The sequence below is a fragment of the Bombus terrestris genome, chromosome 8 (assembly GCF_910591885.1).
Source record: "Bombus terrestris chromosome 8, iyBomTerr1.2, whole genome shotgun sequence".
NCBI classification, from domain to species: domain Eukaryota; kingdom Metazoa; phylum Arthropoda; class Insecta; order Hymenoptera; family Apidae; genus Bombus; species Bombus terrestris.
In genome coordinates this window covers 2,350,743-2,569,871 of record NC_063276.1, presented here as the reverse complement: position 1 = coordinate 2,569,871, position 219,129 = coordinate 2,350,743, and the positions used below count along the sequence as shown (strand labels likewise).

The window sequence follows — 219,129 nt, the reverse complement described above, 5'->3', positions numbered from 1 at the left end:
CCCCTAACTCACATCTTAAGCCAAATTTGTACTCTTTCGCTTGAAACTTCGCTTCATCATTCAGAAAACATTCATTCGCTTCTCTACTAACAAAAGACGACTTTCGAAGGAGAGACGTTCGAAGAATGTACAGTCCATTGACTGAACTAATCGTAAGCGATCAAATATTCGTACTGTACTGGGTTATCACGTTGGATAACTCTTCGTAAACAAATGGCAATTGATCTTTTCTGTCGATTAATGCAACGTGTTTCGAACGTATCGCAAGGAAAGACTAAAGGGTCGATTTTTTCTCGGGTGTCCACTTGACGTTTCGTAGTTTACCTTTTTCTGTTGGGAAAACGAAAAATTGACTCGTTAACCCGTTTCATCGTAACAGGCGACGGAACATATGGAAACGAGCAGCAGGAGAAACGATAAACGCCCCAATTTTCTAGCTCTTTTTTTCTTTCTCTTTTTTTTCCATTCTTGTTGTTGTTACAGAAACACGAAGCATCAACGAGATACAGATCGTATGGTGATGGTTTTGTGCGACCGGCTGCTGCACAAGTGTATTGTAAATATTTAATCGAGGCGAGGAAACGTTAAGAGGGAGAAGGATGGTGGAACGTGTGGCGGTTATGTCACTTGGTTAGTCGAGCGAATCTGGCTGAGTTTCGGCGATTCTCGGTATTCATTCGGATTCACCAAACGAACGCGGAGGCCGGCGACACGATAACGCCGCGCTTTTCCAGCCAAATGGATTTACGGCCGAAACATTTTTACTATCGTCGATAAAAATTTGCCGCGATAAAAATTTATAACGACCATCGACGGTTGCGACGTCCACGTCAAAGAGGAAAATCGGGCTGCGCTGCGCCGAGCCGAGCCGAGCCGATGCGATGGAGCTGATACCTAACTTAACGATCACGATTCGATCCTTTGCTATTATGTAGTTCAAAGCCATTGAAATAACGTGAGAGGAGCACACGTTTGATAACGACGTTTCGTACAAATCACGGCTCGATATTTCAAAACCGAATAAAACGCTGGAATTATCGTAGAGACGAAAAAAATTCTCGATACTTTCCATTTTTGTTGGTGAACCTGCAAGGAAAATATAGCACGGATAAAGCTATTGAAAAATGGAGTTAAAGATCGAGCAGTCGGATGTAAATGTCGAAAGAAGGATATAGAAATTTATGTATAAATAAGAGGAACCTACGATACGTAAAAATAGCGTAAATATTATCGTCGAAAGAGTAACGTTCTATCGTTAACATTTCCATCAGTTGTATATTTCCTGAAAAAAGGGATTTTGCATTAAGTAGAACTGTAACACCGATACTAAACTCTTTTGGTAGGAAACTGATACATTCCGATGCTTTTATGGAAGTATCAAACACGTAGCTGGTTGGTTTTATATACCCATACACGCAAAGCCATACGATACAAAATAATTCTTTGCAGAGCATTCGATTCCAGCATTTTGATACAAATAATACTTGTTGGAAAAGCGGTGGAAAATTAGACGAAACCGATCAGAAATTGCAATCCTTGTAACAAGAATAAGCAATTCGTCACTCCAATTTCCGTGGAAGTATGGTAAATTTTTGACAAAAATCTTCCATTAGTAATATCCATTTAGTATCGACAGGTTTGCTCGGTGACGACGTTGTACCGTTCTAAATAATATCAAAAGTCAAAGGTTACTTATATTAAACTTGAAAAAAGCATTACGTAAAACGAAAGAGCGATCGCTCATCTATCGCATCATTTCTAATTTTGTCTCTAAGTTGAAACTAATTTAAAGCTATATATGTACAATTTTTCTATCGTCCTGTCAGTTACAATTACAGGAAAACCTCGGTATTCGTCCATCCCTATATTAGTCACATTTTTTCGGCAGCAAAATGCTTCGATTTTTATTACCTTCTTTTGTAGAACTAAAATCGAGAATCCATTAAAGGACGTATAAAAAAAAATGTATTGTTCCATTTAAAAAACTAGATTCGACTCTTGACTCTTCATCGAAGTAAAACTCTTCTTGAAATTCTTAGTATTGCAATTTGTAGTCGATCTGAAATTGATTAACTTTTATTCGAAACATTCCTTCGTGCGAAGTGCCTTAAAACCCCTGAAGACTGATTTTTGTCGCCTGTTTCTCATTCCGCTGTTGCTAGCATCTTCTCGAGTTCCAACATTCGAAAGAAAACCTTGTTCGGAATGTATCGTTGGTAATTCAAGGATACGTCAAAGAAAGAGCAAGAACGTGAAGAGAATGACACGAAATGGACAAAAGACGAAACGGAGGACGAGCAAAAACCCTGGAGTTTATAGTCGCAAAACGCAATTAGATTAAGATAACTAAAATGACAAAAGGATTTAAGCTGACGCTAAACGCCGAGCACGGAAGCGGAGAGAGCGTGGAAGCACGTACGATGATTAAGTTTGACCATTAGGGTCATTTACCGATCCAGTTCCAGGCTGAGTACCAATTATTCTCGTTTTCCTTCATTCTTATAGAAATAATTGATTACATATTCGTCCAATTCGATGTTCGTCGATTCTTCAAGAACGGATTAATGGCAAATATCGAGGTATCACTGCAATTACGTACGACTTGCAGAATTAGATTTTGCAGAATAAGCAGTGCCATCGTAACACGAATACCACAGTATGCGTAGGTATAGCATACCTTTAATTTTACGCGGAGAACACATGATCGTTCGCGATACCAAGTACCATTTCCGAGCAAATGGATATTTTGGATTTGGAGAAAAAAGTTGGAAAGGAAGGCACATCGAAAGGCAAAGGGTTGAAAATGGAAGACGAACGCTGTTCTAATATTTCATCGGAGATACGAACCGCATCGCATCTTGGCGTCCGCCAGATCGATATCTCTGGCAAGTTCCGTAACCGTACACTCGCCATTTCTTTCGCGTCACTGAATTCTGTGGTTTTCTTGAAACGGGATCGATTCTCCGTGGAAATTTGTCGCCTATACATATACAAGAGACTAACCCAGGTTGTCCAGTTCAGTCCATTTCCTCGAGATCCTGAAGCATAAAGTTTGCTCGCTAACAGAAAGGCACGCGTTGCTTGGCGCCATTTGGCGTTTTCCCTGGATTCGCCTCTCTGTCTAATCGTATACTAAAGTCTAATAGTTGGCTGGACCATGGACTCGATCTCGGTCAGGTCCCAAATGATCGATCGCGTCGAACACCGACAAAGATTATCCTCTCGCGAAATGATCCGTACCTTTATCCCACTTTATATCGTACGGATTCGATTGTTCCCGATTCTCGGTATCTTTTTGGAACGCGAACATCGTACTTTTTCGACACGGACTCGAGTTAAACTGGTGGCGAGTAAGTTAAAACGAACTTGTAACGTGATCGATAATTGATTGTCAGAGAAGGAAAAACGTTTGACGTCGCTAATCGAGGATGTTACGTCAGCGAGTTCATCGGTGTATATGTACGTACATATCCGAATTAAAGATACCAATTGATCGTTCACGTAGAATCCGATCATCGTACCAAAATTCATAGGCCAATTAAAGAATAACGACGCAACGTGGGCTTTTTCCCCTGTCGAATAAAATTCCTCGAGCCTTCGATTCGTTGCTCCTCGTAAAAACTGCAAACCAATGTGACGCGATGGTCCAAGTCTAAACTCTAACTCACTGTGGCGTAATCTCTCTGAGGACAACGATGCCCCAACACCTGTCTTTTGTCTATGAATGTGTATCGTCAATGTGATATAGTGCAGTCATTTGCATCTCTGTTGGTCCCTAGAGTCAGAATTTAGCCTCACGTCGATGTCGATAAACAGTACCATGGGTACCTGTATAAGCACGTTTCGGTACACAACGGTACCGTTGTATCGCCCATTCACCTGTATCGCCGATGAATACACGCTCGTTCCTCATACCTGGCTCGTCTACTTAGTGGCACTTAAGCAAATTCCCTGGTTCTTGCTCGGTGTCGCTAACCAGCCATGCACCATCGATGAGAACAGTTTTGACGTAAGCTCCGGCTTAGCGCAATAACATTAGGATCGATTTAATCCTTCCAAGCTGATGGGATCCAGTAGAGGCGGTTGCAGCATGGTAAATGTTTGTTCGAGCATGTACTTTTTAGAATATTTTATCGATTTCGGAATAGGTGAATTCGATGTGTGTTCAGTTTTCTATGAGGGAAAATTTAATCGGGTCGCGTTACGGACCAGCAAGTTAACCAGCAAACGGTTATTCGCGAGAGTAACGATATAGTTTGAAGATAGGAGGTTCAACTTGGATCCTGAGTAATGTATTTGCAAGTAAAACACGTATTACCGCGTGCAACAGCCGATTACGTTCAAAATCGTGCACAGATATAATTATAATAGATGGCTGAACGTTTGTTTTTCCGTGAAGGAAACGTTACGTTTATAACAGAGGCCGATAGTTTCGGGCAAAACGTTCTTCCTAAATAAGAAAAATCACCGGTACTTTAATTGAAGTCTTATTACGAAACGTTGAATGGAGTCACGGTTACAGGCTACGTTGGCCATTATCAACTTGGGAATCTTGTCTGCGCAAACGTAACGCTTAATTCAAATCTGATTGCAATTTAATCGTGACCCCGAATCTAATGTTCTTTTAATTGAATCCGCAGTTAACCTCTACTTTATCACCACACTAATTTCAACGGTGGTCCTGCCACAATTCAAACCTCGGTTAAGCTTAGCGTTACGCACCGATTAGCATACACGTTGAATATTATATTCGAGCAGAAACGCGAGCCAGTTTCATTACCTTCCTACGCTAAATGCAAAAAGATCCTCCTGGACGATGCTAATTAGTCGCGGCAAGAAGCCTCTAGTACTCTAGTCTGTGCATTATTTCACAAGCGCAAAGCGTTTAAATACTTCAGAGTGCGCAGTGTGATTGCATTTCTTGCTCCAGTGTTTGTTTTGATTAACGAGTACATAAACCCTGACCTAGGTCTGACCTAACTCGAAATACGGACCAAGATATTTTCAGCAAAAGTTCAGACTTAACAAGCTGACATTACGGATAGTATACGTAATTCTACAACGCGTTCTGCCTAATCCGATGTTGGTTCGAAATGTTTCAATCTCTTTCTTTACCATTCCGATGCTCCCTGCGTTTCTACGAAGAAAGAACTTTCATCGATAGGATATTTTGTCAACATTTCCTATACGTTAGTCGTTATTTTATTGTATTTTTGTAATAATTTAGACGTCGATTACAAAAGATATTTGACAAGTAGTAGATTTAAAATATTACCGCTTTAAATCGCAATTATCATATTAATTTAAGCATAATTTCGCTGGTAACTGTGACGCATAGTATCTCGTTTAAATGGACGCTGGAAATTAACAGAGTTTTCACGTATATTATTTATCTTTAACTTAACGTTCGTCGTAATTCATACGTAAAAGCTAGATTTCTAAAAAATTAAATCTTTTCGTCGTTTTGAATAATTTGATTAATGATCAATTCACCGGTTTTTATTTTGTTTCGTGGTGCGGTAAAATCACGAGAGCTCCTGCAACATACACATATTAATTACTAATTATGCCTACTAATTGTGTGGGATATTTTCTCTTCTTTCTAATCAATTATTTACTTACCTACATTAATACTATATGTATTATTTTTCATAAATAATCAGTACCGAACCATACCTTTCATTTATAGCGGATATTAATTATAATTCGAAATACCGGTACATCTGGTGTTCGATATGTTTCTATGTTTCGGAATAAACAAAGTTAATTAACATTCCATGAAAAGCTTCGTGAAAATTTCTATTTAGGGATATTTCCAGGAAAGGTATTCAAGAAATGAATCGTAGTTTAAGAAAACACGTACAAAAGCAATATTCACGATACGTATTTAGTTTAGTAATTAAGAGCAGGTACTCCGTATCGTTTCTAAAAATATAAAATTTATTCGCTGATTTCGATGGATGGAAACTGCGGATATGGATCGTGCATCGCGTCGTTATGAAGCGTACACTATACATGGAGTGCCGTATAGTGTAGCGCATAGACGCAGCGTATAGAGAAACACTGGCATGCGGTAAATCCACGACCAATATCGACACATTCTATGTTCTTTGAAATCTACGTTTTGTCGAATCACTGAAAACATTTTTCCGTGATTCATTCGGTCGACGGAATAATAGATACGCAACAAAATATCGATTTAAGCCGTAGAATGACAGAGATTTTTAAACACGCCACGTATTTACACTCACGTGCGTTGAATTAACCTGTGGTCACCGTGGGTAACCGAAATTCTACCAGGCGAATAAATGTCATGATACAGCGTTTCGCGTACTATGAACGCCACCACAACAGTCGCATATGTAGTTACGCGCTCGACTGTTTTGCAAATATATGGATATTGGAAAAATCATGTTAAACAGCTTTTAACTCGGCAGTTCGTTTCAAACGAAAAGGGAAAATAGATTTATGCTAGGACGCTATCGCGATTATTACGCTGGAGGGAACAAGAATTTAGATTCGATCTAGTTTCGAGGTAAAATAGAAATTAATCAAAGCGAAATAAGAAAGCTAGAAGGACGATTCTCACTTTCATTCTGTACTTACAATTGCTTTATTATCTGTAACGGAAGCAAGAGTGCCGTTGAAATTGACGTTTCTGCACTTTAAATGAGCAATTTGTAGAATAATTCCAACCGTTGCGTCGGAGGAAACTCAGGCTTCGGTCATCGTACAGGCGGAGCGTAATTTTACCGGAGAATTGAAAATTTAGTTTGATGAGTCTTTTCATTGTTCTCTTGGTGCAGCGAGATGCTTTCAGTCTCTCTATGCAGAGTTATATCGGTTAATGGAAACGAATTCCTTGACCTTTCAAATTTATGACCAACTTTAGCTTGATTAGAACGCAAATAAAAGTTAAGAAATATTATTTTTCGTGCAATTTACTTCGCATATTTAACGGTTACTTTAAAGCCAGTCGATCGTGCATGCGTAAGATAAACGCAAACAGACGGAAAATATTTCCGTGCGTTGCATAACGTTATGCGTGGACATTTTTATCAGTGACAATTAGTTTTCAAGCGATGCGCTTTAAGAGCAAAAACATGTAATGCGGTTTCATCGAACACGCGCGCAAATTAAACTTTAAATACAGACCAATGGTTAAGGTTAAGGTATTTGCATCTTTTCTGCTTTGTGCGTCGCGGAACTTGGAAGGAATTTGTCGTTTAATTTGTTTCAATCCTTCCGTTCAGAAGGCAGAATTTATCGAGAGAAATTATTTAGACTTTTTAATTTATTTATTATTTAACGAAATACGCTACTTCGTGGATACCTAATTTTCTTGTTAAAAATATGTATTCGCAGAGAATAGCGACATAAAATTTGTTGCAATCGTTATAAGCAGTATTTAGTTAACATTAGTACAAGAAATATTTAATGAGAGTCGGACAAATTAACGGTATATCGCGTTGATCTGCTAACTAGGTTAGCACCGCATTTGTCGGATTGCTACATATTTAAAGATTCCATTACGCGTTATAGAGTACGTGCGCAATGTTTCACGGTGTAGTTTACTACTGTACCGTTTCTTATGTATTACATCGCACATTCGTAGCTCCATTTATTATTAACAGTCGCTTTTTCGCTACAATTTTCAGCTTTCAGTGACCTCAACGATTATCGTAGCAACGATAAAACTTGCCGCTTTTACTTTGTACAAATATTTCAGGCAACTCCGCTGGTCACGCTATCTTATAAAAATATTTAACTCAACAGAATCCAAATGATCGTACTTATCTAATAAATCAACCGTACGCGCGTGATTTAGAATTAACGTGCACGAAAATTTCCCAGGCATCTTACAAATGAGCTCGCGAACCGAGGTATACACTGCTGAAGTATATGGATTTGAAAGCTTTGTAAGGAAAGTTGGAAACTACGGCTAAATGAAGTGCTTTCGTGGCTCAAGACCATAACCGGCCGCTTGTAATTGCCAAGATATGAGTTGTTGTATCCGCTGAAATTACGAATGTGTTATTCTTTAACGCTCTTACATCTCATCGATCTACGTTTCTCATAAATTTTCTTTTCGGTAACACATCGGCCGACATATCAAAGGTAAATGACGAACGGCGATTCGTTCATTTTATACATCTAGGTATATTTCCAATTTTTCATCGAGCAGAGATTTTTTCCTTCACGTCGAACCGATACGACAGAACGAGACCATTCTACGGGGCAAGAATCGTTTTCCTTGCCGGTGAGAACTGGATCGCGAATGTCGTATAAAGGCATTTTCTTCTCTTTCCTCGAGTGTTCTACGTTCTACGTACGTACGGGTATATCAGGCGTTCTCGAGAATTAAACTGTCCCATTCCTGCTCCGAATTTCCGCCAGTTGGTATAAAACGATTGTTCACGGTCGCTGTTAACTGTTCGAAAACGTTGTTCGACAGGATGGAAAATGGTAGCGATCAAAGTCGGCCAAAAGGGCTCATCCCGCAAGTCCGCGCCGTATCGCTGATGAAAGCGGTACTTACGCAGCCATCGAGAAGTCGGTTTACGAGAGAACGTAAAAGTGGACCAGTCGTAAAAGTGGTGGCGGATGAAATCACAATTGCTTAATGAATTTGCGGGGGTGCACGGTGAATTGGGGTCGGCGCCGCCTAACTGCGCTCGCATTAACCCATTGCTCCCCGGAGAGAAAGAGAGGAGACAAGAGAGGCAGTTGAAAGGGGCAAAGGGAGAACAGGGTGAAGGAGAGAAGAGAGGCTATTACATCGAATTCGCCCAGGAATTTGCATATATAACACGAGCAGAGACCCGACTGCGGCAGAGGAGACAGGAGAGGCCGGATAAGTGGCTGTCTTTGAGTAGCTGAAACCTTAGGATTATTCAATTAATATATTCATTGAACTACGTTGGCCCCTGCTGAACTCACCGGCTGCTTCACGGACAAGAAAAATGGGTCGAACATCGGTTTGGCGCCAACATCGGCCGTAATCCAGCGTATTACCTGCACCTGATTGAAAACGACGCGCTTCCTGGCGAATTGTTATTAGATGCAGTAGCGCCACGATCCCCATTCCCGTAATGCGAAATGTATTATTAGTATTAGCCGAGCGAGGCGTGCACCCAGCATTAATTGACTAATTGAAACGCATATTCCAACTTGTCCGTCGGCACCTGTATCATCCAAATCGATAGAAAGAAAAGGATTTCGTCCGTTTCGGTTAACTATACCTATACCTGCATAATCCTGCTTATGGGCCGGATTATACGCAAACCGAGAGGTATTACGTATCTGGGAATACCGGAATTTATACCATTTATTTTTAATTAGAAACAAAGTTGTATAGATGTGCTATATAGAGTAAGCAAATTTGCGAAAGCGAATATTCCGCGAGGCTTTATTTACCGACACGCTGAGTTCCCCTTCTCGAGTAATAAGGTTAAACGTAATTCTTTTTTAAAGGCATTCTTGGAAAGTTATAAAGTACGAATAGAGTATGTATAAGAGGGCGGCGGAAAATTTGGGACGATTTTCTAATTATGTAACGCCTGCGAACCTGCTGCTTGTGATCTCCAAGTATAGCGTGCAAGGAATTTGCGGAAAGGATTTCTCTTCTCTGACAATGAGAAAAGCGATCCTCAAAATTTTATCTTATCCTCCACCGCAATTTCTCGGAAATTATTATACGTCAATTATCATTCACGGTTAGTCTACTTTCCAGAATTGATGCTTTGAATTTTTCCCACTTTGTCTTTAGTTTCTTCGTGCAATCATTTTTTTCTGCAATTAGGCGGCAACGTGACATCGAGTTACAGATAAATAATTTTCTGAATAATATTTGCGAGTCGTAGTTTCGATCGGACAGCCACATATATCAGATATAACGTGATATCTTGCGGCAGTACAAATTTATCGAGAAATTTAGATCTTACGAAACAAGAGAAGTTGCGTGTCTCAAATTGTTACACGAAGAGAATTTGTATAATTTAGATTTTACTTGCTTCTCGTACGCTTAATAATGACGTTAAGGAATAAAATTTCGTTTCATCATAGATGATATATCGCGCTGCGATATTTGATCTGTCTATTATATATTCGATATATTCGACCTATCCTAGAAGCGGAGGAAGGTCTAGGATAATGGCAGTTGCAATTACAGCTAATTAATAGTGCCATAATTGACTATTCTCGCATTAATATATTTGATCGATTACAATTCAGACACAAATCATGACAGTTATAGTCGAATTACAAATGAAATCTTTGATCGAACACATTTGAACTAGCGCAGCTAGTAACAACGTTAAAATGTATCTTCGTTAGATCATCAAGTCGTTCCAAAATAAGTAGTATTAATTTCAGTTACTAATAAAAAACGAGAAAAAGTGTAACAAATATATAGCGATGTTAAAGACTCCTGAAAACAGAGTAATCAGACGATGATAAATTTAATATGCATTATTATGAGAAAAATTGCATATTTCATCGAAACAAATTCATTCGTTACATTAACTTATTAAATAATGCAAGTTGGAATATTTGCGTTTTCTCAATTAATATGTTAACATTCGAACTGCATACTCGGTAACAGAAATTGTAGAAGTTGCACGGTATAAACAGTTATAATGCACGTCAAACCTCACGCTCGTCTCTCTCCTTTACCCAGTGAAATGAAATTTAATGCTCTCCGAGGAATATCGTAATCAGACAGTATGTATGCGGTCGAATCGTGAATGTTGCACAGCCTGCTAGCATACGAATTTACGTATGATGGATTTATTAATCGACATTTTTCATGGAGATGCCAAGATGGTTTAAACACACTTCGCTTTACGCCGAAATGAAATATTAAAGTTCAGCGTGAAAAAAACATTTAATAAAATCATAGTGAAATTTTGCTTGAAATTATATGAAACCGGCAACATTCTGTTACAACGAAATTATTATATTGAAATTGTTGATGTAACTATTTGCTGAGCAGCTTGAAATAAAATTAATTCGTTAACACACGTTTTGAAAAGGATGATACTTTATTAAATAGCCGAGTAATTCAATTTAAATTTAATCCCGTTAAAAGTGTTTAAAGCAACTCAAACTCTGCGACAAAGATTTAAGAAATATAATACCCGCTAGACGAACACCTGAAACGATATGTAAATTTATTTAAGTCTATAAAGGATGGTAAATGTGGATGGTTAAACGCAAATACGTTTCCATCGTTTAGTATGGTAAATAAAATTATATCTTATAAATTCTCTATATTATACGTATTTTTAGATCATATTCAAGTATATCGTGATATTCTAATTAAGGGCAGATCACTTTTCCATTTGTTTCGGGAAACTCTTCACAATTGCATCTGCAATTACTTTTTCCTCGTTTGTCAAGTGTTTCGTCCAAGAACGACAAACGATAGAGGCAGTTAACGTAACAAACCAATTAAAAAAGAAATATTAAAAGACGCGTGTTGCATCATCGTTGCGCGAAATTAAAATATAGAAATAAAAAGAGGTGTCTGGCGCAGGCCTATGCGAACCATAAAAATACTGCAAAAAACAACGAACCCTAGGCAGCGTTTTATTTCAGAGCTGAATTCCTCGTTTCTTCAATTTTCCGCTTAGTGTTTCGTGTTATCTGTGTCCACTAATTGTATACACACGCGTTTCGAAATTGTAATCACGTTTTCGCATTCTCCATTTCGTAATTCGTACGATAATTTCTAAATAGCTCGGTTCTTGGATTGGAACTTTTGCAATGGTGCGATCAACTTGCGATGGAAATAAATTCGTCCGTTAAGTTACGTACTCATTTATGCGTTTAATGTCTATTTGAATTAATATGGATACCGACAGATGAGATGTTTAAATCGATTAATCGACAATATTCATTCCACCCAGTTAATTCGAATTTCCATCGTAGCACTGATTGCTTTTTGGAACGATTTCGCTGAATTTTAATTATAATTGAGAAATAATTATTATACTATCCTATAGTTCTGGAATTATTTTGCATTTGCATTTGCAGGCGATCGCGTTTCCATCGCGAAGCGTTAAGATCGATCGTGCCAAATGTAGCATTTTATAGTAGTTCATTTGGAAACTTCGCAACCGATTTCTAAACAAAGCAATATCTTACGTACCTTAACTTTGGTAATAAAGTCAGCTTAACCCGCCAAGATGCGGCATTAACCGTAAGCACTGCATTACGTATCAAAAGATGTGTCATCAGTACTCATCAGGGGTAAGCACAGAATCGCGCATCAAGGACACAAGTGTGTTTTAAACGTTAAAACGACACGTCGTTATAGCAAGCTTGTCGCAGCGCGCTAATGACTAATTCCTGCTCATTGTGAAATAGCATAGCGATTCGTAGTAAATAATTGCAGCATCGTAATTTAGAGAAGGCGAGGACGAAGGAATTCGTGTGAGGTGATAATAAAGTAGATGAAGTACTTTATACTAGCCGATAGCGAATTGGGTGATTGATTCGAAGAATGTACGCGTACGTTGCTATAAATGAAATTGTAAAAGTAACGCAAGTAACGAGATAGTTAATTATAAAACGTATTAAATAACGATAATAAAAATATCAATATCGTTAATTAATTAAAATTTAATTAAAAACACCGTATACGCATCTACGTATGTATTGTGCATATGTACGTATATCGCAACGAACGAAGATGAACGAGGAAGTCGCATATTATAATTAACCTTCGTGTCTGCGTCAATTATTCGGTTCCTCTAGAAAACACGATTTACGTTGATCTCTTTGGCATAAAATTTTCTAGTTCAACGTATCGAATATCCACGAGATAATAACATTTATTCATCCAGAGTCAAAATTTAAAGCGGTGAACGCACGATGTTTGCAACATCGATAAAAACCATTCGATTTATCGGCGTTGTTTCGCGAACAATATTTTTTTTTTACGATACATTCGCAAATACACCGGAGGAAAATTAATATACGAATATTAGTCCGCTTCGTCGTTCAATCAGAATTCGTGTCACATGTAGTAATTAAGAAAGTTTTAAACGTTATATACATATTTTACACGATACCTTGATAAATCATTCATTTCGTTAAATCTCATGCGTATTCGGGACCATATTTGACTTTAATCCACGATGATAGACGTTAAAATGTCCATCGTTTATTCAATATCGTTTTATCTAGATTAAAATCAAGGCAATTCGTTTAAAGTAGTTCGGTAGTCGATTTTCATTTAATTCTTTTATTTCTCTCTCTCTCTCTTCTTTTTTTTTTTTTTGTAGCTAGCAATCCTCACGAAAAATAGATTCCAATTTTTATACGCGCAATCGTATACGGAGCGTATCAAATTTGTGAATACAAATACTCACAACTATAAATTACAAGGGAGTAATTTCTGCATAATCCCGCGATAACAGAAGTATCTGGGGAGAACAAGCAATATGAGTGTTGCCAGAGTGCGGATGCACGAAATGGTTTAAATTGCACACGTATCACGCAGCGCACAATTGCATAAAACTAACTTACTAATTTGTTAGTTCGCGATTTGCTGCTCTAGAAACTAAAAACAACGAAATACTTGAGCACCACGTGCGTTTCATATGCCGGCAACGCATTCTGAACGAAAATTTCTCCACTATAATAACGTTTATTCTTCGAATAATGTTTATTATTTCGTGAAAATCGAAATATACAAAATAATTAAAGCGTATGGGAGCAACATAACGATGCACGTTTCGTATGCAACAAAAATCCGCAACACCTACTGTGTTTTGTTGAATTTTTCGGGATTCGTAAAATTAATTTCATTTATTAATCGCTACTCGTACCTACAATTCTGCAGTATGCGTCACAGTTAAACAAGGCCATTGAAATGAAATTGAAATTAAAACACGTTCAGCGGATATTTTGCTGTATCCATGTGCTATTGGCGTATTAGAAATTTCATTCTGTTTTATTTATTTATCTCTTCTCTGTTACTAGATAAATTTTCGTTGTCAAAGTTCTGGCGTAGCTGGTTGCTATGTCCCTCGTACAGTCCGCTTACCAAACTGTTCGCTACCTTCCTCACTCTGTACAACGCAGTGACTCGGGATATTGAATCACGATCTTAGACAGGGTACTTGCATACATACTTGGCCTGATGCAGAGTATAATACCATTTTCTCTGCTCTTTGTTTCCTGTTTATAGGAGAATCGAGAAGTAGAGTTATATGAATAACGCGTGCTTACGCAAGTGGCCTCTTTTACCTTGAAATCTCTTGAAAACTGTTCCGTGAAACTGTTTTCCTTTGTACGCGATACGAGATTACCCGAGAAAGGCGAACGAATTTGACGATAAAGTTATATACATATTTTCAACGAAACAGCCATTCGTCCGTTAAATTATTTCGTTAAAGAATTACGCATTCGTATTTCGCTTATTCTAAAAGAAATATTTTACTTGCGAAAGAACAGATAATGTTGGTAGTTTCACGCGGATAGCACGGTAGGTTATTGTTTGAAGAGCTAATTAAATTGGATTAATGGAACTACCATCGTCTATGGGAACAGTCGATGTTACGTTTAGCGTGTGCTTAATATACACGTGTCTATATATTTCACAGCGCAGAAATAGAAATATTAAATATTTGAATTGTAATTGTAGTTGTTTCAACAACTATCGCTTAAACAGCCCAATTTTCTTCGTAATATTACTCCAAGTTAAAATATTCACGTCTGAGATATCGTCACGTTTATAACAAAATCATGAAATTGAAATGTGTATAATTTTCTGTGCTGGATTGAGTTAGATGCGTAGTAAAGATACTTGTATACGAGTATCAGTGCGTGGAAGTATGTGTACGCGGCGTCTCGAAAACAGATGAACGTAAACTGTTCAGTCGGGTAACAGTCGAGTATGGAAGAAAGTGCCGAGACGCGTACAATCGATGCATATCTTAGAAATCGCTCATCGAATAAATATATCATTATTCTAATATTAATTCCAAGCGTAAATTTAGTGTTTCTATACCATTATTTCGGCTATTAAGATCCACAATTGTCAGCAGTGACCATCCTTACAAACAATAACGATACGCTGTGTAATTCGATGCGTTTGATTCGCGAATCGAATTGCAGATAGTTACAGCCTGCAGCATCCTCGAGTTCTCACGTGTAGTTTCTAAAACGAGAGGCACATACTTCCTTGGTAGTTAATATACCTTAAGGCGATTTGAAAGCGCTAAAAAAGGAGCATAGAAAGGGGAAGAGCATCGTAGAGATTCTTGTACGACTGAACACAGGACAGCATCTGTGGTAGGCGACTCATAATTATGATCTTAATTAAAAGAGCATTAATTAAAAGCGTGCACAGCCGCGATTACAATTAATAACGGTCCAACTTGTTCTCATTACTTTGGTGTACGCGTTGTAAAGAGACATTTGCCAACTGAACATTTACAACGAAGCGCCAAATGTATGCAAAAGAATGTTCATTAGATTTCTGCATTGCAGTGCGATGTTCGTAAGGTTTGTGCGAACTAAAAGCTATGAATGACGGCGGCTGTTCAAAGCTGCTTCTTCGATTGCGGTTCACGTCAGCCGTGATATCTATTCCTTTGATCTCATATAATATTATGGCTGTTACTTAATTACACAAAAGTGGCGTGGGTATTGGGGCGCGCTATATCACATCTCACCGTTCTTACGGTATACTATACTGTGTGAAACGGACCACGACTATGGACACGACGCTTTAACTCTAAATTTTTCGTAATTGCAAATGTAAGGAGAGTTGGGACATAAAAAGAAGTCAGGTTCGTAATGGAAACAATTTTGTTCGATGTTGGCCGATGACCTGTACCGTAATTTCCTTACACATACGATGTTTTAGAGATACGTTTGTACAACACAGTACGTTTGAAAATACGTCCAATCGATCGAGTAACGATCGATCATGCGAACTAGAAGTCAAAGTGCCGAAATTATTCATGAACATAGAGCGAGCTAGGTAAAGGCTATTGCTTTGAATTTTGAATCCGCGTTCTGAATAGCGATTAATTAGTCAAACGATAGATAAGTGAGCTAATCAACAAAATACAAAAGGGTAGAACTTTGATACGTTTAGCTCTAGTTCATCCATCGGTGATAACGAAACGCGATCTGATAAAGACTGAATTGTAATTTTACCTAAAGTATCTATACGATGAATTGAAACATCTATGTAATATAAATACAGTCGGCACACATTTATCAGGACCCTGAGTACTTGTCTCGATGCTCGATCATATTTTATTATTACTTATTGTTATTTAACAGAGGGCCGAGACCAGAGGACTGGAAAGCTAATTGACTGCAACAGGTGATTGTCACAGAATTTTCAATGTCAGCTAATCAAAAAATGACCAGGAAACGTAAAAAGCGCGTTAGCTTCGCTCGATTAATTTTCACCTACTTCGTCTGCTTTCTTTCCTAATATCATAGATATCGTTTTTCTCTTTAGAAATAATTTCACACGGGTTTGAGACGTTAAAGCGGCGACAAAGACGGTAAATAATTTTTGTCAATAAAGTAGAATCGATTAAAGTAGAAATAAACGCGAATGATAAATATGCCGATCGTAAAATATATGTAAAAAAGAAGGATCAACGAATAGCTCGAAATTCATTCACCGAGCGTGGATCGTAGAATAAATTTTGTAGCTGTGACATGCCAGAGGACTGAGAATTTCACGTATAAAAGATAATTCTTGGATATACATGAATTAAATCGACGGTCATCGTAGTATGCCTGCGGAGTTACGGTTATTATTTTCCTCTGCTGTGCAAATATAATACAATTTAACGTTTTTAAGAGTGTTAAAAAGCGAGAATCGCACAAAAATTCCCACTTCTATAGTATCGTCCGTGCGTATATCTCATCGCAGGACGAATCGCACGAAGAACGATGCCGTCGGATATAAATTCGAAATTTCAATGAAAAACTGTCTCTTGCCTTTTTGCTTCGTCGTGCAACGTATCACGTTCTGATAAGATAAACATAGAAAATTTGAGTTCGGAAAACTTCGTTTCATTTACGATAATCTTCCGCGTAGTATCGAAAGAGTGAAACTTTGAAAAGATACACACGTGTCGGAGAGTTAAATTACCGTAGATAAAGGATATTTGTCTTTTGACTTTGGTTAGTCTGCTCGTCTAAAAGTCATCGTCGAAATTAACGTAGCATGTACTTCTACATGTAAATATTCCTCTCTGGCCAAGTTTTTATTATTAACCATGGAAATTAATTTACTTCGTTAATGAATACCGATAAGGAAAGGAGGAAGATACGCAAAGAGGAAGATAATTAGCGTAATTAAACATCTCCTAGAAAGTAACGAAGGTACGTAGTACATAAAAAAAGAAAAAAAAGAAAAATATTAGCTGGTGGAAGAATTATACATATCCAAAGAGACTGGCTATCTACAATAACATCTTACTTTAAGTGAATGGTATTCGAAGTGAATTATTCTTAATTAATTAACGGTTGTTACAATAATAAACGATATTGCCAGCAAGTAATGGTAGGTACATTAACACAATCGGAAATAATAATGAAATCTTATACCGTTATAGTTATGGTAGAGATTTCGAGGCTCAATACGCCAAGCAACCCCCTTTGATGTATATAATACGAAAACCATTGTAATCCAGGGATTTGGTTCGCAAACTGATCAATATGGGCATTCAAAGGATCGGTAACAGTTGTGTTATAATTATCTTCCATTTCAATGCGACGTAATGATTTCTGCCAGAACGTGCAAAGGCAGCAATGCGTATTGACAATGTTAACGAACCAAGGGGCAAAAAGCTGTCAGTAAATGCGGCGATTCTAACCGTGCGCATCATTTCAAACGCAAACACGCAACACCACGATACAAACTGTTGGCCATGTTATGAATGAATCGCGTTATGCCGTTGTTCTACATGTATCGTATAAATACACAACGAAATCGCAAGCTTTTATACGTTTACTCCATTGCCACGTTACATTCGTCTGCTTTTCGATATTCCATGCATTGGCCGAGATTCTTACGTGATATTCCGATTTTCAAATTCGCCCTGACATCGAGTTAGGTAGATGCATAGACTGAGCATTGTACGTACCTCTCTATCACCGTAACAGAGTCCATATTTGCTGGCACACGAACCGATAGAATAACGAAGCTGTAAAGTAGTGAGACAGCAGCGAGGCAACCAGGTTATCGGCCGAGGAAAATTACGCGTAAATTGTGCTAGTGCGGTAAGCAGTACGCATTAAATTATTATACTAATTGGTTTTGTCATTACCTGAACCTACAATTGCGTGCACACAGCAACCGTGCGTTCGGAATCATCACTATTTAGAAACTAGAGCAAAATAGATGGGAAACGCAATCGAAACAGTTAGGTGAATAAAAGCAGTTTGCTACTCATCAAAGATATGTTTGAATAAAAATATTAGGACACACCTATTCGCGAAACGCAAGAATAAAACATTGCCTAGGCGAATTCAAACAGATCGTTTGATAGAAATTCTTTAATCGAAAAGTTCATGGTGCAAATAATTAAACAATTACAACAGAAATTCGAGCAATTGACGATATTCGCGCGGAATTCGCCAAAGTAAAATTAGGCTCGTCGTTATTATTTCCTTCGATAACTCGATTAAAGTTGGAAAATTATGTTCCGTAATCCATACGCTTCGCATGAAAATAAACTGTAAGCATAATCTCTCTATACTTTTGTTGCCACCATACGTTTTCCAGCAGGCGTGAAATAATGCAGAAAATATAATTGCAATGGCCGTTACTCGTTCGTATTAAGCCCTCGAGCTAATACCGCAGTAAGTATAATTCATGTCTATTACATTCACGACTGTTCTCATTAACGTACAAGTTATAAAAATGTTTGTTTCGCGTGGTTACGGCTGGTCGAGTACCAGCGACAAAACTGTTGCTTTAACATTTATACATGGCGTTATTAGGGAGAAGAAGAAATTGAAATTTTTATTGATGCGGGCGAGAGCGAAAAAAGAAATCACGCAACAACAGTCGCGTCGTCGAACGCGCGTACAACGAACGAACGAACGCCTTTTTCCTAAAAAGGAGAAAACTGCCGCTAGTGCGCGACATTTCAACATCCGCCAAACAACAGATTACAAATCGAGATATCAAATTTTTGTAATCGCGTTGCCGACAGCAAGTTTTATGCCGCAATTCATAGCATAATCGATTATAAGTAATTATAGCGATTTTAAGATACTCGTATTCTGGGAAACGTGGCAAACAGCGTAGCAATCGGAATCGCGGACAATAGGTGGCTCCGTAAGAATAAAAACACACGGACGAAGAGTCGTACTGTGTGTAAAACAATGCTACGTAGGTAAATGTGGAAATCGTGAAAAGAAAACATCGTAAGATAGTGTGTTCGACCGAATGAATTATTGAAATCGCTTTGAAAACAGCGATACTGCCATTAGTTTTAAAAGCAGCTAAAGTTAAAAGGCGGTTTTTTTTTATGGAAAGAGGGAAAAAGAACCGAGGCGCAATAATCTATGGAAGTTTTCTTTAAAGAGCATCCGCTGCTATTCTCGTCGGATTCGTTTAAACGCGACAACGGAGAAAAAAATATTTTTTCTTATTTCTGGACGATGTTTAGCTCGGTATTTTTAATTGTGCTGCGGCATTCAATTTTACTGGCGCAGCTACGTGAAAGTTTTCAGTCAGCAGCGATACAATGTTACCACGTTCGTTATCATCTTCGCGTATTTGTAATTTGTCCGAGTATGTACTTAGTTGCGTATACGACAACGACGAGTTCTCGTTTTTTTGACTAGTCTCGGTAAAAGAGAAAAGAAAAAAAGAGGTTGGCGGAAACGTTAGAAAATAATTGAGGAAGTGGGCAATTGTAATAAAAGTCGAAACGAGTTACAGAAGAATATTTTCTATTTAATGTATACAGATCGAGAGAGAAAAGATATAAAATGTTTGATAGATAATAGACAGCGTTAACGATTAATGTATAGCATTCAAATTGATATTTGAATAGACGTTGGCCTTCTTTCTTAATTATTCTTCAACAAGGAAATTCTTTTCTTCGTCGTATTTGCTTCTCACCAGTTTATAAAAACATATGTGACATCGAAGTACTCGATTGAATCAAAGATGACATACAGTGTTATAACGAGTGAGATCGCAATTACACGCTACAGAACATACGTATCATCTCTCTTGCATGTTCTTTGACTCAATCCTGCGAGCCACTTTTCACAATCTCAATAGTAATTCTACGATATTTACATTGAACGTTGCGATAAAGTTAATGCAGAAGTTAGTTATTACATTGTATCGTTTCACGCACGATGCCTAACGTTTGTCCGTTAGGAAAATTATTGATCGGTGATAATTATCAAAATGATATGCGATCCAGTTTTATGCGATATCATTGGAAGAAATTCCGATTATAATTTATATTTACGATAATTGTTTCTTAATCGAAGCAACGTTAAGATATATGAAGCGGATTTTTTGATCTTAAAGTTACGCTAAACGTATACCTCTATCGCAACCGATTCAAAAATTTGGAACAATTACGTTTCTTCAAGTATAACGATTAATAAGAGGTTGTTATTTCTCCTCGTAAAATGTCATAATTTAAATGAAATATCGCGTATAACTTTGAGCGTATAATTTAAAGGAGAGGATAAAGTTATAACCCAGTTATTCACGGTAAAGTAAAAAAGCTCTTACGGCTATAACTTTAAGTTAAGATAACAAAAGGTGCCCTCGATCATACTCATTGCGATTGTATCGATTTTGTGCTTTGTTATAATTTAAGGATTTCCTCTGACAATCGGTTAACGCATCGTAATTCTTGCATCGGTGTAAACTACTCGGTCTAATTGCTGACATCGTACATCTAAATCTCCACGTCAACGGTGGATATATAATTAACATTTACTCACAACCAGCTGATGATTTGTGATCGATAATATTCCGCTTAAGTTTAACTATGTTCAAGGAACGTGGTCGCACGTTACGAATATACAATTATCACGCAAATTCATTCGTTCGTATCTCATGTGCACACGCATCCACGCGCAATTATAATTTATAGATATTTCTGAACGTCTTAAACTTAATCTTAAATAACGTATCGATTTTCTAATCGAGATAGCTGCTCGAAATTTCCAATCAGATCACCGTCCACAAGTAGATTCTAATTTTTAACAGTTGTTCATCTTCACCGTTGCGTTGCTGAACATTTGGGGAACGACACTAACCGTAATACATCGTTTTGAAAATCTAAGCTTATTTCTAACGAATGAAACTCGTTCTCTAAAGGTTCTTAGGTTTCATAACGAATATGTATAACGCGCCTCAAAGACTTCGTATACTCGTTTCGTGAATTTAACCGGCATCTTTAACTGGAACACGACTGTTTCCATTTTCATAAAAAAATACAGCGCAGATCGCTAGAAATTCAACGACCTAAGTTGGAGTATCATGCCGATGAAATATTCCCGAGTTATGGTGATTCAAAACATTAAAAGAAAATCGTGTGTTGCACGGATTTCAGGCTTTCCATGTTCTGTAACGTATACGATGCTTATTCCGTTGATGTACGTTTCCCATGTACCTTCCCATAGATTGAGCATTTGCCTGTATTCGTTTTCAACGTTTCTACGTAAACAGTAACTACGTGAGATATTTGATAATTTAGCTCGATTAGTTTTAGGCTTCTTATTAGATCGATATCGTTAGGTGAATCGAATAAATTCGAACCTCTTACGATTAGCGCGCGGATTTTCATAAATAAAATATAATAAATTCAGAAATAAAACGAAAGTAAAAGAAGCTTACTTTCCATAACTAATTTATTGTTTTGTAGACATACATAACTGAAAAATTATAATTACGATGATACAAACCGTGCGGCAAGTACGAATATACAAATTTATCGATTACTCTTCTGAAGTTATATTTTAATTTGCGAAAGAATTGATTAAATTTTGCTTTCGATCGTTTCTTTTTATTATCCATGGATGAAAATTTCAGACGTATTAAATTTACCTTTACGAATAACTAAAACAACGTCTGTGATATACAGAATAAATAATTGAAGATTTATAACGCAAAATACGTTGAAAATATTTGATCGCTTTATTTCGACATAATACAATTAAAGATTATGAAGTACGTAATTGCGATAAATAAATTCAAATGAAACATAATGTTAACTAAGTACATGTAATTACAACGTGCGTAATATAAATATAAATCATGTGAAATCACTTTGCTGTCAGACACGCTTATTGTTACAGGATCTAACGTTTTTAAAGGAACGTTAAATTAAATAATGTTAAGTAGAATTGGACACTTTACACGTATACATCTACACACATGTACATACATGTACACACGTGTTTAAGAGTTCTTTCATTACGCTACAGAGTACGTATTCGGATTTGTTTTGATTATCTCTGATTGTGAAAGTTTTGTACGGCAGCTAGCCATCGGAAATTCGTTCGGTCGAATAACGTAATCCTTACGAGTGCCCTGTGTTACATAGTAACAAAACTATTCCACGATACTTTTGTTCTAGGTCATCTACTTTTCCATTATGAACATTAGTCGCTTAAGTCGAAACGTTCAACGTTCCATTCCATTGGTGAGACTTTTACAAGTGTAATTCTTTTTTTAAGCGAACTTTTAACGTTTTCGAACGAGTCACAAAGTAAAAAGAAAAGGCTATATTTATCGAGTGATTAAATTTCGATGGTTTAAGGTATCGAGAGATTGACGTTAAATAAATTAATAATCAAGGATTTCATAAAGATTGGATTCATCAAAGTTCACCTCGTTTTCTCATCAAATGTTTTTAAATCCCCGTTAGCTCTTATTCTTTATACGTCTATGTTCTGATTATAGGTACGAGATAAACATTTCCTGTTGCCTTCTTTTTATCTGATTAAGGAATCGTACTAATCTAAGGTTTACTAATAATCTTAGAAGTGCCCGTTATCGAGAAGATTTTACGCGACATTGTTCACACGACACAGTGGCATAACAATTTATAGAATCTATAGACATCGTTTGCTTTGATGTTTAGAGGGAAACGTCGTTTAATTTTACATTTCTATAACGTTTGTCATATAGATAATAATCCATTTACATCCGCATTTATCAATAACAGTAATAGTTATCTAGTTCTGTCTAAATTATCATTTAATATTGTGTATTCGTGTATGTGTGTGTGTGTGTGTGTTTGTGCATGCGCGCGCCTGTGTATACAGAAAAATACCAGTGAACTCGACATTAGTCTCTGAAATAATTTATGCAAAGCTGCAAATGAAACGCGCTTCGTGACTGACCGTGCAAATTTGTGCGCAAGATTACTCGAAAATTGAATATATATTCGTTTTAAGATACCTGGAATTACTCGACAAGTCCGTGGAATGAAGATATAGCTCTACGTTTAGAAAAAGCGCATGTAAGATAATGTATAAGCGAAGGAATTTAATTATAAATACGATAAATGATAAATCACTGGCAGACTATGAATAAGTAACTTTAGTAGAGAATATCTTTCTACGACGTTACACGAGCTTCGCTATAAATCGATCATAGGATCAGCTTTCTAACGGTTTATCGTGTCTGGAAAAGAAATTGGCACATATTTTTTACTAGTCTCGATCGATCAACAACGATACATTTTTGGAAATTCCGTGGATTGTCTTCGATATCGATAAATATGGGAGAAAGTAAAAGATCTTTTTTTCGTTTCTCGTGATCTTTCGGTGATTCGAGATACGTAAGAATCGTGTTAGAATTACGTTCAAACAAAGCTGATCGATACTTTTAACAAGGTGACGAGATGTATCTTGGAACGTAAGATACGAAATCTCCTGGAACGCAAAAGAGAATCGATAAGATTTTTATTATGAGAATGATATGCTCCGCAAAATTATCCAAGTATGTATCAATTTGTACAAGTATGTTTGCTTCGACGTTTCTTTATATTCCATCCGGAATCTGTTTAAATATAATTCTGTTTTTACAGAAGCCTTTGCTAAAGAAAGTTACACATGAACACAGATTTTTAAGGTAATTCGTATCTTTCTTTTTAATTGTTATTAAAGATACATTGTTATTAATAAAATTAATAACGAGATTGGGGCTTTGTATTCAGGTACTCTATTCCTGACCCGTAAGAGTATTTCACGCTTAAAATATAGAAACTCCAGGAAGAAATAACTTTCGATGAGAGTACACAAATTCGATCGTTTTTAACTCGATCGGTGTTAACAGATACGACAAAAAGTAATCGATTTGAGAAACAGGAACACGCGAGATTTTCATGAAACGGCCTATGTAAACCGTGTACATATCGAATTGAATAGCACACGGTTATTGTATAGCAAGCAATCGAATAAAAGATTAATCAAATATACGTTTCCTTTGCACGAAACATCCAAAGAAGAAAAGAACGGGGGATTGTATTTGTGTACTTCATCGTGATATTTCATTTTGAATTTTGTCACGGACGAATACATTCGGTAGTTTTGTTTTACGAGCGTATTCGACGTTGACGAAAACATCGGTGTTAAAATTTCACGCATGGTTTATGTTGATCACGCAGGTTATAGTCCATTTGACTTTCAACAACATTTATGAGCGATACCCTTCGTATTTACAATAACTATTATTTTTTTTTCCATCACAGATATTTATACAATGTAAATTTACAATCAAATAAGCTACGATCAACAGAAAAAAAAACACGGCTGGTTCAGGATTTACAATTGTTATGGAAAAGTGGCTCGCTATAATATCCCGTTGATTGTTTTACTCGCGTAAAACTTGAGCGGGGAACGTGCTAGCTAGAGAATATGTTTCACGTAGTCCATACGTCATGTTCCTTTTTTCTCATTCTCGGTGTACAGACTGACTAGAATTAGCGTAATATCTAGAATTTAGATAAAAGAGAGATAAATAGAAATTCGCGAAACGATATGCGATACACCTAAAAACAACTGAAACATTTCGAATATAAAGCATAGCCAATACCGAGATCGACGTGACTATAAACTATAAAGTAGAATCTTACATCGAGGAAAGTATAATGAAGATTATCCGTGGAATGTCCTTTTGACAATTGGATAAAAAAAGGATCGCGAAGGATGCAGCTGATTACCGAAGCTTATCACTAACATTGTTTCTTTTTAAAAGGCGAAAAAGAGTATAAGAAGAAGAGACAGAGAATATTATTCTATGTATATTTTTGGCTAATGATTCTTGCGTAAAGAACATCTTCCTTTGCTCTATTATTTTGCAAGTATTATATATCTCAATCTGATAAGCACTTTGTCATTGAATTCGTTACTGCGTTCGGACATTTAAATCGATGGTTACGAATCTTTTTCATTCTTCTTCGATTCTTTAATAACGTAGTAATTTTCGTAACACGAGCACCTCTGTTCTTGATTAATTATAATAAATAAAGCAAGACGAAACATATAATATAACGTAACAAAGCGTATACTATCCAGTTTGATAAATAACCCGTTTGCTTCAGCGAGATGACACGGATATTAATTTTCTTCGTATTCGCTACGACGACTTTAACGATACGATCATCGAATAATCACGCTAAAAGTATCGTCAAGTATGGCGGAATAAATATTTTTGGATTACATTTACATACATCTTTACTGATATGCGCGTTCTCAATATGCGAGTAGACTTTACACGACAAATATGTTAAAAATACACGAAATAGAAATCACACTTTGCACTGTTATCGATCAATCTTTCGATGGAAAGAAATATCGATACGATGGAAATTATAATAGGTCCCGCTCCCCTAACGAAACTCTTCGGCAAATTTTCTTGTAAAACATAGTACTATCGGGGAAAGAAACAAAAAGATGTAAAATCAAGCACATACTATATACCTCTACGACATTGTTGTAACGACATTAAGAAACGATAAGAATAGAGAAGTTTGGAAACTGGGAATAAAAATTAGATTAGGATTAGGAGCCGATCGAAGGCATTATATCATTACTCTACTGATTGTCAAATACAATCTTCGATCTTTGCTGCTAATCTCCGTCTCTAGCATTTTTAATATAAATATTCATTTGCACTGGCGCGTCTCAAGGATTAATACTGCTCGATTGAGCGACGTTAACCAAAAATCAACGATCGAAATCTCTCCGGTTTCGTCAGCTAGTCTACACTCGGTCGAAATAAATGATGTTACCGGCATCGTCCACCACTTTAACGTCGTCTCTCGACCAAATGTACGTTTCGTACATGTCGACGACAGTGATCGATACGGTTCGCTAAATAAAATAGAAATATGCTGGTAACGTTCGTACAAACTATAAACTTTTGCTCCGCGTGTAATCGGAACGATCCAGCGTTCCAACAAAAATGTTGAAAATTTCGATCGCGCATCGTACGCGAAGATGGCACAGCGCGATCGATATATTCAGAAATTTTCCTCCCTCGTTCAAATTACTCGTTCAAGTAGCAACGAACAACGCTTTTCTCGGATTCCACGTAAACACACATTGAAATTCACGAGTGGAAATATAGGGAAAACGGACGTTACTGTGACTGTGACGACGAGCGAGACTGGACAGAAATGGACGGGGTTGAAAACACATTGGCTCGTGTCCGACATAAACCGACGCCATTCGTACTATTTGCAAGAAATATTGGACATCTACTTTCGAAGAAACTTGGGGAATATCAGGATACGCTCGCCGGTTAGGCTTTGGATTATAACTTCGTCTAGACGTTTATTTCGTCCTTTTCTCCTAATGAAAAACGAGAATGCTACTCGTACGATTCGTATAGAATCGACGAGTTGAGTGCACATTTAAACCCGTAAACGCTTCTCATAATCACAATTGAGCGATTGAGATTCAACGCTCAGTGTGAGTATTTCTTTCCTTTTTTTCTTTTAATTTCTTTTTTTTCTCTTTTAATGTTTTCCGTATCATCTAGAAAATAGCCCGAGGATAAGACAAGGATAATTACGTATCGATAGTTGAAGTGGCTTGATACTTAAGATTACTTTGTGGATGTATGGCTCACAGAAGGTGGCAGATTAATTAAGGTTGAACTACTTAGCCTGGATGTTCTTGGCTCGATCTCCAAGGACATGCGGTATAGATCCTTCTCGTTTAGCATCAACGACGGGTCCAGCAGATAATTCGTAACTTTCGTTATCAGTTCGATCTTGTAGGGTGTCTGCTGGAAATGTCGTATCTCTCGAATCACGTGGGCAATCTGGAAATAAGTCGAAAAATTTCCTCCAAGTTTCAAACTGGATTTAAAGAATTGGCTCGGTCTAGGCAAGTTTATACGTTTTCAATTCGCAATATCTCTCACTTCTCTCGTTCGTTTTTTACAGTAACAATTTTACGACATAACCGAGTAATAAATTGACCGATTTACCATTCTCATTTTGGAAAAGTTTAAAAGGCCATCTTCGGTCATAGTTGGTGTACCCTCTTCTATGAAAGAAAGATCGGTCAGATATAATCCTAAATAAGGAATGCAAGGTGGATCGCATCGATGCAAAGCGTCCCGTAGATTTCTAAAGCGACCGTCCGAAGACACGATATTCTGTAGTCTCTCGATCGTTTGCTTCGTCTATAAAACAAACGAAACAGCTCGTATATGTTTCTCATTCTCCGTTTTAATATCGTCGATCTCTCGTGATTTTCCCTTACCGTTTTCGAAACTTTTTCCCAAGTCTTCTTCAATCTGAACACGCTGCTGTTCGTAAAAGCCGCGCAAATCTGTAGCACACCGTTGTAATTGTGCAAAACCCTGCTGATATCCGCGACAGCGGCCCACTTCTCGATCGCTGCGACTCTCGCTGACATATTCGAACGCCGGATAATCTCGGAGACGACCAACTGCGACACTTCGTTGAATCTCTTCGTCATCAGGAGAATGTGCGGTGCGCGCGTAGCCTTGTCAGTTTTCATCCACGCTTGTCCAAGAAATTCCCTGCGCAGGAAATGGAAGCGGATTACAAATACTTTGGATGTCAGCGTTCCCGTATCGACGGATACGAGTCGGACGAATCTTCTTTATCCAAAAACGTTTATTTTCACGGTGAAACTTTAACTATTCATAAACGGAGCAACGAGTTAGTACATTTGGATAGCTTACTCGCTTGAAATAGACACGAAGATCTTGTGATCCAAGTACGTCATTTGCTCTGCGATTTCAAGCGCCGATAGCGTCTCGATGCTTTCTTTCGTTTGCACCTGAAATCGCGTGACAATCTTTTTCAATATATTACGGTTTCTAGTACAATGTTTTTGACTAGGAAAAATACAGAAAAAGAATTAACCATATCTATTTAGTATCATGGGTTATCGATATTTCGCGTATACGTACAGTGGGAGATGCCAACAGCTTCTTCAGATCCACTTTGTTGCTCTCTGGCTCTTCTTTCGTGATCAATCGAAGAAGTTGGCTCGCGGCTTTGTGTTCGGCTGGGAGAAGATTCGAGCAGTACATGATATCCTCGAGAAATTCGATCGTCAGATTTTTCAACGTCTGATCAGACTCGAAGTCTTGAGCGTGTTTCGAGACCCAATGCCTCAAAACGTTTAACACTCGCATCGTGGCTGCAGTTGACATGACCGACTCCTTGCGTCTGTTTTTGTCTCGACAAGAACCACTGCGATTATTTCCATCAATGCCTTTGTCCGGGGGGTTGCTCGACGCAGATGTTGCAATTGCGAATGCAGTTGCAGCCGTCGAGGTACTACTCCTAGATATATAGATTAGCAACGTTAATCCTTTCTGCTTTGAATTTGTTCTTGTGCTGTTTGTACATATTAAATGGACACGTAGTATTTATTCTTTTACCGTTATGATTATTCTTTTGAATAGTATGAAACGTTTCATTTATGACATTACATCCATCATTACATCTATGGCATGCATATCTTTAGCATTTGTAAATTGTTATGCCATTTAATATATCGATCCTCGTATTATTCAAATAAATAATCATAAAGTATATTATTTAATCAGTAGCTTGTTATTGGTTAACATACTGTTGCTTGTTCGGGTATATTCGTTAATACATATAATATTGTTTATTCTGTTATATTTTTTATGCAATTCCCTTTCGAGAATTATCGTGATTCGAATCAAAGCTTTTTCTTTTCCAGAGATAGGCTTTTAATTTAAGCGAATATCTTTCACGTTGAAAATCTTCAGTGAAGCACAGATATTAAATTACTCGACAGTTTCGTAATATCAGATGATTACTTTCTATGAACATGTTTGTTCCCCATCGACTTTAGCCCGTACAACATTTCAATAATCAGTAAATTTACATATTATAATTTGTAATATTAGAATATAAATTTACTAATTAAGACGAGAGAATACCAAACTTTATATCGTTTATCATTTTATAGACAATAGTGAACATCCAAGTGTGACGATTAAAAGACACATATTTCTTTCTTTGTCATCTACAAACTACTCAGCACATTACGAAAAAAAAAAAAAGAAAAGAAAAATCTAAATCATATCTTTTTCTACTGATCATTCGAAATACGCTGAATCTTACAACTTTTATCACTTGAATTTGTATTTTGCAGTGTCAACTGTATTTATCTTCCGCCACAGTATTCCCAATGAAATATCGTAAACGTTCGAACATCGAATTATACGTAGAAAGATATTATTTCAAGATATTATTCAAGAATTGTATAAATAAAAATAATGAAACTTTAATTAGATTTGAATTTTAATATCGTTAATATCGACGTTATATACACATGTATATGTATATGCATTATGCAATTTTTTGCGATAAAAAAAGATACTGATTAATAAATAAATCAGCCTATTGCGAATGATTTCTCTAATCTAGAATCTAATGTGCACTAGTGTGCGCCTTGCTGTCTAGTTGATTAACAAATACCGACAATGCAATAGCTGTATCCGGCTGCTGTACTAAACTATAACCGCGGTAGAGACACTATTACCGCGAATATCAATTAATACAAGACGTCTAAACAGTTCAAACTATTTCTATTTCGTTTAGCTCGCCCATGATGCAGGGTAATTAGTAATAAAATGAAGTAGGTAATACGAAACATAACAAATGTTTAAAAAATATATTACAAGATATCGATACAGCTTTGATTATTTCCTTTGAAAGATAGATATTGAGATAATAAAAATACTTGAAAAAATATTATGCGATTATAATATAGAATCTTGGTTTTAATATAGTCGATATTTATAACAAATCAGGTTCGGGTATCCATGCATTCAAAATCTTGTTCATTATCTGAGAAAAATAGGTTTGTAAAAAGATTCTGTACAAGTTATAGTTCTTCTGAAATAGGACTTCATACTGTCCTACGACTCGTATTACGCGTTACTATAGTTTAAACTATTTGCGACTTAAATTATAAAAATTAACTACGTCAGATTGCGCGAAAACTGATGTTATATACTTTGTACGCGGTTAATTTTTATTTTTAATAAATTTAAGAAGAGCTAGATACCTTTCGGGGTGTATGGAAATTTTGAAATTTTGCAATGTGCTTCAAGTGAACGCGAGCAACAAAACGACGAGAAAGCATACACGTGAGTTTGTGAAAGAGATAGAGATTATCATGCGCCACATAGAGTGAAAAATAGCAGTGTTTCAGAAGCAGAAACCATGACACTTACCAGATAGGTACAGGTCCAACGCTATAAGTGACACAAAACGTCATATGAAATACAGTTGCATTAAAATAACTAAAGTATTATCCTGGATTGAAAAATTCATTTGGTGAAATATTTGAGGGATGTTGTACTCGAAACAGCGGACAAACGCATACCAAATAAGCATGTCGAGTTACGAATAGAAACGATTTACATCGGTATTGGAATCGACAGTACGTTCTTTCGAAAGAATATTATTCACGTATTATCGTGTTGAATAATAAATATCGTATAAAGCGTACGAAATCACGAAACTGAGCTTGAACAATCGATTCTATAACTAAATTACAATCCGTATACTTTCAAATCCGTTCGTTCGTGTCACTGGAAAAATATAATTGTCTAATTACCAACTCAGACCTGAGATCTTGGAATTTCGATGTATCACTTAATCTCCTAAGGACAAACGTAGAGATAAAAGAAACTATATTAAAGTAGAAGAATATCGGATATACGATGGTCGTTAACTATAATAAGGAAAAGCTATATACTTTGTAGTAAAAATAATATAATAAGATACACATAAATTTTCCAATCGTTACGTATGCAGTACTTTATAAATAATAGAGAGAATAGATGATAGTGTTGTTTAAACGAGGATAGAAAAATACGAATATCTCTGTCTACAAGAAAAACAAGGAAGATTTATTTGTAGGCGGAAGAAAACACGTAAGAATACCGAGACAAAGCACTCATGCGTAAGAAAGTGAAAAATACCTTTATTACAGTCAACATTCATTAGCGATACCGTGAAACGAAATAGAGATAATTTTTCTTCTTTTTCTTTTTTTCTTCTGTTTCAAGATACAAACGTCTGTACAAATTAGTTCCTTAATTATATTCGCGGTACACGTTCGATAGAATGATTAATCGTTATTTTAACGTAATATTATAGTATCTCAATTAGCTCAATACAATTTATACATGTCCTCGAAGTTGCATGCTAATGTTTTCTTCAAATGGATACGGTAGATGACTATAAATGTTGTTCGATCGTATTTTCTGTATAAAGACGACGATATCGTATAGTTTTCGGGAAATGAAAACCTCGGATCGATCGACATGCGCACTTTTTTTTATGATGCGTACAACAACGTATGGATATACATAGACAGTTAAACACGTCAGGAATACTCGAACGAACCTTCGATGACTCTGCCGAAAGCTGGTAATCACTACTCCAGCTTTGCTGGAAACCTGGTCATGTTGGAAGTTGCCTTGTTGGGAAGACATTTCGATTTCTTGAATCGATCGCCTGCTCATCCAATAATTCTGCAAAATGCAAATAACCCATTCAATATTTCATTTATATTTCAATCGATGATATCGCATCAAAAATACGATTAGTGTTACGTCCTCGTATACGTAGCTCGTTGTACGTTAAATCCTTTGTAATCTCGGCAATAGTATCTCGATTAAAAATATTATTAATTTAGAGAAAATGTACTATCACCGGCCTTCTGTACGCTATACTTCCCTACGTTCTACTTATTTCGATTACTGCCGCATGTTATGTACGTTATGCATATATCTGTGTGTATGAATAACATTAAGTGTATCAAAGAAACGTATTTCTCCACATACTCCAGTTATAGTAGAAATCGAGCTACTTCTTGCGGTAGCCGCAGGAGCAGAGGCGATGGACGCTCTATGTTCGTTATGATGTAGATGCTGCCTCTGTTGATTAAGCTGATTTTGTTGAGGAGACGGCGGCTGAGCCGATGGACTGCTACTTTCGCCTTCTTTCGCGGGCTGTATCTCTTTCTCGTGTTTGCTTGCTTCGTTCTCGGTTGTTTCGATGGCTGTCGCCTTTGGCGTTGTAGGAGTTTTCGTTGGTGTCTCCTCTTTCGCTCGTTTCGATGTTTCAGACTCGGCATCCTCATAGACGAACTGTTCCTCTGATAATTTGGAAACAATTGTATGAGTCATAGACTATGAGTTCATAAGACTATGAGAAAGTTATAATGGAACAGCCTGTGTAAAGGAGCCATGCGACAAGTGGCATGTTAAGCTTTAATTTCATAATTAGCGTACCCCCTTTTGGCGGATCCGTTGCCACAGGTGTATCCGTTTCTTCGGAGACGCCACGCGAATAAGTAACCCCATCCTGTGGACTTCGATCCGATCCTGATCCTGACCCTGAACCAGTTGACCCAACCAACGTAACGGAACTCAGGTTGCTCGGAGAGGAAGGTGCGCTTATTACCGTATTATCTGAAATTAATTACGCTATTATTTAGTATCAGCTATCGCGAAACGCGTTTGTCACGGTAAGACATTATATGATAAAAATTGTTTAAATAATTTACAATCAATTTTCCTTCAAATGATATAACTTCTTACTGTATCCGGATAGTTATTAACGGAGGTATAATAGATTGGAAAATATTACCTTTTTTATGAGTTACGCCCCTTAATAATACTGCATGCGGTGCACATAGGTGAGACGAAATTGTTTAAATAATATTAATATATATATCAATGCAAAGGCCTCAGTAAAATGCAGGGATGAGTGGGGTAAAACGGAACGTCGGTGTTTCTCTTTGATAAGAACTGCGAATGAGTTGCCATTACGTGACAAGGGACTAAATACTCCTCGCGACAATTCACAATCGACCATAAACACGTGCGCTCATTATTTCTTGGCTTAGAATTTAAAAAATTGGAAAAATTCCCGCTGTCGAAGTTTGATACGTCAAGTATATTAAATGTTCACTGAATTATCTCATCAGCGGCAAAACGAAACGCTTCAGTATGGAATAAACTGCCTATGTAAATACGTATAGACAAGAATAGAGACGTTTCTTGGCACGTGTTATTCTTTCTTGCAATTGGGTTGCAGAATAAAATTCGAATTGCTGTTATAGTTTCCCAGAAAATTTTAACTTTGTACAGAAAATTATGGCGTACGAGATACGTTTTTCGTTCGATCCAGCTGTTAGTTTAAATTTTAATAATCAACGCAATTATCTCATGCGAATGTTATTCACGTAAAAATCCACGTGTATTCTTCGAAGTGTCGCTAGTGCGTGTTCGTCAAGTTCCTGAAGAAAATACAGGATAGCGAAAAAAAAGAGGAAAGAGGAAGAAGAGAACGAACCACTATATTAACATCGACCTATACGTTGGTTTTAAACGAGTGTTCCGTTTTATCTCACCACTTGAGCGAAGTGAATATTTCAATACATCGGGAAAATCATATTTTCTGCCATGATCAACTACTTCTCTTCGCAAAGTGTTTCATCTTTTCAAGGCCTAGTGAAGACTTCTAATGGAATCCTATGCATATTGCCTTCTGATGGGTTGTTCTTGCAATCTAAAGTTAAGTGTTTCCTTATATCCCAGTCTATCCTAGTTTTTAAAATAAATTTTATAAAAGAAGAAAATAGATCTTTTAGTTTTAATAATTTTCTTCGAACAGAAATTCGAATTGCAGTTATTCTATGATTTCTATTACCTGTTCCCCTTAATACGATTAAAAAACCGTACACCTTTTCCGAAATTTGATCTTACCCGTGAGTGTCTCAGAGCTGGACGAAACACCAATGACCTTCGGTATCGTTAAATGACAGCCATCATCTTCTTCTTTCTTTTCTTTGTCCACGCGAATGCTGATTTTTCGTGGTGTTGCAGGAGATTGAGAACCAATGGACGCAGTGGACGATTGAATGGTAGGACTTCGCTTTATAATTGAAGGGGCTTCGGAAATCAAACCTAGTTGCTGCTCTTCGTCCACTAAAATAATTATTAATCGACTGTTACAAATATTTTTAGTGTTACGAACTGATAGAACTCATAGAATAACTTTCACGCGTATTTCGTGCTATTAACAATGGCAAGTTTGTTATGTTAGTTCGTTGCTATATCGTGAGCTTATTAATCACCGAGACATTAGCAATACGTAATCGTTTATTAGCAGACAGAGTCGTTGAATCGTTAACGTTGATAATATAATAACTTTAACGCGTTAAAAAACATATCGCTCGAGTAAAATAGAAAATTCGATAATTCTTCTAAAACTAGAGATATGCTATTGCGTCATGCAACAATCTTCAAAATAATTGCCATCTATTTAATTGCATGCCGCAATGTGAAACAGAGGTACCTAAAAAAGAAATCTTAAATAATTTACAAATATATTATTTTGATACATAATTTGCCGCTTGAACTACTTAAATGCTTCGCTATAAATAGACATACTTTGTGCGATTTGCAACAATCGAAAAGTATTTGTACGTGACTCGTAATTATTTGACAATACATTAAAAACGGAGGAGCGTTATTTATACGTATAATCTATGAAGCTATTTCATCTAACTCTGCTAACGGATTTTACTTCTTCTGCATACGCAATGAAAGCTAATGCTACGCTCTTCTACTTTAATAAACGATTTACCCTTTTTATATCCGCCACTGCGCCAATATCCCTTTGAATTGAGCGTGTATCCGCCGCTGCTAGAGTCACAGGAACCGTGACTCTTCGCTTCGCGGCTGTCGCTTATTTCCGATCCGTATCCTATATACGAAAGAAAGATGAAAGGTGAATTTTTCAGAGACAATTTATCGATATTTTTCATGAAACCACTTTTTAATAACGTAAGATTAATTTACAAGTTGATAAATATACCAGAAACTGAACTAGCCCCGCTGGTTCTTCGTGGTGAAACGCTGCTTCGTCTTCTATCGTCCACGTGCAATTGCGAGTCCGCTGCGTTTCCACCCAATACGTCTAAGGATCTGGTGGGCATATACATTTACATCCAATTAGAAAAGTCGAAATTTCTTGTGTTTCACACGTACGCTACAACTTGTTCAGGAGAGACAGGATTATCACAATCCAGTACGCCCAGTCAGAAGGATACTTTCGTAAGAAACAAGAATGAATAACAGATTCAGATACTCACACCAGGGAGCCAGTAGGCATCTCGGCATCAGGTGGCTCAGCCTCGTAAAACACTTTCTTCAGAGCTTCCAGTACAGTAACGCCATTGGTGAATACTCGATACGTTAACAAAAACGTATTGAGGAAATCTATACTGAGAAATCTGAGATCCGTCAGACGTTGAAGTAGTCGTTCGGGAGTGGCTGATCGAATTTGCGGCACCTTGCAGGAATTTAAGGTCCTACTGAATCTGATATCTACGTCGTCCTTGAACAGCTTTGGATCGTTCCTGATGGATTGAGGCATCGTGACGGAACTAGTGTCCGACAACGAGCCTCGAACTAAATCGTTGAACTGAACGTTGTCCATACACTGGCTGATATCGCTTATCCAAGCAGCTTTCTCCTTCATTTATTAATTAAAAATTTCATTAGTTTCCCTTTTCTCGCAAATGGAAAATATAAAATGCGATTAAAGAAAGATAATTCAAGAGATTCTGAAGAGAGAATTTTCCGAGAGAAAACGAACAAGAATGTAGGTATCTATGGCAATATAATTTCGGGCAAATGATGCTTAATAGTTAATAATTATATATTATATGGATAATAATCGTTGCTATAATCGTTCTACGCTATACCTGAATAGTAGGAGCTACGAGGTGTACTGTAATTTGAGATCCGCCAGATTTTAAGTCGAGTATGATTTTGAAGTCACGGTTCTGCAATTGGCTACTGGCACTTCCGCTACCACTTCCGCTGCTCTCGCTGATGCCGCTGGACATCGAACATACTGACAGTTCTAAAATCAGTTTGCAATCACGGCAATACTATATTAATTATGTGTAAAGTATTTAACACACTTTTGCACAAGGCAGATCATCCACTGCTTGGAATGTCGCCGCAGGCCCAAAGTCGAAGAAGCTTGAAGTGTTGCAAATAAATGCATAAAAAATTAAAAATAGTAGGAAGGAGCATTCTACGTATAGGGAAGCAGCTGGTCTACTTAGAGATCTAAAAATGAGACATTTTAAAGGAAGGTAGACGATAGTTGACTATTTTCTTTACTACTAGGAGCTAGGAGAGTTAAAAAGTCTTCGTGTCGAATCCGCTGATTAATTAGTCGTTTAAATACTTAACAAATTTGTGGAAATAAATTTTTACAAAAAATGATACTTGTTGCCGTTCGAAGCTGCTAGAATTTCGCAAGAATTTACGTTTAGTTACAAGTAATAAACCACCTACTAAGTGCGAAATATTAAGTCGATTGCAGTAGCATGAGATTACAAGGTAAAGCACTAAGAAGCCTTAGTCAAAGGATAATAATGTTGTAATACCATCGTCATCTGCGGTACTCTGGTCGTTAGGGTCCTCCACTAACACCGCATCGGAAAGAGGTATTTTTCCTATTTGTGGGACAAGATTCAAACGACCATCGTCGTCCGATTGACGCGTCGTTAGTAACAAATGATTGGAAAAGAGAAAGCACTGTCTGACTGCTTCCTTATCGCCGCCACCTTTGCCTCCAAACGTCGCGCTCAATCTACTTCGAGCTCCTTTTGGTTTATCTATGATTTGGATGAGCGTACCTGAAAAACATAAAGTAGTAAGTTAATAGGAAGGAACCTTTTATCAAAGAATGGACAAAATATTACGAATCGGTAAATTAATTTGTTCAAAAGCTTTGCGCGCAATAATATTTTCAAATGTATATACCATACGTAAATGTATATAATTAATTTTACCAAAACACCATTGCCTGGAAAATAATCACGAAAGTTTGTTATTTACTCGTACCTTGTTCGATTCGATATGTATATGAGTTATTTTGTTGATAAGTCGGCATAGAACAACAACAACAAAAGGCAGGGAATTATCCACCAGTATTTTCGATGTATCTGAATATCCTTGATCCCTAATACTATCATTTGTACACTTCCTTGGTCCCCGTTATTTCGACAATACATCCAACAAATACGAGTCACCTCTCGATAAAATTTACGTGATCACATTTTCAACACACGCTGAATTGTTCACCAATCGAACTGCAAAATGGAGCTCGTATGTGCTCGTATATATATATATATATACATATATTTGCTTTTCGTCCCGCTAACCCCATGATGCAACTTTCAAATTATCAGTCGGTAGTTCTAGAAGCTACAATTTCCTTCTCTGATTCCTTTAAGCGTTATTACAAACGTAGAAAAATTACAATTCTGACGATACGAATATCAGGAGAAAACTATCCGCGGGTGGAGCTTTTGCTGCACGCTATAAAGACGGAAAGACGTTTGCGTGGTAGCCATGTGATGCGATATCAAACACGAGGGATCAGGGCTGTGTTAACAAACGATCCGTCCTTCTCGAAGAGAATTCCAATTCACGCGGACGTGTGTTCGTACGGAACGAAAATATCATGCACTAGAACGTGAAAATTTGTCAACGAATATCGTTTTACAGATATAGCAGATAATTTGCGTAATCTTTTATTCGGACGTGAGAGTGATCTAGGAGGATGACGAGAGTCGCGTTCTGCCTCAAAACGTGCCCTATCAAATGTGCCTTATTAAGCACGTTATTTGGAAAACATGTCTAAGGAAGACTGCTTCTAAATATCTTGAAAATGTTTTTAAGCAATTTTTGACATTCCTACGACGGCCCTGACGATACTTGTTGCGCATGATCCAGCAGTTTCGGCGTAGATCACGTGCATACGAATATACAACCCCATCGATTCTGGGGCACGTAGGGACGCGCTTGCGCCACGTACTCCGAATTTTCATTTCTCATGGATATTCCGGTAAAACCTTGGACGAGACGTTCACGTGTAGCCAGCTCGACCGAGTTGATTTTACCGACTGCGGCAAAGAATTTTCCATCGATTTTCTCGGTTCAAGGTAAAGGGAAAGCGAAGCTTCGATAGGATCTCGTTACCGACGTCATTGGCAAAGGAAAATGTAAATTTCTACTCGGTCAAGCAATTCGTGATACCAGTAACCGAAATAAAGGAAAAATGTACGCACGATGTGCTTGTAATGAATTACAGTAGCGATGAAATAGTCAAATTTAGATACGTTTTTAGCTATTATCCGATCGACCATATCAATCGTATACTAATTCGAACATGGGAATTATCGATCGACCAAATTGAAGGTAACTAATTCGCAACTTTAAACTTCTTCCATCCTTCCCACAGCTATTCGCACTACCATAAAAATTAGATGCATAGGGAAAATGAATAATGTCGCTCACCCTGTCTGACGAACACTTGATTGACGTCGAGTAAAATATCGCAACCCTCTACGATCATTCGTTCCACGGCCAAGTTTTTTCGCAAATTTTCTGTTTCACTGACCTGAAATAACGTGAACATATTAAATCCTCTATCAATAATCAATAGTTAATACTATATTACAGAATTAACTAATCAAAACATGTTGCTCCGTAATGATTAACCAACAACTTAATCGAATATACGATTAGTACCTCGTCGTGCATTTGTCTCGATAAATATTCCAATTGTTGCCTCGCATTTTGTAAACTTTTTCGTTCAACGTGATCGTAAGGAGTGTGAGCCAATAATTCGTGCAGCGTAATAATGTATCTTGGAATCTGAAAAATATATGCAGAAAATTATCTCCGGTCACCTTATTAACTTTGAAATTATTTTAATCAATATCCAATTTAACGCTAGTCGCTTGCAGTAGAATTCATCGATCAATTCTATTGGATTTTCAGAAATAAATTACAATATTAATCCACGTGTCAGGCAATTTCTAGGATAGTATTACCTAAAACGTCGTTAATCGTATTTAAACCTAAAACACGTAGGAAACAAGGTCTTGAAAATGTAACTACGGTATTAATTTTCAACGATAGCAGTCGCTTATCGTTTTGCAAAATTTAACCACATCGTGTATTATACACGACACTGAAAATAATTCTCTTTAATCCGATTAATCGCATTTGAGGTAAGGTCATATTCGTGCAAATGTTAGAATTTCTTGGTACTCCTCGTTGCTCCTCTTCTTTGCTGTTCTCTTTTACTCCTAACTTCTCCGGCCCTTTTTTCATTCGTCGGGTATAAAAAAATATTTAATGGGATTTGTCTTGTTATCCTATGAAGAGTTGTATAAAGCGCGTATAATCCTTGAAAACGACGAAACAAAAAAAAAGAAGGACGTATTATACTACGTTTATAATTCAAGTGCGATAATGGAAATTAGTTTTAGAATATTTATTAGAAAATGGCAAGACAGCATGCTGCAAAAAAAGATTAGTGCAGAAAAAATAAGGGAAAGTTGGAATATACTAATACGTAAAATCTCTTTAAATAAATTTACCTTCAAAATATTTAAAAATCTGTTTTTCATGAGCTCTGCGTGGGAAAGTGGCCAACGCAGTTTCTATGTATATATTGATTTATAAAGTAACGAAACAATTCAGCCATTAATAATAAATGTTAACCCCTAGCATTTTTTTTACGTTGTTAGTAAAAATAAACTTTTCCACGCGTAATTACAATTTACAGATACCGTAACGAGCACACCGTGACAAAAATTTACGTGCATTATAAGAGAAAAATAAGACGACGCGCGACGCCGCTCCGTTTAATCATCAACGCTTAAATGAAAAGCTGAAAAAAAAAAAATGAAACCTATTTTGTTCCGAAATGAAATTTCCACATCGAGTAGTCTTTTACCTACGGGCAACAATTTTGCCGATCGGGACACGCAGGATTTTCTAGATTTATAACCGGTGATCACAACTAGTCGGAAACTATACGTAACATTATTACTCTCTTTTATCGTTAATTGGTCAATAGCTGCGCTATACGTGACGCAAATATCGGCCGATGAAATAGAAACCCGGAAATATTATTTCTCCAGGCATGTTGTATACGTAAGCCAAAATAAAAGCTATTAATTAAAAGCTCGATTAATCCCTATCGATAAGATCGCCAAATTTTACCGCTGTTAATCGACGTTTAATCAATTTGTTTGTTGAAACAAATCGAATAATAATAATGCGACGTACCTGATGCATAGGATACGTTAAAAAGGTCTCCAGTGAACGTCCTCCGCAAGCAGTCTTGTTCTCCAATCTAGTGAGCAATGCAGCGAACGAAGGTGATGATTGCTTGCATTCAGTCAACACTTGAAGACTGTAATGGTGGTTCCTGACGTATTCTTGATAAATTGACAACATTGGTAGTAACATGTCGAACAAATCGCCTGAAATCACCGAACATGATTCTTTCTATCGCTAGCACAGCAACGTTCTAGTGAAGAATTCTTCCATGTTGTTACGTAATCTTATATGTTACATTTCCAGTTAATAACAAATAAGAATTAACCAGAATGTTACCTAAACGTTATCTCGATCGAATGGCTTAATAGAAATGAAACTACGTACCTAAAACTAAAGTGGGCCAGCTCTCCATACGAGAAGTGAGACCCTTCAGGAAGATCTGATGAAGGAACAACACTGTTTCGCTATTCAAAAATATGCTATTCACATCCTCGTGACTACAAGGGGGTTTCTTTGAACTGGCAGCCATCTTAAAAGGCCTCAAGAAACAGCTCACTAATATCTCCATCTGTTCCGTATATTCTTCTTCGGCTTCCACCATTTGAAACACTAAGCTGAAATATCAAGAAAATCCGTTTTGTCTTCTGTCTTTCTCCTTGTTAGGCAGAGCAAAAGATAAATACACGGGGAAACGGAACGCATATATTTTGAATTAATCGAATATATGAACGAATATTTCCACTTATGATAATTTAGCCCGCTAGGTTGAAGAACAGTCAAGGATATTAATTTCATTTTGCCTCTAATTAGTTGTTGGGATAATTATCGCAGCTGCACGTTCAAGGCATAGTACAATTAGCGAATCGGCCTCCCACTCAAAGCTAATGAGTTTCCGCCTCGAGAGATCATTACTTCCAATATGCCTGGAAGGAAATGACGCAGTGTTCGCCAATGAATCTTCGTGTTTCACATGAAACTAAAATTGCTGTCGCTTCGTACTCTGGTGATTATCGTTTCACGTCGCAACTAACATTATTTTCGATGTTTATATCACATCGAGATGTCATTCTGAATGGAGAAATTAAAGCTACCTAATATTACGTACGTTAGTGGCTTTTGACGAGTTGTAGGTAAAATCGTAACGTTAGGAGATATAAAAGCGAAAAGCTAGATCGTAATTATTCCTCCTTCGATCGATATATGTTATAACGTAATCGCCAAATCCTAGCAACGAATGCAGCAGATATTTGAAATTAAACGCGAATATATAGTTTAGCTTATTTCCGTTTCTTCGTGTCTTTAGTTGGTACAAACGTGTAGTAATCAGTAGCAAAGTTTCGATGTTTACAATTGGCAAGAAGGATACTTAGACTAATGTGAATACAGAGCCGGATGTAAAGTAAGAATGCACTTAATGATCCTAGGCGAGCGCGTCTCAACATTTTCTGGGAATAGGTGCAAAGTTTACCTGGTTTAAATGAGCGAAGCGGAGGAACGCAGAGAGAATGTGGCAGCAGACAAGCGCAACGGTACATGTATATGCACGTATACGATGTTGCGGTAGAAGATGAATAGCAACAAGGTCAATTTCAAAGTGCCTTTGAGAGAGTAAGTCTAACAGGAATTTAGGATATGTTTAATGGCTTTTATGTAATTTATACAAAGCTTTGTTCATCTTTCCGTGCTCCCGCACCAAATCCAAACTAAGCACAAACAGGTGTAATTTACTATAAAATTATATCTACGATAAGCAAAAGTTTTAGATTAAATTCAGCTGTTTGATCATCGTTTAAATAAGGTAGCCGAAAATGATCATTTAATAACGTATCGTCTCATTTCGCTACTTTTACATGATGTTACGAGGTTAAAATTACAGCAAAAACCGCGGGAATTGTCCGAATGACTAATTAATAATGAAACTGGTTGTTAATCAGCGCGCATAGCGTACTAAGTACAAAATTCTACCAGGAAAATAATGCTCTATATTATTTATCGAAGCAAAATTTGCTATCTGAAATTGTTTTGCTGTGGGACCTCGAGGGACAGAGTGCTGCCTCTGTTTGTTCTGTTCTTTTCCTCAATCAAACATTTATTAAGCGAATACAACACGTCTCGGGAGAGTATTTAATCGAATGAGAACACGAGCAACACGAAACAAACGTAACAAGCTCGATAGTGACAAACATGTACGGTAATAAACAATTCGTCTAAGTACTTTTCGAAACGAGCAATGTTCCATAATCAACGTCGCGTTAAGCCACTATTTAGTAATTAAATATCATTTAATATTCCGCAAATATTATTGCTGACATTTCACGGATACACACGCGTCATATCACCCTTATTAAAATGTAATTGTTATCGATACAATATACGGTTGTTTCGATTACTCGACAGGCTATTTATTTGCAAGTAAATCAATTTCAATGTACTCCTATTTACTCCAACATAGACAGTTAAATCAATTAATTAATTAAAACTAATTCACACCTGTTCCCTGTAAGATAGCGTTAATGTTTAAGATACTACAGGATAGAACGCTATATCAATCCCATTTGAATTTATCCCTTGTTCCATCTTCCATCGCCGTCTTTACAAAAACATTTAACATTGAAGTTTTCATATTCTAAGAATTTGATCTAATAATCGTAATTAGATTCGAGAAAGCTTTCAGCACCGTTGCTATCTTAAGCGATTGTTACGTGTTTACGCTAAAGATTGAACGAATAAGGACAGTAATTCCTACCTGTTCCGCTTACGCATACTCTCAGCATGAGGGCTTTTAATGTACTGCTCGACGATCTGCTTCCAACGCCTGCGGCACAGCCAACCCCTGAAGAAGCTTTGAACCTTTTTAATTTTCTGCATCTCGATCGAGCCTTCGCTGATATCTCGTAATCCAAACGCTGAAATTCCCGAACCATGCGCCTCGTATCCAAAAGAGGATCCCGATATGTATAAACTGCCAGTGCCTTGGGACATGGTCCTTTGAACTCCCGGTCTTCCTGTATACGACGAAGCTACAGGCCTTAACTCTTTCTTCAGGGCGCACAGCTGCAAGAACACGAATCACATAAAATAACGTAGGACAAAAGTGAGAAAATCTCGAAAAATTCATTCTTTGAAATTATCGGAAGTGTCGAGTTAGATCATGTCGCGATATCACGTATAATACGTGATATGCCCTTAAATCGCCTTAATAGGCAAATACTAAAATGTACTATGCCGATTTAATTAAAAGGGAACTGACAAAGTAGAATTTTCATTATGATACGAATACACGAATTCCTTCCTTTTTATTTTGAGATATAAATTAGAATGGACATCCTCGTATTTAATATACGGGACTTTTCAGGTCAAGGAATTTTTATAACATCGAGCTATCTATTCTTCTAAAGATCTTTATATGCGTATACTCGGAGAGGAACACATATCAGTTAATTATGTTAATGGAAAGTAAGAGATTATACCGTACATGACGTATATATATATTTTTCATTCCAGTTGTCATCGCTGTTAATACCTTCCTCGTAGTACTTTGTTTCTTGGAAAAAGGCAATTCATTTTATACGCGAAATTAGATTCGTTGTTACAACATCGGAGAAAGTTTTAACGAAACCTTATCCTATAGCAGGCTGTAACCATAACGGGCCATCCTTATCTCACGAAATACTGTTGTGGCAAGGGACGATCGGAGTTTAGGAAACGTTTACGACGTTTCCCATAGCCGTCATTGTTAAACCGTAACGAAACCCAGGAATCTGTGCACGAATGTGACAATAACGTATACGTTTCCGTCATAGTTGCAACAATGTGAACAATTTTGTCTCTCTTGTTGTATCGTTTGTATTACGTAGAAAATAAGTATGTATGCGGTCGTTTTGGTTATTATGCAGATTGATGTTTTTGACGTCGTGTCACATTACAAAGAATCGTGACGACACCCTTCGGGGCGAATTTCCTAGCTAATTGAAATAACCTTAGCTCCAATTCCACTATTTGAAAATTAGGCGAAGCTAGTGTTTAACATACTTCCCCTCGGAGCTTCTTTATTTCTGATGCGAGCTCCTCGCATTGCTGTGTGTACTGCCACTTGGCCGTCTTCTCGGACTCGACAATCTGCAACAGGTGCAAATGCTTCTGCTCGAGCTCCTCCTTTTGCAACAGCAATCTGTTGAAACTGCAATGAATAATCAAGTTGCTAGTGGAACAGATACATACATCTGCCTTCGTGTTTACGTTTTAATCAGATCAAAATTCACCGTAATTCCAGCCAAGCAAAAGATTTTAATACAATTCTGATTGTCTTAACCTTTGGTAGATATAGTCAGAGATTGATAAACAACATACAGCTACAGCAGATGTTAAACTATGAAATTGCAAGTAAAAAGCTAGTGTTGTTCGTCAAAATATTTTTGCAATATTTTGTACAATATTTATATGTAGTAGTTTTTGAATGGCATTCCGTCTGACTTGTTATTGTACATCTTGTTAAAGCCGCTTTTAGATACTACAGTGACTCGTGAAACTGTTGCAACCCTTTCAAGCTTTTTTAAAATCGAACCAAACGGATCGGTTTTTATTTAAAAGCTAGGAGAATTAGAGCTTACCACATGACGCATAAAAAAATTTTTGAAAAAATTGCGATTGGGAACAATCGCAAAGGAAAAAAGTAAACGTCCCCATTCTTTAACTTTCTTGTCGTATGTTTAAATTGTATTCATTCCAATTGCAATTTTCTTCAAATTTCCTTTATACCTCATTCAGTAAGCTAATCCTCTTAAGATCTCCAAAAGATTCAAGACGTTTGATACAATTTGAAAAAACTCATTCATTCTTAAAATTGCAACGCGTTTGCGAGTCACTGTAGACAATACAACTGCAAACGAACTTGACATATTGACAAGTTAAGGATCACTTTAGAAAAGCGTGCAGTCGTTTCAAGTAGTATCGAACCGAAATTGATCAGACAACAGAGTCCAAGCGTTCTATGTACGCTATTAGATGGTTTGTTTCCTTTATATCTCCATTGTGTAATTTCATTTTATTCTTCTCCGTGCGTTCTTTTCGCATGCACCGATGGCTTAGAATATATTAAAATTTCCGATGAAAATGAAAATTGTCGACAGCGTGCTATTTTCTATTTAAATATCTTTCCGTATCATATATCTCGATTCGAACAAACGATTTTTATTAGTACAAGTGCAAATAACTCCAATTCCCCTACCAACTGAAATTTAATCGATAGCCACTAGTCCTTTCACGCGATGACAAACAACAAGCTCGGTAGCATCCCAAAAACACGCTATTGGCGGACGTAATACGAGTAACATCATATCGTGCCGAGTCGTAAAATGTAAAATGCTAGCAATCAGAGAAACCAGTAACTCAAAAGAGCAAACGTACGTATGTATATAATATATATGTTGGTAATATAAGTCCACGTTGATCCAAGGAAGAAGATATCCTTTTCGTACGTATCCTTTCCAAGGATTATAAAAGTCGGCTTCGATAAGAGAGAACAATATTAAAATATAACCCTGAACGTTTTTTTCTCCAGCTCTTTATCCATTTCAGATCTTACTTGATCCTATTCGGACGCGGATAAAATTACCTTTATGTTAAAATACAGGAAAACCCGATTCTGATCATTGAAATCTCGTTCAAATTTCGTTCAAATTTTGTTAATAATAGTTGCGAATCGATAAAAGAAGGATCAGGGCAACGGTTGGTTGCCCGCCTGCTTTGGCGAAAGAAAAAAGAACGGACGATGAACAACATGCGATGTTAGTGACGCACGTAGAGAACGTTATGGTCGTTTGACACACCTGGAGGCATTGCCAGCGCGATCACGTTTGTCACATAGGCAAAGCCATTAAGGCGCTAACGTGAAAAAGAACGGACGAGCCAACCACGATTTCGAAATCTATGGCAGCCGTGCGAGCTACGGAAATGAAAAAATTAAAATAATCTTATTGCTATTTTACAAAATACGAGAAAGGACAACGCGTAAGAAGTTATCGTTTTATGATTTATTTCTCCACTCTCTTCATATTGTTAAGCTTCTTTTGATATTTTAAAGACCTTGGACCCGAACTATGCCAAGATATCATCGTTTTAATCACGCTCATTTCGAACTATAAGTTACACACATAATATATAGTTACCTAGCTTCTCGTATAGCTTCGATCCACGTTTTGCAGTCTGACTCTGTAGCCGCTTTTAGCTCGTATGATCGTTGATTCTCCCTTCTATAGGATATCGCGAAACAGTGCTGAAACACATCGTGTAGCAAAAGCATAATTAATCAAATTCCATTTCGTATCTGTGGAATGATGCGTTTACGGCGAACTTCGTGTAAACTTAACTTATTCGCTGTACTCGTTGTCAGTGATTCGGTTAATTGCAAAAGCAGAGGTAAGAATTTGAAAGAAAATTTCGTCCGAAGCAAACAACAAGTTTACGCTGCTAACGCGTTTCAAGTTGATAGAATTCGAGTAACTCGACTAAACCGAGAATGCCTTATTCGTTTATTATTCGCCAATAGATCGACGCAAATCTTGAAGAAACCGTGTTTCGATATAAATCGTTCCAATAGCAACCGTAGCGATGGATAGGGCCGTCGGACTTCGAAAATTCATTGAAAAGTTTTAATGAACCAAAAACAAATATACAAAAGGCAGAGATGTGGGCGCAATAAATTATACGCCAGTCAAGCGTTAAATACATTCCGACCGATCAGGTACTCGTAATTGTACATTTCGCCGTATTGACTCAAGCGTTTTATTATAACCCGCGACATCGTACTGCGGGTATGTTGTCAAGCGTACGATCTACACGAGAGAGCGGACGCACGAGAGAGCATGTGGCCTATTGTAAACGAAACCTCGGTTCGAGGTCGACAACGAGTGAACCGTGCAGTATGTTTGTCAACGATCGAAGATGTGTACGGCCAGTTGCAATGAAATTATGCCGACAGAGTGTTCAAAACTCGAAGCCGCTCCAACTTCCAGCGACACGTGCAATAATCTAGATTCAACTAATGCAACTATTTAGGTCGACGAAATCGATGTCAACGGAATTGTTGATTAATTTGAGAAACCGTGGTTGGAAGATGCAAAGATGGGAAATTCTTCGCGAGAGAAATTTCGAATTTGTTGCTTGGTTGTTCGTAGCGGATATTGAAACAAATAAGCTTTCAATTGCAAACCGTATTTACGTGTACAAATAAAACGATATTCCTTGTACGAAGTGGAAGGCTTTTACGAAACATACTGAATTATTCTAACAGTAATAATAATTTCATGAAGACACACGAAGATGAGAACGTAGTACTCTGGAAAAGGAAATATTTTACGACATGTTACGAACAGATTATGCGTTTTACTCGAGAAGCGTATTATTAATGCAAAAGTGAATGTTATCAATAAACGAAAATGTAGATTTGTCGATGCGATGAGTAGCGTTGCGTTGTACGAAGAATTTAGTTCGCTTTGCATAAATTTTACTGCGTTTCGATTCTCGCGCCACACGGCCAGCAATTTTGAGTATCGCTCGACACCTTCTGTTTCGACCTTTTAATTTCTCAGACTGCGAAATCGTGTTTCCATACGTTCCATGTTGCGATACATCGTTGATTGTGTTTCGTTTCTTCCGTAAGACTTAACCGAACATCTGTACAACTCACGACAAATACGTTCGCTGCTTAAAAAAAGGGTACGTTTCAATGAAAAGACCGAATACAAAGGTAGCGCGATAACATTGCGGAACTGATCGAAAGCGTTGAAACAAAGTGATGAAAAAGAGAGACGTTTAATAAATCTCTGAGAGATCTGTCGTCGACATCGGTATATCTCGACAGAGAAAAACATCGGAACCAGAAGTTCTTATTATCGAGTCGATTACGGTGCTGTGTATAAGGCGAGCCAACGGGACGCCAGTAATCCATCAAGCGGTTGTCAAGCACGTACTTTCTCCACCACGAGGACGCATATTAGACGTTACTTACAGACAATTTGCCGCCGACTCAGCTACGAAAGTTTCTCTCAGGGGAGAAAACGGTTCTTGGCTCTCGCCTTTCCGCCCGGTGCTCGAGTTTCAATTTTTTTCTTTTTTTTTTTTGCGATGCCAATTAAGGTAGGGAAGTTTTATGATAGGATCCCTAGAGAAGAGCGGAAATAATCCCTTTTCTGTCTCACTTGACCTATTACGTCAGTGTTTTCGCCGCGCTCCTGTTACTCCACGAAATTCTCAGACTGCCGCAGTTTATTCATGCGTTACCCACCTCGAAGATCTGTCCTGCTTTACATAACTTTTAGCGGAAAGCCTCACACGACTTCGCCATGATTTCGTATAGCATCAAATTCATAATTTCTCACGTTCTAGCTTCGCGAAAATAATTACGCGTTTATCTCCGAAACATGATAGCACGATATGATACAAGTTAACGGTACGAAAGAAAATAAATATCGAACGTGTCCTAATCTTTTATTTGCACGCGAGGCTTTAGCATTAGTTGAATAATGTTTCTCATTAACGTCAAAATCGTTCAAACGTCAACTTTTCTTGCTCCATTTATATTTAGGTCGTGCTAATTGCTCTCCGTTTTAAAGTCAGCCAGGTTTATGACAGAAATCCTCGGGCAAATGGAAATAATTTCTTCGATGTCTTGGCAACCTATGACGTCACGATCTGCTTCATAATTTCGTTTCAACGTGGGATTGCAAGTTCGATCGCATCCAGCTATACGATGAAGTAAAGGAACCGAACGATTTTTCGTCGAAATCGCAGGATAGTGGGAAAGCATTCGACGCGTGATACATCCACCAATTTACTAGTCAAATATATAAAAAATTGTAAATGTATATATAGAGCATCGTTCGAAGCTTGTGTAAGCTGTGAGGTTGCGATTCAATCGAAATTCACGACAAATACGTGAATGGGTATACTGTCGTTTCGACGAAAGAGAGACTATTAATAGTAATCGTCGCTAGGGAATTAATGTTCCTTTGGCCAACATGGATTAAAGTCAGCCTCCAACCACTCCCTTTAACTTTGATACTCTGCAGGGGATATGCGGACAAGGCCATTCTGTGTTTCTATCCTACCTTTCTCATTTGTTAGCCTAATTCGCGTCGTTCTGCTTGTTTCGTTATCTTTTCATTCGTCTAATTACATTCTGCGTACACGTCGTATGTTGGTATTATCGTATTATTTTTACAACGTTGAATTCGTCCAACTTTTATAATATTGTTCAACTTCTAATTGCATTAAGCATAATTAGTAAGAACGCAAAGTTTGGCAAAATTCTTTCACGAATATCGTCTGTTCTCGGTGAAGGATTATTATTAAGGGAATTAACGTTAAACGCTTTATTTTCTCTGAAAAATGTTCCCCGGCTATGACTTTTCTAATAAAATTATCCTACAAAGCGCATCGGCAACAAGTTTTATCATGGATATAAAAACCTTTGTTCCCTTGAGCGGATAATTTTTAATTATTCGATATACGATCGTATGGTATTCGTTGCCCAATGCCATTAAACAAGACTATACCTTTCATCGACTATTATTATCTGACCATGTCGTTTTAACCGTTTAATTCCTCCATCCGACGAAGTCAGAAATTGTCACAAAACGAATCAGATCCGAAGAAACTCGATAGCGGAAGGTACCTACCTGCTGGATCATCTGTATCCACTTTGCAAGAAAAAGTGATTACTTTGATTGCTAGCTGTGCGAGTATCTTGTTACTTATGACTGGGAACCAGAATTGACTGGCGAACAAAACGAACTAATTCCCTGGCCAATTATAAAGGGACACCTTCCCTGTCTCTCAATGATGAAAAAGACGAAATAATTAATCTCACGATAATGACAATGCTTTTATTATTATTAGCGTAAGAAAGAATGATAATAGATTATTCCTTTTGTGCATAGGTTCTGAGAACACTTTCTCGAATTGTGAGATACTTTTGTAACCAGCGGTGTTTCGTTCATAGAATTTTCGCGAGTATTCCCAGATTAATATTTCACCGTGTTTCTGTGCCTAATTTAAATTCATGCGCGGTAGGTACTCCAGATTCCAACGAAAATACTGTATTCTTTTTTTCATCGCCGCCTGGACAACCACGAAACGCAACTTGACAAATAAAAAGAATGGGGAAAGTACAGCAACGAAGAGAGATTTTACGTGGACGATACGTGGGAATAAAAATACAAACTATCAGCTTCGTTTGATCTGTTTGAATATAACGCGTACTAAATCCAGCACAGATTTCACAGCATACGTTTTCCTGTTTTTAAACTACGAAATATCGGCTAGACGTTATCTTCTCCTACGTGTATTGGTATTGGTATGGAAGAAAATCGGAAGCGAACGAGGCAGCGATACGTAGGGGCCGCAGTTTTCCGTCTCGATGAACTAATCATACCTTTTCAGCCGTCGAATCCGACTGAACAAATACAGAAGTATAGTGTACGAAGTACAAATCCAGATACGGGCCAGGCACTCGTACAGCCGGATGAAATTGGAACGGACGTCGAGTGTAAATATTTAACGGAAGCGAGGAGGAAAACAGCTCCCTAGCTGATGGAAAGAACAACTTCCTAGGGACGTTGTTTATGCCGACGATATAAAGAATAGATGCTGCGGAGACGAGTTCTGCCACGAATGAGCCAAGGTACCTGCTGAAAGGAATATCGCGCGAGTTTTTTTCAAGATGAATCGTTTACTTATATCGCCACGGCTTGCTTAATCTCAACGTCTATTAATCAAAGGAAAATCAGCGAAACGACAAGGAAGCATCGGGTCGTTTCACGTAGAAGAGATTAGCTTTGGTCAGACGTAGGACGAGCGACGGTATCGATAAATCGTCTGACGAATCTTTTCCTCCATTTCTTCCACGCTTAATTTTTCTCGCTCTAACGTGACGATCGAAATCGTAGATAATACAGCGAGTATCGTTAATCCTGCGCACACATACTTTGTGACATTCTGTATACACGTGAAACGTGGAACAGTACGCATTTATCGTTATAGCAGGGAAAATGAAACACGTAGGACACGTCAATTTATTTTCAGATCTAGAGTCGAGGAAAAAGTACTGAGAATAATTTCAGTGGCTTGGAGCAATTTGTTTCGTGCTCTTGCATAGGCAAGCGAATCAATACGTGTAATTTCGGTGTAGAAATATTTCACATTCCGCAAACTATGTAACGAAATAACGAAACACAGTGCTTACGAACGTATGAAAGTTTTGAAACAACGTATTTCTATATCCTATTTCGTCCGGACGATATTCGCTTCGAACATTTCGCGCAAAATTACTCTGCGTATTGTGTGAATTACGTAAATTAGCGCGCGTTAATTTCTGCACGTTATTATGCTTCGCTGACATAGAAATCGCGTTCAAACGTCGATTTCAATGACAAACTTTCCAGATGCAAATGAAAATCGTTTATAGTACATGATACTAATTAATATGAAAATTTATTTCTAGTCGATAAACTGTTACCTTATGCCGTCCAATATAGGAAACGTTAAACACATCGACCGAATCTTTCATTCTTCGTGTAAATGGAAACATTATCCGTGCTAATTGAATATACGTCCATCTCGAACAAATACACACAGTTATGTATGAAAAATAATGGTAATGTACATGTACCTAATGTAAAATAATAATAATGTATAAACATTAGGTCGTCCGAAAAGTTGCTTTCGTTTTAGAAGGAAATAATAGATGCAGAACATTTTCCTTTTTATATTATTTTATCGAATTACGTATGATCCATTTTGTTCTATCAGGATAAAGATCACGACGTTTGATTGATTAGGTTTCATGTTTGTATAAAGATGCGTCGTTGTAGAAGACGTGTCTGTAAAAGAAAGACACTTTCCGGACGACCTAATAGAAGATATATGAATTCGTAGTCGCGAATACAAATCAATAGCATACAGGCTCGAAATATTGAAACAAATGAAATATCTTTATGAAAGATTTAGACGGTTTACGCGAAATCAACGTTTTATAGAAACGCTTGCAAACGTTTAATCCCAACGATCGTTTCCTTTTTTTTTTTTTTCCTTTTTTATAAAGATACTGGGCAAACTGAAATTACAGATAGCGCAAAAAGACAAGAAAGAAAGTTTATGGATAATCGTTTCGTTGAAAGCCATTAAACGAGCGAAAATCGTTGGAAATGATCAAAGAAATTAACGAAATACGCATTTTGCTTCGATACATTGGCGAATAACGTTGCATTTTACGAAGCAACTGTCAAACAAACTTTTCGCTTAATTATTCCCACTTTAACGAATTATAAATTGTAAATAAATTAAATTAGCTATATTTAAAAATTCCGTGTGTACGTGTATCCCTGAAAAAGTAGATTCGCGCTATATATCCGAAATTCTAGTAACGTAATTTTTCGTGAAGTAACGTAAATATTTCGTGAAAACGAAAATTTCAATAGGATTCGTACGTATCGGTGATTTATCGATATAACGTATCGTAATTGTCTAAGAATCATATCTGCTTGTACACGAGAAACGAATTAATCGATATAATTAATTTAGTACGTTGTAGCGCGTTGCGTTTATCGAAACATTTCGATGCGCATCGAATCGATGATCACGTCGTCAAGCATAACAGCACCACGTCACGAAACAATGAATACTAACAAGATCGTTCGGTAGAAACTAGAAACGCTAATACTATCCGAGACTCGATTCACATGCCGATGCATCGTCCGTTGTTAAGCAGAAAGTCACAGGGGAATAAGTTAATCGACGTTATGAAGCCACATCGGCTCTGAGACGTTCGCGTTTCACGGGGATTGCCGATGCCACTTATCATTATCGATCCGAATACGGAATTACCAATACGTACAACTGTAATCTACCTGGCATAATATACGAAGGAAATTGAAACAAAACGGGTTAACAGTAAACGTTTCGATGGAAGAGCCCTTGATTGCGCTGAAAGTGCCTTTGCTTTTGATGTCTTAAGATGAGCTTGAAGATGCCTCGAGAAGATGTCTCGCTGATCAACCACAGGCGTCGGTTGATTCGGCTTCGATACCGAGTTACAGTTTTATCAATTCGTTCCTAACGATCTATCAACTTGCATCGTTTACGTTAAAACGGATAAACGATTTGACGAGGATTCGCTTGAAAGTTTTCAATGAAGAATGAACAATCGAGAGTTAATCTGCGGCAAAAGGAACGAATTAACTATGTGAACTTTATTTACGAAGAATATCGTGCTGGCGGTTCTTTTTTTATTCAATAATAATTATTAATCGATAATAATATTCAAGGGTATTACGACACTTTTATTTTCTTTGGAATAACTTCACCGAGCACTAAAAATATCCCGTGACCTGTTGTAAGCCTTTGTCACTTGAAAATTCTCTTGTGAAAAACAACGCCATTGCCGGTTTCATGTACACCGTTACTATTTATAACCTTTTCATAATCTGTCACAAAGGAGCACGTGAAATGTTATCTTCGTGCTTAAAATATTTTTTAAGATGTACGATTATACATATATTTTCTACGCATATTGCGTCAGTCATAAATTTAGCGGGGGCGTCGCGTCGTGCCTGATTCCATCCTCGATTTCTTATCGGAAGAGAAAAAGCTTTCTCGACTTCGATGATTTAGCAAAGAAAATATGTGAGGAGAGATAAGTAGATAAGTAGAAGAGAAGATTACATAGCTATTAGCTGCCAATTAGCAGATGCATTTCGACAATGGTAGTAAATTAATGACGATAAAGTATACTTAATTAGAAACTAAACTACAGAACTTCTCTCATTCGTAGAACTGTACCGTAGCCACAATTGCAACGACTTACGGAACGCCGCTCAATGTTATGCCATTTAAAGCTTCTGTAATAAACGTCTACTAAACCGCTTCGATATAAAATTAATTTATGCAGATTATTTCCTTCATTACATGATACGTATTAGCGGAATTCCGCGAATGAAGCAATTTTCTCTTTGTTACTGCCGTAAGAGTTAACCGAATGCAAACTTTCGAAATAAACGAAATATATCCACGTTGCCAGCAAATACGATCAAATTTCCAAGCTTTTATTTTACATGCGCGGTGTAATTTATAATAGCAATCGCTGCGTATACGCAATCCGTGGAATATCAAAAAGATCGCTGGTATTTTATAAATCGCCGCTCAACTTTTTGCAAACAGTTTAAGTTAACACCTTTATGTCTGGTGATCTATTTCTGTATTTTATTTCTATTCTTATTGAAGATGACACGGTGGAAATGAAGAATCCGTGGAAGATAATGGAAATCGTTAGTTCGCGCGGTGATATTAAAAGCGCGTATTATTTTTATCCGGCAAAGAAAGTTTGACAATCTAAAAGTTTTCTCAAGTCGCGTCGATTATGAGTTTTCAAAGGGTAAACTTCGGTTGTTTAATCGAAGAAGACCGACATCCACATACGTTACAGGCTTTTTAGGTAAATACTGGCGTTCAAGCACGAGATAGCGTGACAAAATCGTGCGGTTTATATAATCGGTATATTAACAAGCAACTGATTATCGAAGACGGTGCACGATGCAAGTGACCAGTTAATCCGCGGTTATTAAACGAGATTTCCGAGAGAAATTGAGAACCGGTTTGTATCGTAATCCTTGGGTGTGCGAGTCCGCGGGCAGGAGGAAACTATTGACCGGCTGCGGCTGATACGAACACCTTGATGATCCCTGACGTCCTGTAGGTGTGATAAGAGATAAGCGTAAGTGAAGAAACTGCGCGCCAGTTTCGCGAGATGAGCTCCCATGAGAAGCTTATTTTTAGCTCGAAACAAAATCGATTTATCCCTTCTGATGCTACGCCGACTGGCACTACGCTTCCGTGGCCTCTCGGGCCGGCATTGCACATGAAGAAACGAGCGAACAAGGGAAAACCAGAGGGAAACGCAGGCAGCGCGCATGAAATATAAAGCAAGCAAAAGGCAGAGGGAAACGAGTAACAGACCGAGAAAAAGAAATGAAAGGAACGTGAACAAGAGGGAATGAAACGAGCTGTTTTAGCGGCATAATATGCCGGCCTTGGTTCATAAAAACAGAACTTTATTGAGAATCTAGAATTTCGTAGTGATTTAAGGATATATCTGACTAGAGAACCGCTACAAATTTTACAGCGATGCAGTTCGACTCGGGCCACGTTGATTCTCTACGTTTTTCTTATTCCTTTTTCGCAAAACCGAATAAAAGGTGAGAATACGCGCGTCTCTAAAAGATCGTCCATTAGATAAATCAGAAATTTTTTACGCTATTTTAAACCGTGTAATTGGAAAATACCGTAACGTGAGATTCCTTCCGAAATATCGTATGTCGTCTCTTGGTGAAAATTTCAAACGCTTTATGTCCTGATAATCCGGGAATAAATTATGAAGCCGATGACAAAGATCGCTTTGTCGAACGCAAAGGCACTCGAGGCATTCGATATCGAACTTGGGATGTTTACTTTGAACTTCCTCGTATAATCCTATCGAATCGTAAACCGCAAAAAAGCTTTAGCGACAGTTTCCGCTTGAACGTTAAATTCCTCTCGCGAACTTTAGGAATTCTGATATCGTATTACAAACAGCTAAAGCTTTTTCAAATAGATCAAGCTTCGCGACGGATCGTAAAATTATACGTCAACAGGGTCATCCGAGTAGCTAATAACCTATTTCAGTAGCACGATGTTTCCTGTTCCATCATTTGTTCTATTTCCGTGAAAACGAATGATACGATCTCTTTCAATTTCACGATTCATCCCATATGGATTACATGCGGCAAAACACACGGAAAAATCGGATACGTTCGTTCGTCTGTTACGCAATTTTATCAAAGGTTCTATTGAAATAGCAACAGCCAGAGAAAAACTATACCTACGATTAATTCGCATACGCGAATCAAAAACGGATACCGTTTACTCTGTTTCGTAAAATATCCGCCATATAATAGAAGCGAATCGGATTAATGGTCGCGAGATTGAAACGCATAATACAATTCGCGACTCGCATTCATTCGATATCGAGCGTTAAAACGCGATCCGATGCATCTGAGGATACCAACCGCGTGGAAATTGAAACTGTATACGAATGAGAATTTCGACGTGGACAAGTGGCAGGTATTCAATGCGATTCAAATTCCTTGCCACGATATTCGTGCGTAGGAAGATGCGAATTTTAATTAAGAGACTATGTATACGGTATTCGCGATACAATTGTCGTCGATCGACTGGAACGATACTGGATAAACGTCGTTTATCCCTGCGTTATTATTCCGAACTTATTCGTTCGTTGTAAATGCATTATAAATTTTAAATGTTTCGCGATCGTTCGTTTTCTTCCTTGAAAATACTTTCCAACGATGTTATTTGATTTATAATAATTTTATTAGAGACATGTTCCGTGTATGTTCGGCCTCGGAATGAAACGCGAATATTTGTCAAGCGGATCAGAATGTTTCCGCGTAGAAAACAAAATTCTTACCAAGTTATTATATAAATGCACGAACGATTTCAAGATATTGGACTTATTTTCTATAAAACGTAGAAATAAATTTCTCGACCCGATCTACGCTACGGCAACCAGATTCCAATACCATGAAACCTAGCGCGGTTATCGCAACATTTGAGATTAAACGCAAACGATGTAAAAATATTTTTATTACTCGGTTCAATAGTTTCACATTTACCACCAAATTTCACATCCAATTTAGACGTAGTGTTTGCGCGGCGAAGGAACCTGATATTAAAATAACATATCCGCGGCTGCAAGCAACAAGAGGATAACAAAGAAGAAAAGAATAGTAATTATCTAACCAAACGGCTAAAACGAAACGTACGAAATTAATTCTGCCAACGAACATGAACCCTCCTTTTAATATTTTTATCCCTTTATCTTACTAATATATTTTTACATCAATACGAATCTAAGTATAATTTTTCCCTCAATCTTAAGGGTTTTATTAAGGGTGATATTTCTGGAGCATAATACTTAAGAACAAGTGTCTGTATATAATTAAAGAGATATACGTATACGTATATGAAATATTTGAACGATTTAAAAGTCTGCAAAAAAGAAAGAATAAAATATTCGATCAACGCTGATCAATTCTATTTATGTTTCAAATTACAACTGTGAAGAAATTAGTTTGCCCGATTTATTCTATAAATCAAATTAAATATAAAAATAAATTTTAGAGAAATATGCGTAAATACCGATAGTATGTTGTTTTCATGAATATGTTACGTATTATTTATTTTCAGTATTTGATACTGAACTATTTATATACTGCTCGATACCAGTATCTAAATAATGGCGTAAAAAAGCATATTAAAAGCCACGAAGAAACAAGTAAGAAGTAAAACATGCGAGAAAAGTCTACATTGAGCGTACTTTTACGTGTACAGTGTGCTCTTAAAACGTATTACAGGCCATCACCTTTAACCCTTCTTCTATTATTTTCACCGCGTGACATGGTTTGCACATTATACTTTCTATGCAATTTAACGATTATGTCGTAAGAAATTTGTGGATATTTCGATATTTATATAACAGAACAGTATTTGCAACGTATATTCGATTGTTTTCGTACATAATGAAATCTAACAGCTCGATACGACGAATAACTGGCAAGTTTAAAGTAACTTGATCTATCCCCGTTAATTCGACCTCGCCTCTATCCACCATTTTTCCATACAAATTATTTTCCGCTATCGCGTTGAAAAAATTATTTCGTTACGTCGAGTCACCGAATTTTTGCTCCCTTTTTAATGATTTTCCTCTAAAGTTGTATTTTGCCACGCGTTCGTGACTGGAAACATGACATTAAATCAAATTAATATCAATCGATATAATAAAATTAATAGTTTGATAGAAGCGACGTTACCACTTTGTACAGCAATTTTCCTTCCTCTTTGACCGTTCGATTAAGTTGCGCGAATTAACGTTTAAAATGAAAAAGATGAAATATATAAATCTACTTGTTTAATAACGTTGTCTTTTCAGGCAACCTTTAATATTACAATCAAGAGTTAATAAAGAAGTACTTTCTATTCGTGCGCGCGCGTACAAACTTTTGATAAGATATAAATTAAGAAAAGCAGTAACCTTAACGTTGAAAGAATATTGCTTTAGAAACTCGAGAGTTTTAATTAAAATATTAAAAGCAAAACACAACAAATAGTATCGCGAAGAATATGCTGCGTTATTGTAAAAACTAAAATTGCAGCATTGAAAAACGTCTTATGGTAATTGAATGACTCAAAGTTTTTGTTTTATAATGTAACTTGAAACTTCGTATATTGTGGCAGATGCTAACTAAATCTATTACAAATCATATTCATCGTATTCCATATAAACTATAATTATTCGTCTGTAATAATTTGACTTCTGCCTGACTGCACAACAATTAATATCATTCACTGTTTATTCGTAACTTTGTAATGACAGAATTTGCGACAAGTTTAATTAATTAGGAATTTTGGAACGAAATTTCAGCAAAATTTTCATTAGGTTGGCTCTAGTTTTCCCAGTAACACCACAGCTGGCTTCGGTTCGATACTACACTATATACAACGTTGATATACGATACGTTTCCCATAAAGGTATTAGGTAGATTTAATCAAGCAATTTAATTATTTCGGTTTTCCTAAATTGTTAGTTTCTTCGAATTAACGAAATATCGTACGTCACGATTAATGCTATTATTATAAACGCTGGATTTATTACTTAAAGGCCAATTTTTTTCAAGTGCATTCTAGTACATGACGCCACGTTTTTTATATTTATCTTTCCTATCGATACAGTGATTTTGAGTTCTTTTTATAATGCTTCTTTTTATACTACCATTTATGGGAGTAATTACGATCAAACGAAATGACCTTATATTTTTAAAAGAAATAAGATAGCAGAACAGAGAAATTTTATATCAAAATGGAGGAAGAAGCCGTATTAAATTTTCTCGTTTCATATTTTTATTACGATGTTTCTATCCGCGTATAGTAATATCGTATAATAATTCTCGTCCATCTAATTTATCTATCCCATGGTATTTTTTATAGACTTCATATATATGACGTTCGAATCAATTTCAATTTGTAACAATTTTGCAACGCACTCCAATATTTCAAAATGCTATCATATTAACATAATGATATTGCTTTCGAACGTTAACAGTTCATCGAACTTATAACAACTTATTATGTAAACAGCAGATATTATATTTACATTAGTTGGCGATGGCTATTGAAGTAAATAAATATGCAAATATCACGAAATGCAATAACGTGTAACTCTACAAAGTCTGTAACGCGACTAAATAATAATAATAACGATGATAATCTCGATAGCAAATCAAATGTCCATCGCAACGCAAATAAGCTATTTGCCGTTTTCGTGAATTTTGTAATCTTTACTCTCACCGAAGTCACAAGCGCAGTCCTAATTATGCGCTTTATGGCCTGCCAGATAAATTATTAGGCAGTCGCTCGATAATAACAAGAACCGTGTGTCATAAATTTGTACCCTGGTGCATTGGTAATCAATGGACATGGCGCTCTGTCTCTTGGCTCGCGACCCACACCTCCATTTAGCCGACTTTCCAGATATCTTGCCAGACTAGCTGGACTGTACAAAGGTTAACAGCGTCGCTGATCTGCCAATTAGGTCAGCCTCCGCGATATAAACCAAGGGATAAGTTAAACACGTTAGAAATCTTCGAGGTAATCGGTCAATTTTACAAACGGGACGAATTTTTCCCTTCGTTGGTTTATCAACGTTCTAAAACTACAAAATGAAAAAGAAAAGTCTATTTTAACAAAAGGCAATTCGAAAGCAAATAACAAATAACACAATTATTTCAAACCATGGTGAAACAAAATCCCTTTCCTCGGGAGTTCGAGATTCTTCGACTACGAGGATCAAGAAGAAAGCTATACAGAACGATACAAGAAGCTCTGTTCGTGACACGGTAACAATGAAATTTCTCGCATGATCGAAGAGAGATACCTGCGTATGAAAAGTAGCAACCTGTACGGAATCTTTTTCCATTTCATCTGTTTTTATATAGAAAGTTTACTGAGCGTAAGGTCAAAGGTAAATCGTAAAGCCATCGATTGTCCCGTTTCCATCTGTCGTGTGTAACAACCATAACAGATGCGGAACAAATTTCTCGAACAACAGCCAGGCAATCGTTCAACCCATGCTGGAACTTAGCAGATTGACTACAATCAGAAGCGATGTTACAAACCAAGGAAAGTAACACGACAACTTTCTAAGCATAAATATATCACGGACAGATGGAAAACGAATTATCTTTGCAAAACAATTTCGGCAACGAGTATTCTGATTATCCATTCATCGAGTGCAACCACTACCATAATTTTCTTCATAGGAACGCGATAGTATCGCTTTAACGAAATCTATCGATTTTCCCCTGTTGTAAAATTTCTGAGCGTCGTACGAGAACGCTGCGGCGCCTGTGCATACGTGATACATTTTCGCCGTATCCGCATTCGCTATCCAATGGTTATATCTGTGTGTCTTATAAGGACGGATAGGAAAGGTACTGCTCCAAGATCGATAAAGGAATTTTTTCAGCCTGTGAGGCTGAACGCGCGTCACAGTCCTGACAAATTTATTGTCCGATAAAGTTTGTATGAAACAGGTATCGCCTTTTATTCCAAATACGTATATAATAGGAAATCCGTGTAAATATATATTTACCCTTGTTCTCGTCCTGCTATATGTATATATATTTATATGGCAATAAATAATTCGCAAATTAAATCTTATTCTTATACATTTATTCTGATTTAAAAGAGTATTTATCGTTCGTATTTCTTAAGGCGTTTCAAAACGTTATTTGCCAGGTGATGAAATGGCAATAAAATTTATTTATTGATATCGGCGACTTTCATGAGAAATCTAATATCTTGATATACACTTTCCCTGTACTTTCGATATTTAAAAATAAAAAATTGTTACCGACTTCCTTTTGCACCGCTTCGAAAGGACGATCGATATCCACACGCATTGTTATTAGCAACGGCAAGCTTGCTGACGAGCTGTTGTTTGCATATTTATATTGTTAGCATGATTATTATGTTTAAAATATAAGCTTGCATATAGTTTCCATATTTTGTGAATGCTTGAATTAATGTTATAAATGAAATTGATTAAACCGCTCGATTAAGTCAGAGAAGCAATTTAAAGGCAGAATAAAAAAAAAAAAAAAAGCAAACGTGTTCGAACAGCGATGTAAAAATCAAATGGTACGATATGAAATTTTTATATTTTAATTGCCAGCAATTTCACGTATGAACGTATGAACTGTAATGAAATCGTTGCCAGTAGAGACTGTTCGTTTATTACTCTAGTTATCTTTCAATAACGTAAGCTGCTCCACTCTATAAAAAGTAGCTTTGGAAACGGCAAACAAATACATTTTACGGCACGTGACATTGCAAGATGGAAATAATTGCCTTTCCTCTTTGCGAATACTAAATAGGCTAACGATCGTGAACCCGCAAACGGAATATTAAACAAGCAACACGAATACTGTCCTTTGTTTATTCACGAATATCGTCCTTCGTTTATTCACGAATAAGTTGTACATCATAATTATCCGTACTTTAGGATTTCTGAAACTGTGAAACACATTTATATCTGTCTATAACATGCAGCAACTATAGCTATCTTGACCCGTAGAAAAGATCAATTACGCGCTGGAATATAATAAAAATTACGTATAATATATGAAAGATAGATATGAGATATCGAAGAGATATATTAAAATTACGTCTAGGATAATTAAATTATACCGTTAACGAGAAGCTGTTTTCTTCTAGAAAAGGTTGTTCGTTTTAGCAGAAATTGTTCCGCTGTTTGTGAATTTCAGAAAGCAATCTCCTTTGATCGAAAATACGTATCTCCGTATCTTCAGCCCCGCGACATGATCAAATGAAAATATTCATCCCGCGTCATTCGTTGAAGAGCATCATTTATTAAAAACATCGCGTATTCACATGGTACGGTATTCGCGAATTCATACAAACGAAGGGAAAATTTACAAAATGTGGAAATCACTCAAAGTCGGTGTAAGTATGTATGTACCATATATTTGTTTCTCTACCGCTTTCAAAAGAATAATTTTCCCAATGTTTATGTATATTGTACGTATGTAAATATGTACGTAACGCGTATATATGCTCGGGTCTCGGTATCTTTTTAACTTCTTTTGGTATCCGTGAAATAATCTTTACGAATCACGTATTTCTAACGTGCACGCAAAAACGTGCATAGAGATATATGGTCGTCTTTATGGCGAGTAGTTAGTGACTATATTATACCGCTGCCAAAAGGATGTACATTAAAACTATAATATTTCGTTCATACAAAATATGTCTGTATCAAATATGCATGTACGATTGTTTGATCTAGCTTTTGCCAACTCGGCTTCCGAAACAAAAGCCTGTCTTACCGATGGATTCGCGAGTAGACCATGAGACGAGAAACGCGTTATTCTCCTCCTTCCCCTCTCCTTTTCTCTCCATTACTTGCTTCTGAATATTAGATTCTTAGCGAATAATTAATAAACGAATGAAATAGATGCAGATACTACGACGCTGTCGTTGTTATTAAAAATATTTAAAGTTCCACGGTTAAATCAAACACTGACGATCGAAAGGTATTTTTGTAACGCCATTCCATTGCTCGATTGTTCACTTGAAATCTTCGCAAAAATTAAAATACATAAAAATACATATTTATAAAACAAATAAAAGTACTCGCAACCTGCGATCTCTCGTAAAAATGGGCGCCGGGTATCTCTTATTCTTACAGCATAGAAAATTACTAAACTTATAAAATGAGGAACGAAAGTATCGTTACAGAATACGCGGTACATTTTTCGAAATGTCTACGAAGAGAATATTGTTTAGTTTTTGTTATTGGTACCTGTTCCATAGTGCCTCATAAATTCCACGTATCGAGGTCATCAGCTTGGTTGATCGAGTTATCTGCCGATATTTAAAGCGTCGTCCTCGATAAATACAGCATCGCGAAAGAAAATCCATCCGCATCTACCGATGTTTTACACACCCTTTTCCACTGCTTTCCGACTATCGACTATTATCAACAACGAAGTTGATACAATATTTATGAAATTTTCATTTGTCCTATCAACGAATAATAACGCTGTTTATCAGCCACGTAAAATTCATTCGATTGCCATCGATTCAAATATGCTCGCGTATACTTGTTCATGAACGAGTTGTAAAAGTGATTTTTACCGATGCTACTGCAAGAAATACCGATGAATATTAAATACCTTTTAACATTTTAGCGCATCCAAACGCACGAGGCGTAACTTGATTTCCATCAGATCGAATGAAACAGCAATGGACGAGAATAACAACAAGCTCATAATTCTCTGGCGTATTCGTGCGTCGAAAGGACTGCCGATGTTAACGAAGTATAATAGAAGACAAGTTTTAGATCCGATGCACAAGATGGAGAGTAAGCCGCTGATAGAACTTGTACAGCAACGCGAAAAAAGGAAGGCCACGCGCCGCCAAAGCAGCTGTATTTTTGTTTCGCAATTTTTTCACAAACCTTCTCCTCGGGTTTTGTGAGTCTTGCGGCAGCTGCTTTCGAGCAGACGTTTAATTAATTTGCGCTCCAAGGATAAATACAGAGTGGAGATGCGAACAGCTGTATTTTGCAGCGTCACGTAGAAACGGAATTAAACGTATAGTAAACAGCATCGCAATCTGAATACAATGCAGTTATTAAAAGAGATATTAGACGGATCGTATAGAGAGTAGGTCAGCTGATATTATATCAATCGATTATTGCCATTCTGTTACTCTCATTCCTCTACTTTAATCTTGAAGCCAGCAACTTCTGAACGCCGTTGTAACCGAGGTTCGCAATTCGAAAATTTGATCGGTTGTCTCGATAGGAGGTCGTATTAACGACCGATAGAATCTAAACTCGTTAACAAAGTTGTTATAAACTCTGTATGAACACTCGGACAAATAACGAGCTCATTTGCGAACAAAATTTACGCAAAACCATGTATATATGGTAATAGGCTACATAATTGCTAAATTCGAAACAAGGGAGATTCCATGTACAATTTCCGTTAGTATTTGCTGCTATTAAAACTGCTATTAACATATAATAAAGATTCATCGATAAAAGGTATGAAACCCTATTCTGCGAACAACAAAGATTCCAGTGTTTAAACTATAAATCGTCAGATTTCGCAATTCGAAGGAAACGCGCAATATCCATTCCGATCCCATCGCAAACGTTACAGCCAGGATAGAAAGATGAAGACGAGACCGAGAGAGTAGCTTCAACCACCTTTCGAGACTAAGTAAAACGAAGACAATGCTAGCCGTGAGACAATGGTACGCTAAAACGGGACGAGCACTTCGACGTAAGAACGACGATGTTCGCCGTAGTCATTGTTTCGTGAACGCTCGTCACGTCAAGGCTAACGGCTGCAATTGATTTCTCAGTGGAGGATGCGACGATCCTCCGTTTGAAAGGAACCTCTCAAAGCTCGCCGCGCAAACGGAATTTACGCACACCAACGCTAAACTAAGTGGTAATTCCAGTTCGATCAAAGAGCTTCGAAGAGATTTATCAAAATAAAACGATCTATTAAATAAATCCTGCTTATAACCGGACAAAGACTGTTGCCGTATCTTCTCGCTGAATTATTTCTCTTGTTTCTCATTTACATACACCACGAGCACGCACACCTACACTTTTGAAATTTTCACATTTCTACATATCGAAACGAAAATCATCGTCCGGTACCTTGCTCGACAATCGCAAAATAATTTACCAATTTCCACTGTTACTCTGCGCCTGTTCGTCTGTCGTATTTCATTTCATGAATTTTACAACCTTCGTCATCTCCTTTTATTCCATGACAACGCGTTAATCATCGTTGCGGTTCTCGTATCCCATCCCAATATTTTACATCCTCAATTTACATCGGTTTCTCCTGCTATTAATTATCGTTAAAATATATCCCGTTAGCCATTAGTTGAGTGACGTTTGTTTGCTTTATCATAGCTACATATAACGGCTCTCTACTTTTATATAAAATTGTTCCCAAGTCGACATTAATTTCTTTGTGTCACACGTTAAAAATTGATTATTTGTTTTATTCGTAAATACGTGTTTACTTTGCAGCTTAAAATGCAGATGAGTTGATCGATGCTTGGAATGGAACTCGTTTGTCCAAAGATCGAAATGCAATTTGTTTGTTAATCAAACGAAGTGCAACTTGTTTGCCATAGCTTCTCCGCTGATATGAAACACATGGATCGATGGATCGGCGAAAGTTTTTAGCTTAGATCATCTAACAACGGCGATATTTCATAAGAATTAGCTTTAAAATATTCTCTCCAAAAAAAAAAATTGCTACGAGAGACTTTGCCTCTGTGCAACACACGACAGCTACAACAACCAAAAAGGACTATTAAATAGCGTCAAAAATCCAATGTCAATTCGAAGCAGTTCACAGAATCGAACTCTGAAACCTTAAAACGTTTCAAACTTTGTTCGGAATAGAATTTCGTCAGAAATTGAATCTGTGTTTTCAATTATCGCCCAGCAGTAGTACCCTTCAAACTTTTTCCACCTCGAAACGGACTTGTTTGAGGTGAGAGATTAATTTACACTTCGATCTCTAGTGGTTGAAGGCAACGATCATGGTATATACATACATATGTATGTACATTGTACATCGAAGCAAGTTATTCCCTTAATATTTTATTCTTTGAAAAGGGATTTCAGAGTTGCGTCAGGAGGCAACGAGAAGTTCCTGTTGTGATTATCACCACAGATGCATTGAAGTTAAATTACTATTGGACTCGAAGAACGCTGTTCCAGGAATTCGATCGCTCTGTCATGAGAATGGTTAACAGTCAAACAGGTGTTACGTTATAGTTAGGGAAGGAACCGGAATCTTTGTTCGCCGACTCGAACTCGGAGATACGTTGATTATTTGAACAAGTTAAGCGATATTTGTCGTGACGACAAAAGATCGTAAATACGTCGATTGTTTCGTTCCGCTTTCTGCATGGCGGTACGACTTTTTTCCAAATATTCTACTTACGTACAGTTATCGTAAAACGAATGACATCAAACAAATATAATTCTAGCACAGTTGCTTAATTAATTAATTCTCACAAAGTATCGTTAGACTTTCGTTCTTACGACGATCTCGCGATAAAGTAATCGATAGGATGAGCGCTCGATTTAATAAAGAACAGTTATGATATAGCAGTCTGGTTGTTTAGCTGGTAAATTTTACACGAAATATTGCCAATCTTAATTAAATTGAATCATGTCAGTAGCTGTAAAAATACGGGATATGAACTTTATAATGTACGATATGCAAATACGTGCGTGCACACGAAACGGTATAAAAAGTGTAAGAACGATGTGATGATAAGCGTCGCGAGAGATTCGCTAAGTTCGTAATCGTTCTTTAAAGATGAAAATATTGTAGAACGCGTGTCGAAAAAGGAAAATAAAAAAAGGATTGACCTGGTGAGGTGGAGCGACCTTTGAATAAATCGATAGATCGGCTTACGCATTAATACGTCGTGTGCAATTAGTTTACAATCATAAGCGTGTAGTCAGAGAGTGCTTTATCCGGTATAAATGAAAATAAATATGTAACTTTGACGATAATAAGCTTTTTTCGTATTGTTTTCTCTTTCGTATCGTCCTTGATAAATATGAGAGCATAAACGTGAATAATTAAATTATTTTATAACGACAGAATTATTTAATAACGAAGAAATTATTTGATAATGAAGGAATTATCGAATAAACGTCCCTATCATAATATCGTGAACTAGCTGCCTTATAAATTATTAATACACTTTTAAGACGAAGATTGCGTTTGAATAATTAGCAACAACTTGTTCAAGATTAATCGAGTCCTTGCAAAATTTACTACGTTCCTCGAACAGAGACAATGCTTTCCAACTTTCTGTCAACAATGACCTCTCGTTTATTTCTTACGATGGCACGAGAGAAGAAACAGTTGTTACATTGTTCTATACTACCCAACCAAATCGCATTCGAAATTCCAATGTTGTCCCGAACAAATACAATGGACAGAAGAAACGCAGTATGCAAAACAGTCACGTAAAACGAATCGTATCAATCAGTTTCAAACATAGTCTGCAGCGAGCATCCCTTTTTCGTAAATCGCAACCTAACTTTCAAATAACAAGGTACTGTAAAACAACCGTCGGAAAGTACTTTCACGATGGTAGTACCGTGACAAAGGGAGATCTGCCAAACAAAATATTCATGGTTGCTCGTACTCCCTACCTGATATTTTCACCGATTCATTCTCACGCTACAGAAATCCAACATATACATTTTATCGTATTTAATTTATGCGTTACATGTATATTTATGTAAAGATAAAAGATATCGCGCAACGTTTTCGCAAATTCCATCGCGATATGTGAAAAGCGAGCGGAAAGATTAATCTTTAAACAAATTCAACCATAAAACGGCATTTTCATCGATCATGTTCAGGAATAGCGAAAAGTAAGGTATCGTTCTGCTACACGATGCTTAATGGCGAATATTTATTTTATATCGTTAAGTTGACTGTTCGTCGTTTCCTTTAAACGCCTATCCCAAAATTATCAGACAGTATAATCAACGAATATCCTCTACATTGGTACACCGTTGTCGATGGAGATATGTCATCAGATATCAGGTTATCGAGAACACGGCTCTTTATCTCAGTGGCTGCTATAGATCGTGCTATGTACGCTACTTATTCACGTCTGCCCATTGTTCGACTTGTCGTTGCATCCAGACACCGATTCCACCGATCCTGGCTGTCTATAAATTCTCTCTTTTCTAGATATCAATGTTATCGTTCTCGCGATTATTTTATCACCGTTGGGCAATTATTCGGCGAGTCTAGAGCAGTGCCGTTTAACGCAACCGATCGCATAAAGCGAGTTAAATCGTGCATCGGAAGTTATACGCGTAATTTTGATACACTAAAGGCCGCGTAAATTGCACAACGACGCATCGTCTCTGCTCAATCGACTCTACGTGAATGCACAAGTCGACAAGTGAGGTCATGTTAATGCGATGACAAAGGGCCGCGAACCCGAATCTCGTGCACCAGGGTTTGCGTCCACGAGTTTTTCTAAAAGCGTACTCCACTTACACGTGGCTCGTTTTGCACGATACTTGACCCCAATTCGGTGCGTGCACGCGAAATGCATGGGTTCAAGCTTAAAGCGTAATGACAGCCGGTCTCGGTAATCTTCAAAGGAACAGCGAAATTATCTGTATTTTGAGGAAAAGGACAAATGGAATTAGCTACGTGTACCTAGGCGCACAGTTTCTCGCTACGATGGTTGGTCGTCGATCCGAAACTATATCGTTACGCCTCCGCTTATCATGTCAGTTTAAGAACGAGGGAAAATTTTACGTACTATATTACGAATATAAGATTTTTATGAGAAACGCGAGACAAGGGGAAAATGAAATAAAAACGATACGCGTTGCTAAAATGTTCGAAAAACGCTTCTACGTATTTGCTACATTTGCGCAGAACCGAGATTAATTACCGAACACGTTGTAAATCATTGTTCGAAGAAAATGCCGAGAGGTAAGTTCGCACTGCGAATAATACGTGTGTAACTGAGCCACGTAGGCAGAACGGATACTGCACAGGTAGTAAAAGCGGTATACACTTACCTGTTTATCTGGCTCTTTGCCTTTGGCGGTGATGAGGCGATCGCAGTAGCAACCCTCCAACAAAACAACACCGCTGGGCCTCGAACAGCTTTCATTTTCATAGTAGAATAGCAAATTCTGTAACATATATAACCATCGTCATACGTCTAGAACGAAATATAACGACGTTAAATTTAAAAGTAAACTTTCGACTATTTCTCGAAGCGAGGGAAAAAGAGCTCGCCTGATGACGTGAAAATTTCATTTGCATGTTACGCGCAACAGTTTCTATAGGGTAAATGTAAAAGTACTTATACGATAACACGAGTTGAAGCTTCGAAAAACTATGTTTGTTGTTACATTTTAACGAAGCGGAATATACGACCACGGAAAAGAACGAAAAAAAAAAGAAAAAGGAAAAGATAGGAAACATTGGTGGAATTGCATTTAAACGAAAAATTTCGTTTCAACGAAATTTGTAATTATATTTACCTAAAAGCGATGGTACGTAAAAAGAAAGTTAATGTATATATTAATTATACTTTTATATATTTTTTATATACAAGAAAAGCAGTTTCAAGTAGCGATGAGTAAAATTTCTGGGGCAGGCAGATTATCCTAATTAGATTCGGATAAGCTGGTATAGCTACTTATCACGCTAAATCACCAGTTATCGTGGAAAACTGTATCGTTACGTGCACGCGCATACTACTTCCACGCAAACAGTTTCTCTGATTCGTTCGGAGAACCAAAACAAAAAGACGACCATGTCGCGGATTTTTCCCCTTAAATACGATGTTTCGAAAGGATGATCAACACGAAAATCGACGTATATATCACTCACCTGATACAAAACGAACCATCGTAATTGCCACTTGGCCGAGTCGGCGGTTCGTTTGTGCAAATATCCAGTGAACGAGTGATCGTAATGAGCTTTTTCCGAGAGCATGATGAGCTGCGAGTCGTTCACCCTCACTGAAACACACAACGAATATCACGGATGAAATGGTAGGAATTGTAGCCGAATCCATAATTTGGCCGTTCGAACGCAACGTTCCCAGTTGCGTTATGCGCGTTCTGGTGCTGCCTAGTTATCGTGTCATTTTTCTTCTCTGATGAATTTATTCGCCACGTTACCGGTCGACTTAACGAGACAGTTTACTTGGAAAAAACGCTTCGCCCTCGTCGATCTTCTCTGCCACCAACTTTTTGCATTTTACGATTAAACTTCTTGTAATTTGAAACTTTTCATCGCGTTTTTGCAAGAAGATACGTCGAAAATTACACGATTATTAGAAAATGCAAAACGACCAGTCGTTAATTCTTGTACGTTCTTTTAAATAATGCATTCGTTGCGCGTATTCTAGCATAAATAATGCATCCGTGAAAAAGTTCGACGTCACTAATTTCCTGTAAAAACAGATGCAAATTAGAATGGCTCCGTAGAATTTATAGGATATAGCGACTAGAAGTTGGTAATATGAATGTGAATAGCGTTATTCGATAACGCAAATGTTCGTATGGGTTAAATTGGCATAGAGTTTGAAATAGGTCTATCACTCATGCGCGTAATCTGAATATTCTTGCATTGAATTAACACGCGGCATACAAACTTGTGACAAGTTTTCACGCACTAACGTTGAATATCGAATTCCATGCACCATTTGCATGCGCCATGGAATGTACGCTGTTCCTGTTCCTACATCCACGGTAGTAACGCTATATTATGCTTTGAACAAATCAGGATCCTTGCTAAAATATTCTAGATACAATTTTTTTCATCCATAGAAGCATCGAAAGAAAAGATTTCAAGTTTGAAATTTGGAATTTGCAGTCGAGACGAAATTATACGATTTCCTAATGTCCCTTAATATCCTAAATCAAATATCTCTGTTGAAACAAGCTTTACAAACGTAGAACCAATTAACGAGAAAGATCTCACAGCGATCCATTCTGACCGATCTTTCGGCGAGCAATCCATCGTAAAGTTAAGGATATCCCGAGACGCGTGTCTTGCACGTTCTCGATCCACTGAAATCTGAAAAACACCGAGATTCGTTGCAGCACAACTTCCACTTAAACTATTACGGTAAAGTTTTCTCGTGTGTGAAAGTGAGTCGACAGACAGATGTGATTTTTACAGAAGTCATCCATCATGGCAAGTTACTTTTGGTAGACCTGCAAGTATATTTCTTGGTTCGACGAGAAGTTATTTTCGCTTCTCTGGGAATTGCTTTATTTAAATCGATATTTCGCCGAACTGATTCCGAAACAGGTGAGAACTATTTTCTAACGCGTCTTCGTCCTTCGCGTGAAAAATTGCTAAGTATTCGTTAACCAAAGGCCGTGGAAACGTGATACAGGAGTTACCCTTTGAAGTTGAAAAAGTAGAAAACTGGCGAAAACAAAGAGACTCGATCGTATTTCTTTTTGTAATCCGATGTACGTAAAATAGTATTTTTGACGAATTTGTAAAATTTCGAGGCAACAGGAAACGAAAACGTTTGACCGAATCGTCACGTACACGGATTTTTTGTATGAAAGTGTAACGAATTATTTTTTAGTAAACAAGAGCCACGAAGCCATGGACTTTTTGCGCCAATTTTTGTTTCCGACAAGCTGATTTCGAATATCTGTCAAACGAATCGCGCGTGTTCTATGTTAAATATTCAAGCGAAACAAATTTTTCAGTTTAATATTCGTGTTTTATCAGATTGCTATATTTTCGCAATGCACGTTTGATAAAAGGGTTTCGATCGAGTTGCAACGAATGTTTTTCAAAGACATATCGGCCAACGCATAAATTGAGTCGAGAATGTTGAAAATATCAATGGCTTTGCTCGCAACTTACCAGTTCTTTGCATCTTTGGGCTGAGCATGATCACAGGTCGTTGGCGAAGCTTCTTTTCGACGATCCACGCGATAAATATTGATTGTCCAGAATACCTTGTATAGGGTGCGATGACGTAGAAAATAGCACCGTGCTGTCGTGATGTTGCGCACGGACGTTTATCGTGGTATAAGTATCTTAGGAACTCCAATTTCTTGAGTCTCTTCGACAACGCGTCCCACCACGGTTCTAAACAAGGTAAGTAGGAGAAAAGAAACTGTTCAACTTCTTGAATTATCAGAAACTTACATACACTTTATAATAACTTGCTGTTCTACTCCTTTTTCAATATCATGTATACGTATAAAATGGTCCGATAAGTAAAATAGACTACAATCGCGTTTCAAAGGAAGTTTCAAAATGAAAGTAATAATAGAACAGGCCATGAATTTTATAACGAGTATGGTAATGCGTCTCCTTAACAACTTTTTCCTTCTTACTTTTATTTCAAACAAATTGAACCAGCAATCGGTGTATTTATCAGATTCAAATTAACCCGAAGTGCAGCTTCATTCTAAATAAATACGTCATCTTCTAATTAATATATCAAGCGATATATTATAACCGGGATTAATCATACCGTGTTATCGAACAAAGAAGAAAGATATACGACTATCGAGAAAATTGTATAACCGTAAAGATAATTTGTAAAATCTTGTTTGTCCTATACCGAATTGTGACGTTACCGTGACAACTTTCGATATTCGTATTAAACCTTTTATCTGCTGCGCGTTTCATACGTTCTACGGTTCTATTTTCCATTACTTTTTCACTATGTTCGAGCTTGTGAAACAAAATATGCGAATAATAGCATTCGTATGTTTTCTAAGACAGTTTCCGCGCGGGAGACGGTATTTTGATAACAATAACCTTATATCCATCGATATCATTGTTTTTCTAGGTCTGTGATACGCGTACGAACGTAATGATAGAAATCGCGAGATATTTTAAAACCGAGTGCATAATTAATCGTATATGAAAAATGGCATAAAATATGAGACCGCGTATAGACAATGTGAGGCAGATCCGCGGTTCATTGTACATAGCTTTTCAAGAATATCTAACGTTGGTTCTGCAAGTACGTACATACAGTTGGGCAAATGGACGTCGCATAAGTACTCTTAGTCGAAACTTTCTTTGAAGCTATAGCAACTTACGTTTAGTTTATTTATAGCTGAATTCATAATTTTGTTCGCAATTTAAGATGGAAGAAATTTATGCGTAAGGCTGAATCTTTCGAAAGGTGAAATACTGCAATGTAACGTGTCAAAATAATTACACATTCTAAAGATAAATCTAGAAATTATAGCAAAGAAATATTGGTGTTACTTGTGTAGCCTCAAAGTTGTTTACTCTTCTATTTCTTACGTGTGAAAAGTATAAAAAGACACGCGAGATGATTACTCATAGCTTAACCTAATGTGTACTTTCTAATGTAGTGTAACACGTTTCATAAACATTGCTTAATGCATTCAAACGTTATGTAAAGTACATGTAAATGCAATTTTGTTTAATACGTCAATTATTTCATATCGTATATTTTTATTGAAATATCATCAGCGGAATAATATTTCTTTATATAATTGTCATTGACGGCAAGTAATTACAATATAAAGAAATACATGTATACATGTGCGTAATTAAATATTTACAATTAATTAAACCTTTATTTTAATAAACTGGATTTAGTATTATTGTGCATACACGGCAGGATTTCCTATTATTCGTCATATAACATCATATAACAATATTACAAATGATACATTTAAATCGTTATATTTTATTCTGTAGATTAAGCTTATATTTATTAATGACCATATTACTGCGTAATATTTCTTCTATAATTTAAAAATAACTTCTACAATTCAATTTCGGCCGAATTTTTTATTTTTTCCGGCGTCCATTTCCTCTTATTAACATGATAAATATATTTAGTTTCATTCGATCAAATAACACTCAGACGTGACACAATGTCCGCAAAAGTTTTGTTTCGAAAGAGAATATTAGTGGCGTTAGATAAAAATTCGACAGTTCATTAGCGTTTAATCGTTTAAATTAATTGTATCGTGGTAGAATCTGTTAGAATTTCGATTAAAAACGCAGTCGCCTCTATAGTGAGATACCTAAATAATTAAACCAGAGGAATGTTTATTTTAAAACTCTCATCTGCTGTTTTCCAGAACCAACTAAAAATTCCAGATTGCTCGTCGTCGTCGTTTAACGCTATTCGATGTGGGAAACGAATGAAACGTCCACGTATCGGATTAACGGTTTTTTATTTATCGAAATATTCATTTATTTGTCAGAATATCCACACGCTCGCGTCCTATGATTCATGGAATTTCATTACACGCGCATCATTATCTTTTGCTGTCGACACGCGGTCCAGAGTTTTACGTTCCGTTTCACAAACGAGATTTGCTTCAGGCCGGATATTACACTATCGTTCGCTACGTCCATATGTATTTACATATCTACATACGTGTATATACATACATATATGCGTGTTGCTTGGACACAGTATTTCAAACTTTCGTTATCCTGTGATTTTTATTACTCGAATTCAAAAATTTCCATCCGAATCCGTGGGGGACTAAATTTTTATCCGACGATTGTAACTTAATAATTTGACGAAACTAAGTGTAAAATCGAGATTTGTATCTGTGTTCCTCCATACGTGTCAGTATAAGTAAAATGTGGAAGTAATGGCCAAGATAACATCTCTTCGTATGAATAGAAAAAGTAACTGGATAGATTCAAATTTTGCGTGAAATTTGTTAAAAAATTATTATTTCAACTTTTATCTAACTCCAAATTTTGCGATGTAACAAATAACGTTGCCAACTGACCGTGAATTAAATCATGTTCGTCTCCCGCATTAAAATCTACGCGACCATTTACAAAAAAATCCACCGAGACATAATTCGCTAGACTAAAAACGTAGTCGTCATACGTGACTATCGTTCGATTTCAACTCTGAAACTCGTGAAGTACGTGCATATACGCTTCGCGAATGCCTAAGATCAAACACGTTCCAACTCGAATAGATAACGTTTATGAAACACCGGAGTGTAACGGAACATCCTGCGACATACCGACAGCCGTATCGAAGGATACAGCTTCCTTTTCGGTATACTATTCATTGGGAATAACCATGCGGCAGCATCCACTCGACGACACGACGCCGTAATACAACCGCATCAAACGAAAGAGGCGCTCGCTGCGGCAAACGATGCTTCAGCGGATTAATCGCGCGCAATTCGCACCGTTCGAACCGCATCGTACGTTCCAAACGAATCAATGACCAAAAAAGAAAAAAAGGACATAAACCACGAATAAAACGAGAAGAAGAAGTTGAATAAAAAGGAAAGAAAGAGAAGAAGAAACGAAGGAAGAGGAAAGTATAGTATAGTGAGGCGATTTCGGTGACACAGTACCTGTTACTTCTTCCCCCGATATATCTATCCTCTCCAGTTCTCGACTGATGTTGCACCACCTGTTCGTGCTCCAGATTCACAGTTCCCCCTCCACAGTAGTCTGCCTCTCTAAATATATATGTATTCCCTCGGCCACGGATGTCCGAGGATGCGGCGGCAGCGTCGAGGCGGATCCGGCGCGAACGAACGTGTCTCTGGTCGGCTGGAGAGAAGGTGCGAGGACCGATTAAACGATTATTAATCGAGTTGGTCCGGCGAGCAGCAGTAACGAGGTCGGGCCAGGTGACCAGGATGAGGACGGCCGTTGTACGAACGAGAACGTGGAAACTGGTGGCCCGTTACCGGCACCCGACATGGTCGAGGATGTTTCGGCATCGGGAGTCGCGACGTGCCTACCCAGAGGCATCGCCACGGGTTCACGGGGCTGCCTCCTCTGCTCTGCCTTTTCTCCAACCCCAGAAGCTGCGCGCTTACCTGTCACTGCGCACACTCCCGCTGAAAGCCACCCCACACGACACGGCATGGGCGGATCTATATGTGGGCTAATTGGGCTGCAAGAAATGGGATCAAGTTCAATACGACCGACGTCGCGCCGGAATTGGTGAATCAATGCTCGTTCCAACGTTGCAATATCATTCGGCCATTGGTCATTCCTTCTTTTTACCCTTTTTCTATCGTTCCATCGATTTCCTTCTGCCTCCTTTCCTAAAAATGGAAAAGAATCGACCCATTATGATTACCCATCCAAATCGATCTGCGAATTTCATCCCTTTATATCTCTTTCTATGGGTTCGTCTAGAGAACATATTTTATAAGGTACGACCAATCATTCTCCGAGGCATACATCGCAGGATTATTATTGCCAACGACACGGGGCAGATACTTTTTTACAACGTTCGAAACAGTTGCGAAAATCTATAGACATTCGAGGGCAGACTTTTAAAATTATACCATGCTTTATACGTTGTCAAGGTTCAGGAAGATATATGTATATGTATACACGGTTGATCGGGTTTCAGTCGTTAGGCAGTTTTAATTGAATTATGCATATGAAGATGCGAAGAAGAATTTTTCTGATAAAGTGTTCGTATCAGAAACTGAATGTACTCATTTATCGTGTATAAGGGGACATAAATTTTGAATATTTATCGTGCAAGGATTTTGAAAAATGATGTTTGATACGTTTTAAAATTAATGGTAATCACGATTTCTTACAAACATGAAACAGCTACGTTACTTGTGGCGCGTATATGTTGCGAATTCCATGTAGATATTTTTCAAGATTTTCGTTTGGCGAAAGATTTTCCTTCGTTTTCACGATATTGAATACTAAATGAAATTAACGCGGCAAATGAAACAAAGGAATGAAAATCGGTGGACTTTAAAAGAATGTTTGCATTGTTTTCGGGATACACTAGCTTAATATACATGAAAGTAACTTTAATGCTTGTATCTCTTAGGCTTTGATACTTCCTTCATACGTCAAACCTTCATTACATTTTCTCGATTACCGCGTCCACGTAGGATGGCCTATTTTAATTTATAGGGTGTCCCTAGAAGGAAAGTACCGCGTTAATGGTGGCATGATTCTGAAGCAAGATAAGACTAAGGTGCTACACGATACCGAAGCAGTAAATAAACCGCTTTCGCGTTGAATACACCTTCCCCTAAAATTGTCGTTACCCGATCGCATTTTAATAAGAAACGCCGATATCTAACGCTACTTTTTATACTATTCTATATTATAACCAGGTTTCCAGAAAGAAGCACGTTATCGCACGACGAAACGTGCTCTACTTTATTTTCTTAAACCGCGCGATCAAACAGAACCCCACTCTGAAAATTGTACAATATCTGACAAAGGAAGGAACGCAACAGACCCTACAGTCTTTTCATAAACAAAAAGCCAGTTAGTCACCCTATATCAATATCGGCGAGGATAGGAAAAAGGAGATATTCATTGATCGAGTTACTCGCCTCCGGAATATCCTGATAATCCTCGCTAACCCTTCGAACCTCCTGTGTAAAGCTCCGCGTTCAATCTTTTTTCATGCGATATCCTTTCGGCTGATAAGGTGAATCGAGTCACCCTGTGGTAATGGCGACCAGGCAGAGAAATTAGCTCGAGGCTCCGAAATTCTGGCATCCAACTCTGCATAACTACCCTCCCGACAACTCGACTCTCCTAAATATCCGTGTCTCGCATCCCCCGTTCCACGACGCGACGCAACGTTCCGATCTTCCCCTCCTTGCGATACCAACAACGATCCAGATCACGTCGGATCGCCGCATCAGGAGCAGGTCTAACCGAACATCCTTCGACGGACTCATTCAAGGAATCTCGAACGCGCGCCCGCCTGACTCCAACAGATTTTTGCTTTGTCTGTTCGAACGACCAAGTTCACGTTTTCAAACCGCGAAAGACGCCTCTACAACGCACGGAAAAATTAATCACGCCGTCGGCAATTTCGCATCCTCGGGGAATTTCATCGTTGGTTACGTCAAAGAGAAACTTTGTATTTCGGTTACCATGGGTTATTTGCTTAATTACGTTCTTCATTAGCGTTGCGTTAATGAATATTTACAATGCGTAATATACGCTAACGCTAAATAAACTGCGTTTCTTCAGTAATATTACCTTTATGAAGTATCTAAAACCCTTTCACCGTAACGTTGGAAACACATTTCATCCGGTGCAACTGGGAGTTGCACAGAGATGATCACTGATTATATACCATTGATATATGATCCTACGAAGCTATTGAGCTGCTCACATTTCGACTGAGGCTCTTAATATGGTTGCATTAGAATCATTCATGCGCTCGTGTTACGGTGAAACGACAAGCACGTTTGCTTTAACGTTACGTATCGTGAGATGTATTGTGATTATTTTTAGATCTTTTCTCGTTATAAATTGTTATAATCCTTTAGAAAATAGTATCAGGTGTCGTATTAGAATGGTATGAGAATAGAATTTGAAATTATTGCAAGACTTTTGAATTAATATCGTTCGTAATATCTGATTTAATTAAAATACAAATTACCTTGAACTTTCAAAATGTTGGTTGATCTAAAAGAGTATGAATTCTTTCTTTTTTCTTTTACATTATGTTTGTATGATATTTGAAGTGAAATTAAAAGGAAGATAGACGAGACGTAGTTAGGGTGGATATCCAGATGCAATAATCTGCACGCGATGAGACCTGAGCACGATCATTATTATAATATATCACAATATTAATCTCTGAAATATAAAACCATAAAACTTTTTGTCCAGAATTGTAACTGATAGTAGATACGTATAATTGATAGATGAATTATGACTTATATAGTAAATAATACGAGCTACTTCATTAGACTGTAGCAAAATTTTTATTGATTCCAGAAACTGCGAATCACCGGAACAGAAAGCTTTTGGATCTTCCTGGCGATGTGTAACGAGATATTGATTCTTTTTAAATAAATGATTTTATTCCTAAAAATAATTTCTCTTCTAGTTTTGGTTCTGTACAGAAGGGAGACTCCGTTTTGATCATTTGCTTCATAATAAAAATAAACAAATAATATCGTACAAGTATAGAATTTTATATCCACACTTATCGAGATATATTGTAATTTTATCTTGTAGCTTCAATGTATAATATGTGTGCCACCACAAATGTTGTTATCTTATACTACATCGAATCGATAATGTTGGAAATGACACTAAAATGGTAAACGGGCTCGACCGTACAGCTTCTGAAATACATATGCATATGGTGCTAGATTTATCCTGTATCATGTGTGAGAAGATTATTTAATAAATTATTTATAAGATTCTCAATGAACACCAACATTAATTTTAATAAAATAGTTTTGACTACTTACTTAAATAGAGTTCCTAATAAATTACAAAATTTCCTTCGGTACCAGATTTATTTCGTTTGATATATTATAAAATGATTATTTTAACTATATATATATATATATATATATATATTTCACCGAGTTCTTTTCTTACATTAAACATAAATATCCGATTCTCTGCTCACCTTCTAAACTTAAATATATAAAATCAGAAATTAAATATCAGAATCACCCCAAATTACGTACACACGTTTCCCAAATTTGTAATATCATGTGATCACATACAGGTTGCATAATAAAAAAATAGTTATAAATTTAATATTTGAATACATTAAAATTTGTATCTAGATGACAATAATCTTCTTTTCCTAGTTAATTGAATGCCAAAAGCATCACATATTATTTATGCAAAACAATAACGCGATATGTAAAAAAACAAATTATATAATTTTATTTATTTCGCTTCTTGCGTGTTATTAATTTGCGTTATTAAAAGGAAATATCACGAATTAGTCTGAATTATCCTTTTAAAAATACGTTTTCCTTTTCGACGTACCAAAACGAAGGATTTTATTGAAATATGTATTTTCAGATATATAACGCATTAATACTCAGCTTTTAAATTTTGAAATTAACATTACGCGCTAGTAATTTAACAGTTCTGGTTCTATTTTGAAAAAATTGGACTTCTCTTATTACGAACTTTTACTTAAAATCTTTACGAAATACCAAAATTATTTAATGTAAAAAAATGTTCGAATTACTTTTAAATAAATTGTGGATCTTCAAGTGCCTTTTTCCATGAGAAATCCTAATTTAAATTTCATATATTGTCTGTATCTAGCTTTTCTATTTTCCTTATTATTGTAAAGTAATTATACATTCTTGAAAATTGGCAGCAATATATTGGCATGTTAATATTGCTTTGTAATATATATTTATAATTACCTCTTTATTATTGCAAATTATCTACAGATATTTTTCTTTTCGTGTAACCGATCCCAGTGTCCTCTCATCACATTTAAATTAAGTATTACTGTCTATTACTTTTATTCAAATATTACTAATATATTAAATGAATACAAATTTTCAATTGTTCAGAAATATACCAACTGGTTGTTTAAGTTCTATAATGTAAATATCGATCGATCAAATTGAAGATCTATTAATAAATACTGATTAACATAAAATCAAATATGAGCAGTTTGTTGTAACTATTTATAGTTCTTTAATATTCATGCATGGATGAAAACAATGTCATACTTCAACTTTTATACAGCTTTTTTTATATCCGTGTAATCAATTAAATGGCATTAGCAATGATACCTATTCAATAATACAATTTTTTCGTACATATGAAATCAATACATTTAATTATATGTTATGCTAATTATTAATACTTTTCGGTAAACAAACTACATAAATAGATTCTCAACATATTGTCTGTCTCACTTCTCTTATCTTATTTTATATATTAAATTTATTTTCAACGGCTGAAATGGCTAAAATTAACAATAAAAGAATGTTTTGATATCAATGAAACTCGCCTTTCTTGAAGTTAATTAAGAAAAAGACGTCTGTTGAAGCAGTCTAAAGACACCAAAGTATATTACATTCACAACCATTATTGTTATAAACAATTGCTGGTTAACAATTGTTTGAAAGCAAAGTTCAAAAATTAGCTATTAAATATAGAAGTGAGGCCCTAGCTAATAAAATAATATTAGCCAAGGTCTTCTTGGACTAGTGTGTCAAGAAAAATATGGATAAAGTTTTTACTATTCTGATACTTAAAATGTTAGGCAATTTCTTATTGTAAAGAAACCTTGATATCAAAATTAGGAGTGTAATTATCATTGTGATATTAGGGGAAAAATCTACCATTCATATTCTAAAACTAATAAACAGTCAATTAAGACATCAAGAAATTTTAATGCTTTAAATTACTACTCTCGTTATTCAAATATCATCAAAAATAAGTATCCTTTTACAAAGGATACTTTCCAATTTGCTACGCTTCTTCTATATGAGCTAGAAATCATGATATCTCGTAAGGCAACGTTTTAACAACAGTTAGATATTTGTTGAAAGTAGGCAATCTACTTAACTTTAAATTTAATATTTTTACAGAACATTAAGAATGAGCACTTTTATTTGCTCGCAATTAAAAATATTCTTGTGTCTAAACTAAATTTCAAAGATCATCAAAAGTACATGATTAGACATTAGTAAATTTTTTAAACTGTTTCCAACTTGTTCTGATTCAACCTTTATAAAAAGAAAAGAAAAAATAAAGAAAATTGATTGAAAATGTTGTCTTATATGTAATAATATATACATATATATAATATTATTATAATATAACTATAATATAATTATAATAATATTATATAATACATATATATGTATTTTTACACAGTAAAAATATAGATGAACATAATCATTGGACAGATGATTTTTCATACGATCAAAATTTTAAGGTCAAATAATTGAAATTTGTTATGAATATTCAAAATGTTTCGTCTTACATTAAATTGATAAATAAAAATCTGCGATAGAGAAATGTTGTTACAATAGCTATACACTTCAAAAATGGAACTTCGCATTCGCGGATACCTTCAATATTTTTGTACGCTTATTATTTAAAATAGTTCATTATAAATAAATGCCATATGTGTAGATCTCAAATTCAGTATTAGAGCTTTCATTTAACATTGTACATTCACGGAAATGATAAATACATTAAGATTATCAGACAACCAGTTAGTAGACATTGAATACGGAAAAATGTAATATTAGTATAATATAATGAACGATCCAGTACTGTTTTTTTTTTTTTTTTTTTTCAGGGATACATTAAAGGTATCAAAATAAAGGCTATAAATTACTGATTGCACAAGCCATTTTGTAATCGTATTTAAAAAAAAAATCTTTACGCAACATGCTACATTCACTTATTTTTACTACAAAGGTATATTTTTAAGTAAAAACTAGCAATTCATTAAAATTATACCTTCTTCCTGAAATAGGAACCTTCTTACGATTGACTTTTTCAACGTTAGAAGATTCTTGACAAGTCTGTTCGACAAACCGTTGAAGAAATCTAAACACATTTTTGTATTCCCCGCGATATAGAAAATACAGTTTCATTCTGTTTACTCTTACAAAACTTTTATTATTTTTATAGCAAAATTGTGGACACAGGTGCAGGGTACGCAGCTGGTGCGGGTAAAGTGATCGGTAAACTCGGAAAGATAGGGGTGACATCACTTCGCATCATGGAAAATCTAAGATCAGTTGTCCATAGCATATCTCCGAGTCCATTCTTTGGCATTGCGTATTGCTTCGCTTTCATTTACTTTCCAGAGTTCAGCGACGTCATTTGCCAAAGGATCATCTGGATTTGGTGCACTTAAGAGTGCTTGTATTGATAATAAAACTGTTCTGATTTGAAGAGCAGGACTCCATTTATCTTTAAGAATATCCAAACAAATCCTGCCCAATCTATACAACAAATGTAAATATTTCTTGTACATTGAATTTTATTTTTTCATTACATAAATTAACGCACTTAAAAAAACTAATATAATTAAACAAAATTGTCATAATAATTGTCAGAAATTACATGTCTATAATTACCTGTCTATATTTGGATGATAAATTTTTGTAATGAATCTAACTTTAGGAGCTGACATTGGATAGTCTTCTGGTAGGAACAACTCAAGTTTAAAAAGTCCACCTTCAAATGGTGAATCTTCAGGTCCAGTTACAATTACATGAAAATACCTAGCATTTGTATCATCTGGTACAGCACTGATACCAGGAACTGGCTCTTGCATTAGTCTTTGTGTTTCTTTGATAATCCTTCTTGGTAGCGCAGCCATATTTGATGAAACTCCTCTAGAAGAAAATATCTATACATCTTTTAACTTGCTTTCTAAATAATAAATCCAGTTCATTACTTAAAATAATTTTGCTATAAACATATACTTAGAAAACAATAAAAGATTAATGCTACACGTTTATTACATACAGATATAAATTATATTACACAGGTGCATTAATGAATGAATAATATAAACTAATAGTACTACCTTTAATATTCTTTACTTAGTAAAATACATACACTATTTCAATACTTTCACACATAATTTACAGAGGCATGAATAGTATGAATAAGATATAACGTGTTACAATAATGACTACAAAGGCTATACAAAATTACATCATAAATATAAAAATATAAAAGAAAATAAATAGGTTAACATTTCTAGTAAAACTTATTGCAAACTGTAACAGATATATCATAAACATACAGGTACATTATAACAGAACTTATAAATGACTAACATAAGAAAATTTAGGTTATCAAAGAATGTTTCCTTTTATTTCTATAAATATAATATACATTACAAATAAAAATTAAATCTTAAACATCCAAATCATAAAAATCTTTCATAATTGTAATAATTAATACGGGTTTACCGCTAATTGACAGCTTCTCACGGTACGTATAATTCTGCCGAAACGAGTAATCCTTAAGCCTTAAACTATCATATACAACTAAACAAACGATGCAATACAAATATTCTTTGTGTGTTATTAACAACGAAATCAAATAAATCGTTCAGAAAATGGACAGTGGTATAACAATTGAATTTTTGCTGAAATATTTCTGCCAACCTCCAAAGCTGTTGCAAGGCTAGTGTGTATGCGTAAACAAAGAATTCGTGCACAGAGTCACGTACCATGTACAACTAAACTGCACAGAGTGTCTCACATGTGTAAGAATGTCTGAAATATGAATACTCTATGTATAACAGTAAAATACGTACGATTATCTGAAAATATCCCCGCGTCACCCCGCAAAGTGTGGCAGATTGTCCGCCTCTCTGGAAGCCTTTTCTTCTAGAAACCTCGAGATCGATTTTTAATCCTATTTTCGCAGCACTTTCGTATATCGTGATAATCGGCTTCGCAGCCGACTTCAAAAATCTGTCTGGGATCTATGGTGCAACCCCAAAAAGATTCTTCAACAAAGTGTTAATTAAATTTCCACACGTAAATGTATGTTACAGATACAGCCCTCACAACCGCTTCTTGCGATTCATCTTATCACGCGTTGATGGCGCTGCACATCAATTTACTGCGTAAACCAATTTAACAATGACTCCAAATAACACTTCTTCTCGTCATAAGAACAACATTTTAACTTTTAAATTTAATTAATTCATATATGTCTATGAGTAAAAACGTTCTTATGTAAAAGCTCGGTCAATTTTACTCTAGTTTTGCACCTACGTCTTTCAGATAACCAATGAGCTTTCAGAATATTTTGAAAATGAAAGTTATTATTATATATTATAATTTTTGTTTTTGTTCATAAAATATCAGTTAATAAATTTTATTTGTTGAATATATCTCAGGTTTTATTACATATATATATTCAGTATGTCATTAGTTCATCCAACGAGTAAACACATCTTACTTTTGAAATATCCTAAATAAAATTTGTATGCTTTTCTTAATATGTATATTACATAATAGAAATATATGTAAGACAAATTTGCATATATGTATGCATATATGTGTCGTTAAGAACGTGATCTGAAAATTGTTAAAAGATCAGATTCAAAAACATGAATATATGTAACTTGTACACTTATTGGATTAAGTCATTAAAAAATATAGTTAATAAAGTGTAAAATAATGCAAAATTTATGCAAAATTTATGCAATATTACTATAATATAATATTGTACATAATAAATACAATCAGTGACTATTTTAATTGGTATCTGTACCTATAACCTGGTACCACGGTAGTGCAGTTTTTAATGCAGCAAGATCAGTGCAACCAACAGACTGCCGCGAAACATAGGAGATATTTGTCATGAAATGTCTTATATTGCTATTGAAATGTCAGTTCGAAGTTCTCGTTATTTGAAAACAATTTGTAGTCAATCGTTCTTTGATATTTTGTAATTGTAATTACAATAAAAGTAAGTCGTGAATTAAAAACATAAACGTTACTATAATTTGCAATTTATGTTGTGAAACATAAATAGATTGTGTCAACACATAAATACATTTATTAATTATTGTCTTATATATTATTAGTAGTGACGATGTAGCGTTGATATATGATTGTTTACTTGTTTATACAAATAATCGTTGTTTGTTACTTTGTAAGACTTAAGATATGAGTGACAGTAATATAACATAACCTTAAACTTGCAATAAAACATAAAATTGTTAATGTACTACAAAACAATTAAAATGTCACGATTATATGTATGTAGAATATGTTTTCTTGAAGTTATTATTATTTTAATTACTTGTCTTTTATTTAAAATGAAAGATATATGTTTGTAACATTGCTAATAAAGACAATGAATCATTAGAATTTGATTTTTAGCATTTTTTCAATGTGTTGCTTTTTTATTACTGCTTTTTTATTGTTGCTTCTATCGTTATTTTGATGCTTTGAATTTGGTTTAAACGTATCTCTATAATTTAGTAGATAATATTTGATTATGATTTCTTTATAGAACTTTATTAAAAATGGCTGATGTAAGGTTACTTATACAAGAAGAAGGTCGGGCAGCTAGAAATTTGATAGCTTTTAATGTACCAGTTGGAACAAATAATACCGAAAAGATTACCAAAAAACCACCTAGTGTTCCAAGAGTATCACAGACAAACACTACTAAAAGATCTATGAAACCAACACCTAGAGTGAGATCAGCTTCTACTGGTCGGGATAAAAAATCTGGTGAATTGAAATTTATCTACGTTAAAACTATAAACTTTTTTTCAATATAAAGCAAAGTTTTCATATAAGTTTTACATTTGCATTCATTGTTACAATTATTTTTGAATCTTTTATATTCATAAATTTTGATGTACTAATTTAACATTCTTTTGTTTTGTTATATTAGAATTACAGGCAAGGTACTGGGCATTCTTATTTGGTAATTTGCAAAGAGCAGTAGATGGCATTTATCAAACATGCGAAGAAGATGAAAATATTTCCGAGTGTAAAGAAGTGATATTAGTTTTAGAAAATTATACCAGAGATTTCCATAATTTGATTGAATGGTTTAGGGTTAAATGGGCCTATGAAAATTCGCCACCACCCTTAAGACGTACTCCTTTAGCTTGGGAAGTTAGAAAAACTTCTCCTTGTCGAATATGGAATTCCACAATGATTCCAAAATCCACTAGTCCTTTACAAAGAATGAGTCCCACAGAATCTGTTTGTAGAAGCCCTGTGGATCAAATTATTTCAGAAAATAAATCTATTACTGTAGACAATACAGCAAATTATATAAAAGGAGAATCTGTGCACAAGTTAATAAAGGATAATAAAGGCAATATTCCCAAAAATAATATGACAAACTTAGGTGAAAAACATAAAAATTCAATAGATAAAGGCATAAATCAATCATTGAATAAAGATAAATTAACTACGATAAAAGTAAATAAAAGTTTGGTAAAACATACTGTAGCTACTAAAACTAATAACAGCATTACTACAGACCAAAAAGCAAATGAAAGTTTATCTCGTGAAGTGAAAGGTAAATTAGATACTAAAACTGCATCAAAATCAGTTAAAGCTGGGATGCATTATACTACCACTAAAATAACAGATTCTAATGTGATAACTGAAAAGAATGAACAAACAGTTTGTAATGATAAAGATGTACAATTAACTTCTACATCGACAGAAAAGGAATTTTCTAAATCTAATAGCATAGATAATAAATTAAATTCTCAAAATAATTTTCAAGTGAAGCCATTGGGTCCTAAAAATGATATAGGGCTAGGAAAAAATGAAATCAATTCTAAAGTAAAAAGACAAGCTACAGAAAAAAATATTAAAAATGTTGGTATAGAAAATGTTGCAACTGAAAATAAAATGACAGAATCCAATAGTGTAACAAAAGAGAATAGTAACGCTATGGTGAATAAAAACATACAGAATATTACAAAGGTTCCAAACAAAATTATCCAAAAATTAAAAAAGCAATCAAGCGTTAATGATAGTGCAAACAACAAAACTCCAACAAAACTTATATCCGATACATCAACCAGTAATTCAAGTAAGGGATTAGTTAATACAAATAAACCAGCATATTCTACGGTATCGCAAATGAAGGTTATTAAAGCAAAACAACCATGCCTCCTAGAAACTCCAAAGTTTGTTAGAAGTAAAACAACATTAAGCGACAAAAATACATCAATTTCAAATAAAACAAGACCTGGAACATCCGTTATAGTTAGGCAACGATTTCAATCAATCGACAATAAGGTATCATTGTTTCTTTTTATCTAATCGATAATTGTTTGGGATATACATTTATAATCATAAATGTTTCTTTAGATTTCAGAACAAAGTCTATTAAAAAAAGATCAGAATAGAGATATAAATGGTTCTGTAGAGGTATTAACAAAACAGACGCATGTAAAAACAAAAGAAGAAGCTGATGGTTGGCAAACAGTCCGTAGCCGTTATAGAAGAGGCAGTACGCATAACTTAAATATGTCTACAAGATTTCATAAGCCAAGTACTGCAACATCGTTACCAGCGTTATCGATTGAAAGTCCTTCTGAAAAGAATAAAAAGAATTGTTTAACTCCAGATGGAAATGGCAAACAGAAACGGAAATGTATTGTAGAAAAAGAAGGAAAAAATATAAGTAACGAGGTAGAAAAAGTTAAAGGAGAATCAGTCGTAAATCTTACAATTAAAGATAAGGTAGAAGAAGTTTTCAAGAACACTGCTAATTTAAACGAAATAAATTCTACATCAATGATCGCAGCTATTTTCAAAAATGATGCGGAATTACTTGAAAAACGTATACAACAATTTATGGCTGCTCAAGCAGAAAGAGAGAGAATAATTTTAGAGGAGGAAAGGAAGACAGAGGAAGCTGATTCGCAACGATCGCAACAGTTATCAGATGAAGAAGCGTCCTTACATAGACAAATTTTAGAATTAGAATGTGGTGAAACTGATGTTGACACTGAAACTGATGAAACAGATGGTGAAATGGTCCTTGAAATGGAAGATGAGCAAAGAACATCTCCTAATACAATGCCTGATGATGTTAGTTTAGAAGATAGGTATGTACTAATTTTCTTATCTTATCTTTTCTTTAGTATATTAAATTTAAAATCATTCTTTACAGATACGAAAATGTGTTAGAGGGAATGTCTTGGGCAGAGTGTGTAGATACGCTTGCTCAGTTACGTGCATTAGTTGCTCGTCATCCTGGTAGAGCTTTAGAATTACATCAGAAATTATCGTCCCCATCTCGAAAGAGATCGTTGCCTGAGACGTTACGACGATACCAAGCAAAACAAGCTTGTGCGCAACATAAACGTCAAAAACTTTTAATGGAAAAGTCGCAAAGATTACGAGAATTGTTGAATAAAGTGAAAGATGTCAAAAGTGCAAAGAACCAATTAATAGAAGACAAAAGAATTAGAATGGAAACAAAGTTAAAAAAGGCGGAAGAAAATAGAACGCAACATTTGTTAGAAATAGTAAGAAAAGCTCACGATGAAGATTCTAAGTTGAAAGAAATTGCATTTATTAATGAACTTGAAGCACAAAACAAGAGGCACGATTTTATGGCGCTATGTCAAGAGCAAGAAGAAAGATTGCAAGTACGTTGTGTATATCTATATCTTCAATAAGACAGATTATAAATTCTTGTATTATTTGTAACAATTATTTGTTAGGGAATTCAAGAAGAACGCCAACGCCGGCAGGAAGAAAAAGCTGCTAAGGAGGCTGCGGCCGAAGAACGTAGACGTGCTTTGGAAGCGGAACGGCAGTTGCGTATTCAGAAAATGAAACAAGCTCGTCGTGAACGCGAAGAAAGGGTCGGTAAGATGCAGTTGGAGAGAGAAAAAGAACGTCAGGTAATTATATTTCACGAATAATTATCTAAAATTTAAAAAATAATATCGATATTAAATTAGAAAAATTTTAAGGAACTCGCAAGAGAGAAAGCAAGGGATAGAGAGGAACGCTTATCTGCGCTTCACGCAGCGCAGTTAGCAAATCAAGAAGAACTACAGAAGAAAATAGCTCAAAAACAGCAAGAATCAGCTAGAAGGCACGTTGAAAATATAGAACACATTCGACAAAGAGCAGTTGAATCTTCTATTTTAAGGTCGGAAGAAGTTCCACCTACGTTAAAATCATATCCTGCTCAAAAACAATGTTCTTTATGTGGAACTCTAGTGAGTATCAGTTTGTTAAATTTTATTTATATTTGTTGTTTTAATTATCAACTTATATGATATCTAAATTTATTGTATATCACGTAGATACCCAATGAGGTATACCTGTTGAGCCATTTAAAAGGGAAAACACACGTCGAAGCAGTACGGAACACACACGATGGTCGAGAGCCATCACGAGATGAATTGCAGCGCTTCAATATATCTCAAATTCGCGATGTCCCAATTTCAGTCGCTGATAATAATAGTTCGAACGAGATTAAAGCTGCAAAAGAGAAACAAAAAGCTTTAAAACGACGATGCAGAAAAATGAAACAGCGTATGATTCTGCGAGGTAAAGAATGGGAAGACAATCATAAAATAGATGCGAATCAATCTATCGAGTCGACTAATAAAGCAAAGTTCCGTCGAAATTTGAAAGAATTGGATCGGTTGTACAACAATCATTCAAAGACAGCTTGGTCAAGCGTCGCCATCGCTTCTTTAGAACGTTCACTTGGTGAAATAACAAGAGCTTATTCAAAATTGGTAAGATATATTAATCTAAATAAGATAGTGATAGTAATAAAAAGAATTGCGAATAAACTTTATATTTTAAATATTTTAGTGTTCGTTCGATCAGATTGTATTTCGAGTTTTAAATGGATTCGATATTTTAACTAATCTATTGAATTTGGGACTGCAAACACAAACTGCATCTCATAATTTACCAAACAAGTAAGTGTAAGTTGCTCTTTATGTTATCCGAGGCAGATAAAAAATTACGTTTTCTACTACACTATCATACTGTGTAATTTAAACGTACAGTTTTGGAAAGATCTTTTCGATCTAAAAACTACCTCTACAATTGCTGGATTATATATGGATATGCATACTATTTTATACCTTAAATGCAAATTTTCGTATGTTCTAGAAGCATTCTTTCGGTATGCCGTGTATTTAAATTAAGCGTCAGTGAGAATGACACCAACATCGAAGCGGTTTTGTCAAGTAACAAAATTCTGGTCATCTTGGATCTTCTGCTTCAACATTTAGAGGTACGTCGAGCATTACACGTTTCGTAACTATTGATATTTGTTCAACATTTGTAATATACACGCATTTGTTTATTTTCTTAACGATACTTCTCAAATTTTAATGGACCGTAACCGCGTATAAGTTCGAAATTTCCAGCTAGTTCATAAGAAAAGTATCTTAAGGTGTGTCGGCATCTTTTCCCGCGTGGTTATAGCTTTCTTATTTTATACCGGCACGTTGAATCATTTTTGTCTCGGTTGTATCATTAGTTATAGGGCACCTTGTAGATTGTAGAATGAATAATGTTGCGTGATCAGCGTGAAATAAATTGCGAGTCCACGCGACAGCGATACGCGAATGAATTTTCTTTCGCTGTGCTTGTTTTTCGGACTCATTTTGAGGTTGGTGGCTTCGAAATAAACGAAGGCAAAGACCATCATGCCTGTCCTGTCCGACTTGTCAAAATAAGGATTAAGAGAGTCTTAGGGTCTGGTTCGGCTTGCGTCCTCCGTTTTGGAGTTCAGAGTATTTAACTCTCTTATTCTGATCGTTTCTGTGTTGAACGCGAGTCGATAAGCTGGATATCAAAATCTACCGAAGAATTTCGGTTGTAAATATCAAAATTTGTGTAGGGAGCAAGAACATTGATATGATACTTAAGAACATTTGCATTTCTATGTCTTACACCGAGTTTAAAAGTAGATTAACAGAGAGGTAGAAGTAAAGCTAATTAGTCGGTTTTAATCAATTATTAATAATAAAGCTGTTTACTTTTGATTATTAATTGGGCAACGATATAGTTCATGATACGATAGTCTGCTTTATTTATCTCAACGTAAGAATCATTATAAGTGTTAGAGTCAAGATTCTAAAACTTTTGATGCTTATCGATTCTTCTAGCCTACAGAGAAAATGCTACAGTGATATAACTCTAATGGATAAATGAAGCGTAAAAGGGGAGAACGAGGTTGAAGGTAGAGAACCGAGGTTGAAACGTACGTTTCCACCGTACAGGCGTATCGCCGAATCTTACATTTTCATATAATTTTGGTTTCTCAGAAGAGATATCTTGTCAAACGAAAAATATCTCATTCTCCGTTCCATCGATTCCATTCTAAATATTTCGCTCTTTACAAACGTTCATTTCTCTTCTACTCTTTTTCTTCTTTCTTTTTTTTTTTTTCACAAAATGTTTGTTTCTCTGGTCCTAGTTGTCTTATCAATTCTAGTGTCGCTCTTCTCTCTTACCTCCTGAACGAGATCGGTTCCTATCGAATAATTTTGGAGGCAGCTATTGGTAATCGTGCCCAACTAGGTTGCCGATTTGGGAGACCGGTGACTGGCCGTACGTTTGAAGTTAATCGTTTCGCTCAATGATCCGTCGTAATCGGTTCGCGAATTCACCGTCGTGATTTCAGGATCGATTTTTCACGCTTCATAGTACGGCACTGGCGCGGCGCCTTCCTTCTCCTGTTCCTCCCCCGGGAATCCCCCTCCGCAAATGCATTAGCGGTGAGAGAGCTTTTAGTGACGTCACCCACGCACATACATACATACCCTCACCCCCCCCCCCCTCCCTCGCACATACGTACATGTGCACACGGCTACACACGGACAGACGGGGGAATCAGGTTATACGATGAAAGAAGCGCGTGTTCCATGTAGAATGTGCGTGGGTACTTCTGTTGCCGCTTCCATCAAGCTCCGCTTTCGAGGAGCCGGCCTAATCTTTTGTCTCGTCCTCTATCGGCAGTTTTTCAACGACCTCTTTGCACGTTCCAGAATTCGGCTGTTCCTCATATTTTATCGCCGCGCGAGCTTTTCCCGGTTAGATGGTTTTAGCCTGTCCATGCGAGAACATTCTTACGACCACGAATTTCACTCACCGCGATATTTTCGAGTTTATGGTTGAAACGTAAGAAAGCGTTCTCATCTGGAGCAACAGGAATTGATATACGTATAGCTGGAATTACCGAAAAATATCATTGATACTGGAACTGCCAAAGCCGTGGAAACGGCTCTCGAATTGTACGATTTCGTTTAGCATTGTTAAATGTATCTGCATGAAATTGCTTTTATAAAGAAAAGAAGAAACAAGAAGAAGAAAGGGTAAAAGATAGAAGGAAAGTTACAGAGAAAGCAATATTCTCTAACGTCCTATTCGATTTTACATACGAAAGACAATCGATGCTTAAGTTAAATTAGGATCTTTTTAGGGAAATGGTGCCTGTTATATTATTAAAGCCTAGAAAGAATCACAGTTTGGGCCATTACACAAAGAGATCGATTGTTCTCTGGGGTCCGCGAATGCTTTCCAATCTCGTCCATTGGGCAAGCAAATTTACAATTTCCCGTAAGTCGTCCGAAGTTGCTATTCTTCCCTGTCATTTTGTCCCTCTCGTTCAGTCCTTTCTTGCCAGTGCATTCGTTCGCCTCTTCGAAAAGCGTAGAAAGGCTATAGATAAATTCGACGATTCGGAACTGGACCGATTGCTCGTAAAAAAGAAAAAAAAAAATAGGGAAAATTCTTCCTCTTAATCTAGTCGACTTAGAGCAGGCAGGATCAAAGTAGAAGAAAAGCGGATTTGGTTATCGTATCAAGTTACTTGGATTTTCGACCTACTTAACGCGAGGAATTTAAAAATTGAATTCTGTTTCTTTTTGGGGAAAAGAAAGGATATTATTATATCAGATAGTATTTCTGTTTAATTTGGGAGATTCTTTGTTGACTTTAGGGCGAAGTCACGATTCAGTCGAATTATAAACGAAGCAACGAGGGAAGAAAAAGCGATATATCACGTTTTTTAAACGCCTTCAATCATTTCTATATCAAGAAAAATGTACTTTTATTTGGTTTTGGGATTAAATATATTTTCATCGCCTTTTTGAACACTGTGACAGTATCGATGAACATTAGTTATTGGTTTTATCAGGTTTATTATCTGCTTTTAACAGGTTTATATCTTCGGACTTTGGACTGGGCACGTTATTCCTCTTTAGAACTATATCGTATCGTAAAGTAACCGTTTTTAGCTACCGGTTAGCATAAAAATTCGAAATTTAACAAAAACGGATCTATCGTGTTTTCCCGATAGTATTCGAACGAAGCGGGCCACAGGTTGCCAAATGTAATTTTTATTTTCAATTTCGTTTCTGACGATTCGAAGGAAACGAAACGGAAAAAGTAAATGTACCGCAGAATTATTAAGATAAAGTGGAAGGACGAATTTTCTTGCGAGTTAACATATGTGTCCCGTTTCCCATCGTACGACTTTTGGTTTCTTCGTTGCGTTATTCCGGTAAAAATGTTCCTCTTATGCGTTTTTGAAACTTTTATTCGGTAATCGGATTTTTCAGCGTAACGCCATTTATGTTTCATTTCAATTACGCGGCTGAAAAGCTTTATATGGTAAAATATCCAGGCGAAAGACATTACTTCGTATATTTAAATGGTCTGGTAGAAACTTTTTTCCCGTGAAATTCATCCAAAATCCGCCTTTTTCTACAAAAATGCGAAAGGTTCGCTCTCTTCCGTAATTTTCTCGTCAGAGGATATAACCTGCTCGATTATAGAACTTGAAAGAACTTGACGATTTCTGGTAACGCGTTTCTCGGGATCGAAGTTGATAATTCGTTGGTAAAAGAGGGAAAGAAACGAGGGGAAAAGAGAAAGGAAAGAGAGTGAAAAATCTCGGGTAAAATGGACGTTGCGCGTTAAGTGTTAAATCAAGTTAAACGAGCGAGAGAATAACGCGGAGAGTCAACGGGTCCGTGGCATTGTGCCGCGCGACAATTTTTGTCCCAAAACGTAAACGAATACGGGGAAATGCAAGCCGTTAAGTGTTCCCCGAAGGACTTATCGAATTTGTCGAGACTGAACCGTTTAGGGGCCATATTCTCCAGGATTCTTATCGTTACCTGCTGACTCGTTACCTCTAATTTAGCATTTTAAATGTCGCCTATATGTATGTGTCGTTGATCGGCCAGCCGAGCGGCCCGGTATCAATGACTCAACGTGCCAGGAATTCGCCTTCTCCAGCATCCGACTGATCTTTTGGCTGTTTGGAAACACGCGACCACCCTGCACTGGTAGCTGTTCGTCCCAGTCAGACATTACGATTTCGTCGGAGTCAACTTGCACGATCGCTTGACGAGCCTTTTAGAAAACCGATATCAACCTTTAAAAAGGACAAGTTAGACGAATATTTTCTTCAGGCAGGATGATGTTTGGTCGGTTGGCTCGTGATACATGGAATGATATCTTTCTTAACGTTGGTCGTTATGATATCTTCGGCTTTTATAGGCTGATTTTTCTGCAAGCATTAGTAATCTTTAGCTCGCTTTCGTTTCGTGCTGTACATGTTGCTCGAACGATTCTGAACTGTGTAAAAGTCGAATGGTGTGTCGATGTCTCCACTAGTCTGCGGGAAAATATCGTCTAGAAGACGAACGATATCTTATCGATTATTAATCGAGTTAAACGAATGAATTATTGTGTTGATAGACACTTGCGAAACTTGACGACCATGTGCAAGTACAGGAGGCATCCGGTAACTCAACCGGAAGTGGAATCGTAGCCAGCAGCCTGATGCAATTGCTGTGCAGTTTGGTCCCGGAGGAGCCTTTCGAAAAATCGGCATTGCAAACGCGGGTCCAGGATATTGCCGGGTGAGTAGCTAAAATGTTTTCGTGTTTTCGCGTTACGAGACCTTAAAAATTCGACGTGTACGTTCAGGATCGATCATACTTTATGCATCGATGTCATTTCCATTCTCAGAAAAGCGTGCTATTTAAAGTAGCATCGTGCATTAAGGAACAGCTGTCATAAATGCTTTCCTTGAATTAGAAACGTGAGAAAATAGACGAAGCAAAGGTAACATGGTAGCGTATTTTATTAGGATGCTTTGGCAATTCTGTCCGGCAGGAGAAGTGTGCCACGAATTCGTTTTTCAAAAGTGCTTTTCGAAATGTATCATGCTAGACTGTTTTTTACGAGTAGACATACTACTACTTCCTTTTCCGAGTCTTTTCAATTTACGAACAAGTCATCCACGAATATTTCAACTGCTCCAAATACGTTTGTAAACGTAAAGTGGACGAAACCTTACGAGGAAATTCGTAAAATTTACAAATAACGCGACGAGAATATTCTCTGAATGTCGTTCGTTACTTTGTTCTTTAAAACTATCAGTAGAATGACGCACTTTTGTGATACCGTTATAGTAATTGTCGTTCTAAGAGGAACCTACTTACAGCCGGAAGCCTTAATTTTGATAATTGCGTGACACGGGGCCGTGTGAAAGCCTTAGATTTCATATTTTATCGCCTTTCATAAAAACCTACAACTATTTTTTTTCATTATAAATTCAAATAAACTTTTTCTGACTAAAGCGTAACATAAAATACGTCCTGTAATAACAAAGGTCTTCAAGGTGGATATTTTTATAGAGTATTAACGTTTCCACTGAAACGTCTATCTCATTTCCCTTGCATAATAAAATTACTTCTAGCATACCATTAAGTATTCATGCGGCAGAAGTTATGATATTTGAAATCTAATTGCGTGCATTAAACCACGAATATACCCATACTTGATTGAAATACACACGTATCCTAATGAAATGCAAACATTGTTTATTCGAAGGAATATTCTAAGATATTAGAAATATTACGAACGCGTATTATTAATTATCTTTGATAATTAAAATAATTTTCCTCTTACAACCTCGATGGAATAAGATATTAATTATCGTATTTATTCGATTTGAGATTAACGTAACAGAAAGGTCAGAGCTCTCGATTTTCGCTGTCCATTTAAATTCCTACAAAATTTCCATCGTTCAACCTCTCTCAGTCCTATGTTGCACAAACATCGCGGTACACGATTTCTTTGAGGCGGACAATGAGAAAAAACTTGAACGCTTTTGACACGCGTGGACCACCCTGTAGAAAAACATGACGGTTCTGTTGCGCGAGCTGAATTTAATACGCGAGTCACGCGGCAAAGTGACAAGGTGCATGCTGTTTTCGTTGCATCCTCTGAGATTCGATCTTCGAGAGGAAGAAACGTTGCACCTGGGTCAACTTCCTTCTTCCAGACCCCCCAATTGGTTGGTTAATCCTTTCCTATTTACACGAAATCGCTTCCTTTCTTCCTGTTTCTATTATTCGAATTTCATTGCGTTTAACGAACACGTATGTAACTGTATCCATGTTATTTAATTAAACGCGTTAAAATTTATTCTCACGCGTTAAATCCCTTTTCGACAAATAGAAATCTCGAATTCCAATTTGCCTGGGAAATTGCATATTTGTGAAATACACGTATGTGAGACACGTAAGTCGCGATTGATCGATGAATTTCGCTTTTGCGAAGGTTAATTCTCTGCCGTATATTTTTCGAACGTTATGGTAATTATTATCGTCGTAGTTTCGTGTACATTTATTTCTAAACATTCGCGTTTCTATCAAACAATTCCGTCTATGAAAAATCAGAAAATCGATCGACTCTGCAAAGATTATTTATCCAAACGAATTATCTTAGCCGGTGAATCTGCAAATTTTGAGTTTACTAACTGTAACGTCCAACGTTTGAATAATGAACGACGAAAGCGCGATCAGAGTGATTGCCGGCCGGTCGTTGCTAGTCGAATTATTATGATTAATTTCCTGCCGATGCGAGAATGGCCTAGTCACGATTTTTACTCACCAGCCAAGATTGCTTTTCGTTCGTACCTTTAAAGCGCGCAGATGTCTAAGCACGATCGATCATTTCGTACCTGGTAATACGTATTTGAGAATCGTTGAGCGTATTCATCGTTGTTCGCAGGTTTGAAAAAATGGCCTCGTGCCTTCCGTTTACATTTTGCGATCTTCTACAATACGATGATTCTCGTCGCTTCGTAAATTTCTGACCCAAACGGTCACGTAACTTTTATCGAACGGAAGTTTGAATTATCGTCGTTGGAAACATCGTTCAACAAATTGATAATCATTTATAGACCAAATATCATCGTAATTGGGTCGTTGTTGAAGTGTTGCCACTCGGAAAACAAGCATCGAATTGGACGAGATAAGCAGATAACACGAAAAAGTCGGTTATCAATTCGTCGAGTTTCGCAATCTGTGATTAAAGAGTCGTATACGCCGGCATCTCTCACGGGAATTATTTCCTTGCTCTCCAACGAATACGAGAAATGGCCCTTTTGTCGTAAATAGGCGCCACAAAGCGAGAGGCTTCGCGTAACGTGTACCATATCGTTTCCCTTTTTCTGTTGTTTCTTTTACTGAAACGCGCGGTCCGCGATGCACTCCGAGCTGCTACGAATTTTAAATGATTCGCTATTACGCAAAGGAGATGTGTTTTCATCCAAAAAGTTCAACCGAAGTGACTTTCCGTATAGCCACGAATGTTAGGGCTTTTATGCTACGTAGAAAGCAGACATTGGCAATGCTGCAGAAATAATTAATCACGTTCACTCGATGTTTTAAGACGTTGAAAGACCTAAAAGGATAACCCTGTGCATTGTGACTTTCTCTGCGTAAATGAATTATACAAAAGTATCCCGAAATATTCTCCTTTTAACGGATGGGTTCGAACTAAACTCGAGATACAAATTCGACGTTTCGTTCGTTTTCAATGTAACCACAGAAACATAGATCGCTCTCTGTCAGGGAATTGATTCAGCTAGACGGGTGAATAAAATCGTAAATAAGATTCGACCGCGTTTCAAAGATTGTTTATCGAGAAGGAAGACGGGCGGAGAAATACGCGGAGGCTTAGTTCACGATCTAATAAAATCGAGAACTCTCGAAAACGATGATAATCGGGGCTCAAGTGGCAATCGGTGAGGTAATTGTTAGAACGGTCCTAGAAAAATCAGTCGGTAAACACTCTTATTATTAATCCCGATGAGTTGATCGAACGAACGTCTACCGAGCTCATTCCCTTTCGCCTTCTGAGATGTTGATACAGCTTTAATCGAAGTAGGATCAACCGAGCAATTGGTAATTTACTTATGAGACGCGTGCGACCGTTTCGTGACCATCTCCCCGCCCGATTCGCTCCCGTTTTTCAAATTAATAAGATACTCGATGTACTAAGAAATGTAAACGTTGTACCGAATCTCGTTATTTACGAAGCAACATCTCTTGTCGATGGTTTCTTCTCTTTGCACAAGCATCGAAAATACGAAAGCGGGCGTATACGTTGTGTTTCTAAATAGTCGTGGTCGAACGCAATTTTTAATTTATTACGCGTTTTCACCTCTTGTCAAATTATTTTTATTCCTTCCACTTTGTTTGTCCGTGTCGCGTTAAACAGCGAAAAAGTGGCGAAATTCTTGTTCGATCTTTCTTATTTTCCAACTATTACGCGAATGATTAAATCGGTTTAGAGTACGTCGTACTTGTTTTTATTACACATTCTCGGTAGAATGTTGCAGTAAAGGAAACGAAAGTGTGTCAATTTGTAAAATCGTTACCCTCGTTACGCTAGCCTATTTCTCCCTCGGTGTAAATCACAGTTTACTTTCGTTAATTGAAACGGCCATGAAAGGAAGATGAAACGCTTTCAGTTTTTGTTTTCCTTTAAAATAAAATTAACCAGGCTTTCGATCAGCTTATCGATATTTGCATTTACAAATGTGCACCTATGGATGATATAAATTTAACATAAACAATATGTTTGTGGTAAATACCTGGTAAATATTATTTTTCCACGACGTTACCCATATCGTTATACTCCGCCATGTTATACGTCTGAACCAAATTATTAGTAAACGTACCTCGACTAACTAATTACGTTCGATATCGTAAATTAAAATTCATATATCGTTGCGTAAATTACGCAAAATCAGCAGATTACTTTGCACGTAAAAGAAATCGCATAGATTTTGAAGAAACCGCCTTGTCTCTTCCTCCGATATCGCGTTAATAGCAAGCGCGTGTAAACTGCTATTTGTTGACACATTTGTGATTTATTTGGTAGAAAGAAAAAGAAGAAACGAAAGGAAAAGGTTATCGTACGCTTCGAAAATATTTTCTTACGGTATTTTTTGAAGAAAGTGTTCCGCCGTACGATTGTACATAGGCACAACCGAGCACTGTGTATTTATTAAATCAATAATCGTCGAAGAAGATCGAAAAGAAGCGGTTGCATCAGAAACGAAGTCTATCGGGAAAATGGGGCCACAGGATCGTCTTTGCCGCGGCAAGTACGGGAAAAAGGCAGGGACGCTCTTTAGAACGGCCAAACGAAATTATTAGATCAAACAGTAGCGCCGTTATATTAATAAAATAGATTTCCTTGCTGTTCAAAGGAGAAAAAGGGACGTTGTCGTCTTCCGCGTAATTTTGTTTCGCGCAACTCCCGGTTTAATGATGTCGCGCTAAAGCGCACCTTTTATTTATTTCGCGATAAAACGGCGTGCTATAATATAATACTTGTTCGTAACTTCGTCTGCGCGACTATTACCTTAGTAACTTTTTTATATACTTAATGACGCAGGATCGAGAGAATTAACGCGAAGTGAAACTTTTCTATCCGCATCTAACCTTACGTTTACAAATCGAATGATCTTTTTAGAGAAAAAGCGTAAATAGGAACGCGATGCACCTGCCATGGAGAACAGCTTAGAAGTTTAGGCGGAGCGAATTTGAAAGCGAGACAGAGGAGAGAGAAATCGTTAGTGGTTGAAGGAGAACGGGGCAGGAAGAAAAAATATCGCGGGGGTGAATGAGCGAGGCGGGTTGGGTACGTAATCTGCTAATGGACTCTCTCCCTTTCTCCCTCTACTTCTCTTTCGTCGTCCAAATTCACCCTTACTCGGCGTACGGCTGCCTCTAACCCTCCTTCGACCCTCCTAGACTCGACTCATCTTGCGATTCCCTCTACTTTATTTCTTCTTTTTTCTCTTTTCTTTCGTTTCTTTCCTTTTTTCTTTACGCGTTGCCGTTGTCGAAACCGTGTAAAATGATGTTTGGGGATAATACAGGGCGATCGCGATCATCCTGCAACCAACCATAGGTTCGGCCAGTTTTGCAACATTTACCTTCTATTCTAACATTTTCTCCTTCTTGCACGCGAATCGTATCGCGTTTCTTTCGCACCCTTGTTCACTTTGTTTCCACTCTTTCGCACTTTTGGAACGGATATTCCAAGACGATCGGAAACTGACGAATGAATCACTAACACCGGGCTGAATCAAGCCAGCTGATGGCCCGATACATCTGCCGTCTAATTTCTAACTCTAACCGAACCGTTTAAACTTCTATTTTACATGCCCGATCATACGATCCTAATGATTTATCGATATCTGTTCTATTAGGGAAGCGTCGTGTCTCCAAACTTTGATTCTTTGCAAATCAAATATTCTTTGAAACAGCAGTTATCTCGATTATGCAAATATACATACAAGAAAATATCGTTCTTCCCTATTACAGTTATAATACAGTTCTGTATTAACAATTTTGTTACTTGCGTGAAATTTATCTTTGGTAACAAGCATAGATAGATGTTCCGATATACCGTTGTTGTTGTGTCGGTACTGTTTCAGTATTTGGATAGGTCGGTGATGCAGCGCTTTATAAATAAAACAGATCGAGAAACCGTTTCTATTTTCTCATCGTCAAACCGATTTACGTTGGAAAGTTAACACTCTTGTAATCACCGACAGCGTCGATATAATTTGCTTTAATCTTACTGGAAATACGCTAACATCGATTTTATTAATGACCAACAAATTGCTTTAGCTCGTTGCCAAGAATATCGTTCTACGTACAAGTATAAACCCTGCATAGAAAATACTCCATTTCTTATTTATAATTACCGTATTTTTGGATTTTTAATATTTCAATAAAGCAGGGAAATTACCTTCGAGTTAAAGATATCTCGAATTACAGTTAAATACAGTTTCAGTTAATTTCATTTTCTACGATTTCTTTCATACTCCTTTTTCAGCGTTCGCAAATGGACTACGAAGCTTTTAGCAAGGGGATCATATTTTGTCGAAATAAAAAATATAAGCGTGGTAGAAAAACGAATCAAAGCTGAGAGAGAGAGAGAGGGATTGGTCGTTGTTTCAAACAGAAAAACGATTAGACTCTTGCGTTCTCCTGAGAAAAGGCAGAAAACGACAGAAATAGCTTTCGTTGCGTATCCTTTGATCGTGCGCGAGCTAACAAATTACTTCGTGTCTTGAATTAATCGAATAATTAAATAACAAACAGGCGAAAATCTCGAGCACGACGAAGATGTTCGGCGATAACAGTCAACGACAGTAATGACAACAGTAATGGGAACTGCGGGATTCAGGCGGTATTTGATCAGGTTGGTTAGGGTCGTGAATAGAAATAGGCGGCACGGCTGTTTCTGTTCCCATTCTACTCAGCGCCAAATTTCACTGCTCTCTCTCTATTATCCTTTCATAATGCTCCTTGTTGACAGAGACAGCTTTAAACGCTGCGAGAAAAAGCGCACGGTGATTTCGTTCGCGTAACATTCTCAACGTTTCGCTTCTTGCGTCGGTTAGGTTTCTTCTATGATACAAATGCCAGTTGATGTTACCGCGTTCATCGAGGAACGATGCTGGCTCGATATTGTAAAATTTATAACAATATTTGCGTAAGATAAGGGAAACGCAAATGTCGTGCAGTTTCTACAAATATCGCATATTCGTCTAAATAAAATCTACCCGTATTTGGTAATAAATGCATTTCATTTGAGCGTACTTGTACATTCAGAGTTAAGTATTTTTAGGTTTATTCAGATTTTTATATCGCATAGATGATAAAATTATTCTTGGAACAATTTGAATAAACATTGGTGGAAAAGTATCGAGCAATCGGTGACGATGCATTTGAATCACCCTATAGATTCGCATCCTTCTGACTGCGAGGCGAGCCGTGGCAGGACTCGATTGTGTGTATAGAGTAGCAGGATTCACCTCATCCCTCGGGCTACCGAAATCCCGGCGTGAATGCATTACGCGTCAACGAACTCGGAGTAGCAATATCCTGAGTTGCTGGATGTTAGAGTACGAGGATTATAATACATTACCAATTCGACGAACGCCTCGGCCATTTGACCTTGTTTCAGACTTTATTTCGCGTGTCTGTCTTGTACATTGGATTTCAACGGTTTTATCGGTGCACGGATGCGTAACAAAATGTGATTTTTATTAAACCATCGTCCTTTTCCAAACCAGCGAGATGTGATCCATCGAATTAAATTCGCTATTGCAAGGATTAGTATCGTTAATTTTACCGAGACGTGGATCGTACCGTGCGAACAATTTTTTTTAAATAAACGAGCTTCCACGAGGCGATAATATTTTGTCGCGAATTTTTCCAAATATATGTAAAGTATACGTACACGTAGCTACGTGTACTACCTACGTAGTATGTATTACATAGATGATCGTTGATACTGGAGAAGGCGAGGGGTGAAAAGGGGATGCTGAAGTTCGGTAGCTGGAGACACTTGTCAACGGCAGGCAGGGGGTCGGTTTCAGGGGTAGATCTAGACGACGACTCTGTAAATATTGTAACAAGTGTGCCATCGTTGCCACACGTGGCATTGATGTGCTTGGTTAATCGATTGGTCCATCGAAAATTTTCTGTTTTAATCGTGGAAATATTTCTGCGTATCCTGATATCGTGTAATTGTAATTTGCAAGCGTACTGATAAATTATTTATTTTCATTTTATTTTCATATGTCGATGTCAAACATCAAACCGATTGTATTTTGACTAATTGTTTATTCGTTGATCCTCTTAGCCATGATTAATCTCGCATACGTTTGATTTATAATTTATTTCAATGCCATGAAATTCTGACCTTGCTTCGTACAAGCGTGTACATGCGCGTAGATACGATGTAGAGACGACGGAGAATGATTCAGACGTCAATGAAAAATACGGCCATTCTTCGTCGTTCCTCTGTTGATTTTCTCATCTCGTCGATACACAGTTGTCGTTTTCACACTTTCGCCATTTCGTTGAGCAAACATGGTCCATTGTGGATGCGGTGAATGATACTTCTGCCAGGCACATTTGCCGCCTGTAGAAAAGGACTTTGTTCAAGTTTATTCTTGCAAACAATCGAACCACAATCTGTTGAACGACGTAAGTACCGTGACGAATATTTAAAAAAAGATAGTTTTCTTCTCATCAAATTTTCCACTTTTCGCTTCCTCAACCTATGTAATCCGGAAATACGTTAAAATATTCCAGACGAAATATATATAGAAATCTTCGCGTACTCCTGGAAGCAAATTAGACTATGGTCAAAGTAGCTCTATACAGTTTCGAGCTCTATGCATGTAGATATACGCTTAATACATAGACGCAAGCTAACTATCACGCAAAGCCACGAAGTGCGGCACAAAACGTCGTCGTCCGCAAACTCATCGAACTGATATCTATTCGTTCGATCGTGACGATTATCGGGAAAATAGCGTAACGCGTGTTTCTTTATGAATATGTAGATTAATTTGTCCTATTAGCCAGCACGAGGTCCTTGGTCGCTCTTAAACATGCGCTCGCGTTGCACCACGAAATTACGTAAGCTGGTGCATCGGAGGCGAGCACCAGTCCGTCTAAAGATATGCACCCTTGTGCTCTCGCTATGAAATAATCATATGGTTAGCTAATGGCAGCGCTGGGGTAGCGATTGCTCGGCTGCTGCGGCCTCCATAAGGCGCTTGGGGAGAATAATAAATAAATTCAATGTATTTGCTCGAACCCCTCCGCAAACATTCAATGATAGATCGGAATCTTAAGGGAGGGGGAGCGATGATGCATGGGCCAGGCCCTCGTAATGGTCAGACGTGCGTGAAGATCGCAAGAACGGATCTTTCCGTGCTTCTTCCGAATTGTCTGGCTATCGCGTAACTGGGCTACGCAATTGCGATCCGCAGATGGCCAACTTTCATTCGTATTCATTCGTAGCATAGTTTATGGAATGACACCTCTTTCGTGTAATCGGATCATCCACGGTCAACTTCGATTTTCGACATGCGTCAGTAGACTTGGCTCGTTCCTCGCTTAACGATTTGGCTAATAAATCTCGTAATCGTCGACGAATCGACGGATTGTAAATCGTAGACTTCCGTGGTACGAGCAGTTTATACAATTTTATGCAGTTTATCGTTCATCTTCCAGAGAAGTCATCCTTATCGGCAATCAGATTTCGCGGTATCGTTTACGTTGCGACGGAATCTACAAGGAGGCTAGGAAAAAGGAAAATTAAATAGCAAAGTACGTAGGTCATAGGATGATGGTCTTGTTCGTCGGTTCTATCGACTTTGCGGAATGCCAAGCAGCACGAATCGGAGGCGGATCAACCCGCCCGAGCAGAATTATTACATCCTGCAGCAAGGACACGGTCCCCTTACCGACTATCATTCGTGTTATTATAGGTTAAGAGGGTGTAGCTACGATTCGAGCGATTCTAATCCATGCGCGCATCTCGCTGCATTTTATTAGCGTATTTACCGAATCCCTCGAAGTACCGTCGAAAGTATCGGTATTATCGGCTGTTCGTGTTCGTCCATTACGCTCGTCGCTTCTATCATCGGAATGACGGAGCTTAAGCGCCTTTGCTTTTATACGTATCGATGAATTATGCAACAACAATGTGAATCAGTGTTGGTCCCAGCGTCCTACTGCCCGCTACTTTCCCACCCGCTTTATTAATATCGTTATATTTCGACAACAAGTGAAATTTATTCCCGGTATTTGCCGATGTACACCTTTCCGGTTAACGAGATAGGGCAGAATTTCCATACGTTTCATACTTAAATTTATCAACGCGTATTGACAAGGTTTATAGAAATATCGAACGTAAATATCGCAAAGAATACGTAGACGTTACACGTCTGTATAACGTGCCACGAGTCCAAGTTCGAGGTGTCGTCGTCATCCTGGCGCCTTTTCAAAGCGCCCTCCTTCGTAGCCTCGTAGCTTACAGGTCCACGCACGTTCCATTCTTAGGTTTCTCGCTTAAGCGTCGCTTTAAACGGACGTATCTTCAATCGCGCGTAATTAATAGCTAGCCTAACCCCCGGAACAAGCCGAATCGTGACATATCAATCGAGCAACTATGGCGGCGGGACCGTTTCATTATCGAGTCTGGAGCAAGGGTTGCTCTTTCTCTCGGAAAGTCCCCGTGGCATAGAGAACGGGAGTCCGCGGAAGTGTGCGTGTCGAGTTCAGTGGCGTCGGATTAGCTTGCAGCTAGTTATGATTAGAGGAGACAGTTGGCCCTCCACCGGACTACTTCATATTCGAATGCTGATCGGCGGCAGGCGAGCGTAGCCCAAGCATGTCGGTGTTTCGGTGGAAAGGGGGCGGCGATAATACGCACTGACAGCCGCGCACCCTCGACAACCCGGTCGCTGGGGGGTCACGAGTGAAAGGAAGGGCGGATGGGTGCCGTACGAGAAAAGAAAAACATATACAACAACCCGATAGAATGAGCATCGCATGCGCCGACGCTTGTTCCCTCTTCTGCCGGCTTGTGCGCGCAGAATTACCCACTGATGTTATAATCCTCTCGTGTTACGCCATCGCACATGCTGTCCTGTAAGCAATACATTGTTTTTTTTCTTCTGTCTCTCTAGCGAACGCGCCTCTTTTTGCCTGTTACATCCCCCCGCGACGGTTTATAACGCCAAATCTATCGGAACCCATATGCACACTTTGCCGCCGTGAACGAGAGACACGGTGTCGCCTGTTCTCTCGTATACCGATCGGTGTACACTGCGACAAGTCTTTATTGAATCGAGACAATCGGAATTAACGAACGATCGACGTAACCATAGCGTTACCTCGGTGCGAATGAACGTCGCCAAAGAATCGAGTACATCGACGAGTGACAAACACGAGGTGACAGCTGCACTCGCAGCTTTGTTTTAGAATCGTTAGTCGAGAGTTTAAAGTCTCATTCGCCGACGCTTTGTACTTTTTTTCCAGTTATTTCTCAACGTAGAATAACCTCTTGTCGATATGTATGCTATCCGCCCATATATCGTTACGTTTTTTAACATAAATTTATTACGATAAGACGAGTCATGATTTATGCTTGCCAGGGTAGATTACACGTGGCTCAAGCTACTACAAATAGCAGAGTTAGTAACAATGTTAAACGTTATCGGTGTTTCAGGTACTTGGTAGCAGGTGGATTGGTAGATCGAGTGTTTCGTCACAGTCGAGCTCTGATCGAAACCGACTTTTTCGTGGATCAGGACCACGAATCGCCAGTTTTGTCGTCGTCGTACGATCTACTTTATCGCATCTGTTGCCATTTAAAGAAATCAACGGATCAAGATGTGGGAAATATTCACGAGGGCAACAACAACGTCGAGCAGACCAACGTCGAGTCGCACCTTCTCTCGACGCTGGCCTCGGCCGAAGCTGCGGGGGCGATCGGTGCACTTTACGCTGCAGTTGCACTCACACCGCAAAATCAGAAAGGATCCTCTCCGACCCCTAATCAGATTACGGTATCCCAGCCTATGAGGATTCTGATCGTTCGCAGCCTTAGGCTACTTAAATCGATCGCAGGGCTGAACATTCAGAAATTACAGGTACGTACCTCAACGTATCTTTTAACCTGTTACTGTATGTTTTGTCCTTTCGAGTATTTTCAGTAGTATAAAATTTGTGCAGGTAAAATTCGCTTTAATAACGTCGACTCGAAAGAAACATCGATCGAAAGTGGTTCATCAAATACATACGAAAAGCCTGTCTATTTGTTTTAAAAGGGAACGATGAAAAGTATCGCGCGAGTGTTAACAAGCGAGGGAAGCTTAACTTTATCCGTTTCCCTGACCAATAGGACACGACGTTTAATTAATTAACCACCGTTTGATGTAGGGGAAAAGACAAAGGATCCGCAATTAACTCCTTCGCTTTGTCTCACGTATCAACTGTAACCTCTGTCGTGGCACTCTTTATCTTATACTAACTGCAAACTTTGAAAATGTAATTTCATCCTATCGATCGAACGACGTTAATCTACGTTTCGATTAGCATTAATCTAAGTCTCGAGAAAGTGAAATTTTCCGTGGATGCGGAGATTAACGAAATCTTATCGGGAAAGTAAACTTGGATCGTTGTTCTCTCGATCACCGTATCCTCTTTATTAGATCGAGTACCGCAGAAAGTGCAATAGAGATATTATACGTATATATCGCGTGTCGTAGGGGTTCGCCTGTCAAGATAGAAAGGTCTCCCGTGTAGTCTGCAATGATCGAACCACGAATTGAATCGAAAGCTCGCGCCCCCGTCCACAAAAACCATAAGGGCTATCCAGTGTCCCGTTGGAGAGCCTGCTGAGTCTCATGGGGCACCGCCTCGATTATCCTTGTGGTCCACGCAGCCGGCGTTTGTCGAAAAACCAACGTTTATTATCTATTCTCTTTGACTTTCTGACAACCAAGTCTGGCTGTTCTTTAACCTCCGCGGGGGTCTGTCTCTCGTTGCGTTTCAAAGAGATCCGTCTCGTTACGTAGAGGCGACGGTTTAAGAATATTTCCCGATACGTCCAACGTCTATCAATCGCCTAATCGCGCGATCATTTTGGAACCACGTTTCGTGAAAATTTTGAACGAATTCTCCCAACTAGACTGCAGGCAATTTCTCTCAGAACGCAAATCTTCTGATTTCAGAATCTCCTAGGAGCAGAAGGTACCAACCTGCAATGGCGACTGATAGCTAGTCATGTGATAACCCGATTATCGCGAGATCCAATATCGCACAAGTCGGAAATTGGACCTGCGCAGAACACTAGTGGTACTTACATCCTGTCAGAACTATTCCAGGTTCTGGGATATTTTGCAGTTAACAACCCGGAAAATCAGGTAAGCCCGCGCTCCGAAAGTGTTCTCCGAATTAAAGTCATTTCGCGCAATTTCCACGACATACGTGTTTCTTAGCGTGTAACATTAGGCGAAATAAATTCTCCAAGCTCGTAAACACGTTGAACGTTTATCAACGAGCTCGTTGCAATCTCGAGCTCGATTCTCAGAAAGTTTCCAAGATCATCTCCGGAACCGCAACGATTCCGCCGCATCCCCAGGTCGGGGGAGAAAGCAAAGCTGGTAACGCGCATAAATCGTGTAACGAGACCGTCGTTGCCCCGGATGGTCCCCTCGCAATTCACCAGCCGAATCGGCCGGCAGTTAAAGGTTAAAAGCGTTTTTCCGCTAGTTTCCCCGTCCCATATCGGATGCACTTTCGGCAGGCAAGCGCAGACAAGCAACGGACCTTCTTAAAAAAGGCGACGAAAGACGAATGCGCGACGTCGTCGGTGCACTCAACGCTACACATCCCGATGCATCCAGCACGCGCTGGATTGATGCACCCTCCTCGCCGGCTCAGCGCGGCCCGGCGCGGCTCGGCGCTGCGCGGCTGCACGGGGCTGACGTATGGAATGGAACCGAGTAAATATATCTTAACTGCATTCGGCCGTATATTGATGGGAGGTCCGCTGAGTGTGTTGTGTCTAACAGCTTCTTCCTTCTTCGTCGCGTGTTGCGGGCCGCATTTCACGCGAATGTACCGGGTGACTCGATCGCCCATTCCGCGAGTTGATGGATGATGGCTCGTGGTCCGGTTGGTTTTCGTTTCGGCGCTCGCCACACTCGCCGTGGATCGCGGATAAATACTCGACGCGTCACCGATCGATATTTTCATCGATAAATCGCGGTACTGAGATTTACTGGCAGAGTGGCGAGACGTTCCCGCTTGTTCCATGTAAACGATATATTCTCCTCCTTCGTGCGTCGAATGGCGCGAATACCTGAGGAACGATGTTTCGTGAAAAATATAGATTTAATTTGTTACTCGACGGGGTTGTGTACGCGTGATATTTGTGGATCGTTTGGTAAAATAAAGAGTTTCTCGGAGATTTTACGAATACCCGTTGAGATGTTTACATTACAGACGCTCTCTAACTACTTCGAACGAGATGCTTCTTGAATGGACTTCTAAGTTAAGACTACTCTTCTTCTTTTAATGCTCGATCGATCTATCCCCGAATTTAAAATCATCTCCTCGTTGAATACTCGATCGGATTTTCCTTTTAGAAACAACGTGTAGATTCGTGTTTGTTTTCATCTTTCCGCGTTACTTCTTAAACGCTGTAGACTGCATTAACACGGAACACCCTGTAGGAATGGAAAAAAGAAAATATCACAACGTCCTAGGTTTCACAGGTTCCAGTTTCTTAGAATTCGAATTTCGAGACTCGGAATATAGATTTCGGAAAACAAACTTCATTGAGCATCTTCGATGTCGTAACTTCTAGCTTTCTCTGTGTTGGTGAAAACATGCTGTCATTTTGTCGCTGCATATCAGCTAATCGTCTTCTCTGAATTCCTCCCGAATATTCTTGTAGCCGGTACAATTTATTTCTGCCTGTTTCAGTAACTTTATTGCCAAGTTCGTGAGCAAACGACAAACACGCGTACCTAACTTTCGAGACTGGTTCGGTACAGCTTTGTGAGTCTATAATTATTCGAACGGTTACGAATTTAAGGTAGGCTACTTTTGACCGTTACCACGAATATTTCCTAATACCTATGCTATTTCAAGTTACTTTAAATAATAATCTCGTCAAAGATATCGCTTTAGATCTCTGTTGTCTCTAAGATACGAAATTATACTCGACTCTGACAAAAGCAAAGGGTAGCTCGGTTAACGAGAATTCTATAGCAGGAAAAGCAGGTATCTCTAGATAGAGATTGCCGGTTGAACGTTTTTCCCTCCTATTCATCGAGATATTTCTAGTCACGGAACAGACTACACGTGGAAATATGTGGCGCCTTGAAGAACGTCGCGTCGCCACGTCCTTCCTTTCTGCGCGACTATCGAACCTCGTTTTTGAGATATCGGCCTCTCGGAAATCACCAAAGTATTCGATCTATGCTGAAGGATATCGAGAAGCAACGACTAGCTAAGATTAGACCCCATAGGTACAAAGCGCTTCTCGAGCATTTCGACGCGACAACCTTCGCCTATCGTCAGCCTAATTGTTCTGCTTAGAGGACTCCTTTCCCTCTATTTTTAGTCGCCCCCTCGAGATATCAGGTAAAAATGCGCCGCCGTCGAGAGCAGAGGAATTGGACTCGTACGAAGTCTTCTAACGAACTGTATAAACGACCGAACACTTTCTTTGTATTAGGGCGAATTTTCCAGTCAAGCGTTCTCTACTTATCCAAGCAGTTTGCTCACAGCTTTTTAAATACGATAAAAATACGTAGGATTCACGATCGTCGTAAATCCAGTTGGCGGTTTTATGCCGCGTAAAAATGATCTTTTAAAATAACGCAGAAAATGGTACGCGGAGGAAAAAGGTTTACCATAGAGTAGCGCATAATTTATCGGTGCAATGTATCCTTCGCTTGACGTAATATAAAATTACAAAGCGATACACTCGTTGACGACTTATTTTTCACAAGTTTTAGCGAAACCGATAATATACACGTAATAAAAATTGGCAACATCATCGACGAATATTTTCCATCGAATCGCTTTGACCATCGTTGGTCGGCTCACCTTTGAAACGTCGTAAAACGGTGAGATCTTGAAAACGGATTATCAGCGCATTCACCTGATCGAAATGCACACTTGGCGAATGGTCGGAGCATTACCAGAGGGTACGCGTGTAACGAGGGACGTAGGTGAGGAAATAAAAATTCGTAATGTGGGTACTTCCTGCAGGAGACCTTTTCACAGGTGCACAAACCTGTTCGAAGACACTCGTTGAACCGCAGATGTACGTCGCGACGTTCTCTTGTTCCTGCAACAAGAACTTGCCACGTACCGACACCTGGATTATATAGGCGTGTTGTTTCCCACGATATTTAAGGAAATTAATGATCTCACGGCACATTCGGCCCGCCGTAACTGATCATCTTCGTTCTGTGTAACGAGCATGAACCTACCTGTTAGTTAGTAGCTTCATGTGGGTGTTTTGCAATGGAAAACCAATCGTACGACGGACCCGTCCGTTTGAAAGAATCGATTTAGCTACTCTCGTAGTTAACCGTTTGTGAATTCGGTCGTAACGTTTAAAATCTGTTTCAGTTGGTACTTCAATCGGTTGGAGCAGGACCAAGCGTTCTTCAGCAACTGTGTACTCTTCCATTTCCGTTCTACGGTGCTCCAGGATTGACGTCATATATTTTCCCGACGCTCTTGGCAGCCACGCATCAAAATCCGGAGGCTACAGCAGTCCTGTCTTGCGAATTATCTTATCAGGTAAATCTCGTTTACTTCGAAGAGATCTTTATCGGTATCTCTTTTCTCAAATCATCGAAATTATCCAAATTTTATGAAATTTTAACTCGACTCGATACCTTTGATATTTTTCGTTTAACAAATTCTTAAAACGAGAACGATATTTTCAATCGTTAACGTTAGAAGACTGGATAAGCGAAAGAGAAAATTACAAACAAACCAAATGAATGTTCTATTTCACAGCTGCTGGAGGAGTACAGAAATTCGGACGATGGTAAGCTAAATCCATTGGTCCGTTTGCTGAAGGACTCGGTTGATCCATAATCGTCCCAATTGCGATTCGATTAGTTCGTTTAAGTTTCTTCAAGTATCTTCGTTACACGCGATGAACTTCGTGGACGTAGTTAACCGCAGGATCATCGTTTCTATTCCGTTCGAAGAAGGTTCGGGGAACAGTTTTGAGAAAATTTTCGTTACGTACGTCCATCGTTGGAGAGCTGTCTCGAGGCTGGTACTCGACATTGCAACGTATTTATACCGAATGCACGTGCTATTACACACACGCAGGGTAATTGTAAAAATTCGAATCGAATTGGCGAAGAGACTAGGAGGCTAAATTTTTACCACGATCCTGTCACTTTTAACAGCCGACCAATCGAAGGGTTTTTTTGCAGAAAGCAATAATTGCGAAGAAATGCATTCGAATGCATCTTTTTTTTTATTCCTTTCGAACGTCATTCGGGCGTTCAACTTTCAATCGTTATTGCGAAAATCAATAATGCTGCTAACGATCTTCGATTCGCGAGTTCTCCTCGACGTCATAAACGCTTATCTTCAACGCATAGCGTAGAATTCTCGAAACGTTTATACAAATGCAAAATTTCGTACGATAAGCGTATATGCTTGTTATCGAAAGTCGTTGACGCATTGCACGCGTTGAAATCACTTCTATATGTTTCTTTACTTTATGCTCGCGTCTGTGATAGCTTCTTCTTCTCGCATGCGTATTCTAATGAAATTTTAACGTTCGCAACGTGATACGCGGCACAAGCTACGAAGTTCAAAAATGAAAGGAAGAATCTTTGTTTTCTTAATTATTACAGTTTTATCGCGTTGAAATTCCTTTTACGCGACTTTTATTCATCAAAGCTTGCCGATTATTTTAGCAACGCTTTCGATATACAGCTTTGGCGGTCTTCCTATTTTATATAGAAATAAATGAAATGTAAATAGCGATGAAAACGTTCGAATATGTGTGCTTTTCTAGCTGCGTACGAATTATAATTTCTCTCCGCGTAATGTGCCGAGTTCCAGATCGGTGAACGAAGTAGCGGATTTTTTCGTGATCGAGTCTTTGCTTCCTTTTTTGCGATCATTTCAGTTCTTCTAGTCGTTCAAGAATGACACTTTCTAGTCTTAGGCTCTTTTCCTACGGACATTATTTACAACGTGATATAATCATACTTTACACAGCTTTTCTGTTTGCGTTATTAATTATATTTTTCTTTATATCCGTGTGACTACGTATTACATCACACGACAAAAATGGTAAACGTTTATTTACGAATATTATTTTCTTTCTTCCCGAAACTCCTCGGTTGTTAGTTCTAAGATATTTATTTCGGTTGTTTCTCGAGGAGAATCGTTTCTAAAATACCAAATGACGACAAAATTTCGTTAATATCTTATTTTTGGATATTTGTTAGAAATAGAAATTTTATTAGGAAATATCATGCTTAGACGAACCGGATAACGAGAAAAGTTCATTTGTTTCTGTACAAAAACTCTTCGGTTCCCTTTCAATTTCGCGATGGACGCACGTAAGCAAACAATTTTCATGCTTCAAATATCGTCGTTGATATTACCACTTTACTTGGTAAATGTAATTCATATTAATTGTACAATCGTGAGTTAGAATTATCCGTTAAGAAAGTAAACTGATTATTTCTGATTTCGCTATTTCACCGTGTAATCGTTCGCTATTGCGTGGAAGATACAAAACTCGGCAAGTCCGTTTCGCTCGCAACGTCAGCCAAGTGCAAGCTAGCGAAATACTCGTTGCCATGTTCTCTCCACTTGCCGCGAAATATTCAACGTTTCGAAAGAAAACCCGTCAACCTTTTCGTTTTCGTTGCCTCATCGTTGGAACGATTTCCGAACGGATATTCAACTGAAACATTTCACGGGACATTAAAACGATTAAAAGCGTGCTTTCATTCCCGTGTTCCCAATTACAGTCGTTCGTGCATTTTTAGTCAAACAGCGTAATTGCCGTTGAAAACTGCTAAAGAAAAAAAAAAAAAAAGAAAAAAGGATCAGGTGGAAACGAGTTTAAAACGGACTTGCGTGTTTTTGAATCTAGTCCGGTCAGCGATTCGCAGGCTTTATAACCTTACGATCGTAATTATATTTGTCCGTTTAGTACGTAGCGTATACTTGTTTCTCTCGTTTTCACGCGTGCCAATAATTCGTGCAAATGAACGTGTCTTTTGAACGGGCCTTTTAAACGTTTTTAGCTGTCGTGCAATGATCGAGCTACGACTCGTTAGAATTAGAATAACGCATGTCCGTGCGTATGTGAAACCACGTGAACCGTACCGAGTCGATACAAATTTCTGTCCTTTTTACTCCGTAAAATGTGTCTAAACACGGTAGTCGATCGAGCTAACGTCAAAAAAATAAAAAAAAAAGGGGGAAGAGAGAGAGAGGGAGTAGGAAGAAGCTCGAAAGGCAAGAAAGAGACGTTTGTGAAACCGAAGATACATTCTTAGACATTAATATTATCATATATCGGCATCTTTGACACGCTTTACATTGTAAAAACGCAGAAATTTCTGTGCTTTAAGGCGCACATACTTTTTCCTGCTTCGTTTCGTTGAGATGAAGATTGTCACGGAAGTTATATGACGTAAGGATACGTGGTGATGGTTCTCGGTTTCGTTACGACTTTTTACCACGATAGTTTTCTTGCAACTCGGCCACGGCAAATAAACGTTTAACAAAAAACGATAAACAGATCGCGTTATAGCAATTTTGTTAATTGAGAAGCACCCGTTTAAAAAATTCGTAAAGTTTCTTCGGCAGAGAATTTCTAGGATAACACGTGCTCTCGCTTCGTTATTTAGTGGCAAACATACTTTTCGCGAGTCTCGCATAAACGCGTGTACGTATTTAATCAAGATCGATTATATATGATAAATGTTTATTTATAAGAAATCAAAGGTATATTTTAATTTAAGTATACCAGCAACGCATTCAGCGCTACACAATTTCCTTCCGTTTATTTATCGTTGTTTAGATTTATTTACACGTTTTACTTGCCGTCTTCTTTTGTTGTATTTTTGCTTCGACCGTTACTCGTTTTCTTCTTTGTTTATACCTCGTTTGTTCCCTAGTACATTCTGCATTTCTAACGACAATTATTTCGAGAAAATTCAAATTTGAAATAAATAAGATGCGAAAACCTTTGATACTTCGTAAGACAACATGTACATTCCATTTCACTACGCATACGCAACTAAAAATTCATATCGAAATATCTAAAGTATCCGTGACTCGAGTCTATTATTTTAAAAGTTATCAATGAACGTTGTAATTTATTTAGTTGCAACGAGTAGAGGATCTTGCGAATATGGTACAAGATCCTGTTTCTCAGAAATACGGGAACGAAACTCGAAAGCCAGGAGCCTGTTATTTATTAATAATGTTATTGCAGTCGTATTGTGACGCTGAATGGGTTGATATAAAATATTTATCGATATTACAAATGGCAACGTGCTCTTCGAATAGATATTTATTTCACAACGATATGAATTTATCATAGTGCAATGTAAGATTATTTATTATCGAAAGGAGAAGGACGAAAGTGAGTACTTATAAAAAGGTACAGGTTTTCGTGGGTGCAGCGAACGCACTTGTGCAATGTCCTGCCAATGCAATTAATATTCAAGTATTATATATATATATTATATATACTGTATACATATATTTAGCGAATATTTAACTCTGTATTAAAGAAGGCAAGGATCGCGTAAGTTAACGCTACGATGTAACTTTTCCGTAAAAGTTTTGTAGCTCAATGGCTAAACTGAAAGATCTTATTTACAAAAGAAAACGTGGAAACACATACACACAGTTGCCCCTATTTATTCTTCTTTTCGTGTTTTCGTCGACTCTATCGCGATTTACCGCGTTGATTTTTCGATCGACGGGAATCGAGAGTTTCATGTCAACTTTCGATAAAATTGATTTAATTTCCGTTATACAGGTAGATCCGAAGACGTTGTAATACGTTTAAATAAGTTTCGTCTAAAGCCAGATTATCGTAAGTTGTTACAGAAAGAGATAATCGAACTTTCCGCGATGCTGGACGTGAGAGGTTGAATTTTATAGAACGACAAAGTTTTATACGAAATTCGACGTGTGTATAATAAATAATCCTGCAATAAATTTTACAAGCTTGAATAGCTAGAAATAGGACCACTGTTTGGTCGCCGTTTGTTCGAGAAAGGAATGAACGCGTTATTTGCGACTGAAAAAATCTCTTATAGAATTTATTTTCTATACTTATTATGTACGATCGACAATAAAATGTAGAGTTTAAGAATTAAGTTGCACCTATGCTACGATGCGGTGTACAAAATCAAGTTGCATCGTAAAATATTTCTTCCTTTTTTTGTCATTTCTCTTTGTCTTTTCAAATCGATAGCGATATTTCTACAATATAACAAACGCGTCAGGTATTTCCTACTTTGCCTATCTATAAGACGATTAAACGATCAAAACTGGTAAAACATTTGTCGTTTTCAACCTTAAATATCGTGTTCATTCCTGTTGATCGATATGACGAGCGTTGATATCGACCGTCGCTCTAACAAACGAATCGAACAAGGGGAAAAATCGTCGAGAAAGAAGAAGAAAAGTAAAACTAACGTTATTTTATCATCGCTGAAAACTAACGTTTAAGGGAAGATTATTCTAATCAGAGTACTCGTGTACCGTTTATATTTTCGAAGTAATTTAGCTCGATCGTCCCACGTAATAATACTCTTTCTTGTAAGCAATCAATGTAAAACTATGGTTCGGCGTTACGATACAAACTGAAAAAGAGAAAGCAGGAACAGATTGCGCGTAATACGAAGCGCGTACTTGGCCGACGCTGCGCGGCTGTACGAAAATTTCACGATCGATCGTTCGCGATTCCATGCCTGTTCACCTCGTTCGCCACGACGTGTTGCGATTAACTCGCTGATCGATCGAAGAAACAGAGGTCGAACGTGTACGCTTTGTAAGGTTCGCTAGAAGTAGGAACGAAACTGAAACTAATAAATTTCGACGAAGAAACTTTATCGTTTGTTCTTGAATAACCTCGTGCTTTTTCCCTTCCTTAGCAGCCACTAAATCCTCTAAACGAACATTTTGTCCCGTAACTTTTAAAGAGATACGTATTTCCTTTAAAATAATCTTTCGATCGTTCCTTTGCCTTTTTACCCGAACGATCATCTCGCTCTTTCTAACGAACGTTTCCAGCAATTTTACAGCGAATCTTACGTCTCTTCTATAACCCTCTGTCCAGTCCACATTACGATTACTCTGCTTACGAGTTTAACGTTATCGGTCAGGTACGATCCCACTTTGCCACAATTTTTGGTAATCTCGTGGAACGCAAACTGGCGTCGCGTGACTTTAAATTCGCAATCTAAACGAACATTAATAAAAACATGCTGCGTCATTAGAACGCGGTGTGTCATTTGCTTCTTATCCATCTGTCGAAACGCGATACGAGCTGAGAAAGTCCACGGAATTAGCCTTATTTCGACGTTAAAAGGAAATGAAATGGAACCGTGAACGAATGGATAGGGCAAGACTTTATCGGTGTACCGCGTGCCGAAATTATCGCGATATTACTTATTTTTATTCGATATATTTGTTGATCGGTTGATCGACTCGCCAAGTAGGAACGGCGCGACGTCATCACGGGCAAACAACGCGAAGACACTGCTGCTTACGCGTGTGCACCGAAACGGGCCGCGCACGAATGACGTATGGAGTGCATAGGGTAATCTTTTTTCCGGAACGTTTTAGCGTGCCGGGGTCTCCACTTTTTCCCCGAGCGTAATCTATAGGCGCACTTAATACAGCTGCTCGTCCGAACAACTTCCCCGCAGCCTCTTTTTCCTCCTCTGGTCGCGCCGCGTTCTCGCGCTTTCCTCGTCGTCTCTGTCTCCTCCGTGTCTCTTGTACGCTCCGCTGTCTCTGGGAAAAAGAGGGACTAGAGGAAAAAGAGAGCGTCAGCTTCCACTTAGCGGCACCGTACGATATATCACGCTCGGTCGCTTTTACCCTGTAAATTGTGGAACCGCGTTTCGCGCACAACTATACGCAGCCACGTGCAGCGACGCTGCTTTCGTCGCTGTCGAGGAAGAAGCTTCGCTCTTCGCAAGCAAGAAGCAACGAGAGTACAGGGATCATCGACGACGTTTCGTACGTTGCTTCATCCATCAACTATTAAAATTATACCAATTAGCGTACACGTGTTAATCTGCTTCGACGACAAAAGCGCAAGATACTCGCTCCATCGTTGGTTACTTCGTTTCATCAAGCTTAGAGATCGTAAACCCATCGACCTATCCTGCTCTCGTTAACGGCAACCAATCGTCTATTTGGCAGCGAACTGCCTGCTTTTTCGTGTTCTCTCCGCTTGGAAGCCAGCCTGGATGAATCGAGCCGTATCAACTTGCGTAAAAAGAGTACGGTTCTCCTGTAACGACATACGAAACGATAGAAGAAGGAAACGTCTCTGGAAAGGCAGGCAACGAGCGATTATCGGTCGAAAGAGGATCGATCGAGGAGACAGTGGCATTGCGCGTAATCGACTCGCGCTATGCGAACTGTATCCGAGAGGGGCGCGGGAAACGTTGGCGTGACAGGGCGCGTAATGACGCGAGTGGGAAGAAAAATCGAGTACGAAGAAGAAGCGACCGGCAGCTCGTTTCCGAAGAGAGAGAATTCCCGAGAATGGGGGCAATTTGGTTACCTGGTGGACGGACTGTTCCAGGTCGGGTGTCGATCGATGTTCATCCACGTAAAAGGGTGGGCGGTGGTACGAGGGAGCGGATGGTTAAAGGATAGTGGCGGCGGTCGGGGTTGTAATAAGCGTAATGGATATAGCAGGCCTGCACGCATGCCCTCGCCTCGCGACGACCAGCGCGGCGTGTTCACGCAGCAAAGGGTTGCTCGTATAATCGTGAGAACGCCCACCCCCGTTCCCCGCCTCTCTCCTCTGCTTCCCTTCCTCTCCCTGTCCCTCTGACCCTCGCGTGGCCCTCGCGTATCCCTCAACCTCGTCGTCTCTCAACCCCGGCTTTATTTCTTTCGCTGTCCAGCGACACGGCGCGCCGTTATTTTCATTATGCCTGGCCGTTTTATTTCGATCTGCCGATGCACAGGGGGAAAAACGCGTCCGCGCTCCAGGGCTCCTCGATATTCTGCTTGGAAAGAGCGACTCGCCGAATCACCGGCCCAGGGGGGACACGCTAGGTGTTTCAGGATGAACGAAGATTAAACAGAGTGTGGTAAAAATAGCCGAGAATCGAACGTATTCACGCGCGGAGAACGGTTTCGCAGTTGACTGACTCTGCGCACGATGGATTAACGGCAGATCGATCATTTTAACGAATACCGTTATGACAGTAGTTAAGCACGCGGATGTAGTTCGCAAGGAAACGTTAGCTGCAACTTGAGCGCGTCGCGTGGCATAATTTGCTGAACGTTCAAAGTTTCGGGAAAATAAGGGGACGAGAGGAAAAGTTGGAAGAAGTTCGGCACGACGGCGGAATTTATTTGCCGTTTTTAATAATCTAAACGATTCATCGCAAAGATATTAATAAAGTACTCGGCACTTTGGTCGCGCCGACCTCTTTCCAGCGTGTTTCGCTTACTTTCGCCGCCGCTTACGTTATTTACACACGACCAACGTATACTCGTACTTCTATGTATCAAACGCTTGTTAGATTTTAACGCTTTAAGACTCGTCACGATCGGTCTCGTAGTTTCCCGGTTTGGTCGACAAGAGCTGGAAAAAGCCGGGGCTTGGACATCCTGACTGCTACACGGTTCGAGTTTGCGGTGGTTTCCGGTGAAAAGTTGGAGTTGGCTAACTCAATGTACCGGTTCGCTGGGTCACCGGAAGCTTTTATTGTTTTACAAGTTTACCGCGGCTTGGCGGGGCCGACTGACCCTGCCGGTAATTCGATTGCCGAAGACGGTACTTTCCTTAAAGAGGTTTCGCTTCGTTGTCCTTGGTTATCAAGAACGACCGCTTTATCCTTCGATCGCACGCTCACCAGAGACTCGACCCGAAGCGGTTTCAGGATTGACGCGTCTAAAACGAAACGCGATAGACGCACGGTGAAATTTTATTCTCGGTGACATCGTTAAAATCTTCGACGCGATGAAGCGTTCGCCGAGAATGTTCGAGCGAGAAGTTGCAAGTGATAAATAAAGACACCTCGTGTCTCGTAACGGCGATTAAACATATTTGTAAACGATTTTCCATGTTTCGCGGATCTGCTGAAAATGTTTGGACAAGTAGAGCTCCGACACAAGGCGCATAGAACGCGTACGGCGTTACACAGCACGCGATTGAAAGAGGAAACAGAGATAAAATGGAAAATCACTTTCTAGAAATAGCGATTCGTCGAGCTTCGGCGTTGAACGACAACGACGTTCGAGGACGCGCGATGAAAGTTGGCGACGCGTCTCGTGGAAGAGCAGGAGGCGAGATCGATTGATTCGCCGCTCTCCGTTTGTGTTCCGCGAAGGAAATAAAGCAAAGGGCGTGTTTGGTGTTTCCATTTCTATGGACGCTTGACCTATTGTCTCAGAGGTTTAATTTTTGGCCCCTGTTCCGCACGAGGTTCTTCTCCCGCGGTTCGCCCGCGTCTCCCTCTGTTTCGGTTCCTCCCACGTCATCGGGAGTCTTGCCAAACGTATTCAACGCTCGTACACGCGACAATGCGTCGTTCTCGTTGCGGGACAAGGCGATGCACAATGCGACAGCAATCAGGAGTCGCGCCCCTGTCAGCGGGATCTACCTCTGTCCCTCTATCGAGTCTCGCCTCTCCTTCTATCTTCCCTGCCTGGCTCTATTTTTTCCCTTTCCTTTTTTCTTTTCTCCTCTATTCCTCCGTTTTTGTCTCCTTTTCCCATTCAGAGCCTATGAAACACGCTGCTCAATGGGACAGACCGGCTCGGGAAGGGGAGAGACAGATAAGAACGATTCTTCCCTCTTTCTCCGATTTCGCGGCAGGAGCCAGTGATTTCACGAGTCTATGCCGGGATAAGAGATTGCCGGAGGAGGCCGGACGACGAACGGACCACGAGAAATATTTTGAGATACGCAAACCTCGTTACGGAGGAACAAGAGAAACACGAGAAGATAGCGCGAGACCGAAGCAGTCGTCCTGCGATTGTAATAAAAAGCAACACCCATTGCGATTCTATAGTCGTGGTGACCGTGAATCCTGGTGAAACGCAGCACCGCGTCAAAGTCGACGACGGTTTTAACGAAAATAAAAGTCGTTCTCGTTCGAGCGTGGACGAGAATACGAGGAGAAACGGTTTGGGAACTGAGCGAACATTTTACGCCACCGTTGTAACGGGTGATGTGTTTGCCCGACCCGATGGATGGATGGATGGACGCTTTGCTTACGCAGGGAACGACGCACTGGGTAAACAACGATTGGGTTTCCTCTTCGGCCACGTCCTTCTCCTAGACTTTCTGCATCCTACACGGTAGATCCTGTATCCGGCTCGTCGAGGAGAGGGTATCCTCCGCGGTTAGCAGAACCGATCCGATTTCGGGGGAGAAAAAGTGGAATCGACGGGCCACCCTTTTCTTCCTGCTCCCACGCTCTCCCTTTCTCCCATTGAAAATTGTCAGTTTCTCGTCGTGACGTTCCCGAGATACGTACTCCAGGGCAGATGTGGGAAATTCTAGTAGCGTTCGAACGGCGTACAATTTCTTCTTCCTTGTCTATCCGTCGAGCTCTTGGTACAAGTATACTTCTGGTATGATTTCTCGATTCCACGCGTTTCATCCATATCGCGTACGCATTTCGCATGAAACGATATCCACCCTCCGTATTTACGTTTTCGTTCAATTCTTCGTACAAATAGCGCGAACCGTGACGAGCAAGATCGACGAACTTTCTTTTAATCATCGATGAACGATTCGCGCATGCGATGTTTCCATTATGAACACCGTGGTGGAAGATAAAAAAAAAAAAAGAAAAAGAAGACAAGAGGGCGTCCACCCTTCTTCTCGTCCTCATCCTGTGCAGGAAGTATTTCTTCCGAGTCGGTGGATCATCAGTCAGTGCGACGGCGATCAGAATTTCGCATCTGAATTTTTTCGCTCCTACGTCTCTGGTTCTACCCGATGATCCACGATGTGCCACGAATCGTTGCTCGCCGAGAGCTATTCTTCCGGCTCGACGGTTTCCTTTATTACGAATCGAAGCGATTGTAAATTGCGTGGGCGATTTTCTACGACGAGCATCGCAATCTCGTTAACAGGATCGCCGATCGGGGTTTGCAGATTTTCATCGATACCGCGATACGTTATTGCGCTTTATCGATGTTTCTAATTTTCCAAAATATCCCGTATACGCGATCGATAGATCGAAGAGCGAGTTCGTGGGCGTTTCTTCGGAAAGAAGGTCATCGACTCGTACGAATCGTCGTCTCGAAGAAATCAGGTGCGCCGAGCAGACAGCCAGGCAACAAAGGAACGTCTGGAGCGCGAAGTCTTGCGATTTGGAGGAGAAGCCAGCCCCTATGCAGGAAGTATTTCTTCCGAGTCGGTGATCCGGAGCGGAAATGAAAATTTCACATCTGAATTTTTTCACCAGACGTCCTATTCGAAGGGGGTAGGCCGAAGGACAATGGGAAAGCCAGCCCATGTCACCCTTGCGTTAATTTCTAACGGGGCGTTCGCCCCTCCACCCTTCGACCTTGCAGCCCTCGTAGTCTGAAACTATCGTTCGCCCTCTCGTCCCTCGTAGCTCCATCTCCATTATAGACTTCTTCGGGTACATATCCGGTGACCTGATTTAAACACCGAAGAGGTCCACTTCCTCTACTCGAGCAATCGCTTAATCGATAACCAGGGATCTGTTTCTCAGCTTCTCCTAAGGCGGCCTTCGTCCCTTCCAACACCTTGTCCTATCGCGTATGATTTTTGTACAAAGGAGAACTTGCAAAATTTTAATCAATTTCGAATCGGCGTACAAAGGATCGAAGGTCGAACTAAACGTTGCGAATTATCTCGAGAAATTATCGAAGCTTGGAGTAAGATTTATACGATAGGCACTACGGAATCCAAAATGATGATGGTAAACGATGCGGTAAGAACGGGTTTGAGCTACTGGAAATCGGCCGACTGGTGTCCCCGACGGGGAAATCCCACGTCGAATTCATCCTCTCATGGTGGTGTCTCCAGTCGAGCGTCTGCCATCCCACTCGTGATGATACTCCCTAAATAGCAACCCCCATGGAGACAATCAATCAGCTGGTCACTGGACCTTGACTGTGTCCACATTGCGCTTTCTGCGCATCTCTCTCTCTTCCTCTAGCGCGATAATGGGCGTGAAGCCCTTTCTCTCGTTCGATTTCTCTCTGTCTGTTTCGTCGTGCTTTACGCGTAACTCGCCAGATCGGCGAATAGACGTCATGGACGGCTAGAGGGGCGCGAGCCTATGAAATAAAATAACACGTAGCTATGAATGGATTGGCGCATCTGCGATTTTTGACGGTCCATCGTTGGTCATCCAATCGTTCTTCCCTTTTTTTTTTCTCCCCGGTCGTTGTTCTTCGATGCTGCGAGACGCGACGCGAATCCAGGTAGCAACATTGGACAATTCGTTCCGCGGAGGGTGCTGGTCCCATTCGTTTACGCGTTATGCCACGTCGAACGAAAATTACGTTGTCTCGGGAATGGAATCTCCGACGAGTCTGGCGCGGGGAGAAACATTTTCGTAATTAATCAAGTCGGATAGCTGTCTCTAGACGAACGCGTTCTGTTTCGGCAAACGGAATTTTCAACGAGAACCAGCTACTTCCGCGTAACCGGGTCTTTGGTCACCGATCACCGGACGGAAAAGAAAATACTGTCAATTCCGGACAATGACTTGGTACAAAGCGTGGGTGGTGGTAACTTAGCGCGCGTCCCTAAGCAGCCGAGCGCGAAGAAGCAGCTCCTCGCAATCTCGCAGAACCTACCCCTCCCACGGGGGATCGTTAGATTGCACGCGTTCAGCACAGAGTTGACATACAAACAGACGGCCAGTGTTGTAATTAACCGCAATCATCGACGGCAAACACACATCGCTCGCGTCCCCGTGGGATATCATTGACCGAGCGGGATATACGCGTAAGGAGTACATACGCTATTCCTGATCAATATTTATGACCGAAATCCAAGGGTGGAGATGCCGGTTCACGAGCGTACGCCTCGGAGGATACGAGAACCGCGGTCAATATTTATGACAGCCGCCGAGCACGACGCAGCGTAGAGAAGATTCGATTCGCCACGATCTCTCGCCAGATTTGTTTGACTTCCGCTCGTGCGCAATTCCTCTTCGTTGATCGATTTGCCGATCTGCGCCGCGACGATACCCAGTCGCGTGGCGGTTCCAAGCTGCACACGACGTCAGATTCCAGCCACGAAGTTTCGATTTCGCCGCGATTTCGATCGACGATACGTTTGGATCGATCTCGTAGTAATTCAAAAAAATACCACCGATATCTCGTCGACCATGCGACCCATGCCGAACCACCTACACCGCGCGAGATCTCCGCCGACTAGCAACAAAGAACCTACGAAATACGTACGACTGCACGATCCTCTACGTTCTCCGAATACTCGTATTCACGGAGTCGATCGAGCAACCTTCGGCTTTCCCTTTTCTCTGTTTAAGTCCACCCGCGCTGCACTCATACATCTTCTTTAACGCGTTCGCTTTCGATACCCTTTTGTTGCTAAACTAGTAAATGTTTTATATACCCGTGCAACTCCTCCCCGGCAAGGCTTGTAACCTCTCCTATGTACTCGCAAGACGACACAGATATGCTTTTAGCGAGAGTCAGGGGTGGAACGGTGCGTTTCCGAGCGCACGCGTCTTCCGGTCGACTATGTGCGTATATACGCATCGACGCACACCGAGATCGGCCTCGCATTAAGGCGACAACTCGACCAGCTCCTGCTACGCGACCAGGGAGAGCATCGCCAAGAAGGGAAAGCCCCGTTTCGCTACCATATAGAATACAGCGGAGGGTTGCTGGTCTACTTGCACCAGATACTTCGACACCTGGAAAACTACTCGCTTGCCGCTGATTTCTTCGGGGCCAAGGGTTATCTCTTCGGGCTCGTTGTTGTCTGTCTTCGTTGCAGTTACCGTACCGTCGCCTGTATAAGTTTCGTCCAACTTGCGGACAATCTATCTTACTAACGCGCGAACATGATTCGTAAAGATTCGTATGGTAAATTGCAATCTTTCGTACAAACATTGTATTATATGCCATGTTATATGCCGTGGTTTTAATACGTCTTTAATAGAAGTTCGATTAAATAACGTTGGTCGAGTAAATCGTAATCCGTGTATAAAATACTATGACGTAAACTGGCCACTGTTCGTTAAGACCTGGCGAATTTCAAAGTTTCGCTGCTAAGTTAATTGTTTTACGACTCCATTACCGAATTGGCTGTCTCTTGAAAATGAATGTTTGCGATGCTGTTTAAATCGAAACGCGTTCGCGTACCGATACAGCGAAATATGATCGCGAATATCGTCTCGAATCGCGCAGAATATCGCAAAGCCGGATTATTCGCAGTTGGAGTAAATCGGAACGAGTAATCGCAATGTTCTACGAACTGTGCGTTCCAGGAACCGCTTTCAACGATTTCCTTCCATTTCGGTCGTGAAATTACGATGCTATTTTTAATTAAAATTTCCTCGTGAAATGCAGTCCCTTGTTTACGAATTTCGTTAAAAGACGCGTTATTCCTGTATTGCATGCAAAAATCGAGATACAACATTTTAGATGAATTTCGCCGATTGGGCGAAACAACATTTTACGTCGAGTAAAAAGCGTTTTTATTCTCGATAAAAAATGACGAATAATATCAAATGAACGTAGTAGAACGTTGCTTTTGTTCCAACATTTTACCGCGCGTATATTATTGCAAAGTTATGGTAAAAAAGTAAATGTTGCGTTAATGGATTCGGGAATATCATTTTGCCGATAAAAAAGTAACGCGTATAAATTTACCAAATTGTTACATTTCATATCGGAAAGCGTTAGATTTTCAGAATGTGCTTTAACCAGTTAGCTAAATTCATATTTTTTTATTTCTTCGTTTTATTTCCTCTTGGCCTGCAAATACTCGAAACGTCTTAAAATTTACGAATATACTTTAATTTTCGCCAAAATTGCAATTCAAACGGAAAATTCTAACTACTTTTTACTATACTCGTCGTAACGCAAAATATCGTCATCTCTTTGTGACGAGTATACTCGTCGAAAACAGCTAACCGGTTGAACGAGGGAATAAATTCAACGGAAAGATATGAAACGCGTTATCCAAACTCGTTCGTTGTCTGAAAGGGTTAATCGTTTGATCTAAAAAAGTAAGTGTAGCGCGCGTATATCGTAGAAAAGGACAATCGCAAGGAGCGCAAGACCGAGATGGCCCGTAACTCGTCGAAGCTCCATCCTCGAATGGCTCGCGCTACAATCGAGCGTAAAGTGCAACATGTTCCAGATGGAAATGGAGACCGAGGGTGCACTGTGAAGCACCTGTTTTAGCGGGGTAGGCTCGCAACCCCGCGCGCTTCTACAGAATCATGATTAAACCTCTCTGTCCGACTGCTACTCCGCCCCCCGATTTCGTCCCGTCCACGAATATCGTAGGGTGCAACCTTCGATTCGACATTTGGTGCGATTGTCGCGAGGCGACGCGATGCGGAGGGTGCAGCACGGTGCAACTGCTCTAATGCTGATTTAATCAAAATCCTAGCTGCCATCCCTCGGGCCTGACACGGATTTACGCGGGGCCACTCTCGTAATCGCGCGTGTCCTCCCTTTTTCTTTTTCTCTCTTTCGTCACTTTCTTCCGTTTCTTTATAACATATAATTTATCGCGGAAATGGCAATGTTTTTTAAATCCTTTCGATAAGTTTCAATAAGCCGATAGAATCGTAATTGTCATCTATCGAATCAACGTTTAATTCGGTATTTACCGTGATAGGTATTTTAAAACAAAAAAAAAAAAAACGAGAATTTAAAAAAATCGGTCGCGCTCTTTTAACGTATACCGACGCTAAAATCAATCTTCGGCTTCCCTAAATTCAACTACGTAAGACGGTCTTCCCACGTACGCGGACAAACGCATACACACGTACGTAGGTACATAGACGCGTTTGTGAATCTATTGGATGCACGTGTGTAAGTACAGGGGCGGCATTAGGCACATATGGCCTGTATACACGCCGATTATTGCATTACCGATGTAGATCCAAGAATAATAATCAAAAGGGACACGGCCGATTCGATCATCAATCGGCAACTATACGTCGACTAACTACTACGATCATATATTAATCGGAAAATCTGCACACAATTTCACGCTTACTATATTTATCGACGAATGATTTCGGCTACGCGTTCATCGCTTCGTACGATGCATCTAATTAGGATATCAATTCTCGTTGGAGAAGCGTGAAAAATGTGGACGCTGGAGCGCGATATCGACGAGCATTTCGTTCGTTCGTCGCCATATCTTGTAAGAATATCTGGGCCTTTTAGAGGGAGTGGCGATTCGTCGCAGGCGTCGAACACGGTCGACGTGACGATTTTACGTCGGGGCTGGTTGCGCTTTTGCGAGACGGCGAAATCGAATTTATTATCTGGCACGAAGGGTATGCGGCGGGGACGTGTTTGTAGGGTCTTAATCGAATTTCGGTGGACAGAAATCGGAACGGACCAGTTACTTTTACCGGAGACCTTCCGTGGGACGTGCCGATGCTATTAAACCTCGTCAACGCAAGAGAAGCGATCGAACGATTCGGAGTAATAATAATTTTTGGTTTTCCAAGAAGATCTCGATGCGTCGAAAACAACGTTCGATGCTAAACATCGGGATATCGATAATTCTCTTCGGCGATAACGCAGAACCGATATCCAATCGATATTAAACGAATTATCGCTTGGCTATGGAACATCAAAAATTCGAAAGGAAAAACGAAGAACAAGGTCAGAAACGTATCGGCGACGTGGAAATGCTGTGAAAGGTAATCAACGCTGAAAAGAAACGGAGGAAGAGACGTGTGAGTTACGTGGAGATGGAGGGGAGAACCCGAAGCTCGCAATTCTGCGAACAAATTAAAGCTACAAAATCAATCGCGATAATCGTAAAGAAAGAAGGCAAGGGGATACCAACAACCTTATCTAGTTTTAGTTATTCGTACTATCGTTTTTCTATTGTATATTACTCTATTGAAACCTGGGTTTTCCATTCTATTTTCTTCAGTTTTTCTAACTATAGCGTAAATATGGTTTAAGCAAATATCGCAAACGAATAGAAGGTAAATCGAAAGTCATCTTAAGCCGGGGATTAGTAATAAATAAATAAAAAAGAAAAATTTATTCCTGAAGCGTTCTTATCGTACGCTGTTTTGTTTCTTATCGATGCAAGACTTGGAAAACCTTAGCCCGAAGAAAAGGAAATGCCTAGGTCGGGCAACCATGGAACGTTTAAGGTCTTACTTTCACTAAATCCTCGAATTAGTAGCCATCGAGGCGCGATGCAAGATAACGCGGATGTAGATGGCCAGGTAGATTAAAAAGCGACAGGCGCAGGCAAAGGCAGAGGCAGAGGAAGGTCGCCGGGCAGTTTAAGAAGCGAGCCGTGTCGAGAAACGCAGCGAATGAATGGAAGAAAAAGAGCGGCCTGGTCAGTGACGTGGCAGATGCAACTGTTCGATACGGGATTACCCTCTTCTTCTTCGAGCTGCCACTAAAGGCCTGTCTATCCTGCGCACGTCAATGATGTCACACGGTATAAAGTATAATATATTCCGGCGAAACCGAGTGGATTTTTCAAAACAAAAAGCTCGCAGCGTGCGAAAGAAGAAGTCGTTCGCCGTGTAATTTCCACCGCTTGTTGCTGCGAAATGGCTCGCGATGCTCGTACCTCTCTTCCATTCCGATCGACATCGATCGAACGTAAAAGATGGCTCCTAAAAGCCAAATCTAAAAAATCCTTGAAAAACGATTCCGAATCTGCAAGCAACTTTGTTGTAGTAATTTACCGATCGCATCTTCCTTCACCAGCCGCTCCGTCTTGCAAAGGAGTTCGCTACGCGAGGAAACTCCATACGGAGAAGCAATTTCAAGTATCTCGGCTGATGGCGGAGGACAGAGTTGCGGGCACCGACGAAATTCATCGACAAGAGCATAAATCAATTTGGTGGACTGGCGCGCATCACGATTTCATTAGGAAGGCCGCGATCGTACGTTCCCATGACACAAGTTTCGTGGAAGATACGTCTTGCATAATAGAGGGATGCACTTAGCGTTTCGCCACGGGAACCGCGCCGTGGCGAATCTCTTAACAAACACGCGGTAGTCTTCCACGAGCTCCACGGTGCATCATCCGCTCCATTAGACGTTCCCGTCGAATCGGCCAACGCGGCGGCCGGAAGCTGTCGAGTCACTCATTCGCGCGCCACCATTCATCCCACTGCGTCATCACCTGCTCTTAACCCATTGCTCGTCCGATGTTTTAACAGCGTTTCGACCTCGATGAAAATTCAGCGATCGCCTATGCTTGATTTACAACTCTCCGTCCTTCGACGTCGGAGAACGTCAGGCGGAGGAAAGATCGTGGGCGGTGAGGAAAGCGAGTTTGATATTCGCGCAACCGTTGACAGGCTCCGTACTGCGCGGAAACTTCACATTCGAAGATCGTTTCATTCTCTATGAGGCCGCGTGACCGAAAAGTTACGCGAGTATCTTTTAACGTTACTCCTTTTAACGTTGTCCTCTTTCTTTTGGGATGCAAATTCGATCGTAATATTCGGTCAAGTAAAGGAGGAAAGTCGAAGCGGAATGTTTTCTCAATTTCACGAGCGTAACGAGCATCCCCGCGATAATTATCTCGCATAATGCGAAGACGCGTAGAATTCGGAAAAGCGTGTCGAACGCGACGTCTTCGAACGGACGGGTTCCGTTCGAGTTCTCCTGCCGGATGGCAATTCCCGATGGATAATAGATGACCGCAGCGAGGCACTCGTTCTAGACGGTTTCGATTTCAAGGCAGGGGCCGATACGGTGGGAAACCGTGGCCGAATGATTGCTATACGCCACGCGGGGGAGTATGTACAAAGGGTGCAGTAATAACGCGACATTATGCTTTATAATGTGGATCATATTCCGTTCTATCGACGATCGTTAAAGGTGACAAGCGTGAGAGAGTACTCGCTAAGCGTTCGCGAATCGTTTTCATAAAAAATTTACGATGGCCCGAAGGAATAATGCACTTTCAATTATTGGCTGAATAACTTACTTCGTAACAAGTACACGTTCGTGTTTCTGACCGTTAAATTACACCGATCGCGATGACCAATCCTGGTAATAACCGTTGTCACTCGGTATCGTTAGCTAATTCATGTTCGACGCATAAATCGTGTATGCTTCGTAGATTTCCGAATTGCTCGCACGTTTCCCCAAAATACGATTTCACGTTGGTTTTAAAAACAGCTTACGAGTACAAACGTACAGCTTGCAATATATATTTACATAGACGAACAAATACATAGACGAACGTGTCTCCTAAATTCGTAGCGACCGTGACCATCCGTCGATAGATCAAAATTTTACTCACGAAATCTTATCTAACGATCTACAACTGAACGGCGCGCCGGTTGGTTCAACGCTTGTTGAACAGAAGCTCACGCGATTTTTCACCTCGCCTTAAACGACGAGCGCTGACGCGCTTTCCATTAATCTACACCTCCTTCCCCTCTGAGTTTCTCTTTCCGGTAGAGTAGCTTCCGTTCGAGTAGAATCCCACAAGAAATCACAGTACGAGAATGAATCTGTTTGAGGATCGTTTCTTGCGTTTACCACGCGGTATTCCTTATTCAGCTGCGTCTAACTCTAATTATATGTATCGTTGATGTATAATATATCGTTGATATCGTTGTTTATCATCGTTGCAGCTGTGTGCAATGTTTATCGTCAAAGCATAATTTATTTCACGAAATTCACTTCGGCTTGGTCGCTTTAAAACAAATATATTTACGACGCGTAGGTAATATTTCAATTGTTCTATCGTTTCAATCGGTATTTTGATCGACTATGCTATAGTTATAAAAATATCGAGATAAACAACAACGCCTTTACCTTGCCTTTATCGCAAGGTTTCGTTTCATTATGCAAATAAATGCAAATATTTGTACATTTCTAATTAAACGATATCCCTGTTAAAATTTATTGTATAAATATGTCTGTTCAATGCAAGTGGCGTGCATCGAATACAGAAATTAATTATTTACGAAAGAAACGTGTTTTACGTCGGCGCATGCTGATTATCGGGCGACTAAACCTACTAATTTCGATTAATAATTTTGAAAACGAATGGGAGAAGTTAGTCGACGCTAAAGTTTCTCACAAGTTGCTAGAAAGCGCGAAACTTTGAATTTCTCTCGATATACGTTACGATAGCTAGCAAATAGAGACAACAGAAATAAAAATGAAAAGCTAGAGACCAGTAGGATGTAAACCAAAAAGTGAATCCGCGTAGGACAAATCTGATCACGCACTGTGGATTGCGTAAAACCGAGATTGTACCGGTTAGTTAAAAATACTGTCGCACTTTCCTTCTGCCGTGTTAAAATGAATAGCGGATTTTTTTTTCAACGAGAACAAAAAAAAAACGAGAAAATTACGTATCTTTCACTCTGCTAATAGCGCTATTTGTTAGAAAATACATCGATTTTCCAGCAACACGATAATTTTCCTGCGGAAGATATTTCTTCGAGTAATTCGCATTTTTTTCACACGTCGTTTGCTCCACAAGTCTACGTTTCAAGTATTTCGGAAAATTCGAACGCTCTACTCGGCTCCACCCAAGAGTTCGAGTTACTCGAATAGGTCGAATAATACTAGCAACGACTACCCTATCGTTTTACGTTAATAACCACTGTCACAAGGCTTACCTATCGAATTTGCGATTAAATAAACTGCAGTCGAGTATACGAACCGTTAAACGAATCGCATCGCGGTCTTACGTTCGTCATTGTTACAAAAATCGTAGCCCTTCTTTTCTTACAGACCTCCCTTATCCGTGGAATCTAGACGCACGCACGAGAGGCCAGGAAAACACACCGAGATGGAAATATCCGGGCAGGATCGCGTGGTCCCTGAATAATTAGTCGATTGTCCCGTCCGTGGCCGGAACCGAACCATCAATATTTTTATTGCTGGCCAACCCCCGTGAAGCGAAAAAGAGGGGCAGGAGGTCGAGCGCGCAACCCCTGCGGTTCCCTTCTCTCTTTCCCTCCGCGTGTTTCTGTTCTTTTCTTTTTTTTTTTTGCGCGCGCGCGTGTCACGGCTCCTAAGGGTGGGCGATGCCGGCTAAGTGATATCCTTCGTACGTGATGGAGGGGGCGACATCACGCAACGCGGTTCCAGGATCCTGTTTGCGAAGAATAGATCCTGCCAGGGAGAAAAACTGCCACGCTACCGAGACTCTGGATAGATTAATGGATCCTGAGGACACTCGTCCTCGTCCGCAACCGACGAGTCGTCTCGAGCACGGAACAAACCAACCGACCGGAGGTGTCTCGAAACGCACTTGGAGACGGCGATGTTCGGCTCTTGAAGCCTTCCGGATCGCGAGGTTCTCGCGGCACGAATCGACCTCTGGCGTGGAAAAATGTCCACGGAACGAAACGTTAAAGAACGAACGAATCCGCGAGAACGCTTATTATAGATTACGGAGCGTTAGAGCGGTTGCAAGCTGGCGAACGGACAGAGTCGCGGCACGTGACGTCACGGTAGCGTCAATTAGGCGTCACGTGGCCGAACGACGCCACGCGTTATTTGTCAGCGTCCCCGGGAGAAGCGTGCAGTCAGTTCCTGCGAACACGCAACGAGAAATTCTCCACCTCTTCCTCTGGGAATAGCGTTGTGTGGCCGAGACACAAGAAAGAGAGAAAGACGCAGAAGCTTCGAGTTACCGTCGATCCAGAAATTCCTTCTAGCTAACGCTAAACGATCCTTTCCATTTTCTTCCCGCGAATCGCTGTTTTACTTTCGACTCCGCGTTGTTACTTTGTCGTTCGTCCTCGTTTAAGGCCATCGAACGCTACTCTCCTTCCTATCGGTGGTCTTCTTCCTCCAAATAATCTAAAAGCTTCATCGGACTTCTCGAGAAAGAAGAAAACACGCAAGGACTCGAGTACAGAGATACGGAAATTCTCGAACGACCGATTAATCCTCGATGCAGCGTGCGCGGCCGTTAGGACGATCTACAAATTCTGAGCAGCGACTACAACCTCTGACACAATGCCGGCTGATTGGAAGTCACGTGTCGGTGGCAATGAATTCGAATATCGAGGTCACGTGTCGAGCCGCGTTTCCGTGAACGACGCAGCCAAAAGTCACCCCTAAATGCGAACCCTAAAATGCACCCACCCTCTAGCCAACGTCATTCCGCGTGGCTTCCAGGAGGAGGAGCCCGTTTCCGTGATCAAACATCGAGATAGCTGCGCGCTTGATTTCATCCTTCTCTTCATATGGGTATTTTGCAGAGAGACATCGACTCCTGCAACTGTAACTCCGACAGGTAGGACGAAGGATTACTTTAATTTGCAATTCGACAGTGCCGTCTTATAAATTCGGACATTTTTATCTAAAAGTCTTATTAAAGTTGGCGAGTGTGACAAAAAGTAGCAAGGTATTTCCAGATCGGCGAATCGCGCGAGACTAACTGAATGGCTGACACGTTCGTTGGATTTTTAACGTTGCTCGGTCGCTCCGTTCACGGAACGTTACTTCGATAACTCGAAGGCTATTTTGCGCGAACAAAGGTAGAAATACAGAAAAATGTGTAACGTGCGTATTGCGCGAGAATGAAATTTGATTGAATCGTTGGTCGTCGAAATATCGTAGCAAATTATTCGGGCCTGATATTTTTAAGTGGCAAAGAGGTGACAGAAACGTATAAACAGGGGCAAAAAAGGAAGAAAGATAGAGGGTGGTAATGAATTAATTGACTTGTGGCGACGCGTGGCCGGATGCGCGGTAGATCGTCCCCGACTTCCGTTCGCGGTGATTCTTTCCTTTCCCGACGTGGTTCCGATCGAAAGCCACAAGAACGCTCGAAAGCAGGACAAAGCTTCAACGTCGCTCATTGTCCTGGAAAATATTTATCGCGTCCGACGTCGAAGGGTACGAACGACGTGGAAGCTGGATTTCTTGAAATCCTTTTGCTTCCGTTGCTCCTCCCCGCTATAAATCCTTTATCGTACCGGCACGTACGTATTACCGCTTACGATTCATACGTCCGCGTGCTGAGACACGCTCTAAATGGAGTCATTAGTACGAGTATCGTCGTGCGTCAACCGGTGAATCAACCGGAAAACGATGCCGCTCGTTAGATACAAGAACAGAAAGTTCGAATGGACGAGAAAAATTAACCGACTAAAAATATGTCTAAGCGATTACCAATTAATACGATGCGATTCTAAACGACTCGTATGGATAATCGTCCCCGGTGCTTTACACGATTGCGTGAAATAACACAAAAGCGTGCAAAGAACGATCCGTACGATCGAAACTCAAAACCAAACGAGGCCGAGCGAAATAACGTGGAACAATGAAAAGATTTTGGAGTCGATAAGCGACGCGAACTCATTCATCACGAGCTACCGCCTCGCACCTTCCAATATACGATATTCCAGAGGAAACAAAAAGAGAAATACATTTCGGAATAACAACTGTCACTTCCGTCAAACGACAATCCCGCCAATTCAGCGTAAAATGGTGCAGCGTCGCGGCTCTGTATTCCTTTCACGGGACTCGCGCCTGGTGGATTTATTAGGCGTAGCCTGAACTCGGTCGGTTTATCAACGGCGCGATCTCTTATCAGATGTACTCGCACGTGAGTGCCTCGGTGGCGCACGAAGAGGCGAGAGGTGAGGTGAGGCGAGGTGAGGAGAGGGGAGGAGAGGGTGGCACACGCTCGATGGATGCCATATGGCCGAGAAGGGCAGCTGTTGATCGGATCGTAGGCTCATCATCGCCACTGGCCCTAGCCAGCTCATGCTCGCCGTTTCTACTTGATTTGCAGATGGCACAATTTGTATGTACGTTCTCGCGTGGGAGGATGACGCAACGATTCCCGCTTTCCGATAGAAATTCCATCGTGACGAACGAAACGTGGTGATTATACGCGATGAAAGGGAAACGTTTTGATACGCCAATTGTCAGACGGAGCGAGGTGCCGCCTCTTTCGATTTTGTTGGTAAACGCGCGTCTTCGCGAAGTAACTTCGCGAAGGTAACGAGGAAAAGAAAAAAGAAGAAAAGCACTAAGAGAAGAGGAAAAAACGATGGAACGAGAATGAAAAAGGCGAGCCAGTTTACCCGTTTGATTTCTCAGGTACGTATCGACGGGGTAAGATAAAAGCGTTTGGAAAGCATACGAAAATATTAACAGTTGCGCGGAGTCGATAAAAGAGATAACACGAACGATCGCGTGCGTGAAAAATACGAGAACAAGCATGATAAAACGTAACGGATGCCCTGTTTGCGCAGATAATCCCTTTTTGATCCCTTTTATGTTAGCAAACAAATCCATTCTCAATGCGCTAGCAAAGCTTTGCAAACAAATGATTTGAAATCCGCGATCGCGTTCTAGAGCCTCCGTTCGACCGTAATCGCGACGTATTGTAAATTGATTCCCCGTTAGCTTCGTAACGAATTTTCAGATGGTATCGGATAGGTACCTCGTTCGTTTGTAGGGCAAACGATCGCTAATCACGGATCCCATTTAAAATATACAAATCGCATAATATTCGCGGTGCCATTAGCTAATTACCTCGGGCATCGTATCGTTAAATATAGCAGAGAGATAGAAAAGAATTTATGTTCCAACGATTATAAATTACCGTGACTGCAAGCATGCGGTATAATTAAAAGAAAATCACCTTGAGTCGTGTACGTAAATGGACATGTCGCGGCAACACGAACGAGCATGCTGTGTAACGCGTAAACGCGGCAAAGCACGTAACGATTATACGAATTTGCGTGTTAGGTGCTCGTCTGCGTTCCATCCTGGCACACCTAACTATCCTGACATCCCTTAACCGTTTGTTCAACCCCTGGCCATCCCGTGGTCAGTCAGCCAGTCAGTTAGTCGGATCCTTGCACGCGATGCACGCATTTGATTCCCCGTTTGAACGACCCGATCCGCCTATTTATTGCTCGTCCGCGTTTCAAGCTTCCTACGTTGATCCGTTTTCTTCTATTCGATCGTCCAATTATGCAGCTCGTCGTCGATCGAAGAAAGGTCGACGTCGAAAAACATCGAACGAGCTTTTTCCGATTCCTCGAGATACCCGAAACGAGAACGAAAGACGAGAGGAAGGCGGAACACGAGGATTTCTCCGAGGTTTTTGTCTACTGGCGACGATTACGGCCTTTGAGCGTGAAAGGGAAGCCAGTTTTACTGGTTCACTTTGCAGATGCGGCTGCAGATGCAGCTGGTAGGATGGCTGCATCTATATAGATAAAGCAGTTATGTCTATATGTCGTGTTTCGAGACGCGGGACCGTGGCTTTCTCTATCCGGCCGACAAAAGGGCAGCCACGGATAAATATGTAACTATAAAAAAGGATAAATACTCACGGTCAAGAGTCAATATTGTGAGAGAGTCCCTGTCAGACATCGTTGTGTCTGAGGTGGATCCCGTATTTAGGAAGCACCGCGCGCATTTTTATCCGCCTTCCAGGAAAGCATTTTTCGACCTCATCGAATCCCTCGGCGAGAAAAATACCTTTCTCTTTCCCTTATTTCCATTTAAACGTAATCGTACAAATTTTTAACCTGACTTTAAGCGTGTCACGCTTGTCCGTTCTATCTTCTACCGGTGTCTAGTCCACGCGTCTATTCGATGAACTTGGTTGATCTTAGACTTATCGATATCGATTAATTATCGTGCCAACGAAAAGCAAAATAAGGACGAAATTATTCGTTAACGCGGAAATATCGACGATCATCGTGGTGTACGCGCGTTACGTTCCTACGGCTGAATATTCCACGAATACGTTGGAACGTTACGTAGTTGTAAAATATCCATAACGAGCGTGGCAAGAAGATAACGAAATAAGCTCGATCGATGCAAAAGTTTTGCCGCTAAAAGCTTTCGGATCGCTGGTAAATTTGTCACTGACCGATTATAGCGGACAAAAAGAGAAAGAGCAAAATAATCGTCGGTTCGCATTAGGGATCCATTACGTGGTAGGTCACGCGTCCAAACACGTATTAACCCCCATGGAGTTTTACGTCACGGCGAAAGCCCTTCTCTCCGCGCGCTAGATTAAGCTTGTCAACCCAGAAACCTGCTGCGCTTCGCGCTCTTCTCCCCTTGCTTTCTCGATTCGTTACTTCCGACGTCAGATCCTCGTCCGAGATTCGTTTGTGCAACAACCTACGCGTTTCGCGTAAAAAGCGCACGCTAATCGTACGCGGGTACGCGCGTCTCGAATACAACGGAAAAACGAGCAGTTGCAATTATTCTCTGACGGTACGGTTTAACTCGGACTTTTTATCACGTTTGTTAGCATAATCACCACCTTTGGTCCTTCGCCAGCTTTCCACCTGTTCATTAGGAGACGCATTATCTTTTTCAACGAGTTCATCCCGTGACTTTTTAAGCAAAATGACTGGACGCGGTACTTTCGTTAGACATTCGCGGCTTTAATTTCCCGCTGTTAACACAATCTATTATTTATCCTTTGGCTGACGTTACATATTCCTTAATATTATCCCGACACGTGTCAATTTATCTGCTTAATTAATCACCTCGTAATGCCGTTTCTTCCTAACAATGTTGCAACGTCCGCTCGTTCAAGTTCAACGTATCGGGCGTTGAATCAAAATTGAAATCGGCAAAAACGACGTTGCTTTTTTTATTTAGATATTTGGAATTCCTGACTTCGGCAATCTTCGGCAAATCGTAATTGCATCTTTCACCGATGAATAATTTACGTCGGCTACATCAGTCGGCAGAAGCAACGCGTGATTTTATCAAATGTAACGCGATCGTTCTTTTAATTACGATATGGAAACGCTGAAAAGTTATTGGTCCCTGCTAGACGTATCCATTACACTGGCAGGGTCGCGAGCCAAAATATTAACCCCTTGCTGGTCCTACAGCAGACCTTGCTTGGTAGAATGGGAATCCCTCTGTCGCCTCGAGCCAAGTACGAACATTCAAGACTGTATCTCTACCCAGATGGAAAATTTGATGCGTTTCGTGTCTGTAGAAAAATCTTTCGACGTATATCATTACCGACGTGGAGTGTTATTCGTCCTCGCGTATTATTTCGGTATTATATTGGTAAATGCATTTCAGGATTTCTTGTATTTCAATCTGCGCTCTTCTCAGGCTTTCGTGGACGACTTATCATAGAGTTTGACGTTCCATCTCGGCTGCGTTGTTCCCACAGTGACGCGAAGGTATCGAGATCGAGATATAGACGCCCGTAAGTAAATTTAAGAGGCGCGATCGCATACACGATCGAAAATAGAAACGGCCGTTAGTCTCGTGGAACGATCTGTGCGGCGAGGAGCGACGTTCGAGCTATTATTTCCGCAGAATGCAGGTGTTGCCTTCGCTAGACAGGACTAGAAGTCCTCGAGTGGAGTGGCATCCTACCCTAGATCAAAGATCCGAGCCGCTGCTCCATTCATCTGCCTAACTAGCAGCCTGGTCGAGTGTGCCGTTATATACCGAGTGACACTCTACACCTCCCGCAGTCACCTCCCATATCCCTCGTTCCGTTTGCTCATCGACGTTCACAATTCATGGCCGAAGACGCCGTTTCAACGATTCGTATATATAACATTTTATTTAGCCGAACGTCGCACGGTTCGCGTTTAGTCGAATCCATAACAACAAGAAAGCGGATTATCAAGCGCGTTTCATCAATTTTAAACGCACTCTTGAATTATATTTCCCTATGCAACGGTACCAGCACTTTTTTGCCTACATTGTCTCAAATAATTTGATTAATAGAAACAATAGGTTTACTTTTTATGATTTTATCGAGCTTCCTCGGCTTATCCGAAAAAAAAAATCTCAAGATTCGATTGCCGAACGAATGAATTTCCTTTCGCTTTTAACAGGTCCGCGCTTTAGCGAATAGTCGAAGCCTCTACCGGAGAAAGTAAAGAAATTCGAAGTTGAGAAAGAAACGCAGGATCGTCCGAGTAAACGCGTGATCGTTCGAAAGATCGTAACGTCTTGCCGAAGGACCGGCTGATAAATTTTCCCAGCGACGTGTTTGCAACCTGAAAACTCTTACGAACGATAGAATCAACGTCGACGTGAAAATTCGTATCTATCGATCTGCAGCGCGAAACTCGCTGCCGCTGCTGCATTCGAAATTCGAAATTATGTCAATCATGGACGAGATGCCGTGGCAAACGAAAAAATTAGCGCGGCACAATGCACGGGACGGCTGCGGACCGTCGAGTCGCAGAATCATAACGCTTTCATCGGAATTCCCTTTCTGCGATCGCCATTCGAGCCATGAATTATTATCCTCGGGCGTGAGTCGCGGGTTTAAGCGGCTCTGGAAACGGCCGATCGATAAACTCGGTCCGCGCAAGTCTGTCGCTTTTACGGTAAATACCAGTCCACCCCCGCGTGGAATATCGAAGTACGCACGCGTATACACGCGTGCACCTCGATACACACCTGCAGCATCGAGTTCCCGGTGACTTCGGGGCAGGCCCATCCCCCGTGGCCACAGGATTCGATCCAGCCGAAGTCCTTCGACCGATCGTCTATCCTTGCGACCGCCTTCTACTCTTAACCCTTCATTTTATACGCGTACCAAAAGGGAGAGTCTTTCGCCTTAGCGTGGACGCGCGGATTTGTTTGCGCGTTCTTTAAAATCGCAATTCGTTTGACCACGACGTGCATCGATGCACAGCAGCAAGCTAACGCGATCTCTTCGTGGCAGATCAAACGCGAAAATACCTAAACGGCTGTCCGTTCGGATCGTCGTATTCTTTACGATTCTTCGTCCTACGTATTTAGGTTTTCCATTCCTTTTCGCAAAGAGGTTTCTCGTTGAATCATCGATAGGAAATTAGGCTATTGGAAGGAATTTTTGTTACAGCCGGTGGATAGTAGGAAAAGATCATATTTATATCATCCGATAAGCGAGCAAATTTCTACTCGTTTTGGCTGGATACAGGCAGGATGAAAGTTTCAAATATTATGGATACATAGCAGCGTGGAAAACGCGATCTCGTTAGTAAAAGTTTAAATTTGATGGTCGATGTTCGATCTCTGTGCATTTACAGGAATTACTTAGATTCGAGGTAAAGGTACTTACTTAAGAAGCATTTTGTTTATTTAAAGTGTAATTTCGAAAGCTTTTTAACTCTAAAAACTTGGAATTTCTTACAGGTAATGCAACGGCGAGAGAATTTATTCTGTTTCCGTGCACGGAAATCATCGGAAAGCTTTGCTAGTTTAATTCCTAAGAATAAAAAGGAAACGGTTAAAATTGAATGCCGCTTAAAACTGTTATCTCATTATCATATGTTAAAATAACGTAATATTATTACATAAATCATGAAACTTCGCGGTTCTATTTAAATTGCAAAATCCTTCTGTATTATTATATCGCATTATGTTTGAAATGCATTAAACGAAAGATTCGAGGCAAATTGAATCCGCTTGTCGAAACTTTTTAATTTTAATATCCCGCCAAGAAAAACACCACCAACTGCCGCCTACTATTTGTATAAAAGGATTAATATCGTTGATAAAAAGAGCTCGTATAATCAAGTAGAGATCGCGTTAACCAGCCAAGCGTTTCGAAAACAACGTTTCAAAAGCTACGAACGTTATAATTCTATCTAGTTAACGAAGCAAATAATTTCGTAACGTGGTCATCTCTATAAACCCGTATCGTATCCTTCGAAATATTCCCGCCTGTATCGAGAAACTCTGTCAAACTGCAAGAGCTTTCGTAGAGAAGCATCGTCACGTGTGTATCCAGCAAAATAGCGTATCCAGTAGAGAAAGTGCTCTTAGGATGTCGTAATTTCCACTCCGACGTAACTTTGAGCCTGTCCTTTGCACTTCCGGAGCTGACAAATTCATCTCACGGCGGCTCATCGACAAACTCCGTCCTCCGCGGAAATATCGAAAAGCTCGCTTACCGCTCGATCACCGAAACGCAAAAACACAACAGAAAGAAAGAGAAAGAGAGAGAGAGAGAGAGAGAATTCTACGATAGTTGCAGGTCTCGATTCAAACGAACGACGTCGTTGGGATCTCGCGTGGCTGACGCTACGCGACTCGCCACCTCCGTGCGTTTCCCAACAGCGCGAGCGTTTTTTCGGCTCTATGAAAACGTTGGTTAAAACGTTGGCAAAGAGAAGAGGCGAAAATCATAAAGGCGAACCGGTGCGAGAGAGGAGGAGTGATCGATCGAGAAGGTGGAGCGAATAGGTGAGGCCGGAGGAAGAATCTATATAAAATACCAGAGGACACGGGTATAACAAGATGTTAAGCAGTCGGTCGCGGCGTTTTCGGGAGGTTCGGCTGCGAGGCGGGCGGGCTGTAAAAAAATTGGGACACACGGTCGTCGTCGACGCGAAGACGAAAGAAGAGAAGAAGAGAAGAGGAAGGTGGGTGCGGGTCCGTAGGAAGGGAGCCAGGAGGCACGGACCAGTTGATGGGGAGAAGCTTTTAGCCCGGCTAGATGGTGCCGAGATAACGGCGCGGCCAAGTGCAGAGTGCGCCGTTGCTCTGCCACTCGTTCCATAGTTGTGTGCACTTCCACACGTACAGGCGCACGCGCGCGCCTTCCTCCGCTATATTGCTCCGTTTTCAGCGCGGTTCGACACCGCGTCTGTTATAATTTTGACAATAACGCGCCGAGTCCGCGTTATGCATCGGACGCGACCGATTTCACTTTTGGCGGTAAATCGTCGCCGCAAACATTCGCGACCGTCGATCCGCTTGATTAGAAGCCGTGCGTGGTATAGTGCCGGCTAACGACAAACATAAATTTTAGGAACAACAGACCGAGAAATATCGGCCGATACCGTAATATCTTCTTAACGAAATTCTTACGCTTGTATACAGTTATCCGTACGTATTTCAAAGGGTATTTAACCACTTGCGCTACCAATAAGCTCGCGGTTGCGCGTGCAGTGCGCTACAACATAACGCGCTTCACCGCGTCTGCGAGTGCAATGTTTTAAGCAGCGCCTCAGCGCGTTGGTAGGGTCTTACGTAAAGAATTTTACACGAATACGAATAAATATTGACGGCAGCAATAGCATTTTATTTATTAATAATCCGTTCTGAAATATTTCCAAGATATCGATGACTCTATATGACACCGTGCACTCTGCAACTGTAGCTCGACGAACGAACGATCCGATTGTTAGCCGACGTGCAGCGCGCGTCATTTTTATTTCTGCGACAAATACCTATCGACTTGGTATACAGGTCGCTGGCGATTTTGCAACGAAAGCATCTGGACTTACGTGACGCGTCTTTCTAGCGCAAGTGGCCAACTCGCGTACCTCTTACAGGGCATTTAACGAGAACAATTTTTACCTGAACTGGCGTTACGACGATTTAAGCACCCGTTTAAGCTTCTTACGTACCTTACCGTTCCAAGCCATTCATTTACCACTGTCCCTGCTATAATTACCAAATACGTTGATGGAATAGATGAAACAGATTGTATAACGAATTCGAGCATTCCAGTTATCTTTTGTCTTGTATCTTTAAAATCATACGCTTTAACGATGTAGTAATCCTCGACAGACATTCCCATGGAGACTATATAGAGTTTTTAACCGAGGTTAAAGCAGAGTATTCGTGTAGAATTTATTATTTTAATGGACGCTAATCGAATGTCGGAATAACACCGAACGAACTTTAGAAACTACCGTAGGGCACGAAAGCAATATTTTTATTAAAATCTTGATAACAGGATCTTTTTTTTAAAAAAAACATGCGAAAGAAAGACAGAACTATGCGTATTTAATTAAATTAAAAAATTGTATTTATGGATCTAATATTACCAGGATATTCTAAGCTAGGATATTCGCGAAATCGTTTCGGTCAGGCTATTTTATTTCGAATCCGAGGAAAATCGTGTCCATGAAACGCGCTAAGAAACGATTAATAGAAACTAAGTTCAATTTATATAGCTGACGTTAAGAAACATTTCAATAATTCGATTAACCAGCACTAGACGTAGAATAAAGATAAATCACGCGATTATAGTCGTTATCTGATATTTAAATCCAATAATTCTGATTATCAGCGTTTCCGATATTATTCTTAACTACCAAATTAAGACGCGGGCAAAAGCTTCATTAATGGACAAATCTAATCGATTCCATTAGCGGACATTAGCGATTGAATCTAACTGTAAATAATCGAAAATTGCGTATAAACTGACGGAAAATTCCGAACAAGGATGAATTCAGATTCTCCGATTACCACATTTTCAAACATCAAACGCTTCAATGAAACTACCACGATCGTATCAGCTACGTTAGTACGTAGAACGTATCTGTAAATAAACGATACTTTGCGCCTTCCTAAAAATTAAAATTTCAAGCGTACAATATCGGAAACAATGGCCGTTCGTACGAACGTGTTAAACATCGAGCAGTTATTTAGCATCGGATATACTTTTATGCGATTAAACGTCGGTCTACCATCGGAATAATTGGATCGATCAATATCGAAGTTAGATTCGTCGTCATTTGGAAAATGGTTGCACATGTCACAAAGAACACCGACGCTAATTATTTCGTAGAATCGATCCGACTTGAAAAACGGCCATTTCCACATAACGTACAGAGTTGTATCGGCGATGACACCGAAGTACACAATGGTCAAATAAAAAGAAGAAAAATGTTATTCGATATTTCCATATCCTGGATATGGTACGATGTTTCCTTTTGTAGGAAATTATTTTTGCTGGAAAAGTTTCGTCCGTATTTTCATAGTCTCGGAAATTAACCTGCAGGCTACGTTGGTATCTTGAACCATTGCAAACCTCTAATTCTAAGACAAAGACAATAACCCCTTCGTATACCTTCGTTGTGTCTTTGTATCGAGTTATAGTAAACGGTACTGTTAATTACGGTAAACGGTAATTACGATTCTAAGTCCTCCTAGCTTATCGGTAATATTTACTTACATCGGTACATACTTTCGGTAACTGTCCAATTCCACCTTAGATTATTCCAACTATTCGCTAACGGGCTAACGACGTTCCTTCGGTTTAACGGAATTGTTCATTATATTGGTACGACCGTCGAAATTCCCAAAATCTATCGTTTTATTGCCAGAGGTATATTTTCGGGATTTACAACCGTAGAAAACACGATCGGCCAAACCCCTTGAAAAAATCATTCGATTAAATTCGTGAGCTTGCAATTATCCAAAGCGACGAGGATTATGGCCAAACCATTGAAAACGGAAGAAGACCTCCAGGGCAATAAGCGGCGATGCCTGCTACCACCACGGTAAATGTTTAAGTGAGCGTCGTTGCGCCTGGCGCCACGCTTTATGACGCATATCCTGTTCTCGTGTTCGAGGCTCAGGTAGCCGGCGATCTTTTCCACACTGTGTGGCCAGGAAGTACCTTAAACGCGTTGAACGTCAATCGTAAACGAGGCTACAAATTCTTGACTGTGTCGCTTTTTGCCGTGACCACGTGGGAACGAAAAAGTTCCTTTGGCTTGATAATGAGCGCGGAGACGTCGTTGGCTCGATGACTCGGCCGGGACGACCAGCGATTACGATCGAAGGATTACAGTTTTCACGACAGTCGTGAAAATGTTAGCTGTTAGGAATTCCATCGGATCTCGCGCACTCGCTCGCCCGGCAGTACGCGCAACGAACGTTTGAAACTTCCAAAGAAGCATTCGCCTGATGACGATACGCTGGATCCTGACGCTCGTTTATAAGACAAATTTGCTTGCGAGTGTAAGATTAATTTCGGTCGTTCTTTCGCGTACAACGATCTATAAGTGGGATGTACAGTCACGTAGGGAGGTTTACGAAGAAATGGAGAAGGTTTTAGAAGGAATAGTAGGAAAATACTAGAAATATTATAAATTGTTCCAGCGCTGTTTGTTCAGCCGTAATAACAACCCTTCGTACCATCGACTGAAACGAAACTGCAACGTTAAGAAATTCGCGTTTGAAAATTGGCAACTATCGAGATCGCCTGAAAATAGCATTAATATCGCGAATGTTTCGTTATTGTAAACAAATATTTGCGATTCTCTCGTATGGGAGAAGGCCTCGAACGATCAAACGACCGATCAAATAAACCAAATGAACACCGACAACTGTGAACGACGGAGAAGATAAATATCATGTTTCGATAATTATTAAATTTGCCCAACGATTAATGCTATTTGTCGCGACATTATTAACACCGCAAACCTCGCTGTTTGAACGAACCATGGGAAGGCCGTTGCCCGTTGATCGTAATCGTCCTATCGTTCGTTCCTTCTCCAAGATTCGTATAGCGATGTTGAGGTGGCCGTGAGTGAGTTATAGTTGTTGGGGCCTGGTCCGCTGTAATTGTCACTGGGGGCTGTAAATGTTGCTGCTGGGGTACTGCTGATTTTCTTCCTAATTTACTCGAATAGAAGAAAACTCGGACTCTGGTGATCGCCGGGATTCGAATCCCGGTTTCCGAACGCTCGTAATCTAAGGCGTTAACCACTGCGCTGCCGTCGTCCGACACTAGTCAGTGTCGAGTGCCACCACAGCGATTACTCGAGTACGGTACATTTCCAAATCAAAACATTGCGGATACGGTTAGGGTCATTTTCGAATTTACAACGCTACCTGACCTTACCTCCACCATGGCTACCCTCGTTAGTAGCTTATCGGTCATTTTTTCACGGTACACAACCCTCTTGCGCTTTGCTCTTTCTCGTCACTGACTGAATCCTCCAAAATCTGTTAGGAAAGATTTTCACATTTGACACTGGATAATTGGCAGAAGCGCAGAGGCAAGCGTAACGTTAACGCAGTAAATCAACAGATTCGGATTATCGGTGAAACGTGAAATTTCGTCGAAAGGCTCGTCGAATCACGAAACTTGGCCGATCAAGAGGAAAGTGAATTTTAACACGCACAGAGTCTTTTCGTACCGTTAATTTCAGATACGGTTTTTATCGTACACGAGTCGAGCCAAAGTATTTCTATATTTACATCGTGCCATCGACGAATAGAAGAACGAATGCACGCGTCAATCTTCAACGCGAGAGTAAACCGACGTTTAATTTTATGCGACGAAGAACCCATGAATTATTAATTACGAGCAAAGAGAGTTCATTCGTCAAATTCAACGTTCCTCTTCGCGATCCATTTCCCTCTGGTTTGATACGCGCGCAGTTATGTCACGTAATTAATTGCATTGTAAAAATTATTATTCCACCGTAATTCAATTGCGATTTTATCAGCGAATTAAGCACACGTATTATAAATCCCATTTTCCATTGTTTTCACCTCCGATTAATTAAAAATTTAATAAACGTTACGTAAGAAGAAAATGGTATTGATCAACGCGATACGCAACGGAATATTAAAATTAAACGTGATTCATACGACTTTATCATAGGACGGAAAAGTATTTTCCTTTCGGAGATATTCCCTTCGATTAATAATCGTTACGATGCTAAAATGTTTCTGCCCCGTGGGCATTTCCCATATACCAACGAACGGAGGCGAATGTTTCTTTCGACGCGACGAAAAGTCCAAAGAAAAGAAAACTCTGTTCTAAACTTCGAGTCAGTCTTTCGCCGTAACGTCACGCACTGTCGATTTCACGTGGATGTAACGCGACTAACTCGAAATTGCAACCGCGTTACGTCCGAGAAAATTGACGTTATTTGACTATCGGCGCGCGAACATTCCGGCGTCCGCGTAATCCGCTGAAATCCATCGTTGACCGAATTAACAAGCGGAGCAGCCGAAATGATAGGACGGAACTGTTGGCGGCGGAGAACGGAGCAGCGGCGAGGGTGAGAAGAAAAAAGAGAAAGACGTCTGGGTATGGGGCCTTAGGGGCGGGAGGGCGGGAGGGCGGCGAGGGAAGGCAAGGCACAAAACCTACCACGGCTACGGATTAAGGCTTTCTTCCGCGCTGAGGCGCCCGGAGCAACCGATTGACCTCCATATTCTCGGCTGCCTGAACCAGGAGCAGTTCTGAGCCGCTTAAGTAGGTAGGATTTGCTTTCCTGCAGCGACGAGTGCCTCGCCGAGCTGAGCTCTTTTACGCGAGCACAAGGCGCCACCTCGTGTTTTTTCCTATTTTCTTGAGCCCCTAACCGCCGACGAGCTTGCTCGTTGCTTAACTTTGATTTATCCACGCACGTTACCGCGTGCTCGCGGCAAGTTGAAAAATGGCACGATCGGAGTCGCGTGGTCGCGACTGTCGCGTTAACCGCGAGCGAAATTTCGTTGGAAAAAGGCGCGATCGCGCGTGACACGATCTCTCGATCGATCGATGGTTCGTCCGACGAGTAACGGCGACGAAGGAAATTCTTGGAAATTAAAAATCGCTTTGTACGTGGCAAAGTTTCAATAAAGTTTGATTTGCGATTCTTGGAATCTGCAGGTTTTCATTGATTTATGTTTCGAGAATGGTCGATTACGCCCGTACGCTGTTACGCGTTTCCAAGATAATTTATTCATCGATCTTCGTGTTTATGACTTTCGTAGGCTTACATTCGAACGGTTTATGCAAAGTTTATCTCTTGGCGGAATTGTAAAATACACGTAAAACACGAGGAATATATATTTATATTTTGTTCGCGATGATTTCGATATTTTTATATCGCCAGTATGGAACTTGGCGTGTCCATAAATTGAAAAAGGAAAAAACCGATGAAAGATTCGACCAAATGCATCGAATTGCCCGCGTAATCGAATGAAGCATGAGCCCCAGAAGTTTAATTATTCGAACCGGCTGCCAATAAATTTCGTTAAATCGCGTCGTAATTTTACAGTCATGCGAGAAAATCGTGAAACTCGACGTTTATATATTATACATTCTCGTTCTTTATCTACAGCTCGGCCGTTCTAAAATGATCGAAGGCATGGAATCGCATTTTTTACGCAAAATCTAAAGACAAAAATATGTTAATTCGAACGTTTCCAAGGACTCTCGGAATTCGTATATCGATCATCTCCGTACGTTTCTACGTCTCAGTAAAAATCTTCCCAACTTCTCTCGGATTCTGTACTTGCGTATTACGTACCGCGAACGGCCAATAAACGCCGGCTAATCGTACAAAAATTGGTATCCAAGTTTTGCAATTATGCAGATGTAGAAACAATTTCGTAGAACCGTGAAACGTAGGATAGGACAAGGCGAGTGAAAGAGAAAGAGCGACCGAGAATCGAAGCGTACGACGACGTATCAAGGCCCGCGACAAGCTGACATTTTTAACCCAAAGAATCGAACTTTCTTATTCTCGATCCAACGAGACTTTTACCAACCTGCTCGTTACGTTTCTCTTATTAGAAGTGCACCAAACGCGATATAATTTCGAGCACATTCGCTCGCTCGACGAAGGATAATTAACTACGATATCGCTAAGGAAATATAATTCGAGTTATATCGTGTTCGATCTTGTTTTAATCGGAAGGATCCTGTAAACACTTTGGTAAAAATGTAATTTACCGAGGAAAGTAAAATATAAAGATTGTTAATAAATTTCGCTTTTGATTTGGTACATTTCCTTTGTACCTTAGTCATTGTCTCATTTTTCTTTCTGTTTCCTTCTCCTTGCTGCGCGATTGTCCAGTGTTTTCCGATCGATCATCTCCATACGTATTTGCATAGAAATTCCGCGTATATTACGAACGGCCAATATACAAATCGGTCGATCTGCGTACTAAAGGAGGAGCGACGAGTGGACTGTCGAGAAATCAACATGGCAAAATGCTAAGCGCGTCCACGCGGATGATATCGCCTATGTATATATTTCTTCGTAACAGTCACCGCTTTTGGCGAGACTTTGCTTGAAATCGACGATGCTTCGCGCACAGATCGCCCGGTTGAAAGTGATTCAAAGTGGAGATCGAACATCGTGCCTCGACTTGGTAGATTTTCGAAGCAGCAGCTTCGAGAACAGCGACGTAAATAAAATTACGCGGCAAGAATTTTTTACAAACTCGGACGAGCGTTTGAAATATTTTCAAACATCCCCTGGCAATTTTCTTCCAAGGCTCCGTGTGAAAATTAGCTGCGCGCGACGTATCGCGATCTCGTTAGCTCGCGTCTAACTTTCAGAGAGTTCATCGCGATTTACGTAGACGAGCGTACTCGTCTAACGCGTTCACGCGATCGACTGGCGTTGCAGCGAAATTTTCATTCGGCGTCCGTTCGAGCCGAATTTCCTCTCGTTGGAACTTCTTCTCCGGCGTGAAAGTTTCGCCGGTGAAGCAACCCCGAGCGAAGAAGCGGCGCACAACAAGCTCGTCGGATTTTTCAACGCGGCGAAAATTACTGGATCGAACGGGGCTTGTGAAATGGCTGCTCCTCGAACGTTTCCAAGTTTATACGTACGAGGGACTGGTGAATTATTACGCAGGGTTCACATGGCTTCGACACTCGAAGCAGTTCGAAAGGGAACGACCAACAGAAGGGAAAGCAGAGAGAGAGAGAAAGAGAGAGAGGAAAGAGACCGAAGCACAGAGCAAAGGGAGCATCTGCCCGGGATGCATTCGGCGCTGATAGCTTTGTCGGCTTCTCGCTCGTACACGCTCGTACGCGCTGAGCCGCTTAAGAGGCCTCCTCTTCGTCCTCTTCCTTCTTCGCCGGCGTTGCCACACGCTTCACAAAGCAGCATTGTATGTATGTGGCTGAGTGGAATACGTATAAGTAGTTATAAATATACGGGGTGTAGGTGAACGAGTGGCCGCGAGTTTGAGAGGGAAGGGTGGCTTTTACGCGCTGAAATAATGCCAGTAGTATGGATAGGTTGTTTACGAGATGGATATTAATTATTGGTGGTGTCTGGAGGTAAATCGTGGACAGAGGGAGCAGCAACGCGCGAAAGGGGGTTGTTTAGGTTTTTTAAAGGCTGTAGCGAGGGAAGCGGTCGTGGTTCGTTGCCTCGACGCGGGTTTGCTTTAGACGGCGAAGCTCGTGACGATGGTGAATCCAATGGTAGAAAATTCGCACGATCTTTTAACCTAATTTGAATCTTAATCGAATCGATCGTTGAATCTCTTCTCGAACGAAAGTTTGCTGACAGAGACGCGGTAAATCGTCGAGCCATAGAAACGTGCTCTACGTTCACGGTTAATCCGCGATCGCTGCGTCTTACTCTTCGCGGTTATTACTCGCGTCCGCGGTACCTTTTCTCTACTCGAAACGATTTTCCAGAAAATTAAAGCGTTTACCGAATCGACGATACTCGAACGAAAAACAACCCTCCCGAGCGTCCTTTTGTTAATCTGTCACAGAGTATGCACGCTTTGTTCGTCGTAGAGTTCCCGGCAATTTTTTATCCTAAATAATATATTATTTGCTCGTATCTACGCGAGCAGAACAGCGAAATATCAGAACGTGTTTTACAGTTTCGTGAAATATACAGGTAATGAGAATCGCGTTCGCGAATGGAAAATACATATTTAGGCTGCGCCGTACTACGATGAATTCTCGTTCACGACACCGTAACGAAATCAGAGGAAAACGTAAATGAAAGGAGAAGGGAGAAAAGTGGGAGGTTCCCGACAATGGACAGCTAAACGTACCGAGATCCGTTCACGCCTCGACGTACGGATTAGCCCGATGCACGTGATCGGTGAACCGCAGAAGATCGTTCTTTTTTCGAAGGGCAAATCACGCTTGGCCACTTCGAGGCTGCTCTTTTTTCCGTAACCGTCTTTCGAGCAGCGCTTGCGGTGGAATTTTTGTTCGAACGACGTGAACATCCGCGTCTAATATCTGCACAGTCCAATACGTATTTTCTAACACAGAGCTGTCTTTTCTTGTTAGTATCGGACGCATGCGAGAAAATTTTACTAGAAATATCAACAAATGAGGGAAGATGTATAATTTGCCCGTCACGCGTGTAAGGAAGAGGAAAGAAGAAAAAGGTCGAAGAGGATTTGGACGTTTTCGAACGCAACGACGTGGCGTCTCGTTCTGCTCGATGCATGGGAAATTATAATAATATAGACAAATAACAAAAATAACGTTACTTAGTTTTGATAGTTGTCGATAGTAATATTTATGAGTTTTAAAATCGGGCGGTAAATCGATTCTCCGCGGCAAGATAAAACATCAACAGGCAGCGATAAGAAAACGCGAACCGTGCGAATAGCAAATGGATACGAATTCGATGATTAAATTAATTATCGATCCGTGGGAGTGCGCATCTTACCACAGAACGCGAATTTAAAGATTGTACGATCGTCATCAGATTAATTGGCGCGTTACATTTTCAACAATTATCAAAGCGCGTATAATTCATCGAAACCGATGCAATTACGATTTTTACTGTAATTTTTGGTTAATATCACGCTACGTGTACGGAGTAAGCTTCCTAACACGACGACTCAAGATCACTCGTAAATTATTCGAAAGTTATAGGAGAAAATATTTCAAACAAAAGTTGCACGGTGTCCAGGGAGATATTTTCACTTCCTTGCTTCTTTAGCGAGATATTACGCTCACCTTTGGTCTTTTAAATGGAACGTCCAACGTTTTTTCGCAAATTCGGATAAATCGTCAAATTTTGCGTAAAAAGCTTTAGACAAAGTGGGACGTTAAAGTCGCGTCGAGGAAGATGCTATACGTTTTCAAGGCGTCACAACATTACGATCACCGATCACCGATCAACAGTGAAACTACGATACGACGAATGCTTATGGCCTCTCTAGTCGATTTGCGATTAGACACGTTTGTGAAGCATGTAGTTGTAATAATTTACCTGTTACATACTATAAATGTTAATAAGAAAATGTTTGATTTCTGCGTTCGATACCAAAGTGTAAGACACGGCGCGTTTATAGGTATACGCTATCATCGATTTATTTTCCTATTTTCCAATGATTTAGCGTGCTCGTTGGATCGTCTGGCTCGCGCAATAGAAACCCAAACATCGTTCGAAGATACAACGTCCATTTTTGTTACTTGTCCATTTCAATTAACGAAAGAAACGGCGATTTCCGCCGGTTTCGAATCTACGTTCCGTTTCAGACGCAGCCTGCTCCAGTTTAGGATATTTTCGCGAAAAAACGCGTCGGCCTGCACGCAGCATCCGATCGGTTTGTTTTCGAATTCTCTTTATCTCGAATGTGTCGATAAATCGAGCGACTGATTAATCGCCGTGGAATCGGTTTAAACGATTAGCGTTAATCTGCAAATTGTAGCTTCGCGTGGAGTATATAGTTCTGGGAAACGTATTTCGACGTGGATACGGTTAGAAAAATTAGTATTTAGTTTCAGAGCGAAGACAAGGCTGAGACAGGAGGTAGAGCGAGAATAGAAAGCTCGGAAAGCTACGATTCGCTCGCATTGCAAAGCATTTCATCGAGACGATGACAGGCAGGTAGCTTGAGAATGGAAGAGAATTTCACTTTGCGCCGTTGTAGAACATTCGACGTTGTTAATGACGCATCCTCTTTAATAACTCGGTCTATACGCGAACGATTGCACGTGATTAAGGCAAATCGAGTACCTGAAATATCACAAGCTGCGCGTACGAGTTCTACGACGTTTCACAATCGAGCAAAGTGATTGTGCGTCTTAGGCATTCGAATAAAGGCAATATCTACTAAAAAATATAAAAGTATGAAAATTACAGGATATTTAGGCGAACGTGCGACAAACGTATCGTTTACAAAATGCGCGACGAATAAGTAAAACGCGGAGCGAGGTTTCGGCCAAAGATGTTTAACGTTTCGATAGAGGAGAACTACCTACATTCGTCGAATATTTCGTACGAAGAAGCTCGAAGCGAGGCGCGCCGATCACCAAATTCGACAACGTACGATCGAACGAAACACGAGCGACGAGGAAGACGGATGGAAAGCCGGGGCGTTCGAACAGCTCGGGGAAACAAAGGATTGAAAGCGCGCGGCGAATCGATAAAGCGGCAAGATATTCGCAATCGCGCGGCAAAGAAAACAAGAAAAAGAAAGAAACTCGTTTAAAAGCAAAAAGCTACGAAACCTTCGTCGGTACCGAGATCTTGCTGCGGAAAAGAGCGAGCGGTGCAAACGTCAAAGGAAAATTCAACGAGAAAAAGAAAAAAAAAAGAAGAGGAAACGACCAGGCAGACGCATAAAAAAGGTAGCGAACGTAGACAGCGGTGAAAACTCGGCGGTGATAACGGGTCTCGCGGACCCGTGGAAAGAACCAGTCTAAATCGTAAAGTGGAAGAAAACATCGCGAGATGGACGTACGCGGCAGAAACTGACGAAGTAAACGATGTTGCGCGAACAGCGGCGTAGCATCTTTTGGTGGCCGTTTGAACGAGTATCGCGTAGAGAAGCGGAGAAGAAGCGAGTCGGGGAAGCGATCGGTGGGTCGCGAAGCTGGAGGACCGGCAGGCACGGCACGGCACGGCACGGCGCGGCGGCGGTGACGGTGGCGGCGGCGGTGGTGGTGGCGGCGGTGTCGGTGGCGGTGGTGGTCGACGTAGGAGAGCCAAGAGCGAGAGGACGGGAGAAAGAGGCGAGATAAAAGAAGAGGAGAGGGTAGGTACGAATCGATTAGGTCTGTCGGCCATTTTGTTGGCGGCTCGAGCCGGCCAAGTGTCCCACAGCTGCCCCCAGGAGGCGTGGAAGCGACGGAGTCGACTCCACCGGGAGAACGAATAGCTCGACGTCGGCGTGGAATCGAGGCTCGAATTCTCGCGAGCGGATAGGACGTGGATGAGCGGGTCGAGTGGTGGGACTGAAATCGGAGTGGGGTCGAAAAGGTCGACCTCGAAGGTGGGGGCATCGACTGGTTAGGTTGGGTTCTATAGGAACCTAACCGGCAGTCAGTGCCTCCTAGGGCCCCGCGCCGTCAGTCTCGTTGGTGTTGCGTCGTGTAACGTGTCCTCTCTTTCTCTCTTTTTTCTCTCTCTCCTCCTTTTTCTTCCTCGAGCCCTCTCCCTCTCTCCTTTCCATCCCCTTTCCCTCGTGCGTATATACTTTTTATTTTTCTTTTTTTTTTTCCTCGTCGTCACGATCAACGCCGTCATTGTCGGTCGCGAGTGATAAGGAAATAATAATTGCACACACGTGCCACTTTCCACGTTTCTCGTCTCTGACGGATGCCGCGCATTCGCCACTTTCTGTCGGACCACGCTCGTCATTCTGGTTAATGGGATAGCACAACCGACGTTCTGCTCCGGAACACTTACTTCTCCACGAGATCGACTAAACGGCACTTCGGATTCGGTCGAGCCGTAGGTCGACGAAGAACGATTCTTTACCGTGGCACAAGATCGACGGAGTAAAGAGTCTCGGGGTGCCTAGACCGGTGATCTGCGTAGCGATCGCGTCAACAACGTCTCCCGGATCGGTTAAGAAAGTTCCGCAGAGACGGAATGTTCGCGTGACGGAATGTTTATGTGACAGGAGGACGTTGGAAGAATCGAAGATCGCAATATCCGTCAGACGATATCGCAAACGCCCAAGGAATTTATCGAGAAAAGTAATTTGTGCCGATAACATCTGTGCTTTCCGGTAGTAGTAATCGTTTTCGAGAGAATCGTGGACAAATATCGACCAGGGTAAGATGCAAAGGACGTCGTTCGCCCGGAAGATCGCAAAATGGCGTGGGCTCCGGTAAGCTATCGCTGCGAGTGCGAATCTTCTCGCTGAAATCGTACAAACCCGATTCGATTCGTTCGTTCCGTGGACCAGTGGCTGTGAAAACGAAATTCCACGACCAACATGGTTGCAACGGAATTCGCGCGATAACCAAAGTGCGAGACACAGCGAGTAACGCGAAGCTTCACGAATTCCACGAGCTACGGCTGTTCCGCGGCGGATAGTCGATAGCCGGTGAAAATTCTCGATTAGAGACTCGAGAATGAAACTACGAATATCTGTCGCGACTGACACGTGCAATCGCCAACCGGACGACACTGTTGGATCGGTGAAAGCGGGCCAGAGGCGAAGGAAACTGAACTAAATTCTGTCACAACGCAGCCGATTCATCCGAATACCTTGGACTCGAGCGCAGACTGGAAATATTCGTTCTTGAACGAATTCGTGTGTCGTTCGACCAGCGAATCGAATGTCGTAACTTTGTAAAAAAAAAAAAAAAAAAAAAAAAGAAGTGGTTTCCGGTTCATTTCGTGAGTCGACGATTCCCTTGGTGAATTTGATCGGGAAGGGAAAGAGAGTTCGAACGTCGAGGTCGAGACTTTAGTCAAATTCTGTATAGAAAAGTAAGTACGGCCGACGGTCGTACTTGGCACGAAGGCCTCAAGATTGCTCGAAAATCGTCGAGAGAGGTGCGCAGGGCAGGAAGAGCGATGGAAATCGGGGGTGCAGCGATGCAGAGGATGGCCGCTGCCGGAGGGCCCGGGCCTCTCAGCCTTCAGGGCCCTCCAAGGTCAGTGAAAATCTCACCCGTTAACATACAGGACGAGCCCGGTGACCTCACTTCTCAGAGTACGTATACCATCGGACGTATTTTTATAATTTGCTCGGCTTACGCCATAGATTCTTGCCATTTATTTACAATTGGTAGAAAAATGAAACAGCTTTAAAAATCCCATCTGTTCGGTGTATTTAAATATCGTTGGTCAATGCGTGATGCGATGTCACTGTAAATTTGTTATACAGATACATTTACACACAGGTTGCGCAATTTTTTACCTCGACAAACAGTTTGAATATTTTTACCTTTTATTTGCTCTTCGCTTCGCTTCGTCTTTGCGTGGTTGACTAATTAGGAAAAAAAAAAAAAAGGAAAAGAAAAATCTGGGTAGATTTGTACAGTTCGATGAAACGGTGGTTCTGAAATTATCCTTCGATCTACGCTAATATTTTAACCTTCGTCTTATTTTGAAAATCTGTAACAGCGAAATAACCGAGTCACGCTGCAAAAATAAAGCGGCTAAACGATATTTTAGCACAGCCAATGAAATTCAAAGACACGTTGGAACGATAACAAGGTGCATCAAACGCTAAATCGATCGTGATTTCTCTAATATTTACATAGATACGTAGCTTCGTTGAAACGACTAAAATGCATAGTAATAATCGTATCGTTGAAGTAACAGCTATACGGTAATTAGAAACGTTTGCAACCATCGTCTGAAACTTTTTACAGTAAATCCCTCGATGTTCGACGTTTCGAAGGTTTCGGATAAAATACAACGGTAAACAAATAGTAAAACATACTATTCGTTTTCGGACGTTACGACGTGAAAATAACGCGTCGTATAACGGGAATCGGGTAACGAAGATCGGGTCAAATATTTTCCCTTTGCATTCTCCTTGTACTTTTGTAAAATCCCAATAAAATAGAATTTATATATTATTCGTGTCCAATGCTTACGACGAGCAAATTTGATGGAACTAAATCGTCACGATACGAACCTATTACCTGTCTTGCTTACGTTCTGGCTGCGAGTTTTCCATTGGAAACAAGAACAAACTTCGTATCGCGTCCGATTATTCTTAACGCCCTTTGATCGCGCTCAACGAATTATCGACGCGATACTGTTAAGTTATTTCGCGAAATAACATTTCCCTGTCGTCGTTCCATGGCGTACATCGTCGTTGAAACGTTGCGATTCGTCCGGCAAAATAGCGACGGTTCGCTTTGCTAACAGCGTACGTAGAAATTGTCAAAAAATATCGCGAATTCGCGTACGGCCGAATCGAAGGAAATACAACGCAACCGGCCGTCGCTTGAAACTTCGCCATCGAGCTGCGACGAATTTCCTTCGATGTTCGTTCTAGGTCGATTAACTTTATCCCGTGCTCGTCGATTGCGACGTGTTTCCTAGTTTCACGAGTATCGGTGTTTTTGAAGATCGAAAAGACGTTTAGAAAATCGATTTTGCGTCTGGATAATTCGCGTTCGTAAGTTACGAATCGACAGCGCGATAGTACGTTGGCTCGTCTACGTTGTCAATCGTTCGCGATGCCATCCCTCGAGTCTGATCGTTCACGGAAGAATTGTCAACGATTTTGGAGGAGTACCGACGCGAGCAATGTTTCGGTATTCGGCAAGGAAACAGCAGAGGCTGGACTTGTCGGTGGTTGAACTTTAAATAGCAACGTCAGTGGTCGCCTTGCTAGCTACGGATTAGATACTCTTTGCAATTAGCCGAAATGTTGAAGTGGTCACCACTTCTAGGAAAACTCTATATTTGATCTTTTTAGTTTTCTCAAGCACCGAAGCCATCGACAGCGTATAAACAATAGACGGGGACGAAGACAGACCATAGACCGTAGACAACGACGATCGCTTCGGGCTTTTCAGTTATAGGGTAACGCTGCTAGCGCGCGGATCGGGACCAGCTCAAATTATGTTCCTACTTGTACTTGCTCTTTTGTATTAACATTTGTATTAACATTTCTACTTTAAAATTTATCCACGCGTTCCTCTGTTTATACATCTAATAACCTCAACACGAAAAGTGCTAGAAACGAAGGTCTGGTTAGAAATTCTAAATGTTTCAATTCGTTGAAACGAGGGCGAGATATAGGACGCAAAAGTCGAAGGACCGTAAATTGCGTTGATCTCGGGCGAATACGAAAAGAGACGAGGAGAAATCATGGCGAAATGATCGGGATAGGAAGCGATCGAAAAGCTGGAAGAATTATTTCGATTAAAATTGATTGTCATTGTACGAGACGAAACAACGCGACGATCCGTTTATCCATGTATAGATAATATCGCGATATCGAATGAAACCGGGATCCATCAATTAGAATATTTTCCGGAAATTTTGATGCGAGTCGAGGCCAGGCATCGTTCAATCCGATTACCGGTTTCCCATGTTGCTATGTATAAAATATGCACCGACGCAAATTTGCTTGGCCCGGTGTTTTCTACGATTTCGCGTGGCTGTCATGTCCGCGTAATAGCCTTACGTGTTTGACAAAAACAATTTAGCGAAACGCGCGAAATAAAATGGGCATCCTGCTGAATAATTCGTATTTGCAAATTTTCAGCTTCGTGACATGTACGAAATTGAAACCGTGGAAATTTCGTGCGTTGTAATTTTTAATAACGAAAAGTGATACGGTAACGGGGCTTGTGAAATTTTATCGTTCCACCATTTGTAACTTAACGCGACAGCATGTGAATAACGGTTGAAAATAATGGCAGATTCGTTGCTCGGCGGAATATTTTTGCGCGAACGTTACAAAGAGTTCCGATCGCTAATTTTGCTCACAATGGAACCTCTATTATGCGCACGTTTTAGCGATCCAACGATCGCCCTGCCTCGAGATTTTACTACTCGAACGCGGTTTCTTCTTCGAGATACCCAACGATTATACTACACTTGCCGTTGAAAAATTCAGCCACTGTGTCAACCGTGGTCTTCGCGTCTAAAACTTTCACGATGGTTCGTTGTTCTCTTATGGCCTTAAGATTTCCGCTGTTACGTTCTCGAACAATTCGGACAATGTTTAAAAAATTTGCGAACGCGTTGTTTCTCTGTGTCGTCCGGTAACGATACAAACGCGATAAACTTTTCTCGTTAAAAAACGGAAGACTCGCGTTACCGTAACGCGACGTAAAATCGTAGCGGTGACAGGAAAGATGAAAAAAGAAAGGAAGAAAAAAGGAAATCAGATTCGCGTTTAAACGATTCTGTTTAAGATCTGAAAGAGTTCATCGACAAAACTCGACCCCGTACGTGCATCCTCCAATCAGATAATTCGCTAACACGATCTCATAGCCGCAGAATATTCAGTAGCAAACAACGATTCCACGATAACTTACTACCGTTTCGACGTTACGTCGTGTTACGCCAGCTTGTTTAACATGTATTTTCCGTGTTTCGCCAAGGATTATAGATCTCGTACATCGATCGTAATTACCCTGGCGGAACGTTACATCCAGACGTTTATCTCGCGTAATGGCAGCGCTGTTGCATCGTTTATGAATAAGCCGATGGGCGCTAATAAGTTCAACTTCTACTCCAATTTATCCAAGTGGAATAAACGCGCGTTCCGAGCAAGATCGACGCTCCAAGACGCGCAATATTTTCTTTCACGAGGACTTTTTTCCATTTGAAGGGAAATAAATTCGACAACGCGAGAGACGCAAGTACGTGAAACGCGTATCTCACACGCGTCGGTGAACGATGCGCGAGGCGTGTCGCAGATTTTCTTAACGGTCGACGCGTTCCAGCGGTCAGTTTTTCGAACATCTGCCCTCCTTAGTTTCGGTTTGAACGGCGAAAGACAAGAAACGTCGGATAATGCGAGATCGGCGCGCGCGATGCGGAGGAAAAGATGGGCGAAGAAACGTGGCTTTAAAGTAGAGGTAAAGGAGATCGGTTGAAGCGTTTGATTTCGAATAACTATTTAGAGCAGCCCGAAAGACCGCGGTCTTATTGTTAGTTCGAATTCCTTGAATTCACTTCATTTGTTTCTACTTAACTGCCGAATAGCCGGCCGCCGAATCGGTCCGCACGGGTGCAATCAGAAATAAACTCAAGCGAATCCGGTCTGTCACCTCGACCGATTTCGCTAGAGACGCGATTTTCAAAACGCTGGAAACCAGCTGCTCCGATCGCGCTTCATCCGTTATAAATCTTTAAAGCAATTTTCTGGTCGCGGAAATTATAGACCAGCGGCTGTTAAAATTCTCAGTTTCTACGCTGGGAATCTTGAAACGCGTATCGTGGAATGCCGAAGGAGAAGCGGCTGTCTGATTTAGACGTAACCTCTCGTGCGCCGCGAATAGTCGAAAAAGACGGTTGAACACACCGGTTGCGATGATTGCAAAGTGCTTATTATTAGGATGTATAAAGTAGCTGAATACTTATTTCGTATTATTATACTTTTCTTTGTCGCTTGTATGTAACGAATCGCTGGGAATTTTCGTTCATTCGGCGTTCTGCGCTACTGCGGGAAAGTAACGAACGACGTTTATAAGATATTCGTGGCATTTGGCAAGCGTGAACGAATATTAACTTCAAAACATATTTAAACAATGTATTACAAGTGTACAAATTTATTGAATAAATACAAATCTCAAATCCGTGAACTTCCACTACTGTACAAACAAAGCACACATCAATAACGAAGAGCATATTTGATTTCCAGGATATTCATTTTCACCTAGCAACGATTAATACCACTACCTTTCCTACGATCGTCTCTTTCGTTAAATCGCTTCTGTCTCGTTAACAAAGCTCGCAAAGAAGTCTGGAAATTGTTCTACCGAATAGATGCCTAGCGCAGCGCCAAGAGGAAGAAATCGACGATCAATTGTCACCGAACAGAACGCAACTTGCGTCAATTTTAATTAGCGGTTAATACATTTGCATGATTAGACCCTGAAAGTTACACGGTATCAGCATTCCATGCATCGGAAACGACCACGACATTAATGCTGCGATTTCTCTCTCAATCTCTCTCTCTCCCTCTCTCTCTCTCTTCCTTTCTCTATCTCTCTACCATTCACCGACACGTATAACTTTACCTGACGTCGACTTTAAATATTTAAATATCCGTCTTTCTGTTCTACCTTTCTTGCTCTCTCGCTCTCTCTTTCTCTCTCTTTCTCTCCATCTTTTTATCTCTCTCTCTCTGTCTCGTTTCCATCCGATACCAAACACATAATACGTAGATTGATAAACGAAGGAATGACGCGAAATTATATTTTTATAACGTACATTGATCGCGAAGTAAAAGATTCGGTAAGGTATGCGTACCGTAGTGACTGGCTCGAGTAATGCATATTCTAGAATCTAGAATGACAAGTATCATGTTGTACATTATCTGGTGTGAATAACATATCGATATATGTACAGCGTATAGTATCAATACCGAATAGCGCATACTACGCAATAATCTGTTATTATATATAGCATAGAGTATAAATAGTATATCTATTATCTTGCATTCGATGCGAACATCATGCTATATTCTAATAGGTATTTCATAGATTTGCTATGTACTTTGCATTGTAAATAGCATACTATCGGTCAATATCGAATCTATGTGATGTAATATTACGTAGCTCGTAACATAAATAATGTACTGTCGCGGCATATTCCGTGTGAACGATGTACTATGTGCTATCAATTGACATCAACGAACGATATATTAGCAATAACGATATATTACATATAATAGTATGTACCTATTGCTATTATTGTACGTATATCACGATCATTATATACTATGTACATTTTTCCGCGTAGTTCGTTTCCCATCATTATTTATTGTTTATCGTTTAGGTACGTTAACGACGTAATTGTTATGAATATAAAAATTCGAAAAATACATATTCAATGGCGTGAGATTTACAAGTCAAATTGGAAGAAAAATTATTTTGATCGTTTCATTTTTCTTCACCGTAGAGAGAATTTTTTACTCTAATCGGAAACGAGATTTAATTATCTTCGTTCATTGAGTCGCCAATATTCGGAATGTCTATATATATATAAAAAAGAAAAAACGTAACTATACGGAAAAAGCGCGAAACTGTCGTTCTTTCGTATCGTTTCCTTTGTTCGAAACAGTCTTTCGTATAATTTACATCAACTGACGTTGCGACAAATTACCAATGACACAGCCTTCGCGTGACATTGTTAAAATAATCTTATACCTACTTATAACTTTGAAACAAATGTCACATACGTAAAACGTGACGTTTTTCGAATAAATTTCGTATCTATATAGAATTTGGATATTTCACAGCCGAAACGTATTTCAGTTTCTTTCGACTTTTCCAAGAAAGGTGATTCGGCTATGCTTATATCTAGGCTGATGTAATTAGCTATAGTTAAGATTATTTCAGGTTGTCGGTACAATTATACGCGCAACGTGTACAAACTGGAACTTTCGAAAAGAAAACTGCAACGAAAAACGTTCTGCTAGAATAGTATGGTTGGAAGAAACCGAGTTTTGAATCAATTACGAATAATTAACGGTACAAACGCATAACGATTTCTAATTATAATAATAAACTAGTTTATATCGACGATAAGTACAGCAATACCGTAAACAAGCGTATCTATAAAGATTGAAATAGAGTCACGTGGCGCCGCTGCACGATACAATAACAATTACCGCATAGTCGTTGCTATAAATATAAACTGATAATCAAAAAATGATCGTTTCCGTATTGTCACTTGTCATTGTTGTTGAAAATGTATAGCTGCGATCCGAAGAAAGCGCGGTTCGACGCGTATCGTCTGAACCGAATAATCGTGGAATGACAGAAAGGGTTTCTCGTCGTATAATCTTCGAACGATATCATAGCGCTGCGACAGTCTTACGATGGAACTATATAATTCTGAATATAATTCTCTAAGACTACTTTTAAGACTACGTTATTTTTACGAGAGTGAATATAAACAGGCGACATTGGACGCGCGAAATTGACATTGCGTTTAAATTTGACCACGCAGGAAGAAGTTCTCGTCTTCTAAATAAAGAAATCGCGGCCACTGCCGGCCGATGCTCGTTGTCGGACAAACCATTCCGAGTAATTCTCGGGAATCGCTTAAAAAAACAATTGCCTATAAATCGTAGGAACGATAAAATCCGCGTGAAACGACGAATACTCCGATGGAAATGTTCATAGACGACCGCATGATTTACCGATGAAGGGCACCGTGCGTGTCACGGAGCGCGGCCAGTGCTTAGAAAAGGATAGACGAAGGTTTAGGTGGAAATCATCAGCCGATTAGAGTGCAGATGTTCTCGTACGGAGATTATAAGCCGTTTCCACCCTCTGCAACGTTCTGGCCCAGGGTCCTTGGTCGTATGGGGCCGGTCCAAAGGGAGGAACAGCAATAGCTGGATGGGGCGAGCTTGATTGAATTATCATGAGTGTTTGCGGAACGGCGGCCTGCAATTGAATTAGGCCCGGCTCTTTTTTCTATCGGCGTACGTAGACATCTATCAGTGTCTCTCTAGGAGCCCTTGCTTTTAATGTTAATCAATGCCTTCGCCTCGTTTCACCGGAACGACCGACGTCCCTCTGACTCGCTGCTGTTCTCTAAATAGCGAACGACGCATCGACGAGTCGTACTTGCCACCCTTTGTCACTCTCTTTCTCGATACATATTTTATCCCACTTTTCTCTATTTTATCATCTCGTATCTTTTTATACTTTTACTCTGCGCTTCGTTTACACTTGTTAGCCACACTGTATACATACAGCTATCTGCGATACAGGGTGGGGCGATAATCGTAGTACAAGCGGACAAGGGGCTGATCATACGCGAACAAACAAATTGCAAATATAGAATAGAAGCTTTCCGCCTGACTCTTCGTATCCGAGAAGATCGAGTTTGGAAATTTGTCGAGTATACATCGAATCGGTTAAATACTAGAGCCGAGTAAACGATCCACAGGAGATTATAAAGGAAAATAAGGTAAAGAACGAGGAACAAAATTTGCCCGTTTAAGGCTTCGTTCTCGAGGAAATAAAGTTTAAACGCGTTTAATTGCGAGATAGACATGTACACGCGTATCATAAATTCTGTTTCACGTTTTTCGCTGATCTCCGAACGTGATTCAAATCCCCGTCGATTATTTGCTCTCGTTCAGTCCGGAATTAGGCAAATTGAAATACGCTCGTCAAATGTTCAAGGTCGATTTTCTCAAAAACGAAGCGCTGTACCAAGCCTTTTCCTTATTTTTTCACGTAGAGTCACCGCCTGCCCGATCGTAGTACTATCACCGCCCCGCTCTGTACAAAGTAACTCGTTTCGTCGTTCTCATCCTCCGAGTTCGTTAACTTTGACGAATAAGCGCGTAGCTACAAAATCGCTTTGGATAAAAATGTTTCCTGGCTCGAAATTCTTGCTCTGAAAATCGTTGATCAGGTGGACGTTCGTCTTACGGCGGAAGGTACCTTCGTTTTATCGCACGTTGCGCATAAAGTCCGCGAGAACAAATTACACCTTTGCTCGAAACTATCGATAAAAAAAGGTTGTTAAAAAAAAGTGAGAAGTCGTTGTAAAAAGGAAATAAAAGAGGCGTGTGACGGCGATCGTGACTCCTAGTGATACGTTGGAACATGTCTAACGTACGTTTGGCACGATGCCTCCTGTTGGAAGAGTCGATCGTAACGAGGAAGAAGAAAGGTAGATTTCGAAATGGAAAAGCCTAATTCTCTGTTAAATAATTCTGCAAAATGTAAATACGACGAAGTTACGAGTACCGCGAAATAAAAGCAAAACGAGTAGAAATATTATTGTACGCTATGCTATTTTAACTTCTCCTTCGTTCGATGTTAGAAACGCTTACATCGAACCTGTTCAAATTTTCTACTTCATTGACGCGATGATAAACCTTCGGGATAATCGAGTCTTTTTTCGACGTCATCGCGTCTATATCGAATTAAACCGTCTGCCAGAGCGATGAAATCTGGCGAACAACGCGATAATCTGTGTTCGTCGTGCGATTTCGAAATCCATTATTTTTCGTGAAAATCGGATTTCCTTCGTGCTAATTCGAGAAATCAGTCGCTCGGAGAAACGAAACAGAGATCTTTTTCCGCTCTGTGTGCACATCAACTTCTATTATCTCGATACCGTAATTCTTCGTCGATGAAAAATATATAATATCTATGGGAATGAAGAGATCAAGCAGAAAATAAGAATATTTTTATTCGTTGGAAATTCAGAAATACTCGCGTATCTGCGAGTAACGTTCATTTTAATGAGATACATCAGCGTGTACGTACAAAATAGTTGATTTGCTTCGGTGATCTAAGAATAATCTCCGAACGATTGATTAAGAACACTTTACGATAAGATTTGAAGTAGAAAGAAACTGGCACCGTTTTACTGACAAATCTAAAACGAAATATAAGGGTATCGTATTATCTTTATATACACGTTCGATTTAACATTTAATTTGCTAGTACCGTCGTTGGCTCTTCTTTGGCAATAATTATATTCGTATCGTGTTGTATTTTCCTGTCGCGTAAAACAGAAAATTCGCCCTAATTAAAATGCCCGCCGTTCGTAAATTAACAAATCGAATCCACAAATATTCGTTGGGAACGGAATATCGAGGAAATAGTACGTCGTACGATGCTTCCAAAGTTCAATCAATTACGTCAAATCGAGCGATGATTGGACATAAATGAGAAACCAGCCGAAACTTTGACTCTACCCAAAGTACGTACTTGTCTCTTAGAAAAAAAAGAGAAAAAGAAAAAACAGAAAATTAATCGTGACGTCTGATCGAAGTCGAGGATGAGATTCTTGTCACTTATCGGACAGTCGGTCAATTCGTCAACCTGATAACAGCGATGTTATCGAGCGTCCGATACTGGAAATACTTTTTCCTTGGAAGCGGTGCGTCTTTGATCTGCCGAAAGCACCGATTTCTCCACGGCATTCGTAATACGCGAAGGATGTCTCCGATTATCGATAACTCTGTGTACAAAACGATTAGACATTACAAATCGAGAAATGTCGTTTTTTTCCATATCGGAGATTATGTGAACGAGCCAGCGATTTCATCGTTCTGTTATTCCGATAATCCCGGAATATACACACTTCCGTCAATATCTATATAATTTGGAAATATTAAGAAACATCAAGAAGGGTAAACGGTTACTCGTATGTTCAGCTTTTCCATTCTATCGAATTAATCGTCAGCGATAATCGTTTGTGAACGATCGCGTCGACTTCTTCTCTCGTCTCGATACGTCTCGTCTCGGGTACACGACTTATACTTCGTACGTTCTTGCTCCATCTTTTCGAAACACGTGGCGCAACGTCGAACAATCTTCTTCTTTCAGCGAGAAGAAGAAGCAAACGTGGCAAATCTTGCCACTCGTTCTTGCCGAGTTTTTAGTAAAATCTTTGAAATTGTTGACTGGAAATTTCATCGAGTCAACAACGAACGAAGGAAAGAAAAGCAAGCGTAAATCATAGCCTCGTATCTACGTGTGGCGTAGGAGAAAAGGAAAGGAAATGAAACGGAAGGACGATGGTCCGTGCTCGTTAAAAGCGACTAATGACAGGACCAAATCGATCGCGTGTCGTAAACCCGGAGCCTGGCGCCGGCGTTCGGGCCCGGAAAGCTCGGCTTACAATGGTCGCAAAGAAGGTCGCGGCTGGCGGGAGTCTCGTCAGGCCTTCTGGACATCGTTCTCTCAAAAACAGGCAAATGGCCCGCCGATGACCATAAGCTGTAAAACCGTGTCGGGATACCGGTCGATGAGCCATCGTCAAGGTCTGCGCCTTGTCAGCATAGCTAATTTCGTAGGGAGAATTAGGAAGCCGACCCTTACGCTCGTGGATACTACTGTGTAATCACGCGGAACGAGACGCGACCAACATTCGGCCACGAATGTCATTTGGTATCGCTGCCGAGCATGTAGCTCGGTAATTTGTTGGGTGCTTTCGACCGATCGAACAAGATGCCGGCTTCGGCAAATTTTCGTCCCCCCTCTCTCCGACCTTTGAATAAATTTCTTCGCGCGTTTTTTCGCTATCTTCCTTCATCGACCGACGAATGCTTCGCTTCGCCGGTTTGTACGTTTGCACGAAAACCATCTGCTCTCTCCGAGGCTGCATTTTTTCACGAGATGAAACAAGTCTCCAAGTTGCTCCGAGCGGGCGCAGAATGCAAATCATAACGGCAACTTTAAGAATATTCGAAAGGATATGTAGGTAAGTGGTACGTAGATATCGTACGTAAGTAGGCGCGTACGTTAGTTTGGTAGTGGGTTTCCAAACATAGAGCGAGCATTCGGTTTACATACGGCTAGTATTTGATCCACGGAAGCGAACAATTTGATTTTTTAACGTTAAATGTAATTTTCTAATGGATTCGGACGCGGCGGGAAAATATTTATATTACGTTGGTATTTTCATCTTCGCAATTTTCTTCCTCGCGTCTCGTTACCTTCGATGAATTACAACCAAAAGAACCTTTCGAATAGTCGTAATTTTCTTACTGCAAAAGTACGTAACCAAGCCGCCTTTAAAATCATCGTGATTTTACCTGCTTGATTTTATGCGCCATAAAATACTTCGGAACTCGGATCATTAAAATATCATAATTTTATGAGGGATTACTATATCGTATTGGAACAAGATACATCTGTAGATACATGCGACTCGTGATCGTTTAGAAACAGAACGTAAGAACTTCCTTAATCTCGGTGTTCAATAAAAATTACTTTATCAGTTTCTTTTATTAATTTTGTGGTCTATCAGCGGCTACAAGTTATTCTACTCGTAAAAATTTGAAGGATATCCTTGGAGTCGATGTTTTCGCAACCAATCGCATCGATTATGTTACCGAAATCATCATCGATCATGTTATGAAACTTCGTAGGATCGGAAAGATTGGCGCGTGAATTTTTATTTCCATCGCTTCGAACTTTTAAAATAAAAACCGCAACAGACCTTTCCTAGATAAAAGTCGATTTTTCTAAGATATTCCTATCGTTGCAAGATCGATCGAAGGAAATGAATGTTGGAAAAATTGCCGCTCCTTCGTTCCGTTGGCTAACAAGTCAGGTGTACTATTATGCACTGTTAAAGTGCCGGCATAGGAGGAAGTGGAGGGGATAAAGTGCAGTCGGAACATGAAACGATTAGGATCGGTTCTCGAACGGGTAGGAATCACGTCGGCGTCGGTCCACCCACGTCGCGCTTATAAATATTGACAAGAAAATTTGTACCGGTGTGTTTATTTCCCTTGTTCTTATTTTATGCGACGAGCGGCGAATAAAACGAGAGAAATACAATTCGAGAATTTCGCCTTTAACGTAATGTATTCCGTTCCAAATTGACTTGTTCGGAAATGTTCGACTCGATGTTCCGAAACACTTGGTAATTTATTTTCGGTACGTATATTACGCGCAACAATTTCCTACATACGGAAAACGAGATTGTTAAAAAAAAAAGATGGATTAACAAATATCTGTAGAGGATTCGTAGAGAATTGGTGAATAGGTAACGAGAACTTGCCGTTGCAACCCGTCAAATATATCTGAAATAATTAAATAAATATAAATAAATAAGTAAGGTCGTGAGACGCTCGTACAAACGTATTCGCTAGACAGTGTATAATCGCTCGCAGATAACTCGTAGATGCTGATAGATACTGGGTATGTACTAGACTCTTTTCGGTTGCGTCCGTTCGTTTACTCTGGTCGAGGGAAAGTCGGAAAATTCAAATTTGTCTTTGTTCGATGGTTGCACGTAGCGGCGATATTCTTACGCCTGGAATTTATTTATTATCACATTACGCGTATCCTAACGATCTTGATACTCCGAGGCAAAATAACAACATGATTTAAATTATCCTCTACTCATGTGCCGCTACGTATCGATGAATAATCGACTTCCGGAAATTGCTTATCCGGGACAGAATCTAACTCTCGCGTACGAAAAATTTACGCTTCGACGTGCTTTCTCGTCTTGTCCCATTCACCGAACGCATCAACGTAAAAAATTCACGCGTTTGCAACGAAATCCCAGCGCAGCAACCATCGACGACAGCACTCGTCACGCGATTCCACGAAATTACCGTGGCGAAAGATAACGGACGAATCGCATTAGTGGCTGCAGAAGGATCACGGAGAGGCAAAACTCGCGTCCCTCGGGGAGGATCCGTCGCGTAAATCGCAGAGTCGCAGCCGCAATGGCGTAAGGCCAGGCCAGGCAAACATTATCCGCGCGGTTTCTCGAACAAATCGAAGTACAGCCTCGAACTCAGATAACAGGGAATAATTTGGCAAGTCGACGCGTCAAAGTATAAATACGGGTTTTTCGTGCGGCCTTTCCGCGAGCGAGCGAGCGAACGAGCGAACGAGCGAGCGAGCAGCCAGGCCGGATGGCAGCCGATTCGAGGAACCGAGTCACAGTCACACGAATTAGAACCTGCTCTCGGCCGACACCGGGGCGCCGGGTGGATGCAAAGGAATGCCAGTCGGACTGATAAAAGCCACCAACAACACCTACATAAATTTCGGTCCCGGGGATATCTAAGGACGACCTTTCGTTCATTTAAGCATACATCCTAAATTTAGTGGCGGCTACGGTGTGCCGTATTGGCCTCGTCGGATATGGGAGGCGCCTGGTTTGCGTGCAGCAGCTCGTTGCTCCGTCGCGACGCCGCGTCCACGTTCCTTCGTGGACGTTATCGTTATCCTGACTCTGGCCAGCTTATTATTCCAGCGAATTGTTTCGAGCAAAGGTGACTCGCGGACACGGGAACACGCGATCACAGTTTCATGTTCGTTTTAAGCGATTCCAGATTTTTCGTGGCGAAAACTACGAGTGTCGATGACTTCTCTAAAAACGATCTTATCTACCAGCTTTCCGTTGTGAAATACGGTTTGCGAAATACGTTGACGCGTACGTTCGATCGCGATACGTAGGTATAACGAGGCAGTTCAACGCTGACAAGGTCCAGGATGATGGTTTTACGCCACTTCGATTAACCGTTCAATTATTCGCCCGTTATACGTCGCTGGATACAGCCGCTCTGTCTTCTAACCGCTTCTTGTTACCAAAATCGTAACGCACCCTTCCTCCCGTTAATATTTCTAATTAGTATTCGATCGAAATACGTTCGCCGGAATATACGACGAAACGTTGATCGATGGCAAGAGCGTCTCGCGATGCTCGAATCGAAAAACGGCATATTTAACGGTAAATCGAAAGAAGGTATTATCGTGGACGAAACTAGCTGTACAAGATAATCGAAAAGACGATGCGTCTGAGAATCCGGTCTTATCGTTACTCCGGATAGTCGGTTTAAAAATGATATTGAACGAACGCATTTTACGCGCGCACGAGCACGATCACGAGCATATACGGTATCCGGAGTCGAGGCTGGAGGTATCCGGAGTCCGGACTCGCGACTTGTAAGGTGCATTCCCGATCCTGCTACGAAACCGGCCAGGCCGCACAAAAAAAGGGAAATAATTAGCGGAGGTGTTAATGAAATACCAAACGAACGCCGTGGGACACCGGGTCGGCGCCTCTGAACTGCCAACCAGACATCCTCGACACAGTCCACGGCGCCGCGCCGTTTTCTTTTCCTCGTCCTTCTGTAAAGCTGCAACCGCTACTCTCTAACGTATCTGCTTGTTCCTGGCTCCCCCTCTCCGTCCTTTCTCCGCGTTTCCATCTTGCCCCGATGTACTTCTCATCCGACACTCTCAACCCTTCACGAATTTTTCGACTTTCGACGAGGAATGCCTTGTCCACCCGCTCGGAGATCTTCTTGTTACTTGGACGGAATCTCCAAACTGATTATCATAGATCTGCTTTCGAACCGATGCGGTGCTCTGCTCCGAGCACCGAACGTGTCGCTGTGTCGCGCTCACGGATATTTAAATAGCAACGTCGGTACATCTCGAATAAGAGGATACCGGCTGTTCGTATTGTGAAACTGAAAGTGACGACTCGACTTCAGAAAAGGGCATCCGTATTTCCCGTACTGGAAGCTGTCCGACCGTTTTATGTAAATACGTAGTTTAGTTATGATTATTACGCTATTGATATACTACGTGTATTTAGTTATCGTCGATGTTAGCTCTGTCTTCGATGTTGCGCGTGATTTAAGCGTGTCCTAAAAAAAAGTACCTTGTAAAGTAGAAAAACGTACCTTGTTCTTCCTCTGTAATATGGCCTAGGCCCTTTCGCGCGATAATCTACTTTCGTCGCATGGATGGTTCTTACGATTTTACACCGAATAGAACAGTCGACTGGTTCGTGATTCGTAACTCGTGGCTTGTAAAATTTGCCTATGTTAATGTTAATTTAATTCTTCGCTTTTTGTTCGAATCTAGAATCGTCGAGAGGAATTTCTCGAAAGGTCGTCGCAATGGTCGAACCGCGATAACGAATTTTGAGAAATTCGACGTTCAACGTACGTCGATTACCATAAAATTACGTAGTTGCTCGGAACGTATATATCAATGATACGTTACTTCCAAAATACACGGTTTCATGCAAAAGCTAACAAGCCAATTAGAATTAATGTATATGTATAGAATTGCGAAAAAGACGACGCGAGAACCATGTGTCAAATGCACTATTCGCCGGTTTAAATCAACCGTAAATGTATGCGTTTGTCCGTGATTAAGTAGTTAAGTTGAATTATTCACAGTTTTCTGCTTCTTACCGAGTTTGTTCTAAACTTTCTACCAGTTTAAAATAGCTATATCTAAGAGAATAGAAATTTCGTCTACGCTGACGCTTCTTTCAAACATAATCGCCAATCGAAATACTTTAGAAATACGCGAGAAGTTCCCTCGGGATAGGCAACATTTTTCGCAAGTAAAAATTCGTTAACGATTGAAAGGTTATACCGTCGGAATAAATGCAATATTCCGTGACAAATTCTATATATAAATTTGAAAGAAATTTGCAAGTTGAAACTGTGATAAATCGCTGTAATAACGAAACATATGTCGCGTTGCACGTATCAAATAAATCAAAATCTTCGTACGTTGTCGTGCGTTTCCTTTCGTTGCCGCGCTTTTTTAGGAAATAACAAAATCAATTTCCATTCTTTTCGAAGATTAATTATTTCCAAACGATCCGTCCTCTCTTCCAAAGAAAAGTACGTACGTGTTTGTTATTCGAACGACGTTCCACGCTCGAGAAATTACATCGAACTCGATCGAGAAAGCATCGCGCATACAGTGCATCATGACATTCGATGATCGAATTTCGAGTAGATATACCTAACGAAATATTTCTAGTCGTATTCTTTTTCTTTTGTTCTTTCACACCGAAACGCTGCCCCTAAGATACTTTGCCCTCCTCTTTTTTCCTTTTTCCCCTCTATCTTTGCTGGCGTCACTCTTGTGTCCGGTCCTCTTATTCTATTTATGTGCCTTCTTATTTTCGTACCCCTCTTCACCGTCTTATCTACCTGTTCTAAATTCAGGATTTTTTATGCGGCTCCCATCGTCCTACCGTCAAGGGGTTATCCATCGTTCTACACGCGTACGCGGTTCTCGGAAGTACAGATTCTATAAAACAGAATGCGTCTGGATCGTGACTGGTTCGGACGTTCGTCGAAAACGTCGTTGTAAAGTTAAAATAACGAAACCGTGGACACGCAGATGCGCTGATTTATCATCGGTGCGAAGATGTCTCGAAAACTTAAAATAGATGATAGAAAGCGAGGGTTTATCGACTTTCACTAATGAAATATCGCTGTAGTGGCGGTGCTAGCCGGCAATAAAACTTGGTTAACACGTTAACGTGTCCATTAGACGAGTAGGAGAATCGGCTCGTAGGAAAGCTGATAAATAATTAAATAGAACGATTCAATTTCGTCGATGACTTTGGCTATTTGCGCTTTGAACTTTCAAGTTTCTACATGATGTACGTACGACTTATAAAAAGTAAGGAACAACAGTTACTTTTAAACAGAGGGAATGTTATCGTTGAAATAATTGCAATAGTAAGATGAACGAGGTAAACAGAAATACACGAGGTAGCTGTGCGTGACCTTAAAGCTGACGATGATTCGCCACCCACATTCTACCAGTAGCAAGCTACTCTAAAATCCCAGCTTCTCTCGTCTTTGTCCTTTTTTCCTTCTCCATCCTATCCCGCTTATCGTTATTATTTTTCTTTCGTCTCGCAGAACCCATTTTGCCGCCAATCAATCCGCCTTGATTTATAATACCTACATTGTGGTTTCGTAACGCCGAAGGAAGATACACTTTCGAATACGGATAATTTAAAAAAATAATTTAGAAACGTAAAAATACAATTTCCTATCTGCAAGTATAGGCGACTGTGTTAAAATAGCTAGCAAATCAGGGAACGAGGGAGAAGAGAGAGAGAGAGAGAGAGAGACATTATTATATCCTATAAACATGTCAGCACGATTTGCAACCGATACGCATTATGCGTATTATGACATTTGTAGCACAGTTCGATTTCTCTCGAGTCGAGATCTAAATAAGAAATTGAGGGGAAGAATATTTTACGGGCAGACTCGACTCGGGTCTGCGAGATTTGATTAAGCATTCGTTATCATCGCATACGTTATAAACTTGTTGAAAATACGATATTAGTTTTCCCATAGACGAGTTTCGGTGCTGCGCTTTGCAGCACTTAATTGACAAGCTCTTTATTTACTTTCTTAACGAGTTGGTCGATAAGACTTGGAAAACACGCCGAAAGTTTCCGTCTTACTGGTTAAGTTTGCTGAAACATCGTAGAGATCGTTCGATTTGAATTTAAAGTCTTACCACAACCCCGGTAGTGCGTATATTGAGCAATACGTGCCGCGTGTTTTGTCGTTAAACCTCGGATGACACGACGTTTCGTCGCTTTCGGTTATCGATTCTGCGATCATCCTCCACGACACCGTGCGATTGCGCGTAATTAGCCGATTTCGTTGTAGGTATTTCGAATTCTTCGCGATATCAACGACGAACGAACACGAAGCAAAACGATCTTCGATATGGCCAAATCGTTCATTGATTATTAACTTTACGGTAACGAGCGTTTCTACGATCTTCGAACAAACTTGGCCAAGTCGCTTTCCAAGCAGTTGAGAATCATAAACGACGTTCTATTATTTTCGTTACTAGACGTCTTGCCTATCAGGCCTTTGCGTGTACGTACATGAAACGTCTCTCCGAGACTTTATCGTACCATTTACAAATTCTAATAAAGCTGATCGACATGCAACGAAACAATCACATATCGACGAGGAAAAATACAAAAAATCGGCGAAAAGAAAATTCACCGCATCTGTCACTCACGTGGAACATTAACGTAACGAGTAAATACCAGATATTATAGTAAATTCGTCATCGCAAGAAGCATCGTAAATTCGAACGTTCCATATTTATAAGAGACAGAGAGAATGAGAGGAAGAGAGAGAGAGAGAGAGAGAAACACGTCGTTGCAGCGTTCGATGCATCGGTGTATCGGTGCACGGCCAGTTCTCGAAGATACGAGCTGCTTGTCGTCTCTGGGAGCTAATGGGACGCCGCCGACACTCTCTTCTCTTTCGAATCTCTTTGATCCTGACCGAACTTGCCCTTGCCTCTACCTCCGCGACTCCTGTCCTCTTCCCGCTTCCCCTCGCCCCTGCTTGTTCCCGACTCCGCGTCCTGACCTTATCCGCAGCCTCCTCGGGATCTTCATGGTGGTCGCGAGTCTCATGCGTGTATACGCCGTTGTAAAGCCAAGATCCGGTAGAAATGATCGATTTTTGCCGAGTCTGGAAGTCAGCTCGTTTGTCAAATTACTTTGTACTCGGTGTGATTATCGTGACTCGCGAACCACAAAGATAATTATACCTTTCGCGTGGCGGTGTTGCGTTGGATTTTCCCAACTTAACGAGGCTTAATGCGCCTTTTCGATTTGTTGCCAGATACGTTCGCTTGAATTTCGGGATGTGCCGAGATTAAAGTTAATTAAAAATTGATGGGAATAGATTGCAAGACGTGTTCGAGAGACGCGCGATAAATCTTCGAATCAACGTAGAACGTAGGACGAAAGTAACGTCTGAAAGATTCCTGTCCAATTAACAGAACGCGCTGAACGTTGCTTAAAAAAATATATGTACATATTTAGTTGGCGTAATAACGGGAATGACATAGCTGGCATAAGAGTTTCGCATAGTACCGTATATTTGCGTATATATTTTCACGGCCGGATTGCTCCTTTTCTCTCTCTTAAATCCTTATCCACGCACACGGTCGAAACGTTTCAGGGTGGCCGTAAATCTCAACCCTTTACCGCGTGCATTTACATCTGGCTGTACGCGCGTGGATAGAGCAAAAAGAGAGAAAGCTCATCTGTAAGCTTATCCGCGCTATCGTGTACGGTACGGATGTTCTTCTTATTTTCCAACCGGTTGGGAAACGTTCGCAGGGGCCCCGTGTTTTTACCGGTTTCGGAGTAAAATTTCGTGAAGTCGGAAGCCAAGTAAGACGCCTCGTTCTCGTCGTAAAACTCGCGGTATCGCCATCGTTCGCCATATTTTTTTCTCCCTCTTTCTAATCGTATACACGATTTTAACGATGATCGTTGTTGCTCCGCTCCATCTTCTTACTCTTCCTCCGCTTCAAAACCACCTTCGAATACGTTGTTTCATTGAACAAGGAAGTTCCATGGGATTTCTGTCCTCTCGCTTCTTTTTATAGAAACGGGAAATATCGAATGACTCGAAGTTACAACCGACAAGACAAAAACAGATTTTCGCAACAAGTTTCAGCTTCGGTATATATATATATATAAAATGTTCAATTCTGGATAATTCAGGAATCGATTCTTAAGTCACGTCCTAAACTACCGCTCTTCCTCTGTCAATCTTCAATACTTTAAATAATAATTTCCTTCTCGTGATCGTGTCTATTTCTAATGCTCGAAATCCTTCTTCTTCTCTAAACATCCGTCTGTGTAATGACTGTTTGGCAAATCGGTTGTTCGCAACGACGAATAATCTCACATTTTTCGTTAAACGGAGAAAGTCCTTTTTTGTTGTTCCGCGTTTGAACTCTTGGGGAGTTTACATATATATATAAAGAAACGTATTTCTATCGCTCTACTTTTATACTCTGCATTTTTTTTTTACTTTATATTCAAATACAGAGATACACACGGGAAGCATTGAAGCGACTCCGCTTAAATAGCATTTCGAGCGTAAGTTCGTAAACGATAACTATATCTATATCGGGAATCGCATCTATTTACGCTTTTCTATTACGGTTTTGCATTTTCATCGATCACTCAACATCTGCCACACGCGCGCCAACAAACTGTTACACTCGTAAAGTTACGTTATAAGCGTCTAGTTATAGAAAGTACTTAAAGAAAGAAGAAATAGCGTTTGCCGAATCTTTGTACGAGCATTAAGGGCTCTGTTTATCAATTTGATAGGTTTCACTTACTATTTCAACCTGCTATTGGGAGAAAGAGGTCACATCGTAGACCGCGAGTACGCTTTTTATCGTGTACACCGGTGCATGATAGATAGCACATTGTAGTTGCACTTATCAAACGATAAGGTAAATTACAGCCTATGGTTAAGTTCATGTGGCACGGTGTTGACAAAAGCGAGGAGATTCATATAAACTTGTTGTCAACGGTGTCGCCTCTTTCATAAAAATAATGTTATTTGACTTACAACGGTGAAACAGGAATCTATAGCTACGCTTGTACGTTTGCGGATATCTTCTAATATAAATAAATTCCTATATCCTACGTACGCTGCACTATCGTCTATGCTACATCTAGTCGTACCGTATCGGACAACTATAACGGATAGAATATCGAAAATGAAACGGTATAGGAATCTAATAATATTCTAGAACATTGGAATATTATTATTCTTCGATTAAAAGGCGATATCGTGCATCCTAGTTGTCGAGTCCGTCGTACCAAGTTTCAAGAAGAGATTTCATAATCGCCACGATACAAGTAACCTTCTGGACTATGTCTTTTTTCCAAGTCCGTATATATCGATTATACGTACGATCGCATTTTAAAATCAATATGAAACGCAACCGCGATTGTATCTAATAAATTCTACGTATATCATCGTCTATGCGCGTGATAATTTTTCACGTTCGTCCATAAGCCAGGCACGAATTAATTAACGGTTAATTTATCGCGACGATTATTATCCAGTCGTGCTCCTCGTAAATGCGCTTCTACATAATATTCGTTGTCATTCTTAATATTTACGGCTCCTTTGACAGTTCTTTGAAATGTTCTAGTATAATTCAGACATCGTATTGCAAAGATAAAATATAGAACAATGTATCATCGTGCACAGTACCGTGCAAAAGTTTCTGGATCGTATGTCAAATGGAAACGTTTTGTTTTTACGAACGAATATAAACGGATTTAGTATTACGTTAATTAATCGTTAATTCTTCCCGATTGCCATTGTAGATATATTTAGTTGACGTTATAAGATCCGTAATATAGACAGTTATGACTGTCGTACAGTATCGCAGACGCGTTAATAGTTTGGCAACTCTTGGCTCGATATTTCTTACTCGACTGTAACTGTAATTTGTGTATACCGTTATTTTTAGTCAATTGCATAGCCTTGTTTCCTCTATCTACAACAAAGTAATAATTTCTTTTCCTTGTCCTTTTCCCCACTCGCGTTAAGCATCGCACGTAACGTACAACGTTTTCGTTCGCAATCCTCCAACGAGTTAATAATTTCCAGAATAAAATATCGCGATAGCTCGTCGCAAAATACGTTCATTACTTATATACTATATACCATATATCGAAAAGAATTACTTACTCGCAGAAAAACCACCCCCGGTTTGACAACCCGTGCAAGGATAAAAAATCAGAAAATTGAAACTCGTTCGTTGATCGAAACGTGAATGAAACGCGAGCGTCTCAAGAACGCAGAAACGGATAAGCGAATAAAAAGCGCGGCGTGGTGCGTCGCGTGGAAGAACAATATCGCGACAGGCGTCTGATTTCGGGGCGAGCGGAAAGCGTTGACGCGGAATGATGCATCGAAATTTATTATCGAAGTTGGATTTCACGATAATCGCGCGCCTCGTCTCTCGCGTTGAGTGCAAGAGACGAGACGCGACGCGACGCGACGCGACGCAACACAATGAGAGTAAGAAACGCGTTTCGCGTTTAGGTTAGGCTTCGCGGTTGAAAGGAAAGAAGCTGCGCGCCGACTCGATGGTTTCAGCCACGGAGATCTGGGCGGAGTTTCGAGCTACCGAGCTGAAAGTGCACCGCCCAGCTTCGTCCCCTGTTCGTCCTTCTGTGTTCACCATTCCCCTCTACGGTGATTCCCACCCTTGCCAGGATTTCTTTCGCGGTTCGCGTTCCTAGCGCGCAAACGCACCCCGGCATACAGCCACAAACTTCGGATAGATGCGCGCCACCAGTGGACCAGCCACCGTTGCACCGCGTCTACTTACGCCCGGCCCGTTCTTTCCCATCCTTTTCCCCTTTTCGTCCTCCCTTCTTGTCCATCATCGTCACTGGCATCCTTTTTCGATCCGACTCGATTCGTTCGAATCGCATAGCCGAATCTATACAAAGACAAAGACAAAGAGAGAGAGAGACAGCTTTTACGATGTTCGGATGTATCGAGGTAGAAGGACGCGTTTTGTTGAATATTCGTAGACGAGCAGGAAGTGGATGTACAAATTTCGTCAGGAATAGAAACTTAACGAAGGACGTATTTTCCATGTCAATTACGTATGGACGATTCGAATAATCTCAAAACGAAAGACACGATATGAACGACGTTTAACGATCTCGAGTCTCCTTCGTACGAATTTATTTTTATCGTGCCACCCGTTGTACAAGCGACTTGCGAGGGTAAATCAGATCTCTGGCAAACAATGGGCTTCTCTCGGTATTCTTTTGTTCCCGTCTGCGCGTTAAAACTTATCAATAGCCTTTCGGTGAAATCTCGACTTGCCCGCTTTTTGCACGCGTCTCACTCGCCGAAACAAAAGATGATGACTGTAATTTTCGCCGCACAAGTGTCTGCATTGGCAGCTGAAACGACGCGACGCCAGCCTACGTGTTTTCTGTGCCGCGACAATGCAACGAAAGTAGAGGAAGCCGGTTGTCCGTGGACGCTTCGTTCCAAAGCACGTCTATTCAACGATGCAAGTTCGTTCACGGAATCGTTTCTATATCTCTACCATTGACAAGATTTCAACGTATTCGCGTGCACCGTGCTTGTAAATACGCGATACGAACGATTCCATGCCGAGCATTTTTCTACTCAAACAGAAACACGCCTCGCAGCTTGAAGTAAGATCGATGATGATCTCCGATGATTCGACACCTTGAGAAACCTATTTTAATCGCGATGATTTTCCCATAGGATTCTGTACTATTTTCTCGTGAAATAAAGGAAAATGTAACGAAATCCCGTTCCTTCGTAAGCAAGACGTGGCTAATAAGTCTCGGAAAGAATAAACGGTAGCTATTACGCTTAATCGACAGTGTGATCCGATTATCCTGTGATTGACTACTCGAAATTTTTTCGTGTTTTGACGACTTAATGTCGTTATTAGCGACGATCTTGTCGCTGATGCTTACATACCCGATAGACAGCCTGTTATTATCGAGTTGGTGAACAAACGAAACGAGCATTAATTATGCGTTCAATCGACGTATAATCCTGATAGACAACGCGATTGCCGTTGCCCGAGATCCATCGTATTCTTTTACCATTACGTTTAATATTTCGCAAAGAAGCGAACGTACTACTTGGACGAATACGACGCGAATTGAAGCTTCGGCAAAGGATCCGATGTACCTTATTTGATTTGAAATCTAATTCGATGATCGAAAATGGGAATAAGGTCAAGCGGAGAGTAATTTCGCTGGAAAATTAATTCCACGTTAAACGAGACCGTTCTCAGTATTCTACAACGTTACGTAATAATATACGCTGTTGAGTAAATATTTAATTACCGTTAAATTATTTGGCCAGAATAATTCCATTTAAACGCGCAAGAGGATTCGTCCCGTACTTGTTCTCTCGAGTATTTGTAAAAATTAATCAACCAGTCGGAATATCGTTTTCTCAATTATGAAATTTTAGTCGTACGTCTTTCGATACACGCGTGATAGTTGCCTAATTGCATACTGCAGGGAATCTATGTGTTTGTAACGGAAGTAATTTGTTTTGCAGAGAGCACAAGTTCGCATTGCGTGGGATGCGGCGGTCGAATTCACGACCAATGGATACTGCGAGTTGCACCAAATCTGGAATGGCACGCCGCCTGTTTAAAATGCGCGGAGTGCCAGCAATTTTTGGACGAGCACTGCACTTGCTTCGTACGAGATGGGAAAACTTATTGTAAACGCGATTATGTCAGGTAAGACGTTGCCTCTACTACGTCGTTGGTTATATTATCTTTGACACGCCGATTTCGTTCTTTTCATTTTCCGCTCATCTTTCCCTAATCATCGACAAATATTACCTGTTTTTTTTTTTCCATACAATAAACGTTCGAACCTCGAGTGTTATTTCTTTCCATAACTCTAAGCTCTTCGGTGAATTTCGCATAATCGAACGGTCGAACAAAATTTTGACGATTAAGAGCGCGTTATTTTCGACTAAAATGAGATAGAGGAACTTGGAAACCGATGGCATTCTCGCTCGCTCGTGGCCATTCGCTCTCTCCGATGCGCGTTCGCGAACACCGAGATCGGGGAGAAATAAAAATAGAAAAAAACGATGCAACAGGACGAGCGAAAAGGAGAAGAAAAAAAAAGAAAGAAAAGAGGAAAATAAGAACTGACAAAACGTTTTTCTCCGGAGTATTTTTATCTAACATACACGAAGTAGAAACTACGGTCTGCGTGCGAGGAAATGCATCGGTAACAAAAAGCGTGGTTCACACGTGGTTGCCTCGAATTTACGCAATTCAACGTAGTATTTCTCGATTCCAAGTTACGCTAAAAATGTGTACAATGAAATTTCTGATTTCAACGTAAGAGCGTACAGTAGCTAAACGCGTCCTTATTCCATTCGTCGCGTGACGTTTGTCAATCGTTCGAATCTCGGTTCATCGTATTTTTTTTTTAAAGTTCGATACTTTTGCGACTCTTCGATTTATTTATTACAGCAGAAAGTTAAACGTATCGAAGTTTCGAAACTCGGGAAAGTGGAAGAAGGCGCGAGCGAGGGATGTAACTCGAAGTGAGAGCGCGTTCGAATCGATTCGACGATACTGGAAATCGGACGAAACGACATGCCGTTTTCAATGCAATTCGAAACGAATGGCGAGAAGAAAGACAGAAGTTTTTAAAACTCGCAGCATTGATCGACACGAATTCCCCCCGCGAAGACGCGAACATGTAGCAAATATTTTTCTGGCACGGGGACAGGCGGTTTATTTGCATTGATCCATCGAACGTCGAAAAGCGTCCGAAACGAAGAAGAAGACTGGCATATCCGGTCGACGCGGATTTGCCAGGGCTGAGCGACACCGATGACGCCTGTTTGTTGTTTCTGTCGCCTCGTACGAAAAGTCGAAACAACCGTGGGGTAAAACGTTTCCTTCTGGGTGTTCTTCGACGCAGACGTCCTTGAGTAAATTTGGTTGTCGACGGATGGAAAGTAACACGGCTTAAAATTACACGTTAAAAAAGTTTTGCCGTGATTCGATCTGTTTCGATGTTACAACAACGTCGTGACACAGTATCGACGGAGCACGTGTTCGCGTTATCGATCTTTCACGAAATAATCGCGCGATTAATTTTTCGTTCGAACAATTTTCTACGATTTTACGTTCTACGCAAAAATCACCGTTGTGATATCAATGGCGAGTAAATTATGGACGAAACTTGGTGATATAATTACTGGAACAACTGATAATTAACCAACCACGTAGCATCAGAATGGAATTATCTATCGCATGAAACTTTTTATTAATAAAATTCGACAATTTAGAAAGCACCGCTAATGAATGCAATTTAGTTCGTTCGGTTTCTGCGAACGAAGTGCTGCAGGCAAGCACAATTAGCTTGAAAACCGATAATTAACTGCTCGATCCGGCAGCCGAGTAAAATTTCGCGGAATTATACGTAGAAGTCGATGCAAATGGAGACAATAAATAAATTTGCCGGTAAATTTACCTAAAAAAAAAAGGTGATAATTTCAATTTTTATATTTAGCGGAATTAGTAGGATTTCAGATGTTTGGCGCGAGTTACGATAAATCCTGCGATCTATTGTTACATCAGGTTTAATCCGGTTTTTAAAATCCTCCATCTTTTAACACCAATTTGTATACATGTTTTTTCGTTACTTTGATACTGATAATTATTCGCTCTATCATAATGTATTCCTTATTACTAATCCTCATTACTAACGCCTAACAGCCGAAAGAAAAATAATTACCTAGGGGAACTTACTTTCTCCTACTGACACGTCGCGGGCTTTCCACGCCTGTCGTTAATTCGTAATCGATTTTGTCAATTTTTTCGGTAATACTTTAGCCAATCGTGTCTAATACCAAAGCCTATACCAAAACTACGAGAAAAACGCGATCGGAAATGAAATTGCGAAGGAATCGTTAACGCAGAGAATTCGTTTCAGATTGTTCGGAACAAAGTGCGACAAGTGCAGTGAGTGCTTCAGCAAAGACGACTACGTAATGAGGGCAAGGAGCAAAATTTATCATATAAAGTGCTTCCGATGTTCAGCCTGCATGAGGCAGCTAGTTCCTGGCGATGAATTTGCCTTGAGACAGGATGGCCTCTTTTGTCGACACGATCACGACGTTCTCGAGGGTGGGAAACTGTGCTCGGGGCCTGGTGGTGTTCCTGGAAGCGAGAACAACAACAACGCGTCCCTTATGAATAATAATCATCATTTGCACCCCAACGACGGCTCGATATCAGGTAAAGAAACTTCTGCCTCTTTCGTCAATTTCGATCTACGCGACGGCAATGCACGTACGATGAAATTATTTTCGCACCAAGTACGAACAACGAGCGATATTTGATCGCGAATAGGAGGAATCGGTACGGTAATCTTCAAAATTATATCAGTATGCTGATATTCGTGCGATTGTGTGAATAATCGTCCTATGATGTTAAAGATGCTACTGACTTTGTAACAAGAGCGAAAGATTGAGAATCTTTAAACTACGATTTCACTGATTCACTGATGTTAACGCTTTCAAGTGCGTTGTCGAGTGCGGGCCAAATATCGATGCCTTGATATTTTGTAACACCACGTTGATGTCACGCGGCAAACCGACCCTTTACGCAAACTTTAGAAAGATGAAATTTCTAGCAAAGAAAAAACGCCACTGACTGGTTAACTTTGGGAGTAAATTTATGCGGACAGCAAATTGTTAATATTAATTATAAACGATACATTAAACGCATTCGTATTACCATTATTAGTAACCTAAAAGATTAACCCGATGACAAAGTTCCGCAAACGACAATTTGACGGGATAACTTTTATCGCGTCGACAAATGAGCGTAACCTATTTGCGGATTACATTGTCTGGACACGGGCTACCAGGGCACAAAGAGCAAATTTGCAAAAGGGACTTCGCTCGAGGGGAAGCTCAAAGGGCCCTTCCGATGCAACGCTGTTGTATTAGGATCACCGGTCATAATTAGGTGTTGATAATTGAAGCCTTTAAGACCCGAAAGGCTTGACCACTTCCCTCCTACGCGGCCGGATTACACAGGATTAGCGTTCCTCGAGCTAGTCCTAATATACGAGCACACACTGTCTGCAGATCGGTTGGATTAAAATATCTAATAAGGCTGGCGAGCAGATAGTAACTTAATTATATCGACGCTGTTTATTTCGCGCGACGTCCACGAATTCACAAATATAGTTTAACGAGATCTAGCAGCATCGAAACGTGACTAGCTGATTTAGCGATAGACGGATCCCTGGATGGAGGTATCTGACGGCATGAAAATTGTCAAAACTGTTAGTTACAGCTAGCGGATGTTTGGCAAAAGGGTTGTATCTTCGAATCTAACAGATTGTTCTCCTTTCGATGTCGTTTCTAAACGGTTAGCAAATTCGTGAAGAAATTCATGGAGAAAAATCCGAAGATTTGCGACAGTCACATAGAGAAACGTCAGAAGCGGCGATGGCTTATTATTTATACATGGCCGCGTCCACTATTACTAATTCATTATTTACACGCAGCGACGATAAATTATATTTGGACGAGGATTCTAACGACGTGGTACGAAGCTGGTTAATCGGTGATAATTGAAAATTGCGTAGTACGGGACACAGGGCGTAGCTGAAACGTTCACTTCTAATTCTCGCGTAAACAATTTCATGGAGGAGCGGCGCGAGCCGCGTATTTTCCATGATGTTTGTCACTTGGCTTCCTTATGGAAATGGTTGCGCCTAAACCGTCTTTTCCCGATGCACGAAGCCCACGGGCCACGCACCGGCGACGGCAGTGGTTTGACAACTCTTTACAGGGGAACAGAGGTGTCAAATGTAGCACCTCTCTGCCAACTACCGTGGCACATAACTACGCACGATCTCCTTCATTTCTTCTTTTTATTTATGGACGTTTATTCAACTTTTTTTTCCCCAACCTCTGTTCGGGAGTCGCTTCCTTTTTCCTTAGTTTTAATGGACGGACCATCTACGAATTCACGTACACTGCCGTTGGATATTGTTGCTCGTCTATCGTTACGATTTTATGCCTTCGAAAGGAACGGGGATTACTATTTTTCTCAGTTGGGTTTTATCGTTTCATCGATGATCGAAGCTTGGAATCAATTAATAAACATAAACGTTTTCTACAAAGTATAACGTAAAATATTCTGACGAGTTAAGAATTAACCAAGAACCGACCAATCTTCTTTTCGACGCGAGCAAGAAATTTCTCCTTCTTCGTAGCATATTCGGACGGTAAATTCTCGCATTAAACAAGCAACGCCGTGAACACCGTCATTACCCTTTGAACCATTCGCGATTAGCAAACTATAATAAATGCCGCAAAGTGGTCGTTAATTATAATCAGTTTCATTCTTGCCGCCGATTTCTTCCAGCGTTTTCTCGTCCACGAGTACCTACTACTCTCCAATCATTTCGACTCTCTCTCTTTCTCTCTCTCTCACACACACACACACACACACACACTCATTCTTTCGGAAACGCGGTTCTGCCTTTGTGACCGCTTATTTGGTTAGGACGCAAAAATAGACGCAGGATTTCGTTTGCTCGGTTGCCTTTTCGTCTTACCGTCCGCAAACATTCGAAATTCGCTTTCGTGCGGCTACCAAATCCTTTCGAAGGACACCGCCAAGGAAACTGGATCCTTATCGCGGCACGAGTTACTTATTGCTCGTTAATTGGGAGTTAATGAAATTCAACGTTCGTCCCTCGTCCAGCCGTTTACATATGGGTTTCGCTGTTTGGTCGGCTAAAAAGTGTCCGAAAGGTTCGTGCTTCTTCTTCTTCTTCTGTTCATTTCTTTTTCTTTTTCTTTCTGGTGAAGTCGCTGCGAAGGAGTCGTTTACTGATCGATGCGACTAACAAGGGAGCTGAGCCTGAAAAATCGAAAGCTCCTTCTCTTCCTTTTATATCCTTCGTCGGTTTGTGAAGAGGTTCGACATAAATATCGGACAATTTCTATTTGCTCGTCCGATGATAATGAATGAGATAAAGCATGTAATACATGGGTATGGGGTGTTGATGAATTTTCACCGCATAGAACATTAGTTTAAGGGTAGAACGAGATCTTGGGCTGTGCGTGTACGCGTTGCGAGAGTTTGGTTTTTCCTCGTTCTCAGTGAATTATTTTCAAACAGCTTCCAACAAAGACGATGTCGATCGTCGATTATACGAATCGGTATCTCTCTTCCTTTCTGATAATTCTTTCGATAAAAGTATTTGGACGAAATCGTTCTGTATAGATACAGGTTGCAGCGGACACTCTAGATTCGCATACGATTCTTATAAAATTGTCCCCAAATCGAATCCAGTTTCGTGTAAACTGCCGTAATCCAAACAACGTCGACGCTCGAAACTTTTCTCGATCGCAGTCGATCTTGCGAAAAGGTTGCCAAAGACCTTTCCGATCTCTCTTGTCGGACCTGGTACCGATCACGGAATCGTCGCCAAAGTTTGCTCATCGACAATATTGTCTCTGGCCTCTCGGATAGTCAACAGGCATTCGTCTCAGCGTTCTCCATCCGCCATGCTGTACCACTATCCGGATCTCCCATTAGCTGGCGAAGAACGTTTTGCAGGACCGGTTAGGACGATAGTCGCAGCTGGACATTCTACTCTGCATTCTCCTGATTTAGTCGAGCTACTCTTCCCCGAGAGTTGGCTTTTTTCCAAACAACCGGCGAATCGGTTCGTGCAATAGCCAGTGGAAGCAAACAACGGAATCGCCATTCGTTTCGGCCTTTCCTTCGACTTCTTGAATTATTTCTCTCGTTATCGCGCTTCTGCCTCTTAGTATTTTATTCGACCGTCGAAGAAATTTTTTACGCCTCGGTTCGATCTACCAACGATACGTGAACGCGATTCGATTTATTCGTAACGACCACCACGCTTACGATAGAAAAATGTATTTATCTAAACGATACGAAAGTAGGTATACATATATATTATATATCGTGTTGTTTGCGTATCCGATAAAAATTTCGAAAATTGTGCTTGGTACAGTGACGAAAGTGAGAGAGAAAGAAAGAAGGAAGCGAAACTGTGGTAGAGAAATAGAGGCTGGAAAAATCGAGGTGAGTAATCGTGACGTTGATTTGTTGGTAGATTCCGGGTCTGAAAGCGGGTCGCACAAAGCTGGCGTGGGTGGTACTCGAGGATCGGGCGGCCATAAAAGCGGCGGCGGTTCTGACGGCAAACCAACCAGAGTTCGCACTGTTCTAAACGAAAAGCAACTTCACACACTGAGAACTTGCTACGCCGCGAATCCGCGGCCGGACGCGTTGATGAAGGAACAATTGGTGGAGATGACGGGACTGAGTCCACGCGTGATAAGGGTATGGTTCCAGAACAAACGGTGCAAGGATAAGAAGAAGACGATCGCCATGAAACAACAGATGCAGGAAAAGGTTGGCATTCGAGTTTTCGCATTTCGCTATTATCGCTTTCGATAGAGACAAATCTTTAAAGCGCACCGATCCACGATGTATCGTTTCTATTCGTTGTCGTATTTCGAGCCACGATTTAACGAACGAAGGTGTTCTATATTTCAGGATGGCCGTAAATTAGGCTTCGGTGGAATGCACGGAATTCCTATGGTGGCTAGCAGTCCCGTAAGACACGAGAGTTCTATAGGGATGACACCGCTAGAAGTTCAAGCTTATCAACCACCGTGGAAAGCCCTTTCAGACTTCGCCTTACATACCGATTTGGAGAGGCTAGATCCTAATACTCCTTCTTTTCATCATCTGGTGTCGCAGGTAATTATCATAGATATATTTCAAATAAGAATAAAGTATCTGGTATCGATCGTATCGTCTACGAACGTCGATAACGGCATATTCCTACATCGAAGCGAACATGTGCAGTAACGTGTTGCACGATGCGATATATCCATACGCGATTAATATAATTCATTTCAGATGCATGGTTACGATCTTCACAGCGGACCGCCACAATTACCACCGCCAGGGATGCTTGGTGGACCGATGAACGATGGCGGAGGCGGCGGGGGCGGTGGTTCTTTGCCACCCCCTGGCCCACACCACCCCAGTAGCGGCGGCCCAGACATGGGCCAACACCCTGATAGCACGGATAGCTATGTAACTTACCTCGAAAGTGACAGTGACTCTCTTCATCACGATACAGGAAGTCCATAGTGTTGTGCAGTGTGGCCAGAACGAAAGTGTCCGCTTTCTTCGTGGTCTTCTTTCAATAAGTGCTTGAAGAGAATCGTAGTCTGCGAGAACAAATAGGACGATTACGGATGGCTGGAAAAGAAAGAAAATTTGCGTTATTAAATCGCGGCTCTTTGCGCAAGGAAACCTGATCCTTTCGCGCTTGATTTTATAATCGAAGAAGAACGCGTGTGAAACGTTGTTTGATCGAGAGAAAATCTTCCCTTGCGAGACGAATTGGTGTAAAAATTCGGTTTAACGACGTGCCAGGGTAATCTAACCATAGATTAACTGAATCCTTCGATAGGGCTAACGTTAAAATTATTGATCGACCACGCGAGTATCGCGTTACACGGAAAGTTTTGCAGAATTAGACGAATTCGGCAGAAATGTTGCGTTTGATTAGTATTATTATTATTATCGATTGTTTTTCGAAATTACTGTCGATCGATTAAAAGAAAAATTTGTATTTCCACGCGTAAGGGTTAAGAAATATCGTCGTTTTCGATAGAAACAAGCAAATTACAGGAACGATATGATTTGCAGAAACGCGAGCTTAAAATAGCCGAACGATAGAACAATTATTTAAATTGCTATTGTTGTGTCGACAGAAACAATCGAAAATTACTGTACGATCTGTAAAAAGAGAAATACGTATCTGAAAAAGTCTGATTAATTTTTGGGGCGAATAAATAAAATTAATCATTGTTTGACGTAAGTACGTATTATTTTACCAGATCGTAGTTTCGTGCTCGATATTTCGTAATTAAAACACTTGTGTCGCGAACGAGAAAAATTCGATACATAATGAACGCATTCGTTCGCGAGAAATCTCAGGTAGGATATGTATAATGATTCGTGAATGATGTGGACAAGCGGATTTGTCGACTGAATAATTGCTCGTTTGTTACGAAACGGTAATTGATATTTAACGGAACTGGCGAAGGAAGTATGTAAAATACTGCGCCAATATTTTCAAATGAAATACACCGATGTAAAAAGTCGTTTTCTTCGCGAAACTGACAGCGAGTAATCGAATAATTGCGAATTAAGGACAAATTTTATCATGATTATTGTAATTTCTAAAGCATGCGAAAGGAGATTGCAATAAATGACGATCAAACTGATTGTATGTCGAGTTGATTTTACCATTGTATCGATGTCTTTGAACGAAATTCGCCCTTATGCACTGAAATTGTATTGAATTGATAAAATTGTGATCGACGAATTTCATGATGAATATTATATATAATTTATTAATTATCGTTTAGGTACATAGGATTATTTAACTATTTAATAAATTAGAGAGGCGATTAATTCGTTTGTTTATTCTTTATGCAATTTCAGTGTATCGTTCATGGGTGAAGGGGTGCAATAAATATAATACATTTTCTTAGGTCAAGGTATCGCATTAACATCGAAAGATATTAATGTTTTGAAATTGAATGAATCGATTAAAAGTGGTCGAAGGTGTATCTGAAACTCTGTTCTGCGCCGAAGTACAGTAATTTCATTGAGGAATGATGATTCAATTGTCCGCGATAGCTTTTTTTCCGAATGTCATTTCAGCCAGTTCGAACGACCAAAGAATGCTTTTATCACGATAGAAAGACGAAAACGAAAAGAAAAGGACGAAGCAGTGTCATCAACAGAGTTGGACAAACTTGTAAATCGCCGTATATAAAAAGTAAGAATTGACGTGGATGAATATACACTGATAGATAAAATGTTTGCTTCGATAGTTTTCTTCGTAACATAATCTTCCTTCTTTTGAATTGCAGTGTATTTTGCACGACATAAATTATTTTAAGCAACAGAATAATTATTAAACATTCATTTCCGTAACAGTAAAACTAGGAGGAGCCATTACAAATTCCTCGATCACAAATTTTACGTAACAAACAAAATAATATTTGTCGATCGATCTAACCAAATCGATATACCCAAGAAGCAAGTTACTTTCAAATTTATTACATAATACCTTATTTATTGTGTACAACTTTTTAATTACCTAAATCATACTCGAAACAACTTCTAAGACTATCGGCGACAGACATTTATTCAAATAAAATGTATTTTATCGGTTACAAGAAATATGTATCTATACACTTACCTACATGATTTATTGATTATCAACTATTTTTATTCCAACTCGCACAACTCGTCATTGACACTATTTGCAACAATTAAAAATTTCCAAATACGACTTAAAGATTATTTTTAATAATATCTATTGTATTATCTATTGCAAAATAAGAAAACAGGTTATATCGTGCTTTCCAACTCTGTTTCTTCGTCCGCATTATTGTGAATACAGAAGTGAACGATTGTCACACTGTAAATATAGTTGTGTCCACTACATATAAATTTGAATCATGATGTACCGTCAGACGCAACTAATTCATAATATTGATTACACGAATAGCCGAGTTATGTATAAAGGATTAAAAAAAAAACATAAAAAATGCAAGTAACATTGACGATAGCGCATTACCCCCTGATTTATGTTGTAACAAATCATATTGTAAACGCAGGTACATATGTACATTCGATTAATACCAAAGTGTGCGAAACTTCATGTGAACACGGAAACGCACTGAATTGTATTGTAAATATCGTCTCTAACCCTCCCCTTCCTCCTGATCCTAACCTCGTTGTCGCTAATTAGTGGTTCGTTTTAGTGGTGATTCGTTTAGATGTTTGTATAGAATCGTTCCATCACCGCTCCTCTCGTAATGTACATGTTTTGAAAGGGAGAACACCGTAGACCTAACATTTTCGTAATCTATTCGAATCGTCTTCGAATTTGTATAATATTTCTATACCGGCGCACACGTAATAAACTGTCCAATTAAATTATGTCTTCCAATTAATTCACAACCTTTTCTTCAATTTTTCTCTTTATATCTTGAAACAACTTGATCTTATAACATTCAAAACGTGTAATGGAGATAACAATAAATACTTCCATTAGCAAAATATTTCGTAGCAATAAAAGATCATAATGTTGTCTCATATATTTTATTTAAATTATTAGGAATTTCTTGTACAATTAATTGTCGCCAAAAGTATTACAATAAATTTTGTTCAAGCTAATTATTCATTACAAACAACATTAATTATTCGTTATAAATATTGTATATATTAGATATTTAATGAAAAAAAATATGTAATTTATCATATTTAATATTATTTAAATTATATTACTGATTTTAAGGAGTATTAATGAGCAAACATACGTATAACGTACATATGTTGTGTGATGTACCTTTCAACATATTGATTACACCTAATTGAAACAAAATTTAGCAAGCTAAATCAAGAAAAAGATTGCTTTCTTTGTTAAGTAAGACAAGAAACCAAGAAAATTGTTATTGTTATAGAGGAATTACTATAAAACTTTAACATTGGTATAATAGACATCCATTGATTTTAGATGCAGAGTACATTGCAAAATGTATGACCTAAATAAGTTCTAATGAAAACTGAAAAACAGAAGAAAAGAAAAATTAATATACAATTTAAACTACTATACTATAATATACTGAACCAGGTATATACGTAGAAAACATAGTTATTCACACGTAGAAAATAGTATTTCAAATCTTAAATTTTTATCATTTATCGATGAGATTAAGGCTCCTAAGTATTACGAAAAATAAATGCAACAATTGTATCCATAAGTGAGATACAATCCGGGATTTAATCGACGTCAATGAAATTCAAGCCTATTGAGCAGATATAAGACAGTGTATAAAAAGTTACAGCAACGATTTTTTCAACTTTCATAACTAACATTCTATGGATTTCACTTGGTGATTTATATTATATATAAATCACACAGATCTTGACTTATGACAACCCTTAAGTACTGCCTGAACATTCACATAATTGGTTAATTGTATCTTACACGTACAACAAGAACATACTAAATACATATAAATATTAAATAATGTCTCACATAACTATGTATATATCCAACATGAATTGTGTGTATATATAATATATATGTATATATAATATTATCTAGTCTAACATTAAATAATAAAAACAATCTTGTACATTGATGTAATAATAAGCGTAAGTATGAGTGAGCTTACAATTATAGGAATGTATATCGCACGAAAGATGTGGAACAATTATTGTTCTGTGTCAGCTTCGATAAGAAAAGATTTTTATGGCATACTTTCCAGACAACTCTTGATATGCTGCCAAGCTTGCAATCCCTGCAATTATTTATAGAAACATTGATTCATCTGTACAAAGATAAGTAGTAAATTGGTTAAATAATAATAAACAAAAATGTTACCTTTCTAGCAAGTTTAAATTGTAAAATGCAGTAAGCTGCCAAAATTTCTTTTAAATCTACCACCTTTTGGTGTTGAAATCTTTCAATGTCCATCATTGCTTTAATAGAGAAAGATCTAAAAACATTACATGTAAAATATAGAGAAATGTATTGTACATAGTTTCATAGTATATTTTTTATATGCTATGAGTATGTGTAAAATATTTGATTAAAATGTATTACTTTAAATCTTCATCCACCCGCTTGACGGCTTCTTCGTGTTGTGCAATCCTTTGTTCCAATTGTAACATTTTTAATTCACGAACTTCTTCTGTATCCACAGATACAAATAATCTTGACATTAAACCAGATTTACCTACAATAATAAATTGTATTAGCTCCAAAAATTCCCATATTTGTAAATTGGATGATAATAGTACTTAGTATAATTTAAAACCTTGTATAATTTTTTCTTTTTGTTCAAATGCTGTGGTTAAAGCATCATGAGCTTCATCTTTGGTTAACTGTAAAGCTTCTCTTCGTTTGACAACTGCTTGTAACGCAGAAGCACCAAACAACCATTCTTTCAACTGATCTGCTATTAGTTCCTCTTCTTCGAGGGTTGTATCTATTGTAGCTGCTAATGAATCCAAGTAGTGACCCGATTTCTAAGAAAACAGGCGCTGTAATGCAGTGCGCTTTGCAATATATATACTTGTAGCATAATTCAATTATGTTTTATCATTTAGAAATTTCTCGCAAAAATTGGTAATTTTAATGTTTCTAAAGATATAAATGTTAAAAAATATTTATAATATATATAAAATTGAATACCTGCAGCCCGTCACCCATCTCTCTTTCTATGGCACTCCATTCACTAAATACACGACCATAATTTGCATGTAATTTGTACAAACTGTGTTGTTTTTCTACAAGTCGCGCACGTACTCGAAGAACATTACATAAATTATTCTGAAATATTAAACGGATATGTACTACTATAAAAGTTTATTTTTTCTCAATGCTGAACATACCTGAAGTTCAATTCCATAGTTTTTGATTGTTTCAAATCGCTTATCTGGTTTCCTTAATCGCACTGCCACACTCAGTGCCTTTAATTTTGATTCTACTAATTGCAAATAACCTATCATAAAATATTAATAATTACAACACTCATTATAAATATATAAATAAATAATGATATAAATAGATAATAAGATATATACTTCTTTGACAGAACGTACCTGTTTCTTTAATGCTTTCCCTCCAACCATCCTTTTGTTGCAAAAATCCCATAAAATGCTCATCACGAGACAATATAGGATGCGAGGCTACCCTCAATAGGAAATTCTTAGAAATAAATTTATTGTAAATATCAAATACATATTTTCAAATAAAGAGGCAATGAATAAATATAAATAGTATACCTCAAGACCAACTCTTCGTCTGTCAACAAAATCTGGATCAAATGTATCGGTGGTAACCTTTTGCCATGCATATAAAACTTTTTTCTCTGGTAATGGAGGCAGTACAATATATGGATAGGAAATTTCCAAATAAGCTCGGAGTAGTTCAAATTCTGTGTATCGGCGCCATAGAGAACTTACTTTGGTGAGTGCACCTTTAAAGTCTGGATCTGTAACTCTACAATAATATTTAATATACATGTATATATTTCATAGATGTTAAAGTAACTTTTACAAAAAGAGACAATTTAAAATTAAATGTACACAAGCTTAAAACATTTCTATTTTAACTTTGTTAGGTAAAGAATGATAGGTTCACTTACTTAGTCTCAATGAGGTAGACTGTATAAAACTCTCTTAAATTCAATGCTCCATTTGCACGCTTTTCAGTTTCAACTATAGAGATTTCCATGTGATCAAGCAATACATCCTAATATAGAATACAAATAATGAGTTTAAGATATAGAAAATACAACTGTTTCATTTTTTATATTATATAATTTATAAAAGTAGATTTAAAGAAAAATGACATGTACAAATAAATAAAACCTATGTAAATAATTATTAACAGATATTAATAACATAATTTATTTTTAATATTAAGTATCAATATTAAATTATATTCAATTAATATAAGAAAAACAAATAAATTATTTTATATTTATTAAGTTCCAAAATTAAAAGTAAAAAATTGTATGATTTGTATTATTATCAGTAATTACTCAATAAAATAATATCTTACAATAATATCTGAATTTAAATTGGTTGCATGCTAATTCAAGACATCATAGGTTTAAATATCCTTCATAAACGCGTATGTAGATACCGCCAACACTAGTATAGTGGTACTCAAACGGATAATTCATGACCTACTTTGATGCTTTTTCAAATAAATTAAGAAATCTGTATTTACTATTGTAATAATACAAGTAATTTCTTTTAAGCAATCTAGTATCATTTATTTTATACATATTATACGTTTAAGTAATACAAATTTATAAAAATAGCTTAAAGCTAATTTATAAACAAAGGTGTACTAGAAAATTTGACATATCAAAAAAATATAGCATAAATTAAACAATAGTAAAAATATATATATATAAGTTATTAAAAGTAAAACTAGAAAATAACGTCAATAAAAAAATAAGAGATTTAGAACAACAATAACAAAACATGAGAATCACTGCGCGTCACTTCGATTCTTTCGCAATATACATACATATTCTTCTAGTACTTCTTTAACTTAAACAAATATAATTTCACAGTAATTTAACTTTGCACAAATATTACGATAATCATAATACCTAGAAACCCGTTCAAGTAAGAACGTGTTTAAAAATTATAGCTTCGAACGACGTATTGATTTGGCGGACGAATTGAAATGGTCAACTATTCGAACAGTTTCTTACCTCCTTTTGTGTCTCCATAGTAGTTATGTTTGCGTTTGACTCCCTCTGATAATTCCCGTTCTGAAACACTTCTTCCATGATTCTGTATCAGCCTAAAAATCTACAAAGCGGCAAAAGAACTCCGAAGCCTTTCACATCACGTCCACTTTCTCCATTACTGACACTGTCACTTTATTCAATAGAGCGCTGTACGTTGCAGCAGGTTAAATTCCCTTTAAAACGTTCAATAACGACTCACTAATCCGTTTACGAAAATGTTTCGTTAGTTCCATTAACATATTTATTGTAATCTCAATAATTCATTCGTAGTATAAAGAATTCGTTTAAACATATTTATATCCTGCAAATAACAGCAACTAACGTAGTTTTTGTTGGTGCTCTAGGGAATTTTAAGAAGTGCGTTGAAGCCGGAAGTTTTCGAAACAGATGCGTGCAGTTGATTGCAAATTGCAAGAAATGAAATAATTTGCGCATACATTATTTTAATATCTATGTGCACGTAGAAAATCATTTCTTTATAAATATTTTTGATAGTTTGTAGATACGTCATTAGTAAATTCGGTAATTTTAATTTCTAGAGAAATCACAGAAACACAGTGAAGCTAATTAAATATAATAACCAGTGAATATATGTTTGCTTATTTAATAGAAAGAAACAACTTTTCTGAAATCGTATATACGTACTATATATATTTGTATTGCTGAGCAAATTGCAGCGTGATGGCCATTTTAGTGTGTGATCATAATAATGAGACGTGTTTAATATTAATCCACAGTACGTAGTACACATACTTTTATACTTATTCATCGTTTAAATGCACGTTAGTCTTAACTTCGTTCAATTAACGCTCGCGTTTTGTGCTATAATGTCCTATAATGTATTATTTTTTTTCTTTTTATCTTCTTGATTGCCACATTTTACCGACAATTACCAGTAACCGTATAACGAGCCTCCGAAACACAATTTAACCTTAATCATTGTTTCATCTTTAAATAATTTGTTCTTCTTACATATTTATTTTACATTTAAGTTTTGTTCTCTTTTTGTGCAGATTATTGTTTGATCGCTAAGGAAACTTCGAAGCATTAGGTGGATATCACAGACGATGAATCTGAAAGCTTTCCATGGACATTTGGTAACGTTTGATTTATTTTAACACAAGCAAACGTATTTATACGTCAGCTTTTATCTTTTTCCGGATAATTGGAAATATTTATTTAGTATTCTACAATTTATTTAATACCAGAGATACATTTTTAACAAATAATGAGTAATATTAACGTAATTAATACGTAATATAGCAAAATTCTATTCAAACCACTTTTTATATTTTGAACGTGTTAAAACATTTTTTGTATGAAAATAACTTTGTAATTACCTTTTACGTAATTAGAAGATCGAACTGACTGTTAGTAAGTCTCTGATTTTAAAGATTTAGTTTTTCCAATTGCGTAGGACACTTATGACTGTTAATACTAAGATAATAAGAATTAAAAAAGTAAATTCAGAGGAAAACGAGCTATTACGATCTTTAAAATAGTAATAACGAAGATTTATTATGTAACAATATTGCTTCTTTTCGTTACATCGCCTCTGAATTTTACGATATTCAATAATTATTAATTGCGAGTTAATGTATTATCTAACGATTCACTGACGGGCGAGGTTATTAAATCTCGAGGATAAGGATCTCGTGTTCTAAAATCATGTTGCGCCATGCAATCATGATGTTTATTAAAAACGTCACCTAGGCCATGCATTTGTCTTGCTAAGTGTTTTGGTTACACGCATACGTATAAAGTGATGAGGGGATACCTTATGCTACATGAGTGCAATTGTATTGTATTTACATATTTGCATGATGAAAAATCATGCACCGAAAATTACAATTGATCAACGACCAGCACAAAGTGTGTATTTACAAGCGATTCTTTTAGCTACTATTAGCTGGTTACATTTTAACCATACACATTTTCGTCAGGCAATTTGCTTTGGCTTATTCTTCTGCGATTTTTTTCGTGGAAGGATGATCACTAGTAATGCCGATACTAAAAAATTAAATTTGTGTGCAATGTACATATAAGAATATTATGTCTTGACATTATTTTATTATTCATATACCAAAGGATTTAGATGATTTTACCTAGAGAGGCAGAGCCAATCATAATGAAAGGACCCAAGCAGGACAAGTCAAACAGCACTGGAAATAGTAAATTGCCTATGACCGCCCCGATTCTGCCTACCATCATAGTTAGACTAACTGCCATAGTCCTGAAGAAAAGTATTAAATAATTGATAAGATACTTGAGATGTAGAATAAACAAATTGCTACAAAATTATATATCTTTCTACCTTAAACATGTAGGGAAATTATCAACGATTACGTTTACGACACAGGCACCACCTATACTCGACATGGCTACAAAAACTGAGCACAAACCAAGAATACTGTTAGTGTCTTCGGCCCAGTAAAGCGAGCCACAACAAGCAGCTGCTACAATGAAACAAGTTGCTGCAACAAATAAAAATTAGAAATTATTACAAAGATCAATATTTTCCTGTACATTCCTGTACAAAATTTATGTCCAGCTTAGATATCTCACCTATAAGTTTCTTTTTCCCTACTACAGTAATGAGCGTGCCTGCCAAAGTATATCCTATTACACCGGTAACCGCAATTACGATAGAATTAATGAATACTTTTGAGTTCAATTCCACCTGAAATAAAGCACGCGTAAAAAGTGATTGAAATCTTCAACGTAAACAAACAAAAGCCAAAGGAGAGAATTAATAAATCCTCCGTGAGTACGCGTAACAAGCAACGATGCACACTGTACAATCTTAATTTACACCATCGCAATGTAAAAAACAAAGAAATGTGTGTAAACAAGGAACGATTTATTGTATTTGTATGTAAATAACGTAATACCGGTACGCATGTGTTGGCAGCATTTAGAGTTTCGTTTACAAAACTCGTTGAGAAACTATGATTGGCTCCTTGTTGGCCTAACATGTAACAGAAGCGTGGCTGCGAGCTCGAATATTCGTATTTCGATTCGTCATTCTTGAATTGTTCCATCATTGTGAATAATTGTGGCATCCATAGTCTAATCGAATTCGATCTATAAATTGAAATTTCCTCATTGGTCAACGTTTTTCGTTTCTACTATGATTAAAGTCATTCATGAACGTTGTCTCTTGAAATATATTCGACACGATACAAGGAAATCAAAGAGCCAACGATAATGAAAAAATGTTTCAAGAAAAATTCAGTTGATCCAACTAACCCTATCGTGGCACCCAGTTGAATCATGCCGATTGCGATCAGTTTGAAGATGTTTGGCGATAGGAAGAGTGGTTTGATCTGTTGCCAGCAGGAACGTAACTTGTCCTTTATCTTACTGTTACTCTCCAGCTCAACGGAATACTCGTCATCGATATCTTTTATCTGAAAACGAAGATCATTTCTGTTGAGGTTATTCAGTATATAAAGAGAGAAAAACGCGTGGATAAAGTGTAAGATACAAAATATATATTTGACTTGATAGTGGAATACAGGAATACAATTTGAGCTGGTCCAGATCCGCACGCTAGCAGTGTTATTTTATAACTAAAAACCCCGAAGCCAACGTCGCCTGTCTACTGTTTATGGTCTGCCTCCCTGCTATTCTTTTGTCTATATGCTGTCGATGGCTTCAGCGCTGAGAAAGCTAAAAAGACCAGATGTGGAGTTTTCCTAGAAGTGGTGACCACTTCAACACCCTCCCTAAAACTCTACATCCCTACAAACGATTATATCTTAATATTTTTTTAAGTCTCGTCGTAAATATCTGAACCTTGATTTTGTCATTGTCTTCACAAATACATTTGCCAGCTGCCTTTCTCTTTTCCATTCAAATTAATTTATTACTAAAAAGCACACTACGAGAAGACTAAACAGATCATGTAGAGGTTTTTTTTTTTAGAAGTCAGAAGATAGTCACTTCGACAATTTCGAATTGGACTTGGTATCAATAATGAACGAACGAATGGTCGCATTAATGTTATGCAAGGAGTGAGCATGAGTGGAAATATGACAAGTGTAATTGGATGCAATTTGCAATTTTTCGTGCAAAGCACTGAAATATCGAACATTGCTTACTGGATACGAGTCTGGATCCTTGCCGGTGTTCACCGAGTATATCTTTCTGAAAACTTCAAGAGCCTCTTCTCTCCTGCCTTTCAACAAAAGAAAACGCGGGCTCTCGGGGAATGCGAAGATCGCCAAGCAGGCAAGAAACTCTGGCAACGAACAAATCGCCAGGAACACACGCCATGAACTGATCTTTACGACCCCGGTCCAAACGTTAATGGTCCATTTTTGCGGTATGATCAACCAGGCGATGCCTGAAACCAAATATTTCCCCTGTCTTATGCGGATGAACGTAAAGTAAAATAAGAAATGAAATTGAAGATCTATATTAAAGATATTAAAGAGTTTATCCCAGTCGACACATAGAATTTTCTTCTATCATATAGACATTCAGTGTTGTATATTCGTTAATTGCTCTTCCTTTTAGTATCAGTTGATACAGAGATCAGAAAAACATTGCTATACGAACGTATCGTAATTTTCCTTCAATGAATCGCTTCAATGGTCAAAAGGAATAATTTCCAAAGCTACGTAAACACATTAGAAGAATATGAGAACAGGATATCGCGATTGAAGGGTACTCACATGGTAGAGAAATATTCCCAAGCGAGAAAAACACCCCTAGCCACATATAGGTTCGAGATCGCTGCGCATCGTTGTGCACTTCTGCCAAATAAGACATCAGAGCGGCATACGGGCCGGACATGCTGCAAGCGTGAAAAGATTATTATCAAAATTTGATATTTTTTGAAAGAATCAATTTTAGCTGCCATACGCATCGCCAATGGTACGGTAGATTTGTAATTCTGTCTCGAGCTATAGTCTCAGTTCAACGTAGTTAGTTAACGTAAAGATAGATACGAATCGCAACGATCGAAGTATTAATGTTTTCGTTGCAATGATCGTTGTATCAACTTACATCACGCCATCGAGAAACTTGAAGAAAATTAGAAGCCACGAAGTATGCGAGAAACAAGCCGTCAAACTCACGATTCCGGCGACCATGTAACCGTAAAACATTATCTTCTTACGACCAAACGTATCGGTCATAAATCCCCAGAAAAATGAAGTGCTGATCATACCTGAAATCAGCCAAATTTTCAACGATAGTTGGGAAGTTTAATGATGGTTAATTTTATGATACGCACTTTATCGATATGAATCATATTATGTTTATTCATTATATTCGCAGTAATTTGAACGGGTAGGCGAAAAGGAAAAAAGAAAGAAAAGAATTTCGAAACTGACTTTCAAAGAATATACATCAGCATATATTTAACAAATTATTCCCTATAGGAATAAAATGTATATACGTGATTGATTAAATCGTAAAGTTACTTATTATGACGAAAGTAATAATTAATGTAATTCGATAGAAATTTTGATGTAAATCGTGATACAATAAAAATGAATAATCTTCTTATTCGACAATGAATCAGAAATGAAGGATGAAATTTCCCGATGAAAGATATCGTTCTAAACAAAAGCTATTGGAATTGTTTCAGAAGTACGGATGCAGATATTACGCATTGTAAATCATATTGGTTATGTTTGATATAAACATTGATCTTTCCGTGGGACTTTCCGTTTTCATAAATTCTCATATCTCTTTTACCTGTTCCTATTGTTTGTCATAATATCAAGTTCTTCGCAGTATACTGATATCAAGCTTCTCCGTTAGAGAGTTTTATTAAAGGTGATGCTGCGCGTGGCATTATCAACAAGTTATGAATTCATACAATAAAGAAACGATAAGCTGTCAAAAATTTTATTTTCTCAGAATACTGCGTCTTATACTGTTCGATTCCTTTTGTATAAATTGTACGGTCTTCCTTATCCAAAATAATATGGAAACAAAACTGCCTCGATAATGAAATTTCCGGATAATAGAACAATCACTTTTCTGGATATGAAATTTCATTTACTCAAATACAGTTTAAGATTAATTGATAGTTTCTTCAAGTATTTATGGATCCAATATCTTTTCAGTTGCTAAGTCATATAATTGTTTCAACGCAAGAAACTGCATAGGGTTACATTCTTTTTCCATTTCGAATCATCCAAGTTCTTTTTTCGAACGTCACGAATGCTTCGGTACGAGAAGGAATCTCTTCTTTACCACTTTCGTTTGTTGTTTCCATTTGCATAAACTCGTCGTTATTATCGTTTTTATCGCAATGAGATCATTTCATTGCATCGGTATATTTACGGTTTTTCTACTGTTGCATGCATCACAGGGATCGACGTGCTTTAGATCGTGTTTTTGTTTTCCGACTGTGACCGTGGTGGTCCACACCATGGTCCAACACCATGTACTTTTGCTAATTTCATCGCACTTACATCTTTCGAATTCTTTAATCATATCGTTAGTTTCGTACAAAATTTTTATAATCGGAATTCACTCGATCGAATAAAGGAAAGAGTACACTCTGCGTATGAACACTAATAAAATATGTACATATTTGAAACGAGAAATTCCGTTACTGGAAAATATTATGTATAACAGAGATTAAAAATTAGAAACTCGTAAAGTATCTCTTCGTTTCTGATTCGAATCGATCGTACGATAACGAATGCGGTAAACAATGCGGTTTGGACTTTTAATTTGCAATAATCTTAAACAGGTCATAAAATAATCCACTCTCTTTTTCTTAAAAAAATTCCCAACATCACAAACCCGATAAAGAGACCTTTTCAAAGTCTTGCTCTCTTACCTGGCAAACAATCGACAATCTAAATTACGTTACAGTAGAAATAAAGACGGAAGCAATTTTAAATTACGAGTCGAGCGATCGCTCGCCAATCGCGAACGCGATTTCTCGTTGCTTGAAAATCATCGCTCAAAATCGTTGCCCACGCGAATCACGTAACCAATGCACGATGAAGTACAAGAGTGTGTCATTTAATTACCATGTCCGTACTCGTACAAATACATTCCCTAACGTGTCCATAGCGTACACCATGTGTGTTCTAACCAGAAACTCGAAGCGTACCAAATGCGCGCTTTGACTCTCTGTGTCTTAAGCTCAACCTGTAATTACAGTCGCGGTTACGTGATTACGCCAATAAATGAATATACCACCTGCGAACGTCATCGAGTTGAGTAGACCCTTGTCGAACATGGTGAGCTTCAAGTCGCACTCGGCCGATGGTAACACGTACGACATCGCCGATGACGAGAAAATACTGGAGAAACTAGCGGGTAACACGGCCAACAGCAACAAGTAGTTGAATTTTCCATAGCCTGTCGACAAATTTTACGTGTACATGGAAGAGTGGCAGACGTCGTTCGATCGATGAAAGATTCCAAGGAAAGTCATTCGATTGGATTCAATTTTAAGTCGGATTTCTATCTCTCTCTCCCTCCCTCTCTCTCTATATATATATATATATGATATTCCTGACCGTTTGCTTTTCTTTATCCTTAGAAAAGATGCTCGTTTCGATGTGATACTTTGAAAGAGGGACATCGTTTTGTTCGTTTATTTCGTAAATGTTACGAAAGGGAAAGAAAATAAAAATTCTTTGGGAAAACGAACAACTCGAAGCTCTTGGAACGTTACGTAGGAATATTTATTTCCTTTTTAATTTGTATAGTTGTTTCGGTAATTATATACGTGTATATGCATCGTTCAGGATTTAATAGTTTCGAAAGATAAAAGCAAAATAAGCTATTAGGTCGTCTGGAATTTTTACACGTTTCTTTTTCCGAATGTTAAACGCGCGATAGCGATTGATGGAGCATAAGACGTTGTTTTAAGTGAGAGCGCGGAATAAAAACATCGATATATGCTTACCGGCATTAGTTATTGCTCGTTCGAAATCTACGGGACCAGACTCCTCAGACTTTACGTCTTCACCTATAGCAAGACACACAGTACACGATTATTGATCTTCTACGATAAGTTTCCTATATTATTATAGTAACGTTGTAAAGCAGCAAAATAACGTACATCGCAAATATTTGTAGCTAAACATTGAAAGCAAATCGAAGAATCGCTTAAACACCATTATTCGCGTAATACGTTTAATAAAATAAATTATTACTATTAACGATTGGAGTTAGTAATTTAACGATAAAAAAAAAAGGATTGCTTAGGATTATATTCTCTCTGTAAATGAACGTTTACAAACATAGAGTTTAACAATTTATAAATTTGACGTTAGTTACATTTTATGATATTTAATCAGTACTTAGTTACTTTAATTTCACGGTATTTGTCGTTGCTAAACACGATTTGTGTAAACGTTTACGTTACAGGCTGGCAATAGGTAATATTTATTATAGCAATAATCGAATTATCGTCAACGAGCGACGGATTTTCACTAAAGATGTTTCACTCGCCGCTTTATTATAAATTACGATTTACAATTGTGAAAAGTTTGGCAAAAAATATTTGCGAACGTAATTAAAGTACGATAGAATCATATCATATAAGAATGATATTTATTCGAATAAGAAGAGAAAATGCAAGCAACTTGCAGCTGATAGCATTTAGTGAAAATTGATCACTATAACACTGTAAATGTTTGACAATGACTAGATTTAATGGTGAGACGATGGCCGAGAAAGTCTAACTGAAGAATTAGCAAATTCAACAATAGTTCAAGTAGAATACTTGTTTACATTGATGGTAGCTCGTTAATTCCATGTATCCGTAGAAAAAATGTATAAACACATAGTGTTTGAAATTTTCCAAATTCCTGTATATTGTATTGCGTGTGTATTACACGTCCGCATATACATAGATTCTATTTTTATATTTCGTATTCGTTCGTTCCTTCTTTTATAATTTATTTTACTTTTATTTTCATTATCTTGCAAATGTATGTTTATTACGTATCTGCTTTTGCACGATAATCGTGTGCGAAACTTTACTTTGGTCAATTACTCGTCTAGTGAATATTTTAGTATTTATATTGATATTACATTAATGGTTATTTATATTAGTACTTATACAGTATTTTGGTATACGTTCTTTTTCATAATTAGGATATTAAAAAATACTTTTCGATGCAGCAATTTTTATGTACTGTATCACGTTTAAAAAATGTGGCGCGATTGTAAGTAGAGCTTATCAAACGAGAAAGGAACGAATAAATGTTTTCATTTAAAGGAATATATACATAGTTATGACATTTAACATCGTGTTTCACGGTATTGAATGGAAGAACAATGAACCATATTAATTACGTGAATAAGCAATTTTAATTATGATTGACATGCCCCTGAAGGCAGATATACAAATTTAAAGATATAAAAATAATCTCGCGTCACGTGTATTAAAATATTATGAATTATTGTTAGAGATTTCTGTTTTCCACGCTGTCTACGAAACAATTGTAATTTATTTGATGTAATTCGAATTAAAAATTCTCGGCCGATCTAAATATGTATATTTGTTAATCTTTTCAAATCTAACGGGTTTCTCATATTCTGTGAAAGCGAGAGTACAAGTGGTATAAAAATCAAAATATCGATTTAACACGTTCGTCGTGTTCGTCTCGAAAACAAATCGGCACGTATTCTTACGATACACGTGTGATACGAACTGGAATACGGGATGCAGATTATCAGGAAATATCGAAAAATATTTTCGTAACGATTCGTCCAGGGTACGTGTGTCGGTCTGTCGCTTATGCTTGTTTATGAAAATTATTTGCTAACATGTTACATATACAATGAAAAACCGGTCGTTTGAACGAGCATTTCCCAAGTAGCAGTCGCAATAAGATATTTATCCCCATGTGGTCTTTCATGTCGACGGAGTCAAATAAACGTTGTTGGCGAACGATTGACCAGCAATTCGTTTTTCAGTTTCATTCTTTAACGTCGTGTAATTAAACGCTATAAACATACAGCCCGAGTATTCCATCTGGTTGTCACGAAGCAAATATACATAGTTACTTACAGTGCATTGGGAAACCGTAAATCTGTTAGGTGCATTCGATAATGAAGGAAAATTCCGTAATATCGCAAGGGGAAGTAGCGTCATGTTCTATGAAAATAAATATTAATAAACCTACTATCCTTCTATTGCTGGGGCATTTATCATATGCAAATGATTATCACCTAGTTATCGGTATATACATATATGTGCTGCTTCAGTTTCGTAATCGCAATGATCATTGTCAGGTAATCGATCAGATAATAATATTTGAATATTGTAATCACAGGTATGTACAGTGCTCTGCTGGAAAGAAGTTTCGCGGTGCGACACAGAGGCAAGGGAGGTATTGTTCACTATCGCTCACCGTCACGCGTTGTTATATCCTTTTATTTGCGTATATGACACTTTTGGTCAATACGTGCGCTTATCTTTATGATCGTGTCGAGTCTGTCAGAAATATCCAATCGACGGCGCCCAATTCCTCCCGCGGAACTTTTCTCGAGCAGTGCACGGTATATTTTGAAGCGACACGACCGTGACGCTTTCGCAAAAGATTAGGTTAAACTTTAAACGATCAAACGATCTAATGAAAAATGCCGGCAAACGCGTAAATCGAATGTAAGATATTGCGATGAAACGACGTTTGAGCAACGTTGGGATAACATTGGCAGATGCGAGTTCGTACACTTTCGGTTAAGTTTTTATATTATTCGTATAATATTTGAACAAAATATCGATAGAAGAAAGAAATATTCCGAAAATGAAAGAGAAACGGTGTTGGAGTAAAAGCAGTTGAGATCATCGGACTTGTATGAGATCTCTCCGCGAAATAGTATTTCCGATAATAAGTACAACGTGAATGAAGTTTATAGTTTTCCAATGCCATTGTATTTTCGCAATCGTTTCTTTGTTTATTTTATTATAGCATCGATATTAAATTCCAGGATCGAGTGATTGCGTAAAGTAGTTACATCAGTTAATTGATGAGCGGTAATCGAAACAGGTTTGAGAATTAATACGTATAAAAGTAAATATGTCATTGAATCGGTTGAATTGGCTGATCGATCATTTGAAATTTAAATATAATCTATGTTGTCTACTTTTTTAAAATTACGATAATTACTACAATCTTAGGATAGCAATAACAAGGTATTTACTACTCATACTTCAATCCGTGATACGATCTTTGGTGTAAAAGCAACGCTTCGCGCGTTTATTCAGGTAGACGTTTCAAATCAAATCCAACAAAAGCGAGAAAGTTACAGTTTTACGTGACTTTTGAAATAATTCGTGTCGCACGCAATACGTGATTTCTTCGCTTTTCAGCCTGGTTCATGATAAATGTGATAAACGGAAGGAAAAACATTATTCATGTGTTAATTCCTCGCTAACTTTTCTGTGCAACGTTTACGACACCGTTCCCACATTTTCATATTTCCAAAATTAAATTCTTTTACTAGTTTTTCACTGGCCTGTGAATTTGCGGCACGAGTTACGTCGCGGTCCTCGGTCGATTTTCCGCCCGATATGCAAAAAAGATTCGAGCGAAGTAAAGATTTCTCGCGGCAAAAAAATTGGAAAAATCATGCAGTTATTCAATCCGATGAATGGCAAGGGCGACGATCGTGAATTCGTTTAATTATCTGTTACGATTAATTGGAAATTGGAATAGTCGCTGAACCAACGACAGCCGCATAGGTATGTGGCGCTGTGTTTATTTCAAATTGTTTAATCGACAAATATTAAACTTTTACGTTAACGATATTAATTTTCGTAAACGTTAGGATTTTCGATTAAAACGCGATTGAAAATGCGACATTGACAAAACGGCAAAATAGAAAGAAAGTAGCAAAAATATGTCCTGCCACCAAAAAAGAAAAGAAAACACAAATACAACTCCTTTACAAACTTACCGCTGTACTTCGCCGACGGATTCATTAAATATCCTGTTTTCCTCCGCCTCCTGTGATTTTGTGTCTTGAGCCAATCAGTTAGCGAAACAGCTGTCAAAGGGGAGAACTCTCTTTCTCTCTTACACACGCGCGAAATCGTTGCGGCGAACGACGATTACTCTGTTTCTTTTTCTTTACGAAAATAGAGAAAACGGAGGATAAAAAGGAGAAAAAGGGAGGTAAGAAAAGAAAGGGAGGAAAAAACAAAGCGGAAAAGAGGCGATGGTTGCGCGCTTGTAGCAACTGCAACGTGCACCGTGAAGAGACGGAAAAACTGAGCGTAATTTCAGCTGCATGCACTGCACATGCCTGTCGCGAAACTACAATTCGCGCTAAAATCAGACAAACGCAAAAGTCACCTGCGACGTGTATGTAAATTCGCCCTGGTGGGGCGAAACAGGTTATCGAGGCGAATCGTACGAGCGATAGACAAAAAAGATTCGATTCCACCCGCACTGCCACATCGGTCGATCCGCCATCGTGTTTCATCTTCTCAACATCTCTATTTTACCTATTTCAAAACTGTCCACCGCCTGTATCCAAGATGCAGAGTATTTTTTCCTGTCTACTCGTTCGTATCCAATTAGGACGTCGATTACCCTTAGTAACACTGATATTAACGCGATATTAAGAAACAATTGCTAAAATAATACTAGCAGCGTCGATGCGAAAGCTATGCTGTTTGGTACTCGACTTGTCCACGTTGCCACGAATTGTAAGTGTAAATATGGTCTTCCAGAGGTCGTGGTCGTTTTTTGATAACGTTATAAGGAATTCAAGAGGCACAAAGAACTGTTAAACAAAGTTCGAAGTTATACTTTGATTCGTCGTGGAAAACTACTTAATGGCTAAACGTAACGCGATTATTTTCTAATGAAAAATACTGTTTAACGAAAATGAGCTGTATTATGGAAAAGATTTTATATAGTATAAAAGGAACGTAATCGAAGCAAAGCTGAATGATTTTCCACGATTGATACGATTTTACCGCTTTATTCTTGCGTGCTTTTGCTTTAGACGCGTTAAAAATACGATGATTTCTTCCTTTCTTTCTTATCAAAAAGTGTCACATTTTTTTAGCGCGGTTAGTTTAGAACGTCCTTTGATAATAAATGCTGTAATTTAAGTATTGCATAACTGATAAAAATGTTCAGTTTTTAAATAAAGAAATTAACGACAACGTTACTTAACCTTACGAAATTAAAACAAAGTATTTGAAAAAAGAAAGTTACGCAAATATCTATGTAATTAGCATCGTCCTCATAGATAAACAACACAACTTGATATGTCGCTATCTGCAGTAAATTTAACAATTATCCGAGATAAATTTCTACGAAATGAGATAAGACAAAAATTTTAGATCGAAGGTTCCTTTCAGTTCCAGCCTTCTTGCTTTATTTATACGACATAAACTTCGTATATGCATTCAGCATTCCACAAACACCGCAACAAAGTTATTCGATGATATCGAGGATTTATCAGTATCCTCGTATCAATCAAAGGACAATTGAACAAATTGTTCGTTTCCATCGCAAAATTAAGCTGCTTCACCGGTAGTTACGTAATTAGTGTTTTCCAAATGATTCACGTAATACTGAATTTCAGACCCCCAACCTAATTTAAGTTAATTGTTCTACTAATTTTTGACATTTCCGATAACAATTCCCCATGACGTACTTTTAGACATCACGTCGGAAATGTTCGTCGGAATACTATTTGTCGTTCAAACTTATCAAGATAAACAATGATATACAGACATATCGCGTGCACTATACGAACTAATTTGTTTCCTAATCCTGTGGGAAGGTTTTGACAACGTTTCATTAAATTCGCCAAGCCTTAATAATAAAAAAACACACTAGGGAAAATTCCGTTTCTTTGTTTGACGATCGCTGAATCTCTGCATCGCTTCTTTTTTCGCTGATACGGTCGTATATTTTGCATACACACTCCTAATCTTCTTACAAGAGAGGTTATTTACAAAGAAGATGGAAAAAACCGAGGTGAATAATTAAACCGTGGCTGACATAAATTTTCCCATCAACTCGGTTATTTGATTCATAACGTAAGTGGTAAAACACTAACTAAACGTACGAAAGATCAACAACTATTTCAGCTGTATTTTTATCGAAGTAATATAATTAACGATACGGTTCAAAGTGAACAATTGGATTGTTGAGTCAAGACATTGTTGAATCTGAATTTCTCAAGGTCTTCGTGTAGTGACCTAAAAGGATATAAAAAACTATCATCGAACGTGCATCCATCGTTACAAGGTTAAATCCTCACGAAGCTACAGATATTCGTAAGGCCAGTGCAGGATTCGTGAGGCGGTGATGAATTCCAGGACAATTTGGACGGTTCTAATTAAGATTCGACCAAAGTATTGAAAATCTCTTGAAAAATAATGGTCAAGACCATGCATATTTGCGTGTAGACTTTTGCACATAGATAGATTTGCATAGATAATTTGCATATAGAATGGTTTCGTGGTTCCATGAGCTTTTAATTTGTCGCTGATTTAACTTTAGACGCAACAAGTTAAATATAAGTTTCTTAGTATATTCGTTAAAACGTAGCGACAATAAATAAAAAATCGTCGAAAATAAAACTCATGTACACGACAGGAAGAGGACGATGTAGTTTGGCCTTCTCAATAAGTTTATCTCAATGAGTCTATCTCAATAAGCTTAGAACATATTGCCCGTGTTATTGTTCCAAGCAACTTCTTCTTGCATGCACGAAAAGCTTCTGTTCAATTTAAAATAAAATCGTACGAGTTTCTAAATTTGTACGTAACAATTACGATAAGTTGGTACAGATTCTGATTGAAAGTAATTCACGTCGCGATGAATTGTATGAAGCGCAGTAAACCAATGAAATTTGATCGTGAAAAACTAACGTTTAAATGTTGGAAGAACATATTTTACAATTAGTGTTGTGCGAAGGTGTGTTAAATCGGATACGACAGTAGTATCGGAATCTTGTAGATTTTACAGCTGTTTCAATCCAAAGAGTTATACATGAGACTAATTTTGTTGATCCGGACACTAAGGCGTACGCGCAGAATACGGAAATTGCGCGGCCAGATACGAGCTATTATAATATATTAGGTTGGCAACTAAGTGATTGCGGAGTTTGTTATTAGGTGGTATTGACAAAATCCGCAATCACCTAGTTGCCAATCCAATATATTATAATGTTCCTCGTTATGGGACTCGCGCGTTACATTATGTGGGATTATGCATAGGATAGAGTGCATTGGAATCTCGGACTTTTCCATTTCAAACCCAGACGCTTTTGACTATTTTTTAGATCAGGTCCGATATCGCAAGATAAAAACTTTTGTAAATTATAAATAAATTATAGCCGGATAGCACTGCGTTTATATTTAGACTGCTTCTGATGCGTCTGATGCGAACGCGACACTTGAAGAAAATCACCCCTAGAAAAACAAACACGTTGCTATCCAGTGCATGAGTATAGTGCGTCTTACACGTGGTAGATTACCGCTTGCAACGTACGTATAGCACGATGACAAGGATGATTGTCGAGGCCACCGGTTTGGACAAGGACCGAGTATCGGGAAACCCTGTTCGCTACAGAAAATTTCCCCGGACACATTAAAAACTAGCACAAATCCGGGAAAATGCGAACGAATGGCAACCTGATATGGGATACGTAGCAGAGCTTTTATTCCAACGACATGATTTTGACGATGGTACGATGGCGAAAATATTTCCAACTTCTGATCAAAATTCAACATATGCATTTGTAAAGTTTAACAAGTTTCTTGTGAATATTTCGGAAACTGAGGCTGAGCGGTGGTAACATGTATAGGGAAAAGTTGTTCAGAGCGATGACCAAGACAACGTAGGTCATCGAAATTGGTCAGAAGGTCATACATTTAAGTAATTACGATATAAAGTACACGGAGCATCCAATGCAACTTCAACAAACCGCAGTGTTAAAACGATAGAAGATAGAAACAAATTTGACGAGGAGAGATTCAATGATTTTGAGTGACGAATTAAAAAAGAAAAGAAAAAACGAAAATTCAATTCTTTAGAGATTAGTTCTTTTTAAAAAATTTCTTTTTCAAATACGCACTTGCATAGAGTAATAATTATTTTGCTAGCTGATGTAATAACACTCGCTGTTTACTGCAAGGTCTAAGTTAATGACTAAGTTAACAAAAAACATGTAGTAAAAAATATACAATTGAAAAATGAATGATACTTAAATATGCAATGTTTCAAGACGATTCAGATCTGATTCTACGTATTTTCGATCGTAAATTCAAAAAGCTAAGTGAGGCTAGCAACGAAACGCTCTTTCGTTATTAAAATTATACTGTGCGATATGAATATTCGAAAAATAATTTCAACACTTGCTTATAATTTCAGAAGATAGTTTGTGGAAAAAGATTTGCCATCGTTCTAATAATGTAATATGGTATAAGTCGTGAAATTCATAAGTGAAGTAAACGAAACAAATTAATTTCCAATATAATACTTATAAACATATATTTACGATAAAGATCGCTATACATGGTACAATTTATCTTTTCTTATAATACATATTTTTTGCAAATTGCAAGTGTCATTATTATTTTATTCATAACTGCCTATGTATCCATTTAGTAACTAATGCATAATCAAACAATTAAATTATGTGACAGGCAATGTAATTTGTAATTAATAATCCACAATACGAGCAAATAATACGTTCGATTATAAATGTCACGCCTCAGTGTCAATTAGTTACTACTATGTATATTTTATCTTGTTATATTTCAATATGATATTCCATGCGATAAAAATTCACGCAGAACAAAAAGCAAATAAAAATGATGCTAATTTTTATGTAACGTGACATAATATCTAATCAGAAGCATCGGTCCTCACGAATTTCTACATTATTAATTATTCATAATATTTAATTACGATAATTTAATAAAGTATCGATTATAGAATCAATTTTTACGAGAAATATTCGAAAGATAATTGGAGATAACACCACAGACTAGATATGTGTGGAACTTAGGCAATTATAATAGTTGATTTAGGATCTCGAGATTTCGGCCCCTTAATGCTCACTGTACTGCTATGCAGAGAGAATCAAATGGAACTCCTACGCCAGGGGAAGTCTTGCCAGTGCTGTTCCGAGTTCTGACATTTATCTCTTACTTTATTTTTTAATTATAGTTATTAACACTTGACCACATCGATCTAACATATGCATTTCATCTGTAAAAAGACGTTCAACGAAAGAATATCGTAGACGGTAACACAAACAAAATTTTGTACCTCGTCCATGATGTAAATATATTTAACGATACGATCACACGCACATCTAAATTCGAAAACCAAGTTTCAAAGATTTACAATGCTTTGACAGCTACATCGTACCAGCAAAATTTACGGCCAGAAACAATTGAATAAAAAAAATGAAAAATTTGTCATTGTCGTATTTTATCCGATAGTCGGTTAATTTCGTTTAATTGATATAATTGTACTTTCAAAATTAATTATCATCGACAAAATCAGAGGGTCCGTTGAGATTTGCTCGACTCAGAATCGAATTTCTCGTAGCATCGACATAATCTATTGCTGTCGTCGTAATTCAATTTTAATCTATTTGCATACTTATTTACTACGAGTTAATGATAAACTCTTATTATCTACACGTGGCGCTACTTCGATGATTTGATTTACATATGGAATTGAGAATGATGTAGCAAACGAAATCTCATGGCTCGCGGCATAACAAAGAACAAATATTTCGCTTAATAAATTAGAAACAGCATCCTATTTGGTACATGATAAAATATAAATAAATAATGATACATTTTTTTAAAATCTAAATTTTTAACTCTGAAATTTAAATAAAATAAATAAATCAATTTATTACAATTATTATTATTATAATTACAATCTGCATCGATTTAGAGACGGAAAATATAACACAATACAAAATTAACACGCCAGAATTTCTACATATTTAATTAATTTCAAGTCTCTGCTTGGAGAAAACAGACTTGAAATGGATTTATAATATTAATATAAATAATTTAGTAGTATGCACACGTTTACCCCTGCCCTCCTTTGCTCCCTTTTTATATTCAGAAGATTCTACCTTGCTTCGTATTATTCGCCATTAAACACTGTCACTTCGACACGTAAATATACATATACATGTATTTTCTGGTAATTTCTCAAAGATAAGCCAAGCACGTACGCTTAATACGTACCCCCACTTTCGCCAATATACTTTTCTCGAAGCTTCTTACAAAAATACTTTTCACTTTTTTCGCAAAGGTATCTATTTTTCCAGTAAAAACTGTTGAATTTTTTATTTCGAAGGAAACTAAAAATATTATAAAGTGTCAGTCAGACGGCTAATCATATTTAATAAACGTTGCATCACGATTTATCCATCTGTAACGTTACGAAAATGATCCTTAAATGAGAAAAGATAAGACTATGAGGCGATATTGCGTGCTTCGTGAGACATCGTTTCTTAGAAATACGATAGAAAGTAAATACTTGGAATTGCGAAATATTTATTAGAAAAATCGGATAATCGTAATTTTTTTCGAAAATTTTACTCGATCAATAGATTTATCAATAATCGTTAAAAACTATTCGAATCATCTAAAAAATACTTTGATATCGTGATTCTTAATTATTATTTTCCGATAACGGTTGCTACTCTCGCTGATGATATTAAAAAATTTGTACAAATAAAAATATGCATATTTTTCTTCTATCTGCGCTTCTCGCGTACGAGTGCACGCGCAAGTATTGTATATACGTATGTATATTATCAGGCGCTAGTTGTCGTTCGAGCCGTCGACACCGGAGCTAGATATTAACTTCGTTACCAAAGATAGATACTAAAGCGTTAATTACATATTTATATCTTAGAAATCAAATTTTTAACACGTCGGCTGTCGCATCTACGTTTCACTTTTCCTCGCCCCACGCGCCAGAATAGAGCAACACGCTGTTGAAAACACGATCGGAAGCCGTGATCGAAAAATCACAAATACGTTCCTAGCAATATATTGAACTTTGTATATTTATTTCAAAAATATTTCGATCTTTTTCCTAAAAAATATTGACTAAAGTGGACTATTTCTTTGAGTAGTGTACGTTGGTACATCAAATAGATGTTAACGTATGTAATGTGCTGGCACGATAAGGGTTTGCCTCACAGGCGAGCCGCCAAGTAGGTTGAACACAGTTCAATTTTAACTTACCATCGAACATCGAAAACAACTAGGGAATCTCGTAGCTTCTGGTCAAATAATCTAGTGCGTTTGAGAATATACGATTCTAATCGTAGCTGAAAAACAACTGCCATTGATGAATTTTATCGAGCAGGAAGATACATACGTAAATGCATATAAATGATACGACATCAACTGCGAATCGGGAAAACATTATTTTATGTATTCAACGAATCGTCATTGTACAGTTTTCGTTGTTCAAAATCGTTCGTCGAATAGATACATCAAATAAATTAGATTTAATATCTGCAGCAGTAATAAAGAAAGAACCCGCATAGTCTATTAATATAACTTTGATTGTATTGTCGAAACAAAGTATTTCAGTAACCTTGTTTATTTCTTTATATTGCGTATTAAACGTAGATAACAATTTCTTTTATTAACTTATCAGAAATGGTGAAAGACTCGTATGGATCATTAAAGTGAATGCTCTGTATAATTTTTCTTCGTATCTTCCCTTTTTCATTCTACTGAAACCATAGGAAGCGGAATCAAGCTCTTATCTCGTCGCACAATTTATTGTCCATCTCTCCTTTTATCAATAAACGATACATCAAAGAAACTATAAATCGTACGTAAGGGACTGATACGGTTCGATTGTCTCTTTCACGATTCGATATTCCGACGAACGTCCGACATAATCTAAAAAATCGCTGTTACGTGAACGTTCTTTTTTTTTTTTATTACAGTTTTACGCCGCGTTAGTTACAGAGTTATTAGCTACAACTTAAGATCAATTACGTAGGTACTGAATTAATCTGTCAATTAGTTTGAATTCTTTTATGAACTCAAGTGGGCATGAATTTTATCATTTTCCACATTCCTACAAGCGGGAGTTTCGATTTAAATTTGTCACGAACAAGCTTATACTTAGGGTACTTAGCGTACGATTAGACGATCTAATGTAATTGCAAAAGAGCGAATCTCGTTCTGTGCACACCTGATATCATTCTCAGAGCAACATTCGTTCTCTATAGGATCCAGTATTTGGCTGCCAGTTATCGTTTTGATTTTATTTGCTATGCTATATACGATTGAATCATGGTGCAGTTTAGACCTGACAATGGATTTTCACGTGTTTATTAAAACATGTTTATCTGTCGTCGATGTATTATTTATTACTTTTAGAATATCGAGACGCATATTACGCTTGTTTTCAAGTTTAGTAATGTGCGTATATCGCGAAAAATTGTTGTTACAAACAACGGCGAAAATTGGAACATCTAATAAAATTTATCCACTTGTTCACGTTCGGAGTTGCCAAAATACAACTTCATTTTTGCTCCAGTTGTTATGTCTGGAAAAGACAATAAATTTGATTTTAGCGTCGGAGAATTTGAAACCTGATTTAATCGACCAGTTTTAAAATCTATTTCAGATATCTCGAGGAAAGCTTTGCGTCACATTTTCATTTTTTCCTTTATGTAAAATAGACCATCTGCGAACAGATAAGATTTGGCTGCTGAGATTACCATAGATATGATTTCACATCTATCACAACTAAAAATAACTTAGCAGACACATAGAACAAAGCCTTGGGGAACACCGTTTCGAACAATTTTTGACTTAGATATTATTTACTTTTACTCTTATACTTTTGCGTTAAGGAAGCTTCGGATAAATAAAAGGATATTCCCTTGAAAGCCTACGTCTTTCGAGATGTTTAGAATTCTTTTCTTACATACTATATCATAGGCTCGTTCGATATCGATGGATATTAGGGCTATGTGTATTTATTTAAGTGTGTGCGTTTATCATTTATTGTAATTTATTTATTAAGCTGTTACAAGTAAATGATTCTATATTTATTATTATCCAGATTAGTAATTATTGGTTTATCCGATTTGCCTCGCACGATCTCACTATAGCGAGAGTTGTGTGACGATCCTCGAATTGATTTTAATTTATTCCACAGAACTTTAGAATGGATGGATATATTTAACGATGACAGAAAATTTAAGCAGGAAGAAGTTTCTTATATCGTCTTATTGTGTTTCTTGCTGTTGCTCTATATTTTTTGAATGTTATCGAGTAATAATTTATAGAGATTATTTCGATTCGCATGGCATTAGATTGTTTTGGGAATCGACTGGTCATCTGCTTTCCTTAATGCAGCGATAATTTCTTCGATTATATTATCAATTCGATGCGTATCAGCGTTAATACTTATATCTGATGGAGGCAGATTCAGGTTGATTAATCGACTATGTTCTTACCAATCTGGCAAGTCAAATTTTCGAGGAAAAAGATTCTCATGACTCGTGCATCCATTTGTATTAATTTTAATTGCAATAGGAAAATTATCGCTATCGTATAATTCAGAGAATACGATATGTTCACGGTTGCATGCTATGATAGGACTGCATAAGGTTAGATCGATTGGACCAAAGGTCACATTGGCTACATTGAAATGCATTGGTTTAGAATCGTTCGATATAACTATGTTGTCACTGAGGATAATTTTCTCTAAAACTTTTATCCTCCGGTATCTGTTTTCCCAGAGCCTCGCAAGGTGCCATAACTGTATAAGTTATCGAATATAGTAAAGGGTTTCGGTAAGTTGTCGATTGGCTGGTTTATTTCAAGCTCGTTTAATCGGAAACTGTTAGGGATATGTACGTACTTTAATCGTTGCTTTTCATATTAGGGGTGATTTGCAATTTTTTACACTGACGATTTGAGAGTTACGATCAGTGGCAAATGAATTATAATCTTTGATTTGAATCGTCTGATGGCGAGTTTAAAGTTGGTTTCTTGCAAGCAAACTATATCCGATTGATATTTATTCAGCAAGACTCGTAGTTGAGGTAAATGGGGAAAAAAGCCATTTATACATTCCATTGTACGATAGTCGTTAGCGTAATTGATACCGTGATTAATAATTAATACGTAATAACTTAGATATAATGTATGACGGCAGAGATGATTCTTTAAGGCCAGGTTCACGTTCACAACGTGTTGATACCGAGGGTGGAGCAACATGATGTATCGTCAATCATTATCGTCAGACACTGAAAGTATTAGACAGTTTAATTCTATTTTTGATACTTTGTTCCTCTAGTACAGGGTAAGCCTCGATTAACATTTTAATACTTGAGTACCGATATGTAACTAATGTCGTATGCTCTTGAGCTACTTCAGTTCCAAATGAATTTTCCAAAAAAGTGGTTAACTGAATGAGACCCATAAGAATATTTAATTAAAGTTCGTTAATCTTGCCTTCTGCTCGTCTAATCATAACGCTGATATGGTTAATGCCATCCTTGGAAAGTTTCTTACGTTTATTTATTTTCTTCGTTAACGGTACTGTCTAATACCGCTCTTTGATAAGGCGGTGTTTGAATTTGTTTGCACTGGATTATCTGCAGGATTATTGAGAACAATTGATGTTTCCGTAGATGTAGATATAATGCTCTTTTAATATGTACCTGTATTCGTAATCTCCGTTTGTTGGGAAGACTCTGGTTGAATTGCGATGTTAGAAGTGGAAGCATGTAAGGAAGCATTTGATGTTATCGGTATCGATGTTGTTTCACTCAACCGTTTGTACATTTTCGTTATTATTTGTCGTTGATGATTTTATGAAGTTGTCAGATTGGCTTGCAACGTATTCTTATTTTGCACGAGAAGCATTTAATTTCGTCGGCAGAAAATTCTGTATTGGATTCGTCAGGTTCAGGTATCCATGCCTTGAGAAATATCTGTCTCCTGAAACTCATAACCTGTACAAAACCGGCTTCGTGTATTCCCGCTGGAAGGAAGAACATGTCAGAAGATATTCCGATGTTGCGACTTGCAATGATATTTTCTACGTGGTCGTGCGATATGGAAGAGACGCATTAGATAAGATAGTTGTCTGGAAAAGTTCGAGTAGAAGTCTGACTGTAGCAAACGTGTTATTTAGGGACCATGCAACCCTGCAGGTCTAAAGAAACAGGATCTAGGAGCCAGTCGAGCAGTATCGACCACTCTAAGCTTTTGCGTTATATCTTGGGGTACAGCCAGTAAAAATCAAAATTTAAAATATTTCCTTTCCCAATGCGTAGGTTCTGCTACAAGCTGCAATCTCGTCTTTTGATTTATCTCCGTTGGAGGAGGCTTCCTTTGCAGTTTCTTCCGCTGCAAATACTTTCACTGCCGGTCTCGGTCATTGTCCGTCGCCTGTACGCGGCTTCCCGGCGTAAACAAATCGACGGACAATAAAACAGACTGTCTGTTTGTATAATATGAAGTAACAATCGCCTATCTTTCTCCTACTTCGCTTTAATTAATGCCCTTGCTCGCCTGAAAGCACGCCGAACGATGCTGGCTCGCGTTGTCTCAAAACGCTGGAAGACATTTGGACATTTATGATATTCGGTTTTATCGAGGCAATCTGGCTTGCAGTCATCGATAGCGATGAGTTCGATGCTGTTAAAACTCCAGATCACCCACCGTACGTCTCCTTCGCCATGCAATTGTACGAAGTAAATGAATAACTTTTCGACTTCTACCGACAGCTTTTGCTATTTTCGAGAGAAAGAGTAGCTTTCTTTTGACAATGTTAAGCATCTGTTAGTCTTTCTCCATTTTCTACAAACTGCGTATAATATCTTTCTAAGCTATATTGTAAATTTTCTTATTGCAGACTTTGTCACTTGCTCGCGTTCAAACGAGAAGCGAGATATTTGCTATTATTTTATCGGGTTGG

At 39.1% G+C, this 219,129-nt stretch overlaps 6 protein-coding genes and 2 long non-coding RNA genes across 18 annotated transcripts; 3 read left to right on the top strand and 5 right to left on the bottom strand.

Annotated features, from left to right (window-relative positions):
* Positions 1-19,933: 19,933 nt before the first annotated feature.
* Positions 19,934-76,247, bottom strand: LOC100647186 (ras-specific guanine nucleotide-releasing factor 1). Of its 5 annotated transcripts, XM_012310973.3 has the most exons (27): positions 75,804-76,247; positions 72,328-72,555; positions 70,321-70,451; positions 69,498-69,614; positions 46,861-46,967; positions 44,726-44,873; positions 43,440-43,747; positions 41,078-41,307; positions 40,700-40,896; positions 39,149-39,274; positions 38,915-39,017; positions 36,997-37,248; positions 36,523-36,583; positions 36,301-36,436; positions 35,686-36,068; positions 35,409-35,518; positions 35,178-35,297; positions 34,295-34,516; positions 32,816-32,995; positions 32,366-32,679; positions 31,926-32,053; positions 30,746-30,766; positions 28,436-28,814; positions 28,205-28,302; positions 27,757-28,039; positions 27,479-27,676; positions 19,934-27,310 (listed from the first exon to the last, which is right to left on the bottom strand). In XM_012310973.3, exons 2-27 carry the CDS (start codon positions 72,353-72,355, stop codon positions 27,092-27,094), a joined length of 4,599 nt encoding a protein of 1,532 aa, XP_012166363.2. In that variant the 5' UTR covers positions 72,356-72,555; positions 75,804-76,247; the 3' UTR covers positions 19,934-27,091. The 5 variants fall into 5 exon arrangements, with proteins under 5 accessions (XP_012166363.2, XP_048264210.1, XP_012166364.2 ...); XM_048408253.1 differs by lacking the exon at positions 34,295-34,516; XM_012310974.3 differs by lacking the exon at positions 30,746-30,766 and having other exon boundaries at positions 75,804-76,246.
* Positions 76,248-80,582: 4,335 nt separating this feature from the next.
* Positions 80,583-84,791, bottom strand: LOC100647067 (ubiquitin-conjugating enzyme E2 N). 3 transcript variants are annotated; one of them, XM_012310971.3, is made up of 3 exons: positions 84,485-84,791; positions 83,289-83,563; positions 80,583-83,153 (listed from the first exon to the last, which is right to left on the bottom strand). In XM_012310971.3, exons 2-3 carry the CDS (start codon positions 83,531-83,533, stop codon positions 82,943-82,945), a joined length of 456 nt encoding a protein of 151 aa, XP_012166361.1. In that variant the 5' UTR covers positions 83,534-83,563; positions 84,485-84,791; the 3' UTR covers positions 80,583-82,942. The 3 variants fall into 3 exon arrangements, with proteins under 3 accessions (XP_012166361.1, XP_003397073.1, XP_048264216.1); XM_003397025.4 differs by having other exon boundaries at positions 83,289-83,549; positions 84,485-84,788; XM_048408259.1 differs by lacking the exon at positions 84,485-84,791 and adding an exon at positions 84,135-84,465 and having other exon boundaries at positions 83,289-83,549.
* A 648-nt stretch (positions 84,792-85,439) lies between these two features.
* On the top strand, positions 85,440-117,516 carry LOC100646950 (S phase cyclin A-associated protein in the endoplasmic reticulum). Of its 2 annotated transcripts, none has more exons than XM_012310964.3 (15): positions 85,440-85,650; positions 86,200-86,423; positions 86,590-87,962; positions 88,035-88,777; positions 88,843-89,323; positions 89,399-89,581; positions 89,654-89,905; positions 89,993-90,433; positions 90,513-90,622; positions 90,819-90,942; positions 95,427-95,590; positions 107,088-107,511; positions 108,595-108,786; positions 112,016-112,189; positions 112,412-117,516. In XM_012310964.3, the coding sequence occupies exons 2-15, from the start codon at positions 86,213-86,215 to the stop codon at positions 112,490-112,492; spliced, it is 4,953 nt and encodes a 1,650-aa protein (XP_012166354.2). In that variant the 5' UTR covers positions 85,440-85,650; positions 86,200-86,212; the 3' UTR covers positions 112,493-117,516. The 2 variants fall into 2 exon arrangements, with proteins under 2 accessions (XP_012166354.2, XP_012166355.2); XM_012310965.3 differs by lacking the exon at positions 85,440-85,650 and adding an exon at positions 85,676-85,942.
* LOC110119491 lies at positions 103,662-188,062 on the bottom strand. Its single transcript, XR_002307962.2, has 2 exons — positions 187,941-188,062; positions 103,662-103,982 (listed from the first exon to the last, which is right to left on the bottom strand). It is a non-coding gene; the product is annotated as an uncharacterized LOC110119491 (long non-coding RNA).
* LOC100644486 (insulin gene enhancer protein ISL-1) lies at positions 154,230-190,865 on the top strand. The gene is made up of 6 exons (XM_003397086.4): positions 154,230-156,178; positions 180,341-180,527; positions 182,755-183,059; positions 186,937-187,238; positions 187,383-187,589; positions 187,752-190,865. The coding sequence occupies exons 1-6, from the start codon at positions 156,040-156,042 to the stop codon at positions 187,986-187,988; spliced, it is 1,377 nt and encodes a 458-aa protein (XP_003397134.1). The 5' UTR covers positions 154,230-156,039; the 3' UTR covers positions 187,989-190,865.
* Positions 190,866-191,011: 146 nt separating this feature from the next.
* On the bottom strand, positions 191,012-195,376 carry LOC105665613 (sorting nexin-4). Its single transcript, XM_012310966.3, has 10 exons — positions 195,170-195,376; positions 194,084-194,190; positions 193,722-193,938; positions 193,539-193,644; positions 193,329-193,438; positions 193,129-193,266; positions 192,752-192,962; positions 192,538-192,670; positions 192,316-192,430; positions 191,012-192,232 (listed from the first exon to the last, which is right to left on the bottom strand). The coding sequence occupies exons 1-10, from the start codon at positions 195,245-195,247 to the stop codon at positions 192,182-192,184; spliced, it is 1,266 nt and encodes a 421-aa protein (XP_012166356.1). The 5' UTR covers positions 195,248-195,376; the 3' UTR covers positions 191,012-192,181.
* Positions 195,377-195,618: 242 nt separating this feature from the next.
* On the top strand, positions 195,619-197,715 carry LOC105665987. Its single transcript, XR_001098915.3, has 4 exons — positions 195,619-195,944; positions 196,222-196,305; positions 197,297-197,451; positions 197,536-197,715. It is a non-coding gene; the product is annotated as an uncharacterized LOC105665987 (long non-coding RNA).
* On the bottom strand, positions 196,862-207,945 carry LOC100646625 (synaptic vesicle glycoprotein 2C). 4 transcript variants are annotated; one of them, XM_012310970.3, is made up of 12 exons: positions 207,107-207,945; positions 203,100-203,162; positions 202,385-202,546; positions 200,222-200,384; positions 199,888-200,009; positions 199,312-199,556; positions 198,458-198,618; positions 198,100-198,292; positions 197,774-197,888; positions 197,523-197,682; positions 197,314-197,441; positions 196,862-197,218 (listed from the first exon to the last, which is right to left on the bottom strand). In XM_012310970.3, exons 1-12 carry the CDS (start codon positions 207,129-207,131, stop codon positions 197,148-197,150), a joined length of 1,608 nt encoding a protein of 535 aa, XP_012166360.2. In that variant the 5' UTR covers positions 207,132-207,945; the 3' UTR covers positions 196,862-197,147. The 4 variants fall into 4 exon arrangements, with proteins under 4 accessions (XP_012166360.2, XP_020719728.2, XP_012166359.2 ...); XM_020864069.2 differs by lacking the exon at positions 207,107-207,945 and adding an exon at positions 203,782-203,812; XM_012310969.3 differs by lacking the exon at positions 207,107-207,945 and adding an exon at positions 203,256-203,744.
* Between the last annotated feature and the right edge of the window lie 11,184 nt (positions 207,946-219,129).

Coding starts and splice junctions, on each gene's coding strand:
- LOC100647186 (XM_012310973.3), bottom strand. CDS start 72,355: ATGCTCAGCCCAAAGATGCAAAGAACTG. Junction 40,897..41,077: donor CTGGCCCACTTTAGTTTTAG/GTACGTAGTTTC, acceptor CGGTGATTTCAG/GCGATTTGTTCGACATGTTA. Junction 28,815..30,745: donor GTTGGACCTGTACCTATCTG/GTAAGTGTCATG, acceptor CTATATATCTAG/GAGTAGTACCTCGACGGCTG.
- LOC100646950 (XM_012310964.3), top strand. CDS start 86,213: ATGGCTGATGTAAGGTTACTTATACAAGAAGAAGGTCGGGCAGCTAGA. Junction 86,424..86,589: donor TGGTCGGGATAAAAAATCTG/GTGAATTGAAAT, acceptor TTGTTATATTAG/AATTACAGGCAAGGTACTGG. Junction 90,943..95,426: donor TTCTGCTTCAACATTTAGAG/GTACGTCGAGCA, acceptor TTGTGTTGATAG/ACACTTGCGAAACTTGACGA.
- LOC105665613 (XM_012310966.3), bottom strand. CDS start 195,247: ATGGAAGAAGTGTTTCAGAACGGGAATTATCAGAGGGAGTCAAACGCA. Junction 193,439..193,538: donor GGAAAGCATTAAAGAAACAG/GTACGTTCTGTC, acceptor ATTTTATGATAG/GTTATTTGCAATTAGTAGAA. Junction 192,233..192,315: donor AATTTAAACTTGCTAGAAAG/GTAACATTTTTG, acceptor AAATAATTGCAG/GGATTGCAAGCTTGGCAGCA.
- LOC100644486 (XM_003397086.4), top strand. CDS start 156,040: ATGGAAATCGGGGGTGCAGCGATGCAGAGGATGGCCGCTGCCGGAGGG. Junction 180,528..182,754: donor TGTAAACGCGATTATGTCAG/GTAAGACGTTGC, acceptor AATTCGTTTCAG/ATTGTTCGGAACAAAGTGCG. Junction 183,060..186,936: donor CAACGACGGCTCGATATCAG/GTAAAGAAACTT, acceptor ATTTGTTGGTAG/ATTCCGGGTCTGAAAGCGGG.
- LOC100646625 (XM_012310969.3), bottom strand. CDS start 203,313: ATGGTGTTTAAGCGATTCTTCGATTTGCTTTCAATGTTTAGCTACAAA. Junction 200,385..202,384: donor CAACTCGATGACGTTCGCAG/GTGGTATATTCA, acceptor GGCTGATTTCAG/GTATGATCAGCACTTCATTT. Junction 199,557..199,887: donor TGGGAATATTTCTCTACCAT/GTGAGTACCCTT, acceptor ATTTGGTTTCAG/GCATCGCCTGGTTGATCATA.
- LOC100647067 (XM_012310971.3), bottom strand. CDS start 83,533: ATGGCTGCGCTACCAAGAAGGATTATCAAAGAAACACAAAGACTAATG. Junction 83,154..83,288: donor TATCATCCAAATATAGACAG/GTAATTATAGAC, acceptor TTTGTTGTATAG/ATTGGGCAGGATTTGTTTGG.